The 284,378-nt window shown below is 46.1% G+C and overlaps 5 protein-coding genes and 4 long non-coding RNA genes across 19 annotated transcripts; 4 read left to right on the forward strand and 5 right to left on the reverse strand.

The window, feature by feature from the left end:
* Positions 1-2,102: 2,102 nt before the first annotated feature.
* On the reverse strand, positions 2,103-95,483 carry B4GALT5 (beta-1,4-galactosyltransferase 5). 2 transcript variants are annotated; one of them, XM_082744889.1, is made up of 9 exons: positions 95,393-95,483; positions 21,538-21,672; positions 12,508-12,621; positions 11,252-11,376; positions 10,143-10,259; positions 9,332-9,519; positions 8,509-8,631; positions 6,206-6,307; positions 2,103-5,273 (listed from the first exon to the last, which is right to left on the reverse strand). In XM_082744889.1, exons 1-9 carry the CDS (start codon positions 95,466-95,468, stop codon positions 5,126-5,128), a joined length of 1,128 nt encoding a protein of 375 aa, XP_082601015.1. In that variant the 5' UTR covers positions 95,469-95,483; the 3' UTR covers positions 2,103-5,125. The 2 variants fall into 2 exon arrangements, with proteins under 2 accessions (XP_082601015.1, XP_082601014.1); XM_082744888.1 differs by lacking the exon at positions 95,393-95,483 and adding an exon at positions 79,257-79,599.
* Positions 14,080-20,729, reverse strand: LOC309871655. The gene is made up of 2 exons (XR_014315406.1): positions 15,671-20,729; positions 14,080-15,637 (listed from the first exon to the last, which is right to left on the reverse strand). It is a non-coding gene; the product is annotated as an uncharacterized lncRNA (long non-coding RNA).
* LOC309871659 lies at positions 53,491-61,623 on the forward strand. Its single transcript, XR_014315410.1, has 2 exons — positions 53,491-58,445; positions 61,237-61,623. It is a non-coding gene; the product is annotated as an uncharacterized lncRNA (long non-coding RNA).
* Positions 95,484-98,706: 3,223 nt separating the features above from the next.
* LOC309871657 lies at positions 98,707-115,851 on the reverse strand. Its single transcript, XR_014315408.1, has 4 exons — positions 115,815-115,851; positions 114,877-114,948; positions 101,562-101,646; positions 98,707-99,115 (listed from the first exon to the last, which is right to left on the reverse strand). It is a non-coding gene; the product is annotated as an uncharacterized lncRNA (long non-coding RNA).
* Positions 115,852-147,585: 31,734 nt separating this feature from the next.
* Positions 147,586-218,480, forward strand: SLC9A8 (solute carrier family 9 member A8). 9 transcript variants are annotated; one of them, XR_014315398.1, is made up of 18 exons: positions 147,586-148,413; positions 148,864-148,911; positions 150,240-150,418; positions 156,679-156,759; positions 171,104-171,162; positions 175,918-176,001; positions 181,632-181,733; positions 182,819-182,853; positions 187,895-188,038; positions 192,924-193,062; positions 194,494-194,599; positions 202,721-202,837; positions 205,030-205,112; positions 207,669-207,780; positions 210,752-210,972; positions 213,226-213,372; positions 214,219-218,179; positions 218,259-218,480. XR_014315398.1 is itself a non-coding variant. In XM_082744882.1 (18 exons), exons 4-18 carry the CDS (start codon positions 150,388-150,390, stop codon positions 214,324-214,326), a joined length of 1,569 nt encoding a protein of 522 aa, XP_082601008.1. In that variant the 5' UTR covers positions 148,385-148,413; positions 148,864-148,911; positions 149,309-149,415; positions 150,240-150,387; the 3' UTR covers positions 214,327-218,480. The 9 variants fall into 9 exon arrangements, 5 of the variants coding, with proteins under 5 accessions (XP_082601004.1, XP_082601006.1, XP_082601005.1 ...); XR_014315399.1 differs by having other exon boundaries at positions 214,219-218,122; XR_014315400.1 differs by having other exon boundaries at positions 214,219-214,505; positions 214,623-218,480.
* Positions 218,481-224,465: 5,985 nt separating this feature from the next.
* Positions 224,466-225,783, forward strand: LOC309871647 (interferon lambda-1-like). Of its 2 annotated transcripts, XM_082744896.1 has the most exons (2): positions 224,466-225,140; positions 225,309-225,783. In XM_082744896.1, exons 1-2 carry the CDS (start codon positions 224,578-224,580, stop codon positions 225,313-225,315), a joined length of 570 nt encoding a protein of 189 aa, XP_082601022.1. In that variant the 5' UTR covers positions 224,466-224,577; the 3' UTR covers positions 225,316-225,783. The 2 variants fall into 2 exon arrangements, with proteins under 2 accessions (XP_082601022.1, XP_082601021.1); XM_082744895.1 differs by having other exon boundaries at positions 224,468-225,783.
* Positions 225,784-228,230: 2,447 nt separating this feature from the next.
* Positions 228,231-239,354, reverse strand: SPATA2 (spermatogenesis associated 2). Its single transcript, XM_082744883.1, has 3 exons — positions 239,207-239,354; positions 232,606-233,052; positions 228,231-231,641 (listed from the first exon to the last, which is right to left on the reverse strand). Exons 2-3 carry the CDS (start codon positions 232,939-232,941, stop codon positions 230,415-230,417), a joined length of 1,563 nt encoding a protein of 520 aa, XP_082601009.1. The 5' UTR covers positions 232,942-233,052; positions 239,207-239,354; the 3' UTR covers positions 228,231-230,414.
* Positions 239,355-252,278: 12,924 nt separating this feature from the next.
* Positions 252,279-268,175, forward strand: RNF114 (ring finger protein 114). Its single transcript, XM_082744897.1, has 6 exons — positions 252,279-252,474; positions 256,542-256,692; positions 258,906-259,012; positions 259,367-259,481; positions 264,971-265,078; positions 266,324-268,175. Exons 1-6 carry the CDS (start codon positions 252,335-252,337, stop codon positions 266,387-266,389), a joined length of 687 nt encoding a protein of 228 aa, XP_082601023.1. The 5' UTR covers positions 252,279-252,334; the 3' UTR covers positions 266,390-268,175.
* LOC309871656 lies at positions 267,485-273,805 on the reverse strand. Its single transcript, XR_014315407.1, has 2 exons — positions 268,768-273,805; positions 267,485-268,562 (listed from the first exon to the last, which is right to left on the reverse strand). It is a non-coding gene; the product is annotated as an uncharacterized lncRNA (long non-coding RNA).
* Positions 273,806-284,378: the final 10,573 nt, after the last annotated feature.

The following is a 284,378-nucleotide window of genomic DNA, read 5'->3' on the forward strand; positions in this document are numbered from 1 at the left end:
CCCACTGTTTGGGAGTCCCCAACTGGAGTACGTCCCAACTGTTTCCCCTATCTGCTTGGTGACCTCAGAACGCCCAAACTCAACACTCTCACAACCGATCTTGTGGTCTTCCGCACGAACCTGGTCCGATTCCAGGGCCCTCATCCCGGAATGGCCTTGTCATGAACCCAAGTGGGGAAGCCAGAAGCTAGGTGGGTTGCTCCATCCCAACAGCAACCTGTTCCCTCAGCATCCCCTCAGCCCCAACTGCATACTGTGCCCATGTGACCGTGCGCCTCAGCATCTCCTCAGCCCCGACTGCATACTGTGCCCATGTGACCGTGCGCCTCAGCATCTCCTCAGCCCCGACTGCATACTGTGCCCATGTGACCGTGCGCCTCAGCATCTCCTCAGCCCCGACTGCATACTGTGCCCATGTGACCGTGCGCCTCAGCATCCCCTCAGCCCCGACTGCATACTGTGCCCATGTGACCGTGTGCCTCAGCATCTCCTCAGCCCCGACTGCATACTGTGCCCATGTGACCGTGTGCCTCAGCATCTCCTCAGCCCCGACTGCATACTGTGCCCATGTGACCGTGTGCCTCAGCATCTCCTCAGCCCCGACTGTATACTGTGCCCATGTGACCGTGTGCCTCAGCATCTCCTCAGCCCCGACTGCATACTGTGCCCATGTGACCGTGTGCCTCAGCATCTCCTCAGCCCCGACTGCATACTGTGCCCATGTGACCGTGTGCCTCAGCATCTCCTCAGCCCCGACTGCATACTGTGCCCATGTGACCGTGTGCCTCAGCATCTCCTCAGCCCCGACTGCATACTGTGCCCATGTGACCGTGTGCCTCAGCATCCCCTCAGCCCCGACTGTATACTGTGCCCATGTGACCGTGTGCCTCAGCATCCCCTCAGCCCCGACTGCATACTGTGCCCATGTGACTGTGCGCCTCAGCATCCCCTCAGCCCCGACTGCATACTGTGCCCATGTGACTGTGCGCCCTGAACCTGGTCCCCCTCCTTCTCCTTTGCTTCTCTGCAGCCCAAGCCAACCAATAAGATTACGTTTAATGACATCACACAGCCCCGCCAGGTGGCAACTCTCAAGGTCACAAGGTTCTAAGGATAAAACCCAACCTCCTTACCTGGGCACACAAGGCCCTACCAGGCATTTGGCTTCATCCACCTTGCGGCCGGGGCAGCCCTTCGTCCCTTGCACCGGCCCAGCAGTGTTCTGTCCTGCAGCTCGCCCGGTAACCTGCTGGTCCCGCACAACCCCACCGTTCACTGACCTCCCGCCAGGGACCCCTTCCACGCCATATGCCTGTGGTCAGCAGCCATGTCCTTTGCAGCACTCTTTGTGGTTGTTAATTTTTTTTTTTTTTAAAGATTGTATTTTTCTTTTCTGGGGAATGGGGAGGGACATTGGGGAGTCCAAGATGGAGGGCTTGATCCCAGAACCCTGACACCGTGACGCAAGCCAAAATTAAGAGTCGGACGCTTAACCAACTGTGCCACCCAGGCACCCCAGTTGTAATTTTAATCATCCCCTCCACTGGGGCTGTGGGGAAAGAGGACAGTAAGCTCAATGAGGCCACGGACCCTGTCCTTTTTGCTAATCATTATATTCCTAGCACCTGGACACAAAACTTTACATTCAGTAAATACCAGTGAGCAGTAAACATTCAACAAACAGAAGCTATGATCACAGTCTCCAAGCGGAACCAGGCGACAGCAAACCCTGGACAGACCCCAGAGGAACTTCTGGATCCAAACTCCCAACTCCTTTCCTCCTCTCCCTGCCCAGGTGTCTTGTTGGACTCGATGGGCATCTCCTGGGCCCATTCTGGAAAGAAAACCCAAGTGTGGGAAGATGCCTGGGTGGCATGGTGGGGTTTAGTGCTTTTGCTCCATCGGCTGAGGCTGTCCCTCAGCTGGTCTGGTGGCTGGGCTCAGGCGGGCAGTCCTTCTCGGGAGCACCCGGGGCCAGCCCAGCCACGCGGAAGCCGCAAGCTTCTGGAAGGACCACACAGACGCTGAACTCTGTGAGAAATAGAGGGGAAAGGCCTCCTAGAAGCCAGACTGATCTGGGCCAAGAAAGACGACCACCAAGGTTTGGTTCTTGAATATGTATTTTTTACTGAAAAAATCATCCATAAATTAACATACAAAAATGTACAAACACATGAGTAAATAATGTAATGACAAAGGACTATTTCTGTGAAAAGTGTTTTTAAAACATCTTTAGATTTCAGTGCAAAATGTACCCCTGGCACCTCTTAAAACATAAGAGCAAGCTCAAAAAAAACGTCGTGATGGAAGGAAGCTAGCTAGCTCCGTTCAACGCCATCGTCCACGGAGAGCGGGCACGGACGGGACAGGCGGCTGTCGCTCAGCTACTCTGGACTGTGGTAGACAGAGGAGCTCCAACAGGAGCCCCTGTCACGTCAAAAGGAGTATTTTTGCAGTTAACTCCTCGCTCAGAAAACCAGCGTGAAAGGACAAACGTTTCCCTGCACGCAGCTGACACGGGACTGACTGAACAGGTCACCCATCAGTAGCCTTGAAAGAATTTCAGCTGCCAAAATACAAGCAAGGTCACATTTGGTTCTTATTATCTGTTTCTTTTGTTGTTGTTGTTGTTAAACATGAGAATCTCACACCACTGACAGCTCACAGGCCTGGCTGTCTGTCTGTAACTTCCACGTTTCCCACACGATAGCTTGGCGGGTGAACGACGGGGCAGTGCTCAGTAGGGTGTCTCCACTCATAAGACAAACTCACACATGATCGCAAAGTAATTTCAGTGACCCTACCTCAAGGAGTGAAAAGACACCTTCCTTTTGGCCTCAAATCGGCATTTTCTTTTTAAAATCAGCTGTGTAGCCTTTTGCCAACATTTTGTTCTTGGTGGCAGGTATGTTCGTGAAAAGCTTCGAACAAGACCATTTTACTACACGGCCGTGTACACACATGACATCCTTAACCAAGGATCGCTCTGTTCTGGCAAATTCTTCCAAATGACCTCATGGCTGTGTCCCCCGGAAAGCCTTCGGGGAGCTCACGGCCTTCGGGGCTGAGAGAGGACAGGAGGAGGGGCAGAGGCAAGGCCAGCACACAGGCCTGAGGGGAGATGGGAGAAAAGGGGAAAGAAATCTTTATTGCTCTGTGCACCGGACTTCAAAGGAAAACCAAGTGAGCTCCTGTGTGGAATGTTCCCTCATGAAGGTCTTTTAAAGCATGAGATGCTCAACATTCTTTTAAAAACACATGATACAACTTACCAGCATCTTCAAGGGCAGCAACCTGCTCTCTCATACGAGCCGATAAGAGCTTTGTAATGCAAGTCGGTTTTCTACAACACCGCTCTATTCTTCCAAAGAACAAAAGCATGAACAAAAAACAAGGCCTGGCCAATCACTCCCACAGCCTGTGGGGATCATATGTCCACGGAACCAACACATGCAACGGAGAAAACCCCAAACCCACACGTATATACACAAATATATCCCTACACACACATCCATGTAAACCATGAAAATTAAGGAAGTTGAAGGCAAACAAGGCAATTAAAAAAAATATGAAGTACTTTTCAGAAAGTACTCCTAATCACAATATATAAATATGCTTTATGGAAAAGGAGAGGAAAAGACTGGCATTGTTCAGAATCCTACAGAAGCCAAGAGGGACTATAAGTGGAGGGATCTGGCTCAGGGAAAAACAGAGAGGCACAACTTCAAGGGCAATTTAGAATCTAACTTCAAGAAGTGCACGGGGTGTGAGCCCAGCACTCAGGCTTGGGTCCTGGCATCCAGGAGCTCAGTCTACCCACACAGCTCTGACTGGCCTCACCCTGGCCCCCAGCTGAGCCACAGCACCCAAGTGTCACCTGCTCCCTGGCTGACTGCTTCAGTCCATCGCTCGTTAGTTCTATGAACTAGTTCACAATGTTGACGAAGAATCTTCCCAGAAACCAAAAAGGGAAAAATTCAGAGGAATCACTGAAGTTAGTTGATAATTTAGGCACAGATTTCAGAATTGTGGCCAAGTTCCACAAGAGGAAAAAAAAAAAACAAAAAAGGGTGGGGGCGGGCAGAAGGGGCAGAAAACCCACCCACCTGACCCCACCACTCTCGGTAACGAAAGGACAAAAACTTAAGTCCAGAGATCCAGGGGCGTGTGCACAGGAGGCCCCCTGAAGGGGTCTGCTTTGAGCAGGGAGAGGTCCTGTTTAGCAGAAGCCTGGGATGAGAGTGTATGTGCCCAACAGGGAGACAGAGTCCACAGCAAAGTCAAGAGCAAGACTTCTGGAAGAGGGAGGGAGGGGACAGGAGTCAGCGACCAGTGATAGACTGGACTGTTCCCATCTGTTTGTGACATGCCCTCTACCCACTCCCCTCCAAAGTGATAGACATCTGGGAAGTGAGAGCCTTCTACTGCATTTTAACGGAGTCCCTGCATTTGCCAACCAAGTGAGTGATCTAATATATATAAATCCTGTTTGAATTGGAGCCAGCTATAAAATTAAATTTAAAAAAGGCATTTTACATGGCTTATTTACAATTATACTTCTTCAAGAAGCGATTGTTACAGGTCTATTTATCTTCCCCACTCCCTCCCCCCACCCTCAATCCCCACCCAAAGCAGGTAATTAAAAAAAAAAAAAGAAAAGAAACCAAAGAGAACACCAGAGATGGAGAAGAATGGTGTGTGGTGTTTCACTTGCTCTTCCTAAAACACAGCTGCCCTGTGGTGGGGTTGCCTCTTTGCTCTGAAGGCCGAGAAGCTCCAAAGGCCATTCGCAGGAACAGGCTCGGCGCCGGGAGTCCGGCGGACGTCGGTTCCTGTCCTGGAGATCCGGGCGGGGACGCGACGCTGGGGTTCTAGACCGGGGGAGGCGAGCAGCGGGACCGACGTCCGCCTTGTGGAAACAGAAAGCCAGTCCTGATGAAGGCTGTTCCCAGCCACAGTGAAGGCGTTTTGTGCGTGTACTCTGTTCACATTTTCTCCTCGAACCCTGTGACCCTTCACCAGACGCCGTTATTTCTCTTCTCTTCCTGTGTGGAGCCCCAAGACCTCTCCCCAGGCTGCTTTCTTGGTGGCGGTGGGTCAAGCAAACATAGGTTCTCTCCTCATCTCAGTACTCGGTCACCTGAGCCAGCTCGGGTGTCAAGTTGACAGTAATGTTTTTATACAAGGCGTCGTACGTGATGTTTGCAAAGTAGTTCAAGTTGTTGAGGCCGTCCAGCCCTTGCCGTTCTTTGGACTTGCGCAGCAGAGCGTACCTGTTGGAGCAGAGAACAGAGGGCGGCTCTGAGTGAGGGCCCAACGCCCTCATGGTGGAGGACAGAGCAGGGCAGCCCACACACGGGTCACAACCCAGGGCAGCTCTCCGGCATCCCACGGCCGGCGGACAAGCCCACCCCGCCCAGCTGCTCCCTGCTGAAGGTTATTATTGGAGACCCCTCCTACTTCATGCCAGGGGCTTTATTTATGACCTCATTTCATTTAATGCACCGCTCCTTAAGCAAACAAGGAAACCAAGGCTTCCGTTGTTCAATGGTTGGCCCAAGGTAAGGTTACGGAACGGGGAAACGGGAGGTAAGATACTAAAAATACACCAGGTGAGCAAGGTCGGGTCTGCATTCCGTGCCCTCTCACGCCCCTGACAACAGAGCTCATGCAATCAGAACTGGTGGTCCGGAGAGCAGTCCTCCTCCTCGTGAGCAAGACACAAAGGCACTCAACACAGAGCTGTCTCTCCATCCACATGCCCCCATGATCCCAGAATGGAACTTCCTGATCAAGTGCGCCCACATGAACAGAAGCTCAGGGGTAGCCTTCCTGAACTGGAGCTCACAGAAAGGTGAGCCAACTCTGCTTTGCCCTGTCAGTGTAAGCTACATGGGACCTTGAACCGAGTGGATCTTTCTCCAACTCCCTGAAGGCTACAGAGGAGACCATGAAGCTTAAGAGGCCAAAAGAGTGATTTCCTTCAAAGATCTGTGATCAAATTGTTCACCGATAATCTGCTTTCACACAAATGCCCGCCTCATAGGTACATGAAAACCTATCTAGAAACTGCAACCCAGCCAGACCAGGACCCTGGAGAGAAGGCGGGGAGTAAGACGAGGGCTGAGTATGATATGCTCTGGGACATCTGCAAACGCAAAGTATAGAGGATGATGTGTAAGAACAACAAACAAACTGCACCAACCTTCCAAGAAATTGGACTTCTCCTCGGTGGTGATGAGGAATAGACTTGTACTTCCCGGTGTCACCTTCTGGCCGGCTCACAGAGTAGCCTGCATTCTGTACTCTGTCCCAGACAAAGACATTGGGCTTTCAGATTCCATGTTCAAGTACCCCAGACCACCACACCCACACCAAGGCTGAGAAACCCCAGGCTGAAAAGCAGAACAACTTCTCCATCTAAATGTTCAATTGCCCATGCCCCTGCGTAAGTTCAGGGCTTTAGAAAAGAGGTCTATGATACCAAAACTTTTTGAAAGGCAAAAGGCAAGATTCTTGGGAGTAAGGTGAGACATAGGCTCTCAGGGACAGGGGCAACAGTGAGCGTTCATTCCCCTGTAGGTGAGTGCACACAAACGCTCCCTCTGCCGGCTTGTCTGGGTCCTATCAAAAGTGCTTTTCTCCCTGGTGGGCAGCGCCTTTCCTGCCCACAGCCTACCACAAAGCAAGTCAGTGAAGTCCGAGTTGTACTGTGTTGTCCCTGCTTATGAACTTTAATGACTGTCTACTCCCCCATCGTCAGGGAGATGAACTAATTTGTATGACATCCTCTAATCTCCGTGTAAAACTTCACAATACTAGGAGGAAAGCAGAACTTAAGGAGGTGTCCAGTTACTTATTCTTCATGTGATGAAGACAGAATTTCCCAAGCTGGATTTGCTGGGCACTTGACTGGGCTGTAAGAAGTAGCACGTGGAGGCAGACTCTGGGTATCGACATGGAATCCATGGTCGTCATCACTATTTTAAAGCTTGGCAGAGTATTATTTCAACACCCTCCGCTTGTCTCCAAATTATACTCTCCTTTTGTTTTGGGAAACGTGTTCTCTCTCCAGTTTGGTAAATACAGAGAGGTCTACAGTTGCCTGGGAAGGGTGCAGGGCAGCCCCCCCTGCGCCGGGGGCTCCTGTCCCCTGTTCCTGCGCCAAGGGCTCCTGCTGAGCTGGGGAGAGCAGGAGTGGAGAATTATGACAGATGTCCTGGGGGAGTTCAACTGGATTCAAGGACCGGTCAAACCAGTTACGTTTATCGAAAAGCTGTTCATCTTTACTAGGTTCCTAAGAAACCCAAATTAAGAGGATGAGATGCCATTTGTACCTCTCAGATTGAGAAAGAATTATCTGGAGCTCTTTTGTCCAGTACAGCAGCCAAGGGCTGAAATGTGGCAAAACATAAAAGCTTATCTACAACCAACGTGGGCGGTGATGTGAGAAGGCGGGAATGCTGACGCACGGCTGCTTGGAATCTTTCTGTGATCACTTTTGGAGGGAAACTCTGGTAACTATCCAAATGTAAAAAGAGCATTTACTTGACTTTGTAGTTCCACAGCTAGGAATTAATTCTGAAAATATTTGCACACGTGAACAAGGACGTTCAAAACTATGAACAATGTTCACTAAGAGGAAAGGATTAAAATAAAATATCATGCATCTCCATAAAGGAATGTCGCTCAATTGTTAAAGATAACAAAGTGGCTCTATCCGTGTTAACAGGGTTGGAAGAGGAGAAGGGATGGGTCTGGGTTGTTTGTGTTTGAATACAAAGAAGTAGAGAAAGAAAAGCCCTGTTAAAATAGCTGCTTCCTGGGAATGAGACAGCACAGCGACAGGGATTAAGAATTATACCCTTTGGTTTATGCACCTTTATTATCTGAATTTTTACCAGCAAGTATTACTTTGTAATTAAAGCAACAAGTAACTTCCGTTTTTAAAACCCACCGAGAAAGTCAACAGATACAAGATGGAGATTGTTTTGCTTACTTGTTCCTTTTTAGGTTACTATTTACTTACTCATTCTGTAAAGAGATTAGTTTATACTACTCAAATATAGCAGCATTCTCACAAACTTGTATAATATAAGCCTTATCCAACAGAACAGATAAATCTGGATATTCCTGTCACTAATACGTGATCTCTGGTTTGGGGAGGTTTCACTGAAATGTGCTTTGACTGTAAAATATGTACCAGATTTCAAAGGTATAGTAAAAGAAAAAATAAATGTGAAGTATATCTCATTAATATTTCATATTGATTATATGTTGGGTGGATATTATTTTTGATATAGTGTGATAAATATACTGTTGGCATGTTTTATTAATATGTTAAAATGAATTTCATCTCAAAGTTCTTTTTTTAACCTTTTTAAACATGACTACCAGAACACACCACATTACCTACATGGCTTGCACCCTATCCTATCTGTGTGGTGCTGTCTGGGGAGCCCAAGGCAGCATTTCTAGAAGGCCCTGGAAACCGGAAGAGGGGAGTACCTGTTCCACAGGTCGTCATCTTCTCCACCCCAACCCCAGAAAGCGTTCGGAAAGCCATTGATCTTCCGAAACTGTTCCACTGTTAAGCCGCTCACTCCACCAAAGAACTCGGTGTAAGGAAGCCTAGAAGGAGACATACAGCCTGAGTCATCTGGGAATCAAAGGACGGATTCTTCCCCTGGGGAGGGCCACCACGGCACTGTAGAACTGCTTCCGGTATAACACAGCGCCTACCGCCCTCAACCACCTGCCATGCTCCCTTGCGCTGAAACACATCAACCTTTGTGGCCAACTGCATCTTACTCTAACTGATTTGTTTTGTAACAGCTTTACTGAGACAGAACTGTACATTCCAAACGATTCACCCATTTAAAGAGCATGCAATTCCATGTTTTTAGGATATTTGTGGAGTTGTGCAACCACGAACACCAATCCATTTTAATACCTTTCATCACCTTCAAAAGAAGCCCTGTACCCATGATCCTCATTCCCCTCCTCCCCACAACCCGACGCAACCGCTGTTCCTTCTGTTTCTATGGATTTGCCTATTCCGGACAAGTCACGGGACACAATCATGCAACATGTGGCTTCTGGTAACTAGCTTCTTTCACACAGCGGCGTTTTCAAGGTCCATCCCTCCGGCCCCGCGGGGCAGGGCTCCATTCCTTTTACCTGCCCGACAGTGCCCCGCGCCGGGGCTGTGTCTATCTCCTTCGTCCCCCCGCCAGCCGCCGCGCGCTGGGGCAGAGCTAACAGGATTTCGCCATCTTTGCGCCTCGCAGCACCTTTAGAGTCAACCTCTTCCGGAGGAAATGATACTCACAGATACATATACTTGTCCAACTTCGTTGCAAAGTGCCTGGGCATCTGCCCGCATCCATAGTAGTTCCGATCGCTTTCTGGTATATGATCCACGTCATGAAAAATAAGACAGTCCCAGTCCAGATCCTTCATTGCCTCTTGAAAACCGACATTGAACAGCATGGCTCGATTAAAGGGCTGGGTGCCAACCTAAAAGCAGCAAAACTGTCTTTTTAAAAGGACTCGTGGAGCACCGTCTTCACCGTCTCAGCGCAGCCTGAAGGAGAGCTTCAGGAACCCAACTGGGACAGATCACCTGGCCAGAGCGAGGCCTGGCCCGCAGCTCATCACGGCCTCTTGTAAGCCACTTGACATCTGGCCTCAATTTCCTAAGAAATAAGAAGGGTAACGGGCCCAGGCTCCCGTCTCCCACGACTGTTGTAAGAGCGGGCATTCGACCTCTCAGGCCTTTGGAGGAGCATCCAGCCCCATAAAGGGAAGAAAGAACAATACGGCCATTTCTCCCCACTGCTCCTTATCTTAAGGGGAATTTCCTGGGTCTGGAGACCCAAGACACCACCCAAGCACCTCTGGCTAAACCACCTTATAAGGGGCCTTTGTTCGAGGGTAAACAAAGTTCCATCCTGGACTCCCTCAAGTCTGCAGGTGCCGAGTAACACCCCAGCCAGAAGCCCGGAGCTGCTCTGTGCTCCCCTCTCACCTCTGCGGGGCTCAGTCCTAAGAGTTCAGTTTCACTGGCTCTGTCTGCCAAGGCAGATTGGCTGAAACCACCCTGAACTGCTGTCTCAGAAAGAGCAGGACGGGCCACTCACCTGCTCGACCACGTAGAAGGCGAACCGCAGGCGCTGCCGCTGAAGCATGGGGATCAGGTGCCTGAGCAGGACCGGGAGGTGCTCGTGGCGGTTGCGGAAAGGGATGAGGATCGCCACCTGGAGAGGGTCACCGCACAACAGGCCGTCCCGTTAACGCACGCAACATCGGCTTTGTGGCAGGACCCTGCCACAGAATTAGTGACCAGCTAGCTCCCGGGGCATTCTAGAAGGTTGCCTTATCCGCGACCTCCACTCCATGGAGAGCTATGCCGGCACGCGGACCCTTGGGCATAAGCACGCACCACACTGCGTAACACAGCCGGCCGGCTGAATCAGTCACTCTAACCACAACCCAGAGGCACACACTCGTTCTACACCATGACCCGCACACACGTGCCCACAGATACGAGCACACAACTGAAATGGACTCCGCAAGACAGTACTCCCCTGACAACACGCAGTACACTCTGACATGTATCTGTCTTTTATATATATACATTTTTAAAAAGTGCTGATCATTAAGTTGACCTTACATCCCAGTGATGGGCTGGAAAAGCCTGTCTAGTCCAGATCTGCCTTGCCCACTGCACGACGGGCACAGAAGCTGCACCTGAACAAATACTTGTTACAAGAATGGATGGACGCAGGCCAGTGTCAGGGGCCAGGTCGGTCCACACTGAGGCCTCCTGACCACCATATCATGCAGAAAACCACTAAGCAACTGTCAATGTTGGGCTGGAGAGCACCGTTCTTTGCTGCACTAAACTAACAGCCAACAATGCCGGACAAGGCACGAAGCAATAAATTTGTGAAGATGACTTTGACCAATGTGGCCCAAGAGACCTACCAACCCTCCCCCTCACTTAGCCAGTATTCCTGTAAAGACAAAAGGGTCCTGCACAGTCATAGGAACGATGCACGTTTCTGGGGCTACAGTGTTCTTAGGGAAACCCATGCCTTTGAAGTGTTGCCATCAAGTGCAGATACTTTGCAACAGGTCATAGGGTGCAAATTCCAAATTATCAGAGTCTGTGAATCCCACGGTGGCTTGGAAGGCCGGCAAGGCCTGGCGGGCCTCCCAGCACCTCGGGCGTGGCCCCACACCCTACCTTCCATCGAGGCATGCAATCTGAAGGCTTCCAGTGACCTCCAAGCTTGATGGCTGGGTCTTTAGAGAAGATTTCATGGATGTCATCCATTGAGATTTCGCTCATGTTTATGTCTATTGGGCCCTCTAAACAGAGAGTGGGGGCGGGGGGAGAAAAAGAATTAAGAGGCCAGAAAGTGACAGCACGTTTTCCCTGTATGACCAGGGTTTCACTCTCTAGGGAGGGTCAGTGCTTTATTTCCAGCTGACTGTGTTCTCCACAGAGATGGGAGGCCCTTCCCCTGCCTGCAACTCCCTGCATCTCAGCTCATCACTAGTGCTGCGTAAAGCGGCAAGTCAAGAAATCAAGACTCCGTGGAATGGCAGCTGAACTTTTCAAAGAGGAAGGAGGAAAGAGTGAGGCTGAACTTGGAGCCTCTCTGCGTGCTCCAGAGGCAAGCACAGACACAGGGCCCCGGTTCACTCATCAATGATCCCAAGTAATGCGGCCCAGACCCCAAACACTCGTCATCACTGACTTAAGTGAAGGGGGCCTGTGTGAAAGCCCAAAGGCACGAAAATATAGAAGGACTTACTGCCGTTGCTTGAGATTATACAGGAGACGGCAAGAACAAAAGGACAAGACCACAGAATTCTGAACCAACGCTTGGAGAAGTCACGTTCATCCGTATTACCAAATCAGGTATAATCAGCACGGGATTTATACTAAAAGATAAAGCTGGTTGCCTGTACTTTCTCTAGGACGTCCTAACAGGCCCCAAGTCATCAAGGAGGGAGTACATGCAAAGGGAAGACTGAGAAATATGGTAGAAAATGACACTAGGAACACAGGCAACCTTGCAGAAGGGCTGAAGAAGGGTGAGGACACAAGTAGCTTTTCTTTCTTTTTTTTTTTTTTAAATTTATTTATTTATTTATTTATTTATTTGACAGAGAGAGAGATCACAAATAGGCAGAGAGGCAGGCAGAGAGAGAGAGGAGGAAGCAGGCTCCTGCTGAGCAGAGAGCCCGATGCGGAACTCGATCCCAGGACCCTGAGATCATGACCTGAGCCGAAGGCAGCGGCTTAACCACTGAGCCACTCAGGCGCCCCACAAGTAGCTTTTCTAATTCCTGTTTCCAACGGCAGGGAGGCGTTCTATTCTCACATAGGGGAGGCATCCTAAGAGATTGAGAACACTCTCTTTCATTTTAATAAAAAAAAACCAAAACAAAACCAGACACTTCAGTTTGAAAAGTGGGGGGCACTGTACTCACTCATGGAAGGGAGCCTCTCGGGGCAGGTATGGTTTGCAAAGTAGGTGAAGTCTTCAGGAAGAAACGTTGTGGTTTGTAGGAAGGTTTCACTGTGGTTCAAGTCAAGAGGATAATCTAGACAGGGAAAAGAAAAGGCAGCTCAGACCAGCACAGGTCATCAATTCTGCAATTCTCAGAGGCCTATCAAAGCATTTTTCTTAGCTATCATCTTCTGCAGAATCAGGATTCTGGACCAGCTCTTTGCTGCAGCTAAAAATTTGAACCATCAATAAAAAGGTTGACCAGATGATAAACCAGTGTCTCTGTTCTTATTGGTCTTACAGCTTTATATGTACTCACTGTCCAGCCGCAGAACTCAACAACGTAATTAAAAACAAACAAAAAACAACCAGCACCCGCCTCCCCCCATGTCCTACTCTCTACGGCAACTAGTTTCATTCCTTCCAGCCAATTACTTTAGTACGTACTTCCCATACAGCTGTTCCAGATGCTTCCATCACCTTACCCACAGACTTCCACTGTGGGGCCCATCTTCAGTATTTACTCTGAAGTCTTTACTCCGTAGATTACTATTCATTCACAGCTGAGAAATGTGCCAAGTTAGGATTTCTTTTCCTGCATAATTTGGTTGTTCTTTTTCCCTAGAGTGACTGTTTTGTTTCTGTTTGCTTAGTTTTATATGGCATCGTGACTAACACCATGCCCTCTGCCACCCACGGCCCCTCTTAGGATGTCCACCAGCATGAGACATTCTCTCCACGGTCTTCCCAGAGATGGTCCTGCGCCTTCCAATCCCACGGGCTCTCCCGGTGGCCGCTGCGCAGACACCATCCTGCGGTTGGTCTCCCCTCCTTGGCGTCCTAGAGACTCCCTTCACTTCTCACCAGCGGGAGACCTCACTCTGCCTGGCTTCCATTTCTCCTCTTTTCTCACTGGAAAACTTCTTGCAAGTAGCTTCCTAGGCAGCGGGGGATGGAAGTGTTTGCAACCTTGCACATCTGACTGTTTTTGTTCTCACTTGATTCACAGGGTGCCAGGGTTTACAGAATGCTTGGCTGGAAAAAATTCTCCCTGAGGATTGTGCGAGTGCTCCCCACTGCCTTCTAGAATCCACCTACACCTGTTAAATCAGAAGCCATTCCAATCCGGCTCTTCGTGAAGGTGACTGGGAATTTCTTTCTGGAAATGAAGAACTTTGTCCTGGTTCAGGAAATGTCATATTTCTACTCTGAGTTCTATGCTTGCCCACTGTGTTGACTGTTTGACCTTTACAGTCTAGAAACTTGTATGCACCTGTTCTAGAATTTGGGGGCAGGACTAGAGGTTATCACTGTGATGATGATTCCCTCCCTTCTGTATTCCGCATTCTCTTTCTGGAGAACAGAAAACACGAGTTAGATGTCAGACCTCCTGGTCCTCTGATTTTCTCATTTTCTCAATCTTTTTTGGGGGGATGCCTGGGTGGCTCAGTGGGTTAAGGCCTCTGCCTTCAGCTCAGGTCGTGATCCCAGGGTCCTAGGATCGAGCCCCGCATAGGGCTCTCTGCTCAGGGGAGAGCCTACATCCTCAATCTTTTTTTTTTTTTTAAAGACTTTATTTGAGAGCGAGCACGTGCGCACGAGTGGAGGGAGAGGCAGAGGGAGAAGAGGACGTGGACTCTTCACTGAGTAGGGAGTCAACTCGGGGCTCCATCCCAGGACCCCAGGATCACGACCTGAGCAGAAGGCAGGCACTTAACCAACGTAGCCACCCAGGCCCCCCAGACCTTCTTTTCATTTTCATTTCTGCTATTTTTTTTTTTATTTTAAAAAGTCATTTTTATTTCCTGAGTGTTCATTTCTTACAATATACTCTTTTATTTCATGTTTGCAATCCTTTTCCCCTCAGCCTTGAGAAGGTGTGACAGCTGTTTTGCATTCTTCTTCTCCCAGCATCGCCTGTGTCTCTCCATCTGCTGCTCCTTGTTTGGTCTGATCCCTGCACAGTGCTCCTTTCACTGCTTACATTTAAGAGTGGGGCACTAACTGCAAGGGCTTGGGCTGAGGTTTTCCATTGCAGAGTGTTCTGGCCAGAAGTGTGGTTCAGGAGCCTCCAGCACCAGTATCTTAGGATCCTTCTTCTTGGTCCAATCAGATTCCCCAGAGAACGCCTTTTTTTTTTTTTTTTTTTAAGTAATCCCTACCCCCCAGTGTGGGGCTTGAACTCACAACCCTTAGATCAAGTCGCACACTCTCTGACTGAGCCAGCCAGGTGTCCCCAGAGCACTCTAGTCTTAACCTCCTGCCAGAAAGTTGCAGTCCTTGCTACAATACAAGCACACTGCGACAGAAAAAGAGAGAGGGGTTGGAAGCACTCAGGCCCAGCCAGGAGCCCCAAGCTGAGGGGCCCCTGTTTCACCATCCCTGAGGGTGATTAGGTCTCTAGTCCTCTGCCAGGATGGGGAAAGAACCTGGGTATCCGACTGCTTTTTAAGCACCTTTCAACCAATTTTTATCGTAGCTGTCACTTTCATTCTCATCTGCAGAAGTACCCAATACTGCTACTTCCCAAGCTTCTGGAGGGTTCTAGGGGATAGCGGCTATCCCTGCGGCCACATCAAGCAGTCCGTTTTCTTGGGTCTGCTGGGCCCCGTATCACTGGTCTGTCTGCTTTCCGACTTCCAACTCCTTGTTCTCTTCATTCTTTGGGGTTTGTGCCACTGAGCCACACACATGAGAACACGCACACCCCCTCTTTACTGTCATTAGTGGGGCCTTGAGAGCGTGAAGTGGGTGCCTTTTTCCTAGGGAGTCTGTATGAAGGGGCCCTCCAACTTTTTTTTTTTTTTCAGGTAAGGACACCAAGGCATCACATACACAACTGGTACAGCTACAACAGAGACCCGACTAAGGTCTGGGTTAGTGACCTCTCCAGTGTGCTGCACAGTTTTTTCAGAGTATGAAAATCCCTCTCGCCAATCGCCTTTGGGATTCATGCAGATTCTATGAAAATTAAAACTTCCTATTCAAACTCGCTTTTTGCACTGAAGAATTCTACAACCTTCAACTCAGATATTTTTCAAGCAACACTAAGAGGGATTCCAAGAATCTACAGCTAATAAATACAGGGAATCCTTTCACAGGGGCACAGGCTGTCCACCGTGCAAGTGTCCACCGGACACAACTCTGAGAGTCCACTGCAAGAGAACGAAGTCTCTTAAGAGGGAAAGCGAGGAACACAATGCTTTCTGTCATTTTCAGTAGTAGCTTTCCCGACAAAAACACCAAGCCTGCATTATACAGACATGAACAGCGCCGGCATGAACCCTAACAGCAAGACTACATTTTTGTTTTTTACAGAAATTACAGAAATCAGCCCCAAAGTCCCCAGTCTGTACATGCAAACGTGTCCTAAATCGATCCTTTCTGAAAGTACTGACACTTCAAAGACCTATGTCAAGAACCTCCAGTTCTAATCATTACTCTGGATAATTCTGATTTTGCTTCTTAATTACGTGTATGTGTGTGTGTTTAAATATATAAATGATTCTCTTTAAGAAAAGTTTTCATGGGTGCTAGAAAAGGTGTATTTTGTGATACGCACACGTGCAGAGGGAGCAGCTGCTGCCGAGCAGCACCACAGTAATTATATTTGCCTCTGAAGGAGAAGAAATTCCCAGAGGCATTATAATAGCATTTTCATAAGCAAATTAAAAATACAAAACACAGAAGCAGAGAATAATAATTCTGGGCAGTGACAGAACCAAGTCTTTAAAGAACTACAACCTAAACAGGAAATAAGATGTAAAAACAAAAACAAAAAACTAGCGTGCAGAAGGGCTAAGACACTTTCTAGCCTTAATGATCCTACCTTTGGGGGTTTGCGTGAAGACACAGATAAAGCCCTTAAGACGTAGAGGAAATTAACTGCTTGTGACCTGATAAAGCTGCTTGGTTACTGTGGGGTGCCAGCTTGCCGAGAAATGGGGATGTCCGAATGACAGCTCCTTCCTCTTCTTCTTCTTCTTTTTTTTTTTTTTTTAAGATTTTATTTTTAAATTAATCCTACACCCAGCGTGGGGCTCAAACTCACAACCAGGAGATCAAGAGTCACAGGCTCCTCCCAACTGAGCCAGCCAGGAGCTCCTTCCTCTTCCTCTGCACGTCCCTACTGCGTGAGGGAGCAGCTTCGAGGATAGAGCAAGCCTGCTGAATCTCTCTGGCCATGGCTTTATTTTTTAATTTAACTGTAATCTATTTTAAATCAGGACATGTTCTCCCAGCAAGGGAGGGAGAAGGGCAAAGAAGGCACTGCTTCTACATTTATAAAATGGAAAAACAACAGACATCCTTCCTACCTATAAATTCAGATGGCATAATGATTCAACCCTGCTTCACACTGGTGGTTCGGCAGCCACGCCTGCACATTAGATCATCTACGAGGCTTTAAAAAATCCTAATAATGCCCAGGCTATTTCCCAGACTAATGAAATAAGAGCCTCGGGGGGTGGGGTACAGACCTTGGTATTTTTTAAAGCCCCACCTTGTTGGCGGGGGAGGGTTTCCATGTGCACTGGGGTCGACAAGGCTACCCCAATACACAGTGATGGCTAAAATCTGCCTTTTCCTTTATCTTACCACATCCAGTTGAGCGGGGACTGGGAAATGCTGACCAACAGATTTCAGAAGAACCACCAACTTCCCCTTCCATTTGAGAAAAGACCGAACACTCTCTGCTTGAAAAATGTGGATATTTATATATACTAGAATCATGCCATCAGAACCAATATCTGTAAAATGAAAGAATCAGCATTTTTCATGTGTCAGCATGCCTAAGGATAACCCCTGCACCTGCTGGGTGAGTAGACATAAGGAAGACTATGAACTAAATGCCTAAAAACCACGGAGAGAGAGGGGAAGAATATCTAGCTCACTGAACAGATTACAAAGCACCCCAGCAATGACTTGATTCACTTTATTCGCCTCTGTCAACAGTCCTGTTTCCAAAAATGTGGGCAAGAGAACATTTTTCTGAGTATGTGACTACAAGGGGCTTGGGGCCAGAGGTGTGGGAAGGTTTGCGTGCATGTGTGTACACATGTGGGTAGAGAGGTAAGAAATCTCCCTCTGGGTGAAAGTCACAGGTAGAAGGGCACCTGCAAACTCCTATTTAAGGACGAGAAAGGACAGGTCACCCAACTGCTCGCCTTATCTATAAAACTAAGTGGCAGAGGTGGTGGTGGTGCCTGGCGGGCTCGGTCAGAAAAGTGTGTGACTCTTGATCTCAAGGTGGTGGGTTTGAGTCCCAGAGCAGGGGTAGAGATTACTAAAAAACATAAATAAACTTTAAACAAACAAACAAAAAAAGCCCTAAGTGGGAATTTTCTTCTGATTCCAATGTTCTTTTGAATATCTCCCCCTCTGCTCACAGGAAGTTCTATAGGATTCCTGATCTCATACACTCATGGCTTTCAGTGACAGCAAGAAACTTCTCCAGGTTATCACATCAAGTGTATTTCCTGGCTCACAGTCCTCGTCCCTTAAAGTACGTTCTTATTAGATGATCACCACTTTAGCTTTCAAGGGAAAAGAAAGCTAGCGTTACCTAAATGTCGCATGAAACTTTTCAGCTACCCTCAACATCACGAAGGCTACTGAATGTGGGTGTGAGTCCCCAGCACCGGGTCCAGGATTGGGCAGCAGAGGTCAGGGACCACCTCAGTCCTGCTGCTACCCTTGTCAAGCCCCTGGTGGCTCCTGGCCAGAGTGGTTGGGTCAGAAATGACAGTCCCCCCAACTGTCTTGGAAGCTTCAAGTCCAGGGTGCCCTCTCCAATGGTGCCAGGCAGAGAACTGCTTTGAAATGAATAAAAATGGTGGTTTTCACTCGATACACTTCCCATGAAGTAGTATTTCCTCTTTAATACCCACTCCCTTCCCTAGATGTGCCAATAAAACAGAAGCCAATTAGGATGATAATGTTGAAATTAGGTTACAACACTTAAATGTTTTCTTGTTAAATCTATTCACTCATGCACTCAAAAACCACTTCCTGAGGGCCTATGTGCTAGGCAGTGTACGTGTGCTGGGGCTACACGGATGGAAGAGGCTATGAAGGCACTACGCGGACCCAGAAGTCAGCAGGCCCAACCCCACAGACACATGAAGTCCTGTAACTCCTGGCTGCTTCTAGCCTTTCATCCCTAAAGTGGGGACACAGCATATAACCTACTGAGTCCCTCACAAGTCCATGAGGCAATGCAAGTCAAGTGGCTAGCACACTGTAAGACAGCCCCTGAGAGCAAAGACTTCCAATCTGTAAGGGAAACAGACACCATGAACACAAAATGAATGATTATTTCAACCAGAGGGATGCTGAGAAAAATTATTTCAGTGTATGATAATTTGAGAATAAACACATGCCACGTCAAATAATACCAGGTCCCTGGATAAGCCTTCCAAGACACAACTCGGTTGGTGCTTAGTTTTCAAGAACAGCCACCCTAGAGGAGTTAGTGAGACTTTGTGCCCTGCTTGTGCTCCTCTAACTTCTGAGAGAGAGCAGACTACTTCGCTAAAGGCCCAGATGGAAGTCCTAGCGGTCATGTGACCTTGGAGAGGCATGAACACTCGGACAGGATAAATGACCCAGTGGCATCAATGTTCCTTTTTCCTGACTCATCAGGAGAAAGAGCTCTGGAGAAGCAGTCAAAGGACTCCCTACTTTCTTTTTAAGATTTTTTATTTACTTATTTGACAGAGATCACAAGCAGGCAGAGAGATGGACAGAGAGAGAGCAGGAAGCAGACTCCCCACTGAGCAGAAAGCCTGATGCGGGGCTCGATCCCAGGACCCTGAGATCATGACCTGAGCCAAAGGCAGAGGCTTAACCCACTGAGCCACCCAGGCGCCCCTATGTTTGGATTTTTTTAGGACTCCCAACTTTCATCACACCACAACAAGCAGGTTTGGGGCAGGGTTCAGGGAAAGTCATATGACCCAGCCACTCCAAAACCAAGATTATTTGTACTACAGAAGAAACGGGAAGTCACCTAAAATCCTGCCTACCCAAGGGCCTTGCTGGAGTTGAGGGAGACAATGTGTGAGGGGATTATTTGCAAAACCTAATGCCACACACAATGAATTAGGAAACAGAAGTGCGCTCAGCCTTCTCCCATGGCTTGATCAGCCTTCTCCCATGGCTTGAGGTGCTTTATCGGTTCCTCTTCCAGGTCTGGGTCAGAGCTCAGGTAACTGTCCCCTGAAACCACAATCTGGCAGAAAAGCCCTGGGAAGTCAATCACTTGCTCTTTGCAAACAACAAGAAAGGAAGTGTTAAAGCTTCAGTTTGCTAACTATACTCCTTTGTTGCTAAGCTGGCCAGCAGGGCAGACTGAAGATATATGAGGATGTGGTCAATTCTTTTAAGGATTTCATTTCCTTCTGAGAGGCAATGCTTTCTCCTGAGACCCCAAGCACCACAGAATTCTCATCTGCAATGTTTGCAAAGCAATTTCACATTCCACAGTGAGCTCTGGATAACTGAAGAACTTACTATGGAAGAAAAGAGGGCTGATTTGAAGGAAAGAATATTTCTTAAACTGTACTCATTTTATAATACTGTACTAGGTTTGAGTGAAATTGGTAAGGAGCCACAGGAAAGCACACTAGTTCTCAGTTAAAGACATAAAAGGCAAATCATCAATGCTTAGCAAAATAATATCTCAGAATCTATTGTTTAAATAAAAATTATCCCTGGACAGACAGGAGAAGCTGCACGACCGTCCCATTTAACCGTCTGGAAATACTTTCTATGTTCAATTTTTGGAAGAGTTAAAAAGAGAAGACAAAAAAGACAGCTTTCAAAGGTGAGGAACTTACCATGTTTAGCCTCTATAAAAATAGTTAAGAGTCAAAATCATGATTCAGAAACAAGTTCTTTTAATATAATGTTAGGCAAGCCATCTAACCTCTGTGTTCTTTTTTCCTCTTTATATAATTAGTGCTTATAAGATAATAAAAGCCACAGGTAAAAGACTGAGAAGGCAGAAATGTTCACTCTTGTGTCTGTCATTGCTATCTTTAGCTAAATAGTCTGCAAAGCTTTCTGCAAAGCTGAATGATGCTGAGATTACCACCGAGAAACTCCGTCACGTAGCCGGAACTAAACCACAGATGAAAACCACGGCTGACCACAAAGGTAAACCAGGTAAACGATTAAGCTTTTCTTCCAGAAATTGCTTTTTTGATTTGTGGAGACTGTTGCAATCTCCATTTAATTGAATGTCCCATTTCAATGGGAATTGAAATGGGAATTTGTGGAGTCTCAAAGCCTTGGTAGAGTCCCGCTGGACTGACCAAATTCGAGTCGCATCCGACAGGAAGACAGAGCTGGAGCCAGTCTTCCCATGCGGCCGCCCTGGCCAGATCTGCTTTGAATACACTGTGGACCACCACTACCTCCACATGCAACTAAACAGAACAAAACACGCCCACCAACCCCAAAGTGTGAAACCATACAATCATTAAGTGAAGGACCTCTGGTCGTGTGGAACATTTTTTGTAATCAAAAGTATTTCCAGAAATAGCTTTTGGTCCTCCTCTTTTGCTTGCGTCCTAACACACACGTCCTTTCGGCCACCCTTAATATACTGTCAGCAAAATGAACAAGGATTCATTTTGCAAGAGTCTCTCTCTCTTTTTTTTTTTTTTTTCTGTAATCAGGGAAGACGCAGCCAAACCTTCTTTTACAATGCACTTTTCCCCATCAAAAATAATTATTCGAACCAAATTCACCTCTGTGGGGAGGACATTCTTTTTTTTTTTTTTTTTTTTTTGAAGATTTTATTTATTTGACAGAGAGAGATCACAAGTAGGCAGAGAGAGAAGAAGGGAAGCAGGCTTCCTGCTGAGCAGAGAGCAGGATGCGGGGCTCAATCCCAGTACCCTGGGATCATGACCTGAGCCGAAGGCAGAGGCTTTAACCCATTGAGTCACCCAGGTGCCCCGGGAGAAGACATTCTAATCAGACCACCACTTTACTAAAAATATACCTGAGTCATTCACGCTGCTGTTCCTCTTGGCATAAGCACTCCGAACCACCTGCTCATAGACCTGAGCGCCAATTGTTCTCATGTTGTCCCGGATCAGAATGCCTTGAGCTTGCATCATGAAGAGGTAGGTGTTCACTGCAGAGAACAGAAGGGGGAAAAGAGGTGAATTCAAAGACAATCATTAAAATAAAACAAACACAAATACTTGGGGTTTCTTTCTTTTTTAAACTTCTTTCAGCTCTAAAACTCCCCAAATGCCTTAACTCTATTTTCCATACTGGGGTCTACGTTTCCAGGACACTAACATTTCTTGGGTAGCTCAGTAGGACTAAAGGGAATTTCTGTCAATATTCAGCAGTTTCAGGGGTGGGGGAGGGACACAAACCCATAAATTTTAGAAGTATATTCCACCAAATTTATTCTTCAAATATCCAATCTGTATTCTGGCACTGTGATGACCCAAAACCTTTATGGATTGGATTAAAACATTTAAAAAAGATCTCATTTCCCTTAACTTGACCTTCTTAACACTCAACAGCTATACTCTGAGAAAGGAAACCACTATGCCTACTAGAAACTATGCCTACTAGAAACATTTAGGTCCAGATATGGTCCTGGCAATCTCTGAAAGTGGTGGTCTAAGGCTCCAGCGACTTTTCTTTGGGGGATCTGGAGAGACAAGAAGATAATGACTGTCCTCAGTCTGACCACCCACCCGCCCCACCCCGAAAGCCCAAAGCAATGGGCAAAGAACCCACAACTTGATCCAAGGGTCAAGTGAAACATATTCCCTTTGTACTATGTACAAATACTGAACTATCACTTTGCACACCTGTGACCCATCTGTCAATTATACCTCAATAAAAGCAAAACAAAACAAGAAAGTTATTCTTAACAATTACTCAGATTAACTATCCCATTGTCATTCCTGGGGAATGATCTCCACTCGCGCTTTTTTGAAGTGTCTCGGAGATGTGAAACTAGGGAGTCACAAAGACGAGCGAGTATGGTTCCTGTTTGCCCCCTTGCAATCTCAAACACCATGTCATCCATTTTCAAGAAATACAAGGTTTCAAAACACAATCTGTTTTTGAAGATTTTATTTACTTGACAGAGAAGAGAGAGAGCACACGTGCGAGAACAGGAACACAAGCAAGGGGAGAGGGAGAGGGAGAAGCAGGCTTCCTAGCCAGCAGGGAGCCTGATGCCGGCTGGATCCCAGGATGCTGTGATCATGACCTGAGCCGGAGGCAGATGCTTAACGACCAAACCACCCAGGCGCCCCTCAAAACACAACTTCTTAACCAGCCATTCTAACCTACCCACTTTTCTCTTGACCACAGTACAAGGGGGGTGTCTTACAGGGGTGGCACATTTATAACTCCAAACTCCGGTGTGTGCTGGAGAGATCATCTGAGCACGTAACTGCCCTCCAACCAGGCCCCAGGCAGGGATGGTACCAAGCGCCTGGGCCACTCCGCCAGACTCATCCACGAGGCCTCGGGCTGTCCTGGCTCTTCCATTAGGCAAGTTTTACGGACACCACTTCATTATTATCCACAGTGTCCTGCACACAATGGGCAGTAAATAACGACTAAGTGAATGAAGTGCAGACGTCAATTTACTTTATTTCAAGCTCCTCTGTTTGGTGCTTGGACTGGAGACAGGGGTGGGGATGGGGACAGACCAACTGGCACAATTGTCCATGAAAACCCAAGGTGGCCCACATTAAATAGGGACATAAAATCTTGCAAAGGATTTAAATGATCTCTAAGGTATATCCTGAGCCATAAAATAATTTTAAAAAGTCAGTGTAATGCTTTCAGAAATGAGGTGGTTTCAAAGTCGGCCTTGCACCAATGGGAAGACAACCACACATTCACTTTTGACAGGGCAGAGGAGAGATCAGATAGAATATTTATTCTCTACAGCTGGAGAAGTTATCGGAAAAGACCAGCTTCAAATCCTTAAAAAAGTGTAATTCTGCGAAGCCTCTGAAAGCAAGAGTCACATCTCTGTTTTAATCTACAGCAGACAGCACAGGTCACAGGAGACAGGATTCTAGAAATATCCCAAAACAGAAGATATCATACAATATCAAATTTCTAATGTGGTTTCAAAGTTTTTTTTTTTTAATCATTTGGGATATAGAGCATGTACATTATACATATTATATATAACTGCCCTGAAACCTTCCTTCCATCCCCAACATAATACTAAGCAAACTGTCTTCAATAATATGAAAACAGAGGGGCACCTGGGTGGCTCAGTCAGCTAAGCGGCTGCCTTCAGCTCACATCATGATCCCAGAGTCCTGGGATCAAGTCACCACATCGGGTTCCCTGATCAGCAGGGGTGCCTGCTTCTCTCTCTGCTTATGTACTCTTTCCTTCAAATAAATAAATAAAGTCTTTAAAAAAATAATATGAATACAGGTATTTACTAAACATTGCATGTAAGGCTGTTAGCTGGGCACTGCAGAAACATACTACTTCCCTTCCCCTAAATTTCAGTCTTCTGGGGTACTTTTATCTTCTGTTGGCCCCTCTTTTAAATTCTCCCCTCCTTTTTAAAAAGATTTATTGGTTTATTTTTGAGAGAGCAGGGGGGAGTGGCAGACAGAGAGGGAGAAAAGCAGATGCCCCACTGAGCACAGACAGCAATGGGAGGACACAATCCCAGGATCCCAAGAGCCGGATGCTCAACCAACTGAGCCACCCAGAGGCCTCTCTCCCTTTCTTGGATCTGGAATCCCACGTGGGGCCCATGAACTTGCACTTGTAGCAAGCTCACAAGTGATACCAAAGTGGGGGGTCTGAGGATATTTCCAGAACCATGGCTCTAGAGAACTTCAGCTACGTAAGAAACCATGAGTAACATTTGCTGAGCACTTAATTACATAATTCTTTATCTCATTTAATTCTCATAATTATCCTAAGAGGCAAGTAATACTATTCAATTTACAGTCCATGTCTAGGCTCCAGGTGTGCCTCTACTCAAAGGACTGAGCTTTAAGACCCTGCTCATCCATGCTCTAGCCACAGCCTCTCCCTCAAAGATTTCAGGAACCCACATGGCTTACACGATTACTAAGGAGCCAGCCTCTCCAACCTTTATTCCCTCCACAAAGCTGCCAGATGGATTTTCCATAATTAACAGATTTATCCACACTGCTCCTGTTCAAAAGCCTTCCATCCGGGGGCTTCTGCTCTCCTGTCTGCCATGCAAACCACATTAATCCTTCAACCCCCAGTTTACATACTTCTTCAGTCTTCTTCTGGAATTTCTGTGCTAATGTTAACAAATGATCAAAACTGGGCCCCTTGTTTCTATTTTGTCCTAAGCTGGCTAGCAACTGACTCACATGTTGGTCTTGCCATTCAACTAACAAATGTACACAAACCACCTATTAATGCTTTTTCTGATTATCTACAGGAATTAGCACAACACTGAAAAAAATAAAAGGCCGAGGAAATAAATTCTGCCAAACAAAAGAAAATAATCATAAATTCACAGTCTCAGGACTGGATGGGATTTTGAGGAACACTTGTCATCACCATTTAATGCTTCCACACCAAACCTAAAACTGTGCCTTCCAGGAAGACTGAGTCAGTATGTAAGCCACAGTTATCTTCGAAGAAAATCCTACTTTGGGTTTGGTCCAAAATGTTTCCCCATCACTTTACCCACTGGTTCTCATTCCACAGTCAAATCCTTTTCCCCCACCTGGGATAGCCGAGGACAGCACTTTCCTATTTCCCTCCACCCTCACCTCAACCCACCTAACCTTTCCTGCCCCGCAAGGCTAGGCAGCCCCACTTCCTTTGTGCGCCCCTCTGCATCCTGGCTGCTGGCCTCTGGATAGAGGCCCAGCAGTCTACACTTGACAAAGGGAGGTGCCATGCTGACGGAGTCGTCCAGGAGCAGTCTGATGGGCCCAGAAACAAGCAGGACCACCAGCAACCCTATTCCATCTGTTACAAAGTGGTCTACTTTAGCCCCTCTTGGAGATTCACAATGCAGGATAACACAAGGCCAAAGAAATTCTACAACAGAGATGTTCAATTATTTAAAACTGGCCACTTCCCCAATTAGCCCCATTTCCTCCGCAAAACTAGCAACATAAGTGATTCTCCGCAGAACTTTGGGAAATTTCGTTTTATTAACAGAATTTAGAATTTCCCATTACCTGTAATCAACTGATAACTGCAGACGGTCACTGATAACAGCAGTCATACCACATTACTGATTCAGAAGCTTGCTGGAGTCAAAAATCCTCAATCTTTCTAGATACGGGCTACCGCTGCCCCTTTCCTCTTCTGTGCTCACGGTTATACAAATCCAACTAGAGGACCTTACAAATGTCCCTATTAAGGTCCTGTTACTAAATTTATGTGTATGGCTCTGTCCTGAGCTAGGAAGTACACAGGCACACACATTGCTTTCAACCTAAATTATTTAAATTTACATCTTGGGGGGGTGCCTGGGTGGCTCAGTCCGTTAAGCATCTGCCCTCAGCTCTGGTCATGGTCCCAGGGTCCTGGGATCAAGACCCACATCCGGCTCTCTGCTCAGTAGGGAGCCTGCTTCCCTAGGCCTCTCTGCTACTTATGATCTCTGTCTCTGTCAAATAAATAAAATCTTAAATAAAATAAAATAAAATTCACATCTTTGTGAAGTAGATATCATCACGATTTTTAAATTTTAGATAAGGAAGTCAAGTCCTCCAGAAGTCATCTATCCAAGGTCACATGGTAGCAAAGTCAAAAACCCAAGAGGATGAAATCAGGTGTTCCCTAAGATTTTGATGAGCTTTTGGGAAAACAGTAGTTTCCAATAATATGGTCTTGATCAATGGTGACTGAATCACAGCTAAAAAACCCAATTTAAACTGGCACACAGCGGTTATATCCTCCATCGTGTCAACAAGTTATCTATGGAGCACCTGCTTTCCTGGGTACTTTTTACAGGCAGTACTAGGCCACAGGGGACCAAGGATGAGTAGGACAGCACAGGGTAAGGTACAGACACATACAAGAAATTATCATGCAGGGTGATAAATGCTAAAATAACATTTACTACAAATTCAGGCTTACTAGTAACTTTTTTACGTTTTCACAAGAAACCATTATTATCATCGAGGCCCAGTACCTAGGTTGAAGGATCTCTTATGACCCGAATGCAATGGAGAAAAAGTAAGCCCCATTCAGGTTTGCATAATTGGAAATTTCCATCCAGGTGCCAATGTAAGTAGCCTTGGGCCATGGCTTTAACTGGAGCGTTTCGGGGAGCAAAGCACTGGGTCTCCTAATGGGAAGACATACTCTCTCCTCTCCATTAGAATTCTGGTCAGCCTCCATATCCATATGAATCAGGTAAATGATTTTCACTTGAACACACACATTAATAAATGACTCTGACACATAAAAATTCCTTACAAGATAATGAGTCTGACATTCCAGATGAGAAGCAAAATAATCCAAGGAAAAGACAACATTACAAGATCCTGTATACTTAAAGAGTTCGTAATTTGTTATCCTAAACATGTATAATTCTCCGTGTTTGTTACATCTGGCTTGGTAATCTACAAGGAGGAAAAGAAAGCCATTCTTTTCCTGACTACCCTTAAAGATCTGTGTCTTATCCCCAAAAAGCAAACACCCCAACACGCACACATGTACGTACCCACACAGCCCAATCTGCCTTCCCTGCTTTATGTTCCCATTTGATCTACTACATATTTTCTTATTTGTCTTGTCTACTGCACACCTCCCTCACTGGAATGTGAGCTCCATGAGGTCAAGGAGCTATACCCCAGGTGGAGAGAACAGTGTGTCTGGAACCCAGAAGATGCACAACCAATATGTGAATAAGCCGGTCAGGACACTAAACAATGGAGTCTTCTGAACTTGTGCCCAAGGAGGCAGAGATATGGGACTCCAAGCCCTTCTCTTATATTAGCTACCTCTCCTTTAAGAGAAACCCCAAATGTTGTTCCATGATCTAACCTGTTTCTAAGAAAAGTTCAGCAATTACTTTTTATCAATTGAGCCAAACTGCCAAATAGATTAGGTTTCCCCCCCAAAAATGTTCTTGGCTATTTCCCCTCCTCCCAAAGTTGTCTAGTTTTTGTTTTTTTTCCTCCCATGTTCTTAATATAATGTGCAAGTTTATTCAAAACCTTATACAAAAGGGGCACCTGGGTGGCACAGTCAGTTAATCATCCAACTCTTGCTTTCAGCTCAGATCATGATCTCATGGGTCATGAGGTCGAGCCCCACACTGGGCTCCCCACTCAGCGGGGAAGATTCTGGTTGAAGAATCTGGTTGAAGATTCTCCCTCTCCCTCTGTCCCCTTCCCCACTCTCATACATACTCTCTCTCTTAAATAAATGAATCATCATAAAAAAAAAAAAAAAAAAAACCTTATACAACATTACCTGTAACAGAAAAACACTGAGAAAAACCTGAATGTCTATCCAAACAAGACTGGTTGAATAAATTCTTGTACATTCACCTGGATGGCGGCAGTACTATAAATTCTCGTATACTCACATGGATGGAGAAAGTACTACGAGGCCATAAAGAAAAGAGAGGAACCATTAAAAATAGCCCCAAACTGGAAAGAACCCATAAGTCCTTCTACAGTAGAACAAATTAAAAATTTGTAGCTTATCTGGATCTTGGAATACTATACAGCGACCAGAATGAACAACCGTAACTATATGCAACCCTACCGACCGATCTCTCACACATCATGTGGAACAAAGACACCAAGGAGCACATGGTGTCACTCCGTGTAAATCAAGCTGAAAGCAGGCACAACCAGGGTATAGCCTACGAAGTCAGGAGAATACATATCCTTGGGATGGGTGGTGGGGTTGAAGGGGGCTTCTGGGAATTTTATTATTTCTTGGGCATACAAAGGTGTGTTCATTTTGTAAAAACTCATCAAGCTGTTCACTTATTTGTGAATAGTAAGTATATTTCCATAAAATCTATGCCCCCCCAAAGAGTAAAGAAAACCTGTAAACTGAATTCCAGGATATCTTGTTAAATGAAAAAAAAAAAAAGCAAAAAGCCTTAACTGCATGCACACACACGCACGTGTGCTGTTTCAGCAATGAGGTGAAATTTATATACTCATACATTTTTTTATAAAAAGAAACATACAAAAGGCAAACCAGGTAAGACACTTCTTATACACCTATTATGTGCCAAAAACTGCCCTCTGCTCTGTGGATAAAAAGTTAACTATAAATAAGATAGAGCAGTCCTTGTGATTATCTGTAGTACGATAGAGCAGTCCTTGTGATTTTCTGTACTACATCACCCAGACAAGGAAACTGTAACTGGTCATGTGTCCAAAGGACAGGAGAGTGGCTCTTAATCATACTGTGAGACGGGGTCGGGAAAGTACTCTCAAGGAGGTGGAGTCTAGGGGCACCTGGGTGGCTCAGTCACTTAAGCGTCTGCTTTTGGCTCAGGTCATGATCCCAGGGTCCTGGGATCGAGCCCTACATTGGGCTCCCTGCTCAGCAAGGAGGCTTCTCCCTCTCCCTCTGCCTGTCGCTACCCCTGCTTGTGCGTGCTCTCTCTGTCAAATAAATAAATAAAATCTTTAAAGAAAAAAAAGAAGAGGTTGAGTCTAGGGTCGGGTCTGGAAAGAAGAGTGCAGCATAGGCTGGAGAAGAGCACCCAGGAGGACGAACGGGCATCAAGGGAGAAATAACATGTTTGAGAATCAAAAAGCAGTTCAGCAGGGCTGGACTGAAGGGTATATACTGCAAAAACGAGAAGGGAGGCTAGAAAGACAGAGGCGGTGAGATCACAAAGGGCTTTATGTGCTATATTTAGGGGCTTGACATTGAAGAAATAGTCCAGGATCAGATTTCCAGTGGGCCAACTAGCAGGTATTCATCAAAACAAGTGAATTCACCACTACTCAGATAGGCTCCAGATAAGGGACTGATATTTTTGGTATCTAGACCTAAGTTCCTTTATCCAAGGAAGAAAGTTTGGACGAGCTGACTGAGCCTGTGTGTGCAGAATCCCACTTGGTTATTAAAAGTTGGGTGTCCAAGTCTTACCAAAGGCCATATTTTCACTCGACGTGAAGCAGCAGGAGGAACATTCTGTCTGCCAAATCTTGGAGCCAGCAGATGGAGTGAAAAATAGAAACCTGGGGACTACTCATACTAACTACGGGGGGGAGGGCTGTGGCGAGGGGCAGGCTTCTGGAGTGGGCAAGGGGCTGCTTCGCATGCGAGTGGGCTGCCAGACTCCGTGTTCTTTCGCTGGGTTCACTCACACCAGGCATCTCTGTTCTGTCCACCCCTACAGACCATGCAATGTGTGATTTATAACATGTCAAATACAACGCAGGAAAACATGCCTGCAACAAATCTAATGATCCATCCATTCGGATGTCCACGCTCTCAAAGAACCAGGAAAGAGAGAATGTAAAGAGAACAGAAGCAGAAAAGGCAGGCCTAGAGGAAAAGGGAAGGCTGCTCACTTTCTCCCCCCTTCCCCCACACATTTAGAGACACAAGATAAGATGCAAATGTAGGGGAAACAAAGAACAGAGATGGGTCATCCGAGTTTTGGACTTGAATTTTGCCGTGGGAGAGTACTGCAAAACCTTCACTACCCCCCCCCCCGCTTAAAAAGATTTATTTATTTATTTATTTATTTATTTATTTATTTATTTATTTGACAGACAAGAGATCAGAGACAGACAAATAGGCAGAGAGGCAGGCAGAGAGAGAGGAGGAAGCAGGCTCCCCGCTGAGCAGAGAGCCTGATGCGGGGCTCGATCCCAGGACCCTGGGATAATGACCTGAGCCGAAGGCAGAGAGGCCTAACCCACTGAGCCACCCAGGTGCCCCGTTCACTACCTTTTTTGACCAATATTTTCTGAGAAAAATAAGAACCAGAAAAAATAACTGATCTCACCACCGAAAAAAGAGATCATCAATGTTCACTGCCCTGTACAGAGGTATTGCATAAAGAATGCATTCACTAGTATTCTGCTTATAAAGAGGATTCCTGGGAGAAGGAATACATTTCCTGAGCCCCAGTGTGCCAGCACTTTCCCAAATACCCATGTCACCTCATTCCCTCTTTACATTAAATCAGGGTAGGTTACCACCCTCATTTTATAGATGAGGGGCCTCAGGACTGGAAAAGTAACTTGACTGTGTGTAGCCAAGATTTGTCTCCAGAGTCCAAGTATGTATGTATGTATGTATGTATGTATTTAGTAAAAAATTTTAATTTACAGAGTCCAAGTTTTTAATGAATACTATGTTCCATCATCTCAGATTCTCAAATGCCTACAAATCCCTTAAACACACAGCTCATGTTCCCACACTTTGCTTATAGATTCCTTTTATCGGGATCTTCACTGTCAATATCATACCCCCGACTGGCTTCCAATATCATATTTCAGTAGTCCATGCCGGTGCTCATGATATATAGTATGGTGAGTCCCCAAAACTTTAAGTTTTATAAAAATGTAGTAAGTTTGAAGCTCTAATGTGAATCCTGAATTTCTGCATTTCAGATCTACTTAAATGTTTGAGGCTTATACTACACACTGAGAGATATTAAGATCTAAGGTTCTGGGTGCCCAGTGACACATACTTAAGAAAGAAAATAAACCTGTTTTTGTTTTTAAGATGAGAGGAATTTTTTCGGGGCACCAGGTCATAAGCCTCCAACTCCTGATTTCGGCTCAGGTCATGATCTCAGGATTGTGAGATGGGAGCCTGGTGTGGGCCTCTACACTGGGTGTGGAGCCTGCTTAATTAAGATTCTCTCTCTCTCCCTCTGCTCCCCCTCCTCTCCACACCTGTGCATGCTGTCTTTAAAAAAAAAAAAAAAAAAAAAAAAGATGCAAGGAATTTTTTGACAACAAATTTACAGCCTTTGGCACATCTATTTTAATGTTCAGGAGCAACTGTGTGGCAATTTTCACACAAAAAGTATTTAAAGAAAACTGGGTGTTGGCAAGGAAACATTAAGAGATTAAGGAACCCCCAAAACTATTTTGGGGGAAAAATTTCACTTGCCAAGTCTTTTTCTTTCCTGGTTCTTCCCATCTGAAGCAGAAAAACTGCCAAGTCAATCACAGGTTCTTTTTTCCACCCTCCCTAGTTATTATTCCCAGCTATTAAAAAAAAACAAAACAAAAACCAAAAACCCAAGTGGTAAAAATTAACAACTATGAAATCCTCTGTAAACATTTCCACCGACCTGTTAGTCTATTATCTGTTAAATTATTAAACTGTACATGAGATTCAAAATGAAAATTCTGCCTGAACAAGTATTAACTAGCCAAGCAGCCTAAGGCAGTCACTTCAGCTTTCGCTGTTCCCCCCAAATTCTTAACAGCATGATTCCCAACCTCCTCAAGTACATACCCACAAGAGGGGCTCAGCCAACACGGATACCCCAATTCTGTACTGTTCAACCTGCATGAAACCCTGGGTCATTAAAAACTAGAAATTACCTTCCTGGTGCTGCCCACACAATGCCTACAGCCCCTGCCCTAGGGAGTGAAGTCTCTGGGAGGGCCCTGAAAACAATGTCGCTGCGGGCTCCAAACAAAGGCTCAGCCCAGCCCTTGGGCCTCACCTCCCCATTGTCAGGCCACCACGCCTCCGGCTCCATGTGAATGAGCTCTGCCGAAACCTGGTTCATACGAAACTGTCCTGGTCCCTTTCATAGCTTTTCCTGGTATCACCCCACCCCCCAGGATTAGAATGACTTTGGCTCTTTTCCCACTAACACAAAGTCTTATCCACGACCCCACACATCTGAGCACGGCTCTTCCAGCAGGTTGTAAGAATACGGACTGTTTTCTTTATTTTTTTCATCTATAATGTCTGATTAATAGTAGACACTTAGCTATTTATTAAATTAATGAACTACGGCTCAGCACACAGCATGCTGTTGTGGTCGTTTGGTGGAGGTGACCTGTTATTGAAAGCTAGAAGTACTGGCTTTTCTGCAACCACACCACAAAGATTCAGCCAGAAAAGGGCAGACAGAGTGAAACTTACACTTGACTAACTTTGCTGGTGTTAAGTGTAAATTGGTATAACCCTTTGGAAAAACTGTTTGCAAATTCAACAAAGAGCCATAAAAATGCTCATATCCTCTCATCAAGCAATTTCAAGGAAACTATTCCAAATATGCAGACATTCTTTGCACTAAGTCTTTTATTAAATGATTTCTAAAAGCAAAAACTTGGAAAACAACTCAAAAGCAACAATAAGGTAACAGGTTAACTGTGATACATACAATTCTTGGAATCTTATACAGCTTTAAAAAGCTATGAAACCTCAGAGACACAACAAATGTAGAATACCTAGCACAGACTACTATACTTAACATGAACAAAGTTCTGTTAGATTATCCTAACTAGTACTAAAGAATAAGCATATGCATGAGGCAAAAGAAGGCTAGAGGCAAGGTTAACCATGGGCTTAGGTGTTAACAGTATGTGAATTGACCTCCTGTTTCTACAACTTCACAACAGTTTAATATATATATACATTAATAAATATATATAGAGAGAGGAGATATATATAGATATATAATATATATACACACACACACACACATATATATATATATACACATAGGATTCCTCCAGCCAGACTGAAATTATCTGACAATAAACATTAATAAACAGAACATTTGTGATTTCATTCTTTAACTGTTAGGCTGGGGGTGTGGGGGGCAGCAAGTAGGTAAGGTTTATGCAGCTGTCATACTTGAATTATCTCCACATCAACACTCTGTTCTAGAAAGGCTGTCGATAAACAGCCACTCCTCAAATCCTCCCCGCCTTTAAGCCCAGGAGAGCTTCTTCGAACCAGAAATGTCAACAAGATCCAGGAATTTATGTACTGACAAGGAGTTCTAGTTTTCTGTCTCTTGGGGAGAGGATTAGCTGTATACCGCACAATAGACAGGTATGATGGGCAGAGTAAGAAACTCCTCATAAAAATCTTCCTTCTAAGGAAGATGGTGGAGAAGAAACTCCTCAAGTGGGGAAGTCAACAATACCAGTGTTGGAGTTCCATCCCTGGCTGGCTCTGCGGTTTCTGGGCCTCGGCCACCGCATCTATACAACATTCATGTTGAACTGTGTGCAGCTTTCTCAATCTTTCCAACCAAGCCTCAACCTCCATCACTGAGACACAGGAGATCTGCAGAAAGAACTACACTACATGCATTCCAAATGTAAGAGTACAGAATACGGAAACATTCTGATTCTTCTCCCTTCCCTCAGGTTGTTGAGGATCACGAACTGCCAAGTCTCCTTACATTCAAAATCTCACAATTCTAAGTGTGTTTTCTCCTTTCTTCACTTTGGAACATTCATCTGCCTTCTCTCCTCTACCTTTCCACAGCTGGTTAGGGTTTGACTGTCCTACACTGTTGGCCTTCACTTCTGTAACAATGGTGCCTCGGCGCCCTTTCATGATAAAACTGGAGGGCCTCCGAATGGATGGGAAAGCACATTCTCAGAGCCAGCTCCTTCTCCAAACAAGCCCCGCAGGACATTACAGGGAAGCTACCTACAATAACAAGGATCATAAAAGGGCTTCTAAGTCTCTGTATTTCCTTCCTCTTATCATAGTGAAAAACTATGATTTAGTGATGATTTAAAAGAATGCAATTCTATAGCAAAGAGCTGAACCTCTTTACCTATGAAATGCTATCTGCCTACAGCTAAGTTTCTTCTACCCTTTTGCAAATATGAAACCCAAGATTTTAGGATGAAGCCAGAGAAGTTGCTTCCATTTTCAAAAGACTGATAATAATGGGGGGTGTCTGGGTGGTTCAGTCACTTAGGCTTCCGACTCTCCATTTCAGCTCAGGTCTTGATCTCAGGGTGGAGAGATCAGATGCCGGGTTGGGCTCCAGACTGGGCATGGAGCCTACTTAATAAAAAATTAAAAAATAGAAAGGGACTGATAATAATAAATGCTGGTGAGGATGTGGGGACATAGGTATCTCATGCCTGATGGAAGGAACATAAATTGGGATAACCAACCCTTAGAGGGCAACCTGGCAATGCGTGTCAAAATGAAACCCTCATCTTCTAACCCAACAGCTACCACTTCAGCTTTTCATCCTCAAGAAGTAACTGGATAAATCTGTATGTTCAAGGATGTTTATTGCAGTACTATTTATATAGGCAAAACCACAAACCCACCTCCATGTGTAAAAAAAAAGGGACTAGGGATAAAAATTAAGGCAAAGTCACACCGTGGAAATCTAAGCAATCATTATTTAATCTAAAAAAATCATCCTGGGGCGCCTGGGTGGCTCAGTGGGTTGGGGCCTCTGCCTTCGGCTCAGGTCATGATCCCAGGTCCTGGGATCGAGCCCCGCATCGGGCTCTCTGCTCAGCAGGGAGCCTGTTTCTCCCTCTCTCTCTGCCTGCTGCTCTGCCTACTTGTGATCTCTCTCTCTGTGTCAAATTAATAAATAAAATCTTAAAAAAAAAAATCATCCTGTAGGGGCGCCTGGGTGACTGAGTGGGTTAAAGCCTCTGCCTTCGGCTCGGATCATGATCCCAGGTCCTGGGATCAAGCCCCGCATCGGGCTCTCTGCTCAGTAAGGAGCCTGCTTCCTTCCTCCCTCTCTGCCTGCCTCTCTGCCTATTTGTGATCTGTCTGTCAAATAAATAAAAAAAATCATCCTGTAGAAGAATGTATATAGTACAGCATATCTGAATTAAAGAAAAAGACACAGGGACGCCTGGGTGGCTCAGTTGGTTAAGCGACTGCCTTCGGCTCAGGTCATGATCCCAGCGTCCTGGGATGGAGTCCCGCATCGGGCTCCTTGCTGGGCAGGGAGCCTGCTTCTCCCTCTGCCTCTGCCTGCCATTCTGTCTGCCTGTGCTCGTTCTCTCTCCCTCTCTCTCTCTGACAAATAAATAAAATCTTTTAAAAAAAAAAAAAGGAAAATATACATATAGAAGTTTTAAAATTTGTACATCAAATGTTCAGTGGCATCTCTGCTTAGAATTATGGGGTTTCTGCACTTTCTTTTCTTTTTTTTTTTTTTTAAGATTTTATTTATTTATTTGACAGAGAGAGATCACAAGTAGGCAGAGAGGCAGGCAGAGAGAGAGGAAGGGAAGCAGGCTCCCCGCTGAGCAGAGAGCCCGACGCGGGACTCGATCCCAGGACCCTGAGATCATGACCTGAGCCGAAGGCAGTGGTCTAACACACTGAGCCACCCAGGCGCCCCTGCACTTTCTTTTCTTTGTTACAATGCAGCATTCCATGGCCATCAGAAAAATCCTTGTATAATGAAATTCTCTGTTCCAACAGCGTTAAGTTCTTGCAGTAACCAAATCTGTTTGAATTGACCCCAAATTTTGAAGTTTCCAGAGTTACTGAGAATCCCTTTTTCACAGAGCACCCACTGAGTATCTATGAACACACTCTAGGAATGCTGCCTTCAAACATGGTCTTTTTCTTTCTTTTCATTTTTTTACAAGATTCTTTTTATGAGATAGAGGAGTGAGTGCGCAAACACCAGCTCCAGGGGCGAGAGGCAGAGGGGGGAGGGACTATCAAGCAAGCTCTGTGCTGAACTCGAGCTGAAGCAGGGCTCCATCTCTGACCCTGAGCTCATACCTGAACCAAAACGAAGAGTCAGATGCTTAACCGACTGAACCACCCAGGCACCCCTCTTTCTCTTCATTTTTTAAACAATCATTTTAATGATTTTAATGGCGGGGGGAGCAGGCAGTACACAAACACAACCAAGCTTCTGCGTTAGTAGCTCTTCACTCTACTGCTGCAGACCGAAATAATTTCCCCAATCCTAAACCATTACTTCATCTTCACCTACACCCTAATGATTCATAATTACCTTAGAACTTCCAATCCTTCTAGTTAAAACCTCACCAAGCACGCTTCCTCCACCTAGCCCACGATCCCGAAGTATCCATCCACGGACAGTTCTTTGGCTGCCCTCCTGATCCTCTTTTGGAAAGGAGATTATTCTCCATGTCCTATGGGGATAATATATTATAATCATATTACTGTTAGCCCAGAAGACTATAACAGACTAATAGGGTTATCTACTCTTTAGGAATTCAAATGTTTCCAAAAAGCATCATTCTAGCTGACATTAACACTTACACTGTTAGACACATGAAATCAGAGCCATCATTTCCAGAGAAAGGCAACAATTACCAGAGAAAGCACTTGAAAACATCTTGACTCTCGGCATACACACTTAGCAAAGAAAGATCTTCCCTTGACACCCTAGAGGTATGAACCCTTCCTCTAGACCAGATGGTTTGTGCTTAGCAGACATGAAACTGTAGTCTTAGAAAGGGGTCCTCCGAGCCATGCAAAACGCTGGACTCATTTTTTCTCATCTATTGCATTGCTTTGTCTTTCACTTGGCCCAGAATGATCAGACACTAGCATTTCTTTATTTAGTTAAGTGATATTCACCTGTTTAAGCAATGCAAGATCTACCTAGTCCACAGAAACAGAGGGGCCAAGCAAGAGAATGCTGGAAAGCATAATGCATGGTCAAAACTGGTAAGACTATCCTGAAACATTTAAAAAAAAAAATTCTTCCTCCAGATTACTTGGTTGCAAAGGGGAAAACATACATTTACAGTGGAGAGTTCAGACGGACAACCCTTGACCAAGGGATCACACTAACACTGGAACAAGCTACTATTACCTTCAGAATATTTCTACCAGTGACTTGTAACCTCCATCTAATCAAGCTATCAGAACTGTCTCCCAGTTGACAAAAATTCAAGGGAATTTTTAAAAAACACATCAAAATGACAGCAAGCAATTCCAGAATGTAGAACATTCTCTTAGAACAGTTACTATAATGAGGGGAATGGGGAGGGGCGGGAAGGCGGCTACAGACTGAGACTGAAGAGACACAATCAAATATAGTATGTGATCTGAGGGGAGGGTGGCTATAAATAACCCTTTGGGCACCCTTTGGGAAATCTGGATATGGTCTGGACATCAGAATGTATTTTCAAAGTACTGTTAATTTTCTTAATCTTACTAACAGTATTGTGGTTATGCAGGAAAACATCTTCATCATGTTTTTAAAAGATTTTATTTTTTAGCAATCTCTGTACCCACGGTGGGGCTTGAACTCATAACCTCAAAATCAAGAGTTGTATATTCTACCAACTGAGCCAACCAGGCATCCCAATCCTTATCATTTTTAAGAGATGTGTGCTGATGCATTTAGACGTTAAATGTCTGCTATATCTACAGTTTAATTTCACATGGCTGGGGGGTTACTCTTTCCAGTTTATTTAAAAATAAACCAATGGTAATAATTGTTGACCCCTGATGAAGGGTAATATGTACACTGTGTTTACTCTTCTAAATTTTTTCTCAGGCTTAAATTTTTTCATAATAAAAATGAAGGGGAAAAGTTTGATTTTTTTTTAAGATTTTATTTATTTATTTGTCAGAGAGAGATCACAAGCAGGCAGAGAGGCAGGCAGAGAGGAGGAAGCAGGCTCCCTGCTGAGCAGAGAGCCCGATGCAGGGCTGGATCCCAGGACCCTGAGATCATGACCTGAGCCGAAAACAGCGACTTAACCCACTGAGCCACCCAGGCGCCCCGAAAAGTTTGATTTTGGATATTATTTAAATTACTAACTAAATCTAAATTAAAGTAAATTAATACCGTATTAAGAATCCTGTAAATGGATCAAAAATTATAATATGGGGAGTAAATACATAAGTAATGTTCGCATAAGAAGCTAAAGCATTTGGTGGCTATCCTATGCCAACAAAATTTTTTTTTGTTTCTGAAACCTATACTCTTTTCATATAATTTTACAGGCGAATTGTAGAGAAATTACAAATAAATTTTCCTGTTGCTCCCTCAGTTTATATTTGAATGGCTTTGCACTGCCATCAAGGTCAAGATCAAACTCCTCTTGCATAGCATGACTCACCAGGGTCCATAAAACCTGGCCTGTCTCTGCAATTTCTTATCTTGCCACTCCCCAGTTCCACCCTCCCTGAACAGCAGCAACCAGCCAAGATCTCAGACAACACTGCTTCTCCAGCCTGGAACTTAAAGAGAAAAAAAACCTGAGACAAAGTCAAGGAAAAAGTTCCAGGAAAAATCGACGATCACAAGGAACAGCACGTGCTCAGGATGAAAAGGGAGGGGGAATGGAGACACGCCAGTGACCGCCAAACCCAGCTGTGCTTCCCTCTCTCTTTCCGTACATTCCTAGCTTGGCTTGTTTTGTCACTCCCTTTCAAAATTACCTTTGCAGGTTTACCGAAAGAAAAGTGACTAAAAATTGCTGGGTCGACCTTATTCTTAGACAAAAATTCCTAGGACTGCACACCCGACAATCAAAAAAACAACCTTGGATAGGTTAAGAGTTAAAACTCAGTATGCCTAAAAACTTTATGAATACGACCCTCTGCTGACAACCACAGAACACAGAAATGCCACAAAAATTAAATTACGGTGCTTTGTAATAGATTTAGCATTTTATTTTTAAATGTTAACAAGACCGCCGGAGGGAGTAAGTTTATCAAGGGATAAGAATCCTAGCAGTTTAGCTAGTTCGCTCAGAGGCCAATTAACATTTCCCACCACGCCCAACACCTAGACTCCCCAGGCTTCCAAGCTGCTGAGGACCCTGTGGGTTTGTTGGCGGAGGGACCTGACCAATAAGCTGCTGCAAGCAATGCTCTAAGGGCTCCGTGCACCGGGGGGGGGGGGGGGGGGGGGGGGGGGGGGGGGGGGGGGGCAGGACTTTAACTAGTACAATCACGAGCCAATTTCCTATGCCTGTAGTCTGTTTCGCTTATTCTGCTGTCTGAAGACCCCGACGCCCAGTAATGTGGCTATATGATTTTCAGTTTCTCGTTTCACCTTGGCTTTTCCTTTCCCTCTGTTTTTTGAAAATCAGCAAATGCCTCACAATTCATAAACTGTCAGTAGCCATCTGTGATTTTCACAATTAGATCACTGTTAAAACGGAGCAAAAATTTTAGCTCTAGACTTGTACTTCAACAATTTGGCAAATCATTAAGGGGATAAGTGATTTTATCTTTAAGGCCACCCTAAAAAAAACCCCAATTCTTAAATGACTACAGGCCCAGAGTTTTCTGGTTAAAGACTCCCTCCCCTCTCCTCCAAATCCAGGCCCCCAAAGCTTGGCACTTTCTGGATCCCTACTCATAAAATGGCCAGGCCAGGGATGGGGTAACTGAGAAATTTTTGAGGGGTAAAAAGTGAAACAACAACAAAAAAGGGGGCAACTGGGTGGCTCAGTTGTGAAGCGTCTGCCTTTGGCTCAGGTCATGACCTGGGGTCCTAGGATTGAGCCCCGCATGGGGCTCCCTGCTCCATGGGGAGCCTGCTTCTCCCTCTCCCACTCTCTCACTCCCCCCTGCTTGTGTTCCCTCTCTTGCTATGTCTCTGCCAAATAAATAAATAAAATCTTTAAAAAAAAAATTGTTCTAGGAAAGCTATGACCTATATAAGAATAAAAGTAGGAGCGCCTGCCTGGATGGCTCCGTTGGTTAGGCATCTGACTCTTGATCTCACGGTTGGGCTCCACACTGGGTGTGCAGCCTACTTTAAAAAAAAAAAAATCAGGTAACATCAACTACAATAACCCCTCTAAATGGATTCACAGTAAATTTTAAATGTCTTTGCTAATTTGCGGTTACAGCACAACACACTCAAGAAAATAATGCTCACAGCAGGTCACTAACACCGAGTAATTTTATGAGATTATGTCTGCATTTGTGCTAAATAATTTATGCTTGGGGGTAGTAATGAAAACAGAGGTAAAGTTAAGCTATTGACTGAAGATACTAACCTTGTCAAACAGAGAGAGAAGGATAAACGGGTACCTTCTAGACCCAGTAGAGATGTACCTGTCAAGTGATCTCCTCCTTCTAGAAGAAGTCCCCTTGCTCTTACGGGCACCCCTGTTTGCACTTGGCAGATGCTCCCTGACTGCAAAGTGTGTCAGGCTGTGTGGTGCCAGGACTACAGCAGCACACAGCAAAACTACTAAGAAGCTGACCGAAGGGAGGAGAGGCACAACCGGATCCAAGACAACGAGCAGCTGTCCACTGGGGGAGGGAAAGGAAGCCCTCCACAGTTGAGTGTTCTCACTCTTGAGAAGAACAAGGTTAAACAGCATTCATCCTCTGTGTTTAGAGGACTAGCGCCTGCTGCTTTCTGGTGAGTAATAATGAAGGGGAGTCATTCTGAGAAGCGGAGAGTAACTTCTGTATTCCTCTAGCTACATAAAGGCATAATCATCCCCAAATTACAAGACCCAGGCATTCGAATACCACCCCAGGAGGTGTGTGTGCCTATCTTCTAAAAGGCGCTATAGTTCTGCTGACTTCCTTGTCTGCATGCAGCCTTTTCAGAAGCTTAGAGTGCTAGCCGGGAGAGCACTACAACTTTCTGATGTCATGTGGTGAGCATGGGCTAGAAAGGAACCACACAACTTCAAAGGTGGTCATAACTACACGAGCTGTTGTGCAGAGATGACCCACGCTCAACTAAAATACAAGTTCCTCCTGAGGAGGAGAGTCCGAATCTCCCTCCCCAGAGCCAGGCCCTAACAGAACACCACAGACACTGAACCTGGTAAAACGTGCACCATCCCCCCCACCCCACCCCACCCCAGCATGGCACCCAAAAGCAGTTTCCCAACGTCACACTTCCAGGACCGCGCTGCTCTTTAATCTATGACAACTCGGGTTAATCTGTACTAGTGTTCCTATTTTTTTAATTTAAAAAAATATATATTTTATTTATTTCATAGAGAGAGAGCACAAGCAGAGGGAATGGGAGAAAGAGAAGTGGTCTCCCTGCTGAGCAGGGAGCCCGATGTGGGGGCTCGACCCCAGGACCCTGGGATTATGACCTGAGCCGAAAGCAGAAGTTTAACCAACTGAGCCACCCAGGTACCCCCAGTATTCCTATTTTTTAATCCGCTTTCGTACCACTTAGACTGTGAACACGGATCTCTGACCACTAATACTTCTTGGCAATGATGTTAAAGTAAGGCTTCTTTGATTCTCACTCAATCCATTTCTGATTTCTGAAGTAAACTGTCTCTATAGGGAAATGGGAGAAACTGCTTTTTTATTATCCAACTGAATGGATACGACAAAATTTAAATGTAACCAGAATGCAATACAAAATAAAAGTCATGTCCTGCAAAATTACACAAAGATTTGGCTAACGTGATAGATGAAATATCTTTTAAGTCATATATTAGCACATGTTCTAGAAGATATTTTCCATCTTGGGGCACCTGGTTGGCTCAGTTGGGAAGAGCATTTGATTCTTACTGCTGGGGTTGTGAATTCAAGCCACACACTGGACGCAGAGCACTTTAAAAAAAAAACAAAATTTTAAAAAATAAGGTTTTTTAAAAGAGCTCTTCTCCACCTTAAGACACAGAGTAAATAAATTTTATTTCTTCAAAGCACAGGAAAATGGCAAGGTAGAAAATCAGATGACATTGGAAGGGAGCCTAGATATCACCCCTCCTGATATACCAATCAGATACAGCCTGGGGCTCCTGAGCCAAATTAAAAGATGAAGGTCAACTTGGTTACTAATTTCCCAGAGACAGCCCAAGGGAATCAAGATAGAAAAGCAGAACCAACCCTGGAACTCAAATAGGATTAAATGCATGTCACAGCATTATTTATAGTCCCGACAAGTAGATAGTAATTTGGCTGGACAAGAGTTTAGGCCCTTTCCTGAGCTGATTTGCCTACTGTTCAAAGAATGTAAGTGCCTTCCTATTTAGCCATGAGTCCTTAAGCTGATATACCCAATGGTGTGGATGCCCCCTCTGCAGGGCAAGACTACTAATCAGCTGGCCAGGGGATCTTGAAAAAAGCCTAGCAATGCATGCAGGAGAGGATACAGATCATTGAGCCCTCGAAGCCATCCAGGGGCTCACAGGGCCTTTGGTGGGGAACAGTGAGGCTGACAGATAACAAGGCCACATTCTTTTCAAACTTCCTCCTTGCACAAACCTTCATCAAGAAGAAAATTAAGGGGTTTCATTTAATTTCAATGAAGTATCATTATTTCCATTTTATAGAAAAGCAAGTGGAGAGTCAAACACTTGCTTTGATGTGGCCTACAAGCTCTCACCAAGCTTGCTACTAAGACCTTGGCGAGCCTTGGCCTGCGGAAGTACCTCACTCAGTACAGGCTGCCGCTGCTCTTACAGCTAACTGGCAAAGGGGAAAAGTTCTCAGCGTTCCTGGAGCCCGAAGCAAAGACCCCTCCCATCTCCCAGATAGTGCATTCCATCCCTCGCCCACTAGGTGGTTACGTAAAAAGAGAAAAAAAGAAAAATTTTAAAACCTAGAGCCAGAGCCCAAACTAACCACAGTCGAAAAGGAGAAAACAATGGATACTTTGATCTTTCTTGTCAACTCTTTGCCGTGGACGGTTTTTAGCACTGCTGGGCCGACTCAATGAGCTCTGGGAAGTGACCTGAAAGCTCCACCGGAAGCCACCACCCCAGGGCTGTGTCCTGAAAACAACTTCTTGCCTCTAATTTTCTTCTCAAAAAATAGTGAAACTTTTTTAACTACTTTTTTTTTTTTTTTTTGCAAGTGCCACTCTTCAAATGAAACTAAAAATTCGTTTTTGTTCTACTCTCCACCATTCTCTGCCACCACAGTAAAGAACATTACTGAGCCTTGCCTAGGAGACTGAATGTTGGTTAAACAAACAACGCCTTGTTCACATGTCAACTGAGCTTTCAGTGAACTTAACTCCTGAACCCGAAAGGAGGGCCAGGTTCTCCCTCAATGCACTCCCTGCCATAAATACTGCTGTTATCTAGCACAGAGTCAAGGAGATAGGGCGAATAACACCACGAATGCCTTGAAGCAACAGGCAAACGTTGCAGGACTTGTTCCCAACCTTAGCAATTTGTCAAATGAGCAAGCTCTAACATTATGCTCTCCAGAAATACCTCTCATCCCATTTCCAGAAGGATCTATTCTGACACACCTGCTACCTATAAGCTGTCCCTGTTTCAGGTTTTCTATCGACTTCAAATGAGACCACCCTGTCCTGATTTTAAAATGCCATATAATAGCAGAAAATCCACCAGATCACGTCAGAGAAGCAATCGTCCAGCTACTTATTATCACGGTCACTATTTTACTAGTCACACAAACAAGAAGAAGAGGGCTGCATGGGCTGAAGGTACCGCTCCTCAAGCTCTTACAGCTTCTCAGATCCAGAGACCAGGAATGTTCTGGAACACAAGGCTAAATCACTGAGACCTCTCAGAAGCAAGGACCTCCTCTTTGAAACAGGCCTCAATATAAGCGGTTTGTATTAATTATTCAAAGAGGTTTAAAAAAAAATAATGAAAGCACTGACAGGCTACAACATGGATGAACCTTGAGGATGTTATGCTAAGTGAAATAAGCCAGAAACAGAAGTACAAATACCACATGATCCCACTTATGGGAGGGACCTGTAACAGGCACATTCACATAGACAAAGCAGAGTGTGATTACCAAGGAGCAGGAAAAGGCAGGGCTGGGGAGTTGTGGTTTAACAGGTGCAGAGTTTGTGTCCGGCATGAGCAGAAGTTCCAGGAATGCGCAGGAGTGATGTGATGGCAGCCCGGTATTCTCAGTGAACTTAATGCCGCTTCACTGCACACTTACAATGTGTACAATGATCATTTTCATGTTATGTTTATTTTAACACAATTTTTTAAAAACCTTTTCAGTGTTCCAAGATTCACTGTTTCTGCATCACACCCCGTGCTCCATGCAACCCCGTGCCCTCCTTAATCCCTACCACCAGGCTCACCCCTCCCCTTCCTCCTCCCCTCCAAACCTTCAGTTTGTTTCTCAGAATCCAGTCTCTCATGGTTTGTCTCCCGCTTCGATTTCCCCCAATTCACTTTTCCTTTCCTTCTCCTTATGCTCCACAAGTGAAATCATATGATAACTAACTCTCTCTGCCTGATTTATTTCACTCAGCATAATCTCCTCCAGTCCCACCCATGTTGATACAGAAGTTGGGTATTCGTCCTTTCTCATGGAGGAATAATATTCCCTTGTGTATATGGACCATATCTTCTTTATCCATTCATCTGCTGAAGGGCATCTTGGCTCTTTCCAGTTTGGCAACTGTGGCCATTGCTGCTAAGAACTCTGGGGTACAGATGGCCCTTCTTTTCACTACATCTGTATCTCTGGGGTAAATACCCAGAGTGCAACTGCAGGGTCATAGGGTAGTTTTAATTTCCCTATTTTTTATTTATATATATATTTTATTTTATTTATATATATTTCATTTATTTATTTATTTATTTATATAATTTATTTATTTATATTTATAATTTCTCTATTTTTAATTTCTTAAGGAACCTCCACACTGTTTTCCAAAGTTTTACCACAACTTTAAAAAAACTATATGTAAGAGCTAGAATCAGTAAAATTAGAGGTGGTAAATAATAAGCCTAACCCAAGGGGTGTGAAGGTTCTTGTACTTCAAATCCATTTAAGAATGAAAAGAATCAGGGCAGCTGGATGGCTCAGTTAAGTGTCTGACTCTTGATTTCAGCTCAGGTCATGATCTCAGAGTCATGAGATTGAGCCCGAGTCCTGCTCCATGCTGGGCATGGAGCCTGCCTAAGACTCTCTCTCCTCGGCCTCTCCCCCACTTAAAAAAAAAAAAAAAAAGAATGAAAAGAATCAACACTCCCAAAACATAGAATCAGCCCAGACAAAGCTACAGTGGCTCCCACTCTTCTCCATCCCGTCTCATGACGCTGAATGTCACGTGCACGCTGAAGGCTCCTGACTGAGTCCTGCCTTACCTTCTCCTACGCACTGGTCTGCAGGCCAACTGCATCCTTGACATCCCCACTTGGATGTCTAACAGTCTCTTCACACCCACCTTGTCTAAACCAAAACACGGTCCTCACCCACCACCTGCCCCGCCTACAGCCTTCCTGTCTTGGTTTAAGTGCAACCCTACCCTGTCACCTCACCCCTTAACAGCCATTCTCAAGCAGGAACTGTGAGGCATTCTTTTGAACAGAAGTCAGATGATCTCAGTCCACTCTTTTCAGAAACTTCCAACGAATTCTCATTTCCCTCGGAGTAAAAGTCAAACTCTGGACTACGGCTGTCTCCTAAATCAGGAGTCAGCAAACCTGAGGGGGGGCGCCAAATCCTGCCCACCCCATTTTTGTAAATGACATATTATTGGAACCCTGCCACAGCCCCATGTGTTGTCTATGGTTGCTTCCAGCTCGGGGCTACGCGCTGCTGGCAGAGACTGCACCGCCGGCAACAGGTGCAGCTGGCCCTTTGCACACACAGTCTGCCCACCGCAGCTCTGAAAGATCTGTGCCTTGTCCTTACTCCCTCTAAGGGCAGCAACAACTTCTTTCAGCCTCACTCACTCCACAGCAGCCACAATGGCCTTCCTGCTGTTCTGGGACACCGTAAGCAAGTTCCCACCTCACATCCACCACCCAAGAGGCTCCCTCCTCCTCGCGCCTGCAAGGCAGCTCAACTCCTGAAAGTACTCAGTTGTCCCTTCAGTGAGACCTTCCCTAACCACACTGTATTTAACATTACAAGCCTAGCGCAGCAAAGGAAACACATACCTGCACCTTCCATTCTCCTGTTTATCCTTCTCCAAAGCGCTGATCACTTAACAGAAAATTCTGTGATTTCTATTCATTGATCCCAGTGCCCAGTGTACAGTAGCTAGCATACAGTAGCAGCCCAATAAATAAATGTTACCTAGAGCTGAGAGTGAATGTGTGGTATGGCTAGCAAGCCTAAGGCAAAAATTCAAGATTTCGATTCTAATGGGGGGAAGGGTTAAATGATTAACAGAAGAGATGGAAAAAATTAGGATCCATACTTAAAAAGATCTGAAAATACAATTTTGGCTTATGGCACATTCCAAGAATAGACAAATACCTCTAAAATTAAAGATAAATTTTTCAATTAAAAAATCAAACACGGCTCTAGAGTTGCAATTAAGTAATAAATACCATCTGTGCTCATAATCTGAAACCTGTTTCAAGCTCTAGCTTTCCAATTTATTCATATTCTACTGAATTTATTTTTAATCTTCAAAGTCAACACCTTAATTTATATATAACTTATCATTCCATTCCAGTTTTCCATTAATACAGCTTTTCATTCCACCTTCTTAGCTGAAAGGACCAGAACTAGGGGGAAAAACCCCTCTTGCTTCAAAGAAGGCTAAAGAAAAGGTTTGTTAGCAAAAAAACCACACCAACTCGGAGCTGAGAAAATGGATAACTCCAGTTTGTTTTCAAGATTTATTTATCTTTGAAAGAGACAGAGAGAGAGAGCAAGCACAAGAAGGGGGAGGGGCAGAGGGAGAAGCAGACCCCACTAAGCAGGGAGCCTGCTCTGGGCTCAATCCCAGGACCCCATGATCACAACGTTTGCCAAAGCAGACACTTAACTGACTCTGAGCAACCCAGGCACCCAGTAACTCTAGTTTCTATAAGCAATTTTTAAAAGAAGAAAAACGTATTATGCAAGAAAGTCAAAGATGGACAAATGTTAGTAAATTCTTTGCCCCACAATCAAGAGCATCAAGGAAATTTGTAACAAACTGGCCTTAAGGGGGGATAGCTTAATAAATACAACTCTGACATTTAACAAGAATAATATACCTGAAATGAACTCAAAAACTATTATTAATGTTTAGAAAAAAGCTTAGAGACGTATGTACCAGGCTGCTTAAACAGCAGTTACTTGGAGGAATGGTGGGGTTATGCAGGGCTTTTAACATTCTATGATTATACATTTCCATAACTTTTTCATCTTCTGTATCTCCATATTCCTTTGTAAAAGAAAAATACAGAAATGATACAGAAGAGTAAAACAAGCTTCAATACAGCAGGTAAAAATTCCCAACTAATGATTAATGAAGCAGTTATGTTAGAAATAAACTGTTTTGATCTCACAAATAATGTTCAGATGAGAATTTGCCAAGTATCTACACAAAAAGGTTGTTTTGTTTGGCCTAGTAGGTGTCTTCTGGTTTCCTTTTATCTTTATTTTTTTAATATTTTATTTATTCATTTGAAACAGAGAGAACAGCAGGGGGAGAAGCAGAGGAATGCAGAGAAGCAGAGGGAGAAGCAGAAGGAGGGGGAGAAGCAGAGGGAGAGGAAGCAGCAGACTCCTTGCTGAGCCAGAAGCCTGAACATGGGACTCGATCCCAGCACCTAGAGATCATGACCTGAGCTAAAGGCAGATGCTTTACCATCTGAGCCACCCAGGTGCCCCTCCTTTTATCTTTAAACTGTGACTTAACTACCAGGTAAATAGTTTGGTAGTTAAAAGCATCAATTTTGGGGGCATCTAGGTGGCTTGGTCAGTTAAGTGGTTAAGCACCTGCCTTCGTCTCAGGTCATCCCAGAGTTCTAGAATGGAGCCACGTCAGGCTCCCTGCTTGGGGCGGGGGTGGGGGTGGGGGGAGTCTGCTTCTCTATCTCCCTCTCCCCTCACTCATGCTCCATGCTCTCTCTCTCTCCAATAAAGAAAAGTAAAAAATATATATTTTTTTAAAAAGTGATCAATTTCGGAGGTAAACTACCTGGGTTAAATCATAGTTGGCTGAATGATCTTAGGCAAATTACTTAACCATTCTGTGCCTCAGTTTCTTCATCCATAAAATAGGGACAACAATATTTGTACTTCCTTTAGGATTAAATGAGTTAATATTTGTAAAACACCAAGAAGAAAACCTAGAACATAATAAGGACATTTATTTAAATGCTTGTTATTTTCATTCATATAAAAATTCAGGTTCTAGAGTCTCTCCAAGTATTGGAAGATCTAGCAAAAACATGCGCAAGATTTCCACCCCGCCACCTTGATGGAATCATCGGGTGTTGAGTAGCATAGCGGCCGTCTCCTTTTAACAGAATACAATCTTTTTAGTCGGCCCTAAACCCTCATTTATGCCCTCTGATCTAAACTGAAAAAGGAAAATATTTTTATAAAATCAGATTTCATTGTTTTCTACACTCTAAGGAGTTACTTTTACATTATCAATCTAACTAGAGAGGCCTCTTTTAGGCAAAGTGTTTGAGCAATGGAAATATCATCAAACCATAAGGGCCCCGCACTGACCACCGAACTGAGTACGAACCAGCTCGTTACGTGACCCACCTCCAAAGAGCCACAGGCCCTAACTGACCAATGGGCTACTTACACCCGGGCACAAGTTCCCAAAAAAGGGAAAAGTCCCTGTGCCCCCATACCTCCTCACCTGCCCCCTTTAAAGACAGCCAGACAGCTGCTTCCTTGCTGTGTATTAGATCAACTTCTGTCTGCCTCAAGCGAATCCTTTTACCCCCTGTGCCACTGGGATCCCCGATCAAGTCATCCCGCATTCGCAGGCCCCCATCCCATCAGAGGGGCACCCCACTAACCATCCTTCAACATGGGAGTGCCTACTATGAAACAATAACGACCCAGAGACACTAAAAGCAGGCCCTGGGCCTGAACATAAGCTTTGCCATACACTGTCTGCATAGACTTGGCCATGTTACTTAGCCTCTCTGAACCTCACTTTCCTCACTTACAACACGAAGCAAATAACACCTATCTCAGCGGGCTCGGAAGATAAGCAACACATGCAAAGTTCAAAGACCAGGGCCTTGTATGTGGCTGACACTCATGTGTTAGTTCAAAATTTATTGAAAGAAATCACTAAATTGTACACCTGAAACTAGCATTACATTGTATGTTAACTAACTGGAAATTTATTTAAATAAACACTCTTTTTAAAAAATTAATGGAAAAAAAAAAGAGAGAGAAAAAGCTGGTCCCTGAGCTGATGGAGGCCACAAGGCAGGGACTGGAGTGTACACACCCTTAAGTACCACGCACTGTTACTGGTGCTGTAACAGAAAGAAACCGAGGCATAAGTGTGAGCTTAAATCACATGTTGAAGAGCAAAGAAGACTTCTACCCCCACTCCCCAGCAGGCACAGAGGGAGCCGAATGGGGTGCGATTGTCTTTCCTTCGGCTCAGATGAAGGTCTGAGTCAGGATCCTGTGGTCCTGAGCTCATGAATAAATGTCTCAGTCCTGTGCGGCTTAGAAATAACAAATGTCAAACCCCTGAGTTAGTGATTAGGATAGAGTGGGCCTTTAGCAAGTCACAGTTATACTCTTTGTATGTGCCTTTGATTTTATTTATTTATTTATTTATTTTAAAGATTTTATTTATTTATTTGACAGAGAGAGATCACAAGTAGGCAGAGAGGCAGGCAGAGAGAGAGAGGAGGAAGCAGGCTCCCGGCTGAGCAGAGAGCCCGATGTGGGACTCGATCCCAGGACCCTGAGAACATGACCTGAGCCGAAGGCAGTGGCTTAATCCACTGAGCCACCCAGGCGCCCTGTGCCTTTGATTTTAGAATAATTTTAGATTTACAGAAAAACGGTGGCTATATTACAAAGAGTTCCCATACCATTATGACTTTTACCCACATTGTTATTCAGGTTGTGAAGACAGAGAAATGATTTCTAAGCTATTTTTTTTTCTTTCTTTTTTTCTAAGCTAATTTTAAAACCCAGGACAACGGTAAAGACAGTCACTCTGGGGAAATCCTACTTGAAGCACTGAAACACACCAGACCACATGAGCAGAAGCAATTTAACGGGTCTGTTTAGATGTGTCGTACAGTATGTTTAAAGGCAGATGTGAGGAGGAGGCGACAACGCTCATCACAGACGTAGCAACACCCTCTCAACACGAGCTTCAGCAGGCAACTCCTCCAGGCTTCAAAAACACTGCGTACGCCCCACAGGGCCCATCACAACACAGTATTTCCTAACCTACCAGAAAATGAAACAGTCTGTGGCCCAGACAGGAGTTCGTCCCATTCCTTCCTTAGTATCTGTTTTACTCCTAGCAGCTGCCTATCAGAAAGGCAATGTAAAAATATCATTTTACATTTTACAAAATAGAATTTACAGACTCAGAAGACACATGTCCAGACAACAGCTAGAAAAGCGGGAAATTAAGTTTCTGTTCCAGAAATTAAGTATGATTCACATTAACATTTGGACCAACGTTTTTCTTATTTCAGGCTCATTTTGAAGAACTCTAAAAACTTCCTGTCATAGACATTTCTGGGAAGTTTTTAAAACCTCATTCTTTTTAAGGTACTTTTTTTTTTTTTTTAATTTACCTGAGAGACAGAGAAGACGAGAGGGCAAGCAAGGGGTGGGGCAGAGGATGAGAGAGAAACTTAAGCAAACTCCTGGCTGAGCACAGAGCCCAACGTGGGGCTTGATCTCACAACCCGGAGATCATGACCTAAGCTGAAATCAAGAGTCGGACGCTCAACAGACTGAGCTAGCCAGGTACCTAGAAAGCCTTATTTTTTAAGAGTAGGAAGAAAGCATCATCTGAATCGAGGCATCAGAGTAACTCATGTGGAACGCTTGCTACAAGATGCCTGTGCAAGAAAACCGGCAGCATCTGGGCACCACAGAGGGATCTCTCCTCTTTGCCAGTGCTGGGATACTGTTCTGCAATCTACTCTGACTCAGCACCCAAAAGGCACGATGGGAAAAGGGAGGACCATAAAAAAGCCATGCATTAGTAATAAGAGCCTTGGCATCAAAGCAGAATGATTTGGAAAACAGGAGAATGTCTGCAGAGTAAGAAAAAGGGGAGCAAGCAGCTTAAATCACTTTTGGCAGTGTCACACCATTCGGAAACGTCCACTTGAAGCCATTTCTCTTCTTAAGCAGTCTTTTTCTCTTTTAGCCCTTAGTTTTGGGCCTAATTTGGGTCTCTTTATGTCCTTCCTACCTGAAATTCCAAATGGTTATTTACATTCTCCAAGAAGATCTCTCTGTGTTCATTTGCTCCTGTCAGCTTAAGGGCTGCAAGTGAGTCAGACCACAGTGAGGACAGACTGGCACAACACTGCTCTGCAGAAGAACGAGGAGATACCCCACAGGTGGCAACAGTCCCCATCACCTAGAAATCAAATCTGTCCTCTCAACTCTAGGGCAAGTGAACAGGTGACTTCAACTGCCCATTCACAGCAGTACAAATCCATGTACTCTTAATGGTATCTACCATCAAATGATCAGGCCAGAATGAAGCTGGAAAGCCACCCGATGATGGAAGGCAAGGACCTACATAATGCAGTCTTCATTCCACGTCTCTGGCACCAGGACAGATTAGGAAAACTAAGCCTACTCCTAGACCAGTGGTTCTCAACCAGAGGTGATTTTGCTCCCCAGGAGACATGCTGCAACACCTGAGGCGTTGTGGGTTGTTGTAGCTCAGGGAGAAAGGTACTACTGGATCTAGTGGTTTTTAAAAGGCCAGGGACACCGTTAGAATTCTGCAGTGTGTCTCCAAGAGCAAAGCATTATCCAGCCCAAAAAGTCACAAGTGCCCTTACTGAGAAACTCTGCATTTATTTTGTGTTAAAACTTACTTTTAAGTTAGCTGTTAAACTGTTACACAAAAACCATAGTAGTAATGTACAAATTAAGTTTATAATGGTTCATTTTAAATTAATAAACATATTTCTTCGAATTCCCTTTGAACTAAATGTGCCTGCTTTAATAAATGGAACACACATTAATCTTTTCTGCAACATAAGAAACAAAACACATGAACAAGAATTATATAAAGTAGCTTCTGCTTCTATGACTGAGTAGCCTGCTATAAACCAGGGATCCCGCAGAGAACAACTAGAAAAGCCAGATTTAAAAAGGTATGAAGACTGAGGAGAGCTGCTGAGGCAACCAGGACTTTAGGGCACCAGATCCTGGGGTAGGGCGAAGCCCTCAAAAGTGAGCCAGCTTACTGCAATGGGTTTTATCATTCAGGGCACTTGCCAATTATGGGTACCAAGAATAAGGGTGAGGGAGCAGGCAGTCTGGGCACAGGACTGGAGCCACTACTAAGAGGCAGAGAAACCAGCAGAACTTTGGCAACACCTCCTTGTCTGGAGAAACAAAAATAGAGATTTAATGGACCAGAATCCTAGTGAAAAGAATTGAGCCAGTTTTCCCCCCAGGAGATCTGCAGAACCCCACAGCTGCATAGGTTAGGAAGCCAAGACACCAAACAGAAAGCCTCTGAAGTACAGAGAAGAGTTCATCCACTCCATGTGCTAAGGAGACAAGGACTGAAGTCCAGGACACATCCTGCTGAACACCCCAGGTTCTAGAACTCCCACAGGGCTACTCCCTAAGAGTACAGGCCACCAGAAGTCAATGGAGCCTCACCATAGCCACACCCGACCTTCAGCGGCTCACTACCTGATCGATGAACAGATAGGTCCCCACCCTATTTGCCTGGCAAAGGGAGTAAGCCCACTTCAGATGAGGATGAAATCCTACAGGACGGCCGTTATTAATTTTTTCTTTTTTTACACAACATTCAGTTTTCAGCCAAAATTGCCAAGCATGCCAAGAGACTGGTCCAAATGACTGAATATCAAAAGAAGAACCAGACAACAGGAAAAGACCCACAGTGGTACATTAATGTATTAATATATTTAATACAATTAATACATTAATTTAATACATTCATACTATTAATACATATTATACATATGTATCAATATCATAATTATTATAAAATATAAAAATATAAATATATTTATATATAAATTTTATAAATATAAAAATATAATAATTATATTATACATATGTATTATACAATATATTGTATACATATTATATATACATTATACATATTATACATACATATTAATACATTAATATCACTGTGTACTAGTGAGTCAAAATTTGCTTCAGTCCTAAGATGCACTGTGAAGAAACTCTATGAAAGTGTGCCTTTTAAAAATCTGTGTTTACTGATTTAAAAAAAAGAGTAAAGATGAGGAAAAAAATGGAGAATTTCATCATAAAAGTGGAAACTATAAAAAAGTACCAAGTAAACACTGTAGAACCAAGAAATACAGTAACTGAAATTAAGAAGTTAATTGATGGGTTTAACACTGGATTAGATACAGCAAAAAAGGGGAATTAGTGGAACTTGATGTCAGGGCAATAAAAAATATCCACATTGAAGTCCAGAGAGAAGAACAGAAAAATACAGATTTGTATTTCTAAGGCTGATGAGCATCAGCCTTAGAAAGTATCTTGGCAAAGAGTATTTATGTGTCCACTGGATATTGTATGTGGAAATGAACACAGGTGTTACCTCTTTGACAATTATACAGGGTTTATGTTACTTCTCTGGAAAAGTAAAATAATCAGAACAATAATCCTAGGACTCAGTAAGAAAGATAGTGAGAGATTCTCCTCTTTTTAAAAAAGATTTATTTATTTGAGAGAGAGAGGAAGCATATGTGCAGAGTTTGGGGAAGGGCAGAGACAAAGGGAGAGAGAAACTCAAGCAGACTCTGTTCTGAGCTGCTGAGCATGAAGCCCAACATGGGGCTCGATCTCACAACCCTGAGATCAGAGCCGAGCTGAAACCAAGAGTTGGATGCTTAACTGACTGCGCCACCCACGTGCCCTGAGAGTCTTAACATAGTAAAGATCAAGAATCCAACAATTCTTAGTTATCTATCAATTTAAAGTTAAAATTATTATGAAAGATTGCAAACATACAGCAAAGCTGGAAGAATTCTGCAGTGAAGAGGGGCCTGAGTGGCTCAGTGAGTTAAGCCTCTGCCTTTGACTCAGGTCATGGTCTCAGGGTCCTGGGATCGAGTCCCGCATCTGGCTCTCCGCTCAGCAGGGAGCCTGCCTATCCCCCCATCTCTCCCTCACCCCCAGCCCTGCCCAGCCTGCCTCACTACCTACTTGTGATCTCTGTCAAATAAATAAAATCTTAAAAAAGAAAAAAAAAAAAAGGAAATTTGCAGTGAAAACCCATATACTCACAATCTTGGTTCTATTCTTTTCTTATCACAAATAATCCATCTAGCCATCCACCCATTCATCTCATTTTTTTCATGCATTTCCAAGTAAATTGTAGAGATCAGTAAACTGATCTCTAAGTACTTCAGTGTATCATTAGTAAGAGTTCAATATTTGCATAATTTTTCCCCTTCGGATATAAAGTTTCATAAAATGAAAGTGTGCGCTTGCTGAGTTTTGACAATTGCACACCTGCATAACCCAAATCCCTATCAAGACATGAAACATTACCATATTAACGTTTCCTCAGTCTCTTTCTGGTCAATCCCAACACTCATTTCTCCCTCCCAGAACAAGTGTCATTTCCAACCCACTCTTTTTCAGAAACGCATTTTGAATAATATTCGAGTCTATGGTGTGAGGAATCAATCTTAGAAAAGCAATGTTTAAAGAGATCATTTTAATTATAAGATATCAAATGAAAGCACATTCCTAAAGTTAAATTTATGTACTTATATATGTGAAGTTGGGAAAAAGTGACACCTTTAAATTTCTACAACTCCTTTAAATTCCCCTTTAAGTGATATTAATCTAACAGTTAACTTGCTACCAGTACCTTTTAATGTAGTAATATTCAGCCCCACAGAGGGCACACTGATTGGTATGCCCAACCTATGAATCCTTTAAACAACTAAGAAAGAACAGTTGTTAAATAAAGGATTCATGTTTGCTGAAATTCTATTTTTATTAATTCATAGAAGCATAAAATACCCTAGGGAAGGACGAATCCTCAGCCACGGATTTCCATTTTATCCATAATTTAAATTCCTTGAATACTTGCATTTCCTTCCTGCGTATGACCAAACCGAATCTTTCTTGGCAAGAATGGATTGTTCTGTCTGCTGTGAACTATAGTTACCTCACTTTATTGGGCAACTGGTTAATTTAACGTTAGATTAGCAGACTGCCTGAGCTGTGCTCCTAGGATATTATTTAACAACAGGTAAGAGCTGTAAATGATCAAAACACCGCTTGTTGAGTCAGGCAAAACTTCCTTGAGGATTAATTTATTATTTTAATTTCTGAGATGGCCTACAGACAGGGAAGTGTGAGTCATCCTGATAAAAACAAAGGGGCAGCACTATCAGCCTGACTTAGACATTTGTACTATATAAAACACATTCCAAAGAATGTGCTTCTATGGCCTATGATAAAGTCCACACTTTCACAGAGGACTGAAAACCTGACACTGGCGCTAGACTGTACTTTAACATTTTAAGTTAATATATAAAACCACATATACAATATGGGCTTAATTATGTTTCTGAAAAATTACACACATACTAAAATACAAACAACAACAAAAAAACCCAAAATGTTAACTGTAAATTATCTTTGGGTTATGAGATTATATGCTGCCCTTATTTTCTTTATGCTTGGCTTATTGGTCATTATTGGTTATTTTCCAAATTTTATACTTTCAATGTATTACTTTTATAATCCAAAATAAATATTAACTACTGGGGGAAAAAACCAAAACCCCAGCTGTGCCTGACTTGTAAATGATCCTTATCCCACTAGGATTATGGAGCTACAATGCCCTTTGTACCTGTTTTATCCTTGCTGCTCACCCCGAGGATGCATATAATCTGGTTTTCCCACTTGGCCCACGTCTGTAAGGACAGCAGACGGTACTTCACCTGTTTCAAACCTACGCCCCCACACTCATGCTTTCTCACTACCTTCAGTATATTCCCATTTGCCAAGTTGTTTTTTTTTTTAACTTATTCACTGTAGTCTGCATTATAAAAACAATAGGCATGTTGAGTGTGCTTTTTCTATTTATACACAAGCCTCTCTCTGCCTCAGCACCACCCACAAAAAATCCTGGTATCATCATATCCTCCTCAGCATCCAAAGGTAAGTTTATGAAAACCCTTGGTTTAACAACTAGATCGAGCGTAAGCTCTGGTCTTGGCACCGCCCCGAAGACTGAGTAAATCCTTCACCATCTCTAAAATTCCATTTCCCCACCTGTAAAATACAGAGGTTGTTCCAGTACTCTTGAATATCCTCTCCCACTCTTTTTACGCTGTAATTCTTCGAGCCTGTTCTATTCTGTATATGTAACCAGGTCCTGAAAGCACATCCAAGATTATAATCTCCCAGAGGGCAGAGTATCAGTCACAGGGGCAGCTAGCATTCACTGAGCAAGCGTGCTTACGGTTGCCAGGAGGCTCCTAAGCACTTCACTAGGAAGTAGGAACTTTATCACCCCATGAGAAAGCTGAAGCAGGAACAGAATGGTTCAGTAATTTGCCCCAAGTCACAAAACCAGCAAACTGGAGAGCTGGGACATGAGCTCAGAAGGTGCGGCTCCACAGCCCAATGCGGTATTTTCCCTCCTATGGGCAGGCACAGTTCCTCTGTCCTGAACAAAAAAGCAAACGCGGTACATGTCTAACTTGGGTGTTTCTAAAGGTAAGGCAGATGAGTGACAGACAGACTGGAAGAGGGAAGGGAGAGAGCAAGCAAGCTAGCTAGCTTGCTACACCTCTGTTTCGAGGAGTCTAGGGCCTGAGTACAAATATCCTTACTATTCTCACGGTTATACATCATTAAGAAACAAGCTTGCTTTCCTCAGCCACTTTCCAAAAGCCTGGCTGACAGTACGTTTCTTCTGAGATATGATCAGCTCAGCTCCATGGTCAGAGGCTGCGCAAATGAGGTCACGGTGCCAGTTCCACTCCAGGGCAGGCCTGCAGCTCTGCTTAAAGATGCTCTTGGCATCAGGAGTCGCCTGGGGGAAGCTCCCTAGTGCCCCTCTGCCACCTCGCAGACGCCGGACACCAGTCATGAGGGAGAGCGTCGTGAAGGGGGCAGAGGCACAGAACAAATCATCTCCGCACCGCGAGAATAACTCAAAACCACATGACGGGGACCCACTTTCAACAGAGCAATCAGCCACATCATGCCATTCTAAGAAGTAAGAAGACTGAGATGCGCTGATACACTGAGTCAACTCGAAACTGCTCCTCCTTGCGGAACATCAGACATCTTAAATGTAGTTCACGGAAGACCTCCGGATTTACATTAGCTTCCAGGGAGAAGTTTTGATCCTTGTACTTCAAAGTGCCCTTTCTGTATGAAGAGTGGAATTATGCTCAGATCACAGGGAGAAACGGGCTTATTCAACCTCTCTGCCGACCACTCCTGTGGGCCCATTCCAGGAATGCCTAAGTGGCCCTGTTTCCAGACAGCTAATAGCATCTATTCTTCTCCCAACGCTAGAGCTTAGGTTTCCTTTTCCTAAATCAAAAGGAAACAAAAACTGTAACTAAAAACTCAGTGTCATCAAATTTATCCTAATCATACAGAGGCAGCATAGACAGTCAAGAGAATAGGCTCTCGGGGCGGGGCGGGGGGGGGGGTAGCTTGGATTAAAATTACATCTCCAAACCTCCCACAAGTTATGTGACCTTGAACAAATTATTGAACCCCCTCCCAGCCTTGGTTTCCTCATCCGTAAAAGACCGACATCCCACAGAGGTAGAGTGTTTTAACAGGATAATACATGCAAAACACCTACAGAAAAGACTCAGCTAATGGAAACAGCGTCTGCTGCCACTGCCATGCTGGGTCACAGGACGATGGCACCGAGCTAGAAGGGGAGAGACAGAAATGCCATCTACTGAACAAGATAGTCACTTCTGGAAAGAGGCTTTCTCAGACATTACAGCTCCTATCTATGCTACAGGAAAGATTGAAGAAGGGGGAAAAAGACTCATGAGGATTATGTGGGTTTAATGTTTCACTTTGTGACCCACTCTGGTTAGCTAAAGATGTGCAGCCTTACAGGAAGTAATCAAGAATATCCTGTGTATTGAGAGACACGGAAAATAACCTAAAAAGAATTTCAGAAAGGTATGGTAACTGTATTTTCAGAATGCAAAACTAGGTGACGTGGCCCAGGCAATTCTTCCCCCCCAAAATGTGAATTTACTTATCAAAAAGTTTTATATGGGCTCTTTCCCCTTTTCTAAAACAATTCAGTCCTAAAGCCATTAGGTGGGGCCGCACCTAGGGGGGTTTCTGTGCTGAGGGGTCACAGAGGGAGGCCTGAGCACAGCAGGAGCCGGCTGCCCTCCCTGCAGTGTCAGGGAAGAAGGGGATGCTAGGGTGGGCTGCCGCAGGCCCAGCAGGGGGGAGAGGAGTGTCTACTGCGGGAGATGGGGCAGCCTGGTCCAGGGTGTCAGAGCCCAAGTGGGGTGCAGTGGACACCCATGCTGGCAGATGGGCTGGGGCAGGGTATGGGAGCTTAAGGGCGGGGCGGGGGGGGGGTGGTGAGGAGGGAGGAAAGCCCAGGAAAGGGAACTGAACTGTTCCAGGTGAAAAGGATATATGAACAGCGATAGGGGACGAAGCAGCATGGTACATACAAAGGATTCATCAACTAAGTAAATATATTAAGAAAAACGGGAGCTAGGATTCCACAGTCAGAAAAAAGAGTTATAAATATGGAAAGGGAGAAAACTAGCATGAACCCTGAAGCAATGGATTTAAATTGCAGGTACTAAGGTGAACTCCACAGTTTTCCGTTCATACGCAAGTAGAAATATAGATGTCAATGTGCGTATGTATGTACACATACATATATATATCCCATAACTTTATACATAGAGGCAAGAAGCCTTAACACTCCAATAGCAATAAGTGCCCTCAACCTGGATCTTGGCTTCTAAATATCCATTCTCCACTAGAAAGACTCAAGAGTTCTTTGGAGAAATAACTGATTCCAGGTTTGGGATAAGGAAGGCACAAAGTGCCTAGAACATGTTGTTATGGCAGAAGGTAAAACAGTGATGCCAACCTGAATTATTTTTGATATAGAAGACATTACTGGGGCAACTGGCAGCACTCTGATGGAGGCTGAAGGATTAGACAGCCGTAACGTATCAATGTCAATTTCTTAACTTCAATGGTTGGATGGTCCTTTGTTGGAATATGCTTATTTGTTGAAAAAAAAAAAAAAAAAAAGTCTAGTATTTGGGGAGTGATAGGAAATCACACCACCAAATGGTTCAAGAAAAAGTTGATGTACTGTAATTGCACCTTTTCTGTTCAGTTTGGGATTTCAAACTTTTTTTTTTTTTTTTTTTTAAGATTTTATTTGACAGAGATAGACACAGGGAGAGAGGGAACACAGCAGCGGTAGTGGGAGCGGGAGAAGCAGGTTCCCTGCAGAGGAGGGAGCCCGATGCTGGGCTTGATCCCAGGACCCTGGGATCCATGAGCAGACACTTAACAACTGAGCCACCCAGGAATCCTGATTTCAAAGTTTTTAAAAATCATTTTTAGGGGCATCTGGATGGCTCAGTGGTTAAGCCTCTGCCTTCAGCTCAGGTCATGATCTCAGGGTCCTGGGATGGAACCTTGCATCGGGCTCTCTGCTCATCGGAGAGCCTGCTCCCCACCCCTACCCGCCCCTCTCTCTGCCTACTTGTGATCTCTGTCAAATAAATAAATAAAATCTTTTTTAAAAAAATCATTTTTTGCTTCCTCCTCTCTCTCTGCCTGTCTCTCTGCCTCCTTGTGATCTCTGTCAAATAAATAAATAAAATCTTTAAAAAGGGGGGGGGCACCTGGGTGGCTCAGTGGGTTAAAGCCTCTGCCTTCGGCTCAGGTCATGATCCCAGGGTCCTGGGATCAAGCCCCGCATCGGGCTCTCTGCTCAGCAGGGAGCCTGCTTCCTCCTCTCTCTCTGCCTCTCTGCCTCCTTGTGATCTGTCTGTCAAATAAATAAATAAAATCTTTTAAAAAAATCATTTTTAAATAGTCTCACACATTTATCCAATTACATCACATTTTGTCTTATACAGTTCTCCTATGATGCTTATTTTGGGAGTGCACATTTGTTCCAAGGTAACTGATATATCTGACAACAATGAGCAGAACTATAAACTTCACATTTGCTTATGTGTAATTTCACCCATAAGGAACACCCAGATAACTATCCCCAGCTGAGCAGACATACACGCACTCACATACCCCAAATATCTACCAGCTACCTGACTTCACCAAGCAGGTGTCCGATACACGTCCGACGTGACATTTGGTTCTGCATCAGATAATCCTTCCACCACCAGGTAATAACTCACGGATTGGTTGGCCTGATGCCCACATCCGTGAGCAAACTTCTGGTCTCTTCAAAGTCAGGTGTTCTATTTTATGGTATTTCTCAACCATTTAATAGGTATAAACCTGTGCTCTGTTTTAATTAGTTTCCTTTTTCATTAGGTCTGTTTTTAAAAAATGAGTCACTAATAAAGTTCTTAAGTGTCGCGTACCTAAACTCATTGTTCCCATAAGCTCTATGGCTTTTATTCAACAATTGTGTGGAGCATGAGGATTTTTAGGAATGCTCAAGTCATGTTATAGCAGAACTAACTGTATTTAGTATAACCACCTTTACAAAGAATAACCTGCATGCTATCAATGATGTCCCTATTCTGTATGTATTAGCTACAGAAAAGAGGTGGAAAAAGAAAATACAACATTTAGTTGCAACCTAAATTTCCAGCAACTCGGAAGCAAAGGAATATCCTGAATTTTCATTCTGTTTCATAGTTCCAGATGGGATATTCCAAAGGTCTAGAAAAGCCCAGAAAGCCCAGGCCACACAAATTAACTACGTATTTAATTTCTTTAATTACAGATTTAGAAGGCACACCGTATCGCGCAGCTACATATGAAATCATGAGGGAAATAACAGCAGCAGTGGCCAGAGCAGCCCAACTGACCCTCTTTGTTTTATCTGCTCTGACTTACCTTTGAGAAACTTCTCTGTCAAAGTTTAGTTACTTCCAACAAACGGGAGAAAAAACACCAGACTGGAGAAAAATAATCACGAAGTACAACAAGATTTCTGAAAAAGTGTTTATTTCTACTTTGCTGAATCCAATCAAAGGAGGAACTAGATCAAATACTATACTTTCACATTAAATTAGTCACACTGGTATAGGATTTCATGAAATTTTAAATTCTTCCACTTAATTTTACTAATAATCTTTAGAAATGAGATTAAACCAACTTGACACCAAAGGGACTGCAATTTGGTGTAGTTTTTCGCGTATCAGTAAACAGAACAAGTATGTTTTCTTTATAGCTTTCAAGAATTCCCTTGCCAGAAATAATCTTCTAGCAAGACACTATGGTTAGTTATAGTAAGGGAAACACAGAACCAACCAGGAAAAGATGTTACAGCAGAGAAACTGCGAAAGGTTATTCCAGCACAAAACTCGCTACCACTCTTCCAAAATCAACTCTCTCAGACTAACAATTCCTAAGGTGCAAAATTTTCAAGTATCTGAGTGTGTATAAAGATCAGAAGGAAACCAAGAAATGAAAACACTTGTGAGGAAAACATGATTATGAATAAATTATTGTAATTTTATCATTGTTGAAGCTGATTTAATAGTTTAACAATATTGTTCAACAGAACAAGGGTGGTAACATTTGTGAGATTATAATTAAACATGATTCATTCCGGAATGTTTCTGGTGACACCAACTTACATAAATAATCTACTGGTAAGTTTGTTCAGATAGCACAATGAAGAGAGTCAATTTTTCACACATACAATACAATTTAAAACTATAGCCTCAATCTATGCTGACTGTTTAACTATTTTAATTTTAGAACTCTTAAATTAACCAAATAATACTAAAATCAAATCAGTGGTGGTAATGTTTAATTTGTGGATCTCGGGGGATGTTACTAAACACACACCACAAAATCTATGCCAAAATGAGTCCTAAAAGAGGTATTTTTTTCCACTTTCCTTTGCAAACTTTGTACTTGGCTTTGGTCAAGGCTGACATAAACAGCTACAGAAATTAGCAATACAGTCTCAGAAAAAAAGGTCATGGAAACCAAAGAACACAGGTTGGTTACCACCTGCGCAGGCACATTAGCAGTAATGGTCTGCTCCCAACGGCCCCTGAGGCTTCAGCATCCTTAACCCCAGCACCTGCTCCTCAAGCTCAGCAGAACCTTCCAGGTAACACCACAGCATGGAAAAACTTAGCCTTTGCAAACATGCTGACCTTTGTTCTTCTTGCACTGAATTCTGAGGTTTCAAATGAAGAACAGGGTAACAGAAAAAATTAAATCCTCCAGAAACTTCACTGCAATCAACTGCTTCAGCTCTGGTCTACTATGCACCTGTTCAGAGGAGCTGGTAATCCCAGCAGGAAATTTCCCGCTTTCCCTTCCTGTCCCTCCTCCAGCTAAGCTCTGTGATCAAGGGGCTGGGGAAGGGAGAAGGGACAGGGACTGGTGAACACCTAACTAGTATCAAGACTTGCAAACATGTGATAATTTCTCTCCTTTATGGTTGCAATAATCTTGCATTTATATACTGCTTATTTTCTGAGCAAAAATGAAATCAAATTATCAAATTACCTAAAAACTTTAAAAATCCGTTTACTAATTAGTGTAAGCCTATCCTCATGTTTTCTTTTCTTTTCTTTTCTTTTCTTTTCTTTTCAAAAGGGGAATCTTTGGACCCTTTACATCTTTCATAAATACAAAGGCCACATCAAAAAATTATCTTTGTTCGTGGGGATCCACTATACTATTCACTCTGCTTTTGCATAGGTTTGAAATTTTCTGTAGTAAAATAATTAAGGAAAAAAGTTATCTCAAACATAAAGCCAACCAGAAAAGTAGCTCTCTTACCTAAGGTTAATTCTCAATAGAGTTCAAATAAATCCAGATTTTCTAACTCACACAAATCTTAAGATTTCTCAATACTTAAAACCAGAATGAAAAAGCCAGACAAACCAAGTCAATGATGAAATAGGCAATTAAGCCAACAGCAAAGCATTTCACTTCCCCTCTCATATACATTCGCTTTCTCTCTCTCTCTCTCTCTCTCACACACACACACACACACACACACACACACACAGCACAACAGAGGGTTCTAGCTGTGCCTTCCAGACAGAGAAACTGATGGGTGTTGGTCTAGCACTGATCAGCTCAAGCTGTTATTGAAAATACAATCTTAGTGACAGAGGCAAGGTCATTTCCATCTTCCATCCAGCAGCATGAAGCACCAGAGACTCCTTATGAACAACGGTCTTACTTTCCAAGCCATCCACATGGACTTCCAATTTCAGAAAAGTGTTTTTTATCTTCATCTCTCCCTGGATGAAGTAAAATATAAAACAATTTCTCATGTCCTAGGCAAAAACTACCTCTCAAATTAAAGACTGGCAAGCATATTCACAGCATAAAGGTATAACTTTTATAAATTTGAAAATACCAAAGCCATTAACCTCAATATCTTCCTCATTAAAAATTAGAAACAATGTCCCCAGCAATATAAGAGAATTACTTTAGCTGCCCCATCCCAAATTTGGACTGATTATTTTCTTATGTTTATCCTTTTTTCATCTAAATGTCAAGTTTAGGTACCAGAGAAAACACTGATAAATTTATCTATGACTTCCAATTGCAAAGCATTATCATACACACAGTATGTAGGACACAAAGCACTTGGAAGGGTTCAAATCCTTGCTGAATACAAATCCGGCAAAACTTGAAACTTTTACTTGTCATCTGCCCACAAACCAGGCCTCCACATCACCAAACATCTGACTGTACTGGGGCATAATTAATCTAAAAGTATGCTATGAATCACATCTATAAATCATTGTGTTTTTTTTTTTTTTAAATTTTTTTTTTTTAAGATTTTATTTATTTATTTGACAGACAGAGATCACAAGTAGGCAGAGAGGCAGACAGAGAGAGAGAGAAGGAAGCAGGCTCCCCGCTGAGCAGAGAGCCCGATGCGGGACTCGATCCCAGGACCCCTGGGATCATGACCTGAGCCGAAGGCAGCGGCTTAACCCACTGAGCCACCCAGGCGCCCAATCATTGTGTTTTTATTTGATCCTTTTAGTTCCTCACCCTGAAATCTCAGCGGTTAGCACGGCCCTGGTTAACATACCCAAACAAGCAGAACGGGCTAACTGTATTTTTCAGCACCTCAGATCTGTCCACCTCTACTTCACTTCCCTGACTTAACAAATAAACATTGATTAAACACCTACTGTGTGCCAAAACAGTGTTCTAGACGGGAATACAACAATGATCAAGAAAGATAAGTCCCGCTCATTGAACACTGATTTAGAGGTCTGAGGATGGGCAGGAGTACAGAAATTGGCCACTGAAGAGATAAAGGAAAAGAGCTACCTCGTCCGTGCTGGAGGGACAGGAGAGGAGTGCCATAAATGAAGCCAGAGAGGTAGGCTGAAGCTAGATCATGAAAGGCCTTGGAAGTTACAACAGTAAGTCTGAACTCTATCCCAAGTGTAATGAAAGCCACTGAAGGGTAGGAGACAAATTCATCATGTCTGACAAATCCCTCCTGAGCACCTACTCAGTGCCAGACTTGTATTCTAAAACCGACACTCTTCAGGGTAGAAGGGAAGAGGCCTTGGCATGTAAATTCATGCGTCCTCCACTGGTCCAGAGCGCACCAGTGTTATAAAGAAACTTCAGGTCACTCAGGAGATAAACAGCAGACACATTCCTTGTAAATACGACCACCACCAAAAACTGGCACAACCAATGAGCCAATGGGGTAGGAAATTAAATGTGTTTTCAAGAATTTCTTAAAAGCGGGGTGCCTGGGTGGCTAAGTGGGTTAAAGCCTCTGCCTTCAGCTCAGGTCAAGATCCCAGGGTCCTGGGATCAAGCCCCGAATCAGGCTCTCTGCAGAGTGGGGAGCCTGCTTCCCCTGCTCTCTCTGCCTGCTTCTCTGCCTACTTGTGATCTCTGCCTGTCAAATAAGTAAATAAATAAATAAATAAATAAAACATTAAAAAAAAATTTCTTAAAAGCTTTTTTGCTGTCTTAAATACCTATAGTTAAATCATACTGACTAATATGTCTGCAATTAAGGAATGTTAATACCAACTGAATAGCTGAACTGGACTGAACCAACCTTCAAGTAAACACACCCATCTAGGAGTATAAAACCATTCAAAACTGAGTGTTTCTTACTATGGGGAAGCTGTACTCCCTAGCTGAATACTTAAAATGTAACACAGCTATGGTGTCTGCTTCATTCTCACTGAACCCCCAGCCCCAGCGCACTGTAGCGATGTAGTACATCATAAAGATTAAGTTAATGAAGTTATTAGCTCTAACAGTCAAATCAGGCAAATGGAAAAGCCAAGTTTATGTATTTTTTTCTTTCATTACAGGCCTCACAACATAAACCTTTCTGAGTACCCACCTGTCTTTAATCGCTACCATTATCATTCACATTTAGGTAAATACATTTGCAATTCAGCTGGTACCCAGGACAAAAAAATAAAATTGCTATATTTTACCTTGAGTTATAGGAGTTCAGCAGGTTTTACAAATTAGATTTTTCCATACTCCTCATTCTTTAGCACTCTGTTCATTTTCTGATAATGTTGTTTATGAAGGAAACGGGGTTGGTGGTGATTGGGGGGGAATCCTGTGGTTTGCATCACACACCTCCCAGTCATGCAGGGCCTGTCCTGGCAGCCTATTCCTCACCTCCATGGGCCACCCTGTGCCTGTGCCGATGACTGGGAGGCACGGGGAAACAGAATGCCCATCCTTATTCTGGTGAATAAGGAATTACCGATTTTCACCGAATCAGAAGACAGAAAACAAACAAACAAAACCCCATGCTTGATACCAAACAGAAAATCATACCTCCATGTCATCATTCCTAAATAACAAAATACAAAGGTGCTGGCTGGTTAATGGAGATTTGGGTTTTTAAAAAAGCCAAGAAAAACATACTTTTCCCTATCTTAAAAGTCAGCAGCCCCTTTCACTTCTGTATGATGAGTCCAGTGTTTCACTAACTATGTTCACCAATCTATAATATTTTCCAACTTTCTCTTCTACGGGGTATGTTTGGTTTTTTTTTTAAGATTTTATTTATTTATTTGACAGGCAGAGATCACAAGTAGGCAGAGAGGCAGGCAGAGAGAGAGAATGAAGGAAGCAGGATCTCTGCTAAGCAGAGAGCCTGATGCGGGGCTCAATCCCAGGACCCTGGGATCATGACCTGAGCCGAAGGAAGAGGCTTTAACCCACTGAGCCACCTGGGCACCCCTCTACAGGGTATGTTTAATCAGTAAACTGTATTGTCCTCAACATCAAAAATCTGTGTCTCAACATCTGGCCTTGCCTTACATGGGCTTTCAGAGAACTGCAACTAGAGGCAGAAATGTATGCTTCAGTCCTATTAAACAAAATAATTAACAAAAAACATCAAATAAGATATGGACAGCCCCCCTTCTATCAGAGAAAGTCCTAGGACCCTTCTAAGACTTGAAATAGTTAACACAATCCACAGAGCATGTCAAGTGTGACAAAGAGTAACCATTTTCAAGATTTTATTTATTTTCGAGAAAGACAGACCAAGCAGAGGGAGGAGGAGAGGATGAGTATCTCAGGCAGACTCCATGCAGAGCCCAATTCAAGGCTCCATTTCACAGTCCTGAGATCATCACCTGAGCTGAAACCCAACTTAACTGACTGAGCCACCCCAGGCACCCCGAAGAGAGACCATTTTAAAGACAAAGAGAAATCAAGCAACCAGCATCAAACTTAAAAGAGGTTAAGAGCAAGATAAACCCAAAACCCTTGATGCCTGCTTCCTCAATAAATCAGATCAGTAGTAGATTGTGCAGGAAATGCCTTTTGGTAACTTAAAAACATTTAGAAGTGCCTGTAAGACCTTCACAGGCAGAAGAAGTAATAGGCAAGCTGTAGGGAGCAAAAGTTAAGTGATACTTAGAGACTAGTACATTTTTAAAAGTACAAACAAAAGAAAAAGAGATAAATTGAATCTCATTAAAATTAAAAATTTTGCACATCAAAGGACACTGTCAAGAGACTGCAAAGACAACCCACAGAATGCGAGGAGTTATTTGCAAACCATACATGTGGTAACGGTTTAATATTTAGAAAATAAAGAGTTTCTCACAGTTCAACAACAGACAATCCAATTTAAAAAAATGGGCAAAGGACCAGAACAGACATTTCTCCAAATAAGATACACAAATGGCCAATAAACACATGAAAAGATGCTAATCATTTGTCATTAAGAAAATGCAAAGCAAAACCACAATGAGCAATCACTTCACACCTACTAAGATGCCTATGCTTTTTTTTTTAAGATTTTATTTATTTATGACAGACAGAGATCACAAGTAGGCAGAGAGGCAGGCAGAAAGAGAGAGAAGGGGAAGCAGGCTCCCTGCTGAGCAGAGAGCTCCATGCGGGGGGCTCGTCCTTCCCAGGACCCTGAGATCATGACCTGATCCTAACGAAGGCAGAGGCTTTAACCCACTGAGCCACCCAGGCGCCCCGATGCCTATGCTTTAAAAACAAAAACAAACCCCACAAAGACACAAAACCAAAAAAAAAAAAAGGAAAATAACAAGTGTGCCCAGGATGTGGGAAACTGGAACCCTCATCCTCTGCTGGTGGGAATGTACAATGGTGTGCAGTCCCTGTAGAAAAGTCAGGCAGTTCCTCAAAAAATTAACTAGAATTACGTAACCTAGCAATTGCAATCCTAAATATATACCCAAAAGAATTAAAAACAGAGGCTCAAATAGACATTTGAACACCAAAGGTCAGAGTAGAACTTACTCACATACCCAAAAGGTGGAAACCATTCGTGTGCTCATCAACAGATGAAAAAACAAAGTGTGGTGGCAGACACTTACAAGGGAGTATTACACAGCCATAAAAAGAACAAAGTTCTGACACACGCTTTCACATGGATGAGACTTGAAAACATGATGCAAAGTGAAATAAGCTAAATACAAAAAGGACTGTATGACGATTCCACTTAGGTGAAGCACCTAGAAAAAGCACAAACTTCATAAAGACAGAAATTAGATCAGATGGTAACAGGGGCTGAGGAAAGGGGAATTATTGCTCAGTGGGATCAGAGTTTCTGCTTGAGGTGATGAAATTTGGGGGAACATCAGTGACGGTTGCATAACTCTGTGAATATAATTAAAGCCACAGAATTACACATTTAAATTACCAAAATACGTAACAAACATCATATTATATGTAGTCACCCCAAAGAAACAGCAAGGAAAACAAGTCCAAAGTAGCATGGGGCAAAACGAATTCAAAGTCACTTCAGAATCAGGATTAACAGAAGCAGTGATCCTTCCCCCAGAGTAAATCTAATCCCAGGAATGAAGGGGCTGGCTGGCCAGACAACAGTTATCCTCATTCGTTTCATTAACTATTTTAAGTACGTACAATGTGCTAGGCACTATCCTGGCACAAGAAAATCACAATCACAATCACAACCCAGAATACTTTCCTATCACTACTCTCTCTATAGGTTATGAGGATACGGATAAAGTGAGTTTTTCTTAAGTTAAAAGATTAAATGCTTTTATTTAAAGTACACAGTTTCATAACGAGTACATGAAAAATTCTACTGCAATCTTTGGTCCACATGGTTTAACTTCTTTAAGTTGCCAATTTGTCATCTTCTAAACTGGAATAAAGAATTTTTTTTTTTTTAAATACACAAATGTGGGACGCCTGGGTGGCTCAGTTGGTTAAGCAGCTGCCTTCGGCTCAGGTCATGATCCCAGGGTCCTGAGATCGAGTCCCACATCGGGCTCCTTGCTCAGCAGGGAGCCTGCTTCTCCCTCTGCCTCTGCCTGCCTCTCTGTCTGCCTGTGCTCGCTCGCTCTCTCTCCCTCTGTCTCTGACAAATAAATAAAATCTTTAAAAAAATAAATAAATACACAAATGTGACCACATCACAGCAATTAGGAAAATACTATTTTCTGGCTTCAGAGGACAATGGTCTACCAATCAGAAAACATAGTGGTGCCTGGGTGGCTCAGCTGGTGGCTTAGTTGTAGTTGGGCTGGTTGGATAAGGCTCAGGTCATGATCTCGGGGTGGTGGGATCGAGCCCCTGCATAAGGCCTGATGCTCTGTGGGGACTCAGCTTCGGATTCTCGCTCTCCCTCCCCTTCTGCCCTTCCTCCCGTGCACGCTTTCACTCTCAGATAAATACATAAAATATTAAAAAGAGAGAAAAGAAAATATAAACATCACAAGCCCGAGTACAATTTAGACACAGCGCCTAGAAGGAGAACTCCTCAAAATGGGATAATGAGCAGTTTTATGAGGAAAAAAAAAAAAAATTCCTATTTTCCCATCTTTCCGAGCGCACGGTTGTTCAACAATGAGAACTGAGCTAAAGGTTTAAATGTCTATTAATCATACTTTTAGGACCATCTGGAGGGTGAAGAACACAGTTCCCTCTTTGTATCTGTGTGTTTACAGCTCTTTAATAAATATAATAAACAGTCGTGCTCACTAGCAGAGCCTCGATTAATTTAAGTTTTAAAACACAACACTGAGCTTCCCTACAATCCACGCCTGCCTGTACCTGACATCCCACAGCATTTTCATCACCATAATTAGGCCAGGAATCGCCTCTGAGAACTGTTCATAATTGATGACAGTAACTAAGGCAACTCAGGAACAATGACCAGCTTCCCTTCTAGTCGCCGCCGAGTACCTGGTATCTGTAACCTGGGAAGGAGGAGGAACAGTAGTACCGGAGTCTAGTAACTGCCTACTCAAACTAACGAGGGCCGGGGGACAGGACTCTAAAAGATTCCGGTGGGACTCCTGTGCCTGGGAAAACACTGCATTCAGGGGATCAGCAGGAGGCATGCGTGTTCTTTGGATGAAGCCACAATATAAAAAAAGAATTTACTGGGTCAAAATGTAATATTCAGGGGCGCCTGGGTGGCTCAGTGGGTTAAAGCCTCTGCTTTCGGCTCAGGTCATGATCCCAGGGTCCTGGGATCGAGCCCCACATCGGGCTCCCTGCTCAGCGGGGAGCCTGCTTCCTCCTCTCTCTCTGTCTGCCTCTCTGCCTGCTTGTGATCTCTGTCAAATAAATAAATAAATCTTTAAAAAAAAAAAAATGTAATATTCATTTCCACTTAACATCAATTACCTAGGAGAGGGAGGATGGGCCAGGAGCTAATGAGTCCAGGGCTCGCTGTCATGCTTAAAAGCAAAAGTGTGAAACTAGGGAAAGGACGGATTTAGCAGATTAAAAGTTAAAAGGATTTCCCCAAAAACAAAGAAAAACAAGAAGTGGGGGGGGGGGGGAGGAAAGGAAAGGAAAGAAAAAAGGGGGGAAAATGGTCTTAACATCCTGAAGATATTGCCACAAAATTCTTTTTAGTTTTTCCCTTGACTAAGACAATACAAATTTTTGTCATAGTGATTTCAAACATACAGACTTCAGTGCAAAAATTCTTTTTAGGGCAAGTGTCTGCAAACAAGAGACCACAGGGTGTAAACTTTTCCATCACCCTGAAGGGTAAAACCGGGCCGTGTGCAGACTCACGCAAACACCTCATCCCTCCAGCAGTGCCACCGAAGCCACGGCTCAGCACTTCATCCAAGATGGGAAACCAAGTGAGGGGGCACCTGCATTTTTAAAAATGGGGTGCTTTAACTTGACCTAAGTTGTCACACCTTCTTCTACTTCAAGATTCAACCCACACTTGCTGAGATTCATGTAACCTCAGATCTGAAAGGGACCCTAGAATCTGTACTGTCACCAATGTCCGTTTACAGAGGAGAAAAAACTGAGGTAACACTTCCCATCTAGTTACTGGTATAGCCGGACTGGAGCCCGGGTCCTTCTAGCTCTGTGTCGCACTAGCATGAGGCCAGAGAGGATTTCTTCTGTTTACAAATAATCACTGTAGGGGCGCCTGGGTGGCTCAGCGGGTTAAAGCCTCTGCCTTCGGCTCAGGTCATGATCCCCAGGGTGCTGGGATGGAGCCCCACATAGGGCTCTCTGCTCAGCGGGGAGCCTGCTTCCTCCTCTCTCTCTGCCTATCTCTCTGCCTACCTGTGATCTCTGTCTGTCAAATAAATAAATAAAATCTTTAAAAAAAAATAATAATCACTGTAACGTGGGGCTTCAAGCTCTGCGTAAACCCCTTTACATGTATACTCATTTCTCACAACAGCCTGTGTGGAAGATAGTTATCTTCTACCCGATAGGTAAGGAAAACTGAAAATAATTTGCCTGAGGGACCTTGCGGTAGGCAGTAGAGCAGGGGATTCTTAATCTTAGCGTGGGGAGTTCTAGTCCCACTCTGGGTGCACAGCCTACTTAAAAAGAAGTAAAATATTTTTTTAAAAATCTGTCCATTCAGTGGGTTGATTTAAACCTAGGTGTGGCTGATTTCAAAGCTAATGTTCACCCCTCTCCTACAAGTCCTTCCCACGGTCCAGGATCTGACATGACCTGAGCCCTCCCACATTTCTAAATTCATCTTTTACCACTCTTCCCATCATTGAAAAAATCCAGTCAACCTTCACTCAAACTCATCCTTGCCTCTGGTCCCTTACATGTGCACCCCTACCCTGCCCACCACCCCAAGACATGTTAGCGACAGTCAAGGCAAGTATCACCTCTTCAACAAGGCCTTCCCTAACCACTCAATCTAAAACACACTCAGTCACTCCCACCACTATCTGAAACTGTCCTCTGCACTGGCTGTGCCTCCCATTAGAATAAAAGCACTATTGGGCGCCTGGGTGGCTCAGTGGGTTAAGCCGCTGCCTTCGGCTCAGGTCATGATCTCAGGGTCCTGGGATCGAGGCCTGCATCGGGCTCTCTGCTCAGCAGGGACCCTGCTTCCCTCTCTCTCTCTCTGCCTGCCTCTCCATCTACTTGTGATTTCTCTCTGTCAAATAAATAAATAAAATCTTTAAAAAAAAAAAAAAAGAATAAAAGCACTATAAGGGCAAAACCCTCTCACTGATGTAAAAGCCACCATGATTGCAGAAACATTCTGCTTTATTCATTTCTAGACTGCTCCATACACAAACGCGTATCAGACAAGAGGAGACACTCAAAAGAACGAAAGGCTGAATAAAGGAGCGAATGCCTGCCTGAACTCCCATCTCACTAAGAACGACTGTCATATAATTTAGCAACTAACTACAAACTATCTCCTGTTTTTTCCCTAGTTGTTTCTTGTGATTAATTTTGTCTTTTCAACCATATTTTTTTGTATGCCTCAGGGATATCTTATCCTTCTCAACTTTGGGTGAGTTAATGACTCCACGTGGGCTTATGTGATCATCTATAAAACGAAAGAAGCAGTCAGAATTCTAGAATTCATGCGTTTCCCTCCTGTAGCTGGTAACATAATAGGCAGACATTCGAATACTAATTATTGACCCATAGACCTCAAATTCATTTTCTCACAATTTTCTACAAAAATGCACCTATTGTGCAAAGGCAGGGCCACACTTACTTAGCTAGTGTTAGAAACCTAAAGAGTAAGGGCCTTATGCTAGTTGTATGCTGGCCTGCCTCTCCTCTCGAAACCTCTCCATTAACCTCTTCCAAGCCACACCCAATCTGTTTGCCTCTGATTATCCTTTATCTTGGCCAGTGTTAACCCCCAGTTTTCTCTATTTCGTTGACAGGTCTCAGCAGCATCACATTCCTTATTTCTTGCTTCTGCAAGTTCTGCTTGCTTTACATGGTTAGATGTGTCCGACAGATCTTCCATTATCAAAAAAGCTGCAAAACTGGGCAAGTCAAGAGCATTTTGGCTTCTACAGCTTTGGAATTTCTACTCTCCTGAAGAGTTCTAAAGAATCATAGCAACACAGAGACCCTTCTTCCTGGTAATTTAATATATGCTGCTCCCACTGGCCTGTCAAGCTGTTGGGGGCAGGGAGAAATGTCAGAATTAGAGCAGAATCATCTACTGGCTACACCACTGACGGTCTGGAACTGTAACTGATACTGCTTCTAAAGACTGTCCAAGATTAGCATACTTTCACTGTTAAAGAAATTTCGACTCCAAACCCAGACCTTGTTTCCAATGTAGCAAAATTCTGCAAAGAAGCCATAAAACATCACCAAAGTCCTGGTCAAAAGTGTGCTGTTAGGTTTTAAAACTTCAACCTGTTCCCTAAACATGGTTTCCTTCTAGAATGACACAACTGAGAAAGTATTTGAGTGAGTGAGTGCTCATGGGCATGTGGGAGGTCGGGTGCTTTAACAGGACGAGGTTTTTTACTTTTTTACAAATAACACACATTCCACCACATGTATATCCTTCCACAAAAGCTCAAGAACTATCTATGTGCACTAGCATTTAGAGGGCATTTTCATGTGAGAAGAAAAAAGAAAAAAGGCGGTTCTCATACTAAACTGTGGGGAATCTGAAATTTTCCTGTAGTTATTAGAGAAAGTTGCATTCGAGGGCACCTAGGTAGCTCAGCTGGCTCCTTCAGTCAGGGTCATGGTCCCGGGGTCATGGTCCCAGGGTTCTGGGATTGAGCATGTATCCTTTTTAAAAGATTTTATTTATTTGAGAGAGAGAGCAAGAGAGAGATCACAAGTAGGCAGAGAGGCAGGCAGAGAGAGAGGGGGAAGCAGGCTCCAGGCTGAGCAGAGAGCCCAATGCAGGGGCTCCAACCCAGGACCCTGAGATCATGACTTAAGCCCAAGACAGTGGCTTAAAGCACTGAGCCACCCAGGCACCGCATAAAATCTTAAGTCTAATATTTATACAGAATGTGAATGAATTATCAACTTTCTGTATATAAAAACATCTCATTAAAAGTTTGGTTAAGGGGCGCCTGTGTGGCTCAGTTGGTTGAGCGACTGTCTTCCACTCAGGTCATGATCCTGGACTCCCGGGATCAAGTCCTACATCGGGCTCCCTGCTCTGCAGGGAGTCTGCTTCTCTCGCTGACCTCTCTCCTTTCATGCTCTCTCTCTCTCTAATAAATAAATAAAATCTTTAAAAAAGTAAAATAAAATAAATAAATAAAAATAAAAATTTGGTGCCTAGGTGGCTCAGTCAGTTAAGCATCTGCTCTGGGACTGAGCCCCATGTCAGGTCCCTGCTCAGCAGAGTGCTGGCTTCTCCCTCTCCCTCCACCCCCTTGCCCCCACCTTGTGCACTCACATGCTCTCTCCCTCTCTCCCCCACCATCTCAAATTTAAGTTTAAAAAAAAAAAAAAAAGTTTGGTTAAGATGCACTTCTAGTTTTTCAAACAGTTTTGGGCTTTTCCCAAGTGTAAGATCAGAGAATCAAGTGACCTGCTCAAGGTCATTTGGCCAAATCAGGCAGAATTAGAATTACTGGTTCCTGCCCTACAAAAGCCAGCCATAAATCAAACTTTTCTTGGAACTAAGCAGACCAAAAGGGAAAAATCATTCCCTATTTCCTTTCCTCAATAATCAAAGGGCAAAGGAAAATCAGTTTAAGTAGCAGAACTTCAATTAATGAAATTTCATCAATAGACTAGTACCTCTAACCAGGACCAGGCACCTCTCCCAAAACTGGTTAACTGTTTTACCAACTCGTGAAGGTCATTAACCTCTCTACAGCCTTCCCATCTGAGGGCACCATAAACTTATTAGATGTTTTCCAATCAGCACTTCATATGTATATCTACAAATAGTTCACTTATCTTCTAAAAGACCTGGTCAGATGGGAATATGGGTATACTCTGAGCTGATACATCTCTTTCTCTCTCTCTCTCTTTTTTTTTTTTTTTAAGTTAAAGCATCATATAAACAAGTTCAAAGTTTTCTTCAGAACTCTGAAATGCATAGGGATATTTCACCAGGACAGGTGAAACAGTGACTGAGTAAATGAGAATCAGGCTGTGGCTGGGAAAGAGCAAGAGAGGAGGCGTGAACACGTCTTCATCACAACCTTCATCACAACCTCGGCTTCCTCTTCCATTTCAAATCCACCATCTCCATCTCTCTTTCTTTCTCTTCTTTAAAGTGGGCACGGAGCCCAATCTGGGGCTTGCACTCACCACCCTGAGATCAATTCCTGAACTGAGATCGAGAGTCCGATGCTTAACTGACAGAGCCACCCAGGCACCCCCACACCACATTTCTGTCCCATCCTTTTCATTCCTACTTTCAAACTACTGATGTAAGACACTACTTCTGAATTCGTAACAAAAATGTAATGTCCAGTAAAGCCATACTCTGAAATCCCTAACTGGATTTGGATAGGGATATTAAAGTTAATTGAGAGCCCTCTGTTTGTTACAAACACACTACAGTCAGATTTAGTTAACACTCCTGACATCCAATTTCCTAAGTCAAATGGCACCATTAACCCCATTTCAGATGACCCTCAAATCCAGGAAAATTTCCCTTGCTCTCAGACTATAGGTCACCAATATTAAAAGCTGGCATTAGATCCAAAAAATACTAAGTTAATGGATAGGCCGACACTGGGACTGGACTGTATCATATATGAACAACTTTAAAACATTTATAACTGACATGACTTTTCTCTTATCTCAAATTCAATTCAAGTCTACCTATTTCTTTTTTTTTTTTTTTAAGATTTTATTTTTATTTATTTGACAGAGAGATCACAAGTAGGCAGAGAGGCAGGCAGAGAGAGAGAGAGAGAGGAGGAAGCAGGCTCCCCGCTGAGCAGAGAGCCCGATGCGGGACTCGATCCCAGGACCCTGAGATCATGACCTGAGCCGAAGGCAGTGGCTTAACCCACTGAGCCACTCAGGCGCCCCAAGTCTACCTATTTCTGAATACAACTGTAACATACTCCTTGGACTATTTCTCTTTAGACCCTTAAGCAAAAAACACGGTCAAAAGGTATACAAACGAAATCAGAAGCAGGACTAGAAAAAATTAAACCCAGAAGGAAATGTAAGTCTAACATTTTCCATTATGCCAGAAGTCAGAATTGTCATTCTCTGGAAATGAATTAGGTTGAACTACTATCACACTGCCACTGTACAAACCATTTTTGACCTGCAAAAACGGAAATTTCATATGGTTCAACCTAATATTATTTTCTAAGCTTATTTCAATAATTGTCTCAAATTAAGGTCTTCACAACCCAAGGCACATAAATCCTTGTATTTCTCTAGATTGCCTTAACCTTTGGAAAGATTTGCCACCCCACTGTCCAAAGCTGGTCATTTGAAAAATTAAGTCTATTAGCAGGAAAGCCAAGATTTTAAAAAGAAAAGGAAAAAAAAAAAGCCACCAAACCACTGAATATAACTGTGCTTGCAGGAGCCCTAAAGCCATTCCACATCTTTTTTATGGCTTGCCTTTCCCACTAACAAAATTTGAATCTTAAGTAGATCTGCCCTTTGGAAGACTTCCATTTAAGTAGAAACTAGTGAAAATTTAAGTACTTTGCAACTTTTTCACTTATCAGTGATACAAGAATCTAAGCACAGTAGGTGCCCATTACTTTACACTGGGGTTCCATTGACCTAACTCTATCCTTGAGAAATTTTAAGTAAGGTGGTAAGTTCCGTTTCTGCTGGAGAATCTGGCTTCTAACCTCTCTAATCTAAAGGGTGACCACCATCCCAGTGGGATTATTCTGCATGTAGATATGGCTGATTTATGTACAAACAACAGAAATAACCCCCATCACTGGAAGTGGTTATGGCTCCAAGACTGACTGCATTGAGGTCCAAATCTATCATTTCACACCCATTGTTATGGAGTCTGAGATCCAATATGTTAATGACCTCTTTTCTCAATTAGTTCCACTAATTATGCACCTGTTCTTGTTCTGCCAAAATTCCTATCTCCTCATCTGATCCGTCAGACCACACACTGTACTCTCCCAGAGGAATCCTTTTTCCTTAGATACTTCATGAACTGTAGGACAATCTGATGTTGCCTTTTCTACCTTCCCAGATCTAGTTTACAGTACAGATCATCAATATTCACCATTATGTGAAATATGCTCTAAAAAAAAAAAAATCAGGAGAGAATCTCCTGCTCTATCTGGAAATTTCTCTATTCAGCTAGTTCAGTGTTGACAGGTCAACAGAGAATGGCACTAGGCATTACCACAATCCTAAAGGGCATTCCCCTATAGGGGAACCATCAACCCTTTCCTAACAACCAAACGACCCAGAACTTTTAGAGCAGAATTCACTCTCCTTGCCCCAGCTCCAACAGCATCTTCTGGTCATTCTTCACCCTGAACTGAAGTTTTTTCTAGAGCCTGTGGTAACACCATGTCAGACAAATACCTTCTTTAATCCTTCCATCTACTCCTGTCTTTCTGAAAAGTTACATGTAACTGCTTTAAAACACAGACACACAGACACACACAGACACACACACACACACAAAACACTCCCTCTGCACTGTAAGTGCTTTAAAAGGGAATTTATTCACTTCCTTAAAACTCCATGAGGTTAAGATTAACACTCCCATTTTACAGAGGAGAAAAGCTGAGGCCTGTTAACTTGCCCAAGGTCATAAAGGACAGGGATTTGAATCCAAGTCTGACCTCAGTGTCCTCTGACCTTAACCCTCATGCTGTATTTCCTTCCAATCTCTTTCTTCATGTCCTAAATGTCCGCTCGGTGGTCTTACAAAATCTGTGGGCAGTGTTCAGTTTCCCCAGAGACTGCCTTGCCTTTAAAGGACATGCCTTCGAGAAGAATGAGTTCCCATTCCATTTTTTCTCCATGCTCCTCCCTCCCACCTGGCACCATTTCCCCAAGGCTCTTATCACAAATTCTCCTCTAGGGCCAATTTACATGTCCTCTCGGTCCCTGAGCAGGAGCCGTAGGATACTAAAGGGCCACCTTCTACCTTGAGACTGGGGGGGGGGGGGGGGGGGAGCAGTAAAAGCGTGGAAACATCCAGACAAACCTTTCCCCAAGTCTTCGTTCAAGGAGGAAACTGTGGCCGAGGACCGGAGCGGGGTGGGGGTGGAGGGGTAGGGGCGCAGAGAATTTGGGGAAGGAAAAGAGGTACAGGGGCGGAGGTAACAACAAGGGTGTGCCCTTGGGGGAGGAGGAAGGAGACAGCAGGGGAGACGGCCTGGGTCGCTCAAGGGTTAGATTGAATGGGGGTGGACCTCCATAAGGTGGGGGGGTGTCACCCGGTGAGGAAAGGGGCCGCCAAGAAGAGGAGAGAATGTGTATGCTGGGGAGGAGGACCCGGAGGTGGATGTAACAGGAAAGTGGAGGGAAGAAAGGATAGGGAGGGGGCGCAGGAAACGGTGAACTCACCCGGGAGGAGAGAGGGGAAGGATGGATGGGAACCGGGGAGGTGGGGCACCTCGAGCCCCGAGCCCCTGGGCTCGGCGAGGATTAGCAGGCGGGCGGAGGAGGTTCAGGGGTCCGCGGAATGCCGGGAACCAGGGCGCGGGAGACCCCGGGGGAGGAGGAACGGGAGTTCTCGAGCCTAGCAGCGGGAAGAGGGGCTCGAGCGAGGCAAGGGCGGGAAAGGGGGAGTCCCGGCCCGGGGGGCGGGGGTGGAGGTACGGTCGGGTTCGCCAGGGGATGGGGTTAGGAGGACCGGGGGATGCGTGGGAGGCTAGCGGGGTGCGGGTGTGGGTTCCAGGGCCGGTCGGGGTGCAGAAAGCGGGAATGTCCCGGCGTCCCATGAGGGTCGGGCGTGGGGTCTCCTGAGGGTCGGGCCGGGGTCCCCACAGTATTCTGAGGGCCAGGCTCGGGCCGGGGTCCTCTGAGGACGGGAGTTCCGTCAGGGTGGGGCGGGGGGGTTCCGGGATCCCCCCCCGCGCCGAGGCCGGAGTGGCAGCCCCCAACCAGGACTCCAGGCTCCCTTCCTACCTATGCCGGGCGCCACATAGACGAAGTAGAGCAGCGAGGACGAGAGCGAGAAGAAGAAGAGCGCGGCGAGCAGCGAGCGGCGCGGCAGCCGCAGCAGCCCCCGGCGGACGCGCATGCTGCAAGCCGGGCGGCCGCTGGCGAGCCGGGCCGGGCCGGGCCTGCTCCCGCCGCTCCCCGTCCGCCGCCTCCTGGGCCGCCGCCGCTGCCTGGGCCTCGGTCACCACCTCCCGGGCCTCTCCGGCCGCCGCTCCCAGCCGCCGCCTCACCGCTCCCTGCCGCCGGCCGCCGCGGGCCGGGCCACATGAAGCGGGCGGGGGGCCTGAGCGGCCCGAAGCGAGCGCAGCGGCAGAGACGGGGCGGGGCGGACAGCGCGGGAGGCGGGGCGGGGGCGGGACTAGCGCCGCCGGGCACCGTCGCAAAAGACCGGCGCGCGCGCGCTGCCTGCCCGACCCCCCGGTCCGGCTCCCGCGGCGGAGCGGCGGCCCTCAGGGAACGTCGCTAAATGGCGACAGCCCCTCTTCTGGCGCAGCCACCGCCCAGGCTTTCGGGGAGCGTCGCTCAAATGCCGGTCGGCTCCGCTCGTGGGCGCCCCCAGCCCCAGAGCCAAGGGGCCGTCTGCAATGTCGGACGCGGCTGGTCGCCTGCTGCGGCAGTGGAGCGGAGATTGTAGGCATAGGGGCTCGGTATACACCTTCACTCACTCATTCATTCATTCGTTCATTCATTTCACCATTTATTGAAGGCCAGACATAGACCAGACACTGTTCTTGGTGCTGGGGATGCTACAAAGAACAAAATAGACAAAATCTGCCCTCGTGAACTTACACTCAAATGGGAGGAGAAAAGGAGACAAATCAATTCATAATATCGGGAACTGATAAATGATATGAACGCAATAAAATAGGAGAATGTCTTGGAGTCAGGCTAGCGTGGTCAAGGAAGGCATCGTTGAGCAGGTGACCTGAGATGAGACGTAATAGGGCGAAAGGCGGGCACAAAGGCCCTGAGGTTAAAGAGCTTCCTCTGTCCCCAGCTTAACCAAGGCCAGGATAGATAAAATCAAGTGAGGCGAAGCAGTGCGGCGGGAATGAGATTAGATCCCTAGGCAAGGCAAGGTCCACATCCCGCAGAACCATAAGGAGTGTAATGATAACAGTTATCAACGTGAACGCTTGGGTTGAAAGACGCGGGTCTTCACTTATCTCATTAAACTGCCCCAGCAGCCCTAAAACGTGTGCTCTTCTTATTCTTGTTATAGACGGAGAAGCAGCAAACTGAGCTGTCTCCCAAGGCCACCAGACCTGGGACCACTAGGTGGTAATTTAGTTCAGCATGCCCTGGGGCTCCTAATTCTCATCCTGCAGGTAAATTGGCATCCTACTCCATAGAATAGTCTGCGAGCACAACCACAACAATGCTTTAAGATCAGCCCCAGGCCAGAAGACCTCCAGAGACATGAGGCAGTCTCTACAAACTCACTGTGAGGGCCAGAAAAACTAGCCCCAGCTTCAGGAAGCTCCCAGCTGAATTGGGGAGGAAAGTATTCCCTGTGTAGGCACATTTCAAACCTGAAGAGGCTGTCTTGGAATGGCAGAAGCTGTCAGGAGGAGAGAGGACTTTTCAGAATTCTTTGAGAACCATCAATAATCCTGCTTTCTATTCCTAAAGTGATTTCTACTTTTTACGGTGTTTTGCCCTTCAAGCAAGGGCTCTAGAACCACGCCGTCTAGGTTCCCCAACTCCTAGCTCTTCCGTTCTTAGCTGAGTGACTTTAGGCAAGTTACTTAACCTCTCTGTGCCTCTCAGTAAGGTGGGGGTTATTATTAGTAATAACTGCATGGGGTCGTTGTGAGGATTTGCATAATGCACACAGAGTCCAGCACATGGTAAATGCACTTGGCTCTCACCTGACCAACACCCTTAGGAAGTGGGATGGGCCAGAAGAAGCATAAACAACAAAAAAGAAAAGCAGAGAATTTTGACTCACATTGGGGTTCAAATCTTGGCTTGGTCTCAGCTGGCTGTGTGACTTTAGGCTAAGTCACTTACCCTTCAGATTCTATTCATTGTTTGTAAAATGGACCCAGTGCTGCCCGCAGCCGCAGGCATCTGATTTAGAATAAATGAAATCGCTGAGCTGAGGCCCTCAAGCAGAAGTGTCGAAGTAGCTGGAATAATCTGACCAGCAACTACTTCTTGTTGGACCCACACCTTGGGCCCCCACCCCGCCATGTCTGTAGTAATCATTTTCAAACATACAGAGAAGTTGAAAGAACGGTACAAGCAGCACCTGTACACTCTCCACCTGGATTCAGCGAGTGTCATCATTTTTCCAGATTCATCTCTCTATATTCCTAAGTCCAGATCCCACCCCACTCCCAAATTATTTAAAGATTTATTTATTTATTTATTTGACAGAGAGAAATCACAAGTAGATGGAGAGGCAGGCAGAGAGAGAGAGAGGGAAGCAGGCTCTCTGCTGAGCAGAGAGCCCGATGCGGGACTCGATCCCAGGACTCTGAGATCATGACCTGAGCCGAAGGCAGCGGCTTAACCCACTGAGCCACCCAGGCGCCCCTCCCAAATTATTTAAAAGTAAGTTGTTGCCTTACTGGTGGTATTTCATGCAGAAATCCTTCAGCGAAAGATTACGTTCTCCTATATAAGCACAATAATAATATCACACCTACGAGAATGAACGATTACACTGTAATAGGCCAAAATAGCCAGTGCATTCCCAAATTTCCCCAATTGCCTGAAGGATGTCTTTTATAGCTGTTTTTCTCAACAATATCAAATTAAGACTTATCCATTGCATTTGGACTTATTTCCATAGTATTTATTTACCTACAGCAGCGTCTGTACCTTTTTTTCATAATTTCTCCCAACATTTTATTTAAAACGTTTTTTTAACCTATGGAGAACTTGAACGAATGATACAATGAGCAGCTGTACGTCACTATGCAATGTTTTTGTTTAACTGAACCAGTGCTGGATCAATTAGATTTCCACGTGGGGGGGGGGGGGAGACTGTTCACTCCTAACTTATACTATCCATAAAATCATTTCAAGATGGATTGTAAATCTGAATGCGAAAGGTCACAAAAAAGCTTTTAGATGAAGAAGAATATCTTCATGTCTTTGGGGTGGGCAGAGATTTGTCAGAGGAACAAACACTAAACAGAGGGGAAATTTTGATTAAAAGGGCTGTTTAAAATAAGAATTTCTCAGGGTGCCTGGGTGGCTCAGTGGGTTAAAGCCTCTGCCTTCAGCTCAGGTCATAGTCCTGGGGTGCTGGGATGGAGCCCTGCATGGGGCTCTCTGCTCAGCAGGGAGCCTGCTATCCCCTCCCTTTCTGCCTGCCTCTCTGCCTACTTGTGACCTCTGTCTGTCAAATAAATAAAATCTTTTAAAAAAATAAAATAAAATAATAATTTCTCATCATCAAAAGGCACCGGTAAGGAAAATGACAGGCAGCACTGTAAAAAGAAATAGAAATACATAGCTTATAAGAACTCATACAGAATTTTTTTTTTTTTTTTAACCCACCCACTTGGGGCACCTGAGTGGCTCAGTGGGTTAAAGCCTCTGCCTTCGGCTCGGGTCATGATCCCAGGGTCCTGGGATCGAGCCCCATATCGGGCTCTCTGCTCAGCGGGGAGCCTGCTTCCTCCTCTCTCTCTGCCTGCCTCTCTGCCTCCTTGTGATCTCTGTCTGTCAAATAAATAAATAAATCTTTAAAAAAAAAAAAAAAAACCACCGACTTACAGAGACAACAAGACTGACAACCAAATAAGTTAAAAAAAAAAAAAAAGACTTTACCAGGCATTTCATAAAAGGTATCTAAATGGCCAATAAACCAATGGAAAGCTGCTTCAAGCTTCTGAAAATGCAAAGGAAAAGCACACCTTGAAACCATCTGTGGGACGTGGTTCTGAGGAAGAGAGGGAGAGCTGCCCCCAAGGTTTGAGGAAGTCCCTCTTTGAATGGCACAGTAGTAGGAAAGTGTGACTCTGCCAAGCAGACGCAGAGGCAGGAGGCAAAGCCGGGAGACTGAGTGCTCTGGAAGCCTAGGGGAAGAGGTACTTCCAGCCTTGAGAGCAGGCTGACCTGACTTTTTGAAAGACTCTGTTGGAATCCAGCACTCCGTCATTCCCCATCCATAAAATGGCACTCCTAGGATCGCCTTCTTCGGTGCATGGGGGCTGAGGGGTGGGGTCTGGAAATATTTCAGGGACTTCTACACTTCTGACCCCACGAGGAAAAAGAGGCTCTGGCCCCTCTGGAGTTCACAAAATGGGCTCCAGTTAGGAAGGGGAGTTGTGGAGATGCAACCAAATCAAAGCAAATGTCCTCACCTTTGGCCTCCAACTTAGCCTCGGCGGGCATGGAATTCTGCTGTTCCCCTATAAAAAGAGACAGAGAAGCCTTCCTACATCTAGGCTAGGTACTGATGACCAATCTTCACTCCTGTCCTATCAGAAATAACACGGTACTGAGAAAGATTGGGATTTTTTTCAACCTTTTCGTCTCATGTTAGGTTTCCAGCTTGCTCAAACATGCGTCCATTCATTCATTCCCTCCTCTCCCATTCAGCCGTTGGTCAAACAAGTTCACTGCATACTGGTCTCTGCTCAGGTGGTACCCCCCGAAGAGAGCTTTCTTCTAAAATACCTTTCCATGCCAGAACTCTCTCTCCCCTTACTTAGCTTTTTTTTTTTTTTTAATTTTGATAGTACTTTTCATCCCTGACATGATATTATACATGTATCTGTTTATTTATTTGTTTTCTGTGTCCTGTATCAGAATATAAGCTCCATGATGAGAGGGGTTTTGTTTCCTTTTGTGCTATATCCTTGCATCTAGCACCTAGTGCCAGGCACCTAGTAGGTGCTCAATAATTGCTGGAGGAATGAAGAAATCACAGGTGTGCTCTGAGCATGTTGGCCTTGGTGGGTCCACAGGGGCCCAAGAGGAGGTTCTCAGAGTCCAAGTGGCAGGACCGACAGGAGAATAGGTAACTGTGGTACAAGATGGTAGGGACAGGACCCGGGCAACAGTCAGGGGGAGGCGTTCCGTGAGATTCTAGATGGTCTTTGAAGGGGAATTGAGACAGGCTGGCTCAAAGGGCAGTTAAAGGAGGCGCGCCTGGTTGGAGCAGCCTGTCAGCCCCAGGACAAGGGAAAAAAAAGGGGCAAGGCTGGAGGTGCCTTGACCCCTGTGGCTCAGCAGGGGGCCCTGAGTCAGAAAGATCTGGCGACCAGCCAGTCCTGCCCCTTCCTTGTTCTCACCCTATGATCTGGACAAGTCATTCTACCTTTCTAAGCCTCCATTTCCACATCTGATTCCTTCCTCCAGAGGTTTCTACGAGGAAGATTTGCGATAGTATCTGTAAAGCATCTGGCACACGGCAGGTACTCAGTCACTGTTGCTGTTCTCACACTCTTTCCTGTGGGCCATAGGGAGCCCTTGAAGGTTCTGGAGGAGGGGAGTAAACTAAAGAAAGGGAGGTCCCTGGAGAAACCCCAGAGAGCACAAGTTGGGTCTCATGTGTGCTTGTCAGCACCCAGTAAACAGGCTTGCCCAAATCAAACACATAAAGAAAAGGACCCACAGCATAGAGTAAGGTCACAAGTGAATCCATGCCCTTCCTACCCTCTCTGACTCTACTGGAGGTTCCAGGAATCCGCCCCTAGGAAGCCATTGCTCAATCCACCGACACTAATCACCAGTAGTATGATAACATCACAGAGCAATGACTATCTCAGTTCAAACTCCCAGAGGCATGAGCAGATAAAGATCATTGACATGTGTGTAACTGCTCTCTGTGTCCGAGAACCCTGGCACTGAACGCTTCCTGCACCAGGAATGCCCGTTGACTGAGTGTTGACTGGGGGGCTCACCCTGGTAACCTTCAGCCAGGCAGTACTTCCTTTGCCACTCTTTTCCCTCTGCCACAGTAACCACCAATGTTCTGCAGAGCTGATGCCCCACCAGCTGAGTTCCAGGGTGAAGAGGAAATACCCCCAACCCCATCCTGATCAAGACATAAAGCTTTGTTTTAAGCCTCTGAGATACAGGGGCTGTTTACTACTGCAGCTTATCATGGCTTACCCTAACTGATCATGAATATACTTCTCTGCAACATGCATTCTCTCAACATTATTTTTATGAGCTATAACCACAGTGAAGCAAGTAGCTCAACTTTACTCATTTGCACTAGTATGTGGCATTTCACTGCATAACAAGGCCACACTTTTCTTCTTCCATGATGATATCTATCTGTTCAGGTTGTTTCCTTTTTTACTATTACCGGCCCATCAGTCCTTTGCTAAAATTCAAAATCCAAAAAAACCTAAGACCTAAAAGGCTTTTCATAATTTATTCAGCAGCCAGACCTGACCCAGCCTAAACATCTTCAGTGGTGAAACTCGACCTCAATAGACAGAAAGCTAACTATAATCTTTATCTCAGTGTGAATATTCATACGTTCCACTGAGGAAATATGTAGATTTTTTTGTTTACAGACTGACCTATCCCTCTCAAGGGGTGTTATATAAATATTCAGTGTATGTATCGTATAACCTTTCAAAATTCTGTGACCTTCACTATATCAAAGCACATCTGGCCCGCTGGGATTTGGATAAGGGCCTGTGGCCTAATGCAAACACTGCTGCAATGGACCTCTGTGGTAGAGTGTATTTTCCAGAGATGGTCTCAGCAATATTTCCCATCTTCATGCGCTTCTAGAACTTTCTTTAATTCCCCTTTCTTTGAATCTGGGTGGGATTATGAATCACTTACAAGCCAATAAAAAGACGTGGAAATGATACTATACAGCTTCTGACTTGTTGGTTGGGACACACACCTTTGGAACCTTTAGCCACCATGCTCTGAGGAAGCCCCATGGAGTGGCCACACATGGGTGCTCTGATCAATAGTCAGCATCAATCCCAAAACATGAGAGAGAATGACTCTTTAGATATTCCAGGCCCTTGCTGTGAAGTCACCCTAGACCCGTCTTCCCAGCTGAAGCCCCAGATATGCTGTCCCTGCTGTGCCCTTTCCACATCCATGAGCATAATAAAATAGTTCTTGTTTACACACTAAGCTTAGAGTGGTTTGTTCTACAGTGATATTACCCTTCTATTTTTTTTTTTTTTTTAAGATTTTATTTATTTGACAGAGAGAGAAATCACAAGTAGGCAGAGAGGCAGACAGAGAGAGAGGGGCGGGAAGCAGGCTGCCTGCAGAGCGGAGAGCCTGATGTCGGGCTCCCAGGGTCCTGGGATCATGACCTGAGCCGAAAGCAGAGGCTTTAACCCACTGAGCCATCCAGGCGCCCCTGATATTACCCTTCTACACATATCCTGTGCATGTAAACAAGTTTTTCCAGAACACATACATATGAGAGTGGATTTACTGAGTAATCGGGTTTGCACATCTTCTACTAAACTATTTCCAAATTGTTTTTCAAAATGGGTGTACCAATTTACACTCCCCGCAGCAGTGAGTGAGGGTTCCTGTGACTTCCTGCCTCACCCAAAGTTGCTATGATTCGACTTTTCCAAGGTTCTGTTCTTCTGCCGTGAAACTCCTCTGCAGAGAGAAAGATATGAGGAACTGGTATAAAAGAGTCAGCAAAAGTCTTCCAAGAATGTTGATTCTAGAGAGGGCTATAAAATGTCTTTGCCATCAAAGACTGATTTATACCCCTTTTAAAAATTCTGCCACTGTCTTTTCTGTCCTGGACAGGAAGGCCTAAGGCATAAGCATTGCTCCTGGGAAGTATTCGCTGATAGAACTAACTTTCTTTTTTTTGTTTTATTTTGCTTTGCTTTGTTTTGTTTTGTTTTGAAGTAGGCTCCATGCCCAGTGTGGAGCCCAGTGAGGGGCTTGAACTTACAACCCTGAGATCAAGACCTGAGCCAAGATGAAGACTCAAATGTTCAACATACTGAGCCACCCAGGTGTGCCAAAAAGTAATTTTCTCATTCAGCAAATGTTTATCAAGTACCAAACTATGTGCCAGGCATTTTTATAAATGCTACCAGAAATGATGAGAACGAGGGCTAGGTACCAGGCATTTGTTAAACGTTTTTAGCTACTTAATGTTCATTCACCTTCCAGAACAGCTTTTGTTATCCACAAGAGAACAACCTTCTTTTGCTTGTGGTTCTCTGGGGTTGCTGACTCCATTTCCACCCTCAGACTTGTTATGATAATGAGCCCGCTGGGTCAGTCAGAACACTGTATTCCTCTGGTAATAGTGATCGGTTGGGGGTCGGACAGACTGGTCAGAGCCAATGAGATTCAACTCCTAGATATTTAAATGTGTGCATTTGGAGAAACCAACTTTCTCTTTCATGCTAGACTTAAATATGAAAGGTTGTGAGGCCGGAGCAATGGCAGCCATTTTATCAACATGTAGAGCCGGGCAATGAAGCTGGCATATGGAAAGAGACTGATGCAAACAACAAGAAATTGAATCCTAATGACATAATTTGAATCCTAAATCCAGTTAGCCCTGGTGGCCATCATTTTATCCCCCAGATTTTGTACTTGTTAAGGTTTTCCTGTTTTGTTTTGTTTTGTTTTGTTTTGTTTTAGAGAGAGAATGCATGAGCAGGAGAGAGGGGTAGTGGGAGAGGGAGAGAGTCTTAAACAGGCTCCACACCAGTGCATGACCCTGAAAGCATGACCTGAGCCAAAATCAAAAGTTGGATGCTTAACTCACTGAGCACCTGGCACCCCTGTTGTGTTTTGTTTAGAACTGAAGTATAATACAGACATACACATATCACAAGTGAACAGCTCTCCTGTGTAGAGTGACTCTACACAGCTCTAACACAGCACTAGTTACACTGTTTTACACGTATGTATACACAAGGACGTCTGTTCAAGGGCGTGCACATATTTGAGGAAGCACTTAAATAGTACTTACTCAGTGTCAGGCACTGTTCTAAAGCACTTAATGCACAGTAACTCACTCAACCCTTACAAAAACATCTCCAGGCAGGTACTATCATTGTCCTCAACTGCAGATGAGGAAACTGAAATCTAAAAAGGTCCAAGGTCACACAGCTGGCATCTTATAAATTATGTGACAGCTCTGGCTAGATTATACATTTCTTTGAGGGCAAGGAACGGCTGTCTCCTTTCTACCTTTGCCCGCCCCCACCCCTGCCGCCCAGTGCCTCAATTAAGGCCTGGCACAATGTAGATCTTTAAAAGAATGAGTAAATGAAACTTTATGAATTCAACTGAGTCGGCTGTGAGAAAATTTTTAAAAACCTCAAAAATCCAAATATTAAAAAAAAAAAAAAAAGTCAGGGTGTTTCTCCTCCCACTAAAGCACAGAAGAACAAACTTCTTTTGTAAAGGGACAGATGTTTTTGGTTTTGCAGGCTCTGTCACAACCACTTAATTCTGTGATTGTACAACAGCTCATGTGGCTGTATTCCAATTAAAGTTCATTTTCAAAGTCAGGTAACAGGCCAGATTTGGCCTCTGGGTTGTAGTTTGCTAATCCGTGCAGTAGAGAATGAGTCTTTATTTTTATCAGAGTATTTACTACAGATAATTGCAGTTAGTAAAATCAATCAGTACTTTAATTTTTGCTTTGTTTTAAAATTTGTTTATTTGAGAGAGGGAGAGAAGAGAAAGGGCCCTGCACGTAAGGTGGGGGAGGGGCAGAGGGCGAGTGGACAGCCTGCTGAGCAGGGATCTGGATGTGGGGCTCCATCCCAGACCCTGAGATCATGACCCAAGCCAAAGGCAGCCACCCAGGCACCTCTGGTTTAAAAAATTATTCCTTTTTTTTTTTCTAAAGATTTTATCTGTTTATCTGACAAACACAGCACACATGTAGGGGGAGTGGATGAGAGGGAAGCAGGCCTCCTGCTGAGCAGGGAGCCCACAGAGGGGCTCCATCCCTGGACCTTGGGATCACGACCTGAGCCCACGGCAGATGCCTAACGACTGAGCCATCCAGGCGCCCCTAAAAAATTATTTTTTTTTTTTTAAGATTTTTTCTTTATTTATCTGACAGAGATCACAAGTAGACAGAGAGGCAGGCAGAAAGAGAGGAGGAAGCAGGCTCCCTGCAGAGCAGAGAACCCAGTGCAGGGCTCGATCCTAGGACCCTGGGATCATGACCTGAGCCGAAGGCAGAGGCTTAACCCACTGAGCCACCCAGGTGCCCCTAAAAAATTATTCTTAAGCCACTACTCTTTAGTTGATTTCATGTACTTCCTTTACTATGTTAAGGTCAGATAACATAATTTTCTTTTCCTTTCTTTTCTTTCTTTCTTTCTTTCTTTCTTTCTTTCTTTCTTTCCTTCTTTCTTTCTTTATTTGACAGAGAGAGAGAGAGAGAATACAAGCAGAGGGGATGGCAGGCAGTGAGAGAGGGAGAAGCAGGCTCCCTGCTCATGTGGGGCTCGATCCCAGGACTCCAAGATCATGACCTGAGCTGAAGGCAGCTTAACTGAGTGAGTCACCCAGGTGCCCCGAGAACATAATTTTCATCATGTCGCTTTAGTAATCAAAAACTTTGGTGACTCCCTATAGCTTATAGAACAAAGCCTAATCTTCATTTGACCTTTAAGACCCTCCAGGATGTGATCGTGATCCTTTGTATCTCTTCCTTCTTTCCAATGTGTAAGTGGGGATGTAAATATCTGAAATTGTATAGCAAGGAGTGTGCTTAGTAAATTCTATGATTCTACACAGTAGTGTGCTCAGTCAACATTCTATGATTTGACACAGAAGAAGGGGGTTCAGCTAAAATTCCTTATGTCTATACAGACAAAGAAGCTCTATAGACTTTCCATAAAGATAAGCAAAGAGGTTCTGCAAACACTCAGTGATTTTGTAGAGGCAGGAGTTCTATAAGTCATATCAGATTCAAGCCACAAGAAGAAGCTCTGCCAACATTCCGTGACATGAGGGTGTTGTTCCTCAAAAACAGTTCATAAGTCTATATACAGGAAAGAAAAGTTAACCCAAACACCCTAAAATTCCAGATACAGGGAATGCTCTGTAAACGTTTTAGTATTTTTACACCTAGGAGGAGACTGCAAATATTATGTAATTCTATAGACAGAATAAGGCTAGGTAGATCTTTCTTGATTTCCCGGTGCACTTTGCAACCTGTTGGTGATCCTGAAGAGGGCTCTGCAAACAATGAATGATTCTACATGGAGGAGAGTATCTACTCCCCAGACTCTACCTAGAACAGGGGTGCTCAAGGCACCTGGGTGGCTCAGTGGGTGAAGCCTCTGCCTTCAGCTCAGGTCATGATCCCAGAGTCCTGGGATCAAGCCCCGCATCAGGCTCTCTGCTCAGCAGAGATCCTGCTTCCTCCTCTTTCTCTCTCTCTGCCTGCCTCTCTGCCTACTTGTGATCTCTCCCTCTCTGTCAAATAAATAAATAAAATCTTAAAAAAAAAAAATAGGGGTGCTCTATAAAGATTCCATGGTCCTAAACATAGGAATCTGTACGAAGTTAGTGTTGCTACAGATAGGAGGGAATTCTGTAAATATTTCTCAATTCCACATGAGGAGGGGGCAGGCAATGCATAGAGGCCATAACTGTGTACAAGATGGTATTCTGCAGATAACTCACGATTTGATATGTAGGAGAGGGTTCAGAACGCATTCCAAGATCTTACACAGATGAAGGGGGTCCAGGAAATACTCCTTGATTCGACAAAGAGGACACAGAATCTCTGTAAGTATCCTCCAGTGTTACATATAAAATGATCTGGAAGCAGTTCATGATTTAATACACAGGAGGGTGCTTGGCAAAAGCTTGGGGATTTTGTGGGCTGTAGTGGGCTTGGCAAACCGGGCCTTATGAAGGAAAGCTGGGCACTGGGCAGTTTTACCAATGGACACGCGAGGCCAGAGGCTCCAAATATTTCAAGTGAACATAACAATGTTTTAGACCTAAAAACAATATTGACTCCAGAATATAAAAAGGAAGCTGCAAAAATTGAAATTAATCAGCTTAATTAAAATGTCTACAAAATATAATATTAGGCCAACTAGTCAACTGCTTCTGAATTCACATGATTACATCTAATTGTATCTAATGGGTCATGAGAGTGCATTTTGTTATCCTTAATAGGATATGGGTGGGCCTTAAAAAGTCATGCCAAAAGCCCAGCAAGATCCTAAAGTGGCCCCAGATGGGGAAGGTGCTGGAAAGTTCCTGCTGGAAGGTCACAGGACTCCTATCTCCAAGCTACCTGCTGCCCCTGTCCAGCCTGGGTCCTGACCAGAACACTGACATTTCAAAGCTGGGAATCTCCCAAGAGATGGACAGGGCTCCAAATGTCACCACTGATTAGGGGAAAGGAAGGGCCATGACAGCAACAGGGAAAGCCAATTAGCCAAGGACATTACATTGTAGCAGGTGTCTGGAAGAATCAGATATTGTCATGGTCTCAGGAAGGAAAAACAGCTGTTTCTGTTTTTCCACCTTCCTCCCCCTACACATCCTCTGAGTCTCGGGGGAGGGCTTTGAGCTAGCAGCAGTACTCGGAGCAGAGTAATGGGGGCCAAAGCAAGGAGCTATGGCCACAGCTAAGCCCCAGAGTGGCAGACAGGAAAGAGGAGTGTTGATCAAAGACAGTGAGGGAAAATCTGAGTCTAGGGTCTTAACACCCCAGAGCCCGGCCCTCATCAATCAACTCATAGGACAGCAAATGTAATATTGCCCAGAGCTAGAGGCCACAGGATGGGCAGAGGTTATAGCTCTGTTTCTTGGTTTTCTTAACCCATACCCCATTTCAACAAACATAAAAGCATCTCAGTCTCCTGTGGCATCATTTTAGATTAAAAAAAAAAAAATGTTTTCTCTTCAAAAACTCTAAAAACAGTGAAAGGAACACATAGACTTTGGAGAGAGAGCGATTTCCTCAACCAGGCCCCAAAAGCACAGACTGTAAAGGAAAAGATTAATATATAGGAGTACATCAAAATTGAAATATTTCCTCTATGGCAAGAGTCCTCACAAAGGGGGAAATTGAGTGACAAGCTGGGAGACGATACTCGTAACCACTAAAACAAAGGAATTAAATCCAGAATTTATAAAGAACTCATATAGATTGATAAGAAAGAAAAGATAATCATCCCAATGAAAAAGGATGGAAGGATTTGAAAGGCATTTCTGTGAGCATGAGAAACATATGAAAAGATGTTCCATCTCCAGATTAATCAGGGAAATGCAAATTAGAACCAGAATCAGATACTGCTTTACATCCAAAGATTGACAGAAATTCTACTTGTACGTCTGTGCTCCAAAGAAACTCCGGCAAGTGAGAATAAGGAGATATATACCAAGTGTTCACTGCAGCCCTGAGTCTGACTGTGAACATTTGTAGGCAAACTAAATTCTGTTATTAGAGGAATAAGCTAATGAAATAGGGTTTAAAAAAAAAAAAAAAAAGAATCAGAACACCAAAAAAAAAAAAAAAAAAAAAAAGAAATACGGTTTTACTGGTTACATGATGACATACTATGCAGCGGTGACAGTGAATGAACTAAAGCTTCTCTATGTATCAAGGCAAGAAAACAGCAAGCTACAGAAGGAGACATGAAGTAGCATAACATTTGGCTGAACTGTAAAACATATAAACAATGGAACTATAAAATATGACAAGAAAATAGGAAAGAGGGCTTTCTAACTATGATTAGAAACCCAGAAGTTATAAGGGTGCCTGGGTGGCTGGGCCGGTTAGGCATCTGAGTTTTGATTTCGGTTCAGGTCCTGGTCTCAGAGTGGCGGGATGGAGCCCCGCCTCGGCTCTGTGCTCAGTGGGAAGTCTACTGAGTCCCTCCCCCTCTCCCTCTGCCATTCCCTGTGCTCTCTCTCTCTCTTGCTCTCTCAAATGAAATAAATAAAATCTCTTTTAAAAATATCCAGAAGCCATAAAAGAAAACATTAGTAAATTTGACTACGTTAAAAAAAAAAACAAAAAACACCTTTATGGCGAAAACAGGGTAAGAGAAAAAAAGCCACTGTATGCAAAGTCAAAACACACATGACAAACCACAGAGAAATCCTTGCAGCTCATACCACAAAGAGCTATCCTCCTTTGTATAAGAAGAGCTCTTAGATAAGAAAAATGGACAACAGTCCAACAGAAAAAAAAACAGGACAAAGGAAACAGTTCATAAAGAAGGAAACTCACATGGCTGTTAAACAGAAGGGAAAACCGCTCCTCGGCTCTCATTCTAAGAAATGCAAATGTAAACCACCAGGGTCCATCTCTCACGCAAAGTTCCGGAAGCCTGATAAGAGTTTGAGGCCATAGGGCACCTTCAGGATTCCTGATACCGGTGCAGTATAAACTAGCCCAACCGCTCTGAAGGGCAATTGGCAGAATCTATCAAAATAATACTTGCATAGGCCTTTTTGACGCAGCAATTCCATTTCCACGAGTTTGTCCTGCATGAGAGTGAGATGACATTTATATGCAATTATTTATGGAAAGCATGGGTTGGAATAACAAAACAAAACAAACAACAACAAAGGAAAACAACCCCATTGTCCATTAGGAGGAGACTGGTAGCATAAAACGTCACCCATCAAATCACAGAATACTATGCAGAGTAGGAAAAAGAATGACAGTGTTGGGCGCCAGGGGGGCTCAGTGGGTTAAAGTCTCTGCCTTCGGCTCGGGTCAAGATCTCAGGGTCCTGGGATCGAGCCCCTCATCAGGCTCTCTGCTCAGCAAGGAGCCTGCTTCCCCCACCTCTCTCTCTGCCTGCCTCTCTGCCTACTTGTGATCTCTCAGTTTCTTTTCAGGAACATGGATCTCACTGGTGGTTTGCTTTTATGTTGCTTGAATGAACCATTTCCTTTCTCTCTCTCTCTCATTAACTCTCTCTCTCTCTCCACGCTCTCTGCCTTTCTCTCTCTCTATCTCCCCACCTCCTCACACACACACAGTTTCCCTGAAACCCTCCCCTGCCCTTCCCACTCTCTTAAGCTCACACACACCTATACACCTGCCAGGCTCAGCTCTGGCTTGACCTCCACCAGGAAGCTTCAGAGCCCAGGGGAGGGACCAAGGTGGTGAGTTGGGGCAGCAGGGAGGAGAGGAGTTGGGAGGCAGCTGGAGGAAGGGGAGCAGAGGTAATGCAGGGGGGCGGGGGGGAGGGGATGCCATCACAGAACGCCTGATGAATCACACACAGTAAGGCTTTTACTCCACAAGAGGTGGGAGCTATGAGCATTTTGAGCTGAGGGCCATAGTCTGACTTAGGATTCCTTTGCATTCTAGAGAGGGGCTGATGAGAGCAGAAGCAAGAAGACCCAACAGCCTCAATCAGAATTAATGCCCCCTTGGTCTGCGCACCCAGAACCCATGCACGAACTGCTTTAAACCAGCAAAAGCCTTTATTTCTTCAGTTTTATATTCTAGTTATCTATAAGCAGGTGAGAAGCACAGTGATTAAGACCAAGGGCTGTAGAGGCTGGCCCCTGGGCTGAAGCCCAGCCTCCCCACCTAATCACTCAGTGTAATTTAGTTTGTTGGAACCTCGCGGTATTTTCCCCCCTATCAAATGAGGTTGATAAATTATACTGACCTCCACAAAGTTGTGAGGATTAAATGAGTTAATCCGTATGTAGGATGCCAAGAGCATGCTCAGTGCTCGGTAAATATTAGCTATTATTACAAAGTGTCTGTCTGCACAACTCTAATAAGAACTTCTCAGAAACTCTGTGTTGATTTAACCTGGGTGCCCAGAGGCAACCCTCAGGGGAGACTGATGGAGGTTCAAGCTGGCTGCAGGTCTTCTCTTCTCCCCTTCCCCCTTCCCAGTCTCCCCTCCCCTGTCCATAGTTTGTTATGATTCTTTTCTTTTCTTTCTTTTTTTTTTTTTTTAAGATTTTACTTATTTATTTAGAAAGAGCAGGAGAGCAGGGGGTAGTGACAGAGGGAGAGGGAGAGAATCTTAAGCAGACTCCCCACTGAGCTCAGAGCCCTAGGTGGGGCTTGATCTCAAGACCCCGAGATCATCATGTGAGCCAAAGGCAAGTGTTGGATGCTTACCCGGCTGAGCCACTCAAGCACCCCAGTTTGTTGTGATTCTCGCAACCGTTTCCTGCAGAGTCTTTACCTGTTAACGCTTCCAAATATCTCCAACCAGTGGGCCACGGGCTTCCGGGACAGGTGCACAAAGTGGGGGGAGGCATTCAGTTACAGGATGGAGAGCTGGCGGGGCCTCAGAGCCCTTGCCGAATGTGCATCAAGGGAAAGAAATGGAAGACTGGAATGGTCAAGCCAGCACGGAGTGCGGGAGTTAGGAACAGAACGGGGGCGGGAATCCAGGTTTCCTCTCTGCAGGGCTGAGGTACTTTTGTTTCCTTTTGTAAATGTTTAATTACCCAAATAAGGCAGACTCCTCGTTTTTTGTTTTTGTTTTTTTTTTTTTAAATGCAGGTAGGTGTAAAAAATGTCTTTAATGATCACTCTGGGCCATCTGCCAGCATTCTTCATCCATACCCTCTGCTCTGTTTTCCACCAAAGCCCCTATTTCTCCTAAACAAACCAAAGCCCCTATTTCTCCTACCCACTGGAACAACAACTCCAAAAGGGCAGGGAGTTGGGTCTGTTGTAGTCACAGCACAGGTCTCAGTGTGAGGAGACTGCCTGGCACAGAGCAAGCGCCCAATGAACACCTGTGAAAAGAATAAATGAGTGGGTGCTTGGGTGGCTCAGTCATTACTCTTCTGCCTTCATTTGGCTTAGGTCATGATCCTGGGGTCCTGGGATCGAGCCCCGCATTGGCCTCCCTGATCAGCAGTGAGCCTGCTTCTCCCTCTCCCACTCCCCCTGCTGTGTTCCCTCTCAAGCTGTATCTCTCTCTGTCAAATAAATAAATAAAATCTTAAAAAAAAAAAAAGGAATAAATAATATTCTGCCAGCCTTCCTCCATCTATGGCAAAGGAATTATTATTATCAATTTGGCTTTTGTTGTTATTGTTGTTTATTCCAAGTTACTTATTTTAGGCAGGAGTTTTCCCTCAATTTGGCTTTTTTTTTTTTTAAACCATACAGACCAGCACCATCCAACAGCATGTACTACAGTGATGGAGACAGTCTACATCTATGTATCTGGAGATAGTCCAATATGCTAGCTCCCAGCCACTGGCCTCCTGTGGCCACTGAGCACCTTAAGTGTGGCTAACACCACCGAGGAGCTGTATTTGAAGTTTTATTTAATTTTTTTTTTTAAAGATTTTATTTATTTATTTGTTTTCTTTTTATTTTTAGTTTTTTTTTTTTAAAGATTTTATTTATTTATTTGACAGAGAGAAATCACAAGTAGGCAGAGAGGCAGGCAGAGAGAGAGAGAGAGGAGGAAGCAGGCTCCCTGCTGAGCAGAGAGCCCGATGCGGGACTCGATCCCAGGACCCTGAGATCATGACCCGAGCCGAAGGCAGCGGCTTAACCACTGAGCCACCCAGGCGCCCCTTATTTATTTATTTGTAAGAGAGAGAGTGAGAGCGAGCACAGGCAGACAGAGTGGAAGGCAGAGTCAGAGGGAGAAGCAGGCTCCCTGCGGAGCAAGGAGCCCGATGTGGGACTCGATCCCAGGACGCTGGGATCATGACCTGAGCCGAAGGCAGCTGCTTAACCAACTGAGCCACCCAGGCGTCCCGAAGTTTTATTTAATTTTAATGAATTTACATTTAAATGTAAATAGCTACATATGGCTGGTGACAACTGTTCTGGATGTTCCCCCCCCCACCCCGGGCATTTACATATGTATGTTACTGATACACTGTTTTGCATTTTTGTGTTTTACATGAGTTTTCATGCTCTTTGTATCCTTCTGCTTCTTGCTTTTTTTGGCTGAACACTATATTTTGGAAGTCCTTTCATATCAGGCCATATAGCTCTGCCCCATTCTTCTCAACTGCCGCACAGAAACCCATAGTGGGCATGTGAGGATGTACCGTAATTGGTTTAGCCATTCCCTACTGGGAGATACTCAGGTGGTTTTCAATCTGTCACTATTAAAAATTGTGCTGCAATGAATATTACTATCCATATCTCCTTGGGCATAAATATGGCCTTTCTTTCATGAATATTAATATTAATAGTTATTGTTATAATTATAATAATAATCTCTTGGGCTCGCTCAGACTTTATTATGTGCCAGACATTGTACCGAGCCCTTTGCATGTGTCGAATGACTTACATCTTACTACAGTCCAATAAGGGAGGTTTTGTTATCATCTCTAGAGTGCAGATGCAGAAACTGAGCACAGAGAGGTTGAGTCATTTGCGGAAAGTCACATAGCTGATAAGTGACAAAGGCAGGATTTGAGTTCTCAAGCAGTTTCTTCCAGAGTTGCATGTCCAATTTCAGCTTTCCTCGCTCCTGCCAAACTACTCTGCAGAGGATGGAGACAGACACGGCCCTGGGTCCTTCCTGTAGGGCTGAAATGCCATCCTAGGGCTCTCATTTCTGCGCAGAGACCTTGGGATCTTTGTTCTAGGGTATGTCACACATCCCTGGAAACTGGAAACTTGGCGGGGCCAAGCTGCAATTTGGGTCTATCTGGGCAGCACCAAACTCCTGCTGATATGCCGTATGTCTTCCCCCCAGGCTAGTGTGAGCTCAGAGTGGTATGACAACAGCGAGAGAGACAGTGAGAGCAGCTTGTGGACTTACGCAACCTGGTAGAAAGTGATACTGGCCGACTGGTTGAGATTGGAAACAAACAGGAAAGGAGTCAGGCAGAGCTTCCTGGAATCCAGGTCTAGGAGCTGCCAAATACAGGCCTCTTCTCTTTGGAACAATTGAATGTCACTGGGGTAACTGAACACTTCTGGCAAGAGAGGCCTCCTGCCCACAGCCTCACAGAGCGGCCTGTGTGAGCTAGGCCAGGCTCCAGAGGAAAAAAGGGCCTGGCAAGGTGCCCTGTGAGGCCATCTGAGGAGACACTGCAGTCTATCACGCGGGACCGGCCTTTGCAGTAACCGGGCAGACGGGCCACAGGCTTGGGAATTCCCAGGGCGAGTCTCAGGCACAGAGACAGCTCACGGCGAGGGCTCCAGCCCAGTGGTCAGGCCCTGAGTGCTGAAGCCAGGATACCTGAAAAGCGAAGACAGTAGGTGTCCGCTAGCCCACCCAGCTGTCTTCCTGTGAGAGCCGTTGTTATCATGGTAAACACAAGAGCAGGAAGTGCACGGGCTTCAGACATTTCTGGAACTAGCATCTGAAAAGTCACCTGGAATTATGGCATCCATATTCTGTGTTCCTTTATCACTCAGCCCACAGGTTCCTTCATCTCTACTGCTCTTCTCTCTCCCTCCTTCCCCAAGCCCACGATCAAATGTGGCTGCCTCACAGCACCGAAGGGCGCAACCTCTTCCTTAAACAACAGGTGACAAAAATCACTAGATCATAATCCCACAATCTCAGGAGAAAGGATGCGGTTGACTCATTTAATCAGGTCCCCAGCTTCATCCAGTCAACTCTGGCTGGAGGGCAGGGTTGTGTAGTTGTAAGCATGGCTTCCTAGGGCGTCCACACCTGTTGCAAAACCAGGGGTTGCGATGGGCTGGCCAGACGCCACATAATGTGTCCCCAGTGCTCTGTACCTGAATGAGGTAAGTTACAAAGAGACTGAAGCCAAGTCGCAGAAACTGCCAGAAGCCAGGAATTTGTTTCCTCAGGACAAGACCGAGCCTTGCCTCCGGGGAAAGGCTGAGGCAGCTTTCAGGAGCAAGGGGACCCAGCTGTCGGACGGGGCTCTGCGGGGCCTGAGGAGCATCCAGACAGAGCAGACCAGCAGAGCCGTCTCCCACCAGGAAGCCTCGAGAACACCTGCAGAAAATATCAATCATCATAATAATACAAAAGAGTGCTAATAGTAATCCTTATTCCGTGGTACTACCAGGCTTCCCTTTAGATATCTTAACTACATAACATTTTTAATCCTCACGATGATACAATGAAGTAGGTACTTAGGATCCTCATTGCAGAACACTTGTTGAATGACTTAACTTGAACTGATCACTTAACTCCTTTGTCCATGTTCACTCACTTCCTGAACAAATATTTACTGAACGCCCATCGTGTGCCAGATGTGTTCGGGCTGGGTGTTGGGCCCACTATGGAGAGCAAAAATGATCTTGCCTTCACAAAGGTGATAGTCAAAGATTGGAGGGTCTGAAGGACCGACAGTCATTAATTAGACAAAGAGGGAAAGGAACAGCATTCTAGATAGAAGGAAGATCATGTACTAAGGCCCTGTAGGGAGGAGTATGTGAAGCAAGACAAATGCAGGTAGACTAATGGTGAGCCAGGCAGACAGAGAAACAAGCAATATACACCTGGTACGATGTGGACTCATTGAACCCTTACAATAATTCTGTGAGATCTTTAATATCACTTTTGCAGATGAGACAAGTGAGACACAGAGAAAGTAAGTAACTTGCCCAAGGACACACAGCTCCATCAGCAGTGGTAGAACAGAGATTAGAACCCAGGCCTCTTCAACCAGAATCCCAAGCAGCCCTAATTCTTACGTAAAGAAAGGAAAGAGACAGTCACCCACTGGGGGCAGGTGTGTAGGGTGGGGGCCTTCCAGGACGATTTTTACTTGCAGCTGTAGCCACAGGATTTGTGGTTTCCATAACAGAGGGGAGAAGAGTGCACACAGCCTTTTCCAGCCACAGACAGGAATCCTTTCAGGCAGTTATTGATGTTCAGCTATGGGAAATGCCACAGGGAGACACACAGAGGAGCCAGCCCAGGGAGAGGGCGGTGAGAAGACCAGGCTTTATCCTGGAGGGGCTCATTAGGAGTGAGTCTGTCAGAAGAGAAGAAGCCTGGACTCTGGGGCCCGGCCAACCCACCTACCTACCTTCCTTTCTTCCTTCCTGCTTCTCTCCCTCCCTCCCTTCCTTCCAAGATTTTATTTATTTGAGAGAGAGAGAACAGAGGGAGAGGGAGAAGCAGGCTTTCTGCCGAGCAGGGAGCCCCATGCAGGGCTTAATCCCAGGACCCTGGGACCATGATCTGAGCCGAAGGCAGACGCTTAATGACTGAGCCACCCAGGCACCCCCCAACCTCTGTTTCAAATGGCAGCTCTGTCACTCTCAGATTGTGTAGCTTTAGGCAAGTTACATTTGAGCCTCCGTTTCCTCCTACAAGCAGAATTATTCTCTCTCCCTCCCCCACCCCACTGCTCCCAGTACCCCCACCCCCAGAATGTACTCACTGTTACTAGGTTCATATATCACCTTCCAGGTAAGTTTTATTTTATTTATCTTTCTTTTTAAGATTTTATTTATTTATTTGACAGATGGAGATCTCAAGTAGGCAGAGAAGCAGGCAGAGAGAGAGGAGGAAGCAGGCTCCCTGCTGAGCAGCGAGCTCGATGCAGGGCTTGATCCGAGCACCCCGGGACCATGACCGAAGCCCCTTATTTCCCTTTTTTAAATATTTATTTATTTATTTATTTGTAGAGAGTGAGTGGGGAGAGGAGCAGGGGGAGAGGAGGAGAGACTCCCAAGCAGACTCCCCACCACCTGACATAGGGCTTGATCTCATGACCCTGAGGTCAAGACCTGAGCCAAAATCAAGAGCCGGACTTGGTTAACTGACTGAGCCACCCAGGTACCCCACCTTCCAGGTAAATTTTAGATAAGATAGATACCTATATACCTATATAGAATATATGTATGTATGTATGTACATATATATATACATGCATATATATGTATATGTATATGCACATATTATATCTATTAAGAATGTTTTTGGCTATAAGCACCAAAAACAAAACAAAACAAAACAAAACATGTACTATTTACTTATCAAAAAGTCTGGAGGTAGGGGCGCCTGGGTGGCTCAGTTGGTTAAGCGACTGCCTTCAGCTCAGGTCATGATCCCGGAGTCCCAGGATCGAGTCCCACATCGGGCTCCCAGCTCCATGGGGAGTCTGCTTCTCCCTCTGACCTTCTCCCCTCTCACGCTCTCTCTCAAATAAATAAATAAATAATCTTAAAAAAAAAAAAAGTCTGGAGGTAATAAGCACCTGTTTCAAGTGTCCACCTGTTACCTGTTGATGTCTAATAAAAATCTCAAATTTAACGTGGTCAAAATCGAACTTTTGATTCCTGAACCCCCCAAATCTATTTCCCCCTTACTAAACCCATGTTTGCTCAAAGCCAAAAGCTCATTAGAATCACTCTTGATTTCTCTTTGACTCACTTGTTACATCCAGTGCTGCCTGACTTTCCTGTAAACCCAGAGGTGTACATACCATGAAGTGAAGGAGACAAGAGTTCAGGGTGCCTCATTTGGGCAGTGTGGCAATGTGGCTACAGGACCACATGATTCCGTTATACCTGCAAAAGTAAAGTATTGGAACTGCAATTAACAAGTCTGCTGTTTCAACAACTCCCCTGCATCCCTGCCTCGGCATCAGGTGGCATCGGGGAGCCATGGGCACGTGGGGGATCAGCTAAAGATAAGCTAAATTGGGGACTCTGTTCAGTTGAGGCTTAGTGGGTGTGATCATGAAGCTGTCCATCTCTTCCAAGCACAGTGAAGGTACAGCCTGCTGTCCTGGCATAGCAGTGGCTTCCAGAACCCTCCTATGGCCTCCATACTGACTCACCTAACATAGACACAAAGGTGTGGAGACAAAGGTCGTACTGCTAAGGAGGCTGGAAGAGGGAGGGAAGGAATCTGGGTCTTTGATGATATCCTGGCTCTCCTAAATGAACCAACTCTGAAACTGTTCGACACCCAGACATCTTACAAGTAAGGCATTCATTTGTAGGTTGGTTGTTGTTTTGTACTTAGAGCCAAAAAGATCTCAAAAGATACAACATCTAAACTTATGTACATCTGAGGTTTACGCGGAGGGGATGTGGGATGGGGGGACGCCACCTGGGACAGGGAGAGGGAGGCAACAAGGCAGTGAGAAGCCGATGAGAGGGAGACTCACTTTTTCTGGATATTTTTATTCTGCTTGAATTTTGTTGACCTTGAGTCAGCTTTTCCCATTTCAAAAACTAGAAAGTAAAACTTCAAAAGTCAGTGGAACAATTGAGTTTTACATCTCTTTTATGTGCATGAAATAAATAAAATTAATCTGACAAGCCTGGCCCTTGCTGAAATAGTCTCTGGGAAACCTTTAGGATGGCAAAAGAAGAAATGTTGACAAGTTCAGTTACTCAGGGGTCGGAAGGTGATCTGGGACACAGCACGCAAAGTTCCAGAAACAGTCAGAATTTTTCCGGCCTGAACTTCCCACCACTGCGCAGCTCAGTGGGCCCAGCCTGATGTTCCAAAGGATTTCCAGGAAACTTAACACCAGCCACAGCCCCTTGACATTCTTTTGAATGACTGTTTTAAATGCATCAGCCTGCTTCCTCTTTGAAGACAGTAGAGAAAATGTTGCTGACAAGCGAAGGGACCTCAGAGATGGTTTTGCCATCTGTTTTAGAAGTCAGGAGGTGGGATTTCTTTTTTTCAAGGTTGTACAAAGTCTAACTGATGACCGGAAGGGAGTAACAAGGACTCCCCTGCCTGCCTGGGTGTATCTGGTTTGGCCCCTTCATGCTCCTGATTTGCCCAGGGTTCCTTATCTTTTCCTGGAGGCCTCCCAGAGTCTCAGTGTTAGTACTGGGAGGCTTGCCTTGAAAAAACGACCTTGACATTCAAAGTCCATGAGTTTGGAGAATGCTGCATTCTATAGTCCTTTACTGGAGATTTACAGAGCATGTTAGCAGATGAAAGCCTCTGGAAAATCCTACCATAAAGGAAACTGCCTAAAAAAACCCACAACAAAACAAAACAAAACAAAACAAAACAAAACAAAAAACACCCCAAACAGAAGCTCTGGAATCAGTCTTCCTGGGTCCAAAATCTCAAGATTCCACCTCCTCGCTGGGGGCCCTGGGCAAATAATGCCTTGGACCCTCAATTTCCTCACCAACAAAATAAAGATATTCATAGCACCCATCTCACAGAGCTGTCACGAGGATGACCAGTGTTTCAAAATATAGTAATTTCTGGATTTTAGAAAAGTAATGTAGTTTATATGCCATATATTTTAGAACATCCCATAATCAAACACATTGATTTGAAACCCATGACTGCTGATTCACATGAAGAAGGCTTGACAAGATTATAAATAACCTCAGAGCAGGTCAGAGTTTGCTCCCAAATGAGTTTTGGTGCCAGACTGTGGGGAAACTATTGGTTTTCGCAGCTTTTGCAAAAAATTTTCATAATTTTAGATAAAGGAATGGGGGCTTGCAAGGAAAATAATAACTAATATTTATTTATTGAGCATTTATTTGAGCGAGGCAATGTTGCAGGCACTTCCCATGGATTAACTTCGTTGAATCCACAGAACGACCCCACGTGATCAATGCTATTATGCATCTCCCCATAATGCAGATGAGAAAACCGAGGCATAGAGGGACTAAGTAACTCATTCACGCGGTAGAGCTGGGATTTAAATGAGGTTATGAATATGAATGGTGCATCACAGTGCCTGGTACATGATTATCATTCTACAAATGGTAGTTATTACTGTCTTTCATCGATGGTGGAAGAACTATGATTGATTTTTTGTCTTCTTCTTTTTGCAAAGGTGCAATTTCTAATTTTACTATAATAAAAGTATTCTCTGGGAAAAAGACTTTTTTTTTAAGCTTTATTTATTTATTTGACAGAGAGAACGAGGGATCATAAGCAGGCAGAGAGGCAGAGAGAGGGGGAAGCAGGCTCCCCACTGAGCAGAGAGCCTGATGTGGGGCTCCATTCCAGGACCCTGAGACCATGACCTGAGCTGAAGGCAGAGGCTTAACCACTGAGCCACCCAGGCACCCCTGGTTTTGTTTTTGTTTTTTTAAATGAAACTCAATTTCTGAATTTCTGAATTTTCTGAATTTCTGAAACTCATCTTTCCATTGTTCTTCTAACCTTTCTGTCAAACTCAATGCTAGCCCTGGGCAGAAATGGATTTGTCACCTCACATCTGACTTCCTTGGGCATAGCCAGGCCAGACACTGGACACCTTAGGACAGTCCTGGAGGGGCACAGCTTTAGGAAGAACCCACTGTTCGCCTGTGAAGAATGCGGTTAGCTGACTGCCCCCGGCTGCAGCATCTTTGGGATCTGTCTCAGCTTTCAAGCCAACAACATGCTCTTCCAGAATAGCCCCAGATCAGTGACTGAGCAGGGGAGGGTTCCAGGGCTGGCCATCTCTGCCCAACATGGAGCTCCTACAGTCTCTGCTCTGGGGTCCCGCTGGAGTTGACAAGGGTTTGGCAGATCTGCGTGGCAGTCTGAGGCTCCTTCAATCAATTCTGTTTTCTCTCATATTTACTTTTATATATTTTTCATAATCATAACACATCTCCTACCCCTGTAAACCTCACTCCATCCTAGCATCTGCTTCCCGGAGGGCATGAACTGACGCACTGCCCCTAGCTGCCCCACAGGCATTCCCACCCCACCGTCCACATCTTCTCTGCTCAAAGAACCTCGATTTGGGGCTCAGCGAAGAGGTAGAAATCCCTTGATCGCTGGAGAGTGGGTGGCTTTCCAGTTCCAGCAGATAAAAGTCATGACCCGTCTTTGGCAAAGCCTTGATCTCGTTCCCCTTCAGCAGTGATTGGTCAAGAATGGGCACGTGATCCCGCTCTTGTCCAGGGAAGGTCAGGGGAAATCTGGCAGTTCATTTCATTGAAGAGATAGAGTTTCAGAGGGTGAAGGCCTTTTGTCCCCATCAATTCCTTCCTGCTTTGATCGTGTCCCATGACCAAATGACATGTGAGGCCGCCATAGCTGTGATGGATATTGGGTCTGAGGCCAAAAGCCAACCACTGGAGAAAGGAAGGAAGGGCAGGAAGTTGAGAAGAGCCTGCCTGGGTCCTTGACAACACCATCGAGCCACTGCAACAACTTCTGAGCTGCAGACCTCCAGAGTTTTTGTTATAAAAGATAATTACATTTCTTCTTCGCTTAACCCACTGTTAGTCGGACATGCTGTCACTGGCAGGTGAAAATATCCCACCCAATGTGGTCACTTTACTGATACTCTATTACCCAGATTCCCTGGGGGGGACTAGAAAGAAAGAGAGGAGGAGGAGGAAGGAAACCACAGCCGGCAAACCCTTGAAGGTACGGAGCTCAGAGTTCCCATAGAGGTGTTTGGACTTTCCCAGGAAGGAAGGCATTCAGAAAATCCTCCCATTTTCAAATTGCTAACACCTGCTTTCGACACTTGCCTCTCTCCTGCTTCAGGAAGTCCTTCCATGACTTTCCACTGCTCTCAGGACAGAGTTCAAACTTCTCATTATAAAGACCTGCAAGCACCGGGCCATCACTCCGCCCCTCCTTAGCTCATACTTGGGCCCCAGCCAGACTGAGCCACTTTTAGTCCTCTGATATCCTACCTCACCTCTAGGTGTTTGCATGTGCTAATTCCTCTACTCTTCCCCCCATTTCATCTGGCTCTCTCTTTACTCTTCAGGCCTCAGCCGAACTGCTGTCTCCTCCAGGAAGACTTCTTTGATTTCTAGACTGGATTCAGTAAATCCCTACATCTCTTATTGTACCTTATGCTAGCCTTTATTAAAACACTTCTTAAGGGGCGCCTGGCTGGCTCAGTCAGAAGAGCTTGTGACTCTTGATCTCCAGGTCGTAAGTTCAAGGCCCACATTGGGTATAGAGAACTCTAGAAGAAATAAATAAACTTAAAAAAGAGAAAACCTTATCAAACTAGATTGTAATTGTCTGCTCTTATGACTGGTGAAGTTGTCTTTGCTCTCACTATGCCATTTCCAGTTCTTTCTCCTGTTAGTCCTGCTGACCGAAAGCTATCTTAGGCCCATAGCCAGATGCTTGGCTGTTGACTCACAGAGGCAACTGCTTCCTATAGATCTCTCCAGTAACTCCCTTGATTTGGGGCTCAGCTAAGGGGTAGAAATTGCTTGGTCTTTGGAGGGTGGACTGCTCTCCAGCCCCAGCAGATAAATCATGACCCATCTTAAGCAGAAGCAGTGATCCCATTCCCCTCCAGCAATGATTGGTCCAGAAAGGTCACGTGATCCGTCTAACTCAGTCTTACTTCCACTGTTGGGCACACTTGGTTTCTCGGTTTGACTGGTGACTCTTTTCTGATCCTTCAAGTCCTCCTCCAAACCTTCACTTCCTCACTCCTCTCATAATTGTGGGTGGTCCACTTCCTATAATACATCTCTCTTTTTTTCTTTTTAAAGATTTTTATTTATTTGAGAGAAAGAGAGACAACAAGGGGAGGGGGGACAGAGGGAGAGGGAGAAGCAGGCTCCCTTCTGAGCAGGGAGCCCCATGTGGGGCTGGATCTCGGGACCCTGGGATCATGACCTGAGCCGAAACCAGATGCCCAAACGACTGAGCCACCCAGGCGTCCCTACAATAGCTATTTACTTCTATTATTAATTCTTCTTATTCATTTTTTTTTCTTTTTAGAAGCAAGAAAAGTTTTATTTTGTTGTTGTTGTTGTTGTTTGTTTGTTTTTTAGTAGGCTCCATGCCCAGCCCATGGAGCCCAGCCTGGGGCTTGGACTCAGGACCCTGAGATCAAGACTGAGCTGAGATCAAGAGCCAGATGCTTAACTGACTGAGCCACCCACATGCCCTGAGAAGCAAGAAAAGAATTTAGAGGGCTGGTGTCATATAAAAATGATAGTAGACTCCTTAGGGAAGGGTTCTAATCATCATTTAATCCAATTCTTTTTTATTACAGATAGGGAAACTGATGCTCAAAGAGGCAATACAGATTGCTGGGGGTCTTAGGGCCAGGTTCTGTTAGAACCAAAATTAGAGGCCAGACTGAGAAGTTACAGTCTGAATCTGATCATGAGGAAATACCAGACAATTCCAAAATAGAAATATTATTAAAAAAATTTAAAAAGACCAGAGGTGGGGGAGAGTATTACTGAAAAATGTCAATATAATAAAAGACAAAGAAAGACTGTGAATGTTCCAGATTAAAGGAAACTAAAGAGGCGTGACAACTAAATGCAGTATTGAGCCCTCAACTGACTGGATCTTGAGCTGGAGGGAAGAAAACACTTCAAGACATTAGTGGATCGGTTAGTAAAATTGGCATGCAGTTGGTAAAATTTGTATTTTATCGTAATACAAATAGTAGATTAAAGAATTTTATCAATGTTAAAGTACCAAGTTGTGGGGTGGGGGGGGGAAGGGGCAGGCCATCTGGCTGGCTCAGTTGGTGGAACATCTGACCCTTGATTTTGGCTCAAGCCATGATCCTAAGGTCCTAGGATGGAAGCCCATATTGGGCTCTCCACTCAGCGGGGATTTTGCTTATCTCCCTCTTCTATTACCCCTCCCTCTGCTCTTACTCTCTCTCAAACAAATAAATAAATCTTTTTAAAAAATATAATCTTTGGGGCGCCTGGGTGGCTCAGTGGTTTAAAGCCTCTGCCTTCAGCTCAGGTCATGATCCCAGAGTCCTGGGATTGAGCCCCATGTCAGGCTCTCTGCTTAGTGGGGAGTCAGCTTCTCTCTCTGTCTCTGCCTGCCTCTGCCTGCTTGTGATCGCTCTCTCTCTGTCAAGTAAATAAATAAAATCTTAAAAAAAAAAAAAAAAAATATATATATATATATATATATATATATATATATATATATATAATCTTTTTTTTAAAAAGTACCAATATTGATAACTACTGGGGTCCTCTAAGGAATTTTCCTATTCTTAGCAAATATACACCAAAAGTACTTAATGATAAGGGACCGTGATATACCTAACTTATGCTCAAACGGTTCAAAAACGTGTGTCAACAGAGAGAGAGCACGAGAGACAGCGAGAGTGAGCACAAATGATAAAAAACAGAAAGTAAAATGTTAGCAATAGGCACATTGAGGTGAAGGGAATAGAGGTGTCCCGTTTTTATTCATCTAACTCTTCTGTATCTTTAATAGTATTCACAAATTAAAGGATTCAAAACAAAAATTAAAATGTTAGAGGCCAAGCTCCTAGGTCAGCCCAGTCTTCCCCTCTCCGTGGTAAAGGCTCGCACAGAGCTTCAGGCAACTTTGGGACTTATGAGGGAGTTGACAAAATTCAGTCCAGAATGGTCGGGTCCTGAGGAATTATTAATCCTTATCAGCAGGAAGAGCTTCATAATGGAATAAAGAGCCAAATGAGAGAAGTGTGATCGGCTTTAGAACCAGAATAATCTCAGAGAAGTGGTGGCCTTTTTTGTTCTGCCTTCCTGGCCTTCCATTTTTATAGTCTAGAGGTAGACCAGTTAGGGCACTTTGGACAGCAGGTAAGCGGACACTCCATCAAGACAGCCTTAAAGGTCGACCCTTGTTATCTCAGGTAATAATAAATCAATGAGTAAGATGTTTCAGGTTTGGCTATTTTAACCTCTCAGTGTTAGGGCAATGGGTCCCCTTCTTGAGGATTCCTTTTGCCTTTCCCTTATAGCCTCAGAGTAAGTGCTATAGCTCCAAAGGTCACATTCTAGCACAACAATGTCCAAAGGATGGAAAAATGTATATAAGAAAGAAAAGGGGTTGGGGGAGAAAACATCTCTCTCTTAACAGGGAGGAGAATCCTGCCTGGAAGCCCTCCACAAACTACCCCTGCTGTCTCATTGGCCAGAATTGGGTCCCATGCTTACCCCAAGACTAGGACAAATGGAGAAAGGATTGCCATGGTTGGCTTAGATCAGTCAAAATTCATTCTCTGGGGGCGCTTGGGTGGCTCAGTCGGTTAAGCATCTGCCTTCGGTTCAGGTGATGATCCTGGGATCCTGGAGTTGAGTCCCACATTGGGTTTCCTGCTCAGTGGGAAGTCTGCTTCTCCCTCTACTCTTTGGCCCCACTCGTAACCTCACCCTCTTTCAAATAAATAAATAAAATCTTTTAAAATATTCATTCTCTGGGCCTTACATGTTACTCCTCACCCCAACAAAATTAGGCTCTGATAGCAAGGAAGAAGGGGAATGAAGCCATCGACAGAGTCTACTTCATGGTTTTGGTTGTTTCCTGAGTGAGTGTATTGGTTCTCTTCTCATGATCTAAACCAAAGAATAACTTAGACCCACAAGAGTGCCAAGAAGCCCAGAGCCCTCGAGATACACGGCCTATACCGGGGACTCTACGTTGGACACCATTGTCTTGCCTGTCCAGCATTCATTCTCCCATGTATGCCCACTCAGTCTTTCTCTGGGGAACGTCCCCTCCATAGGTCCAGTCCCTGTGGTTGGGGAGAGGCTATCTCTACCTCAGCAGGCATGTGACCAAGCCTAGACAATCAGAACATTGCCTTCCTGGTGTGACAGTGATGGGTTCAGAGACAGGCCATGACCTAAGTTAGTTCAATCAGAATGGATACTGGAACTACAGCAGAGTTTTCAGGAAATGACCCCCTTTTTCCTACCAGACTTGTACCTGGCAGAATGCAGGCCTGGAGCTCCTGGTTGCCATCTTGTCAGGTAGAGTCTGAGGATGGAGCCAAGATACTGGAGGTGGCAAGAGATGTCAAGATGGCAAGACACCAAGGCAAGAGACGGCAAGAGACTGTCTGGTGACCACATTTGAGTTCATGGATCCAGACAGCCCTAAAGCCAGAGCTCTCGGGTTGCTTCACCCAGTCCTTAAGGACCTTCACCCGGTCCTTAAGCCAATATATTGCCTCTTTTGCGGAAAGCCAGTTTCAAATGGGTTTTCTATCACTTACAAGTAAAAGAATCATGAGTTTCTCAACCTTCGGAGAAGTGTGTTTGAAAGGTCAGTTCCCTGGTCTGGTCCCCAAAGACTGAGTCCCCCTAGGGTTGGGGCCTGAAACTCTACTTTGGAATCAGCTCCTCCAAGTCCCCTAACATAGGTGGTCCTGCCCACCACCATCGGAGCCTCTAGGACCTTGGGGAAGGGTGGTCTGTTATCCTAACAAGGGGTAAAAGAAATCCAGACCTTTTGATCACCAAGTCCAGCTACCTTCTTGGCAAAGAGGAGGGGAAATACCTTTCATTCTTTCCCAGTGACTCCAGAGTGGAGGAAATGAAAAGTAGTTAGTTTCTCAATCAGGTTATTCCACCACCATAAGCTTTGGTAACGCCCCTTGCTCCACAGTGTTGCTTAAAGCAACTCGAAACAGTCAGGCAAGAACTATTTCCCAGCCAAACCCAGGAACTGCATACCTTGTCAGAGGGGCCAGATAGGGAGAGTACGCCTCTGTAGCAACGGGAAATTGGTCTGTCTGTGGGGCAACAGGAGCGCTCAGGACATCCCATGCTAAAAAATGACATGTAAAATTATGTCTACACCGCACTGGAACCAGGGATGCACAGATGGCCACCGGGATCTGACTTCTCTTCCTCATCTTGGGACCACTGTCCTCTGAGGGGGCTTCATTGGCAGAGAACGCCAACCCCCAAGCCAGTAATTGAACAGTTGAAAGATGTTCTTGTTCTCAATTATTTCACCAGAAGTCCAGGAAGAAGCTGACATTGGCCTGGGGTGGGGGTCATATAGTGATCCCTGAACCAGTTGCAGTAGCCAAAGATATATGGTGATGTGAATGGGCAGATGCAACTCTGGAGTTGCCGGGTGGGGTCAGTCTCACTTCCAGCATATAGGGATGGAGACCTAGGAACAGGGAAGATCATTGCATCCCTTAGCTTGGGCTTCCCTACAAGGAGACCCCAAGACAAGGATTTCAAGTGCAAGTACATTCTTTGGGAGATGATCCCAGGTAGCACCCTTAGGGGCTTGAGGGAATGAGACAGGGAAAGGTAGGAGGTCAAGATGTTTTTGAACAAGTTATCACTGTGGGCAACTGGAGCTTAATCCCATCAGGGAACTCTGGGAGCCAGTGTAGAACATGCATCTCGGAGCTTTCCCATTGTAGGATTGAGGGCACTGAGGGGCTTAACTACCAACTCCTGTTAGTCCTTGTCTGAGAGCTACTCTCGGGAACGTTAATTGCCCATAATTTTAAGTGTGCAAGAACAAACCGACCCTTGGAGACCTAAGAAAGTCCTCAAAGAGATGAAGTCTAGGCCAGTGTTCGTGGAAGGTTCTGACAATGGCCAGGTCAGGAGATTGGAAATGGGCAGTTGGGGCAGGGTGACCGACCATCCCCATTTGGGACAAGAGGGTTCTGGTCAATGCCGCCATCCCCATGTCACTTGAGACCCTAACTCCAGTTGGAGAAGTGTAACCTCTGTGCTCTCTCCTCCTCCGAACAAGCTTCTCTTTCCCTTCATCACTTCCTGTTTGACTAAAAGGTAGCCAAGCCTTCTGCCTACTCTCTGTCCTCATTGTTGTACCTCCTCGGTCCTCCACTTGGAACCCCAGTGATGCCAGAACCTCTGACCAGCTTCCAGAATCCTGCATACCCTACCACCTTGTTTCTGAATCATCTCAGCCCTAGGACTCCAGGAATTGTGGAGCTAGAAATGAAGGACCAGAACAGAGAAGGCACTTGCTGGTCTCACAGAATCAAAATCAGGACTCTGTACCCCTCAGAATCCTTAGTGTCTGTCATTTGGCTGACTGGACATTTCTTCAGAGCTGAGATGAACTCCCTTTAATATGCCCTTGTAGTCAGCAGAGGGCAGAAGTCATGTCATGTTGTGTGGTCTCAAGAAACACTGTGAAATACCTCTAGGGCCCCCTTCTAGCTCCCAAATGATCTCAGGGACTGCTTAACCTGTCCGAACATAAGTTATCACTTCCATCCCCCAAACCCCATCATCCCCTGACAGTTTGGGGGGTGGTTGTAGACCCCAATGGCAACAGTATCCTAGTATAAACTGGGGTTTCTCAGCATCTACACTATTGACATTTGAGGCCAAATCATATTGGGTGGGTCCTGTCCTTTGCACTGTAGAATGTTCAGGAGCATATTTTGGCCCTTACCCACTTGATGCCAGCAGGGGCCCCCACTGTTGTGACAATCACAAATGTTTTTGGCACTGCCAGATGTCCCCTAGGAGACCAAATGACTCCTGGTTTGGCACCACTGATGTTTCCTTAATATTATATAAAGCATAGCAATAAGCAACTTATGTCCATTGGCATGGAGCTGTGGATACCATTTACACAGGGACTCAAGCTCCTCACACACATACCGCAGCCCCTGCCAGCCCGCTGGCTTCTCCCAGTGAGTCACACACAGACTCTGGCACCACTGCCACTAACCCACCCCCCTCACCACACAACACAGAACAATGGCATTCTCTTTGGCTCTCCAACCTTCTCCACACACCCACTTAACTCTATCTCCCTGCACTGGAAAGGGCCTTTATGTGTGGGCAACTGTGTTTATGCTAAAGCAATAGAATGGTCTCCTTGGCCTCCAATCTCATGGCACATTAATACATTTCCCCTGAGTTTCTTGACCTTGGTCCTATTAATACTTAGGGCTGGATAATTCTCTGTCATGGGGGGTCATCCTGCACACTGAAGGATGTTTGGCAACGTCCCTGGCCTGTTACCCACCAGGCGTCAGTAGCACCCTCCCCCAACTGTGACAACCAACAATGTTTCCAGACATTGCAGCATGTCCCTTGGGGTCCAAAATCACCCCAGCTGAGGACCATTGTTAATCTGTCCTATAAGCCACCAAGGCTGATAAGATCACCATCATCTTACAGATGAGGAAATCAGGGTATGGAAGCAGGAGGACTTGCTTAAATGGTAACGGACAAAGTCAGGGATTAGTGTTAATGTCCAAACCGAGTGATTCACAGAGTGTCTGGATGGCTCAGTCGGTTAAGCGTCCGGCTCTGGATTTCAGCTCAGGTCATGAGCTCAGGATCATGAGATCAAGCCCCGTGTCCCTCTCCCTCTGCCCCTCTCCCACCTCTAAAATAATATATTAATAAACAAATCTTCTTTTTAAAAAAAAAAACACACACACAAAAACAGTCCCAAACTCAAAAATTTGAGTCCCAAACTCTCCAACTGATTAAATCCTCATTAACAGAGGTCCCGGCTCCATCCCAGCCCCATCGTGCCGGAACCTTTCGGGATGGAGCCACCAGCTGTATATTCCACAAGGTGGCTTTCCAGATAGCAACAATTTCCAGACACCAGCAGCTCTCCACATTCCACGGCTCCTGTCTTTTGTCCTTACAGCTTTTGCCTCATACATACCCCCAGTGTTTTGAAATTACTTTTTTTATCAAAAAAAATCTGCTTATATTGTACTAATTCATACATTTTGCAGATGGGATTAGCTGGACGGGCAGACTGTGTTAATAATGTCACTCATTGAGTACCTATGGAAAAAAATCCAAGGTGTCCTCAAACAGAGAAGGAAGCCAACAGTGTGTCTAGGAACTGTTACTCTAACTTCTCCTGTACCTGGCGCCTTTTAGCTGGGTTATTTTCAAGGGCCACAGCAAACATTGGCATGTAAGAACCATTCCCATTTTAAAGGAGAAACCGAGGCCAAAAAGTTTAAGTGAGATTAAGCCCAAAGCCGCATGGAAGTACGAAGAATGTCATCATGTGCCTAAACCCAGTACTGGCAAGTAGATGTTATAGCGTTGTTGAGATTCACTTAGGCTGTGTAAGATTTATGGGTGTGTGCACCCAGACACAGAAAATTAGGGCTGAAGACAGGCCCAGTCTTCCCCTTAAACACATGGCCATCCAACGCTCCCCACCCTCAAACTGAGGTTCTATAAGCAAGAAAGAAGGAGTGGATGGTTATTAGGTAGGTACCCATCAGTGTCTGCCACGTACCTCCCTCATTTTATAGCTGGGCAAGGCCCCACAGCAAGTTAATTGGCAAGATTGAACCTTGAGCCCAGAGTCTGGGCCAGTAGACTCTCCACTGTTACAACTGGGGACGGAAAGTCTGCTGGAGACTGTTTCCTGGGGAACAGCAAGCAGCCACTGGCCACGCAGACACACAGGAGCCCTCCCCCCCTTTCCTTGACAACCTAGAGCATCTACTCAGAATCTACCTGCTTAAGAAACAGAAGGTGACCCTCCAGTCACTAGCAGACTCCTTGTTCGCGCAAAACCCCATGAGTCATTCTCCGAGGCTCTAGGGAAAAAGGACTCCCAGACAGGGGCCCATCCCAGAAAGAAATAAAACATTGGCCTCAGGCCCAGTCTTTCGGGGAAACCAGCTGGCCCACTGGGCTGGGGGGACGAGGGGGGGCATCTTGAGCTGAAGTCTGTCCGGACAGAGCTGTTTCCTTATTCAATCATTTATTCACCAACTCTGTATAGATATGCCTTTTATCCCTTTATCCAACACATATTATTGAAGGGGCAAGGTAACTCTTTTGAATTGTATGCACTCAGTATTACAAACAGCACATGCTCCTTTGTTCAGCTTTGTTTTTAATTAATTTTTAATAATGAGTGATACATGAGCACTGTCTCCTTGATGAAAGGTAACTCACACTGGGACTCACGGGTGGTCTCTGTCTAGACTTCTTTGGTATGGATCCATGCAGGTCCATAGAAAAGTTTTGAATTGTTTCGTGTGTGTTTGAATGTATGCCATCATGAACTGTTTGCGATTTTTAAAATAGGAATTAAAATCAATTTTACTGAGATGCTCTTACCTGCCAGGCGTGACCAGGTGCTAGCCACACAACCGTAAACATGGGACACCTGCTCCTTGAGCGTCCTAGGAGCTACAAGCAAAGAGATCGTTATAACGCAATCTATTAAGTGCGATGAAAATGGAGAAACAGGCTGTTTTGAAAATCCGAAAGTGTACCCACACCATCCCAGGGGTTATGGGGGGCCAGAGAGTACTAGTCAGGTGTATTTAGGTTTTAAGTGACAGAATACCCACTAAGTAGCGAAATAAATTGGGGGGGGGGATTCATTGGTTTATGAGAAATCATGACATAAGACTGCCTTCACGTGTGACTGGATCCAGGGGCTCAAATGATGTCAAAATATATATCTCTCGGGGCACCTGGGTGGCTCCGTGTGTTAGGCCTTTGCCTTCGGCTCAAATTGTGATCTTGGGGTCCTGGGATCGAGCCCTGCAACGGGCTCTCTGCTCAGCAGGGAGCCTGCTTCCTCCTCTCTCTCTGCCTGCCTCTCTGCCTACTTGTGATCTCTCTGTCAAATAAATAAATAAATAAATAAATAAATAGAGTCTTGGCGGGGGGGGGGGGGGAACACACATCTCCGTCTCTTCTCTTTCCTCTCTCTCGTTCTCTCTCTCCATCTCTGTGCTCTGCTTTTCTCTGTTTGGAATTAACTTTCAGATAGGCTTCCTGCACCTGTTGGCAAAGACGGCCAGCGGGCACCTCCTCCTTCCTTGCAGTAATGGCGACAAACCATTGTGGGGGGTGGAGGCTATGCTCATGGGTCAGGCTCAGTCATAGAACCAGGGCCTCCTCCTTGAACCCCATGGATAAGCGTGGGGGAGGGACTGGTTCCCCAACAGGAAATTGAGAGGCTGTTTTCTGATCCAGCAAAAACCAACGCTGTACAAGCAAGATAAAAGATCCCCCGCTATAGAAAGCTCCCTGGAGACATTGACCTCTAAGCTGAAAACTCAGGAATGAGCTGGATTATGCCAGGTGACTGGGAGAAAAGGGACAGAAAGGGTACACCTGGCAGAGGGAATGGAATGTCCAAAGGTCTGGAGAACATTGCTTGTTCCGGAAAATGTGAGTGATTTAGTCTGACCTACGGGTACTGTGTGGGGAGGGAGCGGAAGTGATGAGGTCAGAGAGAAAGGCCAGAGGCCTTTAGGGAATTGCAAATTTAGCCAGGCCCTGCCCCAAACCCCTCCCCCCACTTCCCCACTGGGCATCCCAGTCCCAAGATCATGACTCAGTCATGGGGTTTTCACACTCTCTGGCTTCAAGCCTGGCACAGTTTCCGTATCTCAGCAAATGTGTCATTCATCAGCAGACCATGTCACCCTACTGATCCACTCTGTGGGTTCCTGAATGTCAGCTGATGGTCCCAGATTGGATAAGAACTCTTCCAGAGTTTCACAAGGCAAAGGAATTCCAACTTGAGAGTCAAGGGAGCATTAATACTTATGAGACAAGCTGGGCACATAGTCCACGATGTTCAGGCCAGTTTTGTTCAATTGGAAAGAGGGGAATCCCATTATAACCAGGTCTACGACCACCTTTTATAGATTGTGTCCTGTCCCTAGCAGCTGAGTCTCCTTTCCTCCTGAGAAGAACCCCAGGAGGGAAATGCTTTGGCTTTCCCCATGTCACACTGGGGTGAGGAACCGAGGCCCAGGATTGAGAAGACTTGCTCCAAACCGCACATCTTTTTCATCTTCGCTACAGAGCATCCCTGTTTCAAAAATGGGGAAACCAGGGACGCCTGGGTGGCTCAGTTGGTTAAGCAGCTGCCTTCAGCTCAGGTCATGATCCCAGCGTCCTGGGATCGAGTCCCACATCGGGCTCCTTGCTCCGCAGGGAGCCTGCTTCTCCCTCTGACTCTGCCTTCCACTCTGTCTGCCTATGCTCGCTCTCGCTCGCTCTCTCTCTGACAAATAAATAAATAAATAAAATCTTTAAAAAAAAAATGGGGAAACCAAAGCCCAGAGAATTGACACAACTTACCAGAGTCACACAGCAAAAGTGAGTCACACGGCAAGAGTCTGTTGCTGTGTGGGAAGGGGACAGGGTGCTGCCTCTTTGGGAAACTGGCATTTCCTCCAAAGGTTAAACATAGCATTACCGACCATAGCACCTAGCAATTCCACTCTCGGGAATAAACCCAAGAATGGAAACCACATGTCCACACAAAAACACGCCCAAGAAGATTTATAGTGACATTATTTATTATAGCCCAAAGTAGAAACAACCCAAATGTTCAGCAACTGATGAATGGGTTAAAAAAAAAAATTGTTCTATTTATACAATGGGGTCTTACTCTGCCACGAAAGGGAATGAAACTGTGACACAAGATGGATCCCAAACACAGGCAAAGTGAAGGAAAGCCCCAAAGAAACACATATTCTATGATCCCATGGATATGAAATGTTCAGAATGGGCAAATCTATAGAGGCAGAAAGTAAATTAGTGAGTTCCAGGGACTGGGATGGGGTCGGGGGTGGAAGGGAAACAGCGAGTGACTGATCATGGGGACATGGTTTCTCTTTGGGATGATGAAAATATTCTTCTTAGGGTGATGGCTGCACGGCTGTGAATATGTGAAAAACCATTGAATCGTACACTTGAAATGGGTGAATTATATCGTATGTGAATTGTATCTCCATAAAGCCTTAAAGTCACAAGTCAATCCTCTGCTTTATGCAGGTCACAATAACAGTCCTATGTCCCTCATGGGACTGTTCCATTGGTGAAGTATGTGGAGGGATGTCTAGCCCACCATGAGCAGTCGTTACAAAATCTACTATGATCACACGTGTGCTGCTGAGCGATCTCATTCCCCATATCACTTTGGAGACAGCAAGAAAACAGATAATAATAATATCAATCACCAGTCAAACCATGAAGAAAGAGGAAGAGACGGGCACTGGGTCTCCCTGGGTGACGGGCTCAGGAACCATCCGTCCACGGTGCCTCTACTTCCCCCAGCAGAGCTTCATGGAGCTCCCTCTCTGACTCTTGATGGTTATGGGTTCTGAAGTTCATGCAATTTTAGAAAAAAAAAAATACAAAGTTGTAAATATTAAATAGGTACGAAAGTGTTTATTGACAAAGAAAAAAATAGCTCATCTCACATTATTGGATATTTGGTGAGTTGGGACCCTTTTTCCTGAGATCTCTTTGAGCAATTATTTAGAAATGCCTCCTGATAGTACCCTAGCTGCCCTTCGTTGACTCCAGAACACTCTATAACTCCTAGTACCTACCAGGACTGGTAAATCATGGTAAACCTGCCTTTGGACCCAATAAAGATTTTCAATAAATGTCTGCTGAATGACTAATTGGGCAAATAGCTACATCCCAAATTAATAATCTTCATAGAGGACAATGCACATTCGCAGAACCAAAGTCATGCTTTTTTATTTCTTAAACAATGAAGAAGGTTTTGAGAAATCTCCTCTCCTTAAGGGCAAAGATTCTGCCCAAATGATTTTAAGGCCTCTGAAATGAGACTGACCTGTGTTAATTTCTGTTTCTGGTCCAATCACCTCCTTCTCTAAGCCTCAGTTTCCTCCTCCGTGCAATGGGCATGATTAAAAGGAATAAAGGAGAATCCTCTCACGTGTGTAAGTGACTTCACACAACGCCTAGAATATGTGCCTAATACTTCTGTTATTTTTCACTTTTTACTTATTTATTGGGCTAGATCATACCTGTAAAAAGTACAAAAGGTGAAAAGTCAACTCTCTTCTTTCTTGTTCTTTTCCCCACCTACCCCTCCTCCAGACACACCACAACTGTGGGTCGCAAAATAGTTTCAAATTTGTAGAAATGTTCAAGAATAATTCTAATAATTGCAATATCCCTATGATCCAGATTCACCAATTTTCAAAATATTTTGCCATGTTTGTTTTTATCACCCTCTCTTTCATGTGAATATATGTATTCATTATTAATGTTTATTTTTCTGGGGGCACCTGGGTGGCTCAGTCAGTTAAGCATCTGATTATTGATTTCAGCACAGGTCATGATCTCAGGGTGGTGGGGTTGAGCCCCACAACAGGCTCTGTGCTAGGCTCGGAGTCTGTTTATTCCTCTCCCTCTGCTCCCCCCCCCCCACTCATTCTATCTCTCTCTCAAGTAAATAAAATCTTTAAAAAAGATAATTATTTTTCTGAACCATTTGAGAATAGATTATATACACCATGTGCCACTTACCCTTTAATTTTCAGCATACACTTCCTACGAAAAGGATATTATTTTATATTTATTTTATATAACTAAGCATGGTTATCATATTCAGGAAATTTACCTTGATACAACATATTCCAACTGTGTCAACTGTTGCAATAATGTCCTTTAATCATTGTTTCTCTCTAGGACAGGATCCAGCTCAAGGCCATGTTTTGCACTTAGTTATTATGTCTCTAGTTTTCTTTAATCTGGAATGATTCCTCAGCTTTTCTTTGTCTTTTATGACATTAACTTAAAAAAAAAAAACTTTAGATTTTATTTATTTTATTAGAGAGAGAGAGAGAAAGCAAGAGATTGAGAGCACTAGCGTGAACCAGGGGACGGGCAGATAGAGAAGCAGAAACCCCGCTGAGCAGGGAGCCTGATGCTGGGCTCGATCCCAGGACCCCAAGATCATGACCTGAGCCAAAGGCAGAGGCTTTAACCCACTGAGCCACCCAGGTGCCCCAAAGCATTCACTATTAATTTTTGCCTGAATCAGTCTGTGATGGTTTTAAAATATATATATTTATATATTTTATATATAATATATAAATAAATATATTTTATATATAATATATATTTAATATATATTAATAATATGTATTATTAATATATAATTATATGTGATATTATATATTATATAATTTATATATATAAATATAATATAAATATATATGATATTATATATTATATACAATATATATAACATATAATATAATATATATAAATATATATTATATATAATTATTATATATAATTATCACTATATATAATTATTATATAATTATTAAATATATAATATAGAAATACATAATAATTATACATTTCTATATTATATATTTATAAATTTATATTAATATATAAATATGTATTTATAATATATAATCTATATATCTAATATACATCTAATATATAACAGTGAATGCTTTATATATATAAAGATAAATATATATATTAATATATATATAAATATATATATATATATATTTTTTTGAGGGCACATGGGTGGCTCAGTTGTTAAGCATCTGACTTTGGCTCAGATTATGATCTCAGGATCCTGGGATCAAGCTTTGCGTTAGGCTCCATGCTCAGTGGGAAGTCTGCTTGTCCCTCTACCCTTCTCCCCACTCGTACATGCTCTCTCTCTCAAATAAACAAATTAATAAATAAACAAAATTTTAAAAAAACATATTTTCTGATCATAGAAATATACACATTTGTCTTGTTTTCTTGTAAAGATGTATCTTGGAGTGCATCCCATCTGGGTACAATCTATTCCAAGGTCAGCTTTTATTTTCAGACCAATGGGCCAGTATAATTTTAGTGACAGTTGCTCCTGTTCATGCTCCTTTGCTTGCTTCTCATCTCTCTGACCTTGATCATGCTAAATGTACCCCACAGCTCTGACCTTGTTGGATGTGCCCCCCAGCTCAGTTTGCAGACAGCTTCTCTCAGCCAGACTCCTGGCTTGAAATAGCATGTCAACACTGCCATCCCAGATGTATGTCTTCAGCCAACACCTCTGTCTTTAACTTCAGTAACAGGTTTCCATCTACCTCTTCCACATGTCCACTTAGATATCTAGCAGCTATCTCCAAAGGAACATACCCCAAATCCAGATTCTGACATTTGCCTCACCCGACCAGCCCCATCTTAGTTCATGTTAGACCTTCCATCCTATTTGTCCAGGCCAAAAATCTGTACACCATCCTGGACTCCTCCTCGCCCCCCATATCTAGCCCAACCTGTCTTTTTGGTGCCACCTTTAAAATACATGCAGAATCAGAGCACCTGGGTGGTCAGTTGGCTACGTGTCCAACTCTTGGTTTCTGGTCAGGTCATGATCTCTTGGTTTCTGGTCAGGTCATGATTTCAAGGTTGTGAGATCAAGTCCCACATCAGGCTCCATGCTGGGTGTGGAGCCTGCTTGAGATTCTCTCTCTCAGGGGCACCTGGGTGGCTCAGTGGGTTAAAGTCCCTGCTTTTGGCTCAGGTCATGATCCCAGGGTCCTGGGATCAGGCCCTGCGTCGGGCTCTCTGCTCAGTGGGGAGCCTGATTCCCTTCCTCTCTCTGCCTGTCTCTCTGCCTACTTGTTATCTCTGTCTGTCAAATAAATAAATAAAATCTTTATTAAAAAAAAAAAAAGATTCTCTCTCTCCCTCTCCCCCATCCCTCTCTCTTAAAATAAAAATAAAATAAAATAAAAATACATCCAGAATCAACACTTCTTTGCTGACATCATTCCAGGCCAAACCACTATCATTTCTCATTGGGATTATTCCAGCAGCTTTGTCACTAGTCTAACTGCCCCCCCCAATAACTTACTCTCAAATTGAAACCCCAAGTTAAGATAGAATCAGGCCACATCCCTTTCCTGCTCAAATTCCTCTAATGGCTGCTGTCTTATTCAGAGGAAAAGCCAAAATCCTCACCCTAGCCCACGAGGACCCGAGAGATCACATGTCCTACAACTTCTCCGATCTCAGCTCCGCACTCTCCTCTCTGGCTGGAATGTTCTCTCCTACATGGCCCATGTCCTCCCCTTCTTTAAGTCGTTGCTTAAATGTCCCCTCCTCAAGGAGGCATTCCCTGAACAAAAATTGTAACCTCCCCGAATGTGTCTCGCCTTCCATACACCCTTCTCTGCTTAATTTTTCTCCATAACACTGGTCACCATCTAAACCTCCACTAACAGAGAGAGCAGGGACCACATCTGTTTGCATACAGAGGCACCCCCAGCACCTGGCACTGTGCCTGGTAGGTGCTCAGTTAATATGTATTGCACGAATAAACAGATGAATGAATAAAGCATCTTTGTACCAAACACAAACTTGCTAGAGCTACACGCAGGGTGGGCACCCAAAAAGCGTTTGAATTCACGAAAGGAGGAATGAAGAGCGAGAATCCCACTTGTGAGATCAGTGATTGATCAGAGGCTACTGTGCACAGTGACTTACTGAAATCTCCCTGCTGAAACAAGTCTGTCCTGCAGTCCAGGAGCTGATAACAGGGGCATTCAGGCTGGCTGGCACCGGACTGGCCCTGGATATGGTAATCAGAACACATCACAGGGTAAAGGGGAATTTTGTGGCCAGAGGCTCCAGGGGTGGAGCATTTAGGGAAGCTGATGCCGGTACCTCGGGTCAAAACAGAAACTTCAGTGGCTGGCAAGGCTCAATGCTCCCACCTGTGCCCCTTGGCCCCTCGGCCAGTAACGGATTCCAATAGACCACAGATATTTTTTGGAGGAAACTTATTGAAATGTAACATACGTACAGAAAAACGCACACTTAAGTGACAGCTCAGTATTTTCACAAAGGCAATGCCCCTAGACCAGGATCAGAACATTCCCAATCCCTTAGAAGACCTTTTCCAGTCTCTACCACCACCCTCAACAGTGATACTGACCCTGATTTCCAACACTGATGATTACTTTTGCCTGTTTTTGCACTTCATATAATGGCATCATATGGCCCTCAGTCTTTTGTTTATTACTTCTTCACACGACATGTTTGCAGCAATGGCCAAAATTTCGACCTCCCCTCTTCCTCCACAAGCTCCAAGTGGGAATGGGAACCGAGTAACTCTGAGAGGCTGGTTTTTAGGCACCAGCCATTTCTTGGAGCCTCAAAACCATCCTGCGGGCTGCAGTTGTTAACGCTTCCATGTCACAGATGAGAGGACTAAGGCACAGAGAGCTTAAATAATGTGTTCTGCTGGGAAGCAGAGAGTCTGCATTGGAACACAGGTCTGTCTGATCTCCGAGTCATTCTCTTACCCACCATACACATTTTTTATTGATAAAATGACCCTTTACTGAACTCTCTCTTTGAGCTGAACATTGTGTTTGAGCTTTATTTGATTTTTCCCAAACTCTGAATGAGGAATATACCCTTATCCCTGCTTGACAGATGATGAAGGCAGAATTCAGCGAGGTTAAGTAACTTATCCAAGGCTGCACAGCGTAGGAAGGCATGAGAATAAAAATTTAAACTTTACTGTATTGATCCCAAAGTCCAGTGCAGGGTGGTGTCAGCATCCAGCATTTATGGGCATCTTTCAAATATACCTACTGAGGCGGCACCTGGGTGACTCAATTGGTTAAGCGTCTGACTCTTGATTAAGGCTCAGGTCGTGATCTCGGCGTCCTGGGATCGAGCCCCGCATCAGCTCCATGCTGAGCAGGGAGTCTGCTTGGGATTCTGTCTCTCCTTCTGCCCCTCCCCCGGCTTGCCCATGTTGTCTCTCTCAATAAAATAAAATAATAAAATAAAGTAAAAATAAAACAACAGGGTGCCTGGGTGGCTCAGTGGGTTAAGCCTCTGCCTTCGGCTTGGGTCATGATCTCAGGGTCCTTGGATCAAGTCCCGCATCGGGCTCTCTGCTCGGCAGGGAGCCTGCTTCCTCCTCTCTCTCTCTCTGCCTGCCTTTCTGCCTACTTGTGATCTCTCTGTGTCAAATAAATAAATAAAATATCTTAAAAATAAATTAATAATTAAAGCAATAGCAGGTATCTTTTGCAGAGCTTCTCTGAGTCAGATGCTTTGAGTCAAGATTACGAATAACCCCCTCCCCATACATGTTCCTGCCTTCTCTTTACTGTTAAGAGAAGAAATGATTTTTAGCAGAACCCACAACTTTCTGGCACTTCACCACATGTCCCACCCTTCTCTGCAGTGAGGTGGAGCGCCGTTTAGACTAAATGACAGCCAACGGAAAGCCCTGCTCCCACACATCCAAAGGACCAACGTCTGGGTTCTGTGCTTCCCGAGGACCGGGCAGGGCTCTTGCCTCCACTGTCCCACTTCCCTCTGGCTGAAACGACAGCCGTAGAGTGAGGGAGCCGTCCTGGCCCCGGAGCATGGACACCCACATAGTTCCAAGAAAGATTAAAAAATGAAATTTAAAAAATCTCTCTTCGTTGGATTGTCTATTTGTAAGTGGCTAAAATGGTGACTTGTATGTTACGTGAATTTTATCTCCATTTTTAAGAAGACAAAAATATTTTCCCTCGTTTAGTCATAGTTACTTTGGGTTCCTGGTTTGTAGCCCTAATATATAACACATTCGGTTCATAATCTTTATTTCTTGGGTTGGCCTCGTGAGACAGGAAGTATGGCCTCGTGAGACAGGGGCTTGGGGTACCTGGGAGGCTCAGTGGGTTGAAGCCTCTGCCTTTGGCTCAGATCATGATCCCAGGGTCCTGGGATCGAGTCCCGCATTGGGCTCTCTGCTCAGCAGGGAGCCTGCTTCCCTTCCTCTCCCTCTGCCTGCCTCTCTGCCTACTTGTGATCTCTTGTCTGTCAAAAACAAACAAACAAACAAACAAACAACAAACAAACAAAACTTTAATAGTTGAGGGGCTTAATAGATGCCTTCGACCACACAGCTCAGAAGCGCCAGAGCCCATCCTCTGAAACTCGGAGTTCGAGTCCCATGTCCTTGGGCTACACCTGTAGTTGGCAAATGGCAGCCTTCGGGCCCTTCTAGCTAAGGATAGTTGTCACATATTCAAAGGGTTGAAGAGAGGAGGAGGAGAGGAGTATGCAACAAATGCTTTACATGGAGTCTGCAAAGCCTGAAAATATTTACTATTTGGCTCTTTACAGAAAAGTTTGCCAACCCCTGCATTACATCATTTTTTTTTTTTTAAATTAACCTTTCAGTATCTCTTCTTGGGGAATGAGGGCTTAGCTGTTTCTCAAAAGCAGGGACCTATGGGTTAGGGTCACAGAAGGCATGACTTGAGCAAGGACCTGGGAAAGGAGGGTACTAAAGGGCTTGTGTCGGTTAAACGGGGGCTGTTTACTGGCTTCTAGAGGAAAGATGGGTTGAGACAGAAACGGGGTTGGGACGCCTGGGTGGTTCAGTCTGCTAAGCAGTTAAGTGTCTGCCTTTGGTTCAGGTCATGATCTCAGGTTCCTGGGATCAAGCCCTGGGTCGGGCTCTCTGCTCTACAGGGAGTCTGCTTCTCCCTCTGCTTCTGCCACTTCCCCTACTTGTGTGCACTCTATCTCTCTCTCTCTCTAATAAATTAATTAAAAAAAAAAAAAAAGAATCTGGGTTGCCGCTGTCAGAACAAGTGATGTTGGGTTGGACGACATCTGCCCTTGTGGTATTATCTCCTCAGTATCAAGTCCCCGATCTCTGGTAATAGCACCCTGATTTTCCCGGGACCCCCCTCCTCTATTCCCTGTCCCTGTAAAGCACATGGGGCAAACTCCATGCTTGGCTCCATGGCAGGCCAGGTGCCCTAAGCCAGCTGGTCAACCCCGCTGCCCACAGGGATGGGTTCAGGGATGGGCACGAGCCCCACGTGGACCAATGAGCCGGCCCTTGGTTTTGGAATCCCTGGCAATGCCCTGTTTTCTTTCTGCTGTTCTGGAAGAGAGTGTGTGTGTGTGGAGGGGGGGGGGGGCTGAAGCTCCAAGTGGCCACTAGTGAGAGAGTGAGAGAACTCCGAGGAACCCTGAGGAAGCCCCTGATTTAGCCAGCCGTACCTGAAGCCCATGTAGCCTTGGACATGCTATTTTCCCTGAGCCCACATGGCTCTGTCTGGCGAGCGTAACCCTGTCAGACGGTGTTGGGCCTTGGCCTCAGCCTCGTATCCCCTTGACACTCATCATTGTGATGCTCCACAGCCTAATGGCGCCTCTTGGAGGCCTTTGTTCCCACAGGTGCTTAGCACAAAAAGGGGGAGAATGTTGGGGGCTCCCCTTTCCCTGGAAACAGCCTTAACAAATGAATGACAGAAGTTGCTGGAAAAATACCTGAACTTCCTTGAGTCTTAGGTGGCTGATCCTGAGGACTGTTCCCCTCCGAGTCCTGGACTCCTACAGTGGGATTGCCCAGAGGGACCACCTGCTCAGTAACTTCCTTCATATTTCTTCTTCCTGTGTCCCATCTCACTTCCTGCTCCCCCTGCCCCCAGGGATCCCGCCTGCCATCATCTCTTAAATAAATTCCCTGCACACACCCCCTTGTCTCAGATCTGCATCTGTGGAAACCCAACCGAAGCACTTCCTAAGATCAGCTTTCTGTCACTCGCAGCCAGAAGCTCTCTGGCTGACACACAGTTCAAGCGTTCTTTGAACACATATGCCTCCTAACTATATTTTTCCAACCTGCTTTTCAGCTGATAGGCAGCACAAGCACTGGCCTACTGGTGTACAAAGCAGAACAGAAAGGATGCTGGGAAAAGAAACGTCCCCAGGCGGCCCTGGGACCACTCAGTGACCCCCACCCCCACCCCTGTTCCCTTTCCTCCTTCTCACTTTAGCCTTTCCCTGGCTCCGGCCAGCTCCCCGCCCACCCCGGGTGAGGGCCCAGCTCCCTCTCCAGGCTCTCTTTCATCTCTAAGACCTCGCTATTCTGTCTTATCACTGGCAGGATAAGACATTCTAGTCATCTTCCTGTCCCTGACCTTTCTAGGAACAGAACGCATCCAGGGCCTGGGACGTTGCCTCTGGGGATAAAAGCAATGGGAACAGGAAGAGGTCACCATCCATCCGTCCATCCATCCACCCATCCACCCAACAAATATTTATTGAGTGCTTGGGCCAGGCATTTTGAATTGAAGACAATAGAAACAATTAGAGCCAGCTTACACAGAAAGGGACTAACTAAAGGGTTCAGGTAGTACCATAGATGTTAACCATAAACAGCATGGGTAGAAGCACCAGAGCCAGGAGAGGACCCACCATCACTGTCGCTACTGCTGCTCCCACCTCAGCTTAGGACTTAGGGGGCTAGGGGTTGGCTGATGGGACACCCCCCCACACACACACACTACTCCCTAGAAGGCCCAGATACTCCGACCACTGTGCTTGCCCAAAGAGGTAGTCACTTGGCATCCCACAGCTTGTATTTATCTCTAAGTCTTCACCAGGGGAGCCTGGATTGCATACGTCACTCCTGTTTGTTGCAAGGATGTCTAGGAAACATGTTTTTTCACTCTCTCACCTTTATAATACAAGAAGCCATGTTAGAATGGGACCAGGATAGAGTAGGAGAGGCAGGTCTGTCACTCTGGTGCCAGGCTCACAACAATGATAAAGTCAGAAAAGCTCTCTGCTTTCGAAGAGCTCACAGTTGGCAGGGGGAGGCCAACATTCATGAAGTAATTCCAGGAGGGGTAAGCATTACTCAAGAGAAATCTGAGAAATTATGGGAATGTAGACCAGGAAAACTCAACCCATTCCAGCAGGGCCTCCTGAAAGAAGTGTCATTGTACATGACTTGTGAAGAGGTTTAGAGGCTAACCAGGTAAAAGAAGAGGAGGGGGGAACAGCATTTCAGGCATGGGATGATATCATGTGCAAAGGCCCAGTGGCAGGGAGTGTGAGGGTTGCGGGAGGAGTTGGGAGAATGCCAGATCACTGGAGGACAGAGAACAAGGGGAAACAGGGAAAAGGAGGTAAAAGGGTGAGAAGGGAACAGTCCCTGGCCTTGCAGTCCATGTCTCCTAGGGCAGTGGTGACCCACTAAAGACATATGAGCAGGGCAGTGACATCATAACAACTGATAACATTTATTGAATGCTTTTACAGTGACAGACCTTTTCCTAAGCTCTTAACACGTATCACTTAGCATCTATTTGTTACAGTCCCATAAATCAGGTTCTGTAGAACAAGAGCAAGTTTCTCAGACCCCTGTCTATGCCTCAATTTCCACATATGCACAACGGGGGCGATAACAGAACTTACCACAAAGGGTCATTATGAGGATTATACTGAATGTCTGGCACGTGGGAAACCACGTATATGTTAGCTGTTTCAATGGTTATTCTCTTCGTCCACATGAAAAAGCTGAAGCCCAGAGAGATTAATCAACTTGCCTGAGGTCACACAGCGGAGAAGCAACAGAATGACGGACAGGGATGGGAGGATGGGAGGGCCGGTGAGGACCGAGAAGCCACGTCTCTATCCGAGGAGCAACAGGAACCACGAGCTGCCCCTCGGGATCCACATGGTCAGCTCTAACTGGGTGGTGCCTGGATCATGCCAGTTGTTACATCTTTCAAGAGTTTGCCTCTGGAAGTTTCTTTTCTCATTCAACATTATAAAGACCTATTTTGATCTAGATTATTCATTTTTACTGCTCACTGGAATCTCTTTATGGCCGTATGTGACTGTTCGTTTCCCCACTGAGGCCTACCCAGTTGATTCTAGTTTGGGCCTATTATGGGTGAAGCGTCCACACTCATCTTCACTCGTGCTAGAACTTCTGTAGGGTGGACCTGTGGAAGTGGGATGGCTGGCCACAGAGCACAAGAATTTCAATTTGCCAAAGCACTGTGCAGGAGAGTTCCTACTTCTCCACTTCCTCACCAGTAACAACACACCACCATCACAAATGGCACCAATTACGTGCCAGAGACTTTCTCAACATTTAACATAAAATAACTCAGGGGAGCCTCCCAAGAAACTGTGAGGTAAAAACAACGATCATTTCCATTTGCTAGACAGAGAAACAGAGGCACAGAGAGGTAGAGTAACTACCCCAAATCACTCAGCTAGGAACGGCAGAGCGTGATACGAAGCCAGAGAGACTGTTAACCACTCTTCTATCATTTGGTATTTTCTGATTTTCAAATTGTTGTCTCTGGCTGTGAAACATCAATACACATTTGAACTTTCGTTGTCTACTTTGGCAAGACCCGGAGGATCTTTCCATGCATTTGTTGGCTGGTCAGGTGTCCTCTTTGGAGAAAAATGTCTTTTTTTTTTTTAAGCTTTGGCTGCCTCTGATTCTAATCTTCAAAGCAGATGCTCCTGGGAGTCCAGAACTCCAGGCAGAGCCTGGCACAGGGTAGGTGCTTGGTAAAATGTACTGGACTAAACTGGCAGAGTTTAGTCCAGTTTAGAGATGTCTCCTCCTAGAAGCCTGGTGGTGATTAATAATACTTCTGCTAATATTATTGGCCCATCATCTGCCTGCTGGACACATGAGCAGTTCCCTGGCCCCAAACTCCTTTTCTCCTCCGTGATCCAACTCCAGTTTATCTCCCTGATCTCCTCTCCTTGTTTCTTGTAAACCCCATGGGCCATTTTCCTGTCCCTTCAGTCAGCGAACATCACTCCCACCTCAGGGCCTTTGCACATGCTATTCCCTCTGCCTGGAACACTCTTTCCAAGGCCATTCCATCCCATCCTTCAGGCCTCAGCTCAAATGCCACCTCCTCAGAGAGGCTTTCCTGACTATCCTGTTTAGAGAAAACAGAGGTAGGAAGAGATTGAGCATAATTGCCAATAATTACACAGCTGGAGTATGGGTAAGATTTTTGAATTTTGTTATCTTATTATATGCCTATATATATTTTTTTTTTCTGAAATAGTGATGTATTCCCGGCATGTATTTTTTTATTCAAATTTAAATTTAAAAGAGCCAATCCTGAGAGAGGACAAATGAGTTTCTGATGCTCTATTTTTTCCAGTCCTCCTGGCTCAACACTTTAGCAGGACTGTAATAAGATCCTAGCATTTTGCAACCTCCAGGATTTCCTTACTCCCTGCTCCCGCCCTCCTCCCCTTCCACCTGACCATTGTCTGCCCTTGGCTCTGAATCATAAACATAAAAGCAAAGCTTCAGATCCAAAAGCCCATCTGCTAAACAGCCTCCCTGCTCCTACAGATGTTTCTGATCCGTAAAATGGCGATAATGAAAGCACTTATTTTGCAAGGTAATTATGAGGATTCAGTGTTATGGTGCTTAAAAAGCATCTAGCAAAAGGAAAGCTACTACTATTTGGGAAACTACTGTGTGATGAGTTTGGAACCAGACAAACCCTAGCTCAGAGCCTGCTCGTGCTGTTACCTCCGGGGCCCACTTGATCTCTCTGAGCCTCAGTTTCCCCATCTGTGAAATAAAGATTTAAAAAATCCCTACTGGGCCTATTAGAATGCCTTTGGCCAGAAAGAAGAAGCTAATAAAATCCAAAGTGTACCAGCCAGAACAGGTTACCCCGCTCCCCTCCCCCTCTTACAGAATCCCTAGTTTAAGTCAACTGCAAGATAGTGAAAGATCCCACAGCCTAAAGCTATGATCAAGGAGTTCGGTCCTCTCCACCTCTCTGTTCTGCTGACCCGTGTTGGTTTCACCCTAAGACTGGTCCTCCTCGTGATCACAGGATGACTTGCCAAGGGCTGTCAGGGTCGCAGGCACGTGCTTTCATGTTCAGCTGCAAAAAACATTCCTTTCCAGCCCCTTTGCTGGAGGAATGAGGAAGAACTTTTCCAGACAGACGTCTCCTCACTTCTCATTGGCCAGATTTGGGTCACATGCCCATTTTTTAACCAATCTCTGGCAAAAGGATGCAATTCTATGATTGGCTCAAACTAAATGGTCCCAGGCTGGAATGGATGTCAAGGAGTGACCTGTACAGTCCCCCCAAACCTCAAAGTGTGGCAGAGGGAATGAAATGAGATCATGCTTGCAAAGCTTGGCACACACTGGATATTCAATAAACAGCACTTATTACTGTAATTATCAACATTATCGTCATCTTTTGGGGACTTTGGCATCAGATAGATTTCAGTTAAAGAGTTTCTCCACTTCTTAGCAGTGTGGCCTTAAAAAAGTTGCTGACCTTCGATTCTACTACGTAAAATGGAGATGATAAGCGCTCCTATGCCGTGCCATTACTGTGTGCCAAATAGTGCTCAATCTGTGCTAGGGTTTTTGTAGCTATTGTTGTTTGGGGGGGGGGGGGCTTGTTTGTTTTTTGCCTTCCCAGTAGCAATTTGGATGACCTTTCCCTTGCAGTAGATGTGGTCCAAGTGAGGGACACTCTTCCTTCTGACTGCAGGAATGGACGCATTACTCTCACCTGAATTCCTGCACGCCCCCGCCCCCAACAAGGCCAATGTGATTGGTTTAAGGAACACATGTGATCCAAAATGTGTCAATGAGGGGCACTTGGGTGGCTCAGTCCCTTAAGTGCCTGTCTTCCGATCTGGTGATGATCCCAGGGTCCTTGGATGGAGCCCAGCCTTGGGCTCCCTGCTTAGTGGAGAGCCTGCTTCTCCCTCTTCCTCTGTCACTCCCCGGGCTATGCTCTCTTGTGCACTCTCTCTTCCTCCATCTCGCTCGATCTGAAATAAATAAATAAAATCTTTATAAAATGAATGATAGGCAGCTCCAGAATTTTGCTGGTCTTGCCAAGGAAGCAAAGGGTGCTCTCTTTTGTCTCTAGGATTGCTGAGCTAGAACAGAAGCTAGGAGCTGCTGGAGACTCTTGGTCACCTCTTGGAAAAAGCCTGCCTGAGAGTGAAACCAACAGAAGGGGAAGCAGAGGTGGGAGATGAGAGAGGTGGAGGCCTGTTTATACTCTAGAACTCCTGGATCCAACCATGCCTGAATTAGTTATACCACTTCTCCTTTAAACTAGTTTGAGGTTCTGTTACCGGCAATGATGAGTTCAGAGCGCAGCCCAGCCCTGTTAAGTTGGAGAATCAAAGAAGAGGTAGTTCTCTGAGGGTAGCAACATGCCTGCCCAAATCAGCTTGGTATCCTGAGAATTTGTTCAAGCCAATGCATAGAATAGAACTCTAGAAGTAACTAGAGTTAAAAGTGCAAACAGTCTGGTGAGTATCCCTCCAGACTTTTTTTTTTTTTTTTTTTTTTTTTTTTGTGGTATGCTTTAAGAAACAGACATATGCACACACATAGAGGAATATTTTTACAAAGATGGAATCAAACTGTACATTTGCCACCTCCTCAGAGAGGACTTCCATGATCACCCCATCTAAGTAGCTCCACCTTCATCCTGCTTTCTTGCGTCACGGCATTTTTCATTACCCAAATTGATTTATTTTGTTTACTTGTGCACCATCTTTCTCTTCTTGCAGAATGTCAGCCCTGTGAGGGCAGGGACTTCGCTTACCATTGCCATGTCCCCAGTGCCTTCAACAGAGTGGCTAAGTATTCAATACCTATTTGTTGAATACATATTCTGTAGTTGGTTCGTTTAGCTGAGCAGTATGATCACAAACATCTTTTCAGCGTAACAGATATGGATCTGCCTCGATCTTTGATTCAAATACATGGAATTCTATTAATTGGTTGGGCCACGTTTGTTTTCCCAAGCCCTGTTGAATAACTGTGAATGAAATAAAAAGCCAAATGGGGGCACCTGGGTGGCTTAGTTGGGTTAAACATCTGATTTCAACCCAGGTCATGATCTCAGGGTCCTGGAGACAAGCTCCGGGTCAAGCCCAGGTTGGACTCTGGCTCCCAGGGGAGTCTGCTTCTCCCTTTCCCTGTGCCCTTCACCCCACTCATCCACTCATCCTCTCTCTGTCTCTCTCTCAAATAAATAAATAAATAAATAAATAAATAAATAAATAAAATCTTCAAAAAGAAAGAAGGGAGGGAGACAGGGAGGAGGGAAGAAGAGAAGGGAGGGTGGAAGGGGAAAGAAAGCAAGCCAAACGAACCAGGGTTGGGTGGGTTAGTACCTCCTTTCCTGCGATACAGAGTAGGGCATGAGGAAAGAGAACCCTCCCAGCCTTTAACAGGACCATCCTGATTCACAGAGAGAGGATGTGAGCAGACATGGGTGACTTCACGTTCTAGCAAGAATTTCCCAGGCAGAAACAGTCCTCAAACACACAAAGGCAAGGACAAACAAATAATTTAGTGATCACCTCAGCACTAGAGGTCAGAGTTGTTTATTAAGTCTTCCACTCACAAATGGAATTAATTTTAAAGAGTTTTTCTAGGGGCACCTGGGTGGCTCAGTGGGTTAAGCCTCTGCCTTCAGCTCAGGTCATGATCTCAGGGTCCTGGGACCAAGCCCCACATCAGGGTCCCTGCTCGGCAGGAACCCTGCTTCTCCCTCTCCCACTCCCCCTGCTTGTGTTCCCTCTCTCACTGGGTCTCTCTCTGCCAAATAAATAAATAAAATCTTTAAAAAATAAAAAAGTTTTTCTAATTACAAAAGTAGTATGGGATTGCTATTATTTTACAAATTTCAGACAACACAGAAAAGCATGGAAAGTGATGAACAGGCATACTTTTAGAACATAGATTTTTTTTCAATTCATCAACATATATTTAAACATTAAAGTGAATTTGTGCCATTTTTTTATTCAACAGTAATCACTAAAGTTTATTGATAAGTCCTATGATTAACACCATTTTACAGATGAGGAAACCAAAACACAGATATATAACTAAGTTCAAACAGCTGTAGGTGACCACGCTGGGGGTCCAGCTTCAAGGCCTGTGAACCTAACTACTCCATTACATGGTCAAGGCTGAGGGCAGGCTTCTTTCAACATCATCACTGGTGATATGAGTCACCCTTTTCCATATCTGCATTTGTTCTTCTGTAGATAAATGAGATTTTTCTAACTTTCCCTAATCGAGAAATAGAGAAGAATTTCCCTTTTGGTTTTCAAATGAGGTGAGAAAACTGTGGGTAGATGTCACTACAATCAGTATTTCTTTCTTTTTCTTTTTTCAAAAGGTTTATTTTTTTTTTCTTTTTTAAAAAATCTTTTTATTTATTTGACAGAGAGGGAGAGAGAAAGATCACAAGTAGGCAGGCAGAGGGGTGAGGAAGCAGGCTCCCTGCTGAGAAGAGAGCCCAATGCAGGGCTCGATCCCAGGACCCTGAGATCATGACCCAAGCCGAAGGCAGAGGCCCAACCAATTGAGCCACCCAGGTGCCCCTAAAAGGTTTATTTATTTTGAGAGAGCGAGAGAGTGTGCGAGCAGGGGGAGGGGCAGAGGGAGAGGGAGAGAGAGACTCTTCAAGCAGGTTCCCTGCTGAGCAAGGAGCCTGACGTGGGCTCCATCTCATGACCCTGAGAACATGACCCAAGCTGAAATCAAGAGGCTTAACTGATGAGCTGCCCAGGCACCTCACAACCAGTATTTCTAATAAAAAAGAAGCAATAAAGGGGTTCAGTACCACTTGGAAGCAGTCACCTATTATGAATACATACATTGGTTTGGGGAGGGCAACTTCTATTTGCAAAACATCCATAAAGTGCTTATCATATGCTAGGCACGGTCTAAGCATTTCACAAATATGAGCTCATTTGATCCAAAAAGAATATCCTGAAATACTTACTGAGGCACTGGGGGATAACTTCCCCAAGATGATAAAAGGAGATCATAGGTCTAAGTGCTGGGATTTGAAGCCTGGAAATTCAGCTGCACTGTCTGTATTCTCTTTTTAATTTAATTTAATTTAATTAATTTATTTGACAGACAGAGATCACAAGTAGGCAGAGAGGCAAGCAGAGACTGAGAGGAAGGGAAGCAGGCTCCCCTGCGGGGCTCGATCCCAGGACCCTGAGACCATGACCTGAGCTGAAGGCAGAGGCTTAACCCACTGAGCCACCCAGGCACCCCTGTACTGTCTGGATTCTTAACTCCTATGCTAATGGACCTCTCTGTCTATCCATTGGCTCAACAGAACCAGCCAGCCCTGGGGTCCTCAAAGCAAGCCTGCCTTCAGCTGGGGACTGAAAGTTCAAGGCAAATTTTTTCCTCCAACAACATCCCGCTCAGAGTTCTTAGGTCCAAAGCCCGCGCAGGCTCTGCTGTGTTTTATGCCCTGAGTCTCACAGGCTGAGATCAAGATGGCAGCCTATCTGCTTCCTCTTCAAGAAGCTCTGGGAAGAATCTGCTTCCAGATTCCCTCAGGCTGTTGGCAGGGTTTGGTTCCCTGAGGTCCCAGTTTCTTCCCTTGCTGTTGGTGGAGGCTCTTCTCCCTGGGACTAGAGCCATCCTACGCTTCCTGTCCTGTGGTTCCTTCCATTTTTTACTTAAGGTGAGTTTCTTGGGGCACCTGGGTGGCTTAGCAGGTTAGAGACTCTGCCTTTGGCTCAGGTCATGATCCCTGTTGTCCTGGGATCGTGCCCCGCATCAAGCCCCGCATCAGGCTCTCTGCTGGGCGGGGAGCCTGCCTCCCCCCTCTCTCTGCTAGCCTCTCTGCCTACTTGTGATCTCTGTCAAATAAATAAATAAAATCTTTAAAAAAAAAGGGTGAATATCTTAACTGACCCACAGATTTGTCTTGAGTAATAATGAAAAAGACAGGGAACCCGCTTAGAAACAGGTACTCGGCGGGATTTTTCTTTTGTTTCAGTTTTGGTGGGAATTACTGTGCTGATGCGAAGCACAGCTTTCTAGAAGAGCTCGACCATGTCTCCTGAACCAAGAAAGGGTAGACGTCCCTAAACCACCCACGAACCCTTAACCCATCATCCACCCTGGGGATGTGCAAGGGGAGACTTGAAGATGACTGGGGTGAGAACAGAGGTTAGAGAAGGTTTTCCTAGAGAGAATTTTTTGTGCATCTCTGTGTACAGCACATAAAAGATGCTTAATCCATATTTAATGATTTATGCTGGGCACTATTCTAGGTACTGGAGCTCATGAGACTTAAATGGGGATGAATAAGGAAGAAAGTTTTTAAAAAGAAACAGAATATTTTGCTAAGAGAAAGAAGCCGCGGGGCGCCTGGGTGGCTCAGTGGTTTGGGCTGCTGCCTTCGGCTCGGGTCATGATCTCAGGGTCCTGGGATCGAGCCCCGCATCGGGCTCCCTGCTCCGCGGGAAGCCTGCTTCCCTCTCTCTCTCTCTCTGCCTGCCTCTCTGCCTACTTGTGATCTCTGTCTTTCAAATAAATAAATAAAATCTTTAAAAAAAAAAGAAAGAAGCCGGACACAAAATGCCATATAGAGGATTCCATTTCTATGGAATGTTCAGACAGGCAAGTCTTTAGAGGCAGAAAGTAGATTAGCACTTGCCAAGGGATGGATGAGAGAGAATGACTGCCAACGGACTTGGACTTTCTTGTCGGGGTGGTGGAAATGTTTGAGAATCAGATAACCTTGACAGCCACACAACATAACAAATATACTAAATGCCATTGAATTGTAGCCTTGTAAATGCTTAAGTTTATGCTATGTGAATTACATCTCAATAATTTTTAAAACATTAAAAAATAGAGGGAGAAACAGCTTATATGATACAGACTGACATGTATAATGAGGTCAAGTGAGTAAAAGGTTGGAAGAGATAATAACTGGTTGGAGCAAGGGGTCAGGGTGGCTTCTCTGAGGGAGTGACAGTGGTGACACATCCTGAATTATGACTGGGAGACAGTTATAAAAATATCTGGAAGAAGGTAGATGAAGGATCAGTATGTGCAAAGGTCCTGAGGTGGGGACAAGTTTGGCATGTTCGAGGAGCAGATAGGCAAGTGGAGCTGGAGTGCAGTGAGTTGGGTGCGGTGGAAAAGGTACAGGAGGGGGTCAGAGACTCCCACAAGGGGCAGGAAGCAGCCCAAACCAGGCCCTGCAGACCACTAAGAGGAGTTTGGCTTTTGTGCTCAGTGAAATGAGGAGCCGTGGAATGGTTTGAGCAGTAGAGCAACTTGATCTGATAAATGCTTCAAAAGGACGGCTTGGACGGCCACATAAAGTAGATAGCAGGCAAGTGAGAATAGAGGCAGAAAACACAAGCAAAGCCCTTTGACACTGTGCCCGAGACTGGAAGCACTCAGGAACTGCCAGTCAGCTCTCATAAATTAGCCTCATGCCAGCTTGTCATATTTATTTAAAAACAAGAAGTCAAGGCCATGGTTATTTGATACTTCTGTCTTTGACACTGCCTCACCTCCTTCTTCTATGAGTCACCAAGCTCTGTCAATTCTTCCTCCCTCTCCCGCCCCTCACCCCTTCACTCCTTTATCCTTCCAACTGTCCCCACTTTGCGACCCGACCCGGTGACAGATGGAAACACTTGTTTCCAGGCTGCCCCCGGGCACGCCTTTTTTCCTTCTCCCTTTTAAAAATATCTTCTTTTCTCTCCTATTTTTTTCACACTGTATGTCATTTGCAGAACAAAACTGTTAAAAAATAACAAACAAGCAAAAGGAGAAAAACATACCCATGATCCACAATTCAGAGACAACCATTATCAAAACAACATTTTAATATATATTACTCCTGTTCTTTTTTTATTTTTTGGCTTCAGATTTTATTTGTATCAAGATTACACGGTCACATAAATCGAAGAGTCATATTTGCTAAAAACAGAAATCTTCACTTGGCAACCTATGGTCATTTCCCCCTCCCCAAAGACAACCACTTCAAGCACTTTAGCCGACTTTTTGATGTTTAATTCCATATCTCTCAATAGCATGATTCTATTTCCGCTTCTATTTTTTTTTCTAGTTTTCAATATAATCTGCTTTCCCACTGTAGGATGTGAGGGTTCTTCTGTCTTCCGCTCCCCACCCTTGGTCCCAGCAGATAGGCACACCCTTCCCATCCCCCCATCCTCTCAAGATGGGTGTATGGTAATTTTGGTGAGATCAATATTCACTATTTACATAATTGTGACTATGTAAATGCCATTCACAGCTAAGCTCCACAGTAAACTAGGATGTCCTTTACTTTCCTGCACAGCTTTTTATTTTTCCTTGAGTTAATAATTGTCTTATTCCCTACCTCCCCCCCCCAAGCCAACCTAATTTTCTCAGTATTTGTTATCAGTCCAACTCTGAACTTTTTGCCAGGGTCCAAATGTCCTCTCAACACCTTCCAAGGCATCAGAAAGTCTATCCATTTATCTTCTGGAAGAGATCTTTCTGGAGCCTTCAGATCTGCTGGTACCTGGACTGGGACCCTGTGGTTCCTAGCTGTCATCTGGGATTTCCCTTCATCACTCTCTGGGGATGCCATTTGTTTCTCTCTTGTGCTGGGTTTCCATTTCCTGGGTCATGAGTCTTATTCTTCCTTGTCTGATCCCCCTCTTTTGGTAGCACAGCCTTCTGCAGCTCCCTGAGAAAGGGGGTTGAGAAACAGAAATTTTGTGACTTTCCATGTCCGAAAATGTGTTTATTCTATATGCGCCCTTGATGATTGTTTGGCTGGGTATGGAATTCTAGGTTGGAAATCCTTTTCCTTCAGAATTTTGAAAGTATTACTCCAACATTTTCTTGCCTCCAAGTTTTGGTCAAGAAGTTCAAAATTGTTCCCCTCTCAATTCTTTACATGTGACTTATTTCCCCCTCCCCTTCTGGAATTTTGTTCTTGGTATTTTGAAACTTCATAATGATGTCCTTGCTATGCATTTATTTTTATCCAACATGCTGGGCCCTGGGTAAACTCTTTTGGTCCGAAAACTCATGTTCTTTAGTTCTGAAGAATTTTTGTGAGTTATTTTATCCAAAATTTCTCCTCTTCTGTTTCTTTTCTTTCTTGATAAAATGCCTGTTTTGCAGCTGTGAGATTTTTTTTAGGCTGGTCCCCTAAACATCTTATCCTTTCTCTCCTATTTTCTATCTTTATCTTTTTGTCCTACTTTCTGAGACAAACCCTCAAATTTATCTTCCAACCCTTATATTAAATTTTTAAAATTTCTACTGTCATGCTTTTAATTCCTAAGAGCCCCTCCTTGTTCTCAAAATATTTCTTTTTTTTTTTTAATTTTATTTATTTATTTATTCGACAGAGAGAGATCACAGTAGACAGAGAGGCAGGCAGAGAGAGAGAGAGAGAGAGAGAGGGAAGCAGGCTCCCTGCCGAGAAGGGAGCCCGATGCGGGACCCGATCTCAGGACCCTGAGATCATGACCTGAGCCGAAGGCAGCAGCTTAACCCACTGAGCCACCCAGGTGCCCCAAAATATTTCTTTTTTATAGCATCTTGTTCTTCCTTCAGGGTTGTGCTCTGAAAAATTGTTTGTTTGTTTCCTTCTTGCATTCTTTCTGTTTCCTCCAGTTACTTTTCTCTATTTGTTTTTGTTTAAAAATTTCACATAAGAGGATATCCTCAGGTGCCTGATATTTCATGTTTAAGTTCAGGGAACAAAGAAGCTGATTATTGGGTATGTTGCAAAGGGGGCTGTTGACTTTGAGCTAAGACTGTGAGTTTTTTTAGGGATCCCTGATGTTTTTAGGTGATTCTTCTGAGTCTGGTCAGATTTGCTGGAGAAGACTGTCCAGTTTCCTGCCTGTAACTGAATGAATGCCTGGCTGGCCTGGTTCTAGAGCCATGTGGGTAGGGACACTATATCCAATTGGCCTGGCTCCTCTGGAGGTGAGTGATGGGGTCAGCCCTGCAGGTGTACAGAAAGCCTAGAATAGGGTATTCCCAGCATACAGGCCAGAAAATGGCCCACAAAGATATATCCATGTCAGATCCCTGGGACCTGGGAATGCTCTCTATCTTTGCAACTAAATTAAGGCTCTTGAGATGAGGAGATAATCCTGGGTAATCCAGGATAATCCAGATAATCCTGGATTACCCAGGATTATCTCCTCACAGGAGAAAGGCAGAGGGAGATCAGAGACGTGGAGGAGAAGACAATGAGAAGATGGAGCAGGAGAGAGGACCACAAGCCAAGGAATGCCAGCAGCCACCAAAAACTGGAAGGGACAGGGAATGGATTCTCTTCTAGAGCCTCTGGAAGGCCATAGCTTTGTGGACACTTTGATTTCAGACATCCAGGACTGTGACCAAATACGTTTCTGTTTTGACACCCCACCCCCCCAGCTTGTGGTAATCCCTTAGAGTGGCCCCAGGAAGCTGCCGTAGTTACTAGGGTCCAGGGTATACCCCACTTTCAATGGAGTACTGCTGCCCTAAAGCATGCTGGGGTCCATAAGCCCAAACACACTCCCGTTCTATTGTCTCCAGAGACGAGACCTCCAGACTCTCACCCGAGTAGGTGCCCAGTGGCTTAGAATTGGGTGGGGGCTGAGAGCTTATAACAATCTTCTTCTTTTTAGCCTATTTCCTTTATTTCACACCCTCCTCTCCTCCACCTGCCTCCCAGTCTCATTTTGATTTTACTTTCAAAGGCCCCTGGTGTCGCTGATTCCTGAGCAACAGGAAAATTCCAGAAGAGGATTTTCCAGGGCCGGAGTATAAATCAGGCTGTCCTGTGGCTTTCCCCTCCTCACCTGCCTGAGGATGGGATTTTCTCAGTTCTGTTGAGCCATTTAAACCCACCTGCTTTCTCTTCCCCAAAATGTTCTCACTGTTGTCTCCTTTTGTGTTCTCTAGTCCTTGAGGGCTTATGGGTTTAAAAAACGAATCCTTTCATTGCCAACCTAGTGGGGCCTAGAAGGATAATGGAGGAGAAGCACATCTAGTCAGCCCTCTTTTCCCAAGCCTCTGTGGGCTCGTCTTAAAATGGTACTCTCTGCCTCTGCGGAAATCCCACTTCCTCCTTCCCCAGGGCTCCGGTTCTGACTCAGCTCTCCATGCCCCACACCAGGAATGGCACCTGCACACACACAGGAAGAATGGGAATGTTTTTTATGGATGGTCTTCAGCAGTGGTTACCAAGTGTGTTTATCATAAGCAATTGTGGAGGGGAGTGTCCTAGTTTGCTTTGCCCAGACATGGATGTGGAGAAGTCAGGCACCCAAGAAAGAAAAGTCAATATAGGTGTGTTGCCTGTCAGTAGATCTTAATTAAAATGATATATTAATATAATACATGTATAATATATATATTTATATAACATATAGAAAATCTATAATATATATTATCATACATATAAAATCTGTGTGGAGGAGTGCCTGGGTGGCTCGGTGGGTTAAAGCCTCTGCCTTTGGCTCAGGTCATGATCCCAGAGTCCTGGGATAGAGCCCCGCATCGGGCTCTCTGCTTCCTCCTCTCTCTCTGCCTGCCTCTCTGCCTACTTGTGGTCTCTGTCAAATAAATAAATAAAAATATTTTTTAAAAATAATTTTTTTTTACTTTTTTTAAAATAAAAAAAGTGAAGAAGGGCACCTGGGTGGCTCAGTGGGTTAAGTCTCTGCCTTCAGCTCAAGTCATGATCTCAGGGTCCTGGGATCCATTCCCATGTCTGGGTCTCTGCTCAGCAGGGAGCCTGCTTCCCACCACCACCACCCCCCGCCTGCCCCTGTGCCTACTTGTGATCTCTGCCTATCAAATAAATAAAAAAAAATCTTTAAAAATAAAATAAAATAAAATCTGTGTGGAGAGCATAAAATTCTTTTAAAATATTATTTATATTTTATATTTAAATTCAATTTAGTTAACAGATAGTGTATTATTAGTTTCAAGGGTAGAATTTAGTGATTCACCAGTGAGCATGAGAATTCTTGAATTCATAGATTTCGGAGTCCTGGCATCTGTATAGTATCGACTTGTTCAGAGTTTCATTTATAAACTATATTTTCAGAGTACCTGTTTTGGTTAAAATATAATTAGGAAGAAACATTTTTGGCATTTTCTATTAAGCAAAATGTTAATGCTTATGTTTATCAAAGGTATTCCTTCATTTCCTATGCATTCTGTCTTCTATAGTCTAAAAAACAAAAATGAATAAATAGTTTAAAGAATTGAAGTTGTAAGTTGTTATACAGACATCAATATTTATACTCTAATAACAAAAAAATTTAACTTTTCCATTTCTCCCTGTATCTTTAAAAAAATTCATAAATTAGATGATGGAATAAATCTATGTGAAGTCATGGGGCGCCTGGGTGGCTCAGTCAGTTAAGTGTCTGCTTTCAGCTCAGGTCATGATCTCAGGGTCCTGGGATCGAGCCCCAAATCAGGTTCCCTGCTTGATGGGAAGTCTGCTTCTCTGTCTTCCCCCCACCCTTCATGCTCTCTCTCTCAAATAAATAAATAAAATCTTTAAAAGAAAAATCTCTGTGAAGTCATAAAAGCAGAAAAATGGTAGTTTATATCACCTGGCCAAAATATAACAAAATTGGAAAGGGATACAAAATTTACATAAACAAGAAGTAGGAAATTCTAAAACACTCGTTAAGTAAATCTTGTCTCAAAACAGAAACTATGGGGTGCCCGGCTGGCTTGGTCAGTAGAGCATACAACCCTTAATTCTGGGTTTCATAAATCATAATTAATTCATGATTTCAAGCCCCACGAGCTTACTTTAAAAAAAAAAAAACCAGAAAGGAAAGAAAAAGAAAAGAAAGGAGAAAGAAACTATAATCACAACATCATGGGTCAAAACTCATGAGATATCCTCAAAGCAGATTTTCAAAACAAAGTCATACTCCTGGATGTTTGTGTCAGCCATATATGTTGGTATGTTGTCAAGCAGGTCACCCCTGGTTAAGCTTGAGCTCAACCCCACTGGGGAGCTGTGTTTAGAATACACACTTCAGGGGCGCCTGGGTGGCTCAGTGGGTTAAAGCCTCTGCCTTGGGCTCAGGTCATGATCCCAGGGTCCTGGGATCGAGCCCTACATCGGGCTCTCTGCTCCGCAGGGAGCCTGCTTCCTCCTCTCTCTGCCTGCCTCTCTGCCTATTTGTGATCTCTGTCTGTCAAATAAATAAAATCTTTACCAAAAGAAGAAGAAGAACACACACTTCAGACTGGCCCCACCCACTGCGTGAGGAAGTGGGGGCATTTATCCTCCACTTGCACCAGTCATTCGTTGAGAGCCTTTCCGCAAGCATTCACTCTCCAGCACAGCTGATTTGTGCTGTGTTGAGAGGAAGCCCATAGGCAGCAGTAGAACCCTCCACGAGGTTATGAGCAGTCACCAGCAGAGTGTATTATGGGAGAGATCCAAAAAGAAACTCTGTTTCTGGAGTGCCTGGGTGGCTCAGTGGGTTAAAGCCTCTGCCTTCGGCTCAGGTCATGATCCCAGTGTACTGGGATCGAGCCCCATATCGGGCTCTCTGCTCAGCGGGGAGCCTACTTCCTCCTCCTCTCTCTCTGCCTGCCTCTCTGCCTGCTTGTGATCTCTGTCTGTCAAATAAATAAATAAAATCTTTAAAAAAAAAAAAAGGAAAGAAAGAAACTCTGTTTCCCAAGCCCCACACCTGAGACCCAGGGGATCCGTGATAGGCCTGGAATCTGTATTTTTTTTCTCTCGGAAATTCTCTTGGAAGTGTCTGTTGCACCTGATTCCACTGAATTCTACAAGCCCAACCTTTTCATTTCTGCCTAGTAATTCTAGTACCTGTTACCTGCTATGTGGCCAGGGCCAGATTAAAATATTAAAGTTCATAGGCATTGAAAAACTACCCCCAACTCATTCATAAATCCACGTGAAACAATACTAAACAGTGAATATAAAGGAAAGATCAACGCAGGTTTTCTTTTTCCATGGTGTGTTAAGCAAAAAAATGGCCTCCCAGGGGCGTCTGGGTGGCTCAGTGGGTCTAGGGTCCTGGGATCATGGTCTAAGGGTCCTGGGATCGAGCCCCGCATCGGGTTCTCTGCTCAGCGGGGAGCCTGCTGCCTCCTCTCTCTCTCTCTCTCTGCTTGTCTCTCTGCCTACATCAAGACATCAAGTTTCTACATCTGTAAACCTGGGCCAATCAGAGTACCTGCTGGGGTTGTTTTATTTTATTTTTTTAAAGCATTTTATTTATTTATTTGACAGAGATCACAAGTAGGCAGAGAGGCAGGCAGAGAGAGAGGAGGAAGCAGGCTCTCCATGGAGCAGACAGCCCGATGCGGGTCTTGATTCCAGGACCCTGGGATCATGACCCGAGCCGAAGGCAGAGGCTTAAACCCACTGAGCCACCCAGACACCCCCCTGCTGGTGTCATTATACAGATTAAATAAGACACTGAGCATAATGGGCTTGGAGCAATGCCTGGTACAGAGTGAGGGTTCAAGAAATCTTAGGGGGCACCTAGATGTCACAGTCGGCTAAGCATCCAACTCTTGGTTTGGGTTCAGGTCATGACCTCAGGGTCATAAGATTGAGCCCAGCATCATGCTCCACACTCAGCACAGAGTCTGTTGCTCTCCCTCCCCCTCTCCTCCCATGCCCCTCATGCTCATACCCACACTTTCTCTCTAAAACAAATAAAATCTTAAAAAAAAAATGTTAGAAAAGGTAAGGAATGGAAGAAATGCAAAAGAGAGAGACAGTCGCCCTGCTTCCAGGGGGCTTAGATTTGATAGAGGAAACAGGATGATAAACTCAGGAAGAAAAAAAAAAAAAGAAGGAAGGAAAAAAGCTGACTGTGATAAGTGTCTCAGAAACACTTATGCTGGGGCGCCTGGGTGGCTCAGTGGGTTAAAGCCTCAGTCTTCAGCTCAGGTCATGATCTCAGGGTCCTGGGATTGAGCCCTGCACCCAGCTCTCTGCTCAGCAGGGAATCTGCTTCCCTGTCTCTGCCTCTCTGCCTACTTGTGATCTCTGTCTGTCAAATAAATAAATAAAATCTTGAAAGAAAGAAAGAAAGACAGACTTATGTTTAAGACTACATACCTGGGTCATCAGCCCCCCAGTGGAGCAGCCTGCCATCTGCTATTGAATGGCTTGTGAACTAGGAGTAGTTTCCATGTTTTCAAATGGTTGAAAACTAGTATTATGAAAATGACAAGAAACTCAAATCTCAATATCCATAAAGTTTTATTGGAACAAAGCCACTCTTATTTAAATCACCTATGGTTGCTTTCCCATTGCAATGGCAGAGTTGAGTTGTTGCAACAGAGATCGGAATGCCCACAAAACCCTAAATATCTACCATCTGGCTCTTAACAGAAAAAGTTTGCTAACCCTTGCTTTAAGCTGAATGGTCAGGGAGGTCCACCTTGAGGAGGTAACATTTAAGTTGAGAACAACATGGCAAGAAAGAGGAAGGTTGGGGGTAGAAGGGCAGAAAGAACAGAGAACTGAGGTAAGAGCTTTACTCTAATCCTGTATCAGCCTTCCAAAGAGGGGCTCTGCCAAAAACTATGATGGGACGCTGAGGTTCTGAAGGTGCAGTGGTGCCCCAGGGTCACAGAGCCATGGATCTTGACTTGGGATAGGGAACCGGGACTGCGTGCCCTATTCCAGCCTCTTTTTGGCCTGGGACAGCACAGGAGCCTAGGAACTGCAAGGGGAGTGGCTTTATTTGCCTTCCTGGGGGTAATGACCGGGGATTTCTGATTTGTTCCCAGGAATAGGTGAGAAAGGCCTGGGATTTGCCTAAGGGCAGGTGTTCCACAGACTCCTGCTTGGCAGCAAGCCCATGACCACAGGATCTTCGGCAAGGGCACAAGGTGGAATGCCACGTAGAATGGGGCAGCCCTCAGAGAATTCAGGAAGCAGCTTTCATCCTGAGTAGCCCACAGTTGGCAGCTTGATAGAAAAGTCCTACCCCCAGCTCCCAGGGGTTTGACTCCGGCCAGGCTGGAAGGAGACTGACTCAGAGGGTACCCCACTCTCAATCTTCTACGAGCCGGCTCATTTCTGACAGGTTCTGCGATAAAGGAGAGAAGCAGGCTGTTGGCCCCATTTTAGAACCAGAGAAACTGAGGGCATGGAGAGCAACAGGGGGTAATTGGTAAAAGCAAAACTCTGTGCCTGCATTCCAGACTCAGTATTTCCCAGTGTGTGATTACAGGCAAGTGGCTAAACTTCTCTGTTCTTGGGTTTATAGATAAGATAGTATCTGCGCCCCCCCCCAAAAAAAGAAGAAGAAGAAGAAGAAGAAGAAGTAAAGACTTAAGGAAACAAAAGCTCAGCACCACACCTACAGGAAGAACTCAGTAAATGTTGGCTGATCCTAAGCACATTCTCTGTTGGCTTTGACAACAGCCCTAAGAGATTCTAGAGCGGCACAGGATTCTGGGTAGGAGCCAGACAAATCTCTTCTCCACCCAGTTCTTCAGGGCCAAAACCTTGAAATCATTCTTGACTCCTCTCCTTCCTTTACACACCACAGTCCCTTAGCAAATCCTGCCTTTAATCACTCCTGTCATCTCCATGATATCACTTTAACCCAAACTGCCATCAGCTCTCACCCAGATTAGTGCAGAAGCCTCCTAGCTGGTCAGGGGGCTGCCAACCGCCCAACTCTCTGTAAGCAAGCAAAGGGGTCCTGATTAGAAAAAATCAGGTCAAAGCACTCCTCTAAAACCCCTTGCATTTTCTAACACATCTAGAGTTAACTCTCTCCTTTATTTATTCAATGATCATTTATTATTGAGTACCTACTACTATGTGCTAGGTGCTGCTCTAGGCACTGGAGATAAAACAGAACAAAACAGACAAAAACCTCCGCACTCAGGAAGTTTACATCCTCCTGGAGGGAGGACAGTAAGCAAATGTAGAAGTAAAACATATCAAATGGTAGGTGTCACGGAGAAAAATAACTCAGGGAAGGCTTTGGATTTTATTACTGTTACTTTTTTTTAATTTAAAGATTTTTATTTAGAATGCCTAGGTGGCTCAGCAGGTTAAGCTTCTGCCTTTGGCTCAGGTCTTAATCTCAGGGTCCTCGGATCGAGCCCCACCTTGGGCTCTCTCCTCAGCAGGGAGCTTCTCCCTCTCTCTTTCCCCCCTCTCTCTGCCTGCCTCTCTGCCTACTTGTGATCTCTCTCTGTCAAATAAATAAAATATTTTTTAAAAATAAAGATTTTTATTTATTCATTTGAGAGAGAGAGGATGAGCTAGGAGAAGGGCAGAGGGAGAGGGAGAAGCAGACTCCCCACTGAGCAGGGACCCTGAAGCAGGACTCCAGCTGAGGACCCCAGGATCATGAGCTGAGTCCAGGCAGACACTTAACCAATTGAGTCAGCCAGGTACCCCAGGTTTTAGATTTTAAACAGGGTGGTTGGCGAAGTCGTTATGAACAAGGTAAAGGTTAAATAAAAAGCCCCAAAGTGGGAAAAGTTGAGCTCCAAGGGGCAATTCAAAAGTGGAATGTTCTAGACAAAGGCCCAAGCAGTAAGTACAGTGGTGGAAGTGTTCCTGGTGTGTTTCAGGCACACAGGGGAAGCCACTGTGACCACAATGAAAAATGTGCAGGAGGGGCAAAGTGGACTGACCTCAGAGGAGTAAAGGGGCAGGTTATTGAGTCCTGTGGATTCTCCAAGTCTTTTTTTTCTTTGATTGAGATTGGAAGCCAGTGGGGGGTTTTATTTATTTATTTTTATTGTTATTATTAGTGTTAAAGGTTTCATTTATTTCAGAGATCATGAGAGGAGAAGATGGGAGGGGCAGAAGCCGACTCCCTGCTGAGTCAGGAGCCCCTCAACCAAGCAGGGCTCGATTCCAGGACCCTGGGATCATGAACTGAGCTGAAGGCAGACGTTTAACCTGCTTAACCACGGAGCCATCCAGGTGCCCCATCAGTGGAGGTTTTAAGTAGGGGAATGACTAGGGGTTTAAAGGATCACTGTGGTGGCTGTGTGGCTGGCTCATTCAGAAGAGCATAAGACTCTTTCTTGATCTCAGGGTCTTGAGTTCGAGCCCCATGTTGGGTGTAGAGATTACTCAAGTGATTAAAGAAAAAAAATTTTTTTCAAGGCTCACTGGGGTCCTCTGTGTGAAAGACCACAGGGAATAGCCACAGAGCCAGTGAGACCTATGACAGCTGTTACGAGGTATGATGGCTTGGACCAGGAAGGAGGTAGCAACAGCAAAGGTGGTGTCATACCCAAAAGCCTTACACAAGGGTAGGAGACCTCCTGATGGGGTCTCTGTTGCCCCATAAGCCTTGTTCCTTCCTGTAACCCCAACCCCAGAGACCACAGATAGGCACACAGAGGTGTCTAATCGGTATTTGTTGTTTTATTTATGAAATTAACAAATGATCCAGGCCTAGGTTATCATCCCCTATTTTATTTTATTATCTTTTAAAGATTTATTTTAGAGAGAGTGGGAAGGGCAGAGGGAGAGAGAGAGAAACAGAGGGAGAGAAGGAGATGCCCAGCTAAACTCAGAGGCGAGCGGGAGGCCTCGATCCCAGGATCCTGAGATTATGACCTGAGCAGAAATCAAGTCTGAGGTTTAACCCATGAGCCACCCAGGTACCGCTCATCCTCCTCTATTTTAATGATAGGCATATAATTAGAATTCAGTAAATGTTTACAAATAGAATACTGCACAATTCTGCAAGGCCAGGTGGCTAGTCCTCTTTACAGCGAGGAAAACTGGGGCTCAGACTGGGGAAGTGTCCCCTGGGGATCCTTCTGCACAGCCTTGGCCAGAAGCTTCCGTCCCAACTTTCGGTGTCAAGTCTTGGATACTGGGTGGAGAGCGCCTGCTCTCAAAGTGAGTCACAATGACCTCACAGGAGTTGCTCTCAAAGCTTCCCCGCCCCAGAATGAAGAAAAACCGAAACTTCATGGGGCCAGGAGGTCACAAGGCCCAAACCGATCTGATGTCCTAAAAGTGCCCTGGCCGGGTCCTCCCACCTTCAGGCCACAGAGACGAAGGGACAGAAGGGCCGCCCTCTCACGGCTGAGGCCCCGCCCCCCCGCTTGTCCGTCCGCCCGCACCTCCAGCGGAAGCCGGAAGCAAAAGCAGTCCCTGCTAGCCCCCGGCTCCGAACTCGGTGGTCTTGGAGGCTCCGCAGGATGGGGGAGAAGATGGCGGAAGAGGAGTGAGTGGGCTTTTCCCGGGCGGCGGAGGCGGCAGGGCTGGGCCCCGGCGGGTGACAGCGAGTGCCTCAGGCCGCCCTCTGGCCCTGAAAGGCGGAGCTCCTTGTGCCGGTTGGCCAGGACTGACCATGCCTGTGCCAGCGAGGAGGGCGGGAGGGACGGGCCTGGGCCCAACCCGGCCGGGCAGCCTCCTTGAGGTCGGATCGTCGTGTAGGGTATCGGCAGCCCAGGGCAGGCCTCAGAAGCCGTCTGGCCGAACCCGAAAGCCAAATTCCACTTTCCGAGTTTTCGGTCTTCTGATAAATCAGGGAGAGCTCCGCCGCCTCCTCCAGGAAGTCCCCCACCCACTACTTAGCCAGTGGCCTCTTCCACGGTAACGGTGGTTTTTCGCATCTGCCTCCTCCACCGAATCTCATTCATTCGTTAACTGTTGGCCATTTACTCTATTCCAGGCCCTGGGCACATAGTAGTGAAGGAGGCCGACCAGGAACCGCCCTCAGGTAGTTTCCATTCTAGTGGGGATAGACCCTAAGCAAGCAAGAGGATTTCAGAGTGCTAAAAGAAAAAGGAAGTGTCAGGATGATGAGAAGGAGGGATAGGAGAGGGAACACGCAAATGCGAAAGGCTAGAAGCAAGAAAGACCTTAGTCCCTTTGAGGGACAGAAAGAAAGGCAGGATGGCTGGAGTAGGAAGAGCTAAGGGGCTAACTACACGGGATGAGATAGAGATGGGGGGGCGAGGTGGGGGTCCTGTGTCCTCCTGGTACTTATCGGGAAGGACGCCATTCTTTCGTCCCTCCCCATCTGCTGGGCACAACCCATTGCATGTTATAGACGCCCCATCTGTGCGAATGGGTTTGTGGTTGAAATCCGATTCCCTCCCCTAACATCTTTTCAGATATATCTCTTGGCTGGCTGGGTAGTCATTTCATTTCGTCTTTATTCAGCAAATGCGCTATTGTGGACACCAAACCTGGGCCTCAGCCACACAAAGCAAAAGAGGTGGTATGGCCCAGTGATTTCAAGCTGGGGCTCAAACTTGGTTAGCTGAGACCACGGCCAGGTTATGCAACCTCCCTGAGCTTCAGTTATTCGTGGGTAAAAAAGGGAAAGGAACAGTCCCCACCTCAGGCCTGGTATGCCTATTAAGTGAGAGGTTGTGTGTTATGTAGTCCCTGATGGGAAGCATTTACTCCATAAACATGGGCTATTATAATCACAGTTGCGGTGATTATTATGTGAACGTTGCGCTAGTTTACAGTCCCATCCCAGAGTGAGAAGAGAGCGCTGTGTAGAACGGAAGAAGTGGGGTGGGTGCAGTATTCCAGAGAAGGTTACATTTGAGCCTTTAGAAATCTGAGAAGGATTTTGTCAAGTGGGATGGGGTGTTCTAGCCAGATCAACAGTTGGGTAAATTGGGTGACTTCTTCAGCTTGCTGCTATAATTCAAGGAAAAGAATGTAAACAGGAGAAATAAAGGCGCCAAGTAAATAACGTCGGATCTTGGAATGGGATGAGACTTCAGTTTGTCTCCATTTAAATCCTCCCATTAAATGCCAGAGAGCAGGCGGCATTTGGTTTCTACGCTGGCCCTGATTCGCCCTTGTTCCTGTCCTCTAAGTGGCTGTCTTTGGAGCACCTGAAGGCACTGGTACTCTCTGCTGTGGCAGACAGGAATTTTCTGAATCAGTTTCTGTCTGAGACCTGCCTGGTGGTTGTTAAGACGTGAATCCCAGCATCCTCTGTGCCAGGTTCTCCTTTGTGTATGTGTGTTGATACTCAGGGCCCTTTTCCCTTTGTCTAATCCTGCTGCTTTTTATGTCCAACAGGTTCCCTAACACAACTCACGAAGGTTTCAATGTCACCCTCCACACTACCCTGGTTGTCACCACGAAACTGGTGCTCCCGACCCCTGCCAAGCCCATTCTCCCTGTGCAAACAGGGGAGCAGGCTCAGCAGGAGGAACAGTCGAGCGGCATGACCATCTTCTTCAGCCTTCTCGTCCTAGGTGAATGTGGACACCCCCTCATCTGCCATATTGAGTGTCTGTGTGTGCTGTCTCTAAGGTCAACCCTGTCTGAGCCACCATTTACTTGATTTCAGGTCTTTCTTCCATTTGGTTTGACATCAAACACTGAGGGACAATGATCAATTCATAACACAACAGGGTACTCCTCTTTCTTCATAAAGTCATCGAGCCTAGTAATTTTGAAGAGCTCTTTATAGAATATCTTAGATGTCTTTTGGAAGAAAGAAGGGGTTTTTGACCTAGAAGGAACCTTGACCATCTTCTTATTTAGTGGATTTCAAACCCCGCTCACCAATGTGTGTGTGTGGGTAGTGCTGGGAGCAGGAGGTGGGCTAAGTCAAATGGGAGGGCATCTGACTTTCTGACCAGAGCAGCCTTTTGTCTTCCATTAGGCTTCTGTGTAAATTTTACTTAATTAAAGGTTTTGTTGCCACGTGAAAGATCAAACATCCTTTCTCTTACCCTCTGGCTCCCATTAACTGTGGTTAGGACTTCTGCCATATCTGCGTACCACCTATGTCATTGTTTACTTAATACCATTTTTTCTTTGAACAGATGTACTCTCAAAAGTCTTGTTTTGTTCAACCTTCTCCAGTAATGAGTGAAAAAATTTAGGCCCAGAGAGATTAAGCAATTGATATGCCTGGTTTTGGGGAGACTAGAGATTAATATTTGGATTGCCAGACCTTAGTCGAGAAGTTTAGGTAAAAGGCAATAACTTAGATGCCTCCCAGAGACTGTACACAAGTGTTTTAGACCAAAAACACTGAACAATTGAAACTGCACAACCACTTTGTACTAGCTGACAAAGGAAGAAATAAAGCTTCAAATTTGACCCAAATCCAAACTCTTCTTGGAAGAGTAGAGTTGGCATATTTACATTTTCTGTTCTTCTTTTCAGGATACTGAGCCATATTTCTGATTAGATTAGGTCTTTTCAGAGGAATGGGAAGTACAACCTGATTGAAAGGTACAGAGCATTTCGCTGATGTCATTGAGGACTTCTTTGAAGAAAACTAGAACTTCTTTCACATTTACATTTGGATTCTATTAATAGTCAAATAATTTTAATAATCTAATCATTTGATTTAAAATCTCAGGGCTCAGCCTAATCTCTCAAAAAAACTTTTAAATTGGGAGGCCTAGGTGGCTCAGTTGCTTGAACATCCGATCGTTGGTCTCAGGTCTTGAGCCCATGGTTGTGAGTTTGAGCCCCCTGCTGGGCTCTACGCCGGTCAAGGAGCCTACTTCAAAACAAAACAAAACAAAAAAACCCTGCACAACTTTTTAAAACGAATACTGAAAAATACAAACAAGAGTACAGTGTCCCACATGGACCTGATACGCTGGAGTAATTGTGTACCTTGTGAATGTAGTTGAATTCTGCTTCTAGGGGATTACTTCAACAATCAAGTACTCTTTTTGTTTTTCCTTTTTTCTCGTGATATTAGTTGAATTTAAAGAAAAGCCGTACTCTTCTTGATCAAGAAGTCTTTAGTACCTGAATCCTTAATCCAGAAGGACCAGTATTATTAGCTTCTTTACTTTATTGTCAGTTTGATAAGGTCAGCAGCATACAAGGCAGGCCTGGAAGAAAACTTTAGTTTTGTAGTTACTTTGTTTCCTGGGAAGATAATAAGGGTAAGTCAGATTTTCAGAGTAATTTTCAGGGTGTGGAGCACTGAAGCTTAGTTTGTGCCAGAAACCACAAAACAGGCTGTTAGAATGCTTTTTGGTCCTGGCAAAACCCTGTGCAGTGGTAACACATGTGGGGACCGGAAGGGTCTGAACTGTTATTTATTAGGGCAAAAATTTTACTTGGATCATCTTTTCAAGCAGATCATGAGCCTAGACTCCAGAGTCACTCTCGTGTTGGGGGTTTTGTTTTTACCTCATCAGGCTGTGGGCAGGCTATGAATTGGTATCTCGATGTTTTATGCGTAGGTCAGCATGCATGAGCAGAATGGAATGCTTTCTTTTTCAAGAGATTTGGAGGCATTTTTACTCTTTTCTTGTATATTATCAACAGAGTATTATATGTCTTACATATTAGTTGTCTGAACAATATACATCTGATAAAGTAAAAAAAGAATTGCAGTTGATAGTGCTAACTCACTAAATACATGAACTACAGTGAATTGAGGGAAATACTAGTACCTAGCTTATTCTAGACTTCAGGAACTCCTAACCTGGAACACATGTAACCACTTTTGTTTACTATTTTATTTCTTTTTTAAGATTTTTTTTTACTGGGGTGCCTGGGTGGCTCAGGTCATGATCTCAGGGTCCTGGAGCCTCACGTTGGGCTCCCTGTTAAGCGGCGAGCCTGCTTCTCCCTCTCCCTCTGCCTGCCCCTCCCCCAGTTTTTTTCTCTGTCTGCTTATTATTTGAGAGAGAGAGCACAGCGCAGGGAAGGGTAGAGGAAGAGGGACAAGCAGACTCCACTGACCAAGAAGCCCAACGCAGGGCTCGATCCCAGGACCCACGTGATCATGACCTGGGCCAAAGTCAGACATTTAACTAACTGAGCCCCTCAGATGCTGCCTTTTTTTTTTTTTTAAGATTTTATTTATTTATTTGACAGAGACAGAGATCACAAGTAGGCAGAGAAGCAAACAAAGCGGGGAAGCAGGCTCCTCGTGGAGCAGAGACCCCGACGTGGGGCTCGATCCCAGGACCCTGAGATGACCTGAGCTGAAGGCAGAGGCTTAACCCACTGAGCCGCTCAGGTGCCCCAGATGCTGCTTTTGTTTACTATTTTAGTCAAGTCAAATGAAAGTATGACTTTTATGTCCTACAAGCTTGACAAAGGATTATAGTGTATTCCCGTTTTTGAGGAGGGATGCCAAAACACCAGTTACTTTTAACTTTAAAAGCTTGAAATCAGTTGATTTAACCCTTGATGATCTTGGACTCTGCAGAAACAATGGTGAGTCATTTTTATTGACTTACATTAGAGTTAACAATTAGCATCATTTGACACATATTATGGGCCTTTAAATTTAATGGAGTTATTAAAATTGATGTGCCTATGTTTTAATATAGTTTCCATAATTATTACTTTGGGCAATGAACATTTAGAAGCATATTAACTTCTCGTATACCTGTCCTCCACACCACACAGAAGTTTTTGTCCTTTGTTATTTTTTTCCCGAATATTTCTGAAAGCATGGATGTGTATATACATGTATACGTTCATAAGCACATTCATAGATACAGACACATCTAGTTTGTATTTTGTTTGTTTTAATATAAATAAGTTCCTATAACTTGCTTTTTCATCTCAGAATGTCTTAGAGGTCTTTTTACGTTACTACTCTTTTTTATATCTACTTCATCTTTTTTTCTTTTAAAGAAAGTGTATGTGTTAAAAGAAACATAAAATATATCCCATTTTAACCATTTTTAAAAAATATATTTTATTTATTCATTTGACAGACAGAGATCACAAGTAGGGAGAGAGGCAGGCAGAGAGAGAGAGAGAGGAGGAGGAATCAGGCTCCCTGCGGAGCAGAGAGACCGATGCGGGGCTTGATCCCAGGACCCTGGGATCTTGACCTGAGCTGAAGGCAGAGGCTTTAACCCACTGAGCCACCCAGGTGCCCCCCATTTTAACCATTTTGCAGTGTACAATTCAGTGGCATTTAGTACACGCAAGAGTGTTGTGCAACCATCACCATTATCTAGTTCCAGAATGTTCTCATCACCCCAAAGGGAGACCCAGTACCCTTTAAAAGCTGTCACTCCCCATCCCCTACCCCCACTCTCTAGTAAACACTATTTTGCTTTTTATTCCTAGGAATGTGCCTATTCCATTTCAAGCAAATAGAATCATACAATATGTGACCTACGCCTGGCTTCTTTCACTTAGCATTGTATCTTCAAGGTTCATCTGTGTTGTAGCGTGTGTTAGTAGTGTGTTCATTATTACAGGTGAATAATCTCATGGAGATACACCACATTATATTTATCTGTTCATCGATTGTTGGACATTTGGCTTGTTTCCATGTTTTGGCTGTTGTGAATAGTGCTGCTGTCGACATTTGTGTACAGGTTTTCGTGTAGACATATATTTCAATTTCTATTGGATACATACCCAGGAGTGGAGCTGCTGGGTTAAATGCTTACTCTATGTATAACTTTCTCAGGAACTCCCGAACTTCCTACAGAGGCCGTACCATTTTACATCCCTTCCAGCAGTGCCCCTGTGTCCCAGTGGCTCCACTTCCTTGCCAACACTTGTTACTTTCCGTCGTGTTGTGTTTTTTAATTATGGCCATCTCAGTGTGAAGTTGTATCTCCTGTTCCTGATTGGCATTTTTCTAATGACCAGTGATGTTGAGCATCTTTTCCTGTGCTTATAGGGCATTGGTATCTTTGGAGAGATATCTTTTCTGGCTCTTGGCCCATTTTTTAAATCATATTGTTTGTCTTTTTGTTGTTAAAAAGTGTAAGAGTTCTTTATGTATTCTGGTTACTAGACCCTTATCAGATAAATGATTTAGAAATACTCATCCATTCTGTAGGTCTTCTTTTCAGATCTCATTCTTTTAAGTGGCTGGAGACTCGCCCTGGCATTGATAAGCCTCATATTTAGCTCTTTCTGTTAATGGACAGTTTTCCCCCTTTGCTCTTTTTTTTTTTTTTTTAAGAGTGATAGGGGAGGCACAGAAGGAGAGAGCTGGATCTCCTGATCCTGAGAGTCAGGGGTCTGACTGAGCCATTCAGGAGCCCTCGCCTTTGCTTTTAAAGGTGCAAATTGATGTTTGATTTATTAGGATAAACTTTTTAAATCAATTTTTTCCTCTGGCTTGGTGCAGAAGAGGTGCAGAAGCTGAGCGAACTGCCTAGATCTGTATTCAGTGTACTTATGTACCTGCCTTTAAAGACAATAAGCCTGCCTTTATCGACATATGTTGTGCTTATGCATTAGAACATTTTTTTTCTTGCTCTTAGCATTTAATATAGGATTTTTCTAACGAGGTTAAATATTTATAACAAAGTAACACCACAGATTGATAGTTTAAAGCATAGAACGAAAGGAGACACAGTTTCTCTATGTACAACTATTTCCTTTTTCTAGTCACCTGGTACTTTTTGGTGGGCCTAAAGATACCTAGTTTGTATGTGCAGGCTCTAAAGGTGGCCATTTACCTCACTGCAGATTGTTTAAACGTTTCCTTTTACAAAAAAAATCAGCAATTATTTTTAGTGCTGTTAAGATAATACTATGATTAATGAGATGGTATACCACCTAGGCGTGTAATGAAAAAAAGAGACACGCACACTTGCATTGGGACCATGAAATTACATCCAGGAATTATTTATGTGAAAGTATGCTTTGTGGGGTGTCCAGAAACACTTTTTTCTTTCAAACAGTTTTACCTCCTCTTGTTTCCTTTCTTTGCTTTCATGACATCACCTCTGTGAGAAAAGTCAGACATTACTCCTATTTTGGTGACTGAGGAATGAAGGCAGTTGGGAGGGAGGTAGTGGGTGCCTGTGGTTAAGGGTCCGGGGTTGGAATTGGGCTCAACCCTGCAGCACCTACCAGTGACTTGAGAGTATGATAATAATAACTAGTTAAGAGGAGTGTTGGGGGCCAAGTGAGCAAGTGTTTGCGAAGTGTTCAATATAGTGCCTGGCTCATGGGAAGCCCTTAACCATTGGGAGCCCTGGTACCCAAGTGAGGATCAGGCACCCCATCTTTTGGTCACTGATGTTCTCAAAGTATTTACGTGGTCCTCTTTGTATTCTCACTTCCTTCTCTGTTAAAAGGGAACCAATCACACGGTGGCAAAATACTTTGTGTCAACATCTTCTGTGGCAGTTATATTTGCATAAAAGTGATTGATTTCATGGACTTCCTTCTCACCATTTCTAGTTTTCCAGTTATGTCAAAACAGAAGACTTTTCTTAGAATCCAAGAGATTCAAATAAATGATGGTATTAGGCTTAACAAGTTAGAAAAACATTAGGTGTGTGTTATTCTCTCGTAACTCCTAGCAAACACAGTAGTCCAGGCATATAAACAAATATGGAAACAGTGTTATGAACACCGTGGGTCTGTTTCCAGGTTAAGAAATAAGAGCTTGGAAATACAACTGCAGTTTATTGTGTCATTGTTCCTTGTACATACATTTTCCTGGCAACACCCCCAGAAATAACCGCGGCTTTGAACTTGGTGTTTATTACTTAAAATTGTGCCATTCTAACAATGTCTTCTTTTTTCCCCACAGCCATCTGCATCATATTGGTGCATCTACTGATCCAATACAGATTACATTTCTTGCCGGAGAGCGTTGCGGTTGTTTCTTTAGGTAAGTGCTTATCCGCAATCCTATAATAAAAGCGGTAACAATACCATTTTTCCAGTGCCTTCCTAGTGCCAGGAACCACACGAGATGTGGTTCATTCTTGGTTTCATTTAATACTCACTGCCAGCTGCCAAGAGGGTGTTATGATCCCATTTTACAGATGAGGACACTGTGGCTCAGAGAGGGGTGCTGACCACCTAAAGATCACATAGAGGCCCCCTCTATGTAGCTCGAAAGCCTTTCTGCTTCTGGAGCTACCGTTGGGGCACACTGACCTCTGTTCCTAGGCTGTGCAGACACCCAAGTCAACTAAGATGAGTAATTGACACTTAATTCATAGGGTCACTGAATTTTACAGCCAGAAGGGCCTCTCACTTGATGGTTTAGGAAGGAAAAATGGCTCACTTCCATGTCAGTCAAGAGTTAAAGTCTTCAGGAACATTCCATTCTACCTCACATTTCTCTCTTGTTTCCTGCGGCAGTTAATTATTAAGATAATTAGCCTCTGTATGTCAACTGTACTTCAGTAATAAATAATAAAAGAAAAAAAGCTAATTAGCCTCTACATAAAGGGAATGAATCAGTGTAATAACAGATGCAAGCTCGCGTGCAAGTTAATTGAAGTGGTTAATGAAGGAAGGTTCCGGGACCTTACTTTTCAGTAAGTATTAAAATCAAGACTAAAATGTGGGCGGGGTGCTTAAGGCATAGTATATAAGCTTTCACTAAGATCAGCTAAGGCATTCGTCAGTTTATGATACCGTAGTTACTTTTACTAGTTTCCACTTGCCTACTAATGGTATTTAATTTCTCCTTATCACCAATGATGCTCTGTAAGTTAATTTTCTTTGCCTTGGAGGTCTTGTTTAGTGTGTGTAGTAATACTTTTACAGGACAGCAATGGTTTAGGTTAGCTTTGGAGGTGAACAGTCAGACTTTGATTCACCTTCTCTTGTGCCTTCTGCATTCCTGTATTGTATTCCTGTATTCTGCTCAGCCCCTCCTGTGTTTTCCTGGGCTTCATGTTGCTACTAAGTGTCAGGTTCCTGCCTGTGGGCTTTTGCATTACCACCTCATGCAAGCCTCATACCCCCCAGTGATGCATATCTTAAGGAAGAGACACCACTGGAGAGTACTAGTCTTTGTAAAGAATTAGGAAACAATTTTCCTCAGAGTTCCCATTTTGTTCAGCAGTCTCTAGAGCTGCACATCCTGGCAGATTCAAACAACCTTAGCTGACGAGATAGTCTTTGAGCTCAAAGCATGGGATGGTCATTTATTAACACCCCTTTCTTGCTCTCTGGCATGCTGAAATAAACTGCACAACTAATACCTAACCGGACTCCAAGGAATGTACAGTTTTGGGCTCAGTTTTCATAGTTTCTTAGAATAAGAACTGTAGTTGATGTATATTTAGGTATTATTCACATGGAAAGGATGGTTCTTTTAATTTGGTTTGGAATGTCATGTTCACTTTTGAATGTTTGGGTAACTGCAGGTTAGCGAACACCAGTGCTTGTTTTAGGAATTACAGTAGACATTGTTGGTTGCCTACCCAACAGCCATTTTCCCCTCCTTCCTTGAAAACACCCTAATTTTGATCAGGAATCTTGTCACAGTGCACACAAAGAAGATGAGTTCCTCCAGGTCAAGATGGTCTTACTGCCATCACGATAATTCCACTGTCCTTTGCCTTTGATTGGTTGAATGGCGTGAAGACAGGAAGGCAGTATGAAACCCCGTTCTGGCCCGTGAGACCATGGGGAAGGGCTGAGTGGAGTGCACTCTGTCCTCTCTGATTTTAAAAAAAAAAACAACTCCCTACTTTTGATGCCGTCCTATGAGGATGTGATGCCTGGAGCACTGGTGCATGTCCTCAGTCACACTGTGGCTCAGAGACAAAAGCCAGAATGCTAAGGATTGCCAAGAGGGACCGCTGGGAAGCCTGGATTCTTTTTTTTTTTTTTTTAAGATTTTATTTATCTATTTGACAGAGATCACAAGTAGGCAGAGTCAGGCAGAGAGAGAGGAGGAAGCAGGCTCCCCGCTGAGTTGAGAGCCCGATGTGGGACTCGATCCCAGGATCCTGGGATCATGACCTGAGCCGAAGGCAGAGGTTTTAACCCACTGAGCCACCCAGGCGCCCCCGGAAGCCTGGATTCTTGACTGCATTGTTGTTTTGTTGAATTGACAGTTCTAGATCTGCCTGCTCTATGACGTAACAAACATCGGTGGTTGAAGCCATTTTTAGGCAGGTGTTCTACTTGCAGCTATAAGCATCTTAACTGATTCAGTACTCTTTCCACTTGAGGGACAAAATCAGTTCACATTGATTCAAAGCAAACATATTGGGGAGGGTGGAATTGCACACCCACTGGCCCAAGGAACCGAAAAACCTGCAGGGGGCACTAGCTAGAGCTTAGCTGATCGCATCTCCTGGATTTCGTTTTTTCTTCATTGCTCCCCTTTGTTTTGACTTCAGTCTGAGGCAGGCTCTCTCCTGAACCTTTCCAGCTTCAAGCCTATTCTCCTTACAGTAGCAGTCATAGGGGGAAAAGTGGCCTCCTCTTCCCCCTGTTCCCACCAGAAGTTGTAGGATGCACTCTCACCTCATAGCCTCCCCCAGTCTGGACGGGAAGTGGAATGATGGTGGGGATTGGCCAACCTCCCATCCACAGGTTCATTTCTTCACTGATGCAGCAGAAATAACTGTAGCCTGTACAGCTAGGTCATGGGAGGGTTGATGGAAAATCAGTCTTGCTTTGAAAACTTCCGTTAGCTAACTCAAGTGATTGGAACGCTAAGAGCAGTTCCCAGGGAGAGGGCTGGGGTCCAGAAATACTTTTTATTATGTTAGAGGACATTTGGTTAGAATTTAGAAATGCTGACAAAGCTATCCAAATAGTTCTGTATTTCATAAAGCTATGTCAATTGAAGGAAAACTTTTTTCCTCTTACTGGAGCAAAGTGTAACAAAATATTGAGATATCCACCATTTCAAGAATTTTCAAGTTTTGTGCCAACAAAGAATCTAGATGAAGCTGCCGGAGAAAATGAGGTTTTCCGTCTTTCGGGGATAAGCTCTCCCAGCCTACCTCTTCTGGCCCAGAGTTGCTTTTCAGTTTGCTGTCATTTAGAGACATGATTGGTCTTTGATGTTAAAGATTCAGAGTTCCTAAGAAACTATCTGTATAGAAGAGAACTATCTGCCCTTTAAAATTTTTTTTTTTTAAGATTTTATTTATTTATTTGACAGAGAGAAATCACAAGTAGATGGAGAGGCAGGCAGAGAGAGAGAGAGAGAGAGGGAAGCAGGCTCCCTGCTGAGCAGAGAGCCCGATGCGGGACTCGATCCCAGGACCCTGAGATCATGACCTGAGCTGAAGGCAGCAGCTTAACCCACTGAGCCACCCAGGCGCCCCGAGAACTATCTGCCCTTTAAAAGCACATTTTCCCCTTCTATTTTATTGTATTTTCAGGTGAATCTCCAGACTTTTCTCATTCTTTATAAGAAAGTATCAACATGAAAAAATTTTTAAGAGACTTTATTTATTTGACAGACATAGACAGAGGGAACACAAGCAGGGGAAGCAGGAGAGGGAGAAGCAGGCTTCCACTGAGGAGAGAGCCCTATGCGGGGCTTGATCCCAGGACCCTGGAATCACGACCTGAACTAAAGGCAGATGCTTAATGGCTGAGCCATCCAAGCGCCCATCAGCATGAAATTCTAAAGATACTTCCTTGACACTTCTTCAGAGCTTTTCGGATACTTTTTATACTTATGAAAGTCTGTAGCTTAGGGCTTTAAATTTTTTTTTTTTTTTTTTTTTTTTGCACAAATAGCTATACAGAAAGAAAAATCCTTTTCATTAACAACTTCACCTGTTTTTATTATGCTTCATTCTCTTCCAGACCATACATAGGCTTGTACAGATTAGATGACTTTACTTGGTTTGAGTTTGTATCATTTTTTGTGTTCTTCCTTTATACTACTCTTTCCATATATTAAGTTCACATATTTACATTTATTGGTGCTGATTTTCTGTGTATTTTGGCCTGAAATTTATAAAGTATAAAAATGAAATAATTATACTGCCTCCTATCCACTGCTGTATGTAACAAAACGGGATTTTCTCCCCCACAATCATCCTTCATTTTACAGAGAAGAAAAGTCAGAAGGGGTTAAGTAAGGACTGGAAATTTGCCCTATCCAGGGCCAATAATACTGATAATTAGAACCCAGATTTGATAGAATCATTGACTAGGATATGCAGAAGTGCTCCCTCGTTATAATATTCTTAATTATGTGCCTATTTTAAAAGTTTTTTTTTTAACTGTGTGCCTTTAGTTTTATTAACTCATTCTTGTTTTGACTAAAAGATTTTAGTTTTTTTAATTCAGTGCTCTTTATGTCAATGGTGATTTTGAGTGGAATGTGATGGAAAAAATCACTCAGTTCCTGAGTTATTTACTAAAGGAAATTCAGAGGAAAGCAGATGTAGTAGATATTCTGATTATACTTAAGTTCTTAAAATTTTTTTAATTTTTTTTTTTTTTTTAGACAAAGGGAGAATCCTAACTGAAACTGTAATAGCTTTGTTCGTTTTTAGACTATTAAAGTCTAACTAATGCTGACACAGCTTACAGTGTCTCAGGGGGAACCCTCCTGAATCTGAGGTGCTTTGATTTTTTTTTTAAGAATTATTTTTCTTAAAGATTTTATTTATTTGACAGAGATCACAAATAGGCAGAGAGGCAGGCAGAGAGAGAAGGGGAAGCAGCCTCCCCGCTGAGCAGAGAGCCTGATGCGGGGCTCGATTCCAGGACCCTGGGACCATGACCTGAGCCAAAGGCAGAGGCCCACCCCACTGAGCCACCCAGGCGCCCCTGAGGTGCTTTGATTTTTTTTTTTTTTTTTTTTTTAGAGAAGAAACAGGCACTCATTTGTTGATGTTAGAGGAGCTGTCTTAGAGGCAGAGGCCAAAATTGGTTGTCAGATTGACAAAATGATCGTGTGAGACTCGGGATTTTTGAGGCTGTCATGTTCCAAGGAAGAATGCTAGCTAGCACTGTCTCTTAGTTCCCGGATGCGGGTCAGAGGTGACAAGGTCTTGGAGCACCTGTTACTTTTTTACTGCCGTGAACTAAACGTGTGCTTGGTGTGGAATAATTTCCTCCTTTTTCCTCGAGTCTCGGACTTTCCTAGTTTTATGGTCATCTTCTCTCAGTTGAGCATTTTGTCTTCCATAGGTTGTATATTTTATTTTATTTTATTTTTTTTTAATTTATTTATTTGTCAGAGAGAGAGGGAGAGAGAGCGAGCACAGGCAGACAGAATGGCAGGCAGAGGCAGAGGGAGAAGCAGGTTCCCTGCCGAGCAAGGAGCCCGATGTGGGACTCGATTCCAGGACGCTGGGATCATGACCTGAGCTGAAGGCAGCTGCTTAACCAACTGAGCCACCCAGGCGTCCCAGGTTGTATATTTTATTCTTAAATCTTCTAGTTACGTGGGAATAGGGAGATAGGCTAAGTTTTAAAATAAGAAAGGTTGTTAAATAATTGTATTCTGAAAGCTGGTGTTTGGGCTGATTCCTTGAATTTCCTCTTTCACCACCTAAATGTTCTCTTCTGTGGTGGAAAAAGGAATAACGTTCTTCTGAAAATGTGAGCTGCTTTAAAAACAAAACATATAAAACAGGCTTTCCACAGAAAACAGACAGCCCTGAGGTACGGATTCTCATCTTAACCTGCGGGACTCCTTTAAATTACTTTGAGGTGTCTCCTGTCGACTAGGTAGCAGAATCAAGGATTGGATTTTCAAAATTACCTTATGATAATATGACTTGATTCTATAATTACAGCTGACAAAATATGCTAAAAATATTTTCAAAAAATCATTTGTGGCTCAAAGAGTATTACATAATTAATTATATTCCTTTTTGCCTCATTATATAGTAGCAGACCTATCCCCTCGTGAGGATCAGGGTCCATTATCCCTGCTAGTACAGTACCCTGTTTCTAGACCAGCTGGTCTGTTGGCTCAAGTTGCCCAAAGGGACTGGTCAGCAGCCATTGCAACTCTTACTATGTGAACCCTGGGGGAAATGTCACCTTCTGGGAGCCAGGACCTTTTGACCCCCTGAGCCTAAAGTTTCAGCCTAAGAACTAGAAATTCCCCAGGTAGGAATCACCACTCCCAAGTGAGTCCCTGAGAGTGATGTTGAGTGGGGCCGCTCCTACTTTTACCCACTCTGTGCTGTCTGTACCCATGTTTACCCTTGGGGGTGTACCACCCTATAATGGCCGTTGGAATTTAATTATGGTTTTTTCGTTGTTGTTTTTAAGATTTTTTTTTTTTTTTTTTGAGAGAGCACTTGTGTGCATGAAGCCGGGGAAGAGGGTAGGGGCAGATGGAGAGGGAGGGAGAAGCAGAATCCCTGCTGAGCTCTCAGTGCAGTGCGTGCTCAATCCCAAGACCCTGGGATCCCATCCTGAACCAAAGGCAGATGTTTAACTGACTGGGCCACCCAGGTGCCCCTGGCCATTGGCTTAAGGAGTGAATCGCATCCTGAGGGGAGCATCATTCTTCACAGGATGTCATCTCCAAGCTCGTGCCTCAGTTTCTTTGAGAGACCCTCTTACCATCCTAGCTGGCCGGCAGGTTTTGGAAGGGGTGGTACATGGTAGAACTCCAAGCGGATTTACCCACTTTGCCACTTCAGTGGATCAGACACTTGTGGTTCCTGAGCAGTGGCGCAAAGACATACAGCTGGCACACGTGTCAGTCTCAGTCCAGAGGAAATACCACCCTTTCTGGGATGGAGGGGGTCTGAGGTCATCGAGTTGCTATCACGTAGCTAGCTAGTCTTCACAAGGGATGAGACCACATCAGGTGACGGGTGTCAGTCTCGGTGGCTGTCTGGTCATCTGTTCAGCAATGGAGCTAGAGGAGCCGTGGTGCGTGGAGTCCGGGCTGCTGAGCCCCTGCGCAGCCCCCATCTCTGCCATGGTAGCTTCTGTGTTCCTGAGCCCGTGGCTCCAACACCGGAGTGGCCGAGCTGAGAGGCAGCGTGAATCCTCCATGAGCCATGCTTGGCTCTTTCCTCCTCCTGTCAGCTGGTCGTGAAGAACTCCCAGTGAGGTCGGTCCTGTGTAGGACCTGAGAGGGAAGTGTTGACCAAACAGCTCTAGCGAACAGAGGCCTGGGGCGCCTGTTCACACAGGGTGCTTGTGGCCTCTAGAGCCACGCAAGCCCGATCTGCAGCGTAACACTTCCATCTTTCAGCGCGTTGCTGCTGGGCCTACCTGGCGCTAGAGCCGGGCCGTTGATGGCAACCCCACCTAGAAAGGACAGTTCTGAGCTCGTGAGCACCTGACGCCCTATGCTCGCATGCTCTGTCTCTCCCAGGGCCCCAGAGCATGCCAGCAGCTCTTCGGGGTTTTTCCTCAGGTGTTTTTCAAATGGTGTGTAGTTCTCTGCTGCAAATGCCAAGACCTTGCTCCAGAAGCCCAGAGGTCCGTGCTGAGCCGTCCTCTGACTGCAGCTTGCCTGAGATGTCGCACGCCAGCCCTTTCCACCATAGATACTTCTAGTTTGGTGGGGTCTTCCAGCTGGGATGGCTGCTTGAAGGGCAGCCTCGCCTGCTGCGTGGCCCTTTCTTCTGGGCTCCGCTCAAAACTGCCAGCCTCCCACAAACCAGTAAATGAGTTGAAGGAGTTTTCTCCAAACTTGGGGCAGGCCTTCCAGGCCTTGCGCTTCTTTCTTGGTGGTAGGAGGTGGAAGGTGCAAGTCTTGTCCTTTGCTTGGAGGCAGTGTGCTGTCATGCACCAGAGCAGTTGACCCCGAACAGGCTCCCAGGTGGGCAGGGCCCTGAAATGTTCTGTCCGCTGAAGCTCTGTGCTTCACCAAGACATCCATTCACACTTCTTGCTTGTTGTAGTAGAGTAACATGATGCCCACAGTCTAGTGGACCAGTGTGTTGTCCTGGGGAATGTCCATATGGTCTGGATCCTTTGGGACTAGGTTATGATGGAGAGCAGGAGTTAACATAAGATGTTTGACTTATTTGGGGCTTCTGTGTAATCCGGAAATAGCTTGGGGAGCTCTGTATTCCAGCGGGGGAGAGGGGGCACTTCTGCTGGCCCAGAGGGAACCCCCAGGGATCTGGAGGTTCAAGGTGCTCGTGTGCATCTCCCGAAGATAACGCCCCCACGTCTCAGAGTCCCACTTCTTCTTTAGCAGGCCTGGCGGGAGAAGGCATAGATGGACCCCCTTGAGTTCAACTTTCTCGAAGATATGCCATGCTTGCGGTTAAACCCCGCATCTGATCGTCAGTTCTAGAAGCCCACCAATTTTGGGAGATGAGGGTCTACTTACATGTTGCCAGGGAGGCCCTCCGACTCTTACCCTTTGTTTTTAAGTTGGTGATTGCCTGAGCTTGTCATTTTCTCTTTCCAAACATCATTGGCCCCCAGCAACCACCACATAATCCACTATTCTTACTTCCCCCACACCTCTTCAACCCTACAGATAATGCCTGAGCCACTGCCTCCCACCCAGTGTTCCCACTCGGTCCTCTGCAAGGGAGTCCTTGCGGTCTAAGGCAGTCCCAGGGGAGTGACATCAGGACATCCTCGTTTGCCTGCTGGCTGCTGAGTAATCCAACAGCATCTTTCAAATTTGCTTCCTGGAACCACTCCACTCTTGAAACCAGTCGTCCTAAGTTGGCTGCTGAAAAGCAGGGTCTGAGACAGGGTTGGGGACAGATAGTTTATGGAGGGGTGCGGTTTACGAATAAATCTGTAAGGAAGGGAGGAAGCCAGACTAGGGGGGGCAGAAAGAGCCAAATGCCAGGCCCGATCTCCATTTCAGCCCAGCCTGAGCCTCACTAGGAAGAGTCTGGGGCAGGAATCCACGCTGTAGTTGCCCCTCTCGAAAGCCAGGGCGTTGGACTCCTCATGCTGGCCGTGAACTGGTGCAGGGTGGGCACAGTTTCCTGATAAGGTGCCTCTGGGCGGCCGAGGGCACTTAGCTGGAGTAGGGGACGGCTGTGAGCACTTAGCAGCCAGCATTCTCCGCGGCTCACACGGATGGGCCCAGTGAAGGGGACCTGAGCAGGCCTCGTGCGTGAGAATGAAAAGTGCCTGTACCCTTGACCCAGCAGTCCCCCTTTCAGCGGTTTTTGCTCTGGATGCCCCGACCCATGGGGAATCATGTATTCAGAGTGATAGCAAAAGCCTGGGGAAAAAAAACCCAGAGACTCAAATTTTCAGAGTACTCTTCTACCTTTTAAATTTTGAACCATGTGCATCTGAAATAAAGTTAAAATAATTCACTCTTACACAATTCTGGATCTGCTATTCACTAGGTAAGTGATGCCTTACCTAGTGGTAAGGCATCACTTAGCCTCGGTTTCCTTGTCTACAAAATTTCATTATCTATAAAATTCAGGTGACAGGGTCTTTACTTCCTAGAATTGCAGATATCGAGCAGGGTAATAACCAAATTCACTCAGTATAATGCCTGCCTGCTAAGTTAATCATTAACTGTTAGCTGCTGCTATTAATATTATCATCTCTATTATGGTTTATGCCTTGCAGGGTAGTTGTGAGAATGAACTAAAATAACGTGTATTTTATACATCAGCACAGTGCCTGGACATAAGGGGGAGTATGTGCGTGTGTGTGTGTGTGTGTGTGTGTGTGTGTTTAACATGGGGCGAATAAATATATATATGTACATATGTATGTGTTTTTTAAGGGAATTAAGATTGTGTTCTACATACTGTTTGACAACCTGATTATCATCCTTAAGACATCTTAAGCATTTTTCCTGTAATATTAATTATCAGGAACATTGCACAGTGATGGTGATAGAGTAGCCATGCACCCTGGGACAGAGATGAGGGGTCTCCAGCTGTAATAGCTTTACAGATGGGGTGGCCCAGTGCAGTCTGCCTCTCTCTGTCTTAGCATCATGAAGTGGTCAGATGTCCAGTGTCACTTGCTAGCCCTGAGCCATCAGACAGGCCACTTCAGCTCTCTGAGCCTTCCTACCTGAAGCATTCTCTTGAGGATTAGAAATAATTTAAAGTGACAAATCCCAGGAGAAGGGGCTCAGCAAATAATTATTAATTGCTGGTGGTGTCCATAATGAGGTGTGTGCACCAAGATCCACTGGGGGCAGAAGAAAATGTGAGAACTTGAGTTTCTATTTTTTTAAAAAGAATTTTTTCTATTTATTTATTTTTAATCTTACTCTTTTACAATCTCTATTTTGTGTGTACATTTTCAAATATATTAGTACAGTAGCACTGTTTTTTAATAAGAAATAAAAATTTATAACTCGAGAGTACATGCTTATATTCTTTTTATTGGTAAGAATGTACAAAATTGTATCTAGGTCATTATTTCCATCTGCTGAGTAGTTGTGTGGTGTGAATTCCTTCTATAGAGTGGATCAATTTGACCTAAATTGGAACCTTAGTCTCAGAAAGGAAAGCAGTAGTTTCCAGTCTCACACTGCACCATAGTTTAGTCCTAGGACATCTAGAAAGGGTTGTTCAAGTTAAGGTAACAGTAGTGTTAATAACATCACATCATAGTTTACAGAGCTTTCTAGTGCCTTATAAATAAAAATATAGAAACAAGCTTAGGGAACAGAATAATTATGATTATGATCAATAGATATAATAACAGTTAATTATGAATCATTTTCAAATGCAGCTGCTTCATATGTAATTACAAAAGCATTAACCATGGTATTATACATTTACAAGGGAAAGAGAAAGTTGAGGTTTTAGTAGAGCAGGAAAACGCTAGCTTTAAAAATGAAATCTGAAACCATGAAAAGAGGTTCAACTTCCCTAGTAATCAGGAACGATCACTGAATGCAGATGAACTGCCAATGCAAAGTGAAACAAAGTACAACTGGTTGCCCATCATATGGGGCAGAAATGTCAGTCTGATGATTATGCAGGGTTGGTGAGGATGTGGGAGTGCTCTGGGGCAGCGGTATAAATTGGTACAGCCACTTTGGAGGATAGTTTGGCAGCATTCTCAAGAGATAAAAATGTTCATGCCATTCACTCTCCGGATGTACCCTCGGGAAACACACAAAGAGGCACGAACCAGCATGTTCATTGCAGGACCGCTATTAACGGCAAACGGTTGGAGACAGCTAGCTATCATTTGCAAATGGTTAAAAAAAATTTTGTGGCTTTTTAAAAAATTAAAGTATAATTCACATACCGTGTACAATTCAGTGCTTTTCAGTATATTCACAGGACTGTGTGGCATCACCATTATCTAATTACAAAACATTTTCATCCCTGCAAAAGGAAACCCTCTCTACCTATTAGCAGTAACTCCCCATTTCCCTCCTTCCCCCTCCCTTGGCAACCACCAACCTACTTCCTGTCTCTGTAGACCTGCCTATTCCATACATTTTGTATAAAAAAGTCTGAGGTCTTTTTTAAAAAAAATAACAGATTTATAGAGATATAATTCACATATGATACAAATTATCCATTTCATTTATTTATTTTTTTTAAAAAGATTTTATTTATTTATTTGACAGAGATCACAAGTAGGCAGAGAGGCAGGCAGAGAGAGAGAGAGGAGGAAGCAGGCTCCCTGCAGAGCAGAGAGCCCGATGCGGGGCTCGATCCTAGGACCCTGAGATCACGACCCGATCTGAAGGCAGAGGCTTTAACCCACTGAGCCACCCAGGCACCCCAGTTATCCATTTTAAATGTACTGTTCAGTGGGTTTTAGTACACTCACAGAGTTGTACAGCTATCATAACAATCAATTTTAGAAAATTTTCATCACCCCCAAAAGGACCCCCTTTCCCTTTAGGGGAATCACCCCCAAACCCCTCCTCCCCAGTCCAAGGCAACCATTTCTCTCTCTATAGACTTGCCCTTTCTGCATGTTTCGTACAAATGGACCACAAAATGTATGTTCTTTGTTCCTGGCTCCATTCAATTAGCACATTTTCAAGATTCATCCTTGCTGTAGCGTAGGTCAGTGTCCCGTTTTAATTGCCAGTTAATACTCTGTCGTGTGAATATACATTGTTTCTCCATTCATCAGTCGATGAACATTTGCATTGCCCCCACCTTTGGACCACTGTGAACAATGTTGCTAATGAACATCCATGTATGAATTTCTGTTACGAGCATTTATTTTCTGTGCCCTTGGGTGGAGTTGCTGGATCATGGGGTAACTCTGTTTTACTTTTTCAGGAACTCTGTTTTACTTTTTCTTGCAGCGACCGCACGATTTTACCTTCCCACCAGCAAAGTATGAATGAGAGCTCCTGTTTCTCTGTACCTTTGCCAGCACTTGCTTTCCTGTCTTTTTATTTTAGCCATTGGAGGGAGTGTGAAGAGCTCTCTCATTGTGGTTTTGATTTGCATTCCCCTAATGTTAAGCATCTTTGCATGTGCTGTTTGGCCATTTGTATATCTTCTTTGGAGAAATATCTGTTCAATGTGTGGCATTTTTATGCTGTGCTACGGGGCTGTTCAAAGGAATGAGGCAAATCTATATGTAGTAATCCCTGAGTGCATCTTCCAACATTTTAACACTGAGCAAAATAGCAAGTAGTAGAATGATGGATTATAGTACTGTAAATTTTATATAAATACACACACTCAGGACTGTGTGGTTAAATATGAACATGTAAGAGGATATAGAATGATCTGGTAAAATATTTCCCAAACTTCAAGACAGTTGGTCATCTGGGGGCAGGAAGAGAAAGAACTCAGGTGGGAGTGGGATCTCATCAAAAGGGATTTCTGCCTTATTTATGACATTGTGCAAAGTATTCATGAACTATTTGGTTAATAAAAAATTGTATTGGGGCGCCTGGGTGCCCCACTGGGTAGTTCAGTGGGTTAAACCTCTGCCTTCGGCTCAGGTCATGATCTCAGGGTGCTGGAATAGAACCCCGCATTGGGCTCTCCACTCGGTGGGGAGCCTGCTTCCCCACCTCTCTCTGCCTGTCTTTCTGCCTACTTGTGACCTATGTCTGTCAGATAAATAAATAAATAAATCTTAAAAATTTTTTAAAAATAAAAATTAAAAGTTGTATTTAAAAGTCCTTAAAATGTATACACCATTTGAAACTATAAGAAAATGGAAACAACTGGGGAGCCCTGTCTGGAGAGTTTAGAATCAGTGCTTTCATGCCACCTGTCAGTAGACAACTGTTCCGAAAATAGGTTCATTGACGCCCTTTATAGCCCAGATCTATTTTGTCTTGGTCTCTTTGTTTCAAAGTAATTTTATAATTGTTTTACTAATATGTAACAATTCAAATGGCATAGAGCTTTATAAAGTTAACCTTATCGACTTCTTCACCTGAAACCTCCTCCCCCACAGCAGTAAGTGTTCAAGCACTTTTCCTGATAAACTTCTCTGTTCTACTTCTAGTATTGTGCCCTCACACCAGCCAACAAAGTGTGTTTCATCGGCTTTCTGGCTCTCCTTTGTTGATAAGGAGAGAAGCTCCTTCCTCTGTAGGGGGGACAGAAGTCTTTGTCTTTGAGCACCTAGGACCCTGGTCTACAGGCTTGCTTTGTATCACCCCCTTCCAGAGATTGTGATTCCGTAGGTCTGGAGGGCTGCTCCAGTGTCTTTATTTTATAAAAAGTCCCATGGTGATCCTGATGAGTCAACCAGGTTAAAAATCATTTCTCTTGGGAATAACAGAGGCATCATAAACTGGCTCCATGATGCTTCTTTGAGAATTATTTTGGGTAGGTTCTTTACGAGAGAGTAATGAGCCTGTCAGCCTTAAGGAAACATGCCTGAACTTAGATGGTCTGTTTTGTTCCAGGAATTTCACAGAATTTTTACTTTAAGTTATTTTTAGCATTGAGGTTTTATCTCTAACTGAATACTCTGCATAGAGCTGCCATCTGAATCTAAGAAAGTGATCTTGGATTCTTTTTTTTTTGAAAATGGTGGGATGATGCAGTATGGGGCAAACTTAGCACCTGAGCTTTCTGTCTTCTCGCACTGAAGATGGGTGGATGTAGCAAAACTGACAGGTGTCAGTTTCACAGATCTTCTGTGCCCAGCAGACTATCCTGGGGTCTTGTTTTGTCAAGCTTTTCTTTCCCAGCCGCCCCCCGCCCCCACTGTTGTTGAACTTCCTTATAGCGTGTTGCCTGAGATGCGACTCAGAACTTCACACTGATTTCCATTCTTAGGTTTTCAGACATAAAATTGCAGAAATCCATAGAAGCTATATAAAGACATAATAGTTTCTCTGGAATAATAAACAGTAATCTTCCTCATATCTTAGATTATGTTCAACTTTATATTTTCTCTTCTAGGTATTCTCATGGGAGCAGTTATAAAAATTATAGAGTTCAAAAAATTGGCAAATTGGAAGGTACGTTTGCCCAACTATTGATTTTTTAACATAACTTACAATTTTTATTGATTGTTCTTCATTTTAGAGCACTGATTGTTAGTTACGGCGGCTTATCATTACTTGACTATGAGTGAAGTTTATATTGTCCCATTAATTTTTTAACATTCTGCTGGTTTTGGGTTGAGAGCTTTACATCTGACTTCTTTGAAAAAGCGTAAGTCTCACACTGCTTCAGAAGTTAACAGGGGAGCACAGGGCATCATGTTTTGTTATTTATTTGCATGTGTATAATCTTAGAATAAGTGCTGCTGTCTGGGGAGAAAGTCTCTAATTAGCATTAAACATCAGTCCTCGTGACAACCACGTGAGGTATCACATGTTGTAGACTGACCACATACTATCATCACTGTGTTTTTACAGATGAAGAAAGTGACCACAGAGAGCTTGAGACATGTCCCACATCACAGAGCTAGAAAGTGGCTGAGTTGAGCCTTAGGGCCGGATGCGCTGGCCCTGTGCTGTATTCTCTCCACCGCACCATGCTGACCTCAGTGTGTAGGCGTTCATACCTTCGTGTTCACACAGTAGTACACACATGAGCGTCATCTTGTGGCATAAGAACTAATTGGAACTCGAGTTTCAACTTAAATTTGTACATCCGTATCGAATACAGAGATTTAAAAAGTGTGTAACAAAATTGATTGTGGGGGGGCTGTAAGGTTTATTTCAAAATATTAAAGAATATTTCGTCACTAAAATTTAGCACATTCAAACCCCACTTGTTTAGATTCAGCTCCTAGGTGCTGGGATTAATTTACCTATGAAACTATAGAGTGTAAAACTTGCAAAACAAGCCACGTAGTCTGACCTACAACACAATTTGAACTGTTATAATTAGTATTCAGGAAATATTGTATGTATTGAGTGGAATCACAAAATACACGTTGAGCTCCTCCTATGATAGAGCTCTCCTCAGCTGGGGAAGGGGCTGGGTGGGCCCCACCGACACACACTGTGAATGATCTCTGTGCCCTACTACGACTGGTTGAATTTCACCACCCTCACAGTGGCTAGTTGGAGGACAGGGGACACAGGCTGTAACCCTTTCTCTGCTCCTGCCTACATCCTGATGGGTAGATCCAGCCTGCTAACACATCTGGTTTGACTTAAAATTAATTGCTCAAAATTGGAACTTATTTTAAACAACTAAAAATTGGTTTATTTTAAAATATTATCTATCTATATAAGATGCTGGAGATGTCACATAAAAACCTGAACTTCTAGCTTCCCTTAAAGAAGCAGAAACTCTCTGAACATCAGGCCCTGATGTCGCCCCGCAGAGATCCAGCAGCTTCTCCTCTGGGGGAATGCTGTGGCCTGGGGAGCCTGAGTTGGTGACCCCTCTTTAGAGCGGTGGGGTCAGGGGGAGGAGAGGGGAGGTTGTCCTCCACGTTGAGTTTTGTATGCTTCAGTTTTGTTGAATTTATTTTTCACTGGACGTTACTTTCCAAGTTAAATAATAGTAGTATATTTAATGGTACAGGCAAGTGAAGCAGAATTGGGCAGTGAATGTAATTAAGCGCCCAGAGAGCTCTCCAGACCATCTGGGCTCGAGCTCAGAAAAGGGGGAGGTGTCTAGGCTGGGATAGTTGGGCCAGGCTTCCCAGAGGAACAGGTTGTCTGTGAAAAGCTGAACCAGGAAGCAGGACACCTGTTTGGAAACCCAGTGCTGGGGGAAGCAAGGAGAGATCAGAAAATCAAGGAGTCTGGTGTTCTGTCTGTGCAGTTCTGCTGCCAGACTGTCCTGCTGGGCTTGCCTTCCGCCTGTATTATCAAATACTTACATGTTTATTTCTTGAAACAACTTTGTTTTTTAATGTTTGTTTATTTATTTATTTATTTTAAAGCTTTTATTTGTGTATTTGACAGAGATCACAAGTAGGCAGAAAGGCTGGCAGAGAGAGAGGAGGAAGCAGGTTCCCTGCTGAGCAGAGAGCCCCATGCAGGGCTTGATCCCAGGACCCTGGGATCATGACCTGAGCCAAAGGCAGAGGCTTTTACCCACTGAGCCAGCCACCCACGCGCCCCTATGTATATTTATTTTTTGTTGCAGTTTTTTTTTAAGGCTTTTGTTATAAAGCATACATAACATAAAGTGTATTATTTTAGCTATTTTTAGGTGTACATTTCAGTGGCTAAATACATGCACTATGTTGTACAGTCATCACATTATTTCCAGAACTGTTTCATCATCCCAGATAGAAACTACCTAGTAAACAACTTCCCAGTCCCCCTCCCCACAGTCTGTTCTACTTTCTGGTTTTTTGTTTTGTTTTGTTTTTCGGTATTTTCTATTTTTTTAGTCACCCCCATTCTACTTTCTGTCTTTATGAATTTACCTATTTTATGATTCCACTTTACGTAAGTAGAATCATACAACATTTGTCCTTTTGTGTCTGCTTTATTTTACTCAGCATGGTTTTTAAGGTTCATTCATATTGGAACATGTATCAGAATTTCCTTCCTTTTTGTGGCTGAATAATACTCTTTTGTAGGTATATACCGCACTTTGTTTATCCCTTCATCTGTTAATGGACCATAGGTGTTTCTACCCTTTGGCTATTGTAGACATTGCTGCTGTTAACACTGGTTTACTATAGATGTTTATTTTAAAGGAGACATTATAATAATGGGTTATAATACTGTAGTAAACCAATACTGTTTTTATAAATAAATATGATAAAAACAGAGTAGTACAGAGGCCTCCTGAAGCCTCTGAGGTCAGGCTTATTCTGTTGAAAAGCAAGATTAAGCACATTTGGAGAGCGGCTTTCCATGTCCTAACACCAACCCGCAGTGTCTTTGAATCGGAAGGGGCTGACTTTCTCAACCTGGGAGGTCAGTGGCATGTGACATACACTGCTCAAGTAACGTCTAAAATCGCCTCATACCATTTTGGGGTGATGTTGCCAAAAGGAACCTAGGATCTTTCTGTAACTCTAGGTACTCGCTAGAAGGTGGGACATGCATTTCCTGTGGCTGCCTCAGCAAATCACCCAAACGGGGGGACGTAAGACCACAGAGATTCATTATTCTTCCATAGTTCTAGACGCCAGAAATCTGAAATTAAGGTGTTGGCAGGGCCGTGTTTCCTCTGGGGAGCAAGTCCAGGGGATTTGAGGAGAATCCGTCACTGGCCTTTACTGCTTCTGGTGGTCCCAAGCATTGCTTGGCTGGGGCAGTGTAACCCCTTTCTCCTCTCTGTCCTCACATGTCCTCCTCCTTTGTGTGTGTCCTTTCCTGTCTCTTACAAGGACACTGTCATTGGGTAAGGGCCCACCCTAACTTAGTATGATCTCATCTGGATTCTTCCCTTAATTACATCTGCAAAGACCCTATTTTCAAAGAAGGTCACATCTGGGGTTCCACGTGGATGTGAATTAAGCCTGGAGGACACCGGGCAACCCACCGCAGGGAGGTTCTCTTCTTCCTCAGGTTGGGGCTGGTTTCTGAAACTCCAAAAGAATCTATACAGCACTCCTACTAGACAGGTCATGAGAATAGGTTGCCCCACAAAACAGAGATCGGCCCATTGCTTTTCACATGGTCCCGGTCTGAGTCATGAGCTTGTTGCACGGGCAGTTATTTTAAGACTTAATAAGGCATTTTCAGAAGTCATTTGCTTTCTATTTTGAGCCTTTGAATGTTATTTTAGTCTTTATGGTAACAGCTGTACATTTGTAAGAATACACTTAGCCATTCTTTTGATTAGTCAAGACAGATAAGACGTGACAGACAAGACATGAAAACTTTCATATGAGAAAGGGCTGAATTTTGCATTGTGAAGTAGGTTTTGTATTACATGTGTCATTTTGAACTTGAGGACCAATGTGAATTTTCCCTCCAATACACCAGCAATTCTATATTAATATAGAAAATGAAATTATTATGTTACCCCTCCAAAGACGGCTATATTCTAGAAATACCTTTCCTAATGGTACTTAATACTTGAATCTGAAAACATGGCAAGGGGCCTGCTTGGTCACAAGAGACTTGTCCCAAGTCACAAGGGCATCAGATGGATACTGTTTCATCATAGTCCCACATTTAGGAAAATGGCACAGTTGTCTGTGACAGGCAGAGAAAAGGCAGGGCTGTTTTAAACATGGATAGCGTCTACTCTTCCTCCAAGTGGATTTTTTTAGGGCTTACTGTTACTGTTTTCCCAGAGAATTTCAGTTTGTGGACTTATTTTTGGAAGTGTTCTGTTTTAATTGAAATGTCTTCTGTATTAAAATTAACTGTCTTTCCTTAGTAAAGAATGAAAATCAGGGGGGCCCTGGGTGCTTAGTCGGTTAGTTGTCCAACTCTTGATTTCATCTCAGATCCTGGGATTAAGGCCCACGTTGGGCTCTCTGCTGGGTGTGGAGCCTGCTTAAGATTCTCTTTCTCCCTCTCCCTCTAACCCTCCCCCATCCCTTTCTATAAAAATACTAAAAAAAAAAAAAACAAGAATGAAGAGCATATACTGTGTGTTTGGAAGCAGTTCATATGCTGGTCACCTTTTCAAATCACTTGTCCTACATTTTTAAATGCAGGTTTTATTGTGTTTTTTGTTCTTCTTCTGCTTGGTTTTATCATCAGGTAATCTTTTAAACATTGGGTGTTTCCACTGGGCTTAAGAGGACAATTACTTTGGCTCTTCACTGGTGGATTTATTTCTTAACTACATAGATTCCATCCTTCTGAAAAATACCCATTTTATATTTACAGGAAGAAGAAATGTTTCGTCCAAATATGTTTTTCCTCCTCTTGCTTCCTCCTATTATATTTGAGTCAGGATATTCGTTACACAAGGTAAGACTCAGGCCTGCGTTGGTGCTTTTGGTCTAGCTGGCTGCCTCTGTTAGTAAGGCGGCCTCTAGAAAAGCTTAGGTGTTGACCTCGCAGTGCAGGATCTGCACCCACACCCCAGGGTGCATGGTCGAAGCTGGACTGCACCGCCTGACTTAGGGAGAGGAACAGACGTATCTGGTCCTTGGGCTGCTTTCATGGTCACAGGCGCTGTGGCTTCTTAACTAGTGTTTTCTGTAGAGGGTTACCTTGCCTAGCAAGTGATGGCCACAGTGATTTTAAGTGGTGTACAGACAGACGATCCGTTGATTCCTCTGGTGGGACACAGACTGACATATGTAGGAGCACAGACTGTCCCGGGACAGCAGGGACATGTGCTTCAGGCCTTTAGATTCTCTCAGCTCACTGCGTCGGGCCTCTCTCCTTCCTTAGGCTTCTGCCTCCTTCAGTGGGTCCCCTCTTAGTGTCTTGCCCTGGGCCTCAGCTCCCAGCTGATAGCTCCTCACCCCTGGTTTCCCTTTCTTCCTGCCTTCTCCCTGGCCCAGCTTCTGCTTACCAGAGTGGAGCCTCATCCTTGCTCCCCAGTCGTCCAGCTCCTTCTGGCCCATTACCTAGTCCCACAGTTACCCGGCCTATCCGTGGCTCCTCGGCCTAGAAAGAGGCCTCAGCAGCCCCTGCCCATTTCCCTGCTTTGCCCCAGCATTTCTGTCCTCCAGTTTCCAGTGGAACCCTTTCTGCCTGGGCGGGAGCTTCTAACTTTCAAGCCAGTTTGTATATATATGTGTGTGCGTTGGGGATAAGGGGGTTGGGGATGTCTTTTTCTTATCTGTGAGTTTTCTTTAAGTGTATTTAAGTTTTCAAATAAAAAGATGGAGCACCTGGGTGGCTCAGATGGTTGAGTGTTAGGGTCATGATTTCTGGGTCCTGGGATTGAGCCCCATGTCGGGCTCCCAGCTCAGCGGGGAGTCTCCTTCTCCCTCTCCCTCTGCTTCTCCCCGTGCTTCTGTGTGTCTGTCTCTTTCTCAAATAAATAACCTTTAAAAAATTAAATAAAAAGGTGATTCAACTTAAAATATTAGTAATAATCAGTTAATTTGTGAATGTGATTAGAAACTGTGAAGGTTGGAAGGTTTGGCCTAGCCTCAGAGAAAGGGAAGAGCCTGGACTTTCAGAGAGATGGTAGGTTTAATCCTGTGCTGCCCCCTACAGGTGTCTTTTGGGTAAAGTTAAGATTTTAAAACAAAACAAAAAACCCTGAAAATTGGTTGGTTGGTTGAAGGTTTGCAGTAGATGAAAGGATGTTTGTAAAGCATCACCCGCCACAGTAAATAATTGGTGGTGCTTCTTGTTACTAACATGATCTGTTATTAATGTGACCAGTGTTGTTGCTGTTGTTTTTAAGATTTTTATTTATTTATTTGACTGAGAGAGAGAGTCACAAGTAGGCAGAGAGGCAGGCAGAGGGAGAGGGGGAAGCAGGCTCCCTGCTGAGCAGAGAGCCCGATTCGGGGCTCAATCCTAGGACCCTGAGACCATGACCTGAGCCGAAGGCAGAGGCTTAACTGAGCCACCCAGGCGTCCCATCTGGCTCTCTGCCCAACACCCAGTATTGTTTTAAATAGCTTATTAAACTTGAGAGTTAAATTTGTCATGAGAGTTTTGGTTAAAACATACTAGTTAAATCTTTAATTTTCCACCTGGATACTAAAGCATAAATATTCTAAAATGTAAGGTCCAGATTTTTTTTAAGCTGTTATTTTATTGTGGCCCTATTCAAAGAAAAAGTGAAAAGGAGGTTTAATGTAAAAACAAACAAACATACCAAATCTTATAAATTGTTACTGATCTCAGATAATTTTTAATTATTTTTATTAACATATAATATGTTATTTGCCTCAGGGTATAGGTCTGTGAATCGTCAGGCTTACACATTTCACAGCACTCACCATATGACATACCCTTCCCAATGTCCATAACCCAACCACCTGCTCCAAACCCCTCTTCCCCCAGCAACCCTCAGTTTGTTTTGTGAGATGACGAGTCTCTTATGGTTTCTGACCTCAGATAATTTAAAAAGAAACAATCAAGAAGGAATTAAAAGTCAATGTCTAGCTCTTTCATTTTATAAACAAATAGTGAATTATAAGCAGATTGAGGAAATATTTTAGAACAATGCTGAGGAGATTGATTTGGTTGTTACTTAAAAATATGACACTTTGGGGGTACCTGGGTGGCTCAGTCATTAAGCATCTGCCTTCAACTCAGGTCATGATCCCAGGGTCCTGGGATTGAGTCCCGCATCAGGCTCATTGCTCAGCGGGAAGCCTGCTTCTCCCTCTCCCACTCCCCTTGCTTATGTTCCCTCTCTCACTGTGTCTCTCTCTGTCAAATAAATCTTTTTTTTTTTAAATGACACTTTGGTTATTGCATTAGAGCATATAAAAATTTTATTTTCTAATTTTTTGGAGGGAAGAGAGAAGCTTGTTCCAAAATTTGAGGAAAATAATAGTTTCTTAGAAAAACGTATGTTTAAAGATGGCTTTCCAGCAGAAAATGGGACAATTTATGTGAAAGGGACTAATGTAAGTTAGAAATGCGAATGCAGAGACTTCTGTCCACTTCTTATCCTCCCTAGAGAAGATAGGAAGTCAACTTGAATGTCTTTAATATTGGTGTATTTGCTGATATAAATTTGGACTTGGAATAAAAATTTCAGTAAGATTACCATCAGTTAATATGCATTAGATAGGCAACTGTTGGTTCTTTGAAATTATTAATATAATATTAAGAGTAGTCCATTAGTTATATCAAAGAGAAACAGATAAATTTGCTTTATGTAACAAAGGGAAGTTCTTGAATGTGGTTACTTGAATTGGGTGAATTTTCAACATTCAGATTAATTTTATTTAATATTTTACTTATTTATTTGACAGACAGAGATCACAAGTAGGCAGAGAGGCAGGCAGAGAGAGAGCGGGGGAAGCAGGCTCCCTGCTTGAGCAGAGAGCCTAATGCGAGGCTCGATCCCAGGACCCTGGGATCATGACCTGAGCCAAAGGCAGAGACTTTAACCTACCGAGCCACCCAGGCGCCCCATTCGGATTAATGTTAACCAACTCCATAAATTATATCAGCATTAGATTCCTATAAACAGATCAAGACTTAATTTAATCTGTTTTTAACAACAAATAAATCAGCTCCTTACAACAAAAGCTCAGAGATGAAAGCCTTTCGTTTAGAAAAAACCAAATCATTGTGTTTGCCCTGTGTTATTTTAAAGTTCTTTGTGTGTGGAAGATTGATATACCAAACAAAGTAATTGAATGTCAGATTATGGGAGGCCAAATCAGATTGTATGAATGAAGCGAAGTAGCCTCCTAAAGGAGATGGGCTTGTTGGGGCCACCAGTGTTGAGCTGAGGACACACTTTTTTAAAAATAGCACTTCTGGGGCACCTGGGTGGCTCAGTCATTAAACATCTGACTTCAGCTCAAGTCATGATCCCAGAGTCCTGGGATTGAGCCCTGTGTTGGTCTGCCCAAGAAGCAGGAAGCAGGAAGCAGGAAGCCTGCTTCTTCCTCTCCCACTCTCCCTGCTGGTGGTTGCCTCTCTGCTGTCTCTCTCACTCTCTCTGTCAAACAAATAATCTTAAAAAAAAAAAAAATATATAGCACTTCCTGTGGTTCCTGACCAGCTCAGTGGAAAGAGCCTCTGACTCTTGGTTTTGGCTTAGGTCATGATCTTGGGGTCATGAATTTGAACCCCGTGTCTGGCTTTATGCTTAGTGCGGAGTCTGTTTAAGTCTCTCACCCTCTCCCTCTGCCCCTCTCCCTGCTTGTGCATGCCCACCCTCTCTCTCTCTCAAATAAATAAATAAATAAATAAATAAATCTTTAATAAGATACCGGTTCCAGGGATATCTGGCTGTCAGTAGAGCATACACCTCTTGTTCTTAGGTTCATGAGTTTGAGCCCTCTGTTGGATATAGAGATTACTAAAAATAAATAAACTTTAAAAAATATGTATACCCCGCATCGGGCTCTCTGCTGAGCAGGGAGGGAGCCTGCTTCCCCCTCTATCTCTGCCTGCCTCTCTGCTTACTTGTGATCTCTCTCTCTCTGTCAAATAAACAAAATCTTCAAAATAAAAAATACGTGTAGGATAAAAATATATGTTTATAAAAAATAAAAAATTAAAAAAAACTACGTGTAGAATAAAATAGCACTTCCTGTTGTCGTGGCTTGTTAGTTAAGCAGAAGGATGGAATTCCTTGTCTATGCCCACAGTCAAGTGTCAGGGGTCCTTGGTATTGTTCCTAAGTGGAGCCCACAGGAGTCTAATAAATAGCTTTTTAAAAAATTTTACGGAAACTTGAAAGATAATTCCATAGTACTAGGACTCAAATATTTTCTCTTAAATGCTATAAAGTATAGGTAGAATTATATCTCATCTGTCATATTTGATGAAGATACTAATAGAGTAAAATAAAATTATTTTTTTAAAGATTTTATTTATTTATTAGAGAGAAAAATGAGCAGGGAGGGGGCAGTGGGAGAGGGAGAACTAGGCTCCCTGCTGTACAGGAAGCCCAACATGGGACTCAATCCTAGGACCCTGGGATCATGACCTAAGCCGAAGGCAGATGCTTAACTGGTTGAGCCACCCAGACGTCCCTAGAGTAAAATAAAATTATTTGGAAGTCCTGTACAGCAAACTGAATTTTCTGATCATATAACCTATTATCTTGACATTCTTTATAATAGTGCACCTTTTCTGGGGTACCTGCTGGCTTGGTCAGTGCAGCATGTGACTCTTGATGTCGGGGTTGTGAGTTCGAGCCCCACATTGGGTATAGAGATTGCTTAAAGTCTTTAAAGGAAATTATGTTATTTTTTTAAATTAAATAAAAAATTAAAATTATGTAAGCTTTGGACTTTGATCAGACATGAAACACAGTTAATTCCTTTTGTACCTATTCATTGGGCATCTCCCATCTGATGGGCATTATGCCAGCAACTGTTATATAAAAGCAGACGGGGTCATTGTGTGTATGTGTGTGTGTCCCTGTCATCATGAATCTGCCCTCCACCCCCTGCTGAGCATATAGCTTAGTGGGAAAGACAGACATCAAACAGTTCTATAAATGAATGTAAGATTTTGGCCCTGTCACTCGCTACCAGGAGAGGGTTATTGGGCACTCAGAGCATAGAATAGGATCTGACCTGGGTAAGGGATGAGAGCAGCTTTCCCTCAGGAAGAGCCAGACCACCCTAAGATCTTAGGATGATTCAAGTTCACCAGGCAAGGAAGAAGAAAGAATGGTCAAAGCCCAGGGAGCATGCTGTGTTCGGAGAACCAGAGAGAGACAGAGAGAATCACCAGTGTGACTAGAACCACCCAGAGAACAAAGGGGAGGTTAGAGGTCTTCACAGGGGTCCAGCCATCCAGGCTTTGGTTGGGTTTTAGCTGCATTCCGAGCGGAAGTGGTGGGTCAAAATGAAGACAGCACAAACCAGGTGGGTGGTCTTTTGCAGAGAATCAGGTGTATGCAGAGGACCAGGTGGGGTGTGCATGCCTTCACCGACTGGACCAGCTACCCTAAGCAGTTCTCTTATCTCTGCTCTTTCCAACAGGGTAACTTCTTTCAAAATATTGGCTCCATCACCCTGTTTGCTGTTTTCGGTACAGCAATTTCCGCTTTTGTAGTAGGGGGAGGAATTTATTTTCTGGGTCAGGTAAGAGAAACATCTTTGAAAAATTCTGAGAATCTCACATTCTTAGAGCTAGGGCAGGGAGGTGGCGTAGGGATACTTTGTGGGGCCTGAGTTTCACGTTCAAGGTAAATGCTGTCCTGGAAGGAAATCCAAACTCATACGAGGCACAGTAAAGGCATGCTGAAATTGTTTCTAAGTGTCCTCAAAGAGCGTTGGTGTCTGGAATTGAGTGAATTTTCTCCATAATGCCCAAAAGTTTTGGATCTTATTTGCAAGCCAATAATTTCTTAAGACAGAATACTAAAAATAAAGCAGAATATATACTACCAAGGTCTTCAGAGTATAACAGTATCAGTTATGTTATCAAGTAGACTAAATCAGGATTAGGCACTGTTTCTTAATGAAAATTTGGAATTTTTAGAAATCAAGATTCTGAATATGTTCACTCAATTCTAAGCTGCCCAGCCATAGAATTACATACTCTGGATTTTCCACCATTGCTAAACCAGTTCCCAGTGTTCTGTACTTTGAGTTCAAATTACTTTTAATCTACCCAGAAAGGTAATATCTCTAGTTTTGCATTCTGCATGTCTATGCATGTCATAGTTTTTTTCCTTTATGGGTACTTGTAGAAAGTTTGCCTGCCCTAGTTCCGTAAACTAAGTTTGAGATTCAGGCCTCTGGGTGACTGGCAGGCTCCTCATGTGTGTGTCGGATGTGTCTGCTTCTGTGGGCAGCTAGCGGCCAAAGCCGATGGCATCTGAGTGTCACCTGGACTGCTGCCTCAGTGGCGCCAGGATAAATATGTCTGTCCTGCACCCTTCTTCGTTGCACAGCTTCTAGCATCAAATGGGAATGAACTTAAGAAAACCAAGCCTAAACTGGCCTGAAAGATGTAGCATTCTGTTCCATACTTTTGTTGTATAATGATCGAATGCATGCTTAAACTAAAACTTAGGAGTTTTCTTTATTTTTCAAGTGGTTTGGGGACTGAAGATTAATGTCCTTATTAGTTTCTAATACAGCACTAATGGACATTTTAATCTTCTTGGCTGTTCTCCAGGGGTTTTTTTTGTGTCTGTGTGTTTGTGTGTTTTATTTTACAGGCTGATGTAATCTCTAAACTCAACATGACAGACAGGTAAATCTTTCATACTGTCACACCCGTATGACTCCTTTTCAGACTGGGGATAGTTCTCTCCACATTGATTCCCGGGTGTGGTATTTCTCTATTCTGTCTCTCTCATTGTTTTGCCGATGATTTCTGCTGAATTCACTTGTGGCTCAGAAATGAATCAAAACTATATTGTGGAATTTTGAAGATCTCTAGTCAGAGCCTTGCTGATTGAAATAACTGATTTAATTTAAGCTTTGGAGAGAATAACTCTGGTCCGTTAACCACACAGTGCATCTTTCATTACCCAGAATCATCTTTGGCTAATTTCTGAGTCTTCTCAGTGGCCGCGAAGAAAAGTTGTCCTCTGGATAGATTAGGGGTGGAGTGGGGGGCGAGGTGTACAGAGTCTGCCCTGTGGTAGTCCCACGAAGCCAAGCGTGGGGCAGGGTTGGGGAAGCAGGCAGGGCCAAGGGCTCTACTGTGGATATCTTGCTCAGTCTGACGCTGCCCCAGTGAGCGCTCAGAGCGGCCGTCTCAGAGCCCAGCCTGGGAATTTCCTAACTGACTTAGCAAGAAGCAACGCAGGCCGCTGTCTCCTGGATAGTACCAGATAGTGCTTAAAAAGCACACAGGCAGAGTGAGGCCTGGTGTCCCCTCTCTGAGAAGTCCAGCGCATGTGCAGCCTTGGTCCATGTTTCTGGACCATCGGTGGTTGCTTCTGTGGCCTGGCGGGGGGCTGGAAAGCAAAGCCAGCTCTCAGCCCCATCTCTCCCATGAGGCCAGCCACAGCTTTCAGCCCTCAGCAACTTGGGGGCTAGAATCTTGAAGCCCCTTTCATGGGAAATGTGCCTCTGCTACCAGCCAACCCAATCCCATCTTTCCACCAGGAACACAAATTTTGGAGTTTTTAGTGTAAGATAGTCCTGATATATAAACAAGTAGCGAAAATCACATTCCTATTCCATAAGGAGCTGGAAATAAAGCAGAACTGAGGCCCACATTTTGTAGGTGTTTTGCAAGTGAAAAGAAACACCCCATACCCCTTCCTGTAAAGGAAGAATGTCAGGACATTCACTCCTTCAGCCTTTTCTGGGGCAACTGGTTAGAGATATAGACAGTGCTTGATGAATTCCTGTGGCATTGAATCAAACCAGTGTTTATCAGGATGTTGAGGGAGAGAGGAGTAAAAGAATTGTCCCTTCGACAAGCAGAGAGTAAGAACCAGGTAGGGTTTCTCTCTGTGTGTGCAGACACTTCTTTCTTGTTGGAAAACAACTGTCCCCTACATGGGGAACGCTCTGGGGAAAATAAGCCAGCAGTCACACACGCACACAGCCACAGGGCCTGGCCAGGCACTTAACCGGGGGGCATTGCCTGTGTGCGTCTTTGGATGACCACAGTGGAAGAGTGCACCTTGTCTGAAGGCGACTTCTCAGCTCTACCCAGTAATCACCATGTGGGAATATGGGCCCATAAGTACTAAATATTAAAAAAAAAAAAAAAAAAAAAATTGGGGGACACCTGAGTGACTCAGTTAAGATTAAGTGTCTGCCTTCAACTCAGGTGAGGCTCTCCAGGTCCTGGGATTGAGTCGCGCATCAGCCTCCCTGCTCAGCGGGGCGCCTGCGTCTCCTCTTTTGCTCCTGCCTGTGCTCTCTCTCTCTCTCTCTGAAATGAACAAATAAAATCTTAAAAAAGCATTTTTTTTCCCCCCACAAGAGGCCAGGTTTCTAGATTTTAATCATGAATTTTCTAGATTTTAAATGGTGACAAGTTAGTTTTTCAAAACGCCAGGTCGGTCAAACGTAAGACCCACAGACCTCTGCACAACAGAAAACGTAAAAATAACTTGGTTGCACATAAGATTTTATCATAGCCATGGTTCTGCTGGAGAGCAAGGTCACTGGTGGACTCAGCAGAGTTACATCCCCACGTCAGTCTTTCACGTGGTGATGTTGCTGTCTTACGAGATGATAGAGTAAATCAGGAAAACACATTTTTAACTTGAACTTCTAGCCTCTGGCCTTATAAAGAACCAGCCACGAAAGTGGAAGGGGGAGCGGCTGATCACATGATGACAGGACTCCTGAGACGGAGCGCTCCATGAGTTGGGTTGTTCATACTTAAGACTTTCCGTGCTCACTGCCAGGAAGGCTCTGCCCCACTCTGGATCCCCAGTTCAAGCTAAATGTCTTCCGTGATTTATGCAAAGCATTTCCCCCCAGCTTCTTACGAAAAATTTAAACATACAGAAAAGACCAAGCATGTACATTGGATCCCAAATGACCGCCACATGTCTTCGATTACTATTCAAGTGTATTTGCTTTCTTTTTTAGTTGGAATTCATTAGCCAACACATAGTACATCATTGTCACTGTAATTTTTGCTTTAACATGGATCTTTCCGTTCATCCCTCCCTCTGTCCATTCATCAGTCTGTCTGCTTCTAGTTCCTGCTCTGGTTTCAGTTCAGGTTGCTACAGGGATCGCAACAAAGAACATCAGTCAGGCCTTTTCTGGCACAAATGAAACCCAACACAAGTAGTTTTGGGGGCAGGGAGAAGGTTGTTGGCTCAGAAATGAAGTGTTCCAGAATGATGGCTTCCAGCACGACAGCCCCCAGGGCCCACGCTGTCCAGGAGTCTCTCCTCTCGCCGCATCTCTGTGCACGCTTCTCAACTGGCCTCGTCCTCGGGCACACTTGCCCCACGTGGCAGCACTGATGGCTCAGGCTCAAGTCACCCTCACGTTAGCTATCCCAGCCAAAAGGGCCAACCTAACTCTTAATGACCTGGGAAAATGCCTGCTGATGGCCCTCTGACCAAACTTGGGTCCCCTGCCCACTCCTAGAGCCCTATGTAACTCTGTGGGGGGAGAGAAGGGGAGGTGTGGCTCCCCAAAACCAGGGGTGTGGATGCTGGGCAGAGAGAACCATGACCATCTGCTCCGCTGCCCTGTCCTCGGGGTTGGAGCCGCACAAGGTCAGCACCCCACACACAAGCCACCAGGGGCTCCCAGGTTCCCCACCCCCACCTCTTTCTTTTTGGACATTCAGAAAATGCTTTTTTAGACATTCTTTTTCCTTGAGACCCCTGATGATTTGCCCTGGGGTGAGAAAGTGGGAATTTAAGACAAGAAGACAAGCTCTAGGTCAGGGTGCAGCAGGAGGGCCTCAAGGCCTGCTGTCGGCAAGCAGCCCCCCCACCCCCCAGGTTGGCAGTCCTTTGACGGTGTCACCTTTCCTCCTTTCCCTCGCCTTCCTCCTCTTCTGCCCTCCTGCCTGCCATCCCCAAATACCTCTGGTCCATGCTCAGTACAGATCCCGAGAAAGTATGTGTGACTAACATGTAGTGCCCACTCCCTGGGCACTCCCAGTGAGGAGAGGCAGGTGACCTGTGACAACCTGTGCGGACAGGGCAGGTGTGGAACTGAGCTCTGAACTGAGACTGTCTTTTGGGGTCTCCTCCTCAGCTTGAGATCCAGATGCTGTCCTTGAGGTGAGCCGGTTCGCTTGCGAGGGTTCGCCTTAGTCAGACACAGGGAGCTTGCCTTGGAGACCAGAATGCCGGGTCATTGGCTCAGAGGGTGCACTGTAGCTGGCAAGGCAGCCAGGCAGCTACCCCCAGTAGCCCCGCTCTCCCTGAGCCCCGACTCACGTGATTGTGCGGGGCTGCTGGGGATGGTGCAGTGGACAGAGCCCACCCCTGTCCCGGGCGAGTAGCTCTGCTTCCCTCCCAGACCGCACCCATGGTGAGGACATGAAACAGAGGTGGCCGGGCTCTGGCTTCCATCTCTACCCAGATCTGCCCCGTTGGAGGTTCCTGTTTTGTCTCATGTTGTAGAAGGGGGCCGAGCTCGTCTGTCTGCTGAGCTAGAAGGAAAGCAGTGCCGGGCATGTCATTTGACAGGATTGGAAGGCTCTCGAGAACTCTTAGGGGTAAAAAGACAAGTTCAGAGAATAAATCATCAGGCTCCTGAGGTGGCCCATGAGGCCCTCCCTTGCTTGCCAGCCTCCGACATGTCCTGCCGCGTACCCTCGCGGCCTGCTGCCACACTCACATGTCTGTTTCTCAGGCCAGCAAGCTCGCTCCCACCTCAGAGGCATCTTGCCGCTGTCTGTCCCCAGATCCTGGCTTGGCCATCTGCTCTTTATCATGTAGATGCTTGTTTCAGCAAGAGTCATCTCTTCAGGGGCCTTAGACCATCCAGTCTAAGTGGCCCACCCTGTAGCCCCCGCCAGGTCACTCTGATCTTCCACGTCATGTTTGCCATTTTCCGAACTGCCCTTGGTGTCTGCGTGTTGCTATGTCCAGCATAGCAGTCAGGGGCACGGACTCTTAGCTGTCTGACCTTAAACAAGTTCCTTAACCTCCCTGTCTTACGTAGCCGGGGCAGTAATAGGGGCACCACACATGGGGGCTGTGTGGAATAACGAGTTTCTGTGCGTAAAGTGCCCACACCATGCCCGGGACGTGGTCATTATTGGCCTCAGTGCCTGAAACATTTCGGACAATTAATAGCTCTTTCTTGGAGAGAATGACATCTTCCTGGGCACTGTTAGGGGGGAGCTGCTGGCCTGGTGGGGGGTGGCGTTAGCATGGGTGGCTGCCATCCCCTTGAAGCACTTCAGAGATGCTGCTGACTTTTGGTACTCTCTGAGATGTTGCAAATCTAAGTGCAGCCTAGGCCAGTCACAAGTGGCACTCTGGTGGCCAGGGGAGAGGCAGAGGTCACATCCAGGAGCTCGTGGGCCCTGTGGGGGAGGCCCGTGAGCCATCATGGTTCAGGCTGCTCTGACAAAGAAGGCTGGGGATGTCTAATGTATTTTCAGCAAAAGTCTGCCATCTGTCATTGGTCAGATAAAGCCCGGGGACTCAGGGTGGGAAACCAGGCTATTCTAACAACTGCCTGTGGGGCGGGAGGAGAGACAGCGGCTCCTCCAGTTACCGCGGCTCCGGTGTGTATGAACGTGTCAGACCGCATACAGGCTCTGGCTTTGCTGTTTTACTGTGTGGGCCCCACGGTCAGCGTCGCCGAGTGACCCCTTCCTTTTCTCCTCTGTGCAGCTTTGCTTTTGGCTCCCTGATTTCTGCCGTCGACCCGGTGGCCACTATTGCCATTTTCAATGCGCTTCACGTGGACCCGGTGCTCAACATGCTGGTTTTTGGAGAGAGTATCCTCAACGACGCAGTCTCCATTGTCCTGACCAAGTGAGTGTCCTTTCTTCAAGGCCGCCACTGAAGGTCCTGGTGTCAGAGAGACAGCTGTTCCCAGGCAGCTGCACGAACAGCTGCTTGTCCTCTGGGCGGCCGGGTCACGCGCTTCTCCGTCTTCCGTTTGGACAAGCCCTCACTCACCCCAGCGGTGCTGTCAAGGCCCGGGCTGAGCAGAGGCAAGCCCGCCCTTTAGGACCTTTCCGCAGTGGTTTCAAGTGCAGCTTCTTGTCCGGGTCCCAGGGGTGCTTATTAACTGGAGCAGTCCCAGGCCCCGCCTTCCCAGCTTCTGATTCAGTTGTTCTGGGGGTGAGGCCCAAGAACTGAGGTGCTTTATTAGTTCCAGCATAGGAGGGAGCAGCCAGTTGAGGGATGGTGTGTGGACAGCTTCGGTGCAGACAGAAGCGGAAGGCAGAGGCCCTGCTCTCCCACTGAGGGGCTGTCGCCCAGCACCTTCCTTTCCTCTGGTGGAGAATGAGCCCGCGATGCTCACACGCGTCCCAGCTCAAGACGCTGTTGCATGGAAGCTGCTTGGGACAGTGTGAATCTCTTTCTCATCTGTTCATCAGTATCCCTGCCCTTGTTGATAGAATCTGAGAAAATGATAGAAGAATCCTAAAATGTCAAGAAGCCACTAAGAAAAAGAAATGACTCTAAGGTCATCTCACATGCGTCTCTCTGACGCAGGCCTGTTTCCTTGAACTCTGTCTTTTGTAGTGCTCATTAGCATGTATGGGCAGGAGACCCAGACAGTTTTAGCAAAACCAGAGAAGGCACTGGCAGTCAAAGCAGTTGGAGGAAAGAGCTCTGGACAGTGTTTCACAATCAGCTAAGAGAACCTTAGGAGCCAGCCTCTGTTCTGCTAAAGAAAAACCTGTTTCCTTTGTTGGCAGATTCCTGGTCAAGCATAGCCACTCTGTGGATGTTGGCATTTTCTTAAAAGCTTTATTATAGACTACATTCAGGATTCTTTACGTTGGAATAGAACGATGTTTTATAGTGGGAGGAACCCAGGTTTTAGAATCAGGTTGATGCCACTCACAGCTGTGTGGCCCTGGGTCAGTTCCTTTACCTCTCTGAGCCACGTGCTTCTCAGCAGTAAAGTGAGGGTGATGATGTCCCAGCCTAGGACTGGGTTTGAGGATTGAATAAGTACTATCCTGTGTGAGAAGCAGCATCACACATTAACATCAGTTAATATTAGATCCTTTCCTCTTCTACGCCTGTCCCCCGGTTGCCATTTCCTGTGTTTGTCCTAGTTTTGTCCTAATCTTACAAGAAAAACTTTACCAAATGTTGCTTAATTGCAACCTTAATTAGCAGACCTTAAAATAAAAACAACTTTAAAACATTTTTATTATTCTAAAAGTAATACATATATTCTTCATACAAAATTTAGAAAAGTAAGAGTACATGCATTATTACTAACCAGAGATAATTACAGTTAACAATTTGGAAGTCTTCCTATGTTTTATGTAGTGGGACGTATGCCCTGTATACTGTATTGTAACTCTTCCAATTGAGCAGAGTGGAAAAATAATCTTCCATAACCTTATTTTCCTGGTTACAGAGTAGTTCATTCTGTGAACTTCCTGGGATCTATTTAGCAAGTTCCCCACTGTTGGCTTTTTCACGTTTCTCTTGGCAAAGATTTCTGTAGCTTTATTAGGCAATTATCGCAGTAATATTTAAGATCTACTCCGAAAGCCTTTTCACTTTCGGGTTTTGATTTTTGTCTCGTGTCCTGGTGGCTGCACATATTGAACATTCACGATAAAGAATTTTGTTCAAATTGGCGATGGCATCATGAGTTATTTTTATACATTAGGAGCTCAACTCAACTGCTTTTTCTCTAATATGTTTTGTTTTTAAAAATCTGGCAGAAGTAGGACCTTTTCTGAGCTTTTCCTAGACTCTTTGCCACAAGAAGGTTAAAGAGGAGGAGCTATTTTCTTTTGAAAGTGAGAAATGATGGAGTCACTGTAAGCAGCCATAGTTTCTTCCTGGAAAAATGCTCTCGAAGGCCAAGGTCGCGTGTAATGACAGTTCCCAAAACTGGAGCTGTGGGCCGCATGCATATGTGTGCGTTCTGCAGGCTGGGGGCAGGGGGTGCTGGATGCTAAAGGCTGGCTGTCCACCGTCAGCATCTGGTGAGGGCCCTCCACATGTCAAACGTCGCTCAGAGACAGCTGGACTTGACAAGGTCAGTCCAGGGTGGGAGAAGGATGCTCCCAGAGGAGTGAGTGCCTGGAGTACGAGAGGGAGACCGCCGCTCTGAGGAGTGGGAATGAGGCTTCTCAGCCAAGCTGTCTCATGAGCCGGTGGGCATTTTCAGGCTGGAAAGACAGCGGGCATGGTAGGCGTGCCTGTTTTGGGGGGCTGGGGAGCAGGACAGGAGGGGGCTGTTGTCACCTTTCCTTGGTTATTAGATAGACTCACATCTTGTTTGAGAGTCTACTTCATAAATGATCTCTCTCAAAGTGACCTGACACACTTATCTTTGCAACTGAATGTGTGAGTAAATTATACCCCTTTTTTGAAGTGTTCATTTTCATAAGTGCCAGAAAGCTATCTTTTGTTTCTTCATTAGCTTTAATTAAATTCGTTTTAGCTTTGATTTGTTAGTATGACGATTTATTTTTACAATAACTGCTACAGAGGAAACCTTTTTGTGCTCTCCAGCTTCAGAGTAGGCTCATGAAATGGATCCTGAAGCAGTTTTGTCTCGTGTTAAGTGCGAGAAATAAAAAAGGTAGAAATTTGCCAGACCAGAAAGAGTCCAAATTCTACTTTCAATTATCCTGAGTTCAGAAACCGTTGGCCTCTGTCCTGGGTCTGCTGTCCACCGTTGATGTGACCTCACCAGCGAGTCACTTCCATGGGGCCTCTGCATGAAAAGAAAACAGTGGCCCCAGCCAGTGGACCAGCTTGAAGGGGTGGCGGCTGGACACCGTGTGCTGGCGGCCTTAGGTCCATTTGGGAACTGTGGGGGAGCTTAGCCTTCAAAAACATTTGCCCAGTTGAACCCATGTTGGCTCTCAGCAGTCCCCAAGGTAGGGTGTTAACCTGTGGTCGGCTGGGAAAGAAGGGGTTGGAGGAGATGGTGTGTCCAAGTGAGTTGGGAAAACTTTATGTGAAAAAAGTTAGATTTCTTTTTTTGCAGGACTTTTGAGAACCTTTATTATGTTGTATGCTACACTGTGCTGTGAATCATCACAGAAAACTTCCTGAGGTTATTTGACCAAGCTACCCTTTAATCAGAGATTATCCTGCCTTAAAATTATACCTATTCATGAAACGCTGATTAATGAAACCAAATATTTCTATTGATAATTCTTTGTTTTGTTTACTGCGTGCCTTTGTATAATAGGCTCTGCCTTAGGCCCTGGACATGTAGCAGTGAACAAGATGGACACAGGCAACTCATGAATGACTCATGAGTTGGCATTTTCTGTGAAGAAGTCAGGTTCCCGGAGAGCCCAGAATATGTGAAGGCATCAGAGCAGGTGTCCCTGAGGAAGTGACACTGACCCTGGGTTCTGAGGAACAGATTGGGAAGTGAGCTGGGGCCAGGGAGCAGTGAAAGACGACCATGGTCCCATGACAGTGGGACCCTTCCTGAGTGAGGAGGAGACAGGGTCACGAGGTCTGGCAGACACAGGGGTCCGGTGTTGCTCAGACCGGGCTTCCTCCTGAAAAGCAGTAGGAAACTGTCGATAGGTTTGGACAGGCCAGTGACCCGATCAGATTGTGCATTTTAAAAGGATCATGCAGGCCAGTGAGTGGAAGGAAGACAAGGATGTTTAGAAAGAGCCATGAGGCATAAGGCCTGGGACAGAGGATGGTAAGGAGAGGCAGGGAGAGAAGTGGTTGGATCCGGGAGGTAGTCTGAAGGTAGAATCCATTAGGAGGAGGGTCTTTAACGAGGATGACTCCATTGTCATGGTATAATGGTTTTCCCTTTTGGGATAAAACCATTAACTGAATTTAATGGCTTCTAACATTTGACTTTGTTCTGTTATCCTAGAAGGAAAGTTCTTTCAGTTCTTCCTAATGCCTCCTAACCCACTCTCTCGGCCCTTTCCCTGTGACATTTCTTCTTTAGGTTGCTCTGTGCTCAGATTTCCTGCCGATGCTTCAATTCCAGGTTTTATCCCAGGATCCCTGCTGCTGTCCCCTCCTCCCGCAACTAGAAGCACTCCCCATGGCTCCCTAGGGCCTTTGTGGTGAAATACCAACTCCGAGCTTGGGCCATTGCCTTTCCCAGGGCTACCATGGCAGCTGGTCATACTTCTCTCTTGCCACCGTTCTCCCCACCAGTGCCCCCACCCTGTCCCGTTCCTGGGTTCTAGCCATGCTGATTTACGTAATTGGATGCTCCCAGAATGTGCCGTGCGTTCTGGGGCTCTCTCGGGCTCCCTGCCTCTGCACATGCTGTTCCCGCTGCCTGGGGCACGTGCCTTCATTTCCCCTTCCTCTTCTTTTTCTAAAGCTGAAGCCAGCCCACACGTCAGGAGGAGCCTTCCCTGACCACCGCCCGGGCCGAGTTAGACGCACACCTTGTGTTTCTGCAGCCCTTGGCCCTCCCCCCAGCGTGGTCACTTGTTCTCTCCTTGTTTGTCTTCCTTACCAGACAGAAGGAGCCCCAGCAGGACAAGGACTCTGCTAGGCTCTCTGAACTGCGGTCCCCCACCCCCGAAAGCTAACACAGTAGGTGTTAGTTCACAAAGTAGGTCAACAAGTAAGTGACCTAACCCAATGATGGAAGGAAGGAAGGACTGCATAAGCAAAAAAAAAAAAAAAAGTGTTGAGTTTTAGTTGATTTTTGATAACTTTGTCTATAACATTTTAACTTCTTTCTTGTTTTTCTTTTACTTCCTAGCACAGCTGAAGGTTTAACAAGGAAAAATATGTCAGATGTCAGTGGGTGGCAAACATTTTTACAAGCCCTTGGCTACTTCCTCAAAATGTTCTTTGGCTCAGCAGCACTCGGCACTCTCACTGGCTTAATCTCTGCATTAATATCCTTTTAATATGATGAACACGCGTGGCTGAGAAGATTTTCATTATTATCTCCATCTCCAGCCATCTCCCCCTCTTCCTTAAGGGGCCCATTTCAGTCTAAGGCAGTGTTGGAAGGAGGACCTTTGTGTACTTTTGTCTTAAGGAGCACTTGCATTGAAACCCAAGGGCTTCGAGATGTGACATGTGCAATTTAGGACGTCTCTTTTCAGAGTGTCGCGGTCGTGCACACTGTTCCCTCTCAGATCCCACCATTAGGGGAACTTCTCACTTGAGATTTTCAGGTTCCCCTGTCTCACTTGTCACAGTCAGAAAACTGGAAATTAACTTCCTCTGAAATTACCAAACTGAGAGAGTCTTTACCCCACTGAAAGTGTTTATATGGAGAATAGATAAACACTCAGAAAAGAGCCTTTCAAAGTGAATCCGTCCAGGATGTTCACGCTGTCTGCACTGCTCAATGGCCCGTACGCTTTTCTAGCCAGAGGAGGAGAGAGCCTCTTAGGACCAATGACACCTTCATTGCTGTAGAAAATTCGTCACGTTTAAAATAGGAACAGGCACCAGACCGTGTCTGTGGGAGCCCAGGCCTGCGTCTCGGGGAGCCGGCCACCTGGCCCTCCTCCACGAGCAGTGTGTTCCACAGATGGCCGGAAGAGCCACCCTTGCTGACAGGCTTGCTGGTCTGCCATCCTGGTGAATTTTCCCTTTCCCCCTTTGTCCAGAAGTCTGAAGTCTCCATTGTTGGCTGACAGCTTCTCATATTGTACCAATAAACAGAATGGAAAACTTTTTCTAGATCAGTATTTTCCTCCACATTTATCTCTCTCCTGGACGGGGAGGGGATGGAGAAGCACCGGCTGTACGGAAGCCAAGGGGATGGGCGCTGCGAGCCCCAGCACGGGCGCGAGGGCTGTGCTTGAAGAGAGAAGATTCTCCTTTCACAGGAGCATGAGTTTAGAAATCTCCGGGAATGTGAAAGAAGGTCCTCCAAAGGGGCACTTTCCCCAAGAGTTCTGGACACCCCTTCAGCTGTCTTATCTGATGTTGGAGGAAGGGGGGAAAGCGTGACGCGCCCTGGAAGGGACCTGGCAGCTCGGGCTGTCCTCCTGGCCACGGCCCCAGCCTTGCCCCCGCAGCCCCGGCACATTGCCAGCTTTCCAAGTCAGCATTTTTAAATGAGTTGACTTAGGTTGATTTTAATTCTTCCCCTGCCATTTGTCTCAGGAGTTTCCATTCTTAGTGTTTTGTGAGATCCCCCTTCTTAAAACAACAGTCTCCCTGCAAAGGAAAAGAAAACAGTGGATATTCACATGTTACCCTGGGATGTTCCGAAGCCTTTCGTATCCATTGCCTACCCTGTATATTTGGAAGGCAACATCTCCCATCTACTGTCCCTTGGTTCTTTTTCCTTGACAACTGTTATTTACGTGCTAAAGCATATTGACTTGAGGAAAACGCCTTCGTTGGAGTTCGGCATGATGATCATTTTTGCTTATCTTCCTTATGGGCTCGCAGAAGGAATCTCCCTTTCGGGTAAGTGACAGAAACATTGAACTGCTGGGGTTGATGGCACGTTGTCCTGCCTGGTGAAAGAGATTAGGTCAGTGGAGTCACTTCCAATCACAAGAGACAGTCACACCTCAGTAAAGCTTAAGCAACAAAGGAGATTTACTGGCCCTTTAGGGATACCTCTGAATTTAGACCTGGCTGGATTCAGGGGCTCAGTGTTGTCCTGGTCACATCTTCTCTTCACCACGTCTTCTCTGGTCACATCAAAATGTCACTTCCCGTGTTGTCCCTTTCCCAGACCAAGTCCCCGAAAGGGCCTTCACTGAAAGGATGGGGTCAGACTGCCAAGGGCAGTCAGTCCCCTGGCCTGGCCCTGGGCCCTGGCCCCCACTGATCTGCATTCTATCATGATAGTTTTGCCTTTTCCCGAATGTCCTACAGATGAAATTACATAGTATACAGACTTTCGTGTCTCCTTTCTTTTAGTGATCATAATGTTGTTGAAAGACACTCATGTTTTTGCACGTGTCAGTAGTTTACACATTCTTACTGCACCATATTTTAGTCATTCATTTGAAGGACGTTGAGGTTTTTTCAGATTTGGGGTATGAATATGTGTGGCTGTTTTCATTTATCTTGGATAAATACCTAAAAAGTGAAGTTGCAGGGTCATATGGTAAGTACGTATTTCTTAGAAACTGCCAAGTGTTTTCCAAAATGACTGGGCCATTTTGCATCCCCACTAGAATGCCTGAGAGAGTTCTAGCTGCTTCCTGTCCTCATCAACACTTAGTTTAATTTTTAAATGTTTAGCCATTCTGATAGGTGTGTGACAGTTTGATTTTGACATACTTTGGTATAATTCTCATTATATTCCACTTGGGGTTTGTTGAGTTTCTGGGGTTTATAATTTATGGGGTTATAGCTTTTCACCAAATTTGGGAAATTCTTACCCATTTCTTAGACACTTTTTTTTTTTTTTTAAAGATTTTATTTATTTATTTGACAGAGAGAGATTACAAGTAGGCAGAGAGGCAGGCAGAGAGAGAGAGAGGAGGAAGCAGGCTCCCCGCTGAGCAGAGAGCCTGATGCGGGACTCGATCCCAGGACCCTGGGATCATGACCTGAGCCGAAGGCAGCGGCTTAACCCACTGAGCCACCCAGGCGCCCCTCTTAGACACTTTTTTCTCTTTTCCCATCTCTTCTCCTGTTGGGAGTCCAATTACTAAAATTACAATTGACAGTGTTCTATCATCCCGTAATATACTTTGCCTTTTAAATTTTTTCCATCTTTTTTTCTTCTGCCTATGCTTTACTTTGGCTCATTCCTCTTGCTGTGTCTTTATGTTCATGGGTCTTTCCTCCTGCCATGCTCACTGTCCTGCTAGTCCATCCAGTGTATTTTCCACTTCAGATGTGTATGCATTATTCGTACACAGGAGTTCCCTTTAGGTCATTCTTATATCCTGCATTTCTCTCCTTACCGCGTTCGTGATTGTCTGTACATCCTTGAGCTGAGGGAGCATGTTTGTACAGCCGTGACGTCCTTGTTTGCGGATTCCGTCATCTCCGTCAGTTCTAGGTCTTTCTCGGCCAGTGTCTTCTCCTTGTAAGTCATGTTTTCCTGCTCTTTGCTCGCCTGTTAATTTTTGATTGGATGCCAGTCCCTGTAAACCTTATTATGTTGTTGAGTTACTAGATTTTTCTTGTATTCTTCATAGAATTTTGGATCTTCTTCCGTGGTGTATCCAAGTTTCTTGAAATCAGTTTAATCATTTTGAGGTTTACTTTCAGACTTTGTCCTCAGGTCTGGAGTAACACTAGGAAGTAACGCAGTGCCCTTCTAAGGACTCTGTGTCCTGTCTTTTGTATTACAAGGTCACCCCACTCTGGCCTGTGGGAACACAAACTTCCCAGCCCTGTGTCTGCTTCAGAAATTGTTGGCCTGTTCCTTTTCAGTGGTATGTCTCCTTCGGCTCATAGGATCTCACGCCACACGTGTACAGACCAGTATAATCCAAGATTCAAGGGGACACTGCTGTAGCCCCCCAGAACTGTTTTTCTGGCAGGCCTCCTCCTCTGCTGCTCGGGCTGCTTCAGCCCTGCAGCTCTCCTCGTCCCTTCTCAGCTAGCCCGACTCTGCTGGACTGGGTTTTGGAGTTTCCCCCTTTCTAAGCCTCAGCCTGGAAGCTCTGTCTGGGCTGGGCCAGGGCCTGGAGCAGGAGTGGCCGCTTTGTTTCCCTTCAGTCAGGAATGTTTCCCTCCTGACAGCCCTACCCTGTAGTACCCAGCGTCAGAAGACACCTTTGTTTCCTATCTTTGATCCGGTTTTCTAGTTGTTTGTAGCAGGACTGCAGTTGGCATAGCAAAATGGAAGTCCCCAGTGGTTTTTATTCACTCCATTGAGCAGCACTCTCCTTCCCTGCAGATCATTCTCTAGAATTACAGTCGGTGGGCAGATCCTGCCAAGGAGGAAGCAGAGAGGACTCTGGCCGTTTTCACTAGAGAACTCTTGGTAAACCTCATGGTTTTGTTTGTTCTTAATTTGATTTGTTCCCATCGGTTCTATTGGATAATTTCATCCCAGTATCTGCCATCGAGTTCCTTCTCTTATCTTTCCTGAATTTTGGCACTTACATAAACAGTACCTGTGAGTCATTTGGCTCTAGCTTGGCTATTTTTACCTCTGTTTTTCTAAACTGTTCCCCACCCCTTTGAGATGAACACCGAGTACCTGCTGGCAAAGATGTATTTCATGCCTCCATTTGGAATTTGTGATCAAAACCAGGGAATGTTTTTCTTGTCTTCAGAGCGGCAGTGTTTTCTGTTTGTAGGGCTTCACTTTTTTGACGGCCTTTGCTAAACAAACCAGTGGGCAGTGGGGGCAGAAACAGCACTTGCGAGCCAAGAGCAGGCTCAGCTGCCTCTGGGCCGTTGGCTGGAGGAAGCAGGCCGTTGACTTTGGGATATTTGTCACACGGTTTTCAGACAAGGGTAGGATAGCCCTGGTGTGTGTGAGGACCGTCAAGTCCCTCTGAGAGAGTGCAGCCGGGGCCGGGCGGGGGTGATGGTTGCTATCCCCCGCTTCCTTCTCCTCCTGCACTTCTGTCACAGAGGACTGAGGAAGCAGTTACCAACAATACACAGCAGGATGCTGTTCCCCGAATCACACACCCTAATCAGGTGTTTCAGACACAGAGGTTAAGATCGCCAGACCTGCCTTGGATCCCTGCCCCGCCCCCTCATTAGCTGTGCAATCTCACAGAGCCGCCTTAACCACTCGGAGCATCCACTTCCTCCTCATGAAATAGATGATATAGAAGGATAACCCCCCCCAAGGCCCTTGGGTCAGGGGTTAAAGGGAACGATGCGAGTAAGAGTCCTGACAAGAGACATGCTGGGGTGACACTTCCTGCTGGCCCTGACACCCTCAATATGTAAATTAGTGACACCCCCTTTCCCTGTCACAGACATCCTGGTTTTAATAGCAAATTAAACAGGCCCCCTAGTTATGAGTTAGTGTTAGCTGTTCTCAGAATCTTTGTTCTGACTCTGTCAGTCCTAATGAGTCTAGTCATTGAGGCCAGTTTCAAGGGCTACTTTGCCCTCTGGCTCTGAAGATCCAGGGCTGAACAGACCCCACTTTTGCCAGTTTAGCCAACAGTGGGCTGAGGGAGGGGGATTGGGGCAGAGGGACACACTGTCCTGGTGAGTCACGGAGGATGGGACGTAACCTCCGTTCTACCAGAGGTCGTGGTGCGGCGCTCCTGTGCCCGGGGTAGGAGAAAACCCACAAGCCACTGGTCCTAGGAGAGATGAAGTGCGCCTGGGTCGGTTCTCACTACGGAATCCTGTGCAGCCACCGAATAAATGAATTTGACTTACTTGTGCTGCCGTGGAAAGAACTCCCAGATAGATTGCAAAATTTTAAGAAAAAAAGATTTATCGTCCATTCAACAAATACTTGTTAAATGCCTCCTCTGCGCCAAGAACTATCCTTGGTACTGGGGCTGTCCTTAGTAAACAAGATGACATCAGGCTTCTACCTGCCAAAGAACGGTGGTAAGCAAACACATACGGGTAATTTCGGGTACTGAAGAAGGGGCAGGAATGAGAGAGATCAGAGCAATGGGATAGTGGCGTGGGGGCAGACACATCACGCGGTAGGGGGTCAGGAAGGTCTCCCCAAACAGGTGGTGCCTGAGCTAAGACCTGTGTGCTGAGAAGGAGCCAGCCCAGGCAGGACCTGGGGCGGCAGTGCTGAGTGGGGCACTGCCGTGAGGGAGCTTGGCGCACTCCAGGAAGAGCAGGAAGACCAGAGAGACAGGGACCCCGGCCGGTAGGGTTCTGTAGGCCCCGGAAGGAATTGGGATTCTGTTATATGTGCAAAGGCAGGTAAGTGTTGCAGGCCTCAAAAATGCCTCTGGGGGGAAAAAAATTTCCTCTGCTGGTAATCCATTCTTCATACATCATGGGATCCTTCTGTTGAACGCATTTTACTTAATTACTTTTTTTTTTTTTTAAAGATTTTATTTATTTATTTGACAGAGAGAGATCACAAGTAGGCACAGAGGAAGGCAGAGAGAGAGAGGAGGAAGCAGCCCCCCCGCTGAGCAGAGAACCCGATGCGGGACTCGATCCCAGGACCCTGAGATCATGACCTGAGCCGAAGGCAGTGGCCCAACCCACTGAGCCACCTGGGCACCCTTACTTAATTACTTTTTTTTTTTTTTAAGATTTTATTTATCTATTTGACAGAGAGAGATCACAAGTAGGCACAGAGGAAGGCAGAGAGAGAGAGGAGGATGTTGAGCGCATTTTAAAGGCAGATAAGCTTTATTATGGCATAAGAAAAGAACTGGCGGCCTGTGTCGGGACCTTTAATAGTAGTTTCTGGGGGCAGGCTGATGTGAATGGAGATTCTCTTACTCTGGACCTCTGAGTCTGAATGTTTTATAGCAAAACACAGCAAGGTGCAGTGCAGTGGAAATTGTACCACGATAGACCCCCTTCACCTTCTGCCTTTGGACTTGAGTCTCTATTCATCATCATTGTTCGTGACATTTAAAACAGTGGATTTAGCTGAAACGAGAAACGGATTTCCTTCCTTCCTTGAAGCTGGCCATTTTGTTGCACTAGTTATCTACTTCCTCAAATGATTTTGCCTTCTAAAAAGAAATACACGTGTCAGGAATTCTTCCTTACAAGACATTTTTTAAAAATACCCATGCGTTGGGGGGCCAGGATGGCTCAGTTGATGAAGTATCCACCTTCGGCTCAGGTCCTGATCTCAGGGTGCTGGGATGGAGCCCTGCATCGGGCTCCCTGCTCAGCAGGGTGTCTCCTTCCCCCTCTCCCTCTGCCTCTGCCCCCTATTCCTGCTCTTGCTCTGTCTCTCTCATAAATAAATAATCTTTAAAATAAAATACCCATGCTTTTAGCTGTAGAAGTGAGCCTGTCTGCTCCATTTACCCGCTGGTGTTTTCACAGCCTGTGTGGTGGCGGCTCCAGTAGGTGAAGGTGGTCTGAGTGGTGGAGAGGGCTCATAGGGCAGATACTCGAGTTGTCCCTCAGGATTTCACATCCGCTGCTGACTCTTTCCTTCAGCCCGCAGAACTCGAGAGATGTCCTGACCTCGGTCCAGCCCTGGGTTAAGGTGGTGGCTGGCTGTTCACTCTTGCATTGGCCTGAGGGCCCGTTATCATAGGGTCCACACTCAGCCTCTAGAGGGGACTGTTTATCTGTCCAGAAAATGTGTTGACATTTCAGTTATTTGCCGTCATTACAAGCTGGAAGATTTCCCATACGAAACAGATTTCTGGCATCTCTCAAAAGGCCAGAAGGAAGACTGGTCAACACTGAGCCCTCCCTTCCACAGGGAGAACTTCAGAGATGGGCTTGTGCCTTCTTCGCCCACATGTTAGTCATCCTTTTTTTGTCATTCTTTTTTTTTTTTTTTTAAGATTTTATTTATTTTTTGACAGACAGAGATCACAAGTAAGCAGAGAGGCAGGCAGAGAGAGAGAGAGGAGGAAGCAGGCTCCCTGCTGAGCAGAGAGCCCGATGTGGGGCTCGATCCCAGGACCCTGAGATCATGACCCGAGCCGAAAGCAGAGGCTTTAACCCACCGAGCCACCCAGGCGCCCCCTTTTTTTGTCATTCTTGTCTGGCCCCTGAAGCTACTGAGTTTGCAGCCCTGACCTGGTGCCCAGACTGACCCGCCAGCCAGAGCCCTTCCGCACTGAGCCGGCCCTCTTGCCGCAGAGCACCGCGGCGGGACGGGCTAGAGGGCAGGCAGGAAGGCTCCCCGGGGCTCCGGCAGTGGATGCTGCTGCTCAGTCCCAGGGCAACTTCCGCTGTCACCTCTGACTTCCCAGATCCTTTGGTTTTCCGGAGAGGTCGTTTCGTGTTGGGACTGCTATGGGCGGGACAGCAGTGTCAGTGGAAGGCCGCTCGAATCACAACCTAAACATGGCTCAGGCACCTCTGGGTTTGACTTTTATTTCGAGGTAAGAACTCCAGGGTCTCAGCTTTGCCATGGAGTTGATAACCCTTCAGTGACTAAAGCAGACGAGTGAAGCAAAATGCTTTGGAAACGCAGAAGCTGGGAACTTTCCCCCCTGGGTGGCGATGCTAAGGATCAAGTCCGTAAAAACTGAAATGTATCGGTGCCACGATCAAGCCCCAGGTTGCTCATCTGGACCCCGGGACTAACCGCACCGTGCATGGAGCTGTCGGGGTCGTGAGGCTACGCCATGTGCAGGGCCTGTCACAGCCCGGGCTGAACCGTTCTGAGCTGCCCCTCCGCCGTTGGGTGGAGTTCCAGCCTCAGCTTCTGGTCTCTGCCCCTTCTGTCTCGCTTTGCTTTGCCTTCCCTGGATTCTGTGGCCGTGTCAGGAAGGTTCAGCAGTCTGGGGGTGCCCCCCTGGGCCCCGCAGGAGCATAGTGGGAGACCCGCTGGAGGTCACGGTGTGTGCGTTCTCACCTAGCAGAGCAGCGGTTCGCAGCGCCGCTTGGGCTGTAGTCCTCGAGGGACACAGGGAGCCCGCCCTCTCCTTTCCCTGTCCCATCCTGTCAGGTGTGCCTCCTGGGACTGTGGGAAGCTTTGCAGGAATTCCAGTTCCTGGCAGCCTCCTTGGCAGGGAAGAATGAAAGAGCATTGGAATTTGCCTTGTTCGCACCAGGGGGTGGGTCTGCCTGGGGGGCGGGGGGGGGGGGGTATGCGGGGGGCGGGGCTTGAAACGGCCCCGAGGGTGGTTTTCACCATTTTCCAACTTTTCCAAGTGGAAAGTCAGCCCAGCATCCCTGTCTACAAAGTGGCAGGAATAAGCTACGGTTCTGCTTACAAATTTTCACTTGTAATCCGTACATTTTAGCCATTTATTTAATGGGTTTATAAAAATCTCTGCTTCCTTATGTGAAAATTAGGCCCCTTTTCTGCTGCCAAGGCAGATAATTAACCCCTCTGTGCAAAGTGCTTTGGGAGTGGTTAGGGGCTGTGGGCCACGCTCAGTCCCGAGTGAGCAGCAGGAGGTGTAAATGCATGGAGAGCTTTCAGGAAAGGACTAGATCCTTTTTTAGTCACTCCCCTCTCTCGTTATATGAGTAACTTGTGATGAAGGGAAAATTAAAATTAAAGAAAAAATATTAAAAAGTAAATAAAAATCCACCCATTCTCCACATCCAGATTCTTGTGCTCCCTTTCTGCTCCAAGAGTGCTGCACCTGCACGCGTTCCATCGTGGGTGGCAGGGACAGCTGTCACTGCACCTGCTCAGCCCCGGGCCTGTGGTGATCACTCTACATGGCTTATCTCCATTGCCCTCCTGACGGGTCCAGGGAGGGCGCTGTTAGTCCCACTGCCCAGATGAGAAAGCTGAGGCATGGAGAGGGGAAGAAGCTTAGCCCAAGGTCACCCAGCCGGTAAGGAAGCTGCCAGAGACAGGGCGCCCATAGCACTTCTCTGAAGCCTCTGGGAGGCCTCAGGTAGTACTTTCTTCCTCCTTTTTTTTATCCTTTTTCTGAAAACATGTAACACTGTAGGGCCCGGTAACTTGCAGAAAATGTGCGATATTTGTGTATCACGTAGGAGGTGCTTTTCTGCCCTGTTCATGTCTCTGTGCTTTGCCTCTTGGTTCCTCTCTAGGCATCATGGCCATCCTGTTCTCAGGCATTGTGATGTCCCACTACACGCACCATAACCTGTCCCCGGTCACCCAGATCCTTATGCAGCAGACCCTCCGGACCGTGGCCTTCCTGTGTGGTGAGTTCTGCCTCTGTGGTCCCGTGGGGGCAGGCCGGCAGCCCGTGGCTCAGCCACACACTCTTTCCCCCACGGAAAATTCCGTAGAGCCACATACTTTGCTCCCTTATCTTTTGTTTATTACTCTGGCTTTCAAATTCTATAATGTAAGCCTAACTCCTGATAACTTTCTGGAACATTCGATGCCTATAATTTTAAGACCAAAAATATTGAGAATAAATATGAACACTGGAGACTGATTAATGTTTATAACATCATAAAGTGACATTTCCAAAAACATGCCTCCTGGCACTGACATCAGTGAGGGTTAGGTGAGACAAGACTCCACAGTCAAACAAGAGCCTGGAAAATCCTGGGGGGAATATATGCTTTCAGTTTGGCGGCCGCAAGAGCATCGTGAGCTGACGCACATTGTGCGTGTCTGAGAAGGGGACGTTGTTAGAGCTTTTTCCCAGCTTGTCCACAGGCTCCTTTCCCATGAGAGCAGCTCAAAGGGCGTAACTTGAGCGCTTGTCACTGCTGCATGGGGCCCTCTGCACAGAGGACTCTCTCTGTGAGGCAGTTTCAGTGTGAGCTCTTGCTCCCCCACACTCTGATGTACCCCCTCCCCCGCCTTCTTCCTGGTTTATACGTGGCAGCGAAGGACACACACTCACACGGTCCCTTTCTGCTGGCCTCCCAGGTGGCCACGCCCCAGCTGTCATCGCCAGCACCTCCCTGGCGCTGCTGTGGGGTCTGGCTCATTTTCCAGCACTGGTTCCACGCTGTCACACACTAGGTGGCGGGGACGGGCCATGCAGAGGCTTCCTTCCGCAGCCAAGGGGGCTCAGGAACAAGAGGTCAGAGGACTTGCCCACAGTCTCGTGGCTGAAAAGGGAGTCTAGAATCCAGGTCTGTCTCTTCCTGGTCCCGGGGGTCTTTTTTCCACAGCATCCCACTCACAAAGTCCTAGCTAAGATCTCTGAGCCCGACTGTCACAATTAAAGGAATATAAAGCAACCACCCAACAATTTTGTACCCATCAGGCTGGCATGCTCCAGTTTTGCTAATACCCACTTCCAGCACGGGGATATGGGAAGCAGGCCCGTTGACAGGCATGGCCTAATGCCATCTTCGGGGAGAGTCATTGCAGCCTTGGGCTGCGCGTCAAAGCCGTGTGCTCTTTGACCCAGCAGAGCTACCCTCGGGTGGAGCCTGGATATTTGTCATAAATGGTGTTATCACCAGTAGAAACCGCCTCTGTGTCTGTTGACACCGATTTGTTAAACTAGCCGTGACGTACCAATATATTGGAATTTATGCCGCCCGGAAAAAGCATAACATAGATCTGAGTATATTCTAAATGGGCTGATTTGGAAAGATCACAAAAATGTTTATTAGATAAGAAAAAAATTCAAGGAGGGGAAGGGTGTGTATACACTCCCACTTGCAGACTTGTTCTAAAAAGATGCATGTTTAGAGAAGAACATGGCTGAAATGTTTTAAAACAGCCTCTCTGTTTTATCATGTTCAACTATTTTAAAATACAGTCCTTGTCTCCCTGATGATTAGCCTCTTCTGGGGGACATGACCATGTCAGCAGGGAGCCTAGTGCTAGGAATTCACGGGGTGCTCTTTCTTGGGTACACAAGTACCTGCTTGCACAGAGAGCAGCGTCGACTCAATCTGACCTGTGGAGTGAAGCCAAGAGTCGGAAATGCCCCTCTCCCTGCAGATCCTGCCGGGACAAGCTGTCTTCCCAACCTGTGGCAGCATTAAATGCGTGTCATCACTCTAGCTTTGGCTGCCCTGGCAAGAAAGTTAACCGAGGGACCTTTTCACACTAGGAATGTGGTATCTGTAGTCATTTCTCGGACTTCGCTGCAATTGGGATCCTTGCTAATGACTGTTCGACAAAGGGACAGATTCATAGATTTATCATCTTCCCCAGGTGGGAGATTATGTATTTGCATTTATTTGACAGCTGCCTCATTAAATGAGGAGATTCTGAATAAGCACGCACGTGCAGCTCGTGCGATAGAAGAAAACGAGCCGACCGATGCGCGGTTTCCAGCAAGGCATCGGGTGCCGGATTTTTCAGACAATAAGCAGAGTGTTACAGTAGATCCTGACTTGCTGTGAAATGTTTGCTTGTGTGCTGTGTCAGAAGAAAATAGTTGGGGCTGAATAATCCATTCTTTGGTTTGTTTCAGAAACATGTGTGTTTGCATTTCTTGGCCTGTCCATTTTTAGTTTCCCTCACAAGTTTGAAATTTCCTTTGTCATCTGGTGCATAGTAAGTATTTTCCTTGTTTTTTATTTAATTACTTATTTGTAGATCAATAACCACATGTTCTGGATTCATTTATGTAACTGTTAACTGCTCAAGGTCAACAGCTACATAGACACTCTTCTGTTTAAAGTTTCTTTTGTTAAAAAATCACAAACATATGATGAAGGGAGAAGGGGTGGAATTAAGGGAATGAATATCCTTGGAAAAGAATTTTTGCTTCTTTTTAAATATTAAATGACCTTGAAGGTTATGGTCTTCTCTAAAAACTACAAGTTTCTGTGTTTCTGTATTAGGTGGTAAAAGCAACTTTCAGAATTGAATGTATAATTGATCATAACCATGTAAAAACATCATGCATAGAAAAAAAAAACATGTAAAAAAATGGAGCACAACGTTTCCAGTGGTTGTAGAATTGGGGATGATTTCTTTTTCCACTTTTGCTGGATAATCTGTAATGCACATACTTCTCACTGTGGTTTTCTTCAAATGTGTCCGTTTTTGCGCGTGACCTTGGACACTTGTTTAGAGTAAAGATTACCACAGCCTTACCTCCCCAGAGGTTCACCCAGAGCAGTCATCCCTGGTGATTCTTACCATTCAGAAGGTTCGGGAAACTTACCATTGGACTCGGGGCAGCAAGGGGAAACAAATTAAAATATGAATTTAACTTAATTAAGTAATTTAAAATAGGAAAAGAAAACTTTAATCATTCACAGTAAAATCAAATCTTTTGGCAGAATGGAGTCGGGGGAGGGTAAATGTTTAGCGTTTAAAACAAAGGGGCAGCTTCCTCAGGCATCAGATGGAAGTGACATGAATGGCTTCTAACATGTGGGCATTTAGCCTGTGCTCCCAGGTCCCTCATCTGGGCCCCTTCTGTGTCTCTCACCCCTTAGTGTGAGCTCGTCTCCCATAAGCCCGCCTACTGATCCACACTGTAGTCCCTAATTTGATCTCTGTTGTCCTTTTAGATGCACTGTTAACTTAAGACAGGTGAGACACACGCCTTACTGTGCTCAGTTATCATGATTCATGTACAGTTAACTCTTATTACCAGTGCCACTTAACAGAACCCAGCTGTTGAGACTCAGACCTTTTTATAACACTATCACCTGCCATGTGCAAACCAGTGAGGCCTGCCTGTTTGGCGTGTGGGGAAACTGAGGCACAGAGAAGCTAAAGAGCCCTAAGGGAAATGATGTTTCTCCTGGTAGTGTGGGTGCTTCCACCTCTCAGTCGGCAAGAGCTCGTTGCTTTTGTCCCTGTTATCTGTCCTCCAAACTCAGGTTTCAGGGCAAAGAGAACAGCAAAAGTCAATTACAGAAAGTATAATAGTCTTTAGTGTGGTCACACCTGAAACACAGGTGTGGGAATGAAAGATTGGATTTCAGTGGGTGAAGCGAGGAGGTCCTCCCTCCACCATGAGCTGCGAGCAAGAGGAAGATGAGAAGGTGCTCCAGAGAGGGAGCTTGGTCTCCCCCGAGTGCACAGGCAGGCTGGTCCTGCCTTTCCCGGAGATAGCCCTTGCTGTTCTGATGGGTTACCTGAGACTTGCTCAGTGGTCAAGGGCACAGGCTTTGGGGGCGGAACCAAGTTTGGGGCATGGCTCCCAGTAATAAAAGCATTGCAGGGATCTAAATTTAACAAGATATAATGCATATAAAATGCCTGGCACATTGTCTGACATACAAATGTTAGATGATTGGGAGCCATTGTTAACTTGACTGTCCAAGGCATAGAGGCCAAAGCACACTCAATTCATGCTTCCTAAAAGAATAAACTTAGAGCCTGCCGAATGTACATGTGTATATTGTCTACGTATTACTAAGTTAGTTATGGTAATAACCAAGATGAAAAAAGTAAGTTAATAAGTATTTCTGGGTATCCAGTTAGATAAGATCTAAACCTTATGTAAGGCTGTATTTTTTAAGACCAACTTTGGGGATGGTTAGGAACCAAAAGCCTTGGCAAACACTTGCCAGATAGGGCGCATGTGACCTTTTAGAACCTACCTACGCATTCCTTTTGCTTTGGGACTAGCATTTACGAGCAGCATTATGTGTAAGCCCTTCTCAGTCACCCCTCCTTTCCCTGAGGAGGTTGGGGGCGCCCACGGGAGGGGCAGGAACAACCTTGTCTGTCCCTCCAGAGCCAGCCCATTGGGAATGATTAGTGTAGGCCTGTCCCACGGTGAAGCACCTGTGGAAAAGTGAGAGTGCCCTTAAATTAATCCCTGGATGCTTCAGCCTGGCCCCTTGGCATTCGGTTTTGTTCTCCTGTCATAGCTTAAAGCTGGCTTTGATACCTTGTTAGTCCTCTCTTCCTGGCTGCGGAAACATAACATACAAAGTGCGATCTTCTCCCAGACTCAGAGAAACTAGCATCTCTAGCAACACGCCCCAGCTGGGTCTCTGCCTAGCGCTGCCATTCATGTCTTTCATGGCCAAGGGGAAGGCTGCATTTATTATGGGCGTGTCACAAGGTCTGTGTTAGCTTCAACAAGCTTCACTTGGAGGCCCAGCGGTTTCTGTCTACAGCTTCGTTTGTTGATCTTCGCAGGTGCTTGTGCTGTTTGGCAGAGCCGTGAACATTTTCCCTCTTTCCTACCTCCTGAATTTCTTCCGTGATCATAAAATCACCCCGAAGATGATGTTCATCATGTGGTTTAGCGGTGAGTCCAATATTGAATGAGCAGTAGACGGAAGATCGCTTATAAAGGCCTGCACGGTGTGGAGAACACGAGTGGCTCTCCGCTGGGGCCTCCGAAAGCGGGCGTGCCGCGTAAGGCAGGAATCATGCCAGTCCCCGTTTACCGGCGCCGGGTGAGTCCCACACAGACGGTGCCCCTCACAGGCTCTGTGCTGCAAGGCGAGTGGGTAGTGCTCGTCTGTTTGGCACGTGTGGAGGCTCAGGTTCAAGGGCAACGGATTTGCTTGGGTCCCCGTGACGACGGGAGGCAGAGCCAGCATTTACTGTCCTGCTCCTGCTCCTCTCGACGGGCAGCCCAAGCCCGCACGCACCGGGGACAGCTCTCACCTGCCTGCAAGCAGTGAGGGGCTCCAAAGAGAAAAGGTTCAAGTTCAAACAGTTTCACACTACAGGCTAGATTTAGCTATTTCTTTTCATCCAGTCAGAGTTCTGAGAGTTGATTGGAACATTTTCAGTTTCTGTGCAAATTCCTCTACTTTCTAGAGGAAGGGAATGATTTCATCTTTGGCTCCTAACAGACTGGATCCTTAGGCATCTTTAAATTTATTTTTGAGCAATACATCCCGTTCTTTGTACTTTCTTATTTAAATATAATAATTAAAATATTCCGTGTGGGTCGGGGTAGAGCAACATGCTTTATAAGCTGTTTTCGATCCAACAGCATATCTATACATTTCTTGCAGATTTCTCTCCTCTTTCAAAAGGCCTTGTTTAAAATATATACATATGTATATGTGTGTGAGGTATGTATGTATGTATGTATGTTTAGTGAGAGAAACTTTTTCCTCAGTCTTTCTTGCCAACGAGAAAAACATTTTTTTTCTAAAGTAGTTGATCCAAGGTCTTAAAAATCTCAAAATCTAAGAGATGTACTGGATCCTTTACATGGTTGTGTGAGCTGTTTGGGGGAGGCAGGCATGATGAGAGACCTCTGTGGGGAATGGCGGCACTGTTTTAAACAGTGAGGGAGGTCGGTCCCAGCTGTTCCTCCCAGGCCATCCCGAGCCCTCTCTCCACAGATTTTCACCCTTTCTTTCCTGGATCCTCAACCTCTGTCTTTACTGAGACATCATCGTTGAAACTCTTGGAGATTCTTCTCTTTCCCAGGAAGAAACCAGCGACTTCAACCAACATCCCTTCCGCACAGCCCCCCAGCTGCTTCCCGTCTCCCTTTGCAGCCAGACCTCCTTAAGTGGGCTGTCCTCCTCTGTTTTCTCCACTTCCTCACCTCCTGTTCATGGGCCTGAACTTGGCCTTCCCCAGGTCACCAAGCAAACTTCTGCTGCCAAGACCTGGTGGGCACAGGGCAGCCCTCGTCCAGCTGACCTCCACAGCTGTGAGCTCCTTCTTCCCACTGATCTGCGTTCTGCCTGGGGACCCTCTTCCCTGGGCTTCCAGGCCATGCTCCTGGTGGTCCTCCTTCTCAGGTTCCCCTTACAACCTTCACCAGCCCCTAAAACACTGGCATCCTCAGGATGGAGCCCCAGACCTGCTTCTGCTCTTGTGGTCTCACAAGCTCACCCATCCCGGTGGCCTCAGCATCCATCAAGTTCCCACACCCCAGAGCTCTTTGCTCTTAGATCTTGACTCATGCTTAAGTCCTCCTTCGATGCCGTGAGAGCTCATTGTCTTGGGACTGAATTTATCTTCCTGCCCAACCTCTTCTTTGCCAGCGTCCCTCTTCCACGGGAAACAGTGATGTGTGTTATGACAGAGGTCTGGCTCACTCCACGTTTGCTCTGTGTATACCTGTCCTGTGCCCAGCATTTTGTCCTCAGGCCACCAACCTGGCAGGCCCCGCTTCTAGTCCTGTGTGACAGGTGGAGAGGTGGAGTTGAGGCCTGGGGGAAAGGAGGGTGCGGTGGGGTGACCCCAGGAGCCAGACTCCAGAGCCTGCTCCCAGAGCGCCGTGTAGCACAGCCTCCTGGGACACCCCACCATTGTCTGTGCCCCTCCCTTCCCGGGCCATCCCACCTCCGGCTCACCCCTGTGGCCTGTTGCTTCCACTCTCCATGTCTCTCTTAATCCTGTCCCCTTTCTGTGCCCGTGTCTCAGGTCCGCACTGCTGCTGTGGCCAGACCCCCATCGTCCTGTGAGGCTCCAGCCTCTGTGTCTGTCAGACCCTTCACGGTGTCCCCTGCCCCGTTCTCCCCTTCTTCGGGCGCTCACCGTGGCACAAGCCCTTGTCTGTGGTCTCCCCTCCTGTTACCCTCTGGGGGGCATCGGGCAAGCCAGCACGTTCTCCAGAAGGTGCTGTTCCCAGCCCAAGGCAGCCCCTCAGCCCAGCCAGCCACCTCGCAGGGCAGCACCACAGGAGGTAAGGATGCAGCTCCCGGCAGCCTCTGGCCCGCAGCAGAGCAGCCCCGAGCCTACCGGTGCAGCCAGGAGCTGCGGGAGAGCCACATCTTCAGAAGCAAAGGGGCCTTGGTTGCTGTTGTCTGCAAGGCTGTGAGGCCCCGGGAGGACGCGTCCTCCCCTCAGTCTCGCGTCCTCATCTGCCTGTGGTGGAGAGTCGCAGGGCCTGTTTCCCAGCCCTCCTGCGAAGTTCCAGCGAGACTGTGCATGCAGAGCCCTTCGCACAGGGCCTGGCGCACACACAGGGACGGCTCAGTCTACACTAGCTGTCAGATTTCTAGAACGTGAGCGTTGGCAGGACAGATCCTCACGCGGGCACGCAGGCACACCTGGTGCTTCAGGGCCTGGATGAGTCACCTCGTTTGACCCACTCGGCCACCTCATGAAGTGGAAATGGGATGAGGTCAGCCCCCACTTCTCTGCAGCCCGCTTCTCTCAAGCCCAGAGCCTCACAGGAGGCGGTCGTCCTCCACAGTCGGGTGCGTTAGAACATTCGATGGGTGTGAACCAGGGCTGTGCCCAGGTCCCCAGCGCCCAGTCGGTGAGGCGGCTCCTCTCACCCGCTTTCCTGCCCCCAGGCCTGCGGGGCGCCATCCCCTACGCCCTGAGTCTGCACCTGGACCTGGAGCCCATGGAGAAGCGGCAGCTCATCGGCACCACCACCATCGTCCTGGTGCTCTTCACCATCCTGCTGCTGGGCGGCAGCACCATGCCTCTCATCCGCCTCATGGACATCGAGGACGCCAAGGCGCGCCGCCGGAGCAAGAAGGACGTGAACCTCAGCAAGACAGAGAAGATGGTGAGCGGGGAGGGGACGGGCTCGGGCTCTGCCGCAGCTGGGAGGTGGGGCAACGAGACACGATCTGAGGCTCTCGGCACCTGCACACGCTCAAAAGGAGGTTGAACTGGAGTTCTGAGGCCCTTTGTGGGTGGTCCGCCAGCATCGGGCCCGGTGAAGCCACGGAGGCCGTGGAGTGGGGGCGTGGAGCCACATCAGGCTCTCCCAGCACCACCCCGTGGAAGGTTTTAAAGTCAGTCATCCTCCTCCCCCACAGTGTCTACTGAAAGCCTCCTGCTGGGGGCCTGGGGAGGGGAAAGTGCTTGCGGGCCCTCAGGGGCCGTGAGAGAGGTGGCTTCCTGGAGGACAGACAAGGGAGGTGTCTGGGGGCCCCACTGCGGTGAGCCGGAGGCTCCCAGATCCCTGGCCACCTCCTGCTTCTGTGGCTGCCCCTCCCCGCTGGCTGCCTGTCCCTGGCGTCAGCCCTCCTCGCCCTGCGTGGACCCTTAGGCCCCCTGTGCTGAGCCAAGCTCTCTGACAGGAGCAGAGGCCGTCCTTGGCCTGTGAGGCCACCTTCCTGCACTGCCCCCACCCACCTACCCCCAGTTCTAGAAATGCCTCTTTTTCTAGTTCCCTTATTTGAGGTCATCAGTAACTTTGTTCAGTCAAGGAAAGCAAAGAAATTCTCAACCAGCAGAGACAGGGACACAGCCCACTCTCCCACTGGGGTGCTCAGGACTGGCCAGATCCTGGCCTCAGGTCTCTTTGTGGCCTGGCCCATGTCTCCTCCGGCCTGGCTGGGAGGAAGCCCTTGGGGGGTCACAGTCGGGGCTGGTTCAGCACGACCCTTTCACTCTCAGAAGCCTGTCCCTGGCCACCCCCATCCCCTAACTTCCTGGTCCCTTTCTAACAAAAGACCCAGTATAGGTTCTCAGACATTGCAGGGGCTGTCAGAATTGGTGGAGGGCTCCTGGGTCTCCCCAGGTCTAAGCTGTGGCTGGAGAGAATTTGTGTTTTGAGCAGGATGCTGGGTGCCAGGTACTGCTGCCCCCCCAGCCCCACAGCCACGCTTGCTGGAGCCCGGCTCCTGCGGAACCAGGATGTATGCCCAGAGGAAGAGCAGCTGCTGCTTAGGGAATGTTCGGGAATGTTCTCTGTGGCACAGGTGCGGTGGCTGTGCACTCCTCACACCGTCTCAGGTCGCCCTGAGAACCCACAGGAAGCAGGTGCTCTCTGCTCCTCCCCAGTTTGCAGATAAGAGCGCCGGGGCACAGAGCGGTCAGGACTCCATAGTCTATGCTCTTCACCCCCATGCTCTCCATCAGCGCTCTCGAGGTGCAGGTCCCTGGATCAGCAGCTTCCCCGGGAACTTGTTAGAAAGGCGAATTCTGGGGCCCCATCCCAGACTTGCTGAATCACAACTCTGCAGGTGGGCCTAGGGGGACCAGGATTTTGTGGATTTGTAAGCCCTCCGGGTGATTCCCCCCCCCCCCAACATCCTGCACCTGCACCTGCTCCACTGCCCAGGCACCCAGTGGAGGCCACTTGGCTGTGACTTCAGATGCTATATTCACACCCTGCTGGCCTTTGGTCATCCCTGCAGCGGACGGGGCTGTCCTGGGCCTGGGGCCTGGAGCTCTGCTGGCGTTGATCTGTTGATCCAGTGAACAGAGACCTCCTCCCCCTGCAGTCCTGCCGTACTCTGGGGTAGTTGCTGTCACTCTTCTCCAGGTCCCCCCGGGATTGCCCCCCACCTCTGCACGCGTGCGCACACACACTCACACACACATACTCACTGACTGGCCAACACCTGCCCAGAGCGGAACCGCAGCTCACACAGCTATCGGCAGAAATGACAGAAGGAGCTTCCCTGTTCCACTGGCTGCGAGTGAAATCACCTAGAAGGGCAGTTCCTGTCCTGCCTGCCCATTAGGATCACCTGGAAAGCTTACAAACCAAACCCCAGTAAAAAAATAAAATAAATAAAAATGAATTAAAATCCCCCCTTAAAATAAATTCTGATTTATTCCTGATTTATTCATAATTCTCATTTACTCCTGGCTATCCGTCACATTTTTATAAACCTTCCCACCTCCCTCAGGCTCCCAGGAGACGCTTTGCTGCCCACACATGCCCCGCGCTGATCCGAAGGCACAGTTAGGGTCGGAGACACTGGTGGCCAGAAGCGAGGCGCTGCTGGGTAGGCGGGGTGGGGTGGGGGCTCTCAGGAAGAGACCAGCTCACGACCCCCGGACGGCCTTCCTCCCCGCACAGGGCAACACCATTGAGTCAGAGCACTTGTCCGAGCTCACGGAGGAGGAGTATGAAGCCCATTACATCAGGCGGCAGGACCTCAAAGGCTTCGTGTGGCTGGACGCCAAGTACCTGAACCCCTTCTTCACGCGGCGGCTAACTCAGGAGGTGGGACACATGGCGAAGGGTCCCCAACAGAGGGCGGGCGGGGGGCCAGCCAGGCCACCTCCCCCAGCTTGACCTTCCCCTTCCCAGGCGGGCAGCTGGGTATGCTGTGGAACTCAGCATCTGCTGTTTTTCCTTGCCATTTTTAGTGCTAGTTTAATAATAGACTTGTTAACGCGGTTCCGTTTTCCTGGATGATAGACGCAGGACATTGATCGGCTACTGATTCTGAGCTGAAAATTGCAAACATCCTGGGGCCTCAAGCAGTGGCCCACGGCTCAGGGCTCTTGTTCCAGCCCTCTGGGGACTGCCGGCCTCTCGGTGACAGTGAATGACACAGTCTCAGGGGGCCCGGCTCAGGCCTGCCCCACTTTGTTTCCGAGCCCACGTTCCCGCCCCACCAGTCATGGTCGCTGTCAGCATGGGAATGTTCCTGTTGCTTCGTTTCATCCTCCAAGCGACCTGTGTCATAGCCGCAGCTGCTCTCTCACCAGACAGCTGGGGAGACTGAGGCCCAGAAAGGTGCCGTAACCCCTGGAGGTCACACAGCCAAGGTGCAGCAGAGGTGGGAGCACCCCCCAGGGGTGTCTGATTCCAGAAGCCGTGTTTTTTAACATCACACCAGCCTGCCTCTTACTCCTGTTTCTGAGTGACACCTCCGGTTACCTCCACCCCCACCGAGAAAAATCCCAGTTCGAGTTTGTTGGTTAAGTCTTGGAAATTACCTGTAGCCACGTGCCCTTCCTTCCGTCTGTCCCACACCCCCACGGGGTACACAGCTCCCCACACCCTCGGCCCTGACCTGACCCAGACCCACTGACAAGGGCTTGGTTGTGTCTCCCGCTCCAGGACCTCCACCATGGGCGCATCCAGATGAAAACCCTCACCAACAAGTGGTACGAGGAGGTGCGCCAGGGCCCCTCCGGCTCCGAGGACGACGAGCAGGAGCTGCTGTGACGGAGCACAGCGCCCCGTCTGGCCTCCTCGTGGCTCCCACGACAGACGCTCAGCAAGGGCCCCGGAGGGGCTCACGTGGGGCAGCCCCCTCAGGGGAGATGGAAGCAGGGGGAAGCAAAGGCCCTGGTCTTCGGAAACCGGACGTCCCTGGCCCTTGGAGCCAGCTGTCTGCTTCCGAAGTAGGTCGCGTCCCCGGGCCTCAGCGGGCAGGACCCCTGCTCTTCGTGTTGCTTCTCAGCCCGCAGATCAGAGGGACCAGCTGTCCGGGTAAATCTTCCTTCTGCTTCTACGGCCAGGGTGCAGAGTCCTCTGCCGGACTGAGGGACCCGAGAAGAGGAGCCGTGCCCTGCTGTGGAGCCTGCCGTGACTGGGGTGCTGCGGGAGCTGGGGCTTCTGCCATTCCCAGCCATGGCCCTGCATCACAGGACCGCCTGCCTGTTCCAGCAGCACAAGGAGTCAGCCGCCATTTCCCTTTGGTCATCAAGGTCTCAGCAGCAGCTGTTCGGACCTAAGTGGTGGGCTCGGAAATCTGGAAAACCTCATGCTCCCCTTTGTGATGTTGCTTGCACTCCCTGAGAAGGAAAAACCTAGTGACCTTTTTCTTTACCTCTGCCTGGCACCTTGCAGGCCGTCTTCCTGGGCGGTGGGCAGCTGCTGCCCTCCTCTGGGAATAGTGTGAATGTTTACACTGGTTCAGCGAGGGGGCGCATGGCCCCAGTGGTGAGTCTCTTTGGAAGCTGCATCCTTGGGTTTTGAGGGGTGAGCGAGCCTAGTCTGTGGGGTCAGTGCGCCCCCTGGAGGAAGAAGCTAGAGTTACAGGGCTCGTGCCCGCAGCATCTGCTGTCTTTGAATTCAGTTCAAATTCATGCACTTTGACAAAGGAACGAGAGCCTAGCAATCACCTCCCTCGCTCGGTGGACCTTGTCCATCCAGAGGCCCCATTTCCTGGGCACCGTGGGGTCTGCCCACTGTTTGGCTACTGTCGCTTTTACTGCTAATCAGCACTTCCTCTTTCCCTGCCCCAGTTCTTCACTGGCCTGGGTCCCAGCTTCCCAGGGCCCAAGGGCAGGGGCCAGAGCAGCAGTGCTCCATGCTCCTCCCCAGCCACCCCTGCCCAGAACTCACTCACAGAGCGTCTGTATGTGCTCTCTCCCTCTCACATGCACACGCCCTGCCCCGTCCCTGGGGTCCCGGCTCCCAGCTGTCTAGGGTGAGGAGCTTAGACTCATGTTCAGGCAGAATCACTACTGACTTTTGCTTCCAGTCCTCCCCTGCCCTTAACAAACCTCATCCCTGCAAGCCTTTGCCCATCTTTGGGCCAGTGGCAACCCCCCTGGGTGGTTCAGGGTCCCTGTCTTGGGACCCAGCACACCTCTGGGGTGGTGTAATTCGTCATGTGCATGTCCTTGGTTCTCTGGGGGGACACAGCGGGCCAGCATGGACCCTGGGCGGCAGCACATACGATTCCATCTGTTCTGCCTCAGGCAGCATGGTCCTGTCAGGAAGGACTGACTTCAGAAACCACCAGGCCAGACCCCTTTCCGGAAGTGTGAGGCCAGTCAGACAGGAAGCACATGGTTTCCTTTTTATACATGCAGAGAAAATCTGCACTTGATAGGGTTAAAGTATACTCACTTGTGTTTTTGTAACCTCTCACTTTAACCTCGTAATTTAAGCCAAATAGGCATATTTTACTGCACCTGATACCATCACTGGAGGAGTAATACCGTGCATAATTCTGGTCTCCATCATTTCCTACATACTTCTACTGGAAAAGTAAGGGAAGAAGTCACAAAGGGAGGGGCCTCATCTGGCAGGAGGAGGCAGGGATCCAAGACTGGAGTGTTCCCTAATCCATAAGTAATTCACCTTTCACTTCTAAAGTTCAGGGTCTGATCTCAGAATGTGTTCCTTGCATTGTAAACTCATTAGTTTACCAGAAAATGTGGTGGGGGGCGGCTAGGAATTCAGATAAAGTAGTGAAAACAGGATCTTCTTAATTCAGACTGCCCCCTTGTCACCAGGTCCTGCCTGGCCTCCCACTTTTAGCTGAGACCTGAAAATGATGCTGTGGTAGAGAAGAGTCCCCAAGGTTGGAAGGTCCCCAAGGCCTGGCTTAGTGGGCGGGGCACGTTCTCCCATGAGCCTCTTCTGCCCCCTGCTGAAGTGAGGCTTTGGCGGGCTGGAGCCGCTTCCTGAAGAGGGAGCCTGTGTTCCTCCAGTCTGTTTCTTCACTTTTGCCACAGGCAGAGCCCGTGGAAATGTATTTTCCTGGTGCATTTTTTTTCAAGTGTCTTTGCCTGAGAATCAGAAATTTGCTGCTATCTACCTTTAGCATGCCTAATGATTCTGTTATTGGGGCCAATAAATGCCTACTAGATTAAAATATATATATATATATATTCCCTAGACAGGAATAAATCCTATCTAGGTCTAGGCCATGGGAGAGCTATAGTGCACAGACAAGGTCACACTTCAGAGGGAGGGCCTGTGGGGAAACTGGCCCTTTATCCGTGAACTGGGAAGACGTGCTGGTCTTGGGGAGCCATGTGGTGACAAGCCACACACCCAAGGCACCCGCTGCAGCCCTGTCATAGACCCCTGGGAACAACCCTTCCCTGAGGCTGGTGGTGTGGGACATGACAGGGAAAGGAGCTGGCTTGTCCTAGGTCCCCAGAGATCAGGTTTTAGGCTGGGCTGAGCCAGGGCCAGGCGGAAGGAGGCGGCTCAGCTCCATAGTCGGGTGCGCAGACGCTCGGTCCAACGGCAGAACCAAAACCCTCCCGCACCCAGGACGGCTACCTCTCTTCACAGTGGAAATGCGGGCCGGGCCCTGGCTGATGGAAGGGCCAAGGGGCAGGGCCTGGCCCAGAGTGGTGACCACCCCGGAGTACCCCAGGTCAGCCTAGGGAGCTCTGGTTTGCCTGTGGATTCCTTTATGTGCCGTGAAATGTGGAAAGGTGGACGAGTGGGGATCCTGTCCCTGAAACCCACGCCAGAGGCGCCGTCAGCGAGACTCGCCCCCGGGAGGTCTCAGTTGCGCCTTCCCACAGGGGCCGGTGCACTTGGCAGAGTCCTCAGCGGGGTGGCCGCGGCCGGGACCCCACTTCGCCCTGGTTCAGAGAGTGAGGGTGGCGCCGGGTGGTGGCTGGCTTCTCCGCCGCTGCCAAGTCCTGGGTGGCAGAGGTGCGCGCCTCCGAGCTGGGAGGAATCCGCCACAAGGATCTGCCGTCAAGTCAGACGTTCAATGCAAGGAGAGAGGGAAGAGGCACCGTGGTCCTCCCCACTCTCTCCAGCACTCGGCTGTTTGTCCTGCTGGCTGAGCTGTGTAGGGAACCACCTCAGGCGTTCTCCACGCCGCAGCCCAAGGCTCGAACTCCGTCTGCAAAGCCCCGGGCAGTTTGGTGTAAACAGAAACACCCCCAGGGAGAGGCAGGAGCCACCTTGCCTTGCATCTCCGTTCCTGCCATCTGTCACGCAAGCCGAGCTGCACGTCAGGAACCCCCCCGGGGTCGCTGGTCACCTGACAGAAGAAGGAAGCCGCCAGTTCCCCCTGGGCCGCGCCATCCCACTGGCTCACCCCATTTCTTCACCCGCCCCCCAACACCGGGCCTTCCAGACGGGGAGTTGCCTGCCAGGCCACCCAGCGCACGCCAACCTGGCCGTCGGGGCGACAGCGTGGCCACACGGGACGCGCTGTGGGCGCTGCAGGGCAGGCTCTTCTGGAAGCCCCAGCCCTGCCGGCAGGAACCGCCGCAGGCCGGGGAAGGCTCCTTGCTGACTGCCAAGCTCCGAGGTTCGTGGCTCCCCGCAGGCCGGAACGTTGTCTCCGACGCAGCCCCCGCCACGCTCGGTCTGTTCGTTGTGTTCTTCTGAGTGATTTGCTTGGGGAAAATGAAGGATTTTTTAAATTACTGCTTTTTTGTTTTAAGGACCTTTGGGAAGGTCAGGCTGCTGCTTTGTCCTGGTTCCTGAGATGATTTGCTGCTCTTCTGGAGGGGCTTCCGATCGGGTGGCTCGGGGATGGGCACCCCAGGAGCTGCCACGCCCGAGCCCCGGCCTCATCTCACTGCACTCTGTAAAGAATGCAGAAACGGCTGGAGAACAGCCATGTCACTGGCTATTTAGAAATAAACGTGAATGCTGCTGGGTGACAGGCAGTCTCTGTGCTTGTGTTCCGGTGTTGCAGATGCATGGGTCACATGCTCCTGGACTCAGCTGTGTCACCACCGACCAGACTCGGCGGGGCCAGCAGCAGACGCATTGTCCGTGGGCTTCGGATCAGGCACGCCTGGGCCTAATTCCTGCCCCTGCCCCTTAGTGAGGAGCACGTGGGGCCAAGCGGAGGGGCCTCGGACCGGCCCAGCTGCCGGCCGGCTCACAGCTGCTGCTGCCCACAGGTGGCTGGGAGGGCGTCCTCCCCGGGTCTGCTCTGCTGCTGCCCCCGGACTGCGGATCAGCCCCTGGGCGCCCCTGCCAGGCCGCGCGTGCAGGACCACGCCGGGCCTTCCTCTAGGTTCTCAATCCACGCAGCCGCGGGAGTGTGGCGGAAGGCCGTGGCGTTCTCCGCGGGAAGCCTGGAGCCTCCACTTATTTTTACCCCCTCAGTCTTCCAAAAGGCATCCAAAGCTGCTTTTGGTAACAGACACAGACCAAAAAGAAAAGAAAGAAAAAAATAAAAAAAAACACATGGAATAGAAAGTGAAAGCAGGTAGGACCGCCCGTCCTGCTCCCAGGCATGGGCCTTCTGGCAGGGAAGCCGGTGCTGGCCCTCTTAGTTCCTTCCAGCCCTGCAATTCATCCCCATTCCTGCTGGCCCTGACCCCCAGCCAAAGAAGGAAGTGGGGAGAACATAGCACACCCGGGACCCTACCTGTACCTGGGCAGCCCAACCAGGGGTCCGGACCGTGCTGGGGCCAGACGGGGAGCCGGCTGGGGAGTCGGGGCTGGGTGTGTGGGGCACACGTGGCCTCCCTTCATCGGCTCCCTTTGCCGCCTCCGAAGAGACCTGGGTGCAGAGAAAGATTTCTCTACATAATAAAACTTTGTGAGTGTGATGACAGGTGGCCCTGGAATGATGGGGACCCTGGCAGAGTCTTCGCAGGCCACCTCCGACTGCCAGGGAGTTTGGACGATGGAGTTGTGCCAAGCAGAGTGTCCTGATAGTAAAAGGAGAAGGGGTCCCGAGTGGCACCTGCCACAGACGGTTCATTCACACTTGAACCCACTTCTTGACTCCTAGAAGAAGCACTCAGGGTGGAGGGGAGCGAGCCAGGGAAGTTTCATCTTAGAGGACAGAAAGTTCTGGGGGAGGGCGACACACAAAGGTCACGGCTCCATAAACCCCAACACGTCACGTGCAGCAGAAATAACCGATTCAAATTCACGAAGTGAGACAAGCAGATTCCAAAAAGCAATATCTAGCCTCTAACAGTTAATGGTGTGTGTATAAATAGGAAAAAATCGGGAAGGACAGGTGCTAAGTTTTAACTTTGGTTCTCTCTGAATGGAAGGACCGTGGTAACTTAAAACCTGCTGTTGTTTGTATCTGTTTTCTCTCTTTCATGGAGCACGGCGATCCTGTGCTCGGGAGCACTCTGCAAGTCCCCTTCACATTTCGTAATGTGATTACAAACAAAGCCACAGCGAGAGCTATGCGCTAAGTGGAGAGCATCGATGGGACAGAGCAGTAGGGAGACAGGAAGTCTGTCCTCTGGTCGGAGTCCAGATGGAAAGAATCACTTTGAAGAGCGTCTGGCAGTGCCTCATAGAGTTAGCGACACCTGTCACCCTTCAACCCAGGAATTCCCTCCCGAGATTCATGCCCTGGAGCAGACCACTGTGTGCGGACCAAACCCGCATTTTTTGAAAAAAAAATTTAAAGGACTATTTCGTGACCTGAAAACGATATGAAATTCAAATTTCAATACCCATACATAAAGCTTTGAATTTTTTAATTAAAAATTAACAGAAGGGGCGCCTGGGTGGCTCCATTGGTTGAGCACCTGCCTTCAGCTCAGGTCATGATCCTGGGGTCCTGGGATTGAGCCTGCATCGGGCTCCCTGCTCGGCGGGGAGCCTTCTCCTCTCCTCCCTGCTCATGCTCTCTCTCTCCCTATCTCTGTCACTATCTCTCTCTCTCAAATAAATAAATTTTTTTTTAAATGTATGGAAATTTTTTTCTCTCATTATGTAAGTACCTGCATAACTTTTCTTTTTCCTCTTGGATCCTGAAGCCAAAAATACTCACTACCTAACCATTTACAGAAAAAGCCTGCCCACCCCTGCCCTAGAAAAATTCTTACACACTCTTGCACCAGGAGACACTCGTAAGAATATTTGCAGTAGTGCCTCACTGAAAACAAGCTGTTTCTCACCAGGAGTGCGGATAAGCCGTGGCACAGTCCTGGAAGGTGCTCTGCGGAGCAGGGAGAGGACGGACGGATGGATGCAACTAGAATGAACGCATCAGTGCAGTTAAATCTCAGAGCACAGAGAGGAGAGGAGAGAGAGCTGCGGGCGAGTACAACGTGACAAGCGCCCATAAAACCACACAAAACCATGTGAAACGATGATGCTTTAGGATGCAGACAAGTGCAGTGGAAGCACGAAGGAAGGCTAGAAAGATCAACGCCGGAGCAGAGGCTCGTCTGGGGCAGAGAAGGGAAAGAAATGCACTGGAACTGCACAACCCCTGCCCTGGCTTCAACCATATCTCTGATGTCCCATTGACTAGCGGAGTCCTGGGCAACCGGGAGTTAATCCTACCTGGAAACTTGCAAACAGGAGCCTCAGTTCTGCCCCCATCCGTAGGGGGGTATCTAAGACTCTCTCCAAGGGGCCAAGACACCCTCCTCTCAGTCAAGATAAGGTCTGGTCATAGGTGGCAAAATTAAAATCAAAAATAAAATCTTTCCTAGAGTCCTTGAGAACCAGGATTCTTAGCATGGGAAAAAGATGAGTTCAAGTAAAAATCCTGTGGTCCTGAATTTTAATTTAAAGTGTAAGTATGGGGGTGTCTGGGTGGCTCAGTGGGTTAAAGCCTCTGCCTTTGGCTGAGGTCATGATCCTGGAGTCTGGGGGCGGCCCCCACATTGGGCTCCCTGCTCGGGGGGAGCCTGCTTCTCCCTCTGCCTGCTGCTCCCCCTGCTTGTATGAGAGAGAGAGAGAGAGAGAGAGAGAGAGAGAGATAAAAGAAAAATAAATAAAATATATATTTTTTAAAGAATAAGCTCTGTTCACTAAAAAGACATAATAATATAAAGAACTAAAATACTTAGAATATACTGAAGTTTTAAAAAATATATGTATGTGCTGAAATCAATGAGTTAATGATACTTTTTAAAAAATTAGTCACTATTGGGAGATGCTAAGGCATCAACTCATTAAGTGAAAATAAAGGCAAAGGGTGCACCTGGCTGGCTCAGTCGGTACAGCATGTGACTCTTGATCTTGGGGTTGTGAGTTCAAGCCCCACACTGGGCCTAGAGCTTATTTTTAAAAATAGTAATAAAATAAAGGCAAATAATTAAGCATTTCTCTCACTTAAACTACTAACAGTCAACTAGTAGCTAAGGGAAGTTTCTTTTTCTTTTAAAAAAAATAATTATAAACTTATAGGAAGTTGAAAAAAAAATGCAAAAAGGTCCTATGTATACTGCACCCAGTAGTAAAGTCTTGCACAAATACACAACAGTATCTCAACCGGAAAACTGACATTGGTACAAGTCACAGACCTTGTTCAAACTGTATCTGTTTTACATATACTGTGCAACAGGGTGTGTGTGTGTGTTTAGTTCTATACAATTTTATCACATGTGGAAAGTCATACCACCACAAAGAAGTGTTTTTTTATAGAAGTATTCTGGTCGCAAGGGAATACTACAATTGGAATATCTGCATTTTGCAACTTCCAATGAAATGACCGATCGAAGCCCCAAACAACAGTTCTAATGGCTGTTAACTACCCCAAAGGCAGAGAATGCAACGTCACGTGCCTCCTGACAAAGGAACTAAACATCTATGACTTACTCTCATTCCCCAAAAATCAAACCTAAGTCTGAGCAAGCCTCAAAAGGCAACTACCATGTGATGTACCACAGGGACAGAATGAAGGACAAAAACCACAGGGTTTTTGCAGAAAAAAAAGTTTAACAAAATTCAACACACTTTTAAATTTTCAAATTTTATTTTATTTTTTTATTTGACAGAGAGAGAGATCACAAGTAGGCAGAGAGGCAGGCGGGGGCTGGGGGAGCCGGCTCCCCGCTGAGCCCAATGTAGAGAGTAGAGAACCCGATGTGGGGCTCCATCCCAGGACCCTGAGATCATGACCTGAGCCGAAGGCAGAGGCTTAACCCACTGAGCCACCCAGGTGACCCAGCACACTTTTATGATAAAGACACTCAACATACTGGGCACAGAAAGAAATTACCTCAACATAATAAAGGCCCATATGAAAATATATGGGCCACAGCAAACATCATACTCACTGGTGAGAGACTGGAAGCTCCTCCTCCAGGATCAGGAACAAAGCAAGGATGCCCACTCTTGCTACTTGAATTCAACACAGTATTAGCAGTCTCAGCCAGAGCAATTAGGCAAGAAAAGGAAACAAAAGGCATCCAAACTGGAAAGAAAGAAGTAAAATTGTATCTGTTCTCAGATAACATGATCTTATATGTAGAAAACTCTAAAGATTTCACACACACACATGCACACACACACACACAAAACTCTGTTAGAACTAATAAATGTGGGCGCCTGGGTGGCTCAGTGGGTTAAGCCTCTGCCTTCGGCTCGGATCATGATCTCAAGGTCCTGGGATCGAGTTCCGCCTCAGGCTCTCTGCTCAGTGGGGAGCTTTCTTCCTCCTCTCTCTCTGCCTGCCTCTCTGCCTACTTGTGATCTCTGTCTGTCAAATAAATAAATAAAATCTTTAAAAACAAAGAACTAATAAATGAATTCAAGTTGCAGGATACAAAATTAACACATAAAAAATCAGCTACCATTTATCCATACACAAACAATGAGCAATTTGAAAAGGAAATTGTGAAAACAATTCCACTCACAATAGCATCAACAAGAATAAAATACTTGGAAATAAACCAAGGAAGCAAAAGACTTGTACACTGAAAACATTGCTGGAAGAAATTAAAGACACAAATAAAGGCAAAGACATCCTGTGTTCATGGGTTGGAAGACTTAATATCGTAACAATGTCCATTCAACCCATAGCAATCTGCCAATTCAATGCAATTCCTATCAAAATCCCAATGGCAATTTTATAGAAATAGAAAAAAAAAAAGTCCTAACATTTATATTGGATCTCAAAGGCCCCTGAATAGTTGAAACAATCTTTAAAAAGACAATGTTTGACTCTTCACACTTCCTGATTTCAAAACATGTTACACACAAAGCTACAGTCATCAAAATACTATCGGACTGGCATAAAGGTAGATGTACAGACCAGTGGAACAGAATAGAGTCAGACGTAAACCCTCACGTATGCGGCCAAATGGGCTTCAGCAGAACACACAGTAGGGTTCAGACAGCCAAAACAGACAGTGGTGGGGACACGGGATATCCGAACACAAGAAAGTGAAGTTAGACCCTTCCCTTAAGACGTATATAAAACTTAACTCACAAATGGACTAAAGGCCTAAATGTAAGACCTAAAACTATAAAAGTCCTAGCAGAAAACAGGGGGAAATGCCTGACATAGGATTTGGCAAAGATTTATTAGACATGATACCCAAAGCACGGGAAACAAAAGCAAAAGCAGAGCAAACCAGCAGTACCTCAAAGCCCCCTAGGCCTCAAAGGTGGCCTCACCCACGCCTCCCAGCCCCCACCCCACTCGAGTCGCTTTCCCATCCCTCCACCTGCCTCAGCCTTGGTAAGGGGTTCCCCAAGGCCCCCAAAGGTTGGCCCGAAGCCGAAGGCTGTCCAGCCACAGGGACTTCTCGGAAACAAGGTGTTCTCCTGTGAGTGAATTTCAGTTTCTCTTTCCTTCTGGCCAGGTCCGGGGAAGGGACCTGCGGGCTCCCCTGTCTCTGCGCCTGGGTGGCCTCACCCAGACCCACGTGCTCACCTGGGAAAGGACTGGCCCCGCCCACGAGCGCCTTTCCCATGCAAGTGGAGATTCCAATTTCCACTTGCCTTTTCCCTTTACCTACATCAGCCGGGGCTGCCCAGGCAGCCTGGCTAAAAGCAGAGCCATGCAGCGGGGAAAGCAGTGGGGATCTGGCCATGGCGACAGCGTGGGTCCTGGTGCTGGTGACTTTGCTGCTGGGCTTGACTGGAGCGGGCTCTGTCCCTACTTCCAAACCCACCTCAACCAGGAGGGGCTGCCTCATGAGCAGGTTCCAGTCTCTGTCACCGAGCGAGCTGAAAGCCATCAGGAAGGCCAAGGATGCCCTAGAAAATGCGCTCTCGCTGAAGAACTGGAGCTGCGGCTCTTGCCTCTTCCCTCAGGACAGGGACCTGAGAGTGCTGCAGGCCTGGGAGCGCCCCGTGGCCTTGGAGGCTGAGCTAGCCTTGACGCTGAAGGTCCTGGGGGCCATGGCTGACTCGACCCTGGGGGTCGTCCTGGACCAGCCCCTCCGCCTGCTGCGCCACGTGCACTCGGAGCTCCAGGCTTGTGTCCCAGCTCTGCCCACAGCAGGACCCAGAGCCCGGGGCCTCCTCCACCACTGGCTGCACCGGCTCCAGAAGGCCCCAAAGGAGTCCCAGGGCTGCCTCGAGGCCTCCGTCACGTTCAACCTCCTCCGCCTCCTCACATGGGACCTGAAATGTGTTGCCAGCGGAGACATGTGTGTCTAAGAACCCAGGGCCCCACGCTCAGCCCGCCTGGGACCCGGACCTTTCCTAGGCACAAAGCCTCACCCCTGCCTTAAGTTATTTCCTCCCAACCCCTTATTTATGCAGCCCTGATCCATACTCATGAGATGTTTATTTTTCTACTTTTGTACAACGTGCAGCAAATAAACAGGAATGGGGGGAAAAAATAAAGCGCCACTACTCCGGAGACTGAGAAAACAGAGGAACGCGTCAAACAACAGCGCGGCTGCAATCAGCAGAATGCAGGCTCGGGCAAGCTCGGAAGGACTAGAAATCCAGCTTAACAAAAACATCTCAAGGAGAAAAAAAATGAGGAAGATGGTGTCCCTACACTCTACAAGGACAGCCTTCAGGGTAAACGTGATTTAAAGATCTATCCACCATTGCGATGTGGAGACCTTATTTGAGCCCCGATATGGTTTCTAAAACATGGATTTCTAGGACAACTGGATTTCAGAACTCTGATTGCATACCGATACGGTGCACTGAAAGTCCTTGTCTTGGGGAGTCAGGCTCAGTCAGAAGAGCATGGTGATTCTTGATCGGGGTCGTGAGTTCAAGCCCTGCGTTGGATGCCGAGATTACTTAAATAAATAAAACTTAAAAAAAAATAAATCAAAGTCCTTGTTTTTTATTTTTTTATTTACTTTTTTAAAGAAGATTTTATTTATTTCTTTGACAGACAGAGGTCACAAGTAGGCAGAGAGGCAGGCAGAGAGAGAGGGGCAGGGAAGCAGGCTCCTTACGGAGCAGAGAGCCCAGCCCGACTTGGGGCTCGATCCCAGGACCCTGAGATCATGACCTGAGCCGAAGGCAGAGGCTTTAACCCACTGAGCCACCCAGGCGCCCCTAGTCCTTGTCTTTTAGATACACACACTGAAATATTCACAAATGAAATAGGTATCTGGAATTTGCTTCAAAGAAATTTAGGAGGGAAGTGGATGGACAGATAGAAAGAAGGGCGCCTGGGTGGCTCAGTGGGTTAAGCCTCTGCCTTCGGCTCAGGTCATGATCTCAGGGTCCTGGGATCAAGTCCCGTATCGGGCTCTCTGCTCCACAAAGAGCCTGCTTCCTCCTCTCTCTGCCTGTCTCTCTGCCTACTTGTGATCTTTGTCAAAGAAATAAATAAAATCTTAAAAAAAAAAAAAAAAAGAAAAGAAAGGAGACCAGGTCGGCTGCAACTTGATAACTGCTGTGTTGTTGAATCTGGGTTCAATGTACATGAAATTTGTAAATAAAAAGGTTTCTTCAGTGAGAAAATGGGGTGGGGAGGGAATGCGGTTTAAGCAAGGTTAATAGTTCATGCCTTTCTTACATAAAACCTCTGGCGGTAGGCAGGGCAGGCTGGGAACCGTGGCGGCTTCCCGAGCCTCAGGGACCGGCCCCTTCCAACTGCTGCCCCGCCCTCTTCTCCGCTTGGCTTCTGCCTCAGTCTCACATGGTTGCTCCACTCCAGCCGACACAGACGTTCCAGCCAGGAAGGAGGAGCAGGGTGGGAAGGACAAGATCCTGTGAAAGACACGTCTAGGAAGCCACACAAACCACCTCTCGGTCCCAGCGACCAGACACGGGCGCTTAACCATGCCCAGCTACAGGAGAGGCTGTGATAGGCAGTCTTCGTTCTGGATGGCCATGGGCCTAAAAAATCAGGGCTTGCATTACCAAGGGAGAAAGGGTGAGCGGAGAGCGGGGTTCAGTCTGGACCATCTGCCGCCGTCCTTATCCCTCTGAGACTGGTAGTGAGGCGTCGGGGGTGTCACAGATGGGTGCTGGGAGCTGGCGGCAGAGCTAGCGGACAGCTGGTGGGCCTGATGATGTTAAATATGCTTGTCACTTACATCCCCGGATGAGGCGATCTGCTCTGAAGTCACCGCTCTGCTTTGGATGCAGGAGTGAGTGTCTGGCTTCCTCTGCTCTCCCGGGGCCGGGTGTGCGTCTCCAGGAAGCCGCCGTGCCCAGCAGTGCCATTTCCTATGCTGTAGCTGACACCAACCCCAACGCTTCCCCCGGGCCTTGGTCTGGCCCGAGGCCTGGATGATTTGTTTGCCAATGCAAAATGCGTGAAATGGAGAAAACTGCTTCTTCTCTCCCCGACAGCTGAGGGGCCCTGTCGGGGCCGACCCAGCCGTGGTCAGTCCTGCAGAGACTCTGCTGCTACCGAGAGCCTGGATGTCCCAAACCACGGCTGCTCTTACCCCACCCTCATGGTTTTCGCCATACACCTCGCTTTCAAGTCAACCTTCCTTTTAAAAAACCCCTAAACTGATTTTTGAAGTGATCTACCATGGCTGCAGATGGAAAGCAGTATGGCCTGCTCCAAACAGAAGGCAACCGAACATCCAGCTCAGATTCTGCCCATGCCCACCCAATACCTGCTTCCTCCTCGGTCAAGACAAGCTAGCAGTGAACGGACTTCCTCCTCGGCATTCAAATGGACCAAAAGAATTAAAGATGTAATTAATTTTTGTCATTATATCCTCCAGTGTTACCACCAACAATCGTTTCTCCTGGAGTCTGTGGTCCCAGACCCAACAAACACAGCTGAGGGGTGCCTGGGTGGCTCAGTGGGTTAAAGCCTCTGCCTTCAGCTTGGGTCATGATTCCAGGATCCTGGGATCAAGCCCCACATTGGGCGCTCTGCTCGGCAGGGAGCCTGCTTCCTCCTCTCTCTGCCTGCCTCTCTGCCTATTTGTGATCTCTGTCTGTCAAATAAATAAAATCTTTAAAAAAAAAAAAAAAGAAAGAAAGAAAGAAACACGCTGAGCTCTGCACACCTCATTTTCTGCACACCTTACAGGCGGGGATCGTAATACAACCTAGCAGACAGGAAAGCTGAACGCTGTTACATGGGATCATGCACGTAAAGTCCCAGCATAACCCGGCTCATGGTGTGAGCTCACGAATGCCGAATGCCGGCTATTGTCATGTCTCAGTTCTGTGGAGGAGAAAATGTGAGTCCTGTCATTGAAGAATGCAGTTTGAGCAAAACAAACAAAAAAATCCAGGCAACCCAAACTTCAACAGCAGCAGGGAGGGAGGGACATAAAACCCCAAACGCCTGGTTTAATAATGGAAGACACTTTATTATTTTTTAAATCATCTCTCAACATTTCAATTCTTAGTAGAAATCAAATGTAAAACATCTGCCTTTTTAAATTAGCATATATTTTATCCAGCTCAATCACAGCAACCTCATACAAGAAGGTACACACCAAGAACAGGGGCAGAGCGTTTTCGGTTCCAGTCTGTGAACACAACAGCATCTCCGTGATGACATGTGCGCCAAACCTTCTCTCCCAGGATGAGGTGGGCACTCCTGCTTCTGCCCACTGGTGGCACAAGTGACCTGGCATCACGGTTGGTAGAGTTCCCGTAGGCTGGAGCGATCTGGGAACGGAAAACTAGCAAACTAGTGCTCTCAGGAGTAAAACAGGCATCAACACTTCTGAAATGTGGAAAGGAAGAACATCAAAGATGATGACCCCAGAGTGGGCTGGTCTTAGTAATAAAGGGGTTGAAATTCAGCTGTATATACACATTGAGTATCTACATGTGCTCTACCAGATATATAAAAAAGAGCCATAGAAGATTTGGAAAACCTTAAAATCACTCGACCGAGTTGGAAGAACATGAGCAAATTCAGTGACCTCAGGATTCAGCCAGATTTAAATTTGTTCAAGAGCTGAATACCTCCTTCTACTACCAGAAAACCCACTGCATGTAAATTCCTATAATATTCTGTACATCACAAACACTTATGGCTAAAATATAGTAGTTCACAAGGAAGTGGTTTTATTTTCAAATTCTTGCCCCACTCCTGTTCTGCACCCCAAAAGGAAGATCCAGGGGTCAGTCACTCAGAGTTTAAGGGGCCTTCAGGTTTGGAAGTGCTGAGGCTCGGCTGAGTGTCTCAGGAAACGTCCGTGTGATGGGCACACGCTGACTCGGGCCCACTTTTAGTGCAAAAAAGATCACTGATGTCGCAGAGTCCCGGAAACAGGCGAAGAAGGCTGAGATGGAGGGGAGGGGGAATCCCACAGGATTTTCCTTCTGAAACAAGACTCCAGAGGTTTGGAGTGCGAGGTTCACATGCAGCAAGAGACAAAGACCAGGCTGTCGATCTGCAGGGCGAGGGTCCTGAAGGTCACTACGTTACTGCGGTCCACAGGTGCAGAGACCGCGCCCCCCGACCCAGCCCATGCTAGCCCCCTAAGTGTACGCTGGAGGTAGGTATATAGAGATTTATTGTAGGGAAGACAGTGGCTCTCCACCGACTCCGGGACATCGTCTGTCTCTGCCCCCACACTCTCCGCTCTATCCTCGGGCTGTGGTTTGTGTAGGGTACAACACGGAAGGGCACGAGACCCTCCGTTGGAAGACTGAAGAACCCAGGCCGTTTGTATAAATAGCTACATAATTCATGTTTTAACCACTTTGAAACACACGGCAAGTTGAATATTTATTTAAAAATAAATCTCAAAAATATCTATTTACAGTACAGTGAGAGGGGCATGTGCAAACAACAGAAAGGGGGAACAGTCCATCCTGCCATGGAAGGCCACACCTGGATGTGCTGGAGCAAAGCGCTCGGACACACGGGCCGCACCGAGCTGCAGTGGCAACAGGATGCCATTCAGGGACAGCTGGACTCCGCCCACCCTGGAGACTTGGACAGGAGGAAGTCAGCGGGGTGGGGGGAGTCCAGGTGGGGATCCTTGTGTTTGGGAAGGGGGCGGCCAAAGGATGAGCCATGGGAAGAGGCCCGGTGTGGCAGGAGGGCTCATTTCACAAGCCAACAGGCCTCTAGCTCGGCGCTCCAGGTGGGCATTTGGAGGTGACCTGGAGGGCCCTTCCCAGTCCAAGTTGGCTTTGGAGTGGTGGTGGTGGTTGGCGGGGGGGTGGGATGGGGGGGTGGTCTGGGGGGGGGTGTTGACAAGGGTCTCGGAGTTAGAAATCCTCTCCGAAAACAAAACGAACAATGCAACAGGAGTGGAGAGATTAGCAAAAATGAATCTGAACGGAAGTGCCACCCTCTCCCTTGTCAGGCGACAAAGCAGCCACCAGATGAAATATCTGGGCCACCCAGTGAACTCCCATATGGCGCAGCCAAGCCCACGATCCCCAACACCTACATGGTCAGATGCAGGTCTCTGCTTCTGAGATCAACACACTAACACTTCTTCCCCGGAACGGGGAACCGGAAAGTCAGTGGCGTAGCCCTTGGAGCAGGGGGTGCAAGGTCCAGTCTATCTGTACACGAGATGGGAGAGCTGGGTGGACTTGTAGTTCAGCTGGTTGTTGGGCATGAACTTGTGCAGCTCATTCTTTTTGCAGCAGGGGTCGTAATGGTAGGCGCTGAGACAGCCGTCGCAGGAGACTTTCGAACACTGGGTGCAGGTGTTGGTGGCACCCGGGCGGTTGCAGAAGCCACAGCGGGAGGTGGCTGTGGTGGGGGTCTTGGGTTTTGGGTGGAGGTGTGGCAGCCGCTCAAGGCCCTGCGTCTGGCCAGCGTACTTCTCCCGCAGAGATGACCCATGGGCCAGGCTGTCGTGGGCGGAGGGCTTGCCAGAGAAGGCGCCGGGCTTGGAGGCTGGGGGACCCGCGAGCAGGCTGTCGCAGCGCTGGCAGAGGGAGGAGTTGCAGGACAGCCCGCAGTTTTGGCACTTGGACAGGGAGGACTCTTTGGCGGGGGGTGAGCGCTTGTGGTAGACGGGGTGGGCATCGTTTCGGACCAGCCACACGTCCGGCCGCAGGGCGTCCTGCCTCCGGTATGCGGCCCTGGGCTCCGAGTCTGTGTATAGATCCACGTCGTCCTGAGCGGAGAAGTATGTGCCACGCAGCAGGCCGAGGCCGTTGCTGGGGGAGGCAGACGGCAGGTCATCTGGGCTTCCGTGGGGGGAGCTGGACATGGTCAGCAGCGAAGCAGACGGGCGAATGATCTCATCCTTGAGGTCGTCCCCCACGTCTGGCGCCGTGGGCTCCTTCCGCAGGCTCAGCGAGGCCTTCAGGGGTGGCTTCCGGCTCTCCCAGTAGCTGTCGTAGGCATCTACCGACCTCGAGGGCTTGGTCACCCTCGGCTTGTAGTAGTCCTTGGCCGCCCGCTCGCTGGCTGACTTCTGCAGCGCCACGCGGGCCATGGAGGCCGTCAGGTGCTCCCGGCCCTCAGCCCGCCGCCGCAGGGCCTCCGAGCAGCCCCGCACATCCTCCGTGCTGCTTTTGCGCTCGTTCACCACGTCCAGCTCGGAGTAGCCCTTGTCCTTGACTTGTGAGTGGATTTCCAGCATCTGCTCACACTCCACCTTGGCCAGAAAGAGCTCAAAGGAGACCATCTTCACCTGGAGGGTCTCCACAAGCTCCTTGAGTCTGTACGCAGTCCCTAACTCAGGCACGTAGCCCATGTAATGCAGGATGGCTCGGATGTCCTCTTCCAGTAACGACGACTTGACATAATAAACGAAGGGGCCCGTGTAGGTCTAAGGAGAAGGGGACAGAAAAACAGAGGCACCGTTTGCTCTCTGAGACACATGCAGAGCCGGTTCCAGAGCCCGGCACACCCAGGGAAGAGCCTCTGGAAGCATAGGGGGAGTAGCGGGGAGGAAGGATCTCGGCAACCGATCACTGCAGCAGGCAGAGGCTGGCTCAGCGCATCGGGCGCAGGAGACCGCATGGTACTCCTGCCTCGAGCGGAGGGTACAAAGCTGCCGGCTTCCCATACGGGGCTCAGCAGCTCTGCTCCAGATGAGGAGGAAACAGGGCAAACAGGCCTAAAGAGAAGGTATGAGAGTAGAGGCAGAACGCCCAGTGAGTGAGTAGAATATTCCTTTTGGGCATGTCTGCAAGTTCTGAAGAATAGTCTGGCTTTGTGGAAGCTCTCCTGAGCCATCACCTGGCTTCGGAATGATTCCGAGTTCTCTTTCTCTCTTAAATCCATCCTCCAGCCTCCTGTCTGTTACCACCCAGTCCAAACCGGCTCTCAGGGTACCCCAACTTCCATGGCAGCCTCCTAACTGTTCTCGCCGCCCCCACTAGTCTATTTCCTATCCAACAGCCAGAAGGATGCTTTGCAAATGGAAACCTGACCCTGGCCTGCCCTGATTCCCAGCCTGCTTAGGGTCAATTTAAGCCCTATGCCCTGGGCTTCAAAGCCCTATATCACTAGGGTGCTGCCTACCTTTCCAACCTCACAGCTTCACGTGGGAGCTGCCAGGGGCAGGGACCCAGTAAAGAGATGACACTGGTCAGACAGCAAGTAGGGAGCCTCCCCCAGCGGGGGGTGGGGTGGGTAAGGGGGAGTATTTCCAGTTGTTATGGCAAAGGCAATGGGGAAGACAGGAGAGTCTGTGGGCAGAGGAGGCAGTAATTGGCACAAGCCCTCTCAAGTGGGTCTGGGAGGGGAAGAAGGCAGAACAGTGCGGTTGGCCCTTCCCTAGACCTTACCTTGATGCTTCTGAATTCCTTCTTCCACGGGTAGAGGAAGAGGTTGACGCCCACCGTTTCCAGCACACTGAAGGCGCAGTGCAAAGCCCGCAGGCTGGAAGAGCTGAGCGAGCGCAGGGAGCTCTCCACCACCTCATAGAACTGGATCAGCCGGAATCGATAGAAGGGATCCACCTTGTGTAGGCTGAGCAGGGCCGAGGCTGCCACTCGAAGGTACTCATCACTGCCAGGCCGCTGCTTGCTGGGGGTAGTGTCCACTCTGCCCTCATGGAACTGCACGTACTTCCGAAATAAGTCATCCTTATATTTCGTATCCATTGAACTGGGCTTCCCCATCTGATCCAGAGACGGGGAGGGGCTACCTTATCTCCTCCATGGTTTCTGGGTTCGAGGCAGGGCCATGGCTAAAAGCACTGACATGGTGCCCACCCGCACTAGGGGCGCGCTCTGGAAGGGGAAGAACAAGAAGCACGTCATTCCTCGAAATGGTCCATGTGCCCAAGCGTGGCTGCTGAGACAAAATGAGAGGCAGAACTGGCCTGAGCTACCCCAGGCATCACCAGCCCTGGGCCCCTTTCTGCTCATTCATTCACCACATTTACCGAACACGGACTATATGCCAAGTTGTCGTGGAAACGAACAGGTCCCTGACTTTGCTGAACTCATGAATGAAGAGTACAGCTCCAACCTGGGTTTGCAGGGAGGAGGAGGAGTTTTAGAAAGGCCCCCACCCCCAGCCCGGGCAGTGGTAGTCAGACCTGAAGAATGAGGGGTTCGCTGGGCAGAGAGGTGGGCGGAGACCGTAACAGCAGCAGCACCGCCAGGGAGGAAGGCCCCGAGGAACACTGTCGGCGCCTACTGTGCGCCAGGCACTTAGGCACACAAACGCATTTCATTGTCTTAAACGACCCTAGGAGGCAGGATCCCCATTTAACAGATGTGAAAATTAAGACAAAGAAATATTAAGAAAGTGCCCAAAGATCTGGAACCACGAAGAGGCAGAGCTGAGCCCTAGCGCCTGGCTCTGAAGTCTCGCCCTTGACCGCCACGCCCTGCTTTCCTGAGGCAGGAAGGAGCTTGGCCTTTGAGCAGAAGGCAGGCCAGTGCAGCTGAAGCAGCGAGGGCAAGGGAAGGGGGTGCCCAGAGATGAGGCTGCAGGCACCATCAGGACAGGAGCCCACGTCCCGACAGTACATTTGACTCAAAGATGCCCGGGAAGCGCCTGAAGAGCTCGAAGGAAGGGGGAGAGGGCTGTCCTACCAGGGGTCGCCTCACCCGCCTTTGACAGCCTGCATTCCCCCATACCTTCTTTTATTTATTTATTTTAAAGATTGTATTTAATTTTTGACAGAGAGAGACACAGCGAAAGAGGCAACACAAGCAGGGGGAGTGGGAGAGGGAGAAGCAGGCTTCCCACAAACCAGGGAGCCCGATGCGGGGATCGATCCCAGGACCCTGGGGTCATGACCTGAGCCAAAGGCAGACACTTAACGGCTGAGCCGTCCAGGCGCCCCCCCCCCCACACCTTTAGAGAGGTTTATAGTCCCACTGGGAGAGGACAGAACATTCTGAGCCGGGCTACACCAGATTTATACACTCTCGCTGTCTGCTTGGCTGCTGGTGAGTAGAACATGCACAGAGCAAGCAACAGGGTTGGTGCCAGAAGGCCGGGAGCAAATCTGGGTTCACAGAGGGCGCTGCCAGGGCTGGGTGGGTGCAGTGGGCAGCGCGGCACAGGCGTCACCAACAGATCCCAAAGCCAGACTGCCTGGGTGTGACTCTTGGGTCTGCTTCTCTGGGCCAATTACTCAGCCTCTGTGGGCCTCAGTTTTCCCCTCTGAAAATAGGGGTTGGTAATAGTACCTACAGTCCATATTTGGTGGAAGGTCATGTGCCATGAGTATATAAAGCTCTTCACAGAGGACTGGCTCGGGACAAGCCCTTGACACACACGAGCGGCTACTGCTGCCCTCTGGACGGGCCGGCCCCCCTGCCACAACAGCGCACATTCTCAAGAAGCTAAGATCAGAGCGGGCGAACATGTCCGCCCAGGAGGCGATGTGCATTTCCAACCTCGTCCGTTCTGACCACTAGCTACAGGCACAGGGATCCTAACTAAATTCCTCGTTAAGGGAACCCAAGCACAGAGCCAGGGGTCTGTGCTTCATAAGCACCTGTCTAAGTGCAGGAGGCTCTTGCTGGCTGTGGAGACAGCGCGGGACTGAGAAGGAAGCTGAGGGGAGGGGACAGCCCTGTGCAGGCTGTCGGCAGATCTGGCCTCAGCTCAGAAAGTGCTAATGGCCTACAAACCTGGCAGCAACCACGAGGCCCATAAAGTCATCCACATCTCGAGCCGCTCGCCTGCCTTCTCCTTTGGGAAGACTCTTGGAAGATCTGAACTATGAGGTGAGCGTGAGCTGTGCGGGAGAACTGGGGACAGAGAGGCCGCCTTCTCCCACCCACCGCCCTGCCAAGGGAGCCCAATGCTTCAGGGACAAATATACTTAAGAAGCACAGGAGGCAAACATAAGTCCATTAGGATAAAATTCTACCTCCTGACCAAGGTCAAAGGCTTCACATGGTCTACTCCTGCGCCCTCTCACAGCTGCCTTCCCTTTCCCTCTAAGTTCTACCCACAGGGACCTTTCTGTCTGTTCCTCAAACCCACCAAGCTCATTCCTGTCTCAGGACCTTTGCCCATGTTGTTCCTTTTGCACGTTCTTCCTCTGATCTTTCCCATAGCCGGCTTACTCTCGTTACTCAGGCATTAGTTCAAATGTCACCCACAGGTACCTCACTGGCAACCCCAGCGCAGTAACTCCCTGCTTCCCAGTCCCTTGGGATCCCATTATCGTGGGATAATCACCATCTGAAATTACCAACTTTATTTATTCATTTACTAACTTCCTTTCTCTTTGTACCCCCCCCCCCTTACCCAGTAAGCTCCGCAAAGGCAAGGACCACATCTGTTTTGTTCACCATGGTGCCTAACACACAGCCGGGCACACAGTAGGTGTCTGATCAAACAGGCGAAATGAATGATCAATTCAAGATGCCACTCCTTCGGTTTCTCACTGAGCTCTCCCAAGAATCCTGAGAGATCAGCTGGAGAGAGAAGGAACAGAGAGGCTCCACGACATGACATGCTGTAAGGAGCCAGGGTAAGGGAACCAAGATTCCAAGCCTGCCCTCTGAGGCACTGTGTTCCTTCCCATACATACCCTATGATTTCCGAGTTCAACAAGTATTTATGCAGCACCTATCCTGTGCCAGGCTCTAGGATGGGTGCAGTGGGAAGATATGGGGTGGGTAGGGGGCAGCAGTTGGGAAGCCACAGCCTCGCCCTCAATTCTAATTGAAAGAGCTTATTATCGGGCGCCTGGGTGGCTCAGTGGGTTAAGCCGCTGCCTTCGGCTCAGGTCATGATCTCAGGGTCCTGGGATCGAGTCCCGCATCGGGCTCTCTGCTCGGCAGGGAGCCTGCTTCCCTCTCTCTCTCTCTCTCTGCCTACTTGTAATCTCTCTCTGTCAAATAAATAAATAAAATCTTTTAAAAAAAAAAAAAAAAAAAAAAAAAAAAAAAGAAAGAGCTTATTATCAAAGTTATTGCAATCCAAGAAAAGACATCACTGCCCTTGCTATTAAAAACGCATATGGGGGCACCTGGGTGGCTCAGTTGGTTAAGCCACTGTCTTGGGCTCAGGTCATGATCCTGGAGTCCAGCTCCACAGGGAGTCTGCTTTTCCCTCTGACCTTTTCCCCTCTCACGCTCTCTCTCTCAAATAAATAAGTAAAATCTTTAAAAAAGCAAGAAAAAGAAAAGAAAAAAGAAAGAAAAGAAAACGCATATGTATTTACCATTTTTTATTCATCTGAGAGAAACTTCCGTCCTGTCTCTGGCCCCAGGGACTATTTTTTGGTTCATCTGATAAGAATTTAAACAGAGGCTGGGCGCCTGGGTGGCTCAGTGGGTTAAGCCGCTGCCTTCGGCTCAGGTCATGATCTCAGGGTCCTGGGATCGAGTCCCACATCAGGCTCTCTGCTCAGCAGGGGGCCTGCTTCCCTTCCTCTCTCTCTGCCTGCTTCTCTGTCTACTTGTAATCTCTGTCTGTCAAATAAATAAATAAAATCTTTAAAAAAAAAAAAAAAAAAAAGAATTTAAACAGAGGGACATCAAGACTCCTAAATACAGCTGTGGTTTTTCTCCAAGGAAGTCAGCTTTGAGCCTATAGAGGCGGATTTTTTTTTTTTTTTTAAACAAAGTCAGCCACCCTCAAGCTCAGTGTCTGCTGCTCTGTAATCACACCACAGTCCACACCCTTGTTTGTTGCTAGCACACAATAAACAAGGAAAAGGGATCTGAATAGCCCAACTGGTGTTCCAAATCCTAAAGTCAAGGAAAGGAAACCAATCTATGATGCATCCTGAACCAACATAGGCAGGTGAGGAAACAAGTGAAAGGAAATGAATGCTGAGATAAGTAAGGAAAGAGAAGGGAACGAATAATCACTGAGGTCCTACTATGAGCTAAGCACAGGGCCTTCGGCTTTAACTGCATCATCCCACTTAACCCACATAACGTTAGAAGGAAACCAAGGTTCGGCCATGAAACCACCTGCGCAGTGGAGTTTCCAAGGGTCAGAGCTGGAGTTTGAATCTGGTAGGCCCTGAGGCCCAAGGCAGAAGTGGATCTGAGGCCCAAACCTAAGTCCAATGCCAAATCCTTGACTCAAGCTCTGAGCTAGGCTGCTTCTAGGCAAAGCCGCCGTGCGGCACCTGCTGGACAGCTCTACTTGAAAGGGCTAGGCTAAGTTAGAACATCCTATGGCAGGACGAGCAGAGTTAAGTTCTAAAAATTCCTATAGTAGCAAAATTCACATCTTCCCACACAGAACGGGGCTGGAAGAGCCACAAATCTCTTTATGATGTAAGCTCAAGGGCCAAGGGAAGAGGCTGGCCAGAAACCGGCCAGTGGTGAGGCAGCTGACATCATCCCTTCTGAATACATTTTCTGAGAAAACAGGCTGCATTGTAGCTGGTCATAGCTGGTGTCTTTTCTGAGCACAGAGCCAGCAATTTATTCCCAGCACTCTGCGAGAACAACAAAAAAACACCCTCTCTGCAAAAACAGCGTGGTTACAGGAGACTAGACAGCGCAATGACAGAAGCCGTTAATTTCTCCAAGCAACCCAAGGATTGGAACATCATGACGTGCCAGTCTGGTGGGGTGGGGGGGGAGAATGGCACTGTGAACATCCCTTACAGCGTCAGGCGGGTGCCCAAAGCCAACAGGCCTGGTCAGCACTTCCTGCACCCACAATCTGGGCTCCCTTTGAAAAACAAGTCGATGAAGAGAAATATTACATATACAGTCAGAGAGGTGGTGGCTTTTTAAGGATTTTTATCTTTCTAAAGATTATTTTTTAAGCATCTCAAAGGAAAGCTGTATCTGTTTAAAACCTCACTGAAAGGAACTGAAATGATCTCGGGGTAGCAAAGCATTAGCTTGGCTTTACCTCAACAGGCCCATTCAAGCAGAACGCTCCCCAAGCAGCATTTGAAGGCGCCCCCTCCCTGCACAGCCAAAAGCTATTTTGGTCCCAGCATTGCCCCAGTCCACAGGTTTACAGATCTCTGGTCTAGCTTCAGCCAGCTCTGAGTTCCCTCAGCCTGCAGAGAGCACCGAGAGGAGAGCAAGCAATTCAACCCCTCCACCTCCTAACCCGTCACTCCCGTGCACTCAATTCCAATTCTGAAGCTTCTGAGACACATACACCTAAAGCATGCTGCACTGGTTGTGAAACATCAGAGGGTCTCCAGACCCCAATCAGATTCCAGAGAAATTCAGAGGCCTTGCAAACCTCTGAATATAACCCCAGTGGTGCTGAAAACGGGCTTCCTTACTGGCAGCTGCCCCATAGAGGGGCTCTAAAGGAAGTAGTTTCGCCTCCCTGCAGGGGCAGAAGCTAGCGGCTGCTATTCCCAACCTGGTCATTCCTACGGCCTCTGAGGGCCATACTGGTTGTGAAAAACACCCCAGTCCCAAACTCTGGCCGCTTCTGGGTGCATGAATGAATTAACAGCAGCTATCATTTACAGGATGCCTGCTGTATGTCAGAGACCGTGCTTCACAAGCATCATCTCATTTGATCCCCACCACAGCCTTAGGCACGTTCACTTCCATTTAACCAATTAGGCAAATGAAGCTCGGAAGATGAAATGACTTGTCCAAGGTCACACAGTGAGTACAAACCCAGATCTGCTGCCAGAGACTAGGCTGGGGACCACTGCGCGGCAACTGCCTCCCGGTGGAGTCAGGGTGGCCTCCCGCTTGGTTAGTCCCCGAAGAGGGGGTGTTCCTGCTGAGCTGCCCTGAGCCACCCATGGCCGGTCCCAGGAGTCTACGAGGCAACCCTCGGCGGAGTGAGGATCCTGAGGACAAGCTGGGCTCTCGGGAGGCCGAAAAGGCGGGGCCGCCCGTCGCCCCCGCCGGCTGCGAGTGGACCCCACCCCCGGGTCGGCCAAGCCCCGCCGACTCAGGCGCCCCCTCTGCCCTGGGAAGCGCCGGACGCCGTTTCCGCCCGCGGCCGCCCCGCACTCACCCCGGCACTGTCGCCGAGGACGCCTGGGTCGAGGAAATCCAGAGGGAGCCGCGGCCGCCGCCGGAGCCGGGCCCGCCTGGGCTCTCGTTGCTCCGGCCGGCTGCAGGGTACCGAGGCCAGTACCCCGGGACAAGCGGTGACCCGGAAACACTCGTCCAGGAAGTGACGTCCTTCGGAGGCGGGTCCAAAGAGAGCTGCGCGTTGCGCCGGGGAGAGGCCGACGGTTGTGGGCGGCGGAGGAAGAAGCGGGAGGCAGCAGAATGAGCAGAGGCGTAGCGGAGTCCGGCTCTGGGGCTTGGAGGGCCGCCGCCGCGACTGGGGCTAGACCCGGAAACAAACGGGCCGGACGTGACGCAGGCCAGCCTCAGGCTGGTGGCTGGCCGGGTTGTCATGGGAACCGGTCTGGAGCTGGGCGGCGGAGGCTGGGGCTGTGAGCGCAGACTGAGTGATCCCGGCCTCCGCCTCCCGGACGGGTCCCTTGTCCAGGTGATCCGCGAGTGGCGCTCTCAACAGCGCCTGAGCAGGAGCTAACAGTTGGAGCCCTCGCCCCATTTTACAGACGCAGGTGCCGAGGCTTAAAGAGAGAAAGTGAGATCCCCAGCATCATGCGAAATGAAATCTAGCCTGGAGAGGACTGTTGATGTTACCGGCCTTCTTTAAGAACGGGGCTCCCAGCTTTGCCTTTGCCACTTACTAGCCGCGTGAATTTGGGCGAGTTACCTAACCTCTCTCAGCCTCAGCTTTTTCACTTGTAAAATGGAATACTAACAATACCGCCTGCGGGCATCCATGTGAGAGTTAAGTGATTTAACACATGGAAAATGCTTATTACCATAATTAGCATATAGTAAAGCTCTAAATAAGTTTTGTTTTTAAAACCTGGTTAAGTCAAAGAAAACTGACCTCTCTCTGCCCTCAACTTCCCTAAATGGAAGCCAGCGTTGAGGAAGTCCAAGCCAAGGTGTCGCCTCCTTGCTTTGTAACTTTTCACCAGACATCTGGAGGTACCTGCGTGGTCTACACTGGCATCAGTCATGGTGGCTTGTCACTTCACTTCATGGATTTGTCTCTACTCCCACCAAACCGAGAGCTCACCAAGGTCTCAGCTTTTGTGGTTCACCACTCACTGAATCCTTACTGCTTGCAAAGTGCCTAACTCATACCCAAGACTTTGTCCAAAATATTTGCGATTGGGTCATCATTCTCTCTCTCTCTCTCTGTCTCTAACTTACCCCAGACATTTATTGAAGACTCAGAGTGGGGCACTTGGGTGGTTCACTCAGCTAACCACAGGATTCTTGAATTCACCTCAGGTCCTGATCTGAGTCGTGAGCTGGAGCCCTGCATGGGACTCTGTGCTCAACCAGGAGTCTGTTTGGGATTCTCTCTCTCCCTCTCCCTCTGCCAGCTCTTGCTCTCTCTCTCTCTAAATAAGATCTTTAATTAAAAAAAAAAAAAGAGAGAGAGAGACTTAGAGCCCATTTCATGCCTTGTTCTCTTCCTCCATCTTGCTCTTCTACCTTTCTGGCCTCTGTGCCTCTACATGCTGTTTTCTCAGTGTAAGTGTTCTTTCCCTCACCTCTTCCTTTCTATACATATACATATATGTATACGTGTGTGTATACGTATATCCATTCATTTGTTCATTTTAAGCCTGACATCCCCCGAAGACCTGGAACTCCTTACTCATCTGTCTCATCTGTGTTTCCCCTGAGTTCTGCACATGTCTGATCAGGATGTGCCCAACAGATGCTCCTTGATTGCACTATTCTCTCTCTTAACCTTAGTGTCCCCAGCTACCCTCAGCGGATCTTGTCTCAGAGGAGTCAGTGATACAATACACAGGGAAGGATGTGGAGAACCAGCAACATGCTATTCAAAGAGCAGTGATGACTGTATCTGTTGCTCTCAGAGCATCATTCAAGGTCTTTGTGTATTTCATCCTTTATCAGCTCAGGTTTAAGCTCCTCGTTGAATCATTTGTAAATTGATGGTGTTAATAGGAATTTCAGCTGAGAAAAGCCACAGAACTTGCTGGCTTTGCTACGACTCAAAACTGTTACAAGACTGCATGAGACTATTAAGAAGCCCCTTACCGATCTGTGGTTCTGTGGCAGCCAAAAGGGAAATAGATTTTTAAGGAGGCTTTACTAGTAAGAAACACTAGTCATTGATATGCGGTGATGTTTTGTATCAGAGTGGGCCCAAAGTCTCTGTAGAGAGCTGTGTTTCTCATCTTTTAGACAGGGTTGAAGGCCTGAGATTTCTCTGCTTGGGGATGTGGAATTACAGAAGCATCCTTTTCAGATTTCATTACATAATGATTAGCAGATTATATAACAGTCATGTGACAGTGATTAGGCACCTCTACTTCCTAAGAGCCAACAACACAAAAAATCTACCTACTTCTTTCTATTTTTTACTTTTTCATCACAAAAATAATGCATGAATTCCAATGATCAGATGGGTTCAGAACAAAAAATGAAAAAGAGAAGTAACCCTATGACCCAACAATTTGATGTTTTGGAATCTACCAGATAAACAAGCGTAACTACGCGGAGAGACCTGTTGCATCTTTGTTTGTAGTGCAAAAGCGAAAACCGAAAGCATTCTAAATGTCCAACAATAGGGAAATGAAATATCCATACTCGTGACTACTACGTATCACTTAAAAAAGATGATGTAAACCTATTCAACTCTGCAAGACATACTGTGGGCTGAAAAAAAAAACACCCCTTGAAATGAAAAACAAAACATCAACCAATACCATATATTTTCTAAAGGTATGTGTATATGTATAAAGTCAACAGGGGACAAGAGTGCAAATATACATCATTTAAACAATTTTTTAAAAGATTTTATTTATTTATTTGACAGATGGAGATCACAAGTAGGCAGAGAAGCAGACAGAGAGGGAGGGGGAATCAGGCTCCTCACTGAGCAGAGAGCCTGATGTGGGGCTCGATCCCAGGACCCTGAGATCATGAGCTGAGCTGAAGGCAGAGGCTTTAACCCACTGAGCCACCCAGGTGCCCCCATCATTTGTTTTTTAAATCATCCTATAAATACATATGATATGATTTTAATATCTTCCCTAACAGTCAGTAAGCTCTGTGAGGACATAACTGTACCGGTTCTGCTCACAATTATATCAGCGCTATCTGCCATATCCACACTACCCCACATGAAATAGGAGGTTCAAAAGTATTTGTTTCTGGTGGAAATTGTCATTGAATGCCAGGTTTGATGTTAATATTTAAGGAACATACTATGGGCAAGAGGGACACAGCCCCTGCCCTCAAGGAGTATATAGTCTCCTTATCAGAAAGAGAAGATTAGGGGCACCTGGGTGGCTCAGTGGGTTAAGCCTCTGCCTTCAGCTCAGGTCATGATCTCAGGGTCCTGGGATCGAGCCCCACATCAGGCTCCCTGCTCAGCAGGGATCCTGCTCCCCCCTCCCCACCTCTCTGCCTACTTGTGATCGCTCTCTGTCTGTGTCAAATAAATAAAATCTTAAAAAAAGAAAAAATATTAAGAGTAGATGGAGTAAGAAATCTGTAATTCAGGATAGAAGGTGGTAAATGTTAGGAGAAGGGTATAAAGCTTATAGAATGGAGATGTGACCACCAATAGGGCAAACTGGGGGCGGCTTCAAGGAGGAGGTGGCATTTGAGTTGGGCTTTGAGTGAGTTGGATGTATTAGGATGTCCAGCTTTCCTTGCAGCTAGAGAGGAAAGAAAGCAATCAAAAGCAAGGACCAGAAATTAATACTCTTCTGCCTGCAACCATATAAGGTAAGCAAAACTGGGTACTAGAGTACTACAGTCTCATATATTACCAGATATTAGTAGTAATGTTATCTAACATAGTGGCTGGCTCACAGAAGGCATTCAATACATGCTTTAGTGAGAACACTAATGTTATTGATCCTCTACCATGCTCCAACCAATTATTGCCAGTTTCCCTGCTGACTGTGATCAGATACTCAGATTTCTAAAGAGGAGGGAAGTCCAGATTTTTAAGTGAAATTCCTCAATTATAAACACCATGTGTAAATACACTTCATAGTTCTGTCTGCTGAGAGAGCCTACAAAAAATGATACCCCTCTAACAACAAGCACCTAGTACCCAGATCTTGCTTTCTAAATACCATTCTCTACTTTAAAAAAAAAAAAAAAAAAGGCTTCTTGGAGAAATGACTGAATCTCAGTGTTGGGACAGGGAAATGCCAACATGAGCCTGGACCATCTTACTGAGCCAGAAAGTAAGGATATGCCAAAAGAATCATGTGACATATTGAAAGGACACAAAAGTCAGATTGGAGGGTTTCTTCTATTGCCCAAATCTGGAACAATTTGAACATCAAAATAAGTAATGATAGTAATGAATTATAATCCTTGGTAGGGGAAGAAAGCATGACCCCATACTGATACTAAACATAACAACATGAAGTACTGTGTTGGCCAGAGGAACATGTCCAAGGGCTATATGTAGCCCCGGGTACCAGGTCTGACTCCCACACTAAGGATGGATGAAAAGCAACAAGTAGTTCAGCTGATTAGAGAGATGAATGCACAAAGTGAGCTGAGAATGGGGTGATGGGAGATCAGCCCAACCTCTGAGGACCTTGAAAGTCAGGCCAAGAGTCTGGATTTGACCCCTGGAAGCACCTAGGAAACAGTGAAGGTCTGTGAGCGGGACAGATCATGATTATAGCCCTTGCTCTCCAGCCCAGGTGCTTGGTGGTGCTTGGTGGATAGGGTATGGTGCATAGGAAATCAGCACGTAAAGCCCCAAGAAACACGGCACATTGGAACAGAAGTGATTCTGCAGCTGGTACACCTGGGTTCAAATTCCTGGTACTGCATATCATGGCCCCATGAGTTGGACAAGCCACTCAATCTCTTAGCCCCTCCACAAGCCTGGACTCTGGAACCAGAAAGCCTGGATTTGACTTTGCTCCTTCCTGTGTATGACTTTAGACAAAATGACCTAACTTCTCTGTGCTTTAGTTTCTTCACCTTTGAAATGAGAAATATAAAAACAGTACTTACTTCTGTACAGGTTATGAGATAGTCCATATAAGCACTTGACATAGTAAATGCTCATTAAGCATTATCTATTATCAAGCCTATTTTAGTAAGTGGGATAATGCATGGGAAGAACTTCACCCTGGGAAGTTCCAGTGCCTGGAAGGTAGCAAGCCTGCAACTAATGTTGTCCATGATTAAGGTCATTGCTGTGCAGCATGAATTTGCTAGGGGCTAAGAATTCCATGTGCTTCTCAAAGCTCAAAATTATTAAAAAAAAAAAAAAGGCTCAGAATTCATTCTGGTATCCACTGGTAGAGGAAGGACTGGGAGAATTTTGTAACCCCAAAGAAAGCATGTCTAGAAATGAAAGCTGGCATGTCCGGATTCTTCATAATCAGTAAGAAAGGCTTTCTTCCTTCTTTTCCTTGAACTATAAACCCAACTTGCCAATCGCTTCAATGTCTCTGCATCTGTCTTGGGAACCAGCCATAGATCCAAAAGTAACTCAACTGACTTAAGGCTGTTTATTGGGAGGTCCTTCTTGTCCAGCACAGCTCCATGGAGACACAGCTCATGGGGCTGGATGTGGAAGACGCAGCCAGCAATCCATGAGGGTGATTGTAAATTGCTCCTGAGAGCGGTAACTCAGACTTTATGTGCTCCTGGTACTTACTATTCTAGTTCCTTAAGGTGTTATGTCTTAAAGGACTGTTTGCTAAAATCAACCGTCTTTGTCCTTCCCTTGAACAGGCCAGGGAAAACCACAAATAAGTTGTCTTTGTTCCATAGCTACAATACCCCAAAGCAGGAAGGCAAAGCAGTCTGAAACCAAAAGGCCTGAGTTGAGATCCCAGCTCTGCCACTTTCTAGCTGTGTGGCTTTGGACAAGCAGTATAACCTCTCTGGGCCTCGGTTTCCTTATCAGTGAAATAGGACACACAAACAAAGATTAAAAAGTGAGGCCTACGATATCTTCAAAATATTAAGGTCTTGAAAGATAAAGGGAGCCTGGCTGGCTCAGTCAGTAGAGCATATGACTCTTGATCTTGGGGTCATGAGTTCAACCTCCATGTAAGGTAAAAAGATGACTTAAAAAAAAAAAAAAAGATAAAGTGAGAGATGAACTGTTCCAGATTAACAGAATTTAAAGAACCTTGGCAATCTAATGTGCTATCCCAGATGGAACCTTGAGCTGGGGTGAGGGTACCCTTAAAAACAACAACAACACTTGTTTTTATTTAAATAAAGATTATTGAGACAATTGGTAAAATATGAAGAAGGTCTACAGATTAGATAATAGTGTTGTATCATTGTTACCTTCCTTTTGATATTTGTACTATGGTTTTGAAAGATAATGTCTTTCTTCTTAGGAAATACACTCTGATAGAAGGATAAGGACATCACGTCTACAACTTATTCTCAAATGTCTTGAGAAAAAGAACATATGCATGTACAATATCTAGCCAGCTGTATGTGTGTCTGTATAATAGAGAGAAATGGAACAATAAAGCAAATGTGATAAAAATGCTGAAGGGGTCTCTGGGAGTTCTTTATTTTTGCAACTTTTCTGTAAGTCTAAAAATTAGTTCAAAAGAACTTAGAAAAAGAATGATCTAAATATAAAATAATACTTTTGTGATTTATTTTTAAGATTTTTATCAATTTATTTATTTGGCAGACAGAGATCACAAGTAGACAGAAGAAGGCAGAGAGAAAGGAGGAAGCAGGCTCCCTGCTGAGCAGAGAGCCCGATGTGGGGCTCAATCCAAGGACCCTGGGATCATGACCTGAGCCGAAGGCAGAGGCTTTAACCCACTGAGCCAACCAGGTTCCTTGTGATTTATTTTTTTTTTTTAAGGTTTAGTTTATTTATTTGAGATAGAATGAGAATAAGAGAGAGAGAGCGCACAAGCAGGGAGAGCAGAAGGCAGAAGAAGAAGTAGGCTCTCTGCTGAGCAGGGAGCCTGGGGTGGAATTCGATCCCAGGACTCCGGGATCATGACATGAGCTGAAGGCAGACGCTTAACCAACTAAGCCACTCAGACCCCTTTTTCTGATTTCTTATTGACATTAAAAATTTTGTTGTGCTAACAAAAAAGGTATTAATGTCTTGATCTCAGAGTCATGAGTTCCAGCCCCGCATTGGGATCCACGCTGGACATGGACCTTACTAAATAAACAAATAAATAAAATAAAATATGGAATATTTCCAAAGCCCCAGAAAGTTCCCTCAATGTCCTTTCCATTTAAGTCTACACCCAGAGACAATCACTGTTCTTTCTTTCACCACGATTAGTTTTGTCTGGAACTTCATGTAAGTATGATCATGTGTAAAGTAATTATGATCATATGTAAATACTTTCATTCAGCATATTGTTTTTGGGATTCATCCATATTATAAGTATAATGTATTAATAGTTTGTTCCTTTTTATTGCTGAGTAGTAGTCTTTCGTATGAAGATGCCACAATTTACCCATTCACATGTTGATTTACTTTGAGGTGTTTCCAGGTTAAGTCTATTTGAACATTCTTGTACAAGATACAATGAACATTCTTATACAAATCTCTTTATGGACATGTGTTTACATATCTTTTGGGTAAAATTTGTGAATTTTACCTAAATTTTTTCTTTAGTGAAATTTGGGGTCACAGAGTGGACTTTCCAGTGAACGGTGTTGGAACAACAGGATAGCCATCAGAAAAAGCTAATATTGGATCCACTCCTCACACTGCACACAAAAATTAACTAAAGACAGATCATAGCTTTAAACATAAAATCTAATACTACAAAACTTCTAAATGAACATGTTGGAGAATATCTTTGCAACCTTGGGTAGATAAAGATTTTTTTAGCATATAAAGCCCTAACAATAAAAGGCGGGGGGGAAATAGGTTAGACCTTACAGGAATGAGAATTTTCTGCTCATTGAAAGATGATAAAGTTTGCTTCAAAATAGGGCAGGGGGTGGGTGAAGGGAGGATTTGACGAGGGTATAGAACACATAAAACTCATCATGATATGTAACTAACAAAGCTGGGCAACAGGTATATATAAATACATCATTCTATTCGCTTTACTTTCATATGTGTTTAAAATCTTCCATAATAAGTGTTATGATGTGGCATTAAGAAAAAGACACAGCTAAGAAAATGAATAGGCAAGCCACAGACTGGGAAGAAATATTTGCAGTACATAGATCTGATAAAGGATTTGTATATGGAATTTACAAGGTGTCCAAAAATTTGGTACAGTTCTAAGAGGTAGGCCTGAAATAGCTTTTAAGTATGTATGTATGTATGTATTTTTTTTTTAAGATTTTTTATTTATTTGTCAGAAGAGAGAGAGAGCGGGTGAGCACAGGCAGACAGGCCGGCAGAGTCAGAGGGAGAAGCAGACTCCCTGCCGAGCAAGGAGCGCGATGTGGGACCCGATCCCAGGACGCTGGGATCATGACCTGAGCCGAAGGCTGCTGCCTAACCAACTGAGCCACCCAGGCATCCCTGCATGTATTTTTTTTTTTAAGATTTTATTTTTTTATTTGACAGACAGATCACAAGTAGCAGAGAGGCAAGCAGAGAGAGAGAGGGGGAAGCAGGCTCCCCGCCTAGCAGAGAGCCTGATGCCGGGCTCCATCCCAGGACCCTGAGATCATGACCTGAGCTGAAGGCAGAGGCTTAACCCACTGAGCCACCCAGGTGCCCCCCTATATGTATGTATTTTTAAAAGATTTAATTATTTCAGAAAGAGAGAGTGGGGAGAGGGGCAGAAGGAGAGAGAGAATGCTAGAGCAGGCTTGCTGCTGAGCGTGGAGTCGGACATGGGGCTTGATCTCAGGACCCTGAGATCATGACCTGAGATGAAACCAAGAGCTGGCCACTTACCCAACTGAGCCACCCAGGCGCCCCAGCTTTTAAGTATTTAAAGCTCAAAATTGCTTGTGTGCTACACCTGTGAGCAGCTCTGTAGTAGCAGAACTTTCTGTGGTGGTGGGGATGTTCTGTGTCTGCTATGTCCAGTGCATACGTATCTGCTAGCTACGTGTGGCTCTTGAGCTCTGGAAATAGGGCTAGTGAGACAGAGGAACTGACTCTTTAGTTTTGTCTTTAAATGTATTTGCATTTAAATAGCCACAATATTGGATGGTGCAGGCCCTAGGGATAAAGCTCTGAAAATAGAAAAAATAAGAGTATATGCTCTTGTAATGTAGACAGTTATAGGCAAATTGCCCACTCAGGAGATTGTATTGTCTGTTGGTGCGGAATAAATGGCCACAAATTTAGTGGCCTAAACAACACACATGGATTATCTCAGTTTCTGTAGGTGAGGAGTGTTGGCACCAGTGTGACTGTTGGCACAAGGGCAGGAAGATCTCCCTGCAATTTTCTTTAGGATCCTTTTTTTTAAAGACTTTATTTATTTATTTAAGGATTTTATTTATTTATTTGACAGAGAGAGAGATTACAAGTAGGCAGAGAGAGAGAGAAGGGGAGGCAGGCTCCCCACTGAGCAGGGATGTGGGGCTCGATCCCAGGACCCTGAGATCATGACCTGTGCTGAAGGCAGAGGCTTAACCCACTGAGCCACCCAGGCGCCCCTAAGATTTTATTTATTTGACAGAGAGAGACACAGCGGGATAGGGGAACACAAGCAGGAAGAGGGAGAAGCAGGCTTCCCACTGAGCATGGAGCCTGATGCGGGGCCTGACCAGGGATCCTGGGATCATGACCTGAGCCAAAGGCAGACGCTTAACAACTGAGCCACCCAGGCGCCTCCGTTGAATAACATTTTAAACCATCTGTCACTGCCTATTTGAGATCCCGTATTTCTCCTCTGAACCTTGCCAAGGATCTGGCATACAGGAAGCCCTCAGGGACTCCCTGTTGCCTGAATGTATGAGTCTACATTGGCAGAAAAATCAAGTCTGCAAAAACGTTGAGCCTGACCAATTCCCTACTCCAGGCTCACAGCAGATCTGAGATGATGTGGGCAGTCCGAGAGAGGCTGACCAAAGCTAAAGGACAGGGAGAGACTGTTGTGGGAAATAGTTTCCTTAAGGACGTTGAGAAGGGAAAGTTTCATTCATTTAACACACATTATTAGGTTGATTGCGGCTGAGTATCGGGTGTGGTGATGAGGACTGGCGGTGTATTTGCAAGCTGAGAAGATCATGGGGACATTCTCATTGGGAATGCCTAGAAAAAACAGGAAAGGGTGGAGTACATTCAGGCTGGTCGGGCACTGATGGGGGTGGGGGCATCAGGGGGTGGAGGGTAGAGAAGGCTAGTGGTTCTCAAAGTATGGCTCCTGGTGCAGCAGCATTGGCCTCCCCTAGAATACTGTTAGAGGGGCACCTGGGTGGCTCAGTGGGTTGAAGCCTCTGCCTTTGGCTCGGGTCATGATCTTGGTGTCCTGGGATTGTTGGGCTCTCTGCTCGGTGGGGAGCCTGCTTCCCTCTCTCTCTCTCTGCCTGCCTCTCTGCCTCCTTGTGATCTCTGTCAAATAAATAAATAAAATCTTAAAAAAAAAAAACCCACAAACTGTTAGAAATGCAAATCCTTGGCCCTACCCTCTACCTCCACTGACCTGTTGCATCAGAACCTTGGGGGGTTGGCTCCCACAACTGGTTTAGGTGAACTGAGACACAGGTACTCTTTTTTTTTTTTTTTTAAGATTTTATTTATTTGACAGACAGAGATCACAAGTAGGCAGAAAGGCAGGCAGAAAGAGGAGGGGAGGGAAGAAGGCTCCCCGCTGAGCAGAGAGTCCAATGCAGGGCTCAATCCCAGGACCCTGGGATCTGACCTGAGCCGAAGGCAGAGGCTTTTTTTTTTTCTTAAAGATTTTATTTATTCATTTGACAGAGATCACAAGTAGATGGAGAGGCAGGCAGAGAGAGAGAGGGAAGCAGGCTCCCAGCTGAGCAGAGAGCCCGATGCAGGACTCGATCCCAGGACCCTGAGATCATGACCTGAGCTGAAGGCAGTGGCTTAACCCACTGAGCCACCCAGGTGCCCCAGAGACACAGGTACTCTTAAGTGCAAAGGTGCCAAAGCCAGACTGCATGTGTCCAAATCCTATCATTTTCTATTACCGTTAAAAGGTAATTTAATCTTTTTGTGCTTCAATGTGCATAGCTGTAAAATGGGGATGATAGAGCCAAAGTCATAGGTTGCAATGAGGATTTATTTATGTAAAATGCTGAGACCAATAAACATAAAAAAGTTCAATCCTATCCTTTTGACTCTGTAACTAAGTGTATAAGGTCGTGGTAAGTTCATTTCAAGAGACCAAACTGGGGGCAATCCAAATGAAGCCTGGGTCTGGGACTCCCATGCCCCTACCCCAGGGTCTGGCAGCAGCTACAAGGCTAACACAAAGTCTTATGAATACATATGGCACACCTCTGCCCCTGCCAGAGAAACCTCATCCTCGGAGGGGAGATGGGGCATATTTGGTTGGGAAGAGATCAGACGCAGGAGTGCCTGCCACAGGGATGGGAAAAAGAAACAGTAGAATGTAAACCCCTTGGGCCGCTGCATATGCATGCCAAGTTATTTATTGGTGAAAAGATGCCCGCATGGATAGCTAAATACAATCCTCCTGCATTCAATTAACCTGGTTAACAAACAGGATTTATTTGTCCTGTGTCGACTCCATATTGTGAGGCCTCTGGGGCCCTTCAGAATGGAAGCTTAATTGATCATTGATTTTCCTGGTCAGGAAAACCTGGTTAGAGTTGTTAGCAGAGCCTGCCTTTGAACAAGATGTATCTTTCCTTAAATGTGCTGTCCACAAGAGCCTAGTTGGTGCAGTACCAAGTGGAGACAGTTGGCATTCAAAACATCTGTGCTCCAGGCTGGGGGCCTTCTTGTGAGACTGAAGTTTGGACTATCAGCTTCCCATTCTCTACAGAGCTGTAGTTGGGCCCCATGGCCAGGAGGCGAGTGAACACAGCAGTAAAGCATGGTGACTCCCACTTCTGCTTTCCTTACTGGTTTACTGGGGCTTCGTGCCCATAGCCTGTCTTCAACACCTCTCCTAACGGCTGATCTCCCTTTTCAGTGTCAAGAGTAACCGGCATGAATTAATAATGCTGTCTTGTTTCCACTGTATTTTTACATTGCTCTTAGAAATGATTATTTTCTATTCGTAGCTCAGGGAGTAATATATCTCCCTTTAAAATTTGTTTGCCTAAAAAACCCCAATTTTTTTTAACGAAATATATTTGCCTGAGTTTAAACCAAAGGCAAGTCGATTTGGGATGAAATATTAAGTAAATGTAATGATTTAAATTGAGGAAACAGGGGCGCCTGGGTGGCTCAGTGGGTTGAGCCGCTGCCTTCGGCTCAGGTCATGATCTCAGGGTCCTGGGATCGAGTCCCGCATCGGGCTCTCTGCTCAGCAGGGAGCCTGCTTCCTTCTCTCTCTCTCTGTCTGCCTCTCAGTGTACTTGTGATTTCTCTCTGTCAAATAAATAAATAAAATCTTTAAAAAAAAAAAAAAATATGGGACGCCTGGGTGGCTCAGTTGGTTGGGCAGCTGCCTTCGGCTCAGGTCATGATCCCGGCGTCTTGGGATCGAGTCCCACATCGGGCTCCTTGCTCCGCAGGGAGCCTGCTTCTTCCCTCTGCCTCTGCCTGCCATTCTGTCTGCCTGTGCTCGCTCTCTCTCTCTGATAAATAAATAAATTAAAAAAAAAATTTTAAAAAAAATAAAAAAAAAATAAAAAAATAAATTGAGGAAACAGTGGCTGAAACACAGAGCCTGCTCCAGTTCTGCAGGTGTCTGGATCTGACTACCGTGTTTTCCAGATTTCCCGCGGCTTCGCCCTCCTCCCGTCAGTTCGGGGAGGCAAGGGAGGAGGAGAGGAGACTGGGACAGGAGGCGTGGCCCACTCACAAGTCCCATCCCATCCACGCGCCCTTTCCACAAGCCACGCCCCGAGCGCCCCTCACCGCCCAGGGTCCCGCCTTTGCCCCGCCCCGGCTGGCCGCAAGCCCCGCCCCAAGCGCGCGCGCTAGCCCGGTACCTCGCCCCGCCCCCCTGGGCTCCTCCTTCTCGGCCGCCGTTGCGCCGCTCGGCGCGGCAGGAAGATGGCGGCGCAACAGCAGGACCGTGAGGGTGGTGCGCAGCTGGCTGGGCCCGCAGCGGAGGCCGACCCGCTGGGCCGCTTTACGTGTCCCGTGTGTTTAGAGGTGTACGAGAAGCCGGTGCAAGTGCCCTGCGGTCACGTGTAAGGGGCGAGCCGGGGTCCGGTCGCGGGGCAGCCTGATTAGGAGGGGTGCGGCGGGGTGTCTGGGGCGGAAGCGCTAGGACCGGGCTAGAGGGTTCTTTTCCCCGGGCCCTCCGGGGCTCCTGAAGGTCGGTGGAAGTCGGCGGGGCGCTCTTCTCACTTCCAAGTATTCTGCGGTTTGTTGAGCGCCTGCTGTGTTCCAGGCTTCTGTCAGGCTCCTTACCCGTGATAGTGGAGTCGCACCGTGCTGGGGATTAGGTAGGGTCTGAGGTGGGCCCTTGGTGGGGCTCCCGGCCGGCTCATTCGGTAGAGCGTGTGACTTGTGATCGTGGGGTCGTCAGTTCGAGCCCCACGTTGGGCGTAGAGTTTACTTAAAGTCGGACTTTGGACCGTGGACAGCCACGGTTTCTCTTGAATAATCTGTGCATTGCTCCTACGTATGGTACGCCTATGGCGTCGTGTATCCAGCTCTACCAAGTAATTCGAATGTGCACTGAAGTTGGAAAAACGCTGAACTAGACTAAAAGAACAAAAGGGAAGTCTTGATAATAGATTTCACCGGTCTGCCATTAACTGTGAAAGGGGTTGGGAGTTGCAGATAGCTCTTTTTAGTATTCCTACCTGTGTACGGGCTTTGCTGCATTTTGTTTGAAATTGAGCCTCCAGGGCCTGCATGTTGCTGATGCATTGGTTGTGACGCTACAGGAGAGGGGTGTGAAAGTGACCAGTACAGACTTTGGGCTGGGCTACGTGCCTTGAGGTTGCAGGATTTGAATCTTAGCCTTGCTCCATCAGACATAAAAACACCTAAGCTGAAAGAACTGTAGAAAATGTGGCTACTTCTTGCTGCTGAGTGTTGGCTTTTCCTCAGTGGCCTCCCGCAGTGCTTATCTTGGGCATTATCTTGGCAATGGTTTTAGAACATCTTTGTTGGAGAGTAGACACAACAGGCTTCTGCTGGGCCACAGGTATTTTTACTCCTCCAGCAGTACTGCAGGGGAAGGGGGTTGACAGCCATTTTGCAGGTGAGGGGACTGAGGCTCAGGTAGGGCAGACTCACCATTGTCTGACTCTTCCCAGATGAACCGCAGGTGTTTCCTTGCCAGCACAGAAAATAATTTGGCACCTGGTAAGGGCTCCCCAGCCATACTGACTGCTTTTTGCTTCTTCAGGTACTCTAAGTTCTTTCTAGCTTTAGGCTGTTCCCACTTGCGGTTCAGTTAGCCTGGAACGCTTCCTGCCCCATCTGCACTTCCCCTGTCAGCTACCCCAAATCCTTTCGGGACTTCACGTCCCAGTTTAACTTCCCTTATCATCATTCCTTTTTAAATTACTTCCTTGCTTCACTCCCGGCACTTCCTTCCTCCCCTTCTTCCTTGTGGAGAGCCAAACTTAGGGATCATGAGGGCAGTGACCGTATCTGTGTTGCCCCTTTCTGTATCCCCAGTGCCTGGCACAGTGTCTGAGTTTCCATCTTCCAGTTTTACATTCAACATACCAAAATATTTGTATGCCCACCATGTGCCAGGTTCTTGGGGCATAGTAAGAAACAAGGTGATTCTGCCCTCAAAGTTTACAATCCAGTGAATTGATGATAAATTAGGCTAACAAGTGTTAAAACTATTGTGAAAATTCAGTATGCAGTGGGAGGGTATTATAGGGATCAAACTGGTGTGTTTGGGAGTGATCAGGTAATGAAGGGATGGATGACATAAGAAATTGGTGGTGGAGGCTAGATAGTGTTCTCATTGAATCATCTTTTCCTTGGTTCAGCGCTCACTACTCTTACCTGATTTTGGATTAATTCATTGGATTTCATTCACAATTAATATTTATAAAGAGGCTTGACCCGGCACAGTTTACCGATGGAAGAGCAGCAGAAGTTGAGATTTCCTTGAGCCACATGAACCTTTCCTAGGTCAGAGGTCAAGGGGCAGTACTGGGTTTCTTGGCTCTTTTCGGTACTCACCATCCTGGTTCCATGTGTTCATCAGTTCGTGCTGATGAAAGACAGATGGGTGCACCTCTGTGAGGGCAGTACAAGTCCCCTTTAGTTCCAGCCAAGTGCTTTTTTGCTCAGCCTAGTTATTGGCAGATTTTTGCTAACTTTCATGCTTAGAAACCAGCATCATTGTAGCTTTTGCTGGGTGGGGCATTGAGTTTTTATAAAACTTTATTTCAGGCCCTGAATGACTATGTCCCTCCAATTAAGTGGAATATAGCTGGAGAAGGGCAGGTGGCTGGAAGCCCAAGAGAAGGCTGAACTAGATCAAGACCTGTGAAAAAGGAAAGAGAAACGAAAAGCAAGCCCAAGACTCAGGGACTGTTTAAAAGCAGGCTTGCATGGTGGGCATGACTCAGGCACAAAGTGGCTGTGAACGTTTGGTCAGCGAGCTGTAGCCTGGTGTGTGCTTAAAGGCATGAAGCTGCTTTTTTCTACCAGCTGGGCTTGGTTTCTCTGGGACCTCTGCTGTCTTGGGTTCCTCTTGTGATCTGCCTTTGAGAAGAGTTACAATAATTGGTGCCTGCAAGGCCCGTTCTGCCTCTCCAACCTAACCACTTGCCCTCTCCTGGTGGTCTACCCATCCTGGTCCTTTCTGCTTTTTAGAACTCCCTTTGTACTTCATATATAGTCTCTTTGTGGAACTCTTTGTGTGCAGGTCTGGGTGACTGTCTGTCTCCTCCTAGTTTTAGGTCTTAGCTCAAATATCGCCTCCTTAAAGAAGCTCAGTATCATCCACCTCAGCTGATCTCTGCTCATTTGATTTCCTTCCTGTCTTTAATCGCTGTCAGAATGAACATTTGTGTCTTTCTCCACTTTGGAATATAAGCATCAAGAAGACACGGATTTTGTTTACTTCTCCACTGTGCTTTCAGTGGTGAATCACTAGACTCATCCTATCCCAGACTGGTTTGTTTTGTGTGGCAGTGTTAACATCTAGTTTTATGACAAAAAGGAAGAAAATCCTTAGAAACAGTAAAAATTTGTCAGTGCGCAGGTTAGCTTTCCTGAGTTCTTCCTGGTGGGTTTTGTTATCTTAAACCTGTTGGTTATGTAGCCAGGCTGTTTTCATGCCGTGTTATCCTCTCTCACTGTGTACACCACCGCTCAGCATCACTCCCTGCATAGTTCAGGATAGAAACTTGGCCTTCTTTGACTTTCCTTCTCCAAATTCAGTGAGTTCCCAAGTCCTACTGACTCCACTCTGAATCATTTCCTGAGTTAATTCTCTGTGGCTTTAGGCCATTAGAATTCCTTGCCTTAGCCATCTGCTTGGTTTCTACTTCATGCCTCCTGTCTTTTCTCACCTAATTAAAAAAAAAAAAAAAAAAAAAGGAAAACCAACAACTCTCATCCATGATAACCTCAGCTATTTTTCTAAAACTTGGACTTGGCCTTGTTGATATCTTTAAACATCTGGGTTCCTACTGTTTTTGAGGAAAGGGGTTAGACTTTTATTTCCTTACATGCCTCATGAATTTTTAAGTCTAAGTGCCTGGAATATTCTTATTTACCTCTGCCAGCCGAGCTCTTTTAAAGCTCTTTCGTGAACGCTGCCTCTGAAGACATATCAGCGCTGTCCTTCTTGGGTCACAGCGAGGTGGTCTTGTCTTTGTCTTATCATAGAGTTTTGCCTTCACCTCTAAGGATAGCGCCTCCTGTTTGTGGTGCTTGACCCTGGACTGAGGCTCTGCTGCATGTATTCCATCCCAGTAATCCCAGAGGTGGCTACCACCATCCCCATTTCATAGAGGAGAAGCTGAGGTTCAGGAAACCCCACCAAGATCCCTCAGTGGCCAGTGTTATGAAGACTGTGCCACAACACCTTTCACTGTGTGTCTTTGACAGTTTGTGTTTGTTTCTGTTGGTGGACCTGTGTGTTTTTGGCAGGACACTTCCCCTCCTACCCCTTTCTGGCCTGGGAGGACTTAGTATCTGAATCAGAAAGAGGGAGCAATATGTTTTTATAATCCATTATTCATTGATGTCTTTTAAAAAGTTGATCCATTTTTGTTGTCTTGTCTCCACAATGCATGACGCTGGTTCTCTGTGTGTCTTGTTCTAGCTTTTGCTCTGCATGCCTGCAGGAATGTCTGAAGCCGAAGAAGCCTGTCTGTGGGGTGTGTCGCAGCGCTCTGGCCCCTGGCGTCCGAGCTACGGAGCTCGAGCGGCAGATTGAGAGCACAGAGACTTCTTGCCATGGCTGCCGTAAAAATGTATGTGGAAGTAAAATGGAAGAGTCAGTGTCTTTTTGTGACAAGAGGGGGTAAAACGCAGAGCTGTTGCCACGTTGTTTCTGAAGTTAGAGCTTGACTAGGTGACTAACAGCACGCGTGCATGCTGGTTATCAGTGGCAATGGCTGTGCTGTTTTATTTTAGTGACCATATTGGTTTTACTTTGTTTTTTTAAGAGTTCGTTTAGTGTATTATATATTGTAGCTTTGAAAACCATAGGAGTGACTTATCCCAGTTTCTTCCCCTATAAAAGAGCCACTTCCCCAAAGCATTATGGGTATAATGGTAGGATGCCATTTCTTTTTGTTTTGTTTTGTTTTGTTTTATTTTTTAGGATGCTATTTCTTAATTTTTTAAAATATAAAATGAAATCAGCATCTCAGAAAAGCTTCCTGCTGTTGTGAGTTTAAGGGGAGATGTTACAATCTGTATCATTATGGACATAAAAGATACTTGAAGTTTTTTAGTACTTGATAGGGAGAGATCATGACATAAAGGTCATTATGAAATTACGTGATTGTAAGAGCAATACTTAACATTTGAAATGCATCCATGCTCTTTTGTATAATCGTATTAGAATCAAATGTATGTATTTCACCATCTATATAAAGGAGAAATACTACTGTTTTATTTCCTAAGAGATATAGCCTTATAGGTTTTGAAATCATGATTTTGTTTATTTTGGACTGTACAAACAAAGAATAATGTAGGTTTGCTCCTTACTCCAGAGATTACCTCTTGAAAAGTGATTTAATTTAGAAGGGCAAAACATTTTCTGCGCTTTGACAAATAACACGTAAGGTTTTTACAAACACCTGTGTAGGAATTTCACAAAATAGGAGCATACTATATAATTCTAGAACTTTTTCTCACTTTTTATTTATTTATTTATTATTAAATTGATTTATTTATTTTCAGAAAAACAGTATTCATTATTTTTTCACCACACCCAGTGCTCCATGCAATCCGTGCCCTCTCTAATACCCACCGCCTGGTACCTCAGCCTCCCAGCCCCCCGCCACTTCAAACCCCTCAGATTGTTTTTCAGAGTCCATAGTCTCTCATGATTCACCTCCCCTTCCAATTTACCCCAACTCCCTTCTCCTCTCTAACACCCTTTGTCCTTTTTCTCACTTTTTAAGAAACTTTTTCACTTAATGAAACTTCACTTGCTAGACATGCCAGATTCATTTCTTTAACCACAATAGTATGGATGGCCGTGAATGGATATTCCTTATTTACTTCCTTTCAGAGTGATTTAGCACTATAGGTACAAAGTGGTTATCATTCTGAATAGGACTATTTCCCATCCCTTTTAATTGGGAGCTCAAGTTCTTTAGCTGGAGGTAAGACAGGAGCATTACGGTAAGCCAGAGCTCACATAACAAAGCTTGCTTTTTTTCTTGTCGTTTCCTTTAATTTTGAAACTCAGGATATTAAAATGAAATTACCCGTTACTTTATGCATACATGATGGGTTTTTTGTTTTTTTTTCTGTATACTTTTGATTTTTCTCCATTTTTAAAGATTAGTGATTGTATTGCATTTCCAAGTGTCCTAAACCTCCAGAAATGTTTATCTTATCTTCCCTTTATCTCTCCTCTTCATTCCTTCTGCTTTTTCTTTCCTTTTAGAACACCTGCGATGAAGCATTCTCCTCTAGGTTTTCTTTCTCTTTCCATCTTGCAAAGACTAGATTTTATAAGAGAAATAAAACTCAGATTTGGGTGTTTTTTTTTTTTTTTTTTTTAAGATCATTTATCAGTATCTGGCATTCTGTACTTTAACTAAAATTGCTGGTCTTTATCTCTTTTACTTAAATGATTACTTTTACTGCTGCGTATAATGAAAGTGGTTCTTGGCTTGCTGTGAGGAGACTAGTTTAAACACTATGTGGAAAACTGAAATCTTCCCTGGGTTTGCAGTATGTGAGCAGAGAGCATACCTTGAATAAAAGCAAACTTCTAGAAGAGTTACTTTGAGTGGAGGCAGTTGTCCTGGGTTGGGCAAGTCAGGCATCAGCCTTGGTATTAACGAATACCCTGCAACAAATGTGCTTTCAGCCCCTGTAAGCATAGCCAGGAGTCTGGTGAGATTGTTTGCCAAGGTGGTACTGGTCTGGTTTTCATCTTGATCTTGCTTTGGGACTCTGTTGGCCCTGACTAACTTATGGGCTCTGATTCTTCCTGTCCAAGTTTTTACTATCCAAGATCCGGGCCCATGTGGCTACCTGTTCCAAATACCAGAATTACATCATGGAAGGTGTGAAGGCCACCACCAAGGATGCCTCCCTTCAGCCAAGGTAAATGACTTAAAACACTCCCTTAGGCAGAGGTTAGCTGTTGCTATGAGGACAGTGAACACTTGGCATGATCAAGGGTTTAGTTGTAGGAGTTTGAGAAAGTGGAGGTATAATTGCTAACCTGGCTACACCTGATGTCAGTTTTTGTTTTGGGGGTGGGGTGTGGAGGGTTCCGAGCTCACTTCATTTATTAGCTCTGCTGTTACTTTCAACACTTGACCTGATTCTGAAGTAATTGTCAGAATCCCTGTCAAAGCACACTGAATGTTGCTCCTTTTTTGGAGGGTACAGTGGATAAAGTGTGGAAAAGTACTCACAGAGAAGTTTTTTTTTTTCCTGCCTTTCATCTTCCAGGAATGTCCCAAACCGTTACACATTTCCTTGCCCTTACTGTCCTGAGAAGAACTTTGATCAAGAAGGACTAGTGGAACACTGCAAGTTATCCCATAGCACGGATACCAAATCTGTGGTAAGAGGAACTAGGTTTTGTTGTTTTCCTTTTTATAAAAAAAAGTCAAACTTACAGAAAAATGGACAGGATTAGTACAGTGAACGCGTGTGCCCTTCACCTAGATTCACGGATTAATAACATTTTACCCTGTTTGCTTAATGATACTCTGTACGTACATATATTTTGCTAACCATTAAGTAATAAGTTAAAGATAACCATGACTTTTTGGTCCTACTCACTTCAGCGTGTTATTTCCTAAGAACAATAACATTTTCTTACAAAATCACATTTTTGTGTTTGTCACACTCAGGAAATGTAACATTGACACAATTTAATAGCGAATTCATGTTTAAATATTAACAGTTGTAGAGGCGCCTGGCTGGCTCAGTCTCGGTGACCCCTGTTCTCAGGGTTGTGAGTTCAAGCCCCATGTTGGCCATAGAGATTACTTTAAAAAAAAAAAAAAAAAAAAAAAGGAATACCCTGAAATTTTAATAATTGTAATGTCCTTCATAGCAGTATTATTCTGCCCCCAAATCCTGGATCTTTGTGCTTCGTGTAGCTGTCATGACTCTAGTGCTCAGCTTTTCTTCACCTTGCATTACCTTGACATTTTTAAAGAGGACAAGCCAGTTGTTTTGTAAGATGTCCTTCAGTTTGTGTTTGTTTTCTCATCATTCCATAAGCCATGTGTCCTCCGGGTGCCACATCAAGGGTCACGTGGTGTCTGTTGGCCCTGTGGTTGGTAATGTTACCTTGGATCCCTTGGTGTCTGTGAGGTTTGTCCTCTGGAAAGCTACCATTTTCCATTTGAGAGTAGTTTGTAGTTGTGGAGAAACAGAATGTGTATGAAATTGTTAGGAAAGTGCTTATCAGTCTTGTGACTGATCGCAGACTGGCATGTAGTTCTGTTTTGTTTTAATGTTTGGATGTGGTCCATGTCAGCAGGATTACCCCTTCCTCTTTTTTCCCCCCAAGTAAGCTTTGTGCCCAATGTGGAGCTTGAACTCACAATTCCGAGATTGAGTCACGCACTCCACTGACTGAGCCAGCCAGGTGCCCCCTTGCCTCTTAATGTCATTGACAGACTAGGTCTTTTTTTTTTTTTTTTTTTTTAAGATTTTATTTATTTATTTGACAGAGAAATCACAAGTAGGCAGAGGGGTGGGCAGGGGTGGGGAAAGCAGGCTCCCTTCTGAGCATAGAGCCCCAGGCAGGGTTCGATCCTAGGACCCTAAGATCATGACCTGAGCCGAAGGTAGAGGTTCAACCCACTGAACCACTGAGGTGGTTCAAGCTAGGTCTTGATACAGCCTCCACCATAGTTTTTTTCAGTTTTCCATTTATCTCAGACTGTTCTCCTGAACTGTATACTTAGTTCTTTGGTCACACTTCAGCTCCCTTGCCTTAAAATGTGATGCATGGACTTTAGAATGTGCATGAGCTTTTGTGAATAGGATTAAGCCTGTTGGCATTCTTTTTGTTTGTTTGTTTGTTTTGCAAATGTTAAGATACACCTGACCTTTTTGAGAATACATTAGGTCTTCTCTAGTCTTACCAGGTCACATTCCAGTTAGTACAGCCACTTTTTACATGGGGCTCCCTGAGTTCTTACTGTTGTGCTGTGACAGATTTGACAGATAAATTCCCTCTTGTCTGCTTTTCCCAACACTCCTCACTAGGGAACCTGGCAGGCTCGGTCATTGTAAGTCATTTTCAGCCAGGCCCTGTTGCTGCTAGGCACACATGCTCTCTGGTAACTGTTCTGGGGACTCTGTTTGCATTAAGTTCCTGGCATGAACCGTCCGCATCTTTTCCAGGTAACACTGAATCCTGCTTTTAACTGAGTTCAGAGTATCAGGTGCGAATTCCTTTCTTCTCTCTTCCTCCTTCTGTCTCAGGAACTCTCTGATCTAGCCCTGAGGTCACAGACTGGCAGTCTATGGGATATGTCTGGACTATACACATTTTACCTTCCCTTTTAACCTTTAAAAACCAGAAGATTCTCTGTCTTGATACTCTGCATTTGAGAAACTGGAGGTTCTGGCAAGAGCCAACTGGCCTAGAGTAGTTGCTGCCCCTCTAGATGGTCTGGGCTTACATCTGTCCTCCTTTCTCATGTGCCTTACTAGTCTGGTCCCTGTGAGCACTTGAATTTGCAACCCTTATTCTTTGTCCTTAACATTCCTTTTTGTGTTGAGGAAAAGGCTCCTTTCCAAGCCTGGCTCTGCTGGGGTCCTCAGGCTCACACAGAGGACTGAGCAGAGGGCCCAGCCCAAAGTAAGAGTACCTGCTCCTGCAGCTTACCCTGCCCTGTGTCTTGTCTTACCTCAGCTTCGCTATCTACCCACGCCTGACTTGTTTTCCTGCAGACATGCCCATCTTCCTTGGCTCCTTGGTGAGAGGAATACTCGATCTGTTCTCTCCCTAGATAATGTTCAGTTGATCTTTTCCCTCAAGCTTGTTGTTTTCCAGCTGCTGCTCTTTGAACCCGTTTTTTTCTCCCCTCCAGATTCAGCCTCCACCCCTGCTGAGTCATGTTCTCTGTGGTCCCAGCTGACTTAATTGAGTCCTTGCTTTCTGTCACCTCTTTGCATATTTTTTCTTCTTAAGATTTTATTTATTTATTTGACACAGAGTGGATGCACAAGCAGGGGGAGCTGCAGAGGGAGAGGGAGAGGGCTTGATCCCAGGACCCTGGGATCATGACCTGAGCCAAATGCAGACAGACACTTGACTGACTGAGCCACCAGACATCACCACCTCATCTTCACAATTTTTAAAATACATTTTCTTTGTGTGTAGTCCATTCATGGTAAAAAGTGTCTCTCTAGCCCATTCCCCCTAGTTTTCCGGCTCCCTTCGATAGCATTAGTTCCCAGTATTTCTTTACATTCTTGCATTTTATTCTGTTTGGATATAGTAAATGCATTATGTTGCCATTTGCCATTTTTATTTAATAGAGGTAAACCTGATCTAAAACTGAAACTCCACACTATGGTGACCTGCCAGCCTCTCATGAGAGATCACGCACAGAGAATTGATTGTTCTCAAAAATAAACAGCCTCACCACTTGATGCTAATATTTGTCTTTCTGACATTTATATCTTTATTACATAGATGACTTTGGAAATTTCTGTAGGCAGATGGCAACCTGAAATGGGCGTCGAACCTGCTGTTTCTCTGTGATGCCAGAGTAGCTTTGCAGTGCACATTCTTTGCCCACAGTAGGCAAGATAAGAGTTATGTTCTGTGAAAAATACCTGAAGCCAGGGTTTCAGCTCTTCCTTCAAGATGTTTTAGTTGTGGGGTGCCTGGGTGGCTCAGGGGGTTAAAGCCTCTACCTTCGGCTCAGGTCATGATCCCAGGTCCTGGGATCAAGCCCCGAGTCAGGCTTTCTGCTCGGCAGGGAGCCTATTTCCTCCTCTCTCTCTCTCTGCCTGCCTCTCTGCCTATTTGTGATCTTTGTTTGTCAAATAAATAAATAAAATCTTAAAAAAAAAAAAAGGTGAAACAATACTTAAAAAAAAAAAAAAGATGTTTTAGTTGTGATTCTTTTTTTTAAAAAGATTGTATTTATTTGACAGGTCACAAGTAGGCAGAGAGGCAGGCAAAGAGAGAGGAGGAAGCAGGCTCCCTGCTGAACACAGAGCCCAATGTGGGGCTTGATCCCAGGACCCTGAGATCATGACCTGAGCCGAAGGCAGAGGCTTTAACCCATTGAGCCACCCAGGCGCCCCTTTAGTTGTGATTCTTAATGACTGATCACTCAAAAGCAAGTGTGAAGAGACACACAAACACTACCCACCTGTCCCCTTTGCACATTTTCTGTTAAAGTTTGCCAGACAATCTTAACTGTTTTGGTAATTATAAGAATGATAACGGATGTGAAGTAAAGTGTTGAGACTGGAATTCATTTCCTACCACCATCCTGCCCCATAGTTTTTAGAAGGGAATAAACAAAGAAGTTTGTGTGCTGTCCAAGGCAAGTGGCTTGACTGTGTTGTAGAGCTGGTTAGCTGCAGAGCCAGTACTGGAACCCGGGTGCGATAGCGCGTGTTTCTTTCGAATACCTCGTTTTTTGTCAAATAAGTGTGCCAAACTAAAATCTAGGTGTTGGGGATAAGGGATGGGTCATCAAAGTATTACCTGCTTTTCTGTAGGTTAGAAGTTCTATTGCACGCTAAGTTTTACAGTGCAGACATACATTTTTTTTTTTTTAAGATTTTATTTATTTATTTGACTGGCATAGATCACAAGTGGGCAGAGGCAGGCAGAGAGAGAGGTGGAAGCAGGCTCCCAGCTGAGCAGAGAGCCCGATGTGGTACTCAGTCCCAGGACCCTGGGAGCATGACCTGAGCCAAAGGCAAAGGCTTAACTACACTGAGCCACCCAGGTGCCCCCAGACATAAATTTTTAACACATCTTTGCCTGTGTTTATAAAATACTGCCTTAGATCTGGGTTAATTTGGTTAAGGGTTAAGTGCACTCATAAACTTGATAGTGCTAGAGTACTTTGTGGTTTCTGGTACTGCAACCTGCTTTTCTCTTTTTCCCCCTCTTTCGGCTTTCTGAAATCCCTCTGGTTCTTTTGTCTCTGTTGAAGCCTCTCTTTCCACCAGCTGTTGGCCCTCTGTTCTGTCTCCTTTCCATCTATAGACTCCTTACCTGTTAATGTTTCAGCCTTTCCCATTGGAAGCCATCTCCTGCTTAGTCTCTGGACCTGACCCACCTTCTAGCCCCATAGCTGCAACTTCCAGCCCAACTCCTTCCACAAAGGAGTCTTCCACTGTTTCGGACTGATCTCTTGCCAGCCCCTTTTGTCACCCCGTCTTCCTTGTAAACAGTGGGGTTCCATTTCCAAGCCGACCACTTAGGCCTGCTGCTTCCCCAGGCCCAACTCCTCTCTGTCCGTATCTGAATTTTATGTTCTAAGCAGACTGATCACCTGGCTGTTGGCCTATCCTGCTGCCCCCTGGCCTCTCCTCTGTGCCGCTGCCTGTCTGCCAGAGCACCCTTTCATGTTCTCTTTGTCCTAACAGATACCTCCCTGTTTTCAAAGCCCACATTGACTTCTTACATGAGGGCTTTTCAGCCTCAACCCTCTCTTCTAAGCTTTGACTTTGTAAAAATAGCACAGAAGGCTGTGTTTTACTTCTCAAGATATGGTTTGTCGTTTCCTGGGTTTTCTTTGTGCTTTTGGATCATTTTGTCTGCTGGGTCAGAGGGCCAGAGTCTAGGCCGTGGCTGGGCTGACACATGGCCTGGTCACAGTAGGGGGTCAGAAAAGAGTGGTGTCGTGCCTAAAGCCTTTATGCATTCTCAGCTGTCATATGACCCGAGGAGGAGGCTGACTGTTCTCTGGGATACAAACATGCATACGAAGGAGTGGCCAGGCCCTAACCCCATGTGTCAGGAAAGCTGTCCTGGGGGAAAGGAGGCCAGATACAGGCCACAGAGGGCTGAGCTCAAATGTCAGGTGCCTGACTGTGCTTCTTTGTTGAAAGGTTTGCCCGATATGTGCCTCAATGCCCTGGGGGGACCCCAACTACCGCAGCGCCAACTTCATAGAGCACATCCAGCGCCGGCACCAGTTTTCTTACGACACTTTCGTGGTGAGTCTGGAGCCCAGGCCCTGATCCTTCCCCTGGGGGACCAGCGCAAGGATCTCCCTTCTCTTACCTGGAGAACTGTGGGTCCCATTGTTGGGTTTTGTCACGGGTGTGATGGGCTCCCTGGAACAGCAGCCGTGTGCTCTGTCCCCGTGAACCCGGTGAGTGGCCAGAGCCTTTGTTGTGTGGTGTTGAAGAAGGTGAATTGGCCAGTCATCTGCAGTGACACATAGTGAAAGCTTGCTCCCTCGGTTTTTCCCCAAAAATGTTTCCTACTTCTTTTTGATATGTGTAGTTTTTCACCTGTTAGGGAACCTGGCTTAGGATCCCAAAGGTCAGATGCTCAGGGGGACCAGGCCCATAATGGCAGTGGTCCTCGTGAGGATTCGCACGCTGTTCGGTATCCAGCCCGTCCGGTCCAGCTGATCGTTAGCGTGTAGAGGTAGAGGGTTAGTACTGCCTGTCTCCTCCACCTGCCCCAGCAAACCAGGAAGGCAGAATGTCGTAGGAAGTATCACATATTTTTTTTTAAAGGGCTTGAGGTCAAACAAAACACATCCACTCACCAAAGGTGTTCATCCAGCTTGTATCCTTTCCCAAGAGCTAAGCGGCTTTGAAGGGACCCACTGTTGTCTTGGCATAATAGTAATGGGTGAATTTGGCCACCTGTTTTTCAAAGTAAATGGCCAGTTTGTTTACAGATAAATGTCGTGAGGTCTTAGAGTAGTATTCAGTCTTAACGGCTGTATTTCAGAACCTGAGAATGAAAGTGTGACTCTTTCCTAAGTTGTCACAAAATATTTATTCTCAGTCTAAGAGAGTGTCTGAGGTTCAGACTTCAAAATAACTGTCCTTTTTGTGAGTGCTGTGAAGAGGAATAAGGTTCCTAAGTTCTACCCAAGTAGATAATTTGGCCTCATTGAATCAAAAAGGCAAATTTGACTCTAGTACTCCCCTTTGAGTACTTGGCCTGTGCCCCACTCCATACACGTGCCCTCTGGTCCTCATAGTCCCTGTCTGAGGAAGCCATCAGGATTTTCATCAGGCTGGGGCAGCAGAGGCACGAGAGATCAAGAGAGCAGTTTGCCTGCAGTTTTGTGGCCAGCATTGCACCCTGGAGCCGGGCTCGGTCCCGGGTCGGTCACGTCTAGAGCCCAACGTCCCCGGGCTGCACTGCTTCTCCTACTGAACGTGAGTCTTTGCAGCTGTAACCAGTGCTGAAGCCGCGTGTCTGTGTTTGGCCCACAGGATTACGATGTTGACGAAGAGGACATGATGAATCAGGTGTTGCAGCGTTCCATCATCGATCAGTGAGCAGTCTCCACTGGCCGTCTCCTGTTCCAGAGCTTCCATTGTGTGTGAGGCGTGGAACATGTGACTCATACACCTTAAATGTACAACGGACCTGTGAGCTCTGGTGTTAGCATAGGGTCCCTTCTGACAGGAAAAGAGGTCTCCAGGTCAGAGCCGTCCTTTCCTTTGGGGTCTCCCCTCCTGTTCATTCTGTCACATGTCCAGTCTCTGACTGCTCCTCAGCTTCTTCCTGGAGCTTCTGCTTCCTCTTCCGGAGGAGAATCCAGCTTCTCCACCTGTCCTTGTTTCACACGTGTTCCTCCCATCTAGAGTTCGTCTCCCAGGTCCTCTGAGCCAGCCAGGACCTTCCCTGGGTCATGAATAGCACAAATGAGACCAGCATCTCCTCTCCTTGTCCCTGAGGTGTGTGTATGTCCAGTTGCCGACAGAGCTCCTTCTGTCCTCTGGGAATTCTTGTTCGTTGCCAAAAGCTGGAGTTTTACCTCTTGGGAAGCGTTTCAGAAGGCCTATTAGGGTGAATGTTCTGGGTTTAGCATGATCTGATGCTGGAAGTTTTGATTAGTGATATTTTCCCACCACTCCTGCACACCCTTAGAATTAACTGGTTCAGTCTTAAATGCCTGCATGGTGCCTTTTTAGGATAAGGTGTAACCATACATTTTTAGTGACAATAAGTATTTCTAGGTTAGGAAAGTTAAACTCCAATTATCCATAAGCGGGGAGGAGGGTCAACTAAGAGCAGTGTGAGGGCCGTAGCTTTTTGGTTCTTATTTTCAGACTAATGCTGTGTTTTCAATTGACTGAGTCATGTTTACCTCTCTCTTTGGGAGCCTGCTTACATTTTTGTCCTCGAAGCATGAGAAGGAGTCCTCAGATGAATAAGAAGGAAGACGTTTAGGGGCTCCAGTGGATATTATAGTTATTTTATCTTTTATTTGGTAACTTAGATTAAACTGAGTATTGCTTTTCTATCACAACTGGCTTCCTTATGAAACTGGTTTCTGCGTGTAAATCAGTGTGTGAAAACCTGCCTTCTAAAGCAGAGGTTATAGGAAATCTAGTATCCCAGTCTGCTGTCTCTTTTTGACAAGACACACTGTTCAGAAGCCAAACACGTCTCCTCTGAGCACTTGTTGATGGAAACTGTCTAATGGAAGCTTGCTTTGTTAATAGCTCAAGAAACGTGAAGTTCACCATGTTTCACGAAGATTAATAAATACAGGGCTACGAGCTGTCAGTCTAATCTGTAGGAACAGAACCTTTGATTGACCAAAAGGCCTGTGGCTTTAGGTTCACTTTTTTGTGTCAGACCCCTCTACGCTGAGCACGGAAAGTTATTCTGATCAGTAGCTGAGGTTGCAAGTGACCACGTGCTTTGGGCCTGTGTGTACTGCTGTGGTGGGCCTCTCCCTCTGCCAGTAGGGGCTGCAAATGCCTTGTTCCCAGCAAAGACAGGGCCCTTTGGGGGCAAAGAAATGTTTTCTAAAGTGATATTGTTTGGGAGGGCTCAAATGTTAAGGTCTGTGTCTTCGCTGTCATTTCTGGAAAAAGTTCACTCTGACCTCCCTGAAGTGAGAGGTCTAAGTTTGGAGGGAAATTTGACAAAGCTGTCATTTGAGGGAATGGATGAGAGTGTGTCCATTTCACTGGTGGTACCAAGAAACTGATTTCCTTGTATTAAGTGCACTTCATGTATTTCTAATAAGATGACTTTCCAGAAAGTGAAATTTGTTAATGTTCTGGCTTTTAAATGGTGAAATATAAATAAATTTCCTAATTTATCCAATTGGCAAGCTATAATTCCTGCTTTCATTAACCACCTTTTGCTGAAGTCTGGGCCTGCGGAGGCTCTGGAAGATTGTTGCTCTGAGGGGAAGTGCTTGTCCGTCACAAGTCCCATCTGGCTCCGATTTTAGCTCCAGCGCTTCACCGGCTGGGGCTCACCAAGTTTGTCGTCTTTGGAAATTAAACACAACCCTCCCGTCTCATGGCTGGGAGCGCCGATGAGGTGAGAAATGACCATGCTCCTTGAAGCAAGGCTTTATTTAGACATGTGGCTTTGGCTCCATTCTGATGACTTGGCAGCAGCCCTGCGGTGTAGTAAAGGGTCTCGTGCATTAATATCTGAGGTCATGGCATGCTCACGTTTTCCGTTCTGCCTCTGGCTGTGGGACTTCGGGCAAATACTTTCTCTTTCTTTCTTTTTTTTTTTTTTAAGATTTTATTTATTTATTTGACAGAGAGAAATCACAAGTAGATGGAGAGGCAGGCAGAGAGAGAGAGAGAGGGAAGCATGCTCTCTGCTCAGCAGAGACTCGATACCAGGACTCTGAGATCATGACCTGAGCTGAAGGCAGCGGCTTAACCCACTGAGCCACCCAGGCGCCCATACTTTCTCTTTCTGAACCTGTTTCCCTACCATGAAATGGGAATAAGTTTCTGGCTTCTAGTGTCTTTATAAAGGAGGAGATATTTACTGTATATTAAATTGCTACCATTTCTTCATCCTTACAGTTTATAATTACACAACTGATGAATGTGTGCCCTGCACTGTGCTGGCACATAAAGGTGCTTAGTCAGTGGCTTATATGCCTGAATATAGAAAGTCAATCATTTTTGTCAGGAAGGAAATTATAAAGGTTTTTTTGGCCAAATTGGACGTTAGAACTTTTATTATTACAAATGATCAACTCAGGTGTCTACTTACTTTTCTTTTTTTTTTAAGAATTTATTTATTTATTTGACAGAGAGAGATCACAAGTAGGCAGAGAGGCAGGCAGAGAGAGAGAGGAGGAAGCAGGCTCCCCGCTGAGCAGAGAGCCCGATGTGGGACTCGATCCCAGGACTCTGGGATCATGACCTGAGCCAAAGGCAGTGGCTTAAGCCACTGAGCCACCCAGGCGCCCCTCTACTTACTTTTCATTACGTGTATTTAAAACAGACGTAGAAGTATTGCTTTTATCTAGTCATGCATTTCCAGGAATAGCTGCCTCTTGAGGATACAGGGATTCAAGAAGCAGCAGAAGCCTGGCGCGGCGCCTGCGGCCTAGTGTGTACTTCTGTGGCCCTTGGCTACCAGAGCTGCCTCCTTGGGCGTAGCCCTTCCAATCGCAGTCCCGTAGGAATCTTAGATTTACTGTGGCCAAAACTGAGCTCAGCATCTCCAGTTTCCTCCCTCCATGCCTCTCCTGCGTCATTCCCTCTCGCTGCGGAGGGTACCGGTAAGTACTCAAGCCAGTGATCCATGCGTCCTCTTACCCCCGCCTTCATACTTCCACCACCTTTGGTTAAGTTCCAGTAAAGTCCTGCACTCTGGTTGCACATCAGGAAGTCACCATTTGTGCCTGTCTTTCCTCCAGGTTGACATTACACACCGTGGCTGTCCTTTGAAATCCCTTGTCATCCAAGACAGGTCAGGAAAGTGACGTTTGAACTGAGATCTGAATGAGATACGGGACAAGCCTGTTGACCAGGTGGGGGAAGAGCGTTCCTGGAGGGAGTCAGTTCAGAGGCTCTAAGGTGGGAGCTGGTCAGTGTGAGACACTGGGCCACTGCAGCAAGGGAGCCGTTGTGAGGCAGCGTGTCAGCAAGGGGCTGTGGAGGGCAGATCTGGGGCTTTTCTGTAGCTGAGATGGGAGCGTTGCTGGTAATGAGTGACAAGACCCAGCTTGGGTTTAAAGAGGAATCTGCTGGCTGCATGTGGAGAAGGGACCATACCAGGGAATGCAGAAGCAAAGACTGGGGAGGTGGTGGCCACAGGAGTGCAGGGAGATGAGGAAGGTGGCTGACAGAGCAGCGGTGAGGTTGTCTGAAGGTGTTTGTAGAAGGGAGGTGTGAAAGCAAGTGAGGGGTCAAGACCAATTCCACGGTTTGGAGCCTAGACGATTTGGTGGGCAGAGTATCTTTATGAATTGGAGGGAGAACTCCCCCAGTGGCAGTTGTGGGGGAATCAGGGATATTTGGGGCGAGGGTGCTTTGGCCTGGGGCTAAGACTTCCAGGTTCTCTCGTTGCACACCGAGAACGTGCCAGCTGTCAAGCAATGCCAGGATGTGCCCAGCATGTTGTTGAATAAAATACTAGTCAGGACATTCCCTGTTTCGGTGCAGAGATGGGTGTGGATCAGGGGAGTCCTTAAAATGTATGACTAGACAAACTGTCTCTGCATGTGGTGTAGATACATAAGTAAGGAAGAATCAGGCATTTGTGTGTTTCATTTGCAGTGGTGAAAGCTCTCATGTTCAATTTGGCCGAAAATATTTTTCTTAAATTTCCTATTGGACAGGGAGGATTTCCTCATACTCACACATATGTGGAATGTGCACGTAGCACTGTGCTAGGCACTGGGGATTCACGCATTAATCCAATGTAGAATTATAAACGGATTAAGTGTTCGTGGTAAGGGATTAATAGATGGTAGCGATTTAGTAAATAGTAAATATTCTTTCTTTATAAAGGAACTAGAAGGCAGAATGCATGGGCTTCCAGCATCATCTAGACCTTTCTCCTTTCTCCACCTGGGCGTTCTCCTTCACTCTTCTGTGACTTGAGTATCTCCTACTACGGGCTTTTCTCCCAAACAGCATTTGAACATGACTGGGTTTCCTCTACCATCTAACTAGGGGCCCATATCTCTCCCCCTTCATGCCCAGACATCTTGAACTGGTTGTCCTCACCCACTGCTTCAGTTTCTCTTACTTGCCAATTTTATCCCTGAACTGCTCCCACGTATGCTTCGCACCCTGCCCCTCACCAAAGAGAGGGCCTGTCACTAACTCCAGCAGACACGTTAGTCTTCCGTGAACATCTTCAGCCTGTTTAGTGCCCTTGACGCCTCCCTCCTTTTAGAAGCATTTGCTTCTGCTGGCTTTTCTGTTGGGACACCATCCGGTTTCTCTTCCTGTTTCTTTGCTGTGTTCCTTTTCCTTGGCAGTTGGTTCCCACCTCTTAGCTATTGGAATTTTTCAGACTCTGCCCCAGACTCCATCTCCCCTCACACCCTGTCCCCGGGCAAACTCCCTCCCCCATTCACCACTCTTCCCTTGGCTTCCCTTGCTGTCTGCGTGCTGATGGACGCAGACCCATACATAGCTCTAGGGCAGGCAGCTCTCTCGAGCTCCAGGCCCACAGAGCCAGCTTCCGCGTGGGACTGTCCACCGCGTGACTGAAGGGCATCTTCAGTTCTGCATGGCCCAGACTGACTGCTCCTCCGCCCTCTTACTATCACACCCTGCTCTAGGTCCTCCTCCTCCCACCACCTTACAGGAGGTGAGGACACCATCCCTCCAGTGGCTCCAGAGTTAGCCTGAGTATCATCTTTAACTCCTTAGTCCCCCCACAAAATTGTGCTGAGTTTACTCCCAGGGAACGAATGCACTTGGGTTTTCTCATGAGCCCACTGCCACTAGCATCTAAACACCCACCATGATCTCACCTGAATTACTGCCACAGCTTTCCTTCTGGCCTCTCCAGTGTTCTCTAGCCAACATTCAGTGCATCTTGCCTCAAATGGCCAGAAGGATCATAGCTTTAAAACCCTTCAAAGGCTTCAGCTACCCTCACATCCAGTCCCAACACCTGAACATGACCTCCAGGCCTCCCCGTGCTCTGCGCCCCCGTCTGCCTCTCCAGCTTCAGCTCCCAACAGGCTCACTCACTGGGCTCTGATCATTTATGAGCCTTTCTGCACCTCAGGTGTGTCTCGTGTCTCCCACCATCCCTCTGGAATATTCAGTGCTGCTGCACCCTCTCCCCCCCTCACTTCCCCTGCTGCCTCTGCTCCCAATTGCAGTTTGGATGTGTCGATCAGAATTTCATGTCTCATGTTCCTACAGAAACTACTGGTGCTAATGAGGATATGTATTAAGCTGTTGTATAAATACCCCTACTATGCCATAAGGTTAAGCTTCTTGTCTTATTTACCTCTGTGACCCTATTGCTCAATATGTGGGTAAAATACAGGACTCCCAGGTACATGTTAATTTCAAGGGAACAACAAATAACTTTTTAGTATATGTATCGCATATTCACGAAGTACAATCTGATCAAGTCAGGAGATGAAAGCCAGGAATATTCATGCTGGGAAGTTATTTGTTGTTTGTTTGGAATTCACATTTAACTGGGCGTTGTGTTTTCAATTTTTAAGATCTTATTTATTTGAGAGAGGGAGGGAGGGCGCAGAGGGAGAGTGAGAAGCAGACTTCCTACTGAGCAAAGAACTAGACATGGGGCTCTATCCCAGGATCCTGAGATCATGACCTTAGCCAAGAGCAGATGTTCAGCCAAGGGAACCACCCAGGTTTCCTGGATGGTGTGTATTTTTATTGGTTAAGTCTGTAAAACCTATTCAATGTATATTAGCACAGTAAATGTTCTGAACATCTACTATGTGCTAGGCAACGCATACCTTCTCATTAAATTATTATTTGAGCAGTTATTTGTGCTCTCATATTAAGAATTTAAGCTCTTGAAGGCAAGGACTGTGCCCATTTTTGTGTGCTTCTGTCCTGCATACTTGGCCCCAAGTACCTTCAATAAATATTCCTAGCATTGAAATGGAGCTGAAAGGGAGCTCTTTTAGAGTAGTACTTCCTTTCTGTCGCCCAGAAGTAGGGCCCTATGCGGCGGTAGGGGAGAGCCTGAAGGGGGCCGTGTCTCCTAGTGCCAGGGACCGGGTCCGTGGTCCACAGGGAGGCTGGCCCTCAAACTGGAAGCGCAGGAGCAGAGCCTTGTTGGGCAGAGTGGGCGAGACTCGGGCAGGCTGGCGAGATATGATGGCCGCTGCTTGGTGGAAACCTGATCTGCCCAGGCCCTCCTGTCCCTGGATGCTTTCTTGCCTGTATTAATCTCCTTATCACCTGACCTTCCTTAGTGTCTGCCGACGTCCCATCAGGGGCTCACTGGGGCGCTGTGAATACAGGAATAACGATGGTGATAATCCTTCTCATCCCTGGTTTCTGACACAGTGCTTACTCTCAAATAATTTTGATTTAATTCTCAAATACCTGAAAGGTTTGAATCAAAGCCAGGCACTCAAGTTACTCCGGAAAAGTCCATCTCATTGAATCCTCCTGACCATCCCTTCAGGAGAGACCCTGATAGCATTCTCATTACCCACATGAGGGAGTGGAGGCCCCAGAGGATGAGTAATTTGCTCAAGCAGGGATCCAGCGGTGCAGCTTGTAGCACGGAGGTACGATCAGACGTGTGGTCTCAGGCACAATGTGCAGCACCTGTGCTGCTAGCTCTGCGACCTTGGACAGATTATTCTAACCTCTGGTTTCCTTATCATCAGTAAAATGGGGTATGTCTTCCTCATAGAGTTCTGGCAACCTAGTTTAATCACATAAAGCTATAGTACAGGCCCGGAACAAAGTAAGTGCTTAATGCCTAATAAATGAGCTACCCCTGTCACTGCTGTTTTTTTTTGTTTTTAAAGATTCCACTTATTTACTTGACAGAAATTACAAGTACACTGAGAGGCAGGCAGAGAGAGAGAGAAGGAAGCAGGCTCCCTGCTGAGCAGAGAGCCCGATTCGGGACTCGATCCCAGGACCCTGAGATCATGACCTGAGCCGAAGGCAGTGGCTTAACCCACTGAGCCACCCAGGCGCCCCCACTGCTGTTTTTAATCCATTCCTGAGACCACCCAGTGCCTAGTGTTTCCTGAGCAGCAGCTGCAACTGTTTGATGACTAAATGCTCTTATGAAGTGGGGTGTTTCCCAAACTTGGCCTGAAGACATGAATTACCTGGGAGTCACTTGGTATAAAACAGATTCTCAGGCCCTTCCCTTGGAGATTCTGATTGGTAGGCGGTGGGTGGGGCCTGGGAGTCTGTATCTTTTAGAAAGAACCTCAGGTAAAACGCATCCTTAGGCTAATTTAGGAAATCTCTACATAATGTAAGGCAGGCTTGTGTTACCACAAACTTCTTGCTTGGGTGGGGCAGTGACTCAGGTGATGTTTAGAATCAGGTGGACGAGCTTAGTCCCTAGAGGTCATAAGACTTTAGTGATACCTATACCTACCTACTTTAGCGATATCTAAAAATCATCTAGGGGCACCTGGGTCTCTCAGTTGTTAACCATCTGCCTTCGGCTCAGGTCATGATCCCGGGGGTCACCCCCCATCGGGTTCTCTACTCAGCAGAAAGCCTGCTTCTCCGTCTCCCACTCCCCCTGCTTGTGTTCCCTCTCTTGCTGTCTCTGTCAAATAAATAAAATATGAAAAAAAATAAAATCATCTAAACTGTTTGGTCTCAAACGATATTACCACAAATTATCTACAAAGGAGAAGTTAGTGACTTTGTAGTGGAGAAACCTAGCAGACAGCTTGACCGAGTGATTAAAGGTAGTCTCATTGGTAATGGGACAAACTGTGTGTCCCTTGTGGAAGGCACTGAGGACACAGAACCACTTCTGAGGTTCCCTGCAGAAAAACTTTTAACCTGAGGTTAATTGTAAGAAATCATCAGGCATGGGGTGCCTGGGTGGCTCAGCAGGTTAAAGCCTCTGCCTTCAACTCCAGTCATGATCCCAGGGTCCTGGGATCGAGCCCCACATTGGGCTCTCTGCTCAGCGGGGAGCCTGCTTCCTCCTCTCTCTCTCTCTCTGCCTGCCTCTCTGCCTACTTGTGATCTCTGTCAAATAAATAAAATCTTAAAAAAAAAAAAAAAAAGAAATCATCAGGCAACTCCTCCAAATTGAGGGACCTTCTACAAAACAGGCAGGACTTCTCTTGTCAAGGTCAGAGAGCCTACAGAGGTCTGACAGCTAGTTGCCATGTTGCATGATTTTGATTGGAGCCTTGATAGGTGGGGGTTACCGTAAAGAACATTACTGGGCCAACTGTTGACATTGGAATATGGACTGTGGAATAAAAGGACTGGTATTTTATTGATGTTAGAAATTTCCAATTTTGATAATTAAGTAGTTAAATAAGGGGGATATCCTTGTTCTTAAAAGGTATGCATAGAGGAATTTACAAGTAAAGGACATGATGTCTCTATTCTTAGACGACACGGGTAGCTCATCACTCAAAAAATGTGGTGTCTGTGTATAAATATGTAGATAGGACAGGAAATAGGCACCGTGTTGAAAATCGTAAAGCAAATATGCAGTATTAAAAATCAGTGCTTACTGTTAAAATAACAGAAGACACATAGGGCAGAAAAATATAAAGAAGAAAGTCAGAACCATTCAAACCATTCAAAACCTGGCCTCACAGACAGCCAGACAACCCATCCAGTCAGTAGTGGAATACTTACATGTCTTTGAGTCATCGTGTTTCTGTTTGAAACTTAAAATGGGCGAATGTTCTACTTGCTGTCTGTAATGTGTTTTCACTCCAAGGTGTATGCACCCACATCTTCCCATGGCAGTGTCTTGTTACTTTAACAGCTGCAAGGTGCTCCTGGTGACGGTGGGCCATGCTTTCTTAATCCTTGTCCATTTAGGTGGTTTTCACCTTGCCTTTTCTAGACTGTGCCAGAGTGAGCATCCTTGCAAATACATTTTTGCCTCCTTCTCTGAGTGTTTTATTTTTTTTTTAAAGGTTATTTATTTATTTATTTGACAGAGATCACAAGTAGGCAGAGAGGAAGAAGCTGGCTCCCTGCCAAGCAGAGAGCCCAGTGTGGGGCTCGATCCCAGGACCTGAGCAAAGGCAGGGTCTTTACCCCACTGCACCACCCAGATGTTCCAACCTTCTCTGAGTGTTTTATAATGCAGAGCGGCTGGGTCAAATAGAGCGAGGTTGAGATAGACATAAAATAGGGAGACACAGGCAGGCAGAGTCTGGGGGAAAAGCACATTCCTGAGGAGACAGAGGGAGCCTGTGTGAGGTGTAGAGGCCCCAGTGGCCTGGCCCCAGGAATCCAGCCAGAGAAGTGACTGAGTCACTTTTCCGAACACACCCTACAGATACAGCTGTAGGTAAGGTCAGAGTCCTCGATGCAGGGATTTTCGTGGGTCCATTGTTCCTGAGAAGCAGCCTAATTGCACATGACGGGGCTGGTTCGAGATTGTGCCGTGTTCCTCAAAGCCGGTCTCCAAGTAGGGCTGCCAGATTTAGCAAATGAAAATACAGGAAGCCCAATTAATTCTGAATTTCAGATAAAGAATTCTATTGGGGGGCGCCTGGGTGGCTCAGTGGGTTAAAGCCTCTGCCTTCGGCTCGGGTCATGATCTCAGGGTCCTGAGATCGAGGCTCGCGTCGGGACCTCTGCTTAGCGGGGAACCTGCTTCCCTCTCTCTATCTCTGCCTGCCTCTCTGCCTACTTGTGATCTCTCTCTCTCTCAAATAAATAAAATCTTAAAAAAAAAAAAATTCTGTTGGTGCATAAACAATGAATCTTGGAACACTGAAAAAATAAAACAATCCCCCCAAAAGAATAAGTCTGTCCCATTCAGTCTTATACTAAAAGTGTATTTGTTGCTTATCTGAAATGCTAATTGAATTGGGCATCTGTATTTTATCTGGAGACCCTGTCTCCAAGATCAGTGAGAGCAGCAAGGTGAAGTCAGGATAGATGTTGTGTGTGGATGTGTGTGTATACACGTGTGCACAGAGGGTTTCTGAGGTGGGTTTGGAGGTTTAGCTCCTGACCTGGGTGGCTGTTGTGGTTGAGGGGAAGGGACTTGTCTAGGGTCTCTCAACCCTGGGTGGCAGAGCTAGGCAGGCCTCCCAGCTTTGTGCCCTGCAATGATTTGTGTCTAGGTCTTAAAAAGTATTCATATACTAAACAAATATTTTTAAAAATCATAATACCCTAAACTCCACTTAAATTTTATTTTTGGTTTTAAAAAGTACTGGCAGGGTCCTGGGACTCTGCCTTCCTGAACTGTTCTCACATCCTGGAACATTCATCTGCCCCTGGGCTGCTTAATCAGGGTGGTCGATGGTCACTGCTGCGTGAATATCCCTCTCACTTCCCTTCCCCTCTCACCTGCCCATCCTTGTGACCTCAGCCTGGAGTCGGTTTGGATCTCACTCCTCTGACTCACCCTGCATCCCTTGGGGCTGGTGAGTTGCCTCTTCCTGTCTTCCTCACTCACCTGTGAGCTCCACCGGCACAGAGACCTTGTTTGTGTCCAGCTGGGTTATCACAATAGCCTCGCCTCCTAGGCCAGGTACCTTCTGCGGCTCACTCGCTTTGACTTGGGGGTATCTCACCTCCGGGCCTCAGTTTCCTTCTCTCTAAAATGGGGCTAATGATCTTGCCTACCGCTCAGGGCTTGCTGTGGGAACCAGATGGGCCCCGTGTGACAGAGGAGGGAGAGTGAGATGACATTAGCGTCTCTGAGGTGATGCTTGAACTGAGGCCAGCTCTGGGAAGAACTGGGGAGGGCGTTTGGGGCGGGACGAGCAGTAAGAGCAAAGGTCCTGCTATGGGAAAGAACCTGTGTGAAGAGAGAGGATCAGAAAGACAACCAGCAGGGCTGGGTGAGCAAGGGGCAGAGTGGAGGTGGGGGGCCAGGAGCAGGGTTTGAGTTTTGAGTCTGAACCTAAAAGTGGACTCTGACCTGACGAAATCCTTTGCACTCACTTTCCCCTGCTTGGCAGTGTCTCCCACCCGAGAGGTCCACAGAGGCCCAGGGCTCTACAGGTGTGAAAGGTGGGTGCGGGTGGGGCAGAGCGGAGGCTCCCCGGGCTTTTCCTGGAGACCGGTTCAGCCTTCTGCCAGGAAGGTGGAGATAAGAGGGTGATAGCAGTGCAGTCCGAGGGGCGAGGCTGCCAAGGCCAAATTAGTGTGCGAGATAGTTGGAGAGATAGTAGTTTGAAAGATTGCCTGTGTGCGCAGTGCGCGCGCGCGCGCGCCCCTGCGTGTGCGCGTGCCCCTGCTGGTGAAACTGCGGGGAGATGAGTGGGGAAGGGTGCAGTGTGGCCCTAGGACAGATGCCCGCGGCCGGTGTGGAGAGGCCTGGCTCTGGAGTATCTCCCTCAGCCCACACTCAGACACCTGCCACCCTCAGGGCCTCCAACAACTGCCTTTTCACCAGGGTGCTCACCTCTTCCTGGTTACCCAGGACTGTTCCAGAACTTCCCTTTCTTTTTATCCCCGCTGGACGGATGAAACCCTGTCTCAGGCAGTCTGGTGGTTGGGCTCCCCCCCCCCTTAAAAAGTAGTGTATTTGAAATTGTGACTCATGTATCTGAAATAAAACATTCATACCCTTCAGAAAAGGCTGGGAGGCAAAGCAGCCCACCCACCGCTGTCCATGTCCCCCCTCAGACATGACCAGATTTGGGGTCAACTTTCACAGATGGTCGGGGCCTACATGGTGGGTATTATCTTATGTACTGCACAAAAGACACTGTTCCCCTGAATTCTTTTCACTTACGGTCTTGGGGTTCATTCATCCATTCAGCGAATATTTATTAGGCACCTACTGTAAAGCAGGTGCGGGTTGGAGGTCACAATAGTGAGTGACCCCTTCCTGCCCAGGTGGAGCCATGGAGGGCGGAGAGTGAATATTTAGGTTTTGGGGGCCTCAATAGTGAGAACATTCTCTCTGTAAGAACAGAAAACACATTTCTACACATTTTTCTATTGACAAAATGTAATATTTAGGGGCATCTGGCCACTCAGTAGAGCATGCAACTTTTGATCTCTCAGGGTCTTGAGTTTGAGCCCCATGTTGGGGGTATAGATTACCTAAATAAAGTTTTTTTTAAAAAAGTAATATTTAGGGGCGCCTGGGTGCCTCAGTGGGTTAAGCATCTGCCTTTGGCTCAGGTCATGGTCTTAGGGTCCTGGGATCAAGCCCTGGGTTGGGCTCCCTGCTCAGCGGGGAGTCTCCTCCCTCTCTGCCTGCCCCCGCCCCCCGCCCCTGGTGTTTGTGTGCCTTCTTCTCACCATACCAAGACAAGCCTCAGTTCGGATTTGGCCCACGGTCTGTATTTGCCAACCTTTGGTCTAAAGGGCAATCAGCAGAAAAAGTCAAACATCCACTCTGTCCGGTAGTGGTGAGTACAGGGCAGGAAAGTCACACCAGGATGGGGGATGAGGAGTCTGAGACTGGAGGGAAGAGCGGTGGGGGATGACATGGTGCCAGAGAAGGCTTCGCTGAGGAGATGAGGGGGTGAGCCTGGACGCCATCTTGGGAGGAGAACATTCCAGGGAAAAGGGAGCATCACATGCAAAGTCGCTGAAGCGGGAGCAAACCTGGTGTATTGTGGCGGGTGCCTCATTGGCTCCGAGGGGCCACAAAAGCCAGACCCTGCAGAGCCTCCTGGTGTAGTGAAAATTGTGGCTTTCTCTATTAGGGAGATGGCAGCCATGGAGGGTTTAGGTACACAGATAGGCTTTGACATTTTAATAGCTATAAAATATTTTATTGATTGGACTGTTAGGTACTTAACAAGTCTTCTATGATGGGTAGCTTCCGCTGACCCTTAAATTTAATAAAGCTAATATATGAAGATGATAAAAAAAAATTCAGACACGGTATGGGGCACGTTGTAAAGCTTCTCCCTCCCACCGCTGCCTGGTAGCCGCCCAGATCCCCTCCTCAGAGACAACTGTTATCACCAGTGTCTCCCTCCAGAGGTGGTTTCTGTGTCTTAAGAAATACCGATGTATTTCTCCCTGTATATGCAAATTGTCCACATGTTCTGTACCTGTACCTTGAATCCATTACATGTAGAGCTTTCTCCTTTTTGACAGGTGTGTAATATGACTGCACTGTAATGTACTAACTGGTCTCTAGGTGGGCCTTGGCCTGAGTGTGGGAGCATCGAATTCCACCTTGGGATGCTAGAGAGGTGCCCATGTAGAGTGAGTCTCCTGCACAGACCGGGAACACAGCAAGCGCTCAGCAGAGTGGAATGAAAAGGGTTTGCCCATCTTTTCTTGGGAGTCCCCAACTCTGGGCTACACCCCATTGACTTGGACCCCCAAACTCCCTTGAAAGCCATTTATATCCGGGATGGTGATTTTGACTCCTTCGAAGGGCCTATGGGGTCAGGCCCAAGGCTGAATCATTGCTTTCAGGCAAGTGCGAGAGACACTCAAGAGGTTTTGTTTTTTAAATCAAAGAAGGATAAGGGTGGAGGCTGAGCCTTGACTCATTCCTTGAACTTTCTGTAGACAATGTCTTCTTCCTGGTTGAGATTAACTCTTTGATTGATTTGCTCACTGATTAATGATCTAATCAACAGGAGCCAGTTGGCCTAACATACAAAGAGCTCTCAGCAACTAAGAAATTCATCAGCTCTGTGACCAAAGGACGTGAAGGGAAAGTTCAGAACATGAAGAAACAGAAATGGCTTTGGACGATGAAAAAACCCTCCACCCCATCCATGTGAAATGCACATTGTGACTAGGAGGTCTCACGTCCCCTTATCAGATGGGCAATGATAGAAAAGTCAGACAATACCCTCCCTGAGCCAGGTTTTAAGAAGGGATCCTCACCACCCTGCTGGTGGAAGTATAATATTTTAACCTTTTGGACATTTGGACATCTGGACAAATGTATCAACATTTTATATAACATAACTTTGACCCAGAGTGCAAAGATGTGTGTGTGTACAAGACATTTATTCACTGAAATTGTCACTTTGTTTATAGTACCAAAAAACTGTAATCTAACCGAAAGGTTCAGCAGGAGTCTTCCTGTTAGATAAATAATGTAGTTGTGGTATAATTCATACAGTGGAAGAGTATATAGTCCTGCAAAAGATTAAGGAAGCTGCGTGTAATGATACAGAATAATCTTCAAGACACTGAATATTGTTACTTGGGAGGAAAAAGCAGAGTGTAGGCTAGCATGTGGGTTCCCATTGGTGGTACATAAAGAAGACACGTACATATATATATAACATACATATAAATAATATATATTAATATGTACATACCTTGTTTCTATAAAGACCATCTCTGGAAGGTCCTAAAAGACTGGTAAAAATAGTTGCCTTTGGGGAGGATATCTGGGATGAAGAGATTTTCTGCTTTGGATGGTTGTCACATTTTTAGTTATTGTTTTTATTTTTTAACTTTTCTTGAGGTTTTATTTATTTGAGAGCGTGCAAGAGAAAGCAAGCATTAACGGGGCAGCGATGGGGGAGGTGGAGGGCAGAGGCAGAGGGAGAAGCCGGCTCCCTGCTGAGCCTGGCTCCCCTCATCCTCATTGTGGGGCTCTGTCCTAGGACACCCCCCCCCATTATGGTCTGAGCCAAAGGCAGACACTTAACCCACTGACCCACCAAGGCGCCTCTATTGTTTTTACTTTTAAAGATTTGATTTATTTGACAGATCACAAGTAGGCAGAGAGGTAGGCAGAGTGATAGAGAGGAGAAAGCAGGCTGCCCGCGAAGCAGAGAGCCCAATGTGGGGCTTGATCCCAGGACCCTGGGATCATGACCTGAGCCGAAGGCAGAGGCTTTAACCCACTGAGCCCACCCAGGCGCCCCTATTGTTTTTACTTTTAGTGGGGGATGGACACCTGTGGAAAATGCAGGCTTCTGTTCACCTTTATCTTCCTCTCCGAGGCCATTCCTGGTCACATGAGATAGTCCCAAACTGTTCTCCGGGGCAGGTGTCCCAGTTTTCACTCCCTTAGGGGCGTGCGTGCCAGCCCCGCGCCAGGCGGCCCAGGAGCGGGCTCAGGGACAGCCTCCGCCAGCAGAGGGCGCGGGAGGACCGCGCCCCCGGGCGTGGGGCGGAGAGCGGGGAGCAGTCTCCCGGCGCGGCGGGGTCCGCGGTGGCTCCGCCGCAGAGGCCACTTCCGGGAGGACCTGACACCACTGCATCTAGAGTGTCACCTTTCCCCTCCCCGCTTACGCAGCCTGGTCGGAGAGCGGGTCTGTCCGGCCGGGGGCCTCCTGTGAAGCCCCCACCCCGCCCACCTCCTGGTCTGCGCCGCTTCCAGGAGGGAGGGGAACGAGGGCGGGGGCAATTCGGTCAGAAAGGAGGGAAGGGCGCAGGGTCCTCCCCCAGCTTTGTACTCCCAGCCAGGCGCAGGTGCCTGACCAACCGAGGCCGAGGAAAATGGAAAGCCGGAGGCCCAGGCCCTGATGTCTGGGAGCTAGGGGCTCCTGGACGCTGCCTCTCGGCATCCCCAGGAGATAGGAAATAGGATTTACTCTGACCTTATGGGATTGTACCATACATTGTAAATCCATGATACTGTTGATAAACATTTGGGTCGTTTCTAGATTTTCGCTATTAGGAACAAGGGTTTGGTGAATATTCTCTTGTTTCTTCCGAGTTTAGGGCTGGGCAGCACTTCTCAGCTTTGGTGGCTCACTAGAATCACCTGGAGAGTTTTTAAAAAATGCTAATACCGGAGGCCGCCCCCACCCCTACCCAGACTAATTAAATCAGGATGTCTGTGGAGGTGGGGCCGGGGTTTGGGTGTTCCCTAGGAGAATCTAATCTGCCGCTGGGTCTGAGAACCCCTGTGATTCAATTGGCCTAGGACTAGAATGCTGGGAGGAGGAGAGTCACCTGTTACTAGCGGATGCCAAACTTTTTCAAAGTGGTTGTGCCCATTGACACTCTCAGGATGGGACAAAAGTCCTGCTGCCCTCACACCCTAATCAACACTTGACTTTGACCAAATTTTAACTTTTTTTTCTTTCGATGGGTGTGAAATGGTATCTCGCTGTGGTCTAATTTGCATTTCTCTCATTACTAATGAGGCATTTGGTGAAAATGATGAAACACTGAAAAGAAGCCAGCCAGGTGAAGATCTGGGGGAGAAAGATGGGGGGGCAGTGGTGGCCAGCAGGTGCCAAGGGCCTGTGATAGGAAAGGGCTGGGGATGTAGAGGAACACAAAGAAGTGTGGAGGGAGATCATTGTGCCTGGGGAGTAGGGAGAGTGGCTCAAGACAAGGTCAGCATAGGTCAGATTGGCTGGGCGGAGGGCTGTGGTGAGGACTTTGGCTTTTACTCTGGGTGAGACAAGAACATGGGAGGGTTTGAGCAGAGAGACGTGGCCTTACTCCTCCCTCTGGCTCCGCGTGGAGAATTAGGACATTTTGAAATGAAATAGACACAGAAGGGAGGTGTGTTCTTCCTAGTGACTGCATATGGCCCGCCTCCCCCACCTTACCTTCGACTCACCAATTAGAACATAAGTTCGTGGACCAAACAGACAGTTGTCCCTTCCCTCATTCTACGTGGTGAGTAGGGGGACTTACGGGTTTTCATAGTTCTTGCTTCACAGATGGACTCAAGCTGGGGTGGGGGTGGGGGGTGGGGACCTGTGGATTTATTTCCGGGCCCTCTTACCCCAGGCCTGGCATGGCCCTGTCTGGAGTGAGTGGGTGGGCTCCCAGCAGAGCTGAGAGTGAGGCTCCAGGTGTTCCTCCCTGGGCCCACCCCACATTTGATCAGTCTGTCCCCCTCCCCCCCATCCTGGCATTAGGTACCTTAGACACAGGATTTCTGACCCCCGGACAGGTGAGAAGACCCACCTTGGCCCCTCCCTTCCCTGCTTCTTTCTCCCACCTGCCCAGTTTCTCAACCAAACTCTAACAGGTCCCTCCTCAGCTGAAAATCCTGTCTTGGCTCCCACTGTCCTTGGGGCAAAGTTCAAACTCTAGGCCCTGGAGGCCCAGCAGACCTGACCTCTCCAGCCTGCCCACCCCACCCCCATCCCTGGGAGCTGCTCTCAATGACTCTGAAGTAGTTACTGATTCTAACCTCGGGCCTTTCCCCTCGGTATTTCTTCACTTCCTCTGGGAAGTTGCCCCGGACCCCCTGTCAGGTGATCTTCTTGACTGTCACAGCGCCCTGTGGCCTCCCCGCGCATCAAAGCACACTTCCCTTTGCTTAATTATCCCCTGTTTAGTCCGTCTCTCTTCCCCACCAAACGGCGAGCTGCCCTTCGGTAGAGACCCCGAGTATTTTGTTCAGGGATGTGTCCCCAGCTCCGGGAATAGTGACTGGCACGTAGCGGGTGCTCAGTAAACATTGGCTAAGTGAAGGAATGGATGCCTTTTGCTAGATGATGCCAGATTGCTTTGCAAAAAGGCTGTGGCATTT

The sequence above is a fragment of the Mustela nivalis genome (genome assembly GCF_964662115.1).
Source record: "Mustela nivalis genome assembly, chromosome: 8".
NCBI lineage: Eukaryota > Metazoa > Chordata > Mammalia > Carnivora > Mustelidae > Mustela > Mustela nivalis.

Coding starts and splice junctions, on each gene's coding strand:
- B4GALT5 (XM_082744888.1), bottom strand. CDS start 79,371: ATGCGCGTCCGCCGGGGGCTGCTGCGGCTGCCGCGCCGCTCGCTGCTC. Junction 21,673..79,256: donor CTATGTGGCGCCCGGCATAG/GTAGGAAGGGAG, acceptor TGTTCTCTGCAG/TGAACACCTACCTCTTCATG. Junction 11,377..12,507: donor CGAGAGGCTCCCTTCCATGA/GTGAGTACAGTG, acceptor CTCTCTGTTTAG/AGGGCCCAATAGACATAAAC.
- SLC9A8 (XM_082744878.1), top strand. CDS start 148,388: ATGGGGGAGAAGATGGCGGAAGAGGA. Junction 176,002..181,631: donor CAGGATATTCGTTACACAAG/GTAAGACTCAGG, acceptor TCTTTCCAACAG/GGTAACTTCTTTCAAAATAT. Junction 182,854..187,894: donor AAACTCAACATGACAGACAG/GTAAATCTTTCA, acceptor TCCTCTGTGCAG/CTTTGCTTTTGGCTCCCTGA.
- LOC309871647 (XM_082744895.1), top strand. CDS start 224,578: ATGGCGACAGCGTGGGTCCTGGTGCTGGTGACTTTGCTGCTGGGCTTG.
- SPATA2 (XM_082744883.1), bottom strand. CDS start 232,941: ATGGGGAAGCCCAGTTCAATGGATACGAAATATAAGGATGACTTATTT. Junction 231,642..232,605: donor AGGAATTCAGAAGCATCAAG/GTAAGGTCTAGG, acceptor CCTTCTCCTTAG/ACCTACACGGGCCCCTTCGT.
- RNF114 (XM_082744897.1), top strand. CDS start 252,335: ATGGCGGCGCAACAGCAGGACCGTGAGGGTGGTGCGCAGCTGGCTGGG. Junction 252,475..256,541: donor CAAGTGCCCTGCGGTCACGT/GTAAGGGGCGAG, acceptor GTCTTGTTCTAG/CTTTTGCTCTGCATGCCTGC. Junction 259,013..259,366: donor GATGCCTCCCTTCAGCCAAG/GTAAATGACTTA, acceptor TTCATCTTCCAG/GAATGTCCCAAACCGTTACA.